This window comes from Anolis carolinensis, chromosome 3 (assembly GCF_035594765.1).
Source record: "Anolis carolinensis isolate JA03-04 chromosome 3, rAnoCar3.1.pri, whole genome shotgun sequence".
Lineage (NCBI taxonomy): Eukaryota > Metazoa > Chordata > Lepidosauria > Squamata > Dactyloidae > Anolis > Anolis carolinensis.
The window spans coordinates 185,695,741-185,949,402 of record NC_085843.1 but is presented as its reverse complement, the minus strand read 5'-3'; the positions used below and the strand labels follow the sequence as shown (position 1 = coordinate 185,949,402).

General features: G+C 40.6%; 6 protein-coding genes and 1 long non-coding RNA gene across 13 annotated transcripts; 4 read left to right on the top strand and 3 right to left on the bottom strand.

The window, feature by feature from the left end:
* Positions 1-21,137: 21,137 nt before the first annotated feature.
* On the bottom strand, positions 21,138-57,684 carry nolc1 (nucleolar and coiled-body phosphoprotein 1). The gene is made up of 14 exons (XM_008114232.3): positions 57,529-57,684; positions 54,344-54,399; positions 51,950-52,071; positions 43,797-43,918; positions 43,291-43,477; positions 34,085-34,206; positions 32,427-32,580; positions 30,222-30,350; positions 29,030-29,095; positions 27,595-27,732; positions 24,855-25,355; positions 23,171-23,277; positions 22,809-22,889; positions 21,138-22,636 (listed from the first exon to the last, which is right to left on the bottom strand). The coding sequence occupies exons 1-14, from the start codon at positions 57,640-57,642 to the stop codon at positions 22,478-22,480; spliced, it is 2,058 nt and encodes a 685-aa protein (XP_008112439.1). The 5' UTR covers positions 57,643-57,684; the 3' UTR covers positions 21,138-22,477.
* Positions 57,685-63,336: 5,652 nt separating this feature from the next.
* On the top strand, positions 63,337-112,274 carry pik3ap1 (phosphoinositide-3-kinase adaptor protein 1). Of its 2 annotated transcripts, XM_003223131.4 has the most exons (17): positions 63,339-63,550; positions 73,401-73,808; positions 79,364-79,506; positions 81,327-81,471; positions 90,814-90,956; positions 92,116-92,245; positions 93,905-94,101; positions 94,573-94,762; positions 98,013-98,093; positions 99,738-99,920; positions 101,409-101,474; positions 102,242-102,450; positions 103,514-103,586; positions 105,070-105,225; positions 106,063-106,133; positions 106,417-106,532; positions 109,197-112,274. In XM_003223131.4, the coding sequence occupies exons 1-17, from the start codon at positions 63,535-63,537 to the stop codon at positions 109,261-109,263; spliced, it is 2,394 nt and encodes a 797-aa protein (XP_003223179.2). In that variant the 5' UTR covers positions 63,339-63,534; the 3' UTR covers positions 109,264-112,274. The 2 variants fall into 2 exon arrangements, with proteins under 2 accessions (XP_062831959.1, XP_003223179.2); XM_062975889.1 differs by lacking the exon at positions 105,070-105,225 and having other exon boundaries at positions 63,337-63,550.
* Positions 101,795-115,480, bottom strand: LOC134297691 (uncharacterized). The gene is made up of 4 exons (XR_010004526.1): positions 115,357-115,480; positions 111,807-111,951; positions 104,788-104,862; positions 101,795-102,543 (listed from the first exon to the last, which is right to left on the bottom strand). It is a non-coding gene; the product is annotated as an uncharacterized LOC134297691 (long non-coding RNA).
* Positions 115,481-115,532: 52 nt separating this feature from the next.
* On the top strand, positions 115,533-148,170 carry tm9sf3 (transmembrane 9 superfamily member 3). Its single transcript, XM_003223132.4, has 15 exons — positions 115,533-115,672; positions 120,671-120,866; positions 125,948-126,070; positions 128,226-128,386; positions 130,855-130,932; positions 132,049-132,180; positions 133,935-134,101; positions 136,190-136,284; positions 139,319-139,449; positions 140,586-140,725; positions 142,438-142,506; positions 142,624-142,770; positions 143,391-143,474; positions 143,593-143,669; positions 145,820-148,170. Exons 1-15 carry the CDS (start codon positions 115,595-115,597, stop codon positions 145,885-145,887), a joined length of 1,746 nt encoding a protein of 581 aa, XP_003223180.1. The 5' UTR covers positions 115,533-115,594; the 3' UTR covers positions 145,888-148,170.
* A 5,237-nt stretch (positions 148,171-153,407) lies between these two features.
* Positions 153,408-165,243, top strand: eif3f (eukaryotic translation initiation factor 3 subunit F). Its single transcript, XM_003223133.4, has 8 exons — positions 153,408-153,712; positions 158,341-158,411; positions 159,028-159,107; positions 159,513-159,650; positions 160,627-160,718; positions 163,589-163,725; positions 163,855-163,968; positions 164,974-165,243. Exons 1-8 carry the CDS (start codon positions 153,430-153,432, stop codon positions 165,049-165,051), a joined length of 993 nt encoding a protein of 330 aa, XP_003223181.2. The 5' UTR covers positions 153,408-153,429; the 3' UTR covers positions 165,052-165,243.
* An 8,009-nt stretch (positions 165,244-173,252) lies between these two features.
* anxa7 (annexin A7) lies at positions 173,253-206,018 on the top strand. Its single transcript, XM_008114234.3, has 13 exons — positions 173,253-173,382; positions 191,590-191,644; positions 193,492-193,714; positions 195,827-195,922; positions 196,569-196,612; positions 197,904-198,006; positions 198,486-198,580; positions 199,693-199,806; positions 201,415-201,585; positions 202,102-202,272; positions 203,405-203,480; positions 204,070-204,182; positions 205,024-206,018. The coding sequence occupies exons 2-13, from the start codon at positions 191,591-191,593 to the stop codon at positions 205,144-205,146; spliced, it is 1,383 nt and encodes a 460-aa protein (XP_008112441.1). The 5' UTR covers positions 173,253-173,382; position 191,590; the 3' UTR covers positions 205,147-206,018.
* Positions 206,019-207,433: 1,415 nt separating this feature from the next.
* On the bottom strand, positions 207,434-249,256 carry ppp3cb (protein phosphatase 3 catalytic subunit beta). Of its 6 annotated transcripts, XM_062975890.1 has the most exons (15): positions 249,083-249,256; positions 243,878-244,078; positions 238,244-238,368; positions 232,756-232,867; positions 232,062-232,207; positions 228,050-228,189; positions 227,890-227,967; positions 227,707-227,801; positions 226,270-226,395; positions 225,286-225,363; positions 220,544-220,628; positions 219,495-219,592; positions 216,943-217,016; positions 212,481-212,501; positions 208,892-209,009 (listed from the first exon to the last, which is right to left on the bottom strand). In XM_062975890.1, the coding sequence occupies exons 1-13, from the start codon at positions 249,156-249,158 to the stop codon at positions 216,949-216,951; spliced, it is 1,428 nt and encodes a 475-aa protein (XP_062831960.1). In that variant the 5' UTR covers positions 249,159-249,256; the 3' UTR covers positions 208,892-209,009; positions 212,481-212,501; positions 216,943-216,948. The 6 variants fall into 6 exon arrangements, with proteins under 6 accessions (XP_008112444.2, XP_008112445.2, XP_003223151.3 ...); XM_008114237.3 differs by lacking the exon at positions 216,943-217,016 and having other exon boundaries at positions 207,434-209,009; XM_008114238.3 differs by lacking the exon at positions 216,943-217,016 and having other exon boundaries at positions 207,434-209,009; positions 220,544-220,625; positions 249,083-249,255.
* Between the last annotated feature and the right edge of the window lie 4,406 nt (positions 249,257-253,662).

Genomic DNA, 253,662 nt, shown 5'->3' with positions numbered 1-253,662 from the left:
TTTCAAGAAAATCTGCATCAAGCAGCTGAATGACAGCACTGCCTCCACTCCTGTGATGCTTGCACAGTTACAAACGGAACATTAATCATAGCCATGTATTTGCTCAGGGTTTCTTAAACTTTGATACTCACAACCCTTTTGGCCTGAATATTTTTTATGTGGCATGGGCATATAGGTTTACAATAAAATAGACATAAAAATCAAACATGTACTGATAACAAGTCAGCATTTCCAAGGCTTGGTAAACAAGCTGATTTTTCTCTTTTTGAAGGACAGCTGAATCATCTTCTGCAGAGTCCACTATAAACACTGCACAACAGATTCATGAAATACAGTTATTGGGGCCACTTCCACACAGCTGAATAACATCCCACATTTTCTGCTTTGAACTGGAATATATGGCAGTGTGGACTCAGATAACCCAGCAGATACTGTGCAATTTTCTGCCTTGATATTCTGGGTTATATGGCTCTGTGGAAGGGCCCTGGGTGACAATAAGAAAACTTTTACTTTTGAAAAATTTGTCAGGATCCCGACATTGAGATAAGGGAGCTCCATTTGCGGTCGGGAGCCACAGTTTAAGAAACACTGTATTATCTCAAGACTGCTCATCAAAAACAAGCCATCTAAAGCCTCCCATCGACCACTATACAGCTTCTCTTGTCTATATAGTAATTTTTAGTGGAGATGAATAGCAGTGTTGATCATTGGCTGTGCAAGACATGGTGTAAAGTGCCCTCAAAGCCAAAACTAGGTCCCCAGAAGGTCTGCCAGAAAGTGCTGCCTTTGATTTAGGACACTTCTGCATTGAATGTTCTAGAAAATTGGGATAGCAAAACAAAGCTGTGCTTAGTACTGGGAAGGAAACACCAAAGAAGGCGCATAACTGCAGTCACCGATGAGGCCTTGCTTTCCAGAGCCACAAAGGACTACAATAAGTGTGTGTATGTGTGTGTGAGAGAGAAAATAGGCTCTGCCACCAGAAGTGTAGTAAAGCCAAGGCTCAAAGGGTTGAAACCTTAGGATATTTTATCTAACAAATATACATCAGCAAATATAAATATCAACATATACACACACACATATCTACAGGTTTCCCCCCTATTTTCCTCTTCACTTTACCTGCCCTAGAAGAAATGAAAATAACATTTTGTTTTCCAGCAACAATATATTGTCATGAGCTATCTTTCTCCTGAAATGGGTAGTTCTAGGTCTTCCTGCAGGTTCTTTCAGTACTGGACACTAACACGGGTTACTAATTTTATCTGAGTATTCTTGATAGCACAGTAGAGAAGCATACTGTTACTTTTGCTCATGAGTTCCAGCATCCCCTCACAGCTAAGGAGAGAACTCTTTCACACAGCTGAATAAAATCCCACATCTGCTTTGAACTGGGTTATATGGCAGTGTGGACTCAGATAACCCAGTTCAAAGGAGATAATGTGGGTTATGTACTTTGATACTCTGGGTTATTTGGCTGTGTGGCATGAGCCCTGAGTTCTCATGCAAATTCTACCAGATTCTGTGTCAGCCAGTAATCAAATTCAGCACTGCTGGCCCTCCAGGTGAAGACAATGGAATATGATACAGAAGAAAACAAATATCTTCAAAATGTGTAAGAATGGCCCACCTTCTCCAATACCGTAGTTATGCGAATATATAAGCAGATTAACAACATCATTCCCCTAAATTCTCAACCTTCATATCTTTCCCCAGTCTCAAACTGCAAAGTGAATACAAAAAGTACCTAACATGTTAACTAGTACAAATGAGCCCTTTCTTGGGTGGCTGTTAAGATTTTACCAAGATTCTATAAAGGATTACAAAACTTTTTTGCCTTTTGTCCCTATTACAATCCAAAGTACCTGGGAGAGGCAGAGGGCCCTTCCACACAGCCATATAACCCAGAATATCAAGGCAGAATAACCCACAATATCTGCTTTGAACTGGGTTATCTGAGTGCACACTACCGTATATCCTAGTTCAAAGCAGATAATGTGGGATTTTATTCAGCTGTGTGGAAGGGGCCTTAGTTTTCTGTTGGCAAATCCCAGACAACCTGCTCCTGATAAAAGTAAATTTCACTAGAAATTGTTTTAAGTCATCACATTCACTTACACTTTTTGACTTGGCAATAGAGATGTGCGTGGTATTTGTCTCATTTGTGTTTCTGTTTCGTATTGTCCATTCGGATGGCACAAAACAGAAAGACCCCCAACGAAACAAAAACTGACTCGAAATGAAAGGCTCCAAGCCTGCCTTTTGGATCGATCAGCTGTAGGCCCTACAAGGCCCAGGTGTGTAGGCCCAAAGCCTGAACCCATAGGCCCAAAGCTCCCGGGCCTATGGGGGCAGGTTTTGGGCCTATGCACCCTGGCCTCGCAGGGCCTACAGCCGATTGCCGAGTAAGGCGTGATCCTTAACAAAAAGAAAAACAAAACAAATGTCTGACCTCCCGATTTCGGGAGGTCAGACAAAAACGGATCAGGGCCTCGACGAAAGCCAGGACACGAAACAGAACAAGGTAAGTCCCAAAAGCACATCTCTGCTTGCCAAGAAAGTACAATATTGCAACAGAAACTGTACTAATTAAAGCCTTCACTTCAAAACTTACCACAGCATTGCTATCACTGCACTACCACCTTTCTGGGGAGGAACAGAAAGCCACCATATGGTTACTATAGTGTCACCTCTCTAACTAGTTTAATTTATTATATGGTGTTGATGCCTTCAATAAGCATGGACCTGAAGTTAGTGAGAACAATAACTATTATCGCTAACTGGAACCAGGTATTATCAACCATGCTACACTATTGTTTCTGACAAATGCATATATTTCTGGACTCCTGGGTTAAATGGGATTGACAGAGTTAGTCCTTTGCTGCTGTGAGTTTTCAGCTGTCTCACAGAGTTCAAACTCTCTTTCTCCTGCCTGCCAGCCATGTGGATATATTTTTCCAATCAGTTACAAATGGAGGGGCACTGCCAGCTGTGCATCTACTCAAAAGTAAGCCCCTATGATTTCAATGGAACTAACCACACTAGTGGCTGCCAGGACTCAATCTTCCTTTGCAGTCCCAGGGCTGGAGTCCCACCCTCTCCCATCAAAGTTTTTAAAAAATGGATGCAATTACATTCTTTCATTATAGAAAAAATAAATAAGCAGAGCAAGAAGGTACAGGTGAGAGCTGTAACTGATCCATTAGGTAAGGCATCTAGTCACTTACATGAATACATCACTAAATCAGGTAATTTCAACAGAAAAGATTATAGGCTGAACTTTTAGGTCTCTGTGATGTCTTATTGGGTTCCTATCCCCTGCTTATTTTCTGCTTTGCTGTTCTTGGGTAAAGTGTTCCATTGGCTCTCATTTTGGGAGTGGAGCTTGGGACTCCCTTGTAGGTTTGGATTGTAGCGGAACCTTTGTGCTGCGGTTCTTGTTGGGCGCAGTGGAGGAATGGAGGACGGACAACTGAAGGAATTCCAAGAAAGCAGTTTTATTTCGCTAATGGCCACTAGGGTTCCCCCTAGCACAAAGTAAGTGCCTCTCCAGGGAGAACGACCAGTGGCAGGCTGAGTAAACATTTATACACACTACAGGGTTCGGGTTATGCCCGCCCACAAGCAAATTCATTGGCTTAGAGTTGTGACGCTGCCCAATCAATGCTGACCAGCAGGCCGGCTGCACTCTTTTGTGCCGTGCTCACAAATCATTTCAGAGCGCCTGCGTACGCATGCGCTGTTTGTTTATCTTTAGCTTTCATTTCTTCAGAAACACATGATTTCCCAGAAGTCACATGTTTCTGTGAGTTTATGCACCCGGGTCGCTAGCTGTCGCCATCTCTGCCCATATATGGTATTTCCTGGGGTTCCTTAACCTCCCGCCTCACTCCCCCATTTTCTTTTTGCGAAGCGCATGTACAAAAGCTGAAGCAAAGCATTATGGTTCCATCCAATCCCGCTTGGCTTGGAGTATGGCTATCTTTTTTTCAGGTAAAGATTGTGTGACACACCCAGTACACATTTGCATCATTATTGGAGTGCAACACATAACTATGAGAACAATGAACAATCCTAAAATCCCTACCAACAATATGTTCTTCAACCATTCTATTGAGGGTAACCAGCTAGTCACCCAGGAGAAGGGAGACCAACCTTCTATCTCCTGGACATTATTGTAAATTAACTTTTGTAATGACTCGATGTCATCTTCAATAGTACTATTCAAGTTATGAAATTTCACTACACAACGCCCTCTAACCATGGCGCATAACCCCCCCCTGGCCGCCAGTAGGTAGTCAAGGGCCAACTTATGCTGTAGGGCCATCTGGCTGATTTCTTCTACTTCAGACTGGATTTCCCGGAAAATTTTACCAGTGGCATTTATGGACTTTTCAAGGCGGCAAGTCAGGCCTAGAACACTTCTACGATTTGCTTGAGCTACAATCCCTGGGTAAGCACCCAGGGTCAACAAGCCTGTGATCAGGCCTCCTCCTACACGGGAGGCTTCTGAACCTGACAGGGCCTTGTTAATAATGACCTCATCCGAGCATTCTGGTCCTAGAGGGCCTGTTTGCACAATGTCCCGTTTCAGGCGCTGATGCCTTTTGTGTAAGACCTGAACTGGGAATGTCAAATAACCCACACCGACACACTGGTAGTTGCCGGGGTGATAATTTGTGGCCCATTTATCAAAGAAAAACCATAGATTTGGATCCCTAATTTGCCATAACGGACAGAGGCTTTTACCTAGGCTCAGTTGGGTTAATTGTTGCAGTATGTTCATATAAGATTTTAGGCCCTCAATAGAATCATTCACACTAAATGTAGGATAATCTGGATACATGCTAGCCCACTCGGTTGCGGTTAGATTTAATCGTGAGACATAAGATGTATTAAATCGTCCATGTAGATAGAACCGGTCTCGACAATGGGAATAATTTCCTAATCGGGAAAAGAACGCCTGCCTAGTTCCCCAGTGTTTCCACTCAGAATTCCATATTCCCGATCCTCCACAACAGAAGCACAAACCCCTGGTGGAGGTATGGTATCTAAACCGTCGAAACCGAGTTTTATTTATCCTTTGCGGTATGCTAGAAAACACGGTAGGTGGACCCTCCTGAGCCTTGGACAATCCCTCCAACACAATCTGTGGTTCATCAATTAAATCGGGAAGAAATGAAAAATCCCCTACGGTGAGGGGGTGTTCATATATTAATGCTACCTCTTTCCCGTGCTGCTCAAACATATAATTGGCATGTTCTTTTATCCAATTCCCATGTGCTCTTTTTCCAAAAGAGAGAATAAAACTCAGCACAAATAATATACCAAACACAGTGCGCTTTCCTCCCCTCCTCATAACTTGTCTCCCACTTTTTCCTCTCAAAATGTCTAGCCACCATCTCCCGGAGAGCGCCTTTGTTGGGCCATGCTGCGACATACTTGACCACCGACGCTCCGTTGCACCCGAAGGGATCAGCTTCATGGCCTTGTTGACCCCTTAGGGAGTTGCCGGATGATCCTGAGTCTCAGGTCCTCACCAGGAACTCGCTCCGTCCGCCACTCCTCAGGTGCTAGTTTTACACGGGTGTAATGTATCCACGGCTTAATCTCCTTCACCTTCACTGCAGTGGGGGTAGACAGGAGCACAACATAGGGTCCTCGCCACTTGGGTCCCAATGGCTCAATCTTCCAATCCTTGACCAGAACCTCGTCACCTGCTGAAAAACAATGTAGAGGTGTGGTAGGGAATGGTGGGTTCAATTCAGAAATGTATTTTTCTAACTGCTGCATTTGTCTGCCCAAAGCCTGAACCTGGGCCAATGTCTGTTTCTCTCCTATGAGGTGTTGCTCAGCTCCTGTCTCTAAGGCTCCCTTCAAGTTCAAAGGGGGTCGTCCATAGAGTCTTTCAAAAGGGGAGAGTCCTGTCCGTTTGTGTGGTGTACATCTGATTCCTAATAATGCCATGGGCAAAACCACCGTCCACGGCAGTCCTGTCTCTTGGCAAAGTTTCCCAAGCTGAGCCTTTAATGTCCTATTCATTCTTTCCACTTTTCCAGAAGATTGGGGTCTATATGCACAATGTAACTTCCATTTTATGCCCAAAATTCTACATAATCCTTGCACAGCCTGTTGAATATATACGGGGCCATTATCTGATCCAATTTCTAAGGGTATGCCAAATCTGGGAATAACATCTTTCATTAGAGCTCTTGACACCTCTACAGCCTTTTCAGTCCTTGTAGGGTAAGCCTCCACCCATCCTGTGTATGTGTCCACGAACACCAGTAAATATTTGTATCCTTTGTATGGGGGCATTTCTGTAAAGTCAGTGACTAAAGCTTCAAAGGGTACCCCACCCACATGTTGGACTCCTGGTGGCTTGAGGGGTCCTTCTCTGGGGTTATTTTTGATACATGTCCAGCATCTTCGGGCTGCTGCTGCCGTTAGGCTATGTAATCCATCGATATACAACTGTCGTCCTAGCAGATTTGCCAATGCCATCTTTCCTAAATGTGTGTTTTGGTGCATGTGTTGGACTAAGTGCCATGCCAAGTCCTTAGGGACGTAGACACGGGCGTCTGGCATCACTATGAGTTCTCCTGACCACTGACCCTTCTCCTTTAAGGCCCATTCTTCTTCCTCTGGTGTATATGTAATGTTATGTTCAGTTAATTCTACCTGTAGGGCCATTACCTGATGTTCAATATAGGGCAGCCTAGCTGCCTCTTTGGCTGCCAGATCAGCCTGCCTATTTCCTTGCACTACGGGATCGTCTCCACGTTGGTGCCCTTTACAATGCATCACAGCCACCTGCCTTGGCTTCCAAACCGCCTCCAGGAGATCCACAATCTCTCCAGCATGTTTTACGCACTTTCCTCCAGACGTGAGGAGCCCGCGCTCCTTGTACAGTGCTCCGTGTGCGTGGAGGGTGGTGAAGGCATATTTTGAGTCTGTGTAGACGTTAACCCGCTTTCCGCTTGACAATTCCAACGCTCGGGTCAGGGCAATCAATTCGGCCTTCTGGGCAGAAGTCCCCGGGGGCAGTGACTCTGCTTCCAGCGTCTCTCCCCCCCACCGAACAACCGCATAACCTGAGTGTCTTTGATTATTTTCCATAAAGGAGCTTCCATCTGTGAACAGAGTGTCGTCCACCTTAGTTAGTGGCACATCCTTCAAATCCGGTCGACTGGAGAATACCTCATCCATCACCTGGGCACACTGATGGATCGTGGTGTCTCCTGGAGTCGGGAGCAAGGTGGCCGGATTCAGAGTGGAGCAAGTCTCCAGGGTCACCAGTGGGTTGTCACACAACAATCCCTCATATTTCATTAACCTCTCACTTGTGAGCCAGCGCGGTCCCTTAATGTCTAACAGTGCCTTAACGCTATGGGGCACCTTAACTGTCAGTGGCTGTCCTAGGGTCAATTTATTCGCTTCTTTGATTAAATCTACTGATGCTGCCACAGCCCTCAGGCAAGGTGGCAATCCACGAGCCACTGTGTCCAATTGCTTTGACAAGTAGGCAATCGGCCTTTGCCATGAACCTAGTGGTTGGGTCAATACTCCAACCGCTGTTCCTTCCCGCTCTGCAGCGAACAGAGTGAATGGTTTTTCCAAATCGGGCAGTCCTAATGCTGGAGATGACATCAATGCTTCTTTTAATGCCTTAAATGCCTGTTGACATTCTTCTGTCCACTCAAATGGATCTTCTCTTCCACCTCTCGTAGCCTGGTACAGTGGCTTAGCCAACACGGCGTAGTTGGGGATCCACTGTCTACAATATCCTGCTGATCCCAAAAATTCCCGCACCTGTCGCCGGGTGCTGGGAGTGGGGATGGCACAAACAACTTCCTTTCTTTCAGCTCCTAACATCTTCTTTCCTTCGGTCAGATGGAACCCCAAATATTTCACCGTGGGACAGCACAACTGGGCCTTTTTCTTTGACACTTTGTAACCCTTTTCTTCCAATGTCTTGAGAAATCTCAAAGTATGCTCTTTACAGCCCCCTAGTGTCCGGCAAGCGATAAGCAGGTCATCTGCATATTGAAGCCAAATTCCCTCTTCTTTAGGTATTACAAAATCCTGTAAGTCTTTGGCCAGGGCTTGACCAAAAATGGTCGGGCTGTCCCGGAACCCCTGAGGAAGGCGTGTCCAAACATACTGGGTCCTTTGCCCTGACTGCTGAGATTCCCACTGGAAAGCAAAGATCGGTTGGGATACAGGGGCCAATCGAATGCAAAAGAATGCATCCTTTAAATCCAATACAGTAAACCATTTGGCAAATGCTGGTACTAGACTCATCATGATGTATGGATTTGGCACTACCGGGGTTAGGGGAACGGTGACTTGATTTACAGCCCGCAAATCTTGAACTGGGCGATATTCTCCTTGTCCTCCTGGTGTCTTGACTGGGAGCAGGGGCTTGTTCCATGGGGAACTGCATGGTACCAATATCCCATGCTGCAGAAGTCGCTCTAGATGCTTTCTGATCCCCTGCACTGCCTCTCGACTGACGGGATACTGTGGCTTACATATGGGTCCCATTCCTCTTTTCACTTCCACCACCACCGGTGGAACATATTTAGCTAATCCTGGAGGATTATCTTCTGCCCACACTAAAGGAGTCTCATGCCATGGCCATTGTATTTCTTCAGTAAAAATCCTAACTTGAAACAGTCTCCATTCCTCTTCCATGGGAAATGATAGCTCCACTTGTCCATTCTTCATGAACTGGAGTTGTGCTTGTAATTTTGATAAAATGTCCCTTCCCAATAAAGGGACTGGGCAGTCTGGGAGATATAACATCTTATGCTTGACCTGATGTCCGGCCAGATTGCAGGTGCGTTCCTTAAGGAAGGGGCACTTCTGGGTCTTCCCAGACACCCCTATTACTTTCGTAGTTTCCCGAGTTGGTGGACTAATTTTTGTATTTACTACTGATTTTTCGGCACCTGTGTCCACTAAAAAGTCCAATTGTTGGTCCCCGATTTCAAGTGTGACCATCGGCTCCCCGGGGTCCAACAAAACAAGAGCCTGGCTTCCTCATTCCTCTCCTCCATCCATATCTTCCCATTCTTCTTCCATCACAGCTGCTGCAGCTATCACCTCTCTTGCAGGAAAAGGTACGTAGTTCCCACGCCCTCTTCCCCTTCCTGGGTTTCTTCCTCTCTCAGGCCTTCCTCTTTCTCTCGGTCCTTCCTGACTTCCTTCTCTTCCTTCTGGGCATTCACCTTTCCAGTGTCCAAACTTCTTACATTTAGCACATTGGTCTCGACCTAACCTCCGAGGGGGCCCTCTTCTTCCTCCTTGTCCCCCTCTGGCATATCCTCCTCTTCCTCTCTGTCCACTTGCACTTTGTTCCATCATGGTAACTAATGCTTGGTATTCCTGCTTCTTCTTCCTGTCCTTCTTCTCTTCTTCTACCTGGTCCCTCGCCATATAAACTTGATCTGCGAGTGCCAACAATTCATTCATAGTCTTTCCTAGAAATCCTGGTTGCTTTTGAATCTTTCTCCGGATGTCAGGAGCCGCTTGACTGATAAAAGACTGTTGAATCGCCCTCCTACCGTTTTCATCCTCCAAATTATACGGGCTATACTTTCTATATGCTGCCTCCAGCCTTTCCAAAAAGGCTGTTGGTGACTCAGATTTTTCCTGTACCACTCCCTGAATTTTTACAATGTTGACGGGTCGCGGCGGGCCCCTCTTTACCGCTTCTACCAATATACGCTGGAATCCTCTCAGTCTCTGCAAATGTCCTTCTTCTGCGGTGTCCCATTGGGGATCTATTTCCACAGGAAACCTCTGTGCTCCCCACTCGGCTGCATCACCATCTTGTGGGGCACCAACCTGGGCTATGGCTACCCCATTATTCAACACTGCTCTTCTCTCCTCTGATGTGAACAACATATTCAACAATTGTCTGCAATCTTGCCAGGTGGGATTATGGGTTGCCATAATCCCTTCCAATAGCCTAGCCATAGCTTGGGGTTCTTCACTATAAGGTGGAGTATTATTTTTCCAATTCAAAATGTCACTACTACTGAAAGGCACTACCTGGTATGCTTGAACTATCTCATTCCTGTTGTTTATCACAGGCACCGTTCTCAAGGGCATCTGGAGGGCCGGTCCGGTCGGTGAATCACCAGACCACACCGGAGCTCCATGTCTCCGAGTTTGTGCCGGAGAAGCATCACTGGGCATCCGTTGTGACTTCTTCTTTTCCTTTGTTTCCTCCTGATATTTTTCTAGGCTAGGATAGTGTTTCTTGGCCGCTTCGGTTGACTCCGAAGAGTAGGGTGGGGGTCTCGTTCCTAGTGTAGGTGCACCGGGGGCTGTTCCCTGGGGTGGGGGGGGCGGTGGCAAGGGTGGCGGCAATAATTCCTGTTGTCTAGCCTGTACACTCAACTGTAAATCTGGGTAGTCCTCCTCATTGGATTGGAAAACTTCCTTCTTTTTCCCCTCCTTCTTCACCACCATACATTTGCCATTCCTGCACTGTCGAACCCAACCTGGATCTTCTCTAACTACCCGTTCCCACGTAGCAATATAGACCCACTGGTTCGGATGATTCACAGCACAATATTCTTCCACTGTTCGGATCAGTTTCAGATCCCACGTTCCTTCTACTTGCCAACCTAAACCAAACTCTGGCCATTCTCCCTGACACAAATTTCTCAGTCTATAATCTCTCAGGTCCCTTGGATTCCCTGCTACGGCTCTGTTAGCAAAAGAGCCAAAATTATCTAAGATGCATTGTAAGGGAGTGGAGCTCTTTGAATTTTTCCCTCCCATCCTGCCTAATAGAGGGGACTGTCCTGGCCTGGGCACCTGGCCACTCAATGGCATGCGTCAGGAAACACAAGACAGAACCCCTTTCTACCTCCCTGGGAACTTTTTTTTTGTCCCTCCCAGCGCTGGCGTTCCCTTAATATCTCATGCAAACCCCTATACTTGCCAGATTTCTGTAGACGTCGGACCAACCTTCGCCCCTGGGCTTTTTCCCTGGATCCTCTTCCTCCTAGCTGGTTTCTATGGAACCTTGCTGGTGTTGCAGCTTCCACCGTCAGTCGGCGTTGGCATCAGAGGCAAGTACCGCAGCCGGTCGTGTAATATTCAGGGGCCCCTTCTCGTCTCACGGTAGTTGCCTCAGGCCCCCACCGCTGAGTTGAGGCCGTCCCGCCAACGGGATCCGTCTCCAATCTCCTGGCCCGTCTTATAGGAAAAAATCACGTCGGGGTCACCAGAAAATGTAGCGGAACCTTTGTGCTGCGGTTCTTGTTGGGCGCAGTGGAGGAATGGAGGACGGACAACTGAAGGAATTCCAAGAAAGCAGTTTTATTTCGCTAATGGCCACTAGGGTTCCCCCTAGCACAAAGTAAGTGCCTCTCCAGGGAGAACGACCAGTGGCAGGCTGAGTAAACATTTATACACACTACAGGGTTCGGGTTATGCCCGCCCACAAGCAAATTCATTGGCTTAGAGTTGTGACGCTGCCCAATCAATGCTGACCAGCAGGCCGGCTGCACTCTTTTGTGCCGTGCTCACAAATCATTTCAGAGCACCTGCGTACGCATGCGCTGTTTGTTTATCTTTAGCTTTCATTTCTTCAGAAACACATGATTTCCCAGAAGTCACATGTTTCTGTGAGTTTATGCACCCGGGTCGCTAGCTGTCGCCATCTCTGCCCATATATGGTATTTCCTGGGGTTCCTTAACCTCCCGCCTCAGGATGAGATGGTTCAGCCTGTGAGCTAGGCTCTAGAGCACGGGTCCCCAAACTAAGGCCCGGGGGCCGGATGCGGCCCATCGAAGCCATTAATCTGGCCCCCACGGCACAAAGGCAGAAGGGGATTGGGCTAAATGACCTAAGGGGTCTCTTCTTCTCTTACAACCATTATTATTATTATTATTTTATTATGACACAGCAAACAAGATAGATATGCTGGATTTCGTTTCACAAAATCACAAGTCAAACACTTCCCAAGTGTCTAGGACTTTGTGATGTATTTTCGGATGATGCGTGCAGATCCCAGTAGGGTGGCCTTTTGCAGTTGGCAGATCGTAATTTTGTCAATGTCTATTGTTTCTAAATGCCAGCTGAGATCTTTTGGGATGGCACCCAATGTGCCCATCACCACCGGGACCACCTGTACTGGTTTCTGCCAGAGACTTTGAAGTTCAATCTTGAGGTCCTGGTAGCGGCTGAGTTTTTCCTGTTGTTTTTCGTCAATGCGACTGTCACCTGGGATGGCAACATCAATGATCCAAACCTTTTTCTTTTCCACAATTGTGATGTCTGATGTGTTGTGTTCCAGAATTTTGTCAGTCTGGATTATTATTATTATTATTATTATTATTATTATTATTATTATTATTATTGACATTGAGGCTGGGAGGCCATCTGTCAGGGGTGCTTTGCTTGTGCTTTTGGTGCACAAAGGCAGAAGGGGGTTGGACTCAATGGCCCAAGGGGTTTCTTCCAACACTCTTCATTATTATTATTATTATTATTATTATTATTATTAACATTGAGGCTGGGAGGCCATCTGTCAGGGGTGCTTTGCTTGTGCTTTTGGTGCACAGAGGCAGAAGGGGATTGGACTCAATGGCCCAAGGGTTTATTATTATTATTATTATTATTATTATTATTATTATTATTATTACTAACATTGAGGCTGGGAGGCCATCTGTCAGGGGTGCTTTGCTTGTTCTTTTGGTGCACAAAGGCAGAAGGGGATTGGACTCAATGGCCCAAGGGGTCTCTTCCAATCCTCTTTATTATTATTATTATTATTATTATTATTAATTATTATTATTGCTCAGTGGCCAACTATAGCCCGGCCCTCCAACGGTCCAAAGGATCGTGAACTGGCCCCCTGTTTAAAAAGTTTGGGGACCCCTGCTCTAGAGGCTTTTTTCCTTCCTTTGGCATTCCTGAGAAAAACCTCTTAGAGATAAGTCTTAGAATTTGGTCTGGGTTCTTTGACCTGGCAAATTCAAACAGGCAACATAAATCACGTACTTACCATATAGTTATTATACATCATAGTCATTATAGATAGTTCACCATAGCTGGTACTTACCACATAGGTCATAGTTTAGGTACTTACCTCAAAGATAGCAAACCTGATAGTTTACCTCATAGTTTACGTACTTATCTTATAGCTTATCACCTTATAGTTATTTCATAGCTATTATTACCTATAGCTTACATAGCATATCTCATAGTGAAGTACTTACCTTATGTACTTACCGAGAGAATATCTTATAGTTCACCTCATAGTCATTATAGCCATTATAGATAGTGCTTATCATAGCCTTGTACTTACCTCATAGTTTACCTCATAGTCATTATAGATAGTGCTTATCATAGCCTTGTACTTACCTCATAGTTTACCTCATAGCCATTATAGATAGTGCTTATCATAGCCTTGTACATACCCTATAGTCCTTATAGTTTCCTCATAGCTTGTGTGCTTATCCTTTATAGTCTTTTTTTTTTTGATTTCTTGATGTAATGTCTATTATCATCTATTGTATTGCTTTTAATTGTGTTATGATATGTTGTTTTTATATGTTATTATATTGTATTGCTCTGGGCGTGGCCCCATGTTAGCCGCCCCGAGTCCCCGTTGGGGAGATGGTGGTGGGGTATAAATAAAGTTTTATTATTATTATTATTATTATTATTATTATTATTATTATTATTATTATTGTTATTATTGCCTTCATTCTCTAGCAATATAGTTTGATTTCTTTATAATTTCAGCTATTTTACCTCATATTGTTTCTAATACAGTAAAAGGACTCTTTCCTGTGTTCAATAAACATATTATTGGTTATCTTTAACCAGCTTCAAGAGTGTTTACTTTGGGGTTTGAGGTATAATTAAAGGGTAAACCGAATGCTGCTTGGGTAGCCAGACCTATAGATAGCCAATTCCCCCAGCGTGCCTTCACAGTCTCCAAGTCGAAGGCTGGGTTTGGTAACAATTCTACAGTTCTGATCTCAATGTCCAACTACCATGTGTTGTCTCCATAAAGAGAAAAGCAGCATATAAATACTGCCACTACTACTACTACTACTACTACTACTACTACTAGGGAAAGAAGCTGATTCTAAGCCCAACCAGTACAGTATCTGCCAAATCCAGTCCCCTGAGCAGGCTGGCAGGCATGCCCAGAGACCTCTATGTAGAGTATGTCTTTATTTATCATGGCCCTTACGATTCCTGTGCTGAATAGGGTCATTTTTCAAGCATCTCTCCTGCTTTATGGAGGACAGTATTCTATGTTGAATTTATCCTGCAGAATGGGATCACTTGACCTGTCATGGCCACAACCTTTGAATTCCTGGGATGTGTAGTTTGGTGACAGACTTAGGCCTCATCTGCACTGCAATATAATAAATGTTCTGATTCCAAATATGTGGCTTTGAACAGGATTGTTTTCCGTGTAGATCCAGGCTTAAGAGTTCCCTTCCCGAGAGTTTTTGAATTGTAGAAAAGTTTCCCTAGAACAGTGGTTCTCAGCCTGGGATCCCCAGATGTTTTTGGCCTTCAATTCCCAGAAATCCTAACAGCTAGTAAACTGGCTGGGATTTCTGGGAGTTGTAGGCCAAAAACATCAGGGGACCCCAGGTTGAGAACCACTGCCCTAGAGCGTTCTTTGGTGGAGAAGTCAAAGTCCTCTGACAAACTACAAATCCAATTATTTCTAGGAAGGATTTCATGGCAAGTTCTTTATCTAGTGTGGATACCCATTGCTTCTCCATTCAAAGCATTTGCTCAAACCAAAAACTCTTTAAGATGACCGTAGTTGCTCAATGCTGATGAGGAACTTCAGTTGCTTTGGGGTTCTCGCTTAGCGTGTAGAAGATGTGTCACAGAAAAGTCAGTAACAGAAGACTTTGCTTGCTATGGAGAGAAACATTGTGTTTCTAATTAAGGGTTCATCTACACTAGAATTAATGCAGTTTGGCACCACTTGAACTGCCGTGGCTCAATGTTATGGAAACATGGCAGTTGTAGATAGCTTGGTGAAACATCAGCAGAGGGTAAAGAACATGTAAAACTATAAAACGCGTGATTTTACAGCATTGAGCCATGAAAGTTAACGTGGTGTCAAGCTGCACTAAGTCTATGGTGAAGATGCACTCTTAAGTTGAGTAACTATTCCTCAGGTACATAGAACCTCCCTCAAAAGGTAGGAATTGCATTTCCTGCTTCATCCTTTGAAAATGTGGTTGGAAATGGCCCTGAATGATGTGCCACATGATCACTTGACCCTATTTGCAAGGGCCACACCAGGGAGTGGGGAGGGAGATATGTATAGGGTCTCTGTGTGTACAGCAGATGATGGAGAAGTAACACGGGAACTTGGTGGCTGCTTATGGATGGTTCAGGAAATCCAATGAGATGGCCTCAGTGCCTCTTGTCATGCTCCATGGTCTGGCTCAAAACCAGAATATAGTACAAACCATTGCAATTTCACTTACCATATCCAACAAGAATTTTCTAGGATCCCAGGGAGGATTTGCAAGCTCCAGAGCCAGTGGACACTAGTCAATTGATTCACTGCCTCTATTCTGGAAATAGCTGCTTCAATATCCTCATTTTCCCAAAAGCCTGTATTTGGTGGCCAGAAGTCATTGCCCTACTGGAGATTGGTGGAGCCCTCCCCCCCATTACACTTAAACTAAAGATCAACCAAGAACATCATCTTGTTCGTCTCAAATGTGCAACAGCATTGGGTGGGTCCCATGGCAAATGGATGCCTACCAGGTTGGGCAAAAGGGGCCAGCTGCTATTTTGTAGGCAAGCAAGAAGTCTCACGCAAGGAGATACTGAACACTTATTTGCAAGATACAAGGAGATGGTATTTAAATAGATGCAATCTGTTCTTCCTCCAGCATAAATTACTATGATTTCTGAATCCTGTGTTAATCCCAGTTCAGGATTTCTGACATGGATTTTTTTTTTTCGTGTCAGGAGCAACCGGAGTTGCTTCTGGAGTGAGAGAATTGGCTGTCTGCAAGAACGTTGCCCAGGGGATGCCCGGATGTTTTTGATGTTTTACCATCCTTGTGGGAGGCTTCTCTTATGTCCCCGCATGGAGCTGGAGCTGACAGAGGGAGCTCATCCTCGCTCTCCCCGGGTGGGATTCGAACCTGGCAGCCTTCAGGTCAGCAATCCAACCTTCAAGTCACAAGGCTTTTATCCCCTAGGCCACCGGAGGCTCCTTGACATGGAATGAGTTCCACCTAAGGGGAGAGCAAATGTTGCCCATTCTGAACGGATGCTTTGAGAACAATACAACCAAATGAAAGAAAAAGAGACAAAGAGATAGAACTGTTTCTATGGTTGTGATTTTAATTAATTTTGCATGATCTAGTTGCCAAGATAGATTTGGCAAGTTTTAAACGTAATATGATTAATAACATTCCTAACTGGTGGTCGCTGCCGGATGCCCAGAGGAAGGCGAAAAACCTCCAGGGTCCGGGGCCAATTGGCCCTGGAGGAAAATCCCGACGCCAAAAGTGGCGATCAGTGCTACCCTGGGCATGTCGGCAAGGGCCACAGACCTCCATCCCATTGGCTCAGAAAAGAAACCCTGGCACTCATTGTGCCCTGAGAGTTAGCTTCCCCCCTGTTCCCACAAGAAAAGTTGACCCAGATCTTCAGATGAATCCTTTTCAAAGACATCATATCACGGCCAGATTAAATACTCTTATCCTATTCCTTGGATTTATTTCTTCTGGACCAGTGCTACTTTCTTTTCTCTTTTTGACATTGTCTCTTCTCCAGTGAGGAATGCTTCTCTCCCATCGTTGAGATACCCACCACAAGGTATCTAAAATCATCACCACCACCATCATCATCACCATTATCATCATCCTTCCTATTATTTAAAGAAATTGCAAATCAATACATTTGCAAGTCAATATAAGTTAATCTCTGCATAACAAGATGGTCAAAGAAGAAATAGCCAAAAATACATATAGCCACATGTATGCTTTACTTACCTGGCAGTTGGAAATCATTCTTTGAAAATTCCTTACCTGATATTTGCAATTAATTAATGAAAATCACTTACCTGGTGGTTTCAATTCTTTCCATGAAAATCCTTAACCTGATGGGTGCAAATCGCTTCTACAAATCTTCCGCTTGGTGCACTGATCCTTGGACATCGACCAGGCAGTGGGTCACACGGTCATTCCCACCAGGTGAATTTTGAATTCAAATTCAGTCAAGAGGATTAAACCTAGAGGAAGCTGGGTGGTCCCAAAATGATAAAAGGAGTACGCACTTACCTGTTGTTTGCAAATCACCTACCTTCAAATACTTTACTTACCTGGTAGTTAGTAATCATTTGTTGAAAATCACTTACCTGTTGGTTGCAAATCCTTCTTGAGAACCTTAAGTTAGCAAGTACTGGGTGTTAAAAATCACCTATCTTCAAATACTTTACTTACCTGGTAGTTAGAAATCATTCATTGAAAATCACTTACCTGTTGGTTGCAATTCATTGCTTGAAAATCCCTTACCTGGTGGGTGCAAATCGTTCTTACAAATCTTCCGCTTGCTGCAGAGATTCTTGGACATCAAGCAGCCAGTGGGTCTCAGGATCATTTGCACCAGGCGAATTTTGAATTCGAATTCAGTCATGATACATATCGAGAAGAAGAATTTCTTTCCTCGTATGTATTTTGAAGAGAAATAGATGCAGATAATGACACATCAATATATTCGCATATCAATGTGAAAGCATCTCCGCAAGACAGGATGGGAGAAGAGGACCTTGCCAGAAAAACCTATATTCACAAGTAGGTCGGGAAGAAGAATGATCATTTGAATCGGGAAGAGTTTCTCATTTGCAGATAATCGCGAATCAATATAGTCGCACATCAATATAAAGGCATGTCCGCATGACTGGATGGCTAAAGAGAACTTTGTCAGAAATGTGTCTCTATCTGCACATGTATGGCAGGAAGAAGAAAAGAGCAATCATACAAATCTAAAGAGTTTCTCATAAGCAAGATCAAACGGATCGGGAAAACAATCTCTCCACCTTTTTTGCACATTGATATGAATGCGCTCCGTCAGAGAGGATGGCTAATGTGGATCTAGACAGAAATGCCAATATCCACATTTCAGACAGGAAGAAGAAAAGAGTGATCATGCGAATTGGGAAGAGATTTCCCTGAGCATCAAAAGATGTGGCAGCAAATTAGTCTTGCCGGGGTGTTTCCTTGCCTCCTTCGATGATGGCAAATTTCACCATTTATCCGGTTGAGCTCTTGAACATGGGGGACCCTGTAATCACCAACCATGGCTCCGGCTGGGACCCACAAACCAGTCCAGAAAGTCAACCGAAAAAGAGCCTTCTAGTGTGGAAATGGCAGGAAAACAAGATGCTTTTCCTTTTCCAAGATGCTTTTCCTTTTCCTTCCTTTTCTCTTGCTATCAGAAGTCAATTGTATACCGTAGATATATCAGTAGGATACATTTCCTTCGTGTTCTGCCATATTCAGAGACATCACTTACCTTTCATTTCCAAATTTCATTGTGGTCTTATGTTCCAGACAGACAATGCAAAGTTCTGGCTTCAAGTCCTGTTCCCTTTCACTCAGACTGATCTGATGTTCTGCAGGGTGAGGACTAAAGCATTATGCAACAGTGAGTGCTTGAAACGGGAAAGCTGGTTCTTAAATTTTCTTCCAGAGTGTAGAAGGGAAGGGAAAAAGTTTTCTCCATGACTTCTTTGAAGCTTTCCTATCCAGTTGGGGCTTTGCTGATAATATCTACTGCTGAACTGTACCAATATCAATTCCTGAGCAAGATCTTCGCATTTAGCATCGGTGTGCAGATCCAAAATGCCTTCTGCAAGCAAACATAGACACATTAAACTTTGCCTGAAGTTTGCAATCTTAAAACATCAGAAAATGGAAAGAGAGATGAGCGTGAATGCCGCTAATGTCACAAATCACTCTTGCAAATCTTCTTGGTACATAGACTCTTGAATGCAGTGTCTTCAAGGAGCTCGTTCCCGAGAATCACTTTCCTGGTGGATGCAAATCCTTCCTGAATATCTTCTACTCTGTGAATGCTGTGTGTTCAAGAAGCACCTACCTGCAAATCCTTTAACTGGTACAGTAGAGTCTCACTTATCCAAGCCTCGCTTATCCAAGCTTCTGGATAATCCAAGCAATTTTTGTAGTCAATGTTTTCAATATATCGTGATATTTTGATGCTAAATTCGTAAATACAGTAATTACAACATAACATTACTGTGTATTGAACTACTTTTTCTGTCAAATTTGTTGTATAACATGATGTTTTGGCGCTTAATTTGTAAAATCATAACCTAATTTGATGTTTAATAGGCTTTTCCTATCCCTCCTTATTATCCAACATATTCGCTTATCCAATGTCCTGCCAGCCTGTTTATGTTGGATAAGTGAGACTCTACTGTATTAAAATGTTTGAGTACATGCTTGAGTGGAGGTCGCTTGCCCTCCAGCAATCTCTTCCCATAACTTTGGAATGCTATTCTCAAAATTGTGATTGGCAGAAGCCATCAAGGACTTTTTGCTTTTACACAATACTGAGCATGCCTGACTGGGGAATTTCTTGCTAGCAGCTCCTCCCCTTGTGTTTGAAAGGCAGTTTTCAATGTTGTGCTCTGAACCTAAGTGATAACAATTACAGTAAGAACTGCTTTTCTGCATTTTTATTGGTATTGGTACCTGATTTAACCATGACCCCTTAGTGCTTTTTTAGTTTTCATTACCTTTTTCTGATGTTGCAACTTTTTGCTCTTTCTCACCAATTTTTCCAGTTGAAATTAGTCTTATATCATCTGTTAAGCTCTCACTTGATGTTAGAAGTATTCCTAAATCAGTTGATTTCTCTTCCTCATAAACTCACAGATGCATTTGAATTTGTTGGATAGCAACCTTCTCAAGCCTCCCCTATTTAATGTTTTGTGTATTATAATGTGTTGGTTTATTTCCTGAAGTGTATTGTTCTCTTTGGTTTGCAGTTTTTAACTCTACGTACTTAAAGCAGTGGGAGGGGCTGCAGACCATGTGACTGGTTCAGAGGCTGTCTAGAAAATTCATTTTTAAAAGGTGACAGAAATCAGTTGGGGCTTGGATTTGTTTGAGTGCAGAAGTCAGTGTTAGGAGTTAGAAGTCAGTTGAGCCTTGAGTCTGTTAAGAGTGCAGAAGCCAATGTTAGGATTAGAAGACATTGAGCCTTGAGTTTGAGTACAGAAGCCAATGTTAGAAGTTAGAAATCAGTTGAGGCTTGTGTTTCATTTGAAGTAGACTGTTATTAAAGAGAGCTATACAAAGCAATATAGTTTTAAAGTGACTGTTAAAGATTATGAGTTAAGATATGAGCTGAAACGTTTTAAAGCTTAACCTGACAAAAATGTACCTGTATGAAGTTGTGAGTAAAACAAACATGTTATTTTAAAGAAGTCTACTTTAATCTTTTTCTGCTGAGAGCATTCGAAAAGAAACAAAATATTTACACGCCCAGTGATCTTCCATTACCCAATAAACTAAAGGAAAACTTCTGAAACTCTGCTACCCAATAGGTTGTGATCCTAACAGGTCATAATCCATTAGCCCAATAGTCTTTTCAATTTTTTCCTGTAACCTGTTAAGTTCTTCCGCCATCAATTGGATTTGGCTATAATAACATATGCTTTGAATTACATTCCATTTGGACTACTGTAATGCACTCTATGTAGGGACACATTTGGAAATTGTTCCGGCACTTTAGCAGCTCCATAATGCTTGTAGTCACAATTCAGAAGTACTAATCGTAACCTATCCATTTTAGATCCAGACTATCTCCCTATTAGAACTTACTAGATCTACATGGGAGGGCTTTCTCTCAGTTCTCCTACATCTCTCAGTGAAAGGTGGTATATAAACTGGCAAACATTGTAGCACCCATTCTAGGATTTCCTTCCCACCTCAACTGAATAATACATATAGACAGCCTAATTCACAGCTCTAACAGTCCAAACTTTATATGCATAAGAGCTTTAGGTACTTATTTCACTAATGTTAACGACTTGTGAATCATCAATTTAGAGAATAAAATATGAACAAAAATCTTTGAACATTTACAAAATGTTTTTATTGTAATAGAGATCCTTGTTTATTAAAATATCTCCAGTCCACCCCAACGTTAAGGTCTTTGTACTATCAGCATGGAATTTTAATACAAAACAGACGAGAGTTGAGGCGTTTGAAAGAACAGGCTCTCCGGGCAGTTCCAATTTTTTTTAAACCTTTATATATCAACTGTGGACGGATTCTGAAACACACTTACATTTGCATCTACAGCAGCAATCTCAACAGACTGCCAGATTGTACCAGTTTAGATGGGAGGGGTGAGAGCTTAAATGCTTCCATAGGGAATTGGGGAAATCCTCCTTACAGTCACCACACCATTCCCCCTCAAGCATGTGCTTTTCCCACATGCTTTCCTTTCCACGTCAAACTGGCAAGCCCTAGGCCCCACTGACTAGAAAGAAATATTAAGGAGACAACAATGTTTCAATGGCCAGCAAAGTCTGCTAAAATTACTATGTCTAACATTGTACAGTTCTCTCAGTAAAACTGTAACTGATACCATGTTGGCTGGGGGGGGGGGGGGAATCATTCATTGTTTTCCTAAAAGCAAAAGAGATAGATGGAACAGAACTTTCACTAGATGCACTAGATCACCAGTATAAAGGTGGCAATGAACTCTGCAGTTACTTTACTCTTGAATCTTTATGGTTTCTGAAGCAACTGAAAAAAGAGCTGTAGGTAGTCAGTGATGATCAGGGCTATGGCCAAAAACCCAGAGGAAAAATGATTTATTTAAGCTTAGGCAAGGCTACTCAACTCTTACACAAAAGGAGGATGTTTTTAAAATGCCCTATCTGAAGAAAAGATTGAAAAAGATAAAACAAAAAAACACTAAGAAGTGGAACCTGTTCTACTTATTAAAAGACATTCAGCAAGGAATCTCACATGGTGTGAAAGGCACAAAACAGTTTGTTAGTTCAGTAGATAAGAGACAACATTTAATTTCCTGCCACATGTGTGTGATGTCACAGAGGCAGAAAATAAGACTGTTACTCCCAATGTACACCAATATTTGTTGGGGAAAATCAAACGGGGCCACCATTGTTTCATCGGGAATGCAAAAAATAAATCCCTGCCACTTAATAATTATAAAATTTTATTAATTTTATATTAATAAAAGTGTGCATAACGGGAAAAGTCTAGGAAAACCCAAAGGAGCAATAGTACGTCTCCACTAAAATCCCACTGTTGAATTTTGCTCTCAACAAAACTGGCAGCTGTCCTCACATGTGAACCGTACGGGGACTGTGTCAATGCTTGGCAGAAAAGACGGCCACTTCATTGCTCAAGCCTGAGATTCTGGAGACAAAATGGAAACTCAGTCACTCTCAAATTTGATGGAGTTTATCTCCGTAGAGATACTGCCACCACAGTAGCTTCCCCTTTTCTTCTTTGTCTTCTCGTGTCGGAAGGATTTGCCTTTTGTAAATTTCAGAACGTCATTTGCCTTTTGACCCCAGTCTCCCGCAGCTCCTTTCTAAGAGAAACAAAAGCCAAAAATAATTAGCCAGGAAAACATTAAATTTAACTTCAATGTAAGTTTGGCTTCTGAAACACACATACATCCCCTTTAGCAAGCCCTAGATAGCCTCTTCATTAAAAAAAATGCAGACTGTTGTTTAAAGCATATATTCCTAGCCTCGTCTTACCTTAGCATCAAATGAATTATTTGCTACTCGCTCATCCACTTCTATCTCCTCTTCTCTTACTCTACGAAAAGGACTAGATTGCTGTTGAAAGAAAATGTGTATTGGTTATTTCCTACAGCAGATGTCATGGAAGCATAAAAAAGATGAGGTCAAAGTATGTCTGCTTTCTGGTCATGCTCTCCAAACAGTAAGACTCTCTGGGCCGAGTCAGTTTTGGAGCCAACAGGTCTTTGGAGCCACAGATACTCAGCAATTCCCGTCTTATTAGTACTTAAGAGTTCTATGAGATAGATGAAAACTTCTACAAAGAAGTCTTTTGAAGTTGTCATCATGAAAGAAAGCAATAAATCCCTTTTACTCACCCGCTTCATCTTGGGGAATGTGTGTGGCGTTTTAGCTTTCATTTTCTTGTTGTCTGGTGTTTCCGACTCCTTATCATTTTCCCTTTTCCGCTTCTCCTTGGGCAAACCTATTTCCCATACATAACAGAATTCATTAAAATTACACTTTACTCTAGGAAAAGGATCCATTACTGAGCAAAAGGGCAGCCACTCAATAACTCAAAGACAGGAAGGAAAGGAGCTTTGCTGATGCAAATATAGTGAACATTAGGAGCTGCCAAATAGCAAATGAAACAGTGATGGCTAAGAACAGATTACATTATTAAATGAAGATGGCCTTCCTTTAGACCAGGGATTCTCAAACATTTCCACTCAGGACTCCTTCTGGCACAAGAAAAAATTATGTGACCCCAGGTACATAGGGTATATAACACAAGTATAAAAGCAAATATTTATTGATAGCAAATCAGTTATTGCAAGGCTTGCTTAACTGTCTGATTTTCCTTTTTATGAAGTACAGCTGAAGCATCGCCTACAGTGTTCACATTAAACACTGCATAACAAATTGGTGTAATGTCTAAAACAGCCACTAGGTGACATTCAGAAAACTGTTAATGGTCCCTAATTTTTCAGGACACTAATATTGAGCTAAACAGGACCCGATTTGGGGATAGGACTGACAGTTTAAGAAGCAGTGTTTTTGACAGAGCCAGTTCATACAAAACAATTAAACCATGTCTCTCCTCCTGTGGTGCAGCTCTGAGGGGAATAGAAGTTTCTTCTTATAATTAAGCTCAGCTTACTATCATTGTAAGCCTAAAACTTTTGTAATCTTAGCTATGGTGCGAAGGCAAAAGTAAATCTAATAAATCATAATTTGAATAACATTAATTTAAAAAGGAAAAAAACAACCCATCCCTTTGCAACTTTGCAAGGAGGGAGTAGATCATGTGAGCCAAAGGCTCATACAGCACTCAATCCAGTATCACCTCCGCCTTGTCACTTGTGCACCTAAGTGGTAATGATTACAGTAATGGTGAGACTACTGAAGAACCTTGACAAGCCTCAGTATAGCTGTGAACTTTTCTCATCCTGCTGGAGGTGTAGCCAGCCACCTTTTTTGATCCTGCCTGCTAGCCATGAAGCACAAAATAGTCATGTGGGGCAGGTTCAGGATCTTTACACTGAATCTGGGAAGTGGTTTTGGCTTTGGGCACTGTGGTGGTAGGAAGGGAACTCCAACCACTGCTGTGTCCAAAACAGGACATCTGCATGGCCTGGGGCACTAATACATGCGTATGTCCATAGAAGAATTTGTTTGCATAACATTAAACAAAGGTTTAGCACAAGTGTCAGCAATCTTTCAGTCTTGAGGGCCAAATGGTGGTGGAAAGGGTATGAACTTGCCTATCACACAAACATATCCCTCTCACATCCTAACTAGAATGTATGGGAAAGGTGAAACTTTTTCCAGCAGTTTGCTAGGATTGCAATTCTAGCTTGACCTTCTGTCTAGCTGATTTGTGCTTGGAACAACTAAAGAGTAAGTCACTGGTTGTGCCCCTCTGTTACCTCCAGTGCTAACTTGCTGGCAGGAGTTAAATGAGATATAGAAATGGGCAGCACCTGCAAGCTGCATAGATTTTCTGATGGTTTAATTGTTAACAAACTGTGTTAAGTTCTTCCTTAATGGCTAAGGACCTACCTCCATTCTCAGCTTCTTCATCAGAACTACTGGCCTCTGAATCACCAGCTGTTTGAGATGTTTTCTTTTTTGATGCTGATAGTTTCCCTTCAAGGTTAGATGAGGTCTTCGGCTTCTTCCCAGGTGTACTGACGCTATCCTTTGCTTTCTTTTTCATCCCTAATCCTGCCTTTTTGGGCTCCTCATCACTGGAGCTATCAGAAGAGCTGCTGCTACTGCTTTTGGGTGGAGCCTGTTTTCCCACCTTCACGCTGCTCGCTCCTGACAACTTGCTGCTTGGCTTCAAGGCGGGCTTTTTTTCTTCTTCCTCTTCACTACTGGAGCTGCTTGAATCTGAACTGCTTGCTTTGGATTCAGAGCCCAGTTTGGTAGTCTTTGCACCAAGTCCTTTTGTGAGAACTTTCTTGTTTGCAGTGCTGCCATTTGCTTTTTTTGCCACTGTCGCAGCAGGAAGCTTTTTTGTTGTCTTCACAGGAACTTCGTTCTCAGAACTATCAGAATCTACAAAAGACATTTTCAACTAAAATCACTGCCCATACTTCTTTCATAGTTCAGCATTAAAATGAGGAAAAGAGTGCATACAAAATGACAAATCAAGATCCCAGAGGTCTCAATATCTAAATAAAAACCGGTAAAAAAACCCCCAATAATTCAAAAGAGTGGCTCATTGGGATTATTGTTCTGTTGGGATCTTAGAATTCCCTGCCATTCCCTGTCAAGTCTAGCACATGGGTTCTACATTCACCTCAGGATTTTTTTTTATTAGGAAGTGGAATAAATTGTATAAATTCTATAAGTTCTTAACATTTATAGCAGAAATTAATTTTCACAGGCTGAGTGAACAGATCAAATGAAAGACAGCTCTCAGTTTTTATTTTCAGAGGGAAATATAAGTCACTAATCATATATTTGCAATTGGGGCTTTGCCAGGACCCTTTTACATTGACTGCTACTGTGCTAATATCCAGATAGGGAGATCTTCAACCATCTTGGAGGCAGGAGAGAGTCCTAACCAGCCACAACATGCTACCCACATCATATTTGGTGCTCTGGATGATGTTAGAGTGTCCAAGAGAAAGTAGGTGGTCTGTTGCAGTTGCGGACAGTCGCAAAATGAAAGAAGGACAGGGGACCGCCACTCCATGTCCCCGGGCTACCTAAACTTAGGGAACACAGTTTAGCAAGCAAGGCAACTGTGGCAGGTTCTGGTGAGGAACTGGCATAGATGTCTTGAAAGCTCTAAAGTAGGAGTCAGGATTTGGGCTTTCCCCCAACTACTACTACGAATTATTATTATTATTATTATTATTATTATTATTATTATTATTATTTAACTTTTCTACCCCGCCTTGGGAAGTCAAGCCAGCTTACAATAACGACACAACCCAATAAATTTAAAAACATGGCCAATACAAAAATCAATCAATTAAAACCAGTTAAATGTTTATTTCATGCTAAAATACAGTTAAGATACAATAAAAATACTCATACAATTAAAATGACATTTAAAACTTATCATCCCCCAAAAAATCCCACCCGCAACCTCCCCAACAGCGTGCCCCTCATCCTCCCCCAAATGCCTGAGGACAAAGATATGTCTTAGTCTGCTTGTGAAAGGTAAGCAGGGATGGAGCCCACCTAGTCTCTCCTGGGAGGGAGTTCCAAAGTCTGGAATCAGCCACTGAAAAGGCCCTCTTCAAAAAAACATGAGAGGGTGGAGGGACAGAGAGACCTTCCCCAGAGCATCTTAGAGTTTTAACAAGTTCATAGAGATATAGGCCTTAGCTTGACCTGGGACAAGGCTGTGTTAAGGAAGCCTTGCCTTCAGTTAAACCAGATTAATCATGTACAGCATTGAGCCACCACTAGGCTAATCTGAGTACACACTCAGTGGTCAGTGTAGATCAGGCATCCTCAAACGGTAACCCTCCAACTGTTTGGGCCCCCAAGGCACAGAATTCCTGACCACTGAACATGCTGGCCAAGGCTTCTGGGAGTTAGGAAGCCAAAACAGCTGAAGGGCCACAGTTTGAGGATATTTTTGTAGATGAACCCCCAAGACTCATAAGATAAGACAGTGGGTAATGACTGTAGACTCAAGCTCAGTGTTTGCACTGTCTTGGTTTGTTTCTGTGTATGTGTGCACGTGTGTCTAAATACTTAAATATGCTAAATACATGAAAATGGATAGTAAAAAAAACCATGCAAATTCTTTTACTTATGCTGTGTCTCACCAGTCCAAGTTATTTTTAGAAAGATAAACTATTTCTGACCAGAGTTTCAAAAAGACTTGATGTTCAGTGGCCCACTTACTGATCAATATTATATTCTTAGATTGTTTTTACAGGGCAAATAGCTTTTAAATTGTTATTTAGTACTACTTATGATATTTTAAATTGTACTAAATGATCATTGTTTATTGTTATTGTTGTTTATCATGTATTGCTTATACTTTTGTATTATTGCTTATTGTAAGCTGCCCCAAGTTCCTTCAGGAAGAGGGGGCGGAGTATAAATAAAATGCATTATTATTATTAATGTTTAAATCTTCTACAATTTGCTTAAGAATGTAGAAATTCTAAGAGAAATATAAACTGCGAATGAAACATAACCTTTGCATATGAACAACTTGCATCACTAAGGACACTGAATAAGTTGTCTCTTAGTGCAGAACTTATTTTAGAGCTCTCAACCATAAGGAACCAAAGAGATTAAATCTGGTATTTTTTCATAAACCTACCTGAAGAATCAGATGAGCTGCTCTCTTTCTTTGATTGAGCTGGTTTAGCAGGACTCTTTGCTGCAGGAGATTTTGCAGACTTTGCTGCAGGAGATTTTGCAGAAGAAGAGACCTTCTTCTCTTCTTCAGATGTAGAATCTATGGAGGAAAAGTGCATTTTTCAAGGGCACTGTCAAATTTAATCTCAATTATCTATTTTATTCTAAGCAAGCTTTGTACTCAAATGCATAAAGTTGTATAAAAAATTTGTAAAATTTCTGATATTTCAAACTATAGGAATCCACTTGTTTTCTTACTCCAATTATGCTGGTTCTTTGTTTTTTATATTATTGTTATTGTCATTTACTCCTTTATGGATTCATGAGATATTAAGACAAAGCTTGGCTTTTGTGAATAATCCTTACCTCCTTTATTCCGAGGAGATTTCTGCCAATTATGGAACTCCAAGAGTATCTTTTCTCTGTGAATTGCAACTCCACCCCCCGCCCACCACATGGAGCAGATTTGAAGAGGATCCTTACTCCTAAAGCTCCCCTTGAAGTCCCTATCTATTTCTGTTTTAATTACTTGAAGAAATTCAAGGAAATTAATCAAACCACATCAAATCAAATGATTCTATGGTGATATAAGTTAAAGCAAAAATAATCCATTCTCATCCCATCCCATCCCTCCTCTCTGTTGCAAAGCATACATTTCAAACCAATTTTGCAACCTGTTATTTAGTATCAGCTTCTAATAGGCAAAAGATGCATAATATAGTATAGGGTTCCATCTGGATGTTCACCTGTAGGTGGCAAACATAGAAAGGTGAATTTTTGGATGGAGGGGAAAGATGAGGCAGTCACCACAAGCAGCCCGGAACTATGCCTTAGGATTACCAATAAGGATGCCTAGCAGAAATTCCCAGTCTGTTTCTAGAATAATTATTTGTCCAACTTTAAAATTTACTAGCATATAAAAATCCCCAGTTTGCCAATGAAATCTGCACTGACTAAGCAACAAACAATCTAAAACAAAATACAGCAGATCCCAATTAATCGTAACCCAAGCGACTGGAATTCTCAAGCAACCACCAAGTTTATTGACTGCTATTTAACTAAAATTGCATACTTCACCCACAAATCTGTTTTTATAACACAGTAAGACTATATCACATTAGGCTACGTTTCTCTTTATTTGCCTTCAATTACTATATTATATATTAAAATCAAGTCAATACAGAGTTTATGGCATGGTACAGTATGGGATATAGAATTTGTTAGGCCAAGTTTTAATAATAACTCTCAAGCAATCACCATGGGTGCTGGTTAACTGAGTGTCTATTGTTTATTGCCTTTCTCACTACCTCTGAATGACAAGACCAAACATTCCCTCAGTAAAACTCTGCACTGAGCAAGAATCCAGAGAAGCTGCATGCCTGTTTTCAAATACTCACCTGAATCACTCTCTGAACTATCCTCTTCCTTTTGAGTAGGAGTAGCATGTTGTTTCGCTACAGGTCCTTCAGTTACAAAAAAATTGGTAGCATTAAATCTTTTCCCTCTCAAAAGAGTATCATGACAATTCCAGGCTAACATACTATTCTCATTTTAAATACACTGCCAAGCTTGGTTCAAGGAACTGAAGAAATGCATAGAAGTTAAGCCAATCTTAGCTGGAAGGCAAATGCTGTCCCAATCTTCAAAAAGTGGGGAAACGAGGACCCAATCAGTCTCGCATCAATACCAGGAAAGACTTGAGAACAGATTGTTTAACAGACCATCTTTGAGCACTTAGAAAGGAATACCATAAAAAATCAACATGAGCTTCTCGAAAACCAAGACTAACCTTATCTCCCCTTTTTAAATTAAGTTACAGGCTTCGTAGATGAAGGGAATTCCGGGGATGTAGCATATCTCGATTTCTGTAAGGCCTTTGACAAGATCCCCTATGATATTATCACAAAGAAGCTAGTAAAATGTGGGCTAGACAATGCTACTGTTAGGTGGATGGGCAATCAGCTAACTGGCCTAATCCAAAGGGTGCTTCCCAATGCCTTCATCCTGGAGAGAAGTGATCAGTGGGTGCTATAGGAGAATGTTCTGTTCCCAGCTCTATTTAACATCTTTATCAATGACCTGGACAATGGAATAGAAGGCATGCTTATCAAATTTGCAAATGACATCAAATTGGGAGGCATAGCTAATAGCTGGATGGCATCTGTCGGGGAAGCTTTGATTTTGTGTTACTGCAAGGCCAGGGGACTGGATGGCTCTTATGGTCTCTTCTAATAGTATGATTCTATGAAATGCAAATGCATGTTTGAACTGACTCGTAGTTACTAGGTTTTACTGAGGTTTCCTTCCAGACAATGCACTCTATCTCAAGAGAAAAAGCTTAGAATTGTCCTTTAGTTAAACTTGAATCAGACAAAATCTTGAGAACCCCCCCCCCCCCCCCCAAATTAGCCTCCAAACATAGCCCAGGAGAACTTCAGCTCATGTTTCCTGCCTCCTGAAAAAGGATAGTTGAATTCCAAAATGAAATGCTGCACACCTTTGATTGTCCCCGTCCATACTTTTTAGATGAAAACTGTAATAAACCACAAGACTGTATCTGTATGCATAATTCTTTCTTCATATACATACCTGTTGTTCCCTTTTTAGACACTGGATTCTTTTTGTCATTTTTCTCCAACTTTTTCTTACTAGCAGTTTCTTGTGCTTTGTTGTTCTTTGACTCCATGGACATAGGGGGTGGCACGGCACTGTACCGGCCTGCAAACAGACAAGGGGATCCAGCTATACCAACCACCAAGGTACATGTCCTCCTCAGCTATGGATATTGTTTCCAAAAGAGATAAATCCCCGCACCAAACTAAAAAGTGGCAGCACATAGCTGGCCAGGGGTAGAATATTAGGTACAGATCAAAACTACCAAAATGTATCCAAATGCTTTTGTACAAGGCTTGGAAAATTACATCTTACAGCAAAAGAATGCATATCCTCAGCACATCTCCCCACCCGCAATTCCTATAAAATTTGTTCAGATGGATTTGGTGCCTTTTGGAAACAAGTGCCACACTTGTGTTCTTCATACCTATCAGCACTTAAAGTAAAATGACTCATGCAGATGGAAGCCTAGAGACTTATTTGTTGGTTTTGTATACTGCCTTTCTTCCATTAAAAATAATTAAACCACTAAACAGATTAAAGATTCAAAATTAAAATTGCTTTACATTGTCACTTAATTCTGTCAAAAGCACAATTACCTTTTTTTAGGGCTGAAAAAGCCCCTCTCGGCTTATACTCAAGTGAGGGTCCGGGTCGGCTTATATTTGGGTCAGCTTATATATAGGTAATCAGAGTTGCACAGTCTTATCTTAAATTACACTTTTATGTAAATATTCAAAAAATTTAACCTTCTGTTGCCCCAATTAACGTAATTTTACTGGTATCTATTTTTATTTTTGAAATTTACCAGTAGCTGCTGCATTTTCCACCCTCGTCTTATACTCGAGTCAATAAGATTTCCCAGTTTTTTGTAGTAAAATTAGGTGCCTTGGCTTATATCTTGGTCAACTTAAAATCGAGTATAGATGGTAATTAAGGAAAACAGAGCACCCAAGTGGTAACATGCCCCTTATACAGCAACTAGCTATTTGCCAAAAGTCAGCCTGTGTAAAAAAGCCTAGCTTCCCTAGGTAGAATGTTGCAGGGACAAACCTTTATAGGAGAATATAGTCTTTGATCCTGGGCACAAGTCAGATTGGGCATTATCATGTACACACACAGATCAATAGCTAGTGAAATTGTCAGGGATTTGTGCATGTTTCCTGTTACTGGTCCTGGTTAATAATTTGGTCAATTAATTTTGGACCAATAAGTATCTAAAACAAGGTGCAGATAACAAAATTCGTAACAGGCTACAATTAAGGCATGTGTTAATCTGGTCTCAAGAAATTAATATTGAGGGTCAGTAGCTTTAAATTGTGCAAAACTGACTCCTGACTACGGTTGAAACCTGGGAATTTTGAATGAGGGCTGAATACAGGAAAACACCCAAACTCCTCCAGTTTTCAGGTAGAGTGTGACTTCATCCAACAAACATTGAAACAAATTTACATCTCTGCCTTTTAACAAGAGTATCTCATGTATCTCCAATAGCGTAGCTTCAATAGTGAGATACATTATTAATCCAAATGGTTCAATACTGCTCACATCAGGAGTGGACAATTTTGGTAGATGAGACATAAGCATCCAGGATGCACATCCTGAAAAACGATGGCAACTTTCCAATGAAAAACAAAAACAAAGAAAGACAGGGAAATGACTCTTTCATTAAAGCAAGGCTTCATGTCTTGCTTTAGTGGAAAACAGATCATCCTGGAGGCTTCCAGGAGCATTCTTTCTCATGTTTTAACTCCTTACATCAAAACATCCGGGCATCCCCTGGGCAACATCCTTGCAGACGGCCAATTCTCTCACTCCAGAAGCAACTGACATGAAAAAAAAAAACTCCTTACCCCCACTAAGCAATGGAATACATGGTTGAGGAGCTGCAGATACACATAGCCTGCATATTGCCAATCCCTGATCTACACTGATGGGCTTTCAGACAGACAACTTTCCCATCTCCATTGCTATCCCAAGGACTGAACTTCTACCACTCAGCTAAGATTACTCTTTAATACATTTTATAAATATAAAGCAGAATCTAATTCTATCACAGAATTTTATTTCATTAGCATTACATGAGTTTCTTAAAAACAGAACTCTAATTTTAATTTAAACCCCTTGAAATTAAAAAGGTGTCACCTTTATGGCCTTTTCACTTGTCTTTCAGTAACTCACCAGTCTTAGGCTTTGGGCGTTGCTTTTCCTCTTCAGAACTATCAGAAGAATCTTCACTGCTGCTACTGCTGCTCTGCTTCTTCTGGGCTTTGCCTTTCTCCACAGGAGTTTGAACAACTTTGGGTTTGGGCTGTGGTGCTTTGCCTGCCTTATTCTTATGAACGGGGCAAAAATGATTCTCATATCACAAATATGCACATAAAATTTTTAAAAGACTGCCCATCTTTCAAAATTTAGAAGATAAGGCTAGCAACACAGAAAGCCACGAAAGTACTGCCACATAGCACTTAGAGCAGCAGTGGGACCTGTGGTCTTCCAGATACTAAACTACAACACCTATCATCTCTCCCATTAGCCAGGCTGGTTGAGGCTGATGAGAACTGAAAGTCCACTAGCATCCAGACCAGGCATGGGCAAACTTCGGCCCTCCAGGTGTTTTGGACTTCAACTCCCACAATACATAACCACCGGTAAACTGGTTGAGATTTCTGGGAATTGAAATCTAAAACATGTGGAGGGCCAAAGTTTGCCCATGCCTGGTCTAGGCCATGGAAGAAAGCATTTCAATTGCTTCTTAATTAACATATTTATTTTTATATTTCCTCTAAGGGGTCAAGTCTCACTTTGACTCCAAGATGAAACAGGATCCTTATCTTGTACTGAAAAGATTAAATTAAGAAGAAATAAAAATAAATCTCCAGCAATACAGAATAAAACTGTTAGGGCGTCAATGACATTATCTTGCCCTAAATATGTAGCAGGCTACACTCCTGATCTTGTTTTGCAGGCCAGTGTGAACATGATCTATGGGTACTGGAGTTCAAAAGAATTCCGCTTTCAAGAATAGAAAAAAATCTGAAGTTTTACTTGCTGGAAGTGATCTCTTGCAGAAGTGGGGAACTGCCAAAATAGTCCCCAAGTCAAGTGACAAGATCACTCAAGTAAAATAGAAAAATGACTTGAGTGATCAAAACAATTGCACCTAAACGTCTTTTGAGTACAAAGCAAAAGCACTTGGGTTTCGTCAGCAGCTCAGAGCAATGAAACACTTGATTAATGACCAGCATGATGGTGTAGAAAGGCTTGGAATGAATCCAAACATATATGAGATTCTTTGTTGCCTCAATTACATTGACACAATCTAGTTGGCCACAGTTAAGTATATGCTAAGAAGGTGCCTTCAGAAATCAATTGTAATGAGTCTCACATGGACTAGAGTAGGTCTCTTCCACCTGTGCCTCTCCAGGTGTTTTGGAATTTTGCTCCCAGAATTTCTGACCATTAGACAAGCTGCCTAGGGCTTCTGGGAGTTGGGGTCCCAAACACCTTCAGGGCCACAGGCTGTGCAGGCCTGGACTAGACACTGCATTGCCTGACCAGCTTTGATAGCTGAGTTTCCATTTGTTCAACAAGATGCTGTGGTCATATTCATCATCTTGTTCATGTAGCACAACTATCTTCTATGAAAATAGTGGTATCCTCTCACACTGTAAGCCATATTGGGAACATAAGCTTGAAAAACAGCTAAACGTATATTAAATTAATTTATAAATCTACACATTATTGCCTTTTCAGACACCTTGCATTAAAGAGGGCAATTTATTTTAATGAATTTCCCAAACAAATTAAATATGAACAAAAATATAAACACTGTTTACCTTCACTGGTGCTTTCTTTTCTGCATCAGAATCCTCACTACTGCTGCTGCTGTCGCTGCTACTGCTACTCTCTGCTTTGCCATTAGTGATTTTAGGCACCACCTTGGTAACTTTGACAGTTTCTGATAAAAACAAAACAAATGAGAACACAAATAAGAGAATGCTCAGATATAACTCTTGCAAACACAGCAAGAACTGATTGCTCATTTTCAGGCTTAAGCTTGCTGAACTGTACAACAACATTTCTTACCCACCTCTCCTCATGGCAGGTTACAACATGGCTAAAAACACATAATCATCTAGAACTGTCAAAGACAGAACGCCACAAGATTCAAAGTAACAGAGTTTATTAGATTACAGAACTCAAAAATGCCCGTAAAAACACAAGGGCCAGGCAGTTTTTGCCTTTAGTAGCAAAAAGGGACAAAAGTAAATGTTCAAAAGATAAACCGGATTAAACCGGAGTTTAATCCGGGTAAAAACAAACTGCTTGCTTCAGCCTAGGTATTAACAGAACAAAAGCCAAGGAACAAAAGATACAAAGAATGCAACTAATTGGCAGCAGATTCCTCTCTGCTGCCAGCACTGTGCTTAGAGTAACTTGCGTCGCTCCCACACACACACAGTAGACAGGATCTCCAACACGAGCAATTCAGCCAAGGATTGCAGAAGTAGAGTAGACCAGTTCCGTTCCGTAGATCAAAGCCAGAAGCAGACGTTTGTAGTTTTTCCAAGTCCAAGAAGGGGGGAAGACAAGCCGTGGTCAGTTCAGTCCGGGTTCTCAAAGCAGGAGATGGCGTCCGTCAGAAAGACGACGGAAGGTCAAGCTAATAAGAGTAAGCACAGGTTTGCACAAACAAATGCCCACACAATCCCTCCCGCCGTCTGACCTTGGATTCCAATCAACTTACGTCTCAGCACAGGAAAGCACACAAGTCTTCAGGGAAGCGTCCCACACACACACGGATCCCAAGCGTTTGCCCAGATTACCTTGCCCGACGCAATTTGCAATTGCTCCCAAGCCCCATTTTATGCCAGTTACAAATCTTCATCACTGTCAGCTGTCCTCCTTAACCCGGGCGTTTCCTCATCACTTTCCTCGTCAGAGCTGGAACACCTCTGACTACGCCCAACAGCATCTCCAGCTGTGGATCCCGTCCCATCCCTCCAGCTAAGCCATGGGTCTAATCCTGAAGGTCCCCATTCATCTTCTGTCCCATCATGGCCAGTGGCACCCAATTCCTCCCTTACCCGAGTCCAATCCATCTCATCCTCCTCTGAGCTAACCAGCCCCTCCTCCATTCTCTCCGTAAACCCTTCGAAAGATTCTTCGTCAGATGGTGCTGCAAATATGTCTCGCAGTCTTTTTCTCTCTCGCTCCTCGAGAGTATCTGACTCCCGAGGAGTCTTACGCCCACGTCTGTCAGTAACAGAGCCATGAGGCTCAATCATAACACTATCCCCTCTCACAAAGGCCTCCTCCCCCGATGGCGGAGAAGTGGCAGTGATACCCTCCGCTATAGCACCACGACGACTAGAGGTATCAAGTTTCAACAGTGAACGATGAAAGACTGGATGGACCTTTAAACTAGACGGTAAACGCAAACGAAACGCAACGGAAGAAATCTTTTTAACGATAGGAAAGGGACCCAAATACCGAGGCGCAAACTTTCCCCCAGCCTGTTTAATATGTTTGGAAGATAACCACACCAAATCCCCTTCTTCCAACTCCTCCCCTGCCTGCCTGTGGCGGTCAGCCTGAGTCTTCTGCGTTGCCTTAGCTTCCAGCAGTAAGCGACGGGCAACATCATGCAATGCAGCCATTTCCGTAGAGCGGTACACAGGGTCCGAAGAGACCACATTGGTCGACGGCGCCACACCTCCCCGTGGGTGAAAACCATAAGTTAGCTCAAACGGCGTATGCTGACTAGATGTGTGCACCGCATTGTTGTAAGCAAATTCCGCCACCGGTAGCCACTTCACCCAAGCCGTGGGTTGGTCTAAACAAAAACAACGCAGATATTGCTCTAAGAGCCCATTAACCCGTTCCGACTGTCCATCCGTTTGCGGATGGAAAGCTGAAGAAACGTTTAACTTAGTCCCCAAACACTCATGGAAATGTTTCCAAAAGCGTGACACAAATTGCGGAGCCCTATCTGAAATAATCACCTCGGGTGCTCCGTGCAAACGATAGATGTGCTTAGTAAATAGTAAGGCCAACGTAGGGGCCGCCGGAATGGTTGAACAAGGAATAAAATGAGCCAGTTTACTAAATAAATCCACCACCACCCAAATACAAGTATAACCCCCAGACTTAGGCAAATCTGAAATGAAATCCATGGAAATGATTTGCCATGGCCTGTCCGGAACAGGTAAAGACGACAACAACCCTCTAGGGCGCCCAACAGGCGTCTTACTCTGCTGGCAAACGGCGCAGCTGTCACAAAAGCGCAGAATGTCTTGCCGCATCTTTGGCCACCAATAGCTCCTGGTAATGAGCTGCACGGTCTTGAATCTGCCAAAGTGCCCAGCCATGGGTTCGTCATGGTGGGCTCTAATCACCTCCAACCTGAGGGCCCCCACTGGTACGTAGACCTGCCCCCTGCGTACCAATACTCCGTCTTGATCTTGTAGATGCGGCAGTATGGTACGGTTACCTGCTGAGAGCAGCATCAGTTGCTCCTGTGTCCACACATCATCCCTCTGAGCCGCAAGGATCTGGTCATGTAACCCGAGCTCATTATCTACAACACACAGAGAGGCAGTAGGCAAGATGGTCTGACATACAACCTGCTCATTGGTCTTAAACTCCGGCTTGCGGGATAAAGCATCGGCCCGCAAGTTTGCCTTCCCCTCTACGAACTGCACCTTGAAGTTAAACCTGGAGAAAAACAAAGCCCATCGGATTTGACGCTGGTTTAACTTCTTTGCTGTTTGCAAGTGCTCTAAGTTCTTGTGATCAGATCTGACCACGATCTGGTGCCGTGCCCCTTCAAGCCAGTGCCGCCACACCTCAAACGCCACCTTAATCGCCAACAACTCCTTCTCCCATATGGTATAGTTCTGCTCGAAGGGTGTTAGTTGCCGCGAGTAAAATCCACAGGGACGCAAGGTCCCTGAGGAGTCCTTCTGAGACAATACAGCCCCCAACGCGTAGCTAGAAGCGTCCGCTTCTACCACGAACGGTTTGTCAACATCAGGATGGGTTAGTATGTTGTCCGATTGAAAACTAGACTTAAGTTGTAGAAACGCCTCGTGAGCTTCCCGCCCCCACACAAATGGCTGTTTCTTGCGCAGAAGCTGCGTCAAAGGTACCGTGAGCTTTGCAAAATTCGGAATAAACTCCCGGTAGTAATTAGCGAAACCTAAGAACCTTTGTACATCCTTCTTAGTTTTCAGCTCCTGCCATGAGTTGACGGCGTCAACCTTATGTGGGTCCATTTTAAGTTCCCTACCTGACACTACATGACCTAGGAACTCCACTTCAGGCACATGAAAGACGCATTTGGAAGCCTTGGCGAAAAGCCCATTAGCCCGCAGTCGGTGCATAACCTGCTTGACATGTTGACGATGTTCTTTCTCGTCCTTAGAAAAAATCAAGATATCATCCAAATAAATCACTAAAAATTGGTCAATTAGGTCCCTGAACACATCGTTCATGAACCTCTGGAAGACCGCAGGAGCATTACAAAGCCCAAAAGGCATGACTCGGAACTCGTGGCATCCGAAACACGTGTTAAATGCCGTCTTCCATTCATCCCCTTCCCGTATACGGATTAAGTTATAGGCCCCCCGCAGGTCAAGCTTGGTAAAGACCTTAGCCCCTTGCACCCTTGATAACAGTTCCGAGATTAAAGGGAGCGGGTACCTATCCCGAATGGTGTATTTGTTTAGGATCCGATAGTCGCAGACCAACCTAAGTTCCCCAGTCTTTTTGGCTACAAAGAATACTGGTGCCGCAGTTGGAGAACTAGATGGGCGAATAAACCCCTTGGCTAAATTTTCATCTAAAAACTCCCGCAAAGCTTGCCTTTCCGGTACAGTCAAGGCATACAGCCTCCCTGCTGGCAGTTTCGCACCTTCTGCCAGCTTGATGGCGCAATCATATGGCCTGTGCGGTGGTAATTTGTCCGCTTCTCTTTTACAAAATACATCAGAGAACTCCCCATACTCAGCAGGCACTCCCTCCATATCAGCATGAGTAACGTTTAAAGTGCAACAATCCTGCCTCTTTAAGATCACTTTACGTGTTGCCCAATCCACTTGTGGGTTTACTACAGCTAGCCAATCCATCCCCAGGATCACATCATATCTAGGCAAGCTCGTAATATCCCACACAAACGTTCCCGTTACTCCCTGCACCTCCCACGTTACTGCTGAGGTTTCCTGGTTAACCACCCCAGTCTCCAGCAGTCTCCCATCTGCTCCCTCCACCCACACGTCGCATGCCTTGCGCACTCTAGGAATGCCATGCTTCTTAGCAAACTCAATATCTATATAGGAGACCGTAGCTCCTGAGTCCAGCAGTGCCAGAGTAGAAACAAGTTCCCTTCCCCCAACAGATAATGTAATGGGTACGAAAACATGCTTCCTCCCCTCAGTTGACTGCTTGAGGAGCCCTAGTGCGTTGGACTCACGTCGCACTAGGGCTGGCCTTTTCCCGAAAACTGGGAAGGTTTCACATTACAATTTTTGGCAAAATGCCCAGCATTCCCACAGTACAAACACAAGCCCAGCTGCCTCCTACGGCTCTTTTCCTCTGTAGACAGTTTTTTAAAGACCCCAAGCTCCATGGGCTCTTCCCCCATCACCACAGGTGCCCTGGTTACATGCATGGGTGGCGCACACATTGCTTTTGAGTGTTTACGAGCCTCGAACCTTGCGTCTAAACGCAGCACCTTAGCTACTAAGGCGTCCCAGCTTTCAGCCGGCTCCAAGCGTGCTAATTCATCCTGGAGCATATCACTTAACCCGGCAGTAAATAAAAGCATGAATGCATTTTCCCCCCAATCCAGCTGGTGGCGATACAGGTTAAACTTATTTAAGTAATCCAAAACAGTCCCCTTTCCCTGTTTCAACCGATACAGAGCCCACCCAGCGTTCTCCGTGCGGAGAGGATCCCCAAAAGTATCAGTTAACAACTTTTTGAAATTATTCAAATTGTCCTTGACTGGGTCATTTCCCAAAATTAAATTAGTGGCCCATTGTCCTGCGGGACCGGTCAACAAACTCAAAATAAAAGCCACCTTACTAGTGTCAGTAGGAAAAGCATGAACACTGAGCTGTGAAAAATAAAGCTCCACTTGTGCCAAAAAGGTTGGCAACTTGCACCTGGTTCCGTCAAAGCGTTCAGGAGTCAAAACATGTCCTTTCACAGCAAAAGCTGTTTGGCTTACGGTAAAGGCCGTTTGCAATTGGTCTACTTTGGCTCTTAACTCATCCATCGTCTTCCTGACGGGTTTATTGCTGCAATAAACTTTTTATGGGCGTCGGGCAATCTGTCAAAGACAGAACGCCACAAGATTCAAAGTAACAGAGTTTATTAGATTACAGAACTCAAAAATGCCCGTAAAAACACAAGGGCCAGGCAGTTTTTGCCTTTAGTAGCAAAAAGGGACAAAAGTAAATGTTCAAAAGATAAACCGGATTAAACCGGAGTTTAATCCGGGTAAAAACAAACTGCTTGCTTCAGCCTAGGTATTAACAGAACAAAAGCCAAGGAACAAAAGATACAAAGAATGCAACTAATTGGCAGCAGATTCCTCTCTGCTGCCAGCACTGTGCTTAGAGTAACTTGCGTCGCTCCCACACACACACAGTAGACAGGATCTCCAACACGAGCAATTCAGCCAAGGATTGCAGAAGTAGAGTAGACCAGTTCCGTTCCGTAGATCAAAGCCAGAAGCAGACGTTTGTAGTTTTTCCAAGTCCAAGAAGGGGGGAAGACAAGCCGTGGTCAGTTCAGTCCGGGTTCTCAAAGCAGGAGATGGCGTCCGTCAGAAAGACGACGGAAGGTCAAGCTAATAAGAGTAAGCACAGGTTTGCACAAACAAATGCCCACACAATCCCTCCCGCCGTCTGACCTTGGATTCCAATCAACTTACGTCTCAGCACAGGAAAGCACACAAGTCTTCAGGGAAGCGTCCCACACACACACGGATCCCAAGCGTTTGCCCAGATTACCTTGCCCGACGCAATTTGCAATTGCTCCCAAGCCCCATTTTATGCCAGTTACAAATCTTCATCACTGTCAGCTGTCCTCCTTAACCCGGGCGTTTCCTCATCACTTTCCTCGTCAGAGCTGGAACACCTCTGACTACGCCCAACAGCATCTCCAGCTGTGGATCCCGTCCCATCCCTCCAGCTAAGCCATGGGTCTAATCCTGAAGGTCCCCATTCATCTTCTGTCCCATCATGGCCAGTGGCACCCAATTCCTCCCTTACCCGAGTCCAATCCATCTCATCCTCCTCTGAGCTAACCAGCCCCTCCTCCATTCTCTCCGTAAACCCTTCGAAAGATTCTTCGTCAGATGGTGCTGCAAATATGTCTCGCAGTCTTTTTCTCTCTCGCTCCTCGAGAGTATCTGACTCCCGAGGAGTCTTACGCCCACGTCTGTCAGTAACAGAGCCATGAGGCTCAATCATAACAAGAACATTCTATAAAATACACATATAAAAACATACTTCTACAAAATACATATTAAAACACATAGAACAAAGATTAAACATAAGAATCAAGTTTCAAATCTGTGCTTAAAACTGGCTGGATAGGCCTGCCAGAACAGATAGGGTTTTCAAATGTGTTTTAAATTAAGACAGCTCATTTAGCTGTCGGATCTCTTCCAGAAAGTTGTTCCACAGTCTTGGGGCAGCCGATGAAAAGGTCTTCTGGGTGACAATTGCCACTCAGGTTCTGACTGGATAGGGTAATCCTGCACGTCTCCCCGAAGACCTCAGTGTCCTAAAGGGCAGATTGTATGGGAGAAGGCAGTCCTATAGGTAACCAGGACCCAAACTATACGGGGACTTAAAGGTCAAAATCAGCACTTTGTAGTGTGCCCAGAAACTAATTGGTAAACAATGAAGTGACTTATAGTGGAGGGTTTTTTTCCCCAATGTCAGGAGCGACTTGAGAAACTGCAAGTCGCTTCTGGTGTGAGAGAATTGGCCGTCTGCAAGGACATTGCCCAGGGTACGCCCGGATGTTTTTACCATCCTTGTGGGAGGCTTCTCTCATGTCCCCGCATGGAGCTGGACCTGATAGAGGGAGCTCATCCACGCTCTCCCCGGGTGGGATTCGAACCTGGCAGCTTTCAGATCAGCAACCCAATCTTCAAGTCATGAAGCTTTAATCCACTACGCCATCAGAGACTCTATAGTGGAGGTGCAATATGCTCACTCCTGGATGTTCCTGTAACCAATCTGACTTCTGTGTTTTGAACCAACTTGAGTTTCCAAACTTGGCACAAAGGTAGCCCAATGTAAAGTTCATTGCAGAAGTCAAATCTTGAGGTTACCAGCACATGCACTACTATCTTTAGGTCCCCCAAGTCTAGGAAGGGGTGCAGCTGGCATATCAACCAATGCTGGAAGTAAACACTCCTGACCATTGTATTTACCTGGGCTGGCATTTGAAAAGACTGATCCAGGAGCACTCTCAAGCTGCAGATGCAGTCTTTTAGAGGGAGTGTAACCCTGTCCAGAACTCGTTGACACACCTCCACCCTCAGACCAGGACCCTTGATGGCAAGAACCTCTGTTTTGTCTGGATTCAGTTTCAATTTGTTTTTCCTCATCCAGCCCATTACCTCCTCCAGGCATTCATTCAGAGACACACTATCCATAGCTGAAGCTATTTTTGAAGGCATGGAAAAATATATTTGGATGTCATCAGCATACTGATGTTATAAGCTGTTTATATCAGAGTAAGCTGTTTATAACACCCCGCCCCATGCCTACGGATGATCTTTCCCAGTAGCTTCATGTAAGTATTAAAAAGCACTGGAGATATATTGCATCTCACAAGGGGCCATTCTAACAGCTCCTTTTTTGAGGAACAGCTATCCACAAGCACCACCATCTGGTACCTGCATGAGGTATGACCGGAACCAGTGCAGCACAATGCTTCTAATTCCCAAACCTCCAGGAGTTCCAGAAGGATACCATGGTCGAAAACCACTGAGAGGATTAGAAGCATGAACAAGGCCACACATCCCTTGTCAGTGTTAAAATGGAGATCATCCACTAAGATGACCATAGCAGCCTCAATTCCGTATCCTGCTCTGAAGTCAGTTTGAAATGAGTCAAGGACATATCATTCAAGTCTACCCGGAATTGGCGGGCAATTGCTTTCTCAATCACTTTGCCCAAAAAAGGAAGGTTAGAGACTAGTCTGTAATTATTAAGGTACAGTGAATCCATGGATGACTTTTTTAGCAGTGGTCTAACTACTGCTTCTTTTAAACAGGATGAAAAATTCCCCTTCCCAAGAGATACATTAATAATTACTGTATCTGAGATCGAATTGCATCTCCTTCCTGTAGACCAGCCAAGAGGGGAAGGAATCAAGAAAGAAGGTTGTCCACCTTACTTACCCCAGCAGCTTGTCCACAATACAATTTGCCAGCATAACAAGGCCCAAGATATTATGCAACAGCCAGGTACAATTTGCAATTCTAGGCTAATTTCAAAACCCCACTGCAATTGATCAGTCTACTACTCTGGCAAATTGATTTGTCCCCCTCATGGAAAGCAGGAGATAAAAGGGGACAGTCCTGCCCATAGTAGGGATGCAGACCCCATCTGATCTCAAGATAATGTTGCTGTTCACCATCTTCAATATTTTCAACAAGCTTATTTGCTTTAAATAGAAATCATAACTGACTCTCAGATTGCAAAGTTCTCAAAATGATGATATAAACAGCTTTTGTGTATTTTATCATTGGCCAGCCCTTGCTTTTCCTCCTTGGCCTCTGAACAGATCTTGCCAAGAAAAACTGATAAAAGGGTCACCTTGGAGTCACAACTACTTAGACACATAACAAAAAACACTGGGTAAGTTTTTAATGGTGGAAAAAATCAAATTCAAACTCCATCCAATATGTGGATCTTGCCCATGCCTACTGGAATCAATTGTCATAACATCACAATTCAAACTCTGCACACTGAATTTCACATTGCAGCACTGAAAAAAGCAAATGATTTACCTGATTTTGATGGCAGTTGTGCTGCCTTTTTAGTTCCTGTCACCATTTTAGCTCCTGTTGACTTTGGCAACTGCTTCTTTGGAGCTTCATCTTCTGAACTACTTGAATCTGAACTAGAACTGCTTTGCTTCTTCTGGGGCTTTGTTTTTGGGGTGACTGTCTTCTTTACCTGAAGAACTTCTCCTTTCTAAAGAGACACAGAAGTAAATACCATAGGTTACGCAACTAAAGGAATAAAATTAAAGATTACTAAAACAGACTATAATTCAGATCATGGTAAAATTTATTTAATGTGAAATGGAGGCAGCTGAGAACATATCACACCCTTCAGCTCCTGTCCAGTAGATGTGGTGGGAAGTCTATCTTTTACTAAAGCTTGTTCATCACCATTGATTTTGTTGAAAAATTGCAAGTTTAATGGCCATTGTATGTAAATACTTTATCCCTGTAGGGATCACAGTATAAATGTAATAAATATTTAGGAGAAATATAGACAACATCCTAACCTTTGCTGGCTTCTTCTTTTCTTGCTCAGAGTCTGAAGAGTCACTGGAGTCATCACTGCTGCTCTTTGCCTTTACAGGAGCTGCCTTGACAGGCACTTTGGACACGGGGGTCAGCTTACTGGCTAGATTTGAAAAAAGTAAGTATTAAGACACATCCAAAGACTCAGACACTTGTTTCTGCATCATATCTTGCATTGTCAGGAAGTGCTTATACTACATGTTTATTGCTGCAAACCAAACCTAGAAAATTCACTCAGTTACTTTAATCAGTTTATTAAAAGTGTTCACAGAACACTGCCTGTACATTTTAGTTTTAATGTCACTTACAGAAACAGCTCTCAAAAAGTGCAACAGTTTTATTAATAAGGCAATTATGGCTGCCAAGTCAGTTAACCATGTAAGAGAGATAAATGGAGATAAAACGCCACAACCTCAATCCCACTGCTTCTTTTTTATGCCAATGGCCAGTACGGAGGGATGCACACAACTCCTCTGAGGCTAGTTCTAGCTGGATATTTTTTCTTTCCCAAAATCTTTCAGATGGGATGTGGCAACTATCATTTTCTGACTGGTGACAGGAATTGCCTTCTTCTGTCCATGTCAGACCATTCAATTATTCCTTGGCTGAATTCTGAGGAATCGTAATCTGCTACACTTAAGACAGCTGACAACACCTTTACCTGAAATTACTGACTATGGATCTTCAACAGTGTTGCACTATGTTTACAATTAACACTAAGATTTACTAGAATATACATTTCATTACATTATTAATAAAGTCCTCTTAGCAATTTATATTTACATTTTACAATTGGTAGTGCAAACTGCAAAAAGCACAAGACTAAGTTCAAATATGGAAAGTTACCAGGAGTCATCCTAGCAAAATATAGCCCCTGTTCTAGAAGTTAGAGGCATCAAAGGGGATTGCCACCTGTAATGACCATGACTTCACGTTATAATGCAAGTTTATAAATCCTTTGACTCTGTAGAAGAATCTCAAGCTTTGATTAAAGACCTTTTTAAAATAGTGGCTTACTATATTTGATACCCTTTAAAACAACCAGAATATGGGCCAAAAAGAACTGTTTTCAAATAAAAAATCAAGGAAATGTTAGAAATGATTTATGATGCTTCTTCACTTTTTAGGCTAGAACTAATTAATGCAGTACTTATAAAGGCAAAAAAACCCTAATGCCAACAACTGGGCTTCAAATGGTGTTATGATTGAGCCTCATGGCTCTGTTACTGACAGACGTGGGCGTAAGACTCCTCGAGAGTCAGATACTCTCGAGGAGCGAGAAAGAAAAAGACTGCGAGACATTTTTGCAGCACCATCTGACGAAGAGTCTTTTGAGGGGTTTACGGAGAGAATGGAGGAGGGGCTGGTTAGCTCGGAGGAGGATGAGATGGATTGGACTCGGGTGAGGGAGGAATTGGGTGCCACTGGCCATGATGGGATAGAAGATGAATGGGGACCTTCAGGATTAGACCCATGGTATAGCTGGAGGGATGGGACGGGATCCACAGCTGGAGATGCTGTGGGGCGTAGTCAGAGGTGTTCCAGCTCTGATGAGGAAAGTGATGAGGAAACGCCCGGGTTAAGGAGGACAGCTGACAGTGATGAGGATTTGTAACTGGCATAAAATGGGGCTTGGGAGCAATTGCAAATTGCGTTGGGCAAGGTAATCTGGACGAACGCTTGGGATCTGTGTGGGACGCTTTCCTGAAGACTGGTGTGTTTTCGTGTGCTGATACCTTGACCTTCCGTCGTCTTCTTGACGGACGCCATCTCCTGCTTTGAAAACTCGGACTGAACTGACCACGGCTTGTCTTCCCCCTTCTTGGACTTGGAAACTACAAACGTCTGCTTCTGGCTTTGATCTACGGAAAGGAACTGGGTCTACTCTACTGCTACAATCCTTGGCTGATCTGTTCGTGTTGGAAATCCTGTCTGCTGTGTGTGTGGGAGCGACGCAAGTTACTCTAAGCACAGTGTTGGCAGCAGAGAGGAATCTGCTGCCAATTAGTTGCATTCTTTTGTATCTTTGTTCCTCGGCTTTTGTTTTGTTTATCCCCAGGCTGAAGCAAGCAGTTTGTTTTTACCCGGATTAAACTCCGGTTTAATCCGGTTTATCTTTTGAACGTTTTTTTCCTTGTCCCTTTTTGCTCCTGAAGGCTAATACTGCCTGGCCCTTGTATTTTACGGGCATTTTTGAGTTCTGTAATCCAATAAACTATGTTATCTTGAACCTTGTGGCGTTCTGTCCTTGACAGATTGCCCAACGCCCATAAAAAGTTTATTGCAGTAATAAACCCGTCAGGAAGACGATGGAGGAGTTAAGGGCCAAATTTGACCAATTACAAACGGCTTTTACCGTCAGTCAAGCAGCTCATGCTGTGAAAGGACATGTTTTGACTCCTGAACGCTTTGACGGAACCAGGTGCAAGTTGCCAACCTTTTTGGCACAAGTGGAGCTTTATTTTTCCCAGCTCAGTGCTCATGCTTTTCCTACAGACACTAGCAAGGTGGCATTTATTTTGAGTTTGTTGACCGGTCCCGCAGGACAATGGGCCACTAATTTAATTTTGGGAAATGACCCAGTCAAGGACAATTTGAATGATTTCAAAAAGTTATTAACTGACACTTTTGGGGATCCTCTCCGCACGGAGAATGCTGGGTGGGCTCTGTATCGTTTGAAACAGGGAAAGGGGACTGTTTTGGATTATTTAAATAAGTTTAACTTGTATCGCCACCAGCTGGATTGGGGGGAAAATGCATTCATGCTTTTATTTACTGCTGGGTTAAGTGATATGCTCCAGGATGAATTAGCACGCTTGGAGCCGGCTGAAAATTGGGACGCCTTAGTAGCTAAGGTGCTGCGTTTGGACGCAAGGTTCGAGGCTCGTAAACACTCGAAAGCAATGTGTGCGCCACCCATGCATGTTACCAGGGCACCTGTGGTGATGGGGGAAGAGCCTATGGAGCTTGGGGTCTTTAAAAAGCTGTCTACAGAGGAAAAGAGCCGTAGGAGGCAGCTGGGGTTGTGTTTGTACTGTGGGAATGCTGGGCATTTTGCCAAAAACTGTAATGTGAAACCTTCTCAGCTTTCGGGAAAAGGCCAGCCCTAGTGCGACGTGAGTCCAACGCACTAGGGCTCCTCAAGCAGTCGACTGAGGGGAGGAAGCATGTTTTCGTACCCATTACATTATCTGTTGGGGGAAGGGAACTTGTTTCTACTTTGGCACTGCTGGACTCAGGGGCTACGGTCTCTTATGTAGATATTGAGTTTGCTAAGAAGCATGGCATTCCTAGAGTGCGCAAGGCATGCGACGTGTGGGTGGAAGGAGCAGATGGGAGACTGCTGGAGACTGGGGTGGTTAACCATGAAACCTCAGCAGTAATGTGGGAAGTGCAGGGAGTAACGGGAACGTTTGTGTGGGATATTACGAGCTTGCCTAGATATGATGTGATCCTGGGGATGGATTGGCTAGCTGTAGTAAACCCACAAGTAGATTGGGCGACACGTAAATTGACCTTAAAGAGGCAGGATTGTTGCACTCTGAATGTTACTCAATCTGATATGGAGGGAGTGCCTGCTGAGTATGGGGAGTTCTCTGATGTATTTTGTAAAAGAGAAGCGGACAAATTACCACCGCACAGGCCATATGATTGCGCCATTAAGCTAGCAGAAGGTGCGAAATTGCCAGCAGGAAGGCTGTATGCCTTGACTGTACCGGAAAGGCAAGCTTTGCGGGAGTTTCTAGATGAAAATTTAGCCAAGGGGTTTATTCGCCCATCTAGCTCTCCAACTGCGGCACCAGTATTCTTTGTAGCCAAAAAGACTGGGGAACTTAGGCTGGTCTGCGACTATCGGATCCTAAACAAATATACCATTCGGGATAGGTACCCGCTACCTTTAATATCGGAACTGTTATCAAGGGTGCAAGGGGCCAAGGTCTTTACCAAGCTTGACCTGCGGGGGGCATATAACTTAATCCGTATACGGGAAGGGGATGAATGGAAGACGGCATTTAACACGTGTTTCGGATGCCACGAGTTCCGAGTCATGCCTTTCGGACTTTGCAATGCTCCTGCGGTCTTCCAGAGGTTCATGAACGATGTGTTCAGGGACCTAATTGACCAATTTTTAGTGATTTATTTGGATGATATCTTGATTTTTTCTAAGGACGAGAAAGAACATCGTCAACATGTCAAGCAGGTTCTGCACCGTCTGCGGGCTAATGGGCTTTTCGCCAAGGCTTCCAAGTGCGTCTTTCATGTGCCTGAAGTGGAGTTCCTAGGTCATGTAGTGTCAGGTAGGGAACTTAAAATGGACCCACATAAGGTTGACGCCGTCAACTCATGGCAGGAGCTTAAGACTAAGAAGGATGTACAAAGGTTCTTAGGTTTCGCTAATTACTACCGGGAGTTTATTCCGAATTTTGCAAAGCTCACGGTACCTGACGCAGCTCCTGCGTAAGAAACAGCCATTTGTGTGGGGGCGGGAAGCTCACGATGCGTTTCTACAACTTAAGTCTAGTTTTCAATCGGACAACATACTAACACATCCTGATGTTGACAAACCGTTCGTGGTAGAAGCGGACGCTTCTAGCTACGCGTTGGGGGCTGTATTGTCTCAGAAGGATTCCTCAGGGACCTTGCGTCCCTGTGGATTTTACTCGCGGCAACTAACACCATTCGAGCAGAACTATACCATATGGGAGAAGGAGTTGTTGGCGATTAAGGTGGCGTTTGAGGTGTGGCGGCACTGGCTTGAAGGGGCGCGGCACCAGATCGTGGTCAGATCTGATCACAAGAATTTAGAACACTTGCAAACAGCAAAGAAGTTAAACCAGCGTCAAATCCGATGGGCTTTGTTTTTCTCCAGGTTTAACTTCAAGGTGCAGTTCGTGGAGGGGAAGGCAAACTTGCGGGCCGATGCTTTATCCCGTAAGCCGGAGTTTAAGACCAATGAGCAGGTAGTATGTCAGACCATCTTGCCTACTGCCTCTCTATGTGTTGTAGATAATGAGCTCGGGTTACATGACCAGATCCTTGAGGCTCAGAGGGATGATGTGTGGACTCAGGAGCAACTGATGCTGCTATCAGCAGGTAACCGTACAATACTGCCGCATCTACAAGATCAAGACGGAGTATTGGTACGCAGGGGGCAGGTCTACGTACCAGTGGGGGCCCTCAGGTTGGAGGTGATTAGAGCCCACCATGACGAACCCATGGCTGGGCACTTTGGCAGGTTCAAGACCGTACAGCTTATCACCAGGAGCTACTGGTGGCCAAAGATGCGGCAAGACATTCTGCGCTTTTGTGACAGCTGCGCTGTTTGCCAGCAGAGTAAGACGCCTGTTGGGCGCCCTAGAGGGTTGTTGTCGTCTCTACCTGTTCCTGAGAGGCCATGGCAAATCATTTCCATGGATTTTATTTCGGATTTGCCTAAGTCTGGGGGTTATACTTGTATTTGGGTGGTGGTGGATTTATTTAGCAAACTGGCTCATTTTATTCCTTGTTCAACCATTCCGGCGGCCCCTACGTTGGCCTTACTATTTACCAAGCACATCTATCGTTTGCACGGAGCACCCGAGGTGATTATTTCAGATAGGGCTCCGCAATTTGTGTCACGCTTTTGGAAACACTTCCATGAGTGCTTAGGGACTAAGTTAAACGTTTCTTCAGCCTTTCATCCGCAAACGGATGGACAGTCGGAACGGGTTAATGGGCTCTTAGAGCAGTATTTGCGTTGTTTTTGTTTAGATCAACCCACGGCTTGGGTGAAGTGGTTACCGGTGGCGGAGTTCGCTTACAACAATGCGGTGCACACGTCTAGTCAGCATACGCCATTTGAGCTAACTTATGGTTTTCACCCACGGGGAGGTGTGGCGCCGTCGACCAATGTGGTCTCTTCGGACCCTGTGTACCGCTCTTCGGAAATGGCTGCATTGCATGATGTTGCCCGTCGCTTACTGTTGGAAGCTAAGGCAACGCAAAAGACTCAGGCTGACCGCCACAGGCAGGCAGGGGAGGAGTTGGAAGAAGGGGATTTGGTGTGGTTATCTTCCAAACATATTAAACAGGCTGGGGGAAAGTTTGCGCCTCGGTATTTGGGTCCCTTTCCTATCGTTAAAAAGATTTCTTCCGTTGCGTTTCGTTTGCGTTTACCGTCTAGTTTAAAGGTCCATCCAGTCTTTCATCGTTCGCTGTTGAAACTCGATACCTCCAGTCGTCGTGGTGCTATAGCGGAGGGTATCACTGCCACTTCTCCGCCATCGGGGGAGGAGGCCTTTGTGAGAGGGGATAGTGTTGATTGAGCCTCATGGCTCTGTTACTGACAGACGTGGGCGTAAGACTCCTCGAGAGTCAGATACTCTCGAGGAGCGAGAAAGAAAAAGACTGCGAGACATTTTTGCAGCACCATCTGACGAAGAGTCTTTTGAGGGGTTTACGGAGAGAATGGAGGAGGGGCTGGTTAGCTCGGAGGAGGATGAGATGGATTGGACTCGGGTGAGGGAGGAATTGGGTGCCACTGGCCATGATGGGATAGAAGATGAATGGGGACCTTCAGGATTAGACCCATGGTTTAGCTGGAGGGATGGGACGGGATCCACAGCTGGAGATGCTGTGGGGCGTAGTCAGAGGTGTTCCAGCTCTGATGAGGAAAGTGATGAGGAAACGCCCGGGTTAAGGAGGACAGCTGACAGTGATGAGGATTTGTAACTGGCATAAAATGGGGCTTGGGAGCAATTGCAAATTGCGTTGGGCAAGGTAATCTGGACGAACGCTTGGGATCTGTGTGGGACGCTTTCCTGAAGACTGGTGTGTTTTCGTGTGCTGATACCTTGACCTTCCGTCGTCTTCTTGACGGACGCCATCTCCTGCTTTGAAAACTCGGACTGAACTGACCACGGCTTGTCTTCCCCCTTCTTGGACTTGGAAACTACAAACGTCTGCTTCTGGCTTTGATCTACGGAAAGGAACTGGGTCTACTCTACTGCTACAATCCTTGGCTGATCTGTTCGTGTTGGAAATCCTGTCTGCTGTGTGTGTGGGAGCGACGCAAGTTACTCTAAGCACAGTGTTGGCAGCAGAGAGGAATCTGCTGCCAATTAGTTGCATTCTTTTGTATCTTTGTTCCTCGGCTTTTGTTTTGTTTATCCCCAGGCTGAAGCAAGCAGTTTGTTTTTACCCGGATTAAACTCCGGTTTAATCCGGTTTATCTTTTGAACGTTTTTTTCCTTGTCCCTTTTTGCTCCTGAAGGCTAATACTGCCTGGCCCTTGTATTTTACGGGCATTTTTGAGTTCTGTAATCCAATAAACTCTGTTATCTTGAACCTTGTGGCGTTCTGTCCTTGACAAATGGTTTGGATCCAAGCTATCTTCTCATATGAACATGTCTAGTCTGAGCTCCACTATCATGGGAACATGTCAAGAGGCCTTCTTGGTGGCTGATACCAAGCTCCTAAATTCCCTAAGGACATTACATGGCTCCTTCTTTGTTGCCTTTTTATTAGATGAATGTTCCCATGGGCTTTAGGAACTATTTCCAAGAGCTTTTAATAAAATCACAACATTGGAAGCAACCACATAGGCCACTGAGTCCAACCTCCCACTCATTGTAGATACTCTATTTAGAGCATTTCAAGCAGGTGGCTTTCCAGACTTTTAAAAAAAGATATCCAAAAAAAGAGAGACCGCTGCCTCTCAAGGCAACTGATTCCATCAATAGTACTATTAAACAATGGTACTATTAGACCCGGTCTTACCCTCCAAATAGCGGAGAACACACTTCCTCTGGCAAGACTTCAGATATTTAAAGAATGTAATCTTTAATTACTGACTCTTCAATAAGTTGAACCTGTCCAACTGCTTTAACCCTTTCTCATGCTTTTTCTCTGTATTCCTACTAATCTTTGTTATTCTTCGCTGGACCTTTTTCAACTTGTTTATATCATTTCTAAAATGAGGCACTCAGAACTAAAGGCAGCACTCCAATGTGTTACGAGAAGTCATTTTCCTTTAGCATCTTTAGTCTTCAGCTCTTAATACGTGCTTAACATTTGTGTGTAGTCATATTACTGTTTTTAAGCAGTCCTCTTATTCCCTTTCAATGAACAGGGAACTTTCTAATTTGTACATCACCTTTTTTAGGTGGGGGCTTCTCATCCTCACTGGAGCTCTCAGAACTGGATGAAGACTCTTTCTTTGCTTTTTTTGCAGGAGGGCCATTAGGAAAAGCTTGCCGTTTCTTAGCTTCAGGTGATCTGAGAAAAAAACATTACATTCAGTATCTTGTATTAAACCTGTGGCCCAAGATTACCCCAAGCAAAGTAGAAATGATGAAAACCAATGAGCAGCCCATTTCTATTCATGATTTCTAGATATGCACATCCCTGCAGTCTATGACAGACATACTTCTAATCCTTACAAAACTCAAGAACAAGGTTAAAATGCATAAAATAAAATATATCAGCTTTGTTTACAGCAGTGGTTTTCAAGCTTTGGTCTTTCTGGTGTTTTAGACTTCAATTGCCAAAGGCCTCAGCTGGTTTGGTGAACTGTCAAGAATTCAGGGAACTGAAGTAAAAAAATCTGAAAGAGAAATATTGGGGAATGACAGGAAAGGAATAACTTAAAGGTTTCTACCCTATTGAGAAGCTCCTCTCCTAGGTCCTGGTACCTACTTTCCATCATCTTCTACACAGCAGAAAAACCACTTCACTATCTACATGGAAGGATCTCTTCACATTGACATTCATTTGACTCCTCACCTGAGTACAGTAGAACCCAATCTTCATACCAGAGGGTTTACTGCTAAATTCTGAAACACAACACCATTCTCAGTCTACATCTCTTAACATTTTCCATTCCATTGCTGCTTATATGTCAACTAAAATGGAAATTAAACTTTAATATTATTGCATGTGTTCGGTGTTGTCCAATGTCGTTACAAATGCTGAAGTTTCTGTAGCCCAACCCAAAAAAATTATAGGTGCCTTGGTTTTTAGACCTGTTCCTGGGGTTGTTTGGGGTGCTAATTCAAAAAATTGCATTTGATAGACCACATCAGCTCTAGTTTCTTTGATATGGTGATCATGATTTTCTATGGGCGAAAAGATGAAGATTGATAGATGGCATACACTCTGTATCTCAAAAACTAGAACTGATAGAGGAAAACTGGTGTCATATTTGAAAACAGAAGGTCAAATATGCCTAGAAACAGGGCTAACCTTTCAGGCACCAAAATGTGTGTTGGCCAGTACAGTGTTCCCTCACTTATCACTGGGGTTAGGTTCCAGGACCACCCGCAATAAGTGAAAATCCGTGTAGGGACACTATATTTATTTTAATATTTATAATTATTTTAGTAGTTATACACTGTTTTAAGTCTTTATCTTAAGTGTGTTGATAAATCACCTCCTTCTCCACCTGTTGCTGCTTGGGCTCCTTTTCTCTCCCTTTTAGCTTCTCCTTCCTCCCTTCCTTAAGCTGTAATTTGTAATTTTTTATGATTAATAATAGTCTTTTAGAGTTTATTGAAAAACCGCAAAACAGAGAATCCGCGAAAAGTGAACCGCGAAGTAGTGAGGGAACACTGTATTAACATTACTAGTCTGAGGCATATCCTAATAAGGCATATTAGGATATTCACCTTTTTGCTCGTAGAAAAAGAACAGCAAAATGGTATATGACACCTCATAAAATTGCTAAATTCTCCAAAGATATAAATTATAAGTGTTGGAAGTATGGAAAAAATGAAGGAACTTTCCACCACATGTGGTGGTTTTGTGAAAAAGCGAAAGCTTTCTGGAAAATCATTGATGAGTTATCCCAAAAAATATTAAAAACAAAGATTCAATTGAACTGGAATATTTCTTACTAGGGATGACAAATTTGGATTGGAACATGAACTCAGACAAACTCTTTATATATGTAACCACTGCGGCAAGAATTGTATTCACTAGGACATGAAGACAAAGTGTGATACAAGACAAAGAAGAATGGATAGGAAAAATGATAGATATCATGAATATGGACTTATTAACTTTATTGATATCTAAATTACAAGGTAGAGCTATTAAAACAACAGACTATACCCTCTTCAAAGATTTGCTGAAGGACAACAAAATAAAGATCTTAATTTAGGCACAATCAAGATATAGACTGCAAAACCACTGCAGAGGGAGCTGAAAGAAGGAGCGGACTAATAGAATGTATAGGAGGAAACTCTTATAAGATCACCATGAAGAAGAATGAAAGTATAAATCTAACCCCCCCGCCCCCTGTGATTCTTCTCATTATTTCACCCCTTCCCTTGCTATAGTCCTCCCTCTTTTTTTCTTTTTTCTTCCCTTTCCTCTTCTCCTCTCCCCTCCCCTTTTCCCACCCCTTTCCCCCCTATTTTATTATATGTATTGGAAAATCCATTAATAAAAATATCTATAAAAAAGAACAGCTATCAAAACTCCAATAACCAATTAAAAGTTATGCAGAACAGAAAAAGGGCAATTTTCCTTGGTGAACTATGCTACTTACTTCAGCCAATAGTTGAAGACATCAAGGAGTGAAGCAGCATTGGGGTCTTGCTCTGTCTAAAAGTCAAACATGATACAAAACTAAGCAAATTACACCAGAATCCCTTTCTCCAGAAGGTATTTAGTCAACATTTGAACTATTACAGCTTATGGAAAACTAGGACAACCCTGTCATATTTTATACACTTTACAACATAGTTCTAGTGAAAACTTGGCTCTTCCAACAGGCCTTTGGCAAATGATTCTCGCCCTCATGTTTAGGGCTTGTCCTGTTTGATTAACAATATCTCTGCTGCACTTTATTCTATTCCTTCTGTTGGAAATAGTTCTTATTTTTACCCCATCCCTACCCCATATCACGATAATAGTTCCTGGTTATTTACCTCTTCTCTAGCATATATTTTTCACTACACACACTTTCTTTGGTCCAATTTATTTTTTACGGGCCTACTCAGGCTTTTAACTTTATTATGTTTTATGGTAAATGTGATTTTAATATGCTTTATAGATTTGTTTTTTTTATTTGCTGCATGGTATGTCTTTTACATTGTCTGTAACTACCTGGGCTTGGCCCCGTGTAAGCCGCCCGAGTCCCTTCGGGGAGATGGAGGCAGGGTATAAAAATAAAGTAGTAGTAGTAGTTGTTATTATTATTATTATTATTATTATTATTATTATTATTATTATTATTATAGTGATTTCAGGCATTTGATAGGTTTTGTGCCAGTTTATACATTCATAGCAATTCTGTTAAATACACAGGCTAATTTAATATATGTGTTTTAACTAATATAGTATGACTATTCATAGACAGGAAAGTTATCTAGCAGTATAATATGCACAAAAGTAAACATAGCAAAATGCGTGCTTGAGCGCATGGTGGGACAGAGTTTCACATGATGCCTCTCGTAGCATACACATTGCCCTGCAACATAAGGCCTAATGAGATATCGTTCATTTTGGAGTTATATTTCAGATTTTTTTTCTGAGTCAAAATGGTTTGTAAAAATTGATAACTCATTAAACTACTTGTAACCCTTTGTGTGATTGTAACAAGTTGCCATTGTGGAATATACTGCTTTGAAATTAGGTTCATCATTTTGAAAAACCCTGTATGTCTTCTCAGATTTCCTTTCAAGTTAATCTTAATATTACACACACATACTGCTGTTCTCATTTTCCTAGAATATGTGATATATATTCCTGTATTCCTAGAATGGTGCATACAACTTCAAATAGGATCTCCATATGGGACTCTTACAGCAATGCTGTTGAAACTATAATAGGGATGAGAAAACGTCACATGGTGGAGCCTCCTAAATAAATTTTACATCAAAGCAGCATGCCGAAGCAGACACTTCTCCATAATGTTACAGAATCACAAAGGTTTTAACAGAGCAACTATCAGAACAAAGAAGTATTTTGGTCATGCATTCAAAAGGACTTCATTTATTGCAACTGTTGCCAACACACTTGTATCACAGGCCCTATTGGGCATTTTAGGGACCTTCCACACAGCCATATAACCCAGAATATCAAGGCAGAAAATCCACAACATCTGCTTTGAAATGGGTTATCTGAGTCTACACTGCCATATAATGCAGTTCAATGTGGATTTTATACAGCTGTGTGAAAGGGTCCTTAGTGAGACTGCAATCATGGGGCTCCCCTCCATCTCCATCACAGGTCTTGATGGGCATCAGGGTGGCAGGGTTGAGGTAGTTAGTGGTGGACAAGGTAAGGTCCCCTTGGTCGATGAGGAGGGCTTGGTACCTAATGAGCTGACGTGCCGACAGCCAATTGGTCCCCTCAGCATCCAGGACTGCCAGGACGCTGTGGGGAACATAGACTGTCATCGGCTGGCCCAGAGTCAGCTTCCTAGCCTCCTCAGTCACCATGGCAGTGGCTGCCACTTAGGGCCCTTCCACACAACCCTATATCCCACAATATCAAGGCATAAAATCCCACAATATCTGCTTTAAACTGGTTTATCTAAGTCCTGCTGTTCAGTCGTTTAGCCGTTTCCGACTCTTTGTGACCTCATGGACCAGTCCATCTAAGTCCACACTCTAATAATGTGGGATTTTCTGCCTTGATATTCTGGAATACAGGACTGTCTGGAAGAGCCCTTACTTACACACTGACCTCCATGTCCAAGCTGTGTTTAAAACCTACAGCCCCCGTCCAGTCACTCATACAACTTACCTCAAGCTAGTTTCTGTGAATGTTTCTCCACATATTACCCCATTTACTCAAATCCAATGCTCACCTTTTTTTGGCTAAATTACCTCTCCAAAATTAGGGTGCCCATTAAAGGACCCTTCCACACAGTCATATAACCCAAAATATCAAGGCTAATAACCCAGTTCAAAAGGTCCAAGTTTCAACTCCTGGGAGCGGAATGAGTGCCCACTGTTAGCCCCAGCTCCTGCCAACCTAGCAGTTCGAAAACATGCAAATGTGAGTAGATTAATAGGTACCGCTCCGGCGGGAAGGTAACGGCGCTCCATGCAATCATGCCGGCCACATGACCTGGAGATGTCTTTGGACAACGGCTTAGAAATGGAGATGAGCACCAACCCCCAGTGTCGGTCACGACTGGACTTAACGTCAGGGGAAACCTTTACCTTTTAACCCAGTTCAAAGCAGATACTGTGGGATTTCCTGCCTTGATATTCTGGGTTATATGGCTGTGTGGAAGGCCCTGGGAAAGGAAACCATGGGCTGCATCTATCCCAGGCATGGGCAAACTTTGGCCCTCTGGGTGTTTTGGTCTTCAATTTCCAGCTGCCATATATCCCAGTTCAAAGCAGATAATATGGGATATAATTATTCAGCTGTGTTGAAGGGGCCCCATTGTGGGGAGCTTTGGTGTTCTAACACAACTGTTTTTAATGCAGTAGTGCTAAGCTGGCAGCTACGGTAATATACCCTAAGGGAGGCCTCCTCCAACTGGGGCCCTCCAGCTCCCAGAAGTCCTTGCCAGCTTGTTCAATGGGCAGTAATTCTGGGAACTGGAGGCCCAAACGAACCTGGGCTCGCCTTCCCTTCGGATCAGGGCGCCCTTCAGGAGACCCGGGTCCCACGTGGCGGAGCAGTTCTCCAGCCACCCGCGCATGCAGCGCCCTCCCGGAGAGCGCCAGGATCCGACCTGGCCCCCCACGAGACACCGAGGTCGCCCCTCACCACGCCGGTCGCCTTCCCGAACGCGCGCGCCGCCCCGTCGAAGTGGTTCTCCCTCAGGAAGGCCAAGACCAGAGGGAAGAGGTCGCTGGGCACCACGCGCGCCTTCGCCGCCATCTTTCCGCCGGAAAAGGACGCCGCCCCGCCCCCGAACCTTGGAAGGGGGTGGTTGGCTAGAAGGTAAACATAGAGATAGAAATCTGTAGAGGGACCTTCAGCCCTGAACTTCCGGCTGTGCCCGTTCAAAACCATGGTCGTCACACCTCCCAACAAAGGATTCCACTAGGCAGGAAGCATCCAGGCTTTGAAGCTGCAAGGCCATTCAGTGCTAATCATGGCCAATTGCAACATTCACACCTGTCTCCTGAGAAATCTGTATAAAGACCAAGTAGACACAGTAAGAACAGATCACGGAACAACAGACTGGTTCAAGATTGATGTGTGGCATCGAATTGTTGCCAATTGTACGCCGCCCTGAGTCTCTTCCAATGAGAAGGGTGGGATAGAAATATTGGAAATAATAAATAAATAAATAAATAAGATTGGGAAAGGAGTGCGGCAGGGCTGCATACTTTCACCTTCCCTATTCAACTTGTACGCAGAACACATCATGCGACATGCGGGGCTTGAGGAATCCAAGGCCGGAATTAAAATTCCTGAAACCTTAGGTATGCAGATGATACCACTCTCTGATGGCCGAAAGTGAGGAAGAGCTGAGGAGCTTTATCACCAAGGTGAAAGAAGAAAGTGCAAACGCTGATCATGGCAACTACACCTATTGATAACTGGCAAATAGAGGGAGAAAACGTGAAGGCAGTGACAGACTTTATATTTCTAGGCATGAAGATCACTGCAGATGCAGATGCAGACTGCAGCCAGGAAATCAGAAGTCTTTTGCTTCTTTGGAGGAGAGCAATGGCCAACCTTGACAAAATAGTGAAGAGCAGAGACATCAAACTGGCCACGAAGGTCTACATAGTCAAAGCAATGGTATTCCCCATAGAAACCTATGGATGCGAGAGCTGGACCATAAGGAAGACTGAGCGAAGGAAGATAGATGCTTTTGAACTTTGGTGCTGGAGGAAAATCCTGAGAGTGCCTTGGCCCGCAAGAAGATCCGACCAGTCCATGATCCAGGAAATAATGCCCGGCTGCTCACTGGAGGGAAGGATATTAGAGGAAAAGTATTTTGGCCACATCATGAGGAGACAGGAAAGCTTGGAAAAGATCACGATTCTGGGGAAAATGGAAGGAAAAAGGAAGAGAGACCGACCAAGGGCAAGATGGATGGATGGGATCCTTGAAGTGACTGGCCTGACCTTGAAGGAACTGGGGGAGGCGACAGCCGACAGGGAGCTCTGGCGTGGACTGGTCCATGAGGTCACAAAGAGTCGGAGACGACTATGCGACTGAGCAGCAGGACATCCCACAGATACATACACCCAACTTGACTCGTTTCCAACACACCTCACAATCTCTGAGAATGCCTGTCATAGATGCAGGCGAAACGTCAGGAAAGAATACTTCTGGAACATGTCCATACAGCCCGGAAAACTCACAACAACCCATGGTCATCATTAGGGCAAGTTTGAATCTGCACGTATAATGCAGTTTAACTGCATTGAACTGCATTTTGGAGCCTATGCCCCTGATTTCCAATGTGGGCCACATGCCCCACATGCATTTGATTTGTAAGGCGGGCAGTTCGAGAATGAGTTATAGTAAATGATCAAGGTATTACAGAAAAAATATAAATGTAAATGTATGCATTGTGGTTTATTACATTTTTTGGAGAATGTGTTGTTGAAGGCTTTCATGGCCAGGATCACAGGGTTGTTGTATGTTTTTTAGGCTGTATGGCCATTTTTTGGAGATGTATTTGCTTTTTTCATATTATTATTTTAACAATTTCATAGTGATTTCTTCCTAAGAACTTAACTGTGGACATTCTTTGCTTTAACTATTTATGAAAGCCCTGTTCTTTAGAAGTTTGTTTAGCTTATTTTCTGTTGTAAACTGGATTATGAGTCCACACTGCCAGATAATATGGAATAAACAGAAAACCTGGGATCATATCCTGGGATATAGGGCCTGTCTGGAAGGTCCCTGTGAAAGCTTGTGAACATTTTCTGGTTGCCACCTGGTGGCTGTATTAGACATTTACACAAAACTGTAACAATGTTTACAGTGGACTCTGCAGAAAGTTTAAAGTGGACTCTGCAGAAAGTGCTTCAGCTGTACTTCACCACAAAAAGGAAAAACAGCCGGTTTTGTAAGCCTTGCAACTGATTATTTATATCGAGTAAATGTTTGACTTTTACACCTATTTTATATACCTATATACATCAAGTCATGTAAAAATTTCTTGGGGAGAAGAAGATGTGAGAAAAGTTTATGAAGCCCTGTTGGCACTGTTGAACTTAGTGGAACTAAGGACCCTTCCACATAGCCCTACATCCCAGAATATCAAGTCAGAAAATCCCACATTATCTGAGTGTGGACTCAGATAACTCAGTTCAAAGCAGATATTGTGGGATTTTCTGCCTTGATATGGACCAGGCTGTGGCGCATCTGGTTAGTAGCCAGCTGCAATAAATCACTACTGACCGAGAGGTCATGAGTTTGATACCAGCCCGGGTCGGAGTAAGCTCCTGACCATTAATAGTCTAGCTTGCTATTGACCTATGGAGCCAAAAGAGAGTTGCATCTGTCAAATAAGAATGTAGGTACCACTTATGCGGGGAGGCTAATTTAACTAATTTACGACGCCATGAAATTTCTATCAGCTTGCAGAAGATGAAGAAGTACTCCATCAAGGACTCGGTATCACAGTGGATGATAAAGCAGCAGCTCCCCCTGTGGCCGGAATTGAGCATACCCTCATGAAGCCAGAAGCTGGAATGTTAAATTGCCTCTGTGTCTATCAATATGTGGTTGTCTATATATGTCATTTGTCTAATGGCATTGAATGTTTGTCATGTATATGTGCATTGTGATCTGCCCTTAGTCGCCTTTGGGGTGAGAAGGGCGGAATATAAATACTGTAAATTAATTAATTAATTAATTAATTAATATTCTGGGATATAGGGCTGTGTGGAAGGGCCCTTACTTACAAACAGATTAGCCTGTAAAGGATTCACTTACCCAGCCTGATGTTATGGTCAGGTAAAGATGACTATGTGTAGCACAGACAGCTATGACTTTCCTGTGGGCAGCAGTACTTTGTACCTGACTAACCATGGAAAGGAAGCAAGAAAGAATACCACAGGGATTTGCAAACAAAGAGATTCATGCCACATTTACACAATGAGGAACTCACTGGGTCTGTAAGGGAAGGTCTACTGCTCATGGTTTTCATTTCTGGTATAAACCACCTGCACAGTAGGAGGGCTGGTTCTGCTTTCCACTATTCAATGTAACGTGCAAGAAAACATAATGGAGTGTAGCTCAGGTACTTCCCTGTAAGGGAATTGTGCTAGTCGATATATTCCCAAAGGCTCAAAGCAGGTTCCTGTTGGTGGTGGTGGTGGCGAGTGCCTTCAAGTAATTTCTAATTTATGGTGACCGGAAGGCTAACCTGCCCCAAAGTTTTATTAGCAAGTTTTATCCAGAGGGGAGTTGCCTTTGGCCCGATCTAAGTTAAGGTAAAGGTTTTTCTCTAACATTTCCAAGCTGAAGAGTCAGCGTTGTCCGTAGACACCTCCAAAGTCATGTGGCCGGCATGACTGCATGGAGCACTGTTACTTTCCCGCCGGAGCGGTACCTATTGATCTACTCACATTGGCATGTTTTCAAACTGCTAGGTTGGCAGAAGCTGGGGCGAACTGCAGGAGCTCTCCCCACTCTCAGATTCGAACTGCTAAACTTTCGGTCAACAAGTTCAGCAGCTAAGTGGTATAATCTGCTGCGCCACCAGTGGCTCCATCTACACAATCCGGTTTCTGAATCCAAATAATCTGTTTTGAATGGAGGCCCTTTCCACACAGTCATATAACCCAGAATATCAAGGCAGATAATTCACAATATCTGCTCTGAACTGGTTTATGAGTCCACATTGCCATATAATCCAGTTCAATGTGGATTTTATACAGTTGTGTGGAAGGGGTTTGTGACATTCTCTTCATTAGAAATAATAATAATAATATAGATGCTTTGGCTTGAGGTGGGAGAAATTAGTTGTGTTTTTAATGCCTCCTGTGTCTTTTATTTTTAAAAAAAATAAGGAATACAGGGATGAGGGGAAGCTGTGAGGAGGGAGGACTTGAGGGTCGTTTTCGTACTGTTCTGGTTGTTTTATTTTAGAGCCCTTCCACACAGCCATACAATCCAGAATATCAAGGCAGATAATCCACAATACAGTAGAGTCTCACTTATCCAAGCCTCGCTTATCCAAGCTTCTGGATTATCCAAGCCATTTTTGTAGTCAATGTTTTCAATATATCATGATATTTTGGTGCTAAATTCGTAAATACAGTAATTACAACATAACATTACTGCGTATTGAACTACTTTTTCTGTCAAATTTGTTGTTTAACATGATGTTTTGGTGCTTAATTTGTAAAATCATAACCTAATTTGATGTTTAATAGGCTTTTCCTTAATCTCTCCTTATTATCCAACATATTCGCTTATCCAACGTTCTGCCAGCCCGTTTACGTTGGATAAGTGAGACTCTACTGTATATAAAAGAGTGATGGCATCACGGCAACCCACAAAACAACAAAACTACAGGCCCCCCAACCTCGAAATTTGACAACACAACCCATCATCCACGCCTCTAGGTTGATACAACAAAAAGAAAAGAAAAATAAAGTCCTAATTACAGGGAGAGGAATAATTTTTATCCAATTGCTGCCAGTTTGAAGGCTAAGCTCCGCTCACTTGGTCTCCTAGCAACCTACTCAGTCCAGGGGACAGGCACAGTTAGGCCTCACTTAGGCCTCTTCCACAGATTATCATATTTTAACTGGATTATATGGCAGTGTAGACTCAAGGCCCTTCCACACAGCTATATAACCCATTTAGAATCTTATATTATCTGCTTTGAACTGGATTATCTTGACTCCACACTGCCATATAATCCACTTCAGTGTGCATACTAAACATAAAGACAACCATATAACAGACATTCAATACCACCACTACCTCAACAATTTCTCACCAACACCACTAGACAACGCCACAGCAACACGTGGCCAGGCACAGCTATGTAATATATAACATACAATTAATATTATTATATGGTATTACTATTAGTATTATATTGTATAACATAAGATTATTATTAATATTATATGTATATACAATATATTATATTATTAAAACGGATATAAAAATATTATATTATAAAACTGAGGTCGGGGGCCAGGTATCTACTGTATCTGCTTTGATTTGAGGGCCCTTTCAGACAGTCCCTATATCCAGGATCTGATCCCAGGTTTTCTGTTTATCCCAGATTATTTGGCAGTGTGGACTCATATAATCTACTTTAAAGCAGAAAACCTGGGATCGGTTCCTGGGATATAGGATTTGTCTGGACGGGTCCAAGGATGATGATGATGATTCTCATGAGTGAGGGCGCTTCCAGACAGCCCTATATCCCAGAATATCAAGGCAGAAAATCCCACAATATCTGCTTTGAACTGGGTTCTCTGAGTCCACACTCAGATAATGTGGGATTTTCTGCCTTGATATTCTGGGATATAGGGCTGTCTGGAAGGGCCCTCAAACGTGTGCTAGGAAACGTCTACGGATGTGGTCTATATAGGGGGGAGTGACCTGTGGCTCCCGCCTGTCCTCAGCTGGAAAGGACACTCCACCTCCGACGCCCCCCAGCGAAGCCACCTCAGGGCAGAAACGGGAAGGAAGTGCTCGACGGCTCTTGCCGCAGAAGCGGGAGAAGGCGGAGAGGGGAGAAGAGAGCAGGCCCCTCCCCTTGGCGGCTGCTCGGGGCTCAACGGCGGGGCAGAAGAGGCGCGCCTGTCGCGGGCGACGGACGGGGAGTCCGGCATGGCAGCCACCCGAGGTAAGCCAAGGCCAAGCTGGTCTCATTCTCTCTCTCTGTGTGTGTCTCTCTCTGTGGGGCTTTGCTGGACATTTTGCACTCATCAGAGGTGGTTCCTTCTACTGAAAGCCCTTCAGCCCTTACCTAACCTCAGGGGCGTCAAGCTCTAAACATCTAGGGCCACTTCAGCCTCATCTTCGTCTTCAATCCATGGATACAGAAGGCCGGATATTCATCTATATATATAAAAGAGTGATAGTATCACGGCGACCCACAAAACAACAAAACTACAGGCCCCCCCCCAACCTCGAAATTTGACAACACAACCCATCATCCACGCCTCTAGGTTGATACAACAAAAAGAAAAGAAAAATAAAGTCCTAATTAGAGGGAGAGGAATAATTGCTTTTATCCAATTGCTGCCAGTTAGAAGGCTAAGCTCCTCCAACTTGGTCTCCTAGCAACCCAATAAAAAATAATAAAAAACACTAAAAATAATTTAAAACACTAAAAATTAATACAGTAAAATAATAAAATATAATAAATAAAAAGATAACTTGCAATAAAATTATTTTAAAAAATACAAATAACGTCAAATAAAAATTCCACAACAATTTTTAACCAATACCACCACCACTTTGCCACAGCAACGCGTGGCCGGGCACAGCTAGTGTTTTATATAGGAGTCAGTGCTCTAAAAAAAGGTAAAGGTTTCTCCTGATGTTAAGTCCAGTCATGTCTGACTCTGGGGGTTGGTGCTCATCTCCATTTCTAAGCCGAAGAGCCGGCATTGTCCGTAGACACCTCCAAGGTCATGACTGCATGGAGCGCCGTTACCTTCCCGCCGGAGCGGTACCTATTGATCTACTCACATTGGCATGTTTTATAATAATAATAACTTTATTTTTATACCCCGCCCCATCTCCCCGAAGGGACTCGGGGCGGCTAACATGGGGCCTAGCCCGATAAAACAATCAAATATCAATGATACAACAATAAAACAATTATACCAATAAAACATCAATTATCAGTAAAACAATCGATAAAATTGACATAAATATTAATGTTAAAACAGGAGACTAGTTCATAAAACCCAGTACAGAATGTGCCAGAATGGGAAAGGTATTTTTGAAGTGCTAGATTGGCAGGAGCTGGAGCTAACAGCGGGCGCTTAACCCACTCCCGGGATTTGAACCTGGGACCTTTCGGTCTGCAAGTTCAGCAGCTCAGTGCTTTAACGCACTTCGCCACCGGGACTCCTTAGTCTAGTGCTCTAGTTTGTACCAAATTTGGGACCCCAAGTTCTCTCCAACCACAACTCCCACCCCTTTCGATGATCCGCTATCCTACCCACAATGTAGGTAAAGGTTTTCCCCTGACATTAAGTCTAGTCGTGTCGACTCTGGGGGCGGGTGCTCATTTCCATTTCTAAGGCGGAGAGCCAGCGTTGTCCGTAGACACCTCCAAGGTCATGTGGCCGGCATGACTGCATGGAGCGCTGTTACCTTCCCGCCAGAGTCGTACTTATTGATGTACTCACATTTGCATGTTTTCGAACTGCTAGGTTGGCAGAAGCTGGGGCTAACAGCAGGAGCGCTCCCCAGATTTGAACTGCCAACCTTTCAGTCAGCAAGTTAAGCAGCTCAGTGGTTTAACTCGCTGCGCCATTGGGGGCTCCTTCTATCCACAAGCCTTGTAGCTAAACCCAAACCCCAGGCCCCTTCCACACTGCTGAATAAAATCCCACATTGTCTGCTTTGAACTAGGATATATGGCAGTGTGGATTCAGATAATCCAGTTCAAAGCAAATACAGTAGAGTCTCACTTATCCAACATAAGCGGGCCGGCAGAACATTGGATAAGCAATTATATTGGATAATAAGGAGAGATTAAGAAAAAACCTATAGATTATGATTTTACAAATTAAGCACCAAAACATCATGTTATACAACAAATTTGACAGAAAAAGTAGTTCATTACACATTAATGCTATGTAGTAATTACTGTATTTACAAATTTAGCACCAAAATATCACAATGCATTGAAAACATTGACTACAAAATGCATTGGATGATCCAGAATGTTGGATAAGTAAGTGTTGGATAAGTGAGACTCTACTTGGGATTTTCTGCCTTATTATTTTGGTTTATATGTCTGTGTGGAAGGCCTCCACGCTCTTGATGCAACAGGACAAACTGCAACCTTTATAGGCCTTTTCCACACAGCTGAATAAAATCCCACATTAACAGCTTTGAACTGGAATATATGGCAGTGTGGACTCAGGGCCCTTTCACGCAGCCATGTACTCAGAATATCTTGGCATATAATCCACAATATGTGCTTTGAACTGGATCATCTGAGTCCACGCTGCCATACAATCTATTTCAGTGTGGATATTATAAACTGTGGAACGGGCCTCAGATAACTCAGTTCAAAGCAGATATTGTGGGATTTTCTGCCTTGATATTCTGGGCTATATCGCTGTGTGGAAGGGTCCTAGATGTTAGTGTATCACAACTCCCACCCGGTTCAGTCCTGATGTCTAATGATGGGAAATACAGGGGTTGTTGTTCAGCATCTGGAGGAGGGCCACATAAAATGATATGGAAGGCTGGATTTGGCTCCCTGGCCTTGAGTTTGACACATGTGCCCTTCCATACAGCCATATAACCCAGAATATCAAGGCAGATAATCCACAATATCTGCCTTGAACTGGGTTATCTGGGCCCACATTACCATATAACCCAGTTCAAAGCAGATAATGTAGGATTTCATACAGCTGTGTGGAAAGGTCCTGGGTCCCATCTATACAGCCATGTAAAAATCTATATTATCTGCTTTGAACTGGATTACTTTAGCGCCTTTCTACATAGCCATATAACCCAGAAATCAAGGGAGATAATCCACAACAGCTGCTTTGAACTGGATGATCTGAGTCCACACTGCCAGATAATCCAGTTCAATGTGGATTTTATACAGCTGTGGGGAAGGGGCCCCAGACAGGTCCGATATCCCAGGATCTGATCCCAGGTTTTTTGCTTTAAACTGGATCATATGAGCTCGCACCGCCACATAATCTGGGATAAACAGAAAACCTGGGATCAGTTCCTGAGATATAGGACCTATCCAGAAGGGACCTAAGTCTCCACTGCCATATAATCCAATCTGAGCCTATTTATTTAGATTTAAATAGGAAATGTGTTCAGGAGCATGTCCTACCGATTTCATTTGACTTGCTACCATTTGACTTGCTGACTTGAAACAGAATTGTAATCTTACACACCATGTGGCATGTGTTTATTAAAGAACGTCCGTTTAGTTCATTTGGGTTTATTTCTAGAGAAATATGTATAGTACTGCAGTTTTAATATGTCATTTCTGGGCTTCCACAAATTTGACTATATATAGGAAGTATGTTAAAGCCTGAGTGGTTACTCCACCCACACACTAGTTTCTAAAATTCTGAATAAATAGTCTTACCAGCTATGAGTCAGCAATTCGGTGTCCCTTTTTCATCCGAGTGTGCAGATTGGACAATACAAATTGCTAGGAAATAATTAGCATTAGAAGCATTTGCAAAACTCTCCAATCGCATCATTTGAGCTGTTGTATCTTAAAGTCCACAAGTAGATTTTCAACTAAGTTTCATCATACAATACAGGCTATCATATATTTGGACAGTGACTGACATATATTGGTGCTTCTTGCTGCCGAACAATATTTTTCTTAGGCATTTAACATTGTGCTAAGTTAGGGTCATGTTGTAACAGGACGGAAAATGCAAGTTTCACCCATTGAAACCCTCAGGTCTTTAAGTGCTCCTAAATCCGATACTGACAGTAGTCAAAAGAGAAAGCACCCAGTTTCTCTTCCTTTTTTGCATTTTTTCTGAGATAGTAATGTGCAAAAGAGAACTTGTGTTTGTTCCTTGTGGGAAACTGGATGAGCTGTCCTCACATGAGCAGCACTCCCACATCATTCACAACTGTGTTACAGAGGAAGTGCAATACTGCACCTAAAATTACCCCCAGTGAGAAAGACGGTATTATATATATCTACAAAATATGTGCATATTTGTATTTATTAATCCTTTATATGTCTGTGTTGAATGCCTAGTAGCATTTAATAATTAAAACACAAACGTAAGAACTTGTGCCTATGATTGAGCACTTCAGTGCCAAACTACCAGAATTCCTCTAATCATTTGGTAAAACTTCTACATTTTACTTCAGTTGTCTTTTCCCCACACCCTTGAAGACGGCCCGGAAATTACAATTGGTCCAGCGCTCGGCTGCCAGATTAATAACGGGGGCGAGTTACAAGGAAAGATCCACTCCCTTGTTCAAGGAGCTCCACTGGCTGCCGTTTATTTTCCGGTCCCAATTCAAGGTGCAGACCATCACCTATAAAGCCCTAAACGGTTTGGGACCCACCTACCTTCGTGACCGTATCTCCTATCATAAACCTGCCCGATCCCTTCGATCATCAGGGGAGGCTCTCCTGTCGCCACTGCCGATATCTCAGGCCCGCCTTGTGGGAACAAGGGAGAGGGCCTTCTCTGCTGTGGCCCCCGATTGTGGAACTCACTGCCCGTTGAGATTAGGCAAGCCCCCACATTAGTAGCCTTCAAGAAAGACTTGAAAACATGGCTCTTCCGTTGTGCTTTTGGAGAGTAATTACTACATACATCTTCTCTGTTGTTCTCCTCCAATATCTATCCTCCAGATTGCACCACTATTTTATGACCCTGTTCTTTGTGGTTTTTATTCTTATTTCTTTTCTCACCTCGAGTTTTAACTTAGTGTACATGTGGCCCGCCCTTATTTTTTTTGTTCTTCTGATTTTGGGTTGTAATATATATTATCATTTATTGTATTGTTCAATGTGTTATGATTTGTTGTTTTTTTATATTCTGTTATATTGTATTGTTCTGGGCATGGCCCCATGTAAGCCGCCCCGAGTCCCCGTTGGGGAGATGGTGGCGGGGTATAAGTAAAGATTATTATTATTATTATTATTATTATTATTATCATTATTATTACGAGTCACCATCTGCTTGCCTATAAAAAATCATGATAACCGTATCCAAGAAGCTAGACATGGTCTCTTCAGTGCAATTTTCTGAATCAGCACCCTATATAACTGCAGGAATAAGCAACTGAACTGCGTTATGGAGACTCTACTATAGAACAGAAACTGCCACTGCTAATGTTAGAAACATACACTTTCCCCTAAGAACTGCAGATAGTTCTACTGCTATTAACCAAACTGAATTTACCATCAACTGTTATGGAGGAAGAGCCCTCCACTTCTTGTAAAATTTTACTATTAACATGCAATTCTGTTAGTACCCACAAGAAGAGCCGCGGTGGTACAATGGGTTAAACCCTTGTGCCGGCTGAACTGCTGACCTGAAGGTCGGCAGTTGCTGACCTGAAGGTTGGTGGTTTGAATCTGCGAGATGGGTGAGCTCCCATCTGTCAGCTTTAGCTTGTGGGGACATAAGAGAAGCCGCCCAGCAGGATGGCAACACATCCAGGTGTCCTTTTGATGTAATGTCTCTGTAGACAGCCAATTCTCTCACACCAGAAGTGACTTGCTGTATGTTCTCAATTCACTTCTAACATGATAAACAAAAGCATCCACAAGAGAGGGAGCTTTGTCAAGATCTTAATCTTTACCAAAATTGGTTCTGCTCCTACTGATGTGGTTGCAGAGAAGAATGGAGGCTTCTGCATCTCTGCTAGGCTTAAGTAGGCTAAATATGGGTACCAAGAATTAGTATTAAGTTTGGCTGCCTTTGTACAGAACTGATAAACATTTTTTTCTTGGCCTTCAATGCAGCTTGCAATATAGAAGGGGTTTCAAACTATTTTTCCAGTATACACGAAGGTCCCTTCAAAAGCGTGGTTTCCTGAAGTAGACAAGCTGGGAGGTCTTGATAAAGTGAACTTCAATAACTGCTATGCTAATTAGCACAACAAGATGTTTTGTTCTGCTAAATGGAGAGTGGTGGGATGCTTGGACCCACCATGTTTAGACACTTCATTTATAAGTAATAGATGTTTGAGCTTTTGTCAAGAGCTTGGCAAATCTTCAGTGTCATATCTTGGTGGATACCATAATCAGTGGGAAGAAGTAACCCCAATTGTAAGTGTTTGCATTGCTTTCCGAGAAATCTTTGAAAATGTTATTGTAGTGCATGAGTATTTGATGTTAACATAACATAAAGGAACTACTCAACTGCACAAAAATAGGGAAATAAAACAAGTTCCTACTTCCGCAGTTGATCTCTGCACAGTTGAACAAATATTTACATCAGCAATCGCCTGACAAGATAATCCAGTTATATTATTAACTAAAGGTGGGAATTAAATACTTTTCTTCTCTCAAAGTCTTATGTACTTGTTTTAAAATATACAGAGAACATAAACAAAGACAAGTCATAACAACTAAGATAAATGCCTATACATGCACCACAATACCGAAAAGGGTCTTTCTGGAGTACAGTAGAGTCTCACTTATCCAACATAAACGGGCTGGCAGAATGTTGGATAAGCGAATATGTTGGATAATAAGGAGGGATTAAGGAAAAGCCTATTAAACATCAAATTAGGTTATTATTTTACAAATTGAGCACCAAAACATCATGTTATACAACAAATTTGACAGAAAAAGTAGTTCAATATGCAGTAATGCTATGTAGTAATTACTTTATTTACGAATTTAGCACCAAAATATCACGATGTATTGAAAACATTGACTACAAAAATGTATTGGATAATCCAGAACGTTGGATAAGTAAGTGTTGGATAAGTGAGACTCTACTGTATATACTTCAAGGGCAAAGTACATAGTCTATGAATGTTGTTACCGCTGGTTTTTTAAATAACATCAGTACCCAGTTCTTAACTTTCTAAAGAAAGTTCCTCCTCTTCTCCTTTCTTCTCTCTTCATCTTTTTTATTTCCCACTTTCTCTTAAATGAGACTCACAGTAGCTCACAACATACAATACAATGTAAAACCTAAAACAAAAAAGTATTAAAATATAATTAAATGTAGAATTGTTGATACAAAATCAGTTAAAATCACATAAAACCATGAAAAACAAATAAAAAAGAACTTAAGCAATATGTTAACAAGAAATCAGACTCCCCAAATTATGAATTATATAAAACTCAAATGAAGTTATATAACATAGTAACCACAGCTCTGCGAGATCTGGTGGGTTGCTCCTTTTGTCTTCCTTTAACCTTTACCATAAATCACCTCTGGTATGTTGTCCACCCGCACCTAGAACCCATGTCTCCATCTGTATAATCTCTTCACAATAGACCGGGAGATGGGGGGAAGCTGTTCAGCGAATATACATCAGAGCACTCCCCGAGCACATTGACTAATCTCCACTGAGAAATCTATTACTAGTATTATTAAAAAAAACCCATCCCATTGATGAATTTCTTGCTTTCATTGAGAAGTTTCCTGCTCCTGATGATAAAATTGGGACTGTACACTCCAGGGGCTCAGCGCTTGGACTTCGGGCTAGCCTTTCCCATTGACTTGGTTATGACTTGTAAATACTCATTGTGTACACTGGACTCACTCTATTGTGTTCACCCTGACTAAACTATTAAGCCCATCATGGACTCTTGCTTATAGAAACACCGCATTCCTTTCGATTGCACCCTTCTCAGGGGTGAATCATTAAACCGACTAACATTTCAAATCAACAAATGACACCTCATTAGATTTCCTGGCACTACCAGGAGCCAATCACCAGAGCTGCTCCACTGAGTCCTTAGCAAACAGGAGCCGAGATCGTAGTCAGATCACTTTTCAGCCAATCAGTATCTAGCGTGGATTTTCTTAATAGCTTTCAAAATGAATAAAAATACCCTGTATTTTCCATTGCATGATGTGAGCACTTTGAGTGCTTGCACTACTGATGTCCACTTTGGCCTTTAAGAATAAAGACCTCTGCTTTTGCCTTCAAACCCATCTGTGTCTTAATGTGGCCTTCGATTAGCAAGGTGTGTCTGGCTTCCAAACCTGCAATTTACTGGGACTGAAATCAAGCAAGTATTTCACACAAGTGATGTTGAAGGCTTTCATGGCGAGAATCACTGGGTTGCTGTAAGCTTTTTGGGCTGTATGGCTATGTTCCAGTAGCATCCTTTCCTGACGTTTCACTTGCATCTGTGGTACCACAGATGCAGGTGAAACGTCAGGAAAAAATGTTACTGGAACATGGCCATATAGTCTGAAAAACCCACAGCAACCCATTTCATACAAGCTTCAGTAGGACAGAAAGAGGATGGCTTGATACCAAATCAATACAATATTTTTATCTGAAGGGTCTTATAATTGGTAGGGCAGTTTATCATGCAAGACAGTATTCCAAATTCTGTTTAATCTATTTTTGAAAGACAAATTGCTTGCAAACCTCATTTCAATCTATTTAAAATCTTGCAGTTGAAAGCAATAGATATATTAAGTCTTTACTGAAAAGATGTCAATCTCTCTTCTGGACAAGAGTACTGGCACCAAAATAACTGATCTTCTGATTTCAACACTTTCAATAAACTTTTGCCACTTTAGGGTCACTATAACTGCCCATGGGAAGCCCGCTTTCCTTCCATCCTCTCCAGCAATGTGAGGGTCTTATGTGATCTCAGCTCCACTAAAACCATAGTGTCAGGCTTCCAGAGGCCAGATCAGACACAGACGAGTTGAAGGCAAAATCAGAGGCATTTATTTTCTTTGGCCAAAGAGAATGTCAATGGAGTCTGCACTCTAAAGAACTGATGTCGCTCAATGCAAACATATAGATCTATTTGTAAGACATTTACGGGAGTTTGAAACAAAGGACTTCAATTGCTGCTAGTGTCGATTGGTCCAGTTCATGACAGGCTAGAATCTGCAGGTTAGTTGTCTGGGATGTTCTGTCTGTCATTGCCGATTGGTCTCTGGGTTTGTCATTGGTAATGCCATTGGTATATTTGAAGGCATGTGTCTGTTTGTGTGTTGCCCAAGGAACAAGGTGCCCTCAGAAAGGACGGCATCTGGTTAAGCGTTACTGGGTCTTAATGTCCCAGTACTGGGCTTAAACAATGGGTGCTACCTGGGAACAGAGTCGTTCAGGGTGTTTGTCGATATAATGAGGCTCTCACAGAGCAGGCTCAATACAACACTATAGATGAGGAAACATTCCCTGGATAAAATCAGTTAATATTTAAAAACTTCTGCGGCTCTTCTGAGTAACCTATTGTGTGTTCCCTGAAATTTCATGGGGCATTGTGAGGGGGTTATGATAATTATGAGATTAAATCCTAAAGTCCGAGATGTGGTGGAGCAGCATTCCAGAGAAATTCATGAAAAGGTTATTACAGGACAAATGGAAAAGGCAATATGGGCTCTGTGTATGTCCCAATGAATCTGTGTCTCATAATTCATAATTTTGAGGTCTCATTTTCAATAATAAGGGAATACAACTGCTTATTCTGGATAACCTCAAAGGGATAAAGCAGCATCTATGAACAATTTTCTCAACCATTTATGTAATTATAACAAAAAAGGATTTAAACAAGACAAAGATGTTTTTTCTCCACTGTGACTCTTTGAAAGGGATTCCAAGGTCTGATTCCTAAACTGCTCCCGACCTTGTGGTAATTTTATGACTCTCTAATGTGGTTTTGAAACAAAATGTTTAAACGAATAATGTGCTGATATACAAAAGTCTTCAGAACAGTGTAGTTTTCTTTGCAGCCAATTTTTAACGGTGTAAGGTGACTGTACACTTGAATTTATGTGTTCAGGGATGAGATTCACTCTATTTGTAAAACTCACCTATCTTATTTGATTTTTATGCAGAAGAACATCCTGGTGCATGTGATGTGCTGATTGTATATGGGAATGATGCTGATGAATGGTGCCATTACCTTCAGAGCCTCTTCCACTCATGCTATGAAGTCCAAAGCTATCAGATGGAGTGTGGGACAGTTATTTCCATGGAGAAGCTTGACCTCTTCAAACACAGCAAATGTATTGTTATTCTACTATCATCTGATCTGGTACAGAACTTCTATATTCCTGCTGTCCTTCAGAGCCTGCAGAATGTTCTTCAGCCACCACACAAAGTGGTGAAGCTGTTCTGTGGTGTTTCGGAATGTGAGACTTACAAAGAGTTTTTCAAAGACTGGCCCCAATGGAAGCACCTTACCTATGATGATGACTCTGATGCCTACATAGCAGCTGTCATGAAGACCATTTCTGAAGGAGGTAAGCTGGTTTGTTAAAATATTTTTAAAACTACTGTAAAATTAATGTTGCTGTAGGTGCTAGTTGTCTGAAAATGAACAAAATTATTCTGGCATCTCTGAGGGACTGCAATAAGGTGCAGATCCTAGCTGAACACCTCAAGTTGTGTTAGTTGCATGACTGCAAGACTTAAGTCTTCATAGGCTACACACCTATGCACACTTACTTGGGAACAAGTCCAAATAAGCTTTCTTGAACTAATTTCCCTTGAACCATGTGAAATTTCAGGTGCAGAAGCATGCATTTTTTCAGTTTTGAGAGTCCTCAAATAGTGCTGTCCCATCACCTTCATGCATAAAAATATCCCTCTGCATTTTACATATTCATTCAGCTCTCCTGTTCAATTCACATGCATATATGATACACAGTTTCTCTCTCACACACTTTCTGTCTCTAATGCAGACCTCCTTAGTTACTCAGACACACAAACAACCCAACTAGAAACATAGGCCCCTTCTACATTGTCATATAAATTCCAGATTATCTGCTTTGAACTGGATTATATACCAGTGTAAACTCATATAATCCAGTTCAAAGCCGATAATATGGATTATCTGCTTTGATAATCTGGATTATATGGCAGTGTAGAAGGGGCCACATACACACGTGATATCTCCACAGGGCAAGATTCCTGCAAGTGCTGAATGAGGATGTGGTGCTTTTGTTGTTGTTGTTGCAAAGTCAATATCCATGGATTTATCTGATGCCCCTGGCTGTATTATAGCTCTCACCTGGGAGGCCTGTTCCTTGGCATCCCATAAAGCACATGTGTCAAACTCAAGGCCCATGGGCCAAATTCAGCCTGCCATGTCATTTTATGTGGCCCTTCAGATGCTGAACTACAACTCCTGTATTACTCATCATTAGATGGGAGTTGTGATGTAATCTGCGAGATGATGCAGTTTGTTCTGTTTAGGTAGGATGGTAGGGTTTGGATTTTGATACAAGGCTTGTGGATATGATGTCGACTTTAAAGTATCCTTTAATCCTTCCCCAGCCTCAGCGCTACAAGTGCCGTTGGGTTGCAGTTCCCATTATTCCCAGTCCACATGCTAGATAATCAAAACTGATGGGAGTTGTCATTCAATAACATCTGGGAACCCAAATCAGGTAGAAACTAAAGAGCACTGACCACCATGTACAAAAAAATAGAGTTGGCCCTCTGTATCCACAAATTTTCCATTCATGGTTTGATGTCCCTTTGACGGCAACCTTAAGGTTGATGTAACCCTTGATGAAAATAAGTTTGATGTCCCTGCCATAAGGTGGCTATCGGGGGGGGGGGGGTGTCTCTCGATTGTGCTTGTCTTGTGCTTGCAGATCCCAAGCAGTGACAATACGTTCGCTTTTATAGTTTTACAGTGCTATACTACCCTTTTGGGTGTTACTCAGTCAGGCAATTTCACACCATGGTCCATGTCCCCACCCTGCGGCCTCCCTCTTAGGAACTGTTTTTCCCAACCCAATACATACAAAGTGAGTGCTGATGTTAATAGGCAGAGAAGGGTCCAGCATTACTCCGGCTTATCAAGGCCATCTGTGTCCAGCAGGGTGGGTTACGGGATGCTCACAATCCTACATTTGAGGAGGCAGGGACCATGGAAAGAGACAAAGTCCTGGGCATTGGGGTTCAGTGTCAAAGCAGAGGTTAAAACCACCCCTTTTAAGAACTTCAGACACATACATCAACTGTAATAATCAAATGTATGTGTACACGACATAGTTCATGAGAAACTTTCATTTAAAATTATGAGTTATTGCTTATTTCACAAAGATTTAAAGCGCTTCCAGACAGTGCCAAAATCTGTGTTTTAAATCTAAGACGAAAAATCCCAAGACTTAACAGCAGGTCCACACACAGATCTGTCATTCCCGGGAAATGGTCCCCCACCATCCTCACAGGCTTCCTTTGAAGCAGATCAAAATGGAGAGTGGACAGAGACATCCGGTGGAAGTTTTTTTTAAAAAAACTCGGTTATGTGCTGGACCGTATATGCGCACATGCGAATATCTAAATATAAACACAAGCAGATTCGCATGTACACATATGAGATCCAGTGCATAACAGAGGGAATTTTTTTAAAAAACTTCAGTTGGATCTCTCTCTTCCCCCAATTGTTAATTGAAGCTCTGTTTAACCTGGATGTTCCTGCAAGCTTTCGAGAAGGATTAGTTCCTAGACCCAGATAGGACTCTGTTCTGCACTTCATCCACTTCCCCATCCCAGTGATACGCTGCTTGGACTACCCCTCAAACAGTCCTTTTACAGTTGATTTGGTCCATTTTAGTATTCCTGGCCATTGGATTGCTGAACCTTGCTTGATAGAGCTCTAAAGTATTTGGTTTTATTTATTTTTTTTGGTGTGTTTTATCAGGGTTTCTTTATTTCATGAATTTTTTATTTTATTTTTATTTATTATTTTTATTTTCTTATTTTTATTTTATTTTTCATCTTTTTTAATTAAGTTACAGTTAGGTTGTTTATATTGTCTAATGTGCCTTGTCCTGATGTAAACTGTTTGTATGATTTTCTTTTGGCATTGAATGGTTGTCATTTTTGTTGGAAACCGCCTTGAGTCCCTTCGGGGAGATAGGGTGGTCTATAAATAAAGCTTATTATAATTTTTGTTTATTATAATGTGTCTTTCAGAGAGTTCTAATTGCTTTTCACTTGGGCTTCCCTTGAACCATCTGTGTGTCTGTTTGACAGCCCAATCAGCTGATCAGATGTTTTGGGCTTTTAAAAAAGCACGTGTGCACTGGAGCAGTTCACACAGGGGGAAGGGAAGGAAAACACGTGTTTTGCATGACTACAGGGATATGCAGTCATGCAAAGGTGTGCTTCTTTCAGGTGGATTTGGGTTTTAAGTGCACCTTTTTAACTCATGCTTTTCAGCTTTTAACTCGATTCTTCCCGATTCCTCCCGCACTTTGACTGAAAGTTGTTTAGCCACCCACATTTTTAACCTGGTTACTTCCGGGTTTTTGGCCATGTGTAGGAGGGCCCTTAGAGGTTTCTTGTTATTTTTGCTCAAGACACCTACACATTGCAGCTGACACACTAACATGTTGCGACATACAGTTTGGAAAGGTCTGCTTTATGATTTCTCTACTTTCACTGCTACTTTCTGAAACTATTATTTTCCTTTCCTTTCATGTTTTTACCTCTCATTTTGGTCTGTTCTGAAAAAAAATATGCAAGCATCAAACAAAACTAATAAACAATATTAAACTTCTTTGCTTGGAATTTCTGTTACATTTGCAACCCACTTTTGTTTATGTTTGGGAGATAGCACTGTGAGTATGAACTATAGGGTGCTAGGTGCATGCACAGATGCAGGTCCTTTTCCAGCTGCTGGATGAAGACCAAGGTCTCTGGTGTTTAAAAGGACATCACTGCTTCAATTATTACACTATATAGCACACTTTGAAAAAAATCTGTTCTTGGTTTGAAAGTATTATTTCTTGTTTAATTATGCGGTATTTACTTTGAAAGTAGTTGTTATATACCAGATTGAAATTTTGTTTTTGTGGCTGCCACAAACTATGTTGAATTGGTTGAGACTTGTGAGATTTTCATTGAATATCTAGAGCAAAATGTGCTGCAGGAAGCTGTGCAAAAACAAAGTTTTTGCAGTTTAACAAACTTTTTCTATGTTTTTGTGATAGAACCAATTAGGAAATGATATTTATATTTGCCCCTGGTGGTGGCACAGTGTGTTAAAGCGCTGAGCTGCTGAACTTGCAGACCGAAAGGTCCCAGGTTCAAATCCTGGGAACGGAATGAGCGCCCGCTGTTAGCCCCAGCTCCTGCTAACCTAGCAGTTCGAAAACATGCAAATGTGAGTAGATCAATAGGTACTGCTCCGGCGGGAAGGTAACGGCGCTCCATGCAGTCATGCCAGCCACGTGACCTTGGAGGTGTCTACGGACAACGCCGGCTCTTCGGCTTAGAAATGGAGATGAGCACCAATCCCCAGAGTCAGTCACGACTGGACCTAACATCAGGGGAAAACCTTTACCTTTTACCTTTTATTTATAAAGCAGGAACAAAAATAATGTTACATAGTGTTATTAATAATAATACAGCAGAGTCTCACTTATCCAAGCCTCGCTTATCCAAGCTTCTGGATTATCCAAGCCATTTTTGTAGTCAATATTTTCAATATATCATGATATTTTGGTGCTAAATTTGTAAATACAGTAATTACAACATAACATTACTGCGTATTGAACTACTTTTTCTGTCAAATTTGTTGTATAACTTGATGTTTTGGTGCTTATTTTGTAAAATCATAACCTAATTTGATGTTTAATAGGCTTTTCCTTAATACCTCCTTATTATCCAAGATATTCGCTTATCCAAGCTTCTGCCGGCCCGTTTAGCTTGGACAAGTGAGGCTGTACTGTATTATTCACTACATTTTGTAGAATTTTTGGAAAAGTATCTTAAAAAACACACATATAGGGATGGGCAATGCTTTAAGACAGCTTTGGAGCCTGTTGCAAGGTATCTCCCACACGGACAGGCCTGTGCACAAATTGAGAACATCTTCTGTGGGTTTTTTTATCATGTCAGACGCGACTTGAGAACATGCTGGAAGTTGCTTCTGGTGTGAGAGAATTGGCCATCTCTGTCTACAGAGACATTGCCCAAGGGATGCCCGGATGTGTTACCATCCTGCTGGGAGGCTTCTCTCATATCCCTACAAGCTAGAGCTGACAGATGGGAGCTCACCCCATCTCATGGATTCAAACCAAGAATCTTCAAGTCAGCAACCCAATCAGCAGTTCAGCTGGCACAAGGGTTTAACCCATTGCACCACCGCGGCTCCTATCTCCTGAGGGTGCACCCTACCAATGCCTTAGCAAATAAATAGAGGTTGCTAAGAGTAGCATCCAAGCATGTAGATAAAGTGACCAGTGAAAAATCATTCCGCAGAGCAGAAAGCAAGAGAAGGAACTAAGCAAAAGTTTTCTATTACAATTCATAGAGTCTCCCAGCTAAAACGGGATTCTCAGAGTTGTACTCCAACAACATACTATTCCATAACTATGCCTTTTGGGTGCAAAATTCTGTTTTTCTGCATGAAGCCAAAGAGATGGAACCCCATAATCCTTGAGTGAGGCTGGCACTGCATGGCAGAGACCACTTTCTATGCAGCTAGGCAGGGAGGGTTGCCTCATTCTAACCTTCCATCTCTAAGTTGCAGAAATGCAGTCGAATTGTCTTATTTGCTTGCATAGACATATTAGAAATTTTTACTCTAAGCATGCTTTTTTATTAATATTTGAAACAATCAGGCCTTTACAAAAATCTAGCAGACTATTTTAATTCTATTTGATTCATTATTGGGACAGTGTAACATGTCTCCTTATTTGTATAGAACGCACATGATTTCTATGTACTAGCTCATTAACAGTTCAAGTTCCTTTTCAGTTTCTTCCCTAGTTGAACAATTAGTTTGTTTCTGAATTGCTTTAGGAGATAAAATTCCTCTTTTTCCTCTGCTTAGATTCTGGGTGTGACTCCGTTACCGACGCAGAAGTGGAAGATGACAGAGACCTCTCTGATTCGTGCAATATTACAATGAGTCGGCAGCATGAAAAAAGACTAGGAAAGCTGGTTGCAGTGCAGCCGGATCGCATACGATGTGGGGTACGGTATGCTTCCGTTCTTTCCAAATTGTTAGGAGAGGGAAGAAACAGAGAGTGCTGGCAGAGATGATTGCTGAATAGTGGCTGTAGCTTAACTGTGCACCGTCATTTTTAACCCAGGCTTGTCCTTGTATTGCTAAGCAGAAATAGCAATCCTGTAATGTTTGCTTTGCTCTCCCTAAAGTGAGTGTGTATGATATATATTTTCTTTACCCCATACTATTGTTTGCAGTGATGTTGGGATGTGTATATTTCTATATTTCAGCATCTTTCTCTTAATAATAATGGGTTATGGGGGAGGAGGGGCAACTCATCCCAGAGCTGGAAATTTTATCAGCAGCCAAGTTGGAGCCCATGATTCCGTTCTGATCTCAAGGTTCAACTACACCACAGAATGAAAGAGTTGGATGCCACTTTAACTGTCATGGCTCAATGTTATGGAATCCTGGGATTTGTAGTTTGGTGAGGCACCAGCACTCTTTGGCAGATATTTATTTATTTACATACTTACTTCATTTCTATCCCGCCTTTCTCCACCCCAGAGGGGACTCAAGGTGGCTTACAAACATTAAAATACATCTCAACAACATATCAACAATCTAAACATGAACGATTAAAACACAATACTATGGAGAGAACTCTATAGCTTTAAGACATGGCAGATAAAGCGGTGTTAAACTACATTATTTCCACAGTGCAGATGCACCCTACGACTCATGTTTCTTAAAATACATCACTATCTTGAGCAACACTGTTCAGTTTGTGGGAAGCCATAAACACAGCCGCTTTATGTCAGCTTCTTGCTATCCATGCAGTCTTGTTTAGCTTTGCTTTTTAGCCTTAATCATGGATGTTGCCATGGCCCTGGGTGCTTTTCACATTCTAAGACTTGGGTGGCAAACCGTATGAATGCCAGCAGTTGCAAAATTTAGCTGCATTCCTGTTTTATAATTTGGGATCCCAAAATCTTGAAAACCACATTGCCTTCTAATATTGAATCATTTTTTAAGGATGTGATTTCATATGTGTCATGCTGCACAGCCAAAAAGACATATTCTGGGGGAGTTGTTCACCCAAACTGGGGGAGGTGTTCACTCAATCATGCTCTTGCTCTACTAGATCACTTGATCTAGTTCATGTTACCTGTTATTTCCAAACCAGCTGAGCAAAGAACTGTTGGGAGAGAATACTATCAGTGGCTGAAACTAATAAGGCCATCCATGGAGTAGCCACCAAGATATGGTGGAAAATCCCCTGAAAGGTTCTGAAATATGATAATGGTTCTAATCTGTGGAAGATGAGTTAAGCAGACTAATCTGCAGGGGCATCTTGTGTCATCTCAGGGATTTATCTGAACGTTTGCATTTAGCAGTCACGTTTTTAAGGCAGAGATTTAGTGTCAAATGAAAATTTAGGGCCCTTCCACACAGCCATATAACCTAAAATATCAATGCAGATAATCTGCAGTATCTGCTTTAAACTAGATTATCTGAGTCCACACTGCGATATAATTCAGTACAATGTGGATTTTATACAGGTGTGCGGAAGGGGCCATAGTGACTAAAATTTGGAGACTGTGGATTGAGAACTACAAGCAGGAAAAATGTAAAATTGCAATCCTGATCCAACAGAAGATGACATACACACAAACCATTCCTCTTGTAATTTGGCACACATTGGCTGTACTCTTATTGTTCTCTCTGTCAAAAATGAGGAACAGCAACCTGTATTCTTAGGAATTTACCATGCTCCTTTGTGGGGAACGGGGTCTGCTCAGTCATGCTGGATAGTACTTTTAAAAATCTGATGCTTTGTTCTTAGGTACAGACAATAGTTTACATCATCTTGAAATGTAAGCTGGATAGCAAAGTAAAAATGGAAGTGGAACTTTACTCTGACAGCTGTCAGCCAGTGCGAGTACAGGCCAGGATGGAGAATGAGTACACGGTCTCAATTTGCACACCTGGTGAGTACAGAAAGTATAATCCCTTTACTTTCATTTCCCTAGTAGATAAAATTAGCAAAATTTCTCTTCGTTTCACAGGTGAATTAACAGTAACCAACATACAAGAAATAATTACTTCCTCTTCTCAAGGCTTCAACCAGCGACTGCTAGAAATTAAATTAATTTACATAAAGCTACAAATAGATGATTCTTTGAACATGTTGAGTTAAAACAGTCTGATTAGATTATGCTTCCTGTTTTTGCACTGAATAATGCCTGAATTGGGGGCCCGTAGGCCTGGTGGGCAGAGGTGTGATGTGGGGTGAGCAGCCTCCACAGGAAGCAGAGGTTTGCTTGTGCGTCCTGTTTCCCCCACTCTGAGCCAAATCTCCAAAGCTGTCATTTATTTTCACCAAATGATACTGCTAAAAACTTAAAAGAACTTTTTGATATGTAAATATCAATGTCTTTTTAAAGGTATTCTATTTTGTTAATAGCGTGTCAGTTTCTCCATCGTGGTCCCTGTGAAATCACACATATGGTATTTTCTGCGCCTGCACAGACAATTCAGAATTTTCCAGAAATCTTTTAGACATTTTTAGGTAGCCCCGCCCTCTCTCCTTATAGAGTATATACAGTATAGTGAGTGGGAGGAGCTTCCTTTCGTCCGCCTCTCTCGCAGCAGCTAGGGAATCTCTCTCATTTTTCTTTGACTAGCATTTTTGGACTGCCTTTTTTACTACTGTGTTTACTTGCTTGTTTTTACTTCATGGTTCTGATATGTTATCCACCACCTTCTTTATGAAGTGTTCCTCATATGCGGGACGGATGCCCGATATGGATGGGCACTCCTGGGGGAAGGCCATGGGGTACATTTGTGCCCCTCTGTCTCTAGTTCACCCCCAAGAGCCACCATTTGCATTTTTGATCTAAGATTTTTTAAAAAGGTGTGCCCTCTAACCCATGAGGGTGTTGGAAATGAAATTTGAATAAACAGGACTCATGTTGCAAGAAAAGAGATTCCACTTAAACAATAGATAGATTTCTTTAACATTTATGTCTTGTATGACATTTAAATAGAGTGCCTCAGGCCAGTTCTATAGTGCCATATAATCCAGATTATCAAAGTAGATAATCCACATTATCTTCTTTGAATTGGGTTATATGAGTCTACACTACCAAATAATCCAGCTCAAAGCAGACAATCTAGATTTTATATGGCAGTGTAGAAGGGGTCACAGAGAGTGGTGGACTCTCCTTCTGTCACGACCCAGGCTACAGAGCACCAATAACCATACGCAGAGGCCAGATTCTATCTAATATCTTTATTAAGGAAATATATAAAGTTAATAAAAGCAAATGTAAAAGTTAGTCCAGAAGCAGACCTTTCAGGAAAGGTCAAAATTAGTCCAAAGAAACAATGTCCAATATGAAATATTAAGGTCCAAAGTTGTAATCCAATAACCGAAACACTCACTTTGCCAGGCAAAGTGAGGGGAGATGACAAGGTCCTTTAGTCCATGAACTTGAGCAAGGCTAGGAATAACTTGATACTTGAAACAAGGCTTGAATCGTGGAACAAGGTAACGAGGAACAAGAACAAGGTCCGTGGAATAACTTGGTAAAATCCGTGAAACAAGGCAAGGTTTAGTCCTGGGAAACAAGGCAAGGTCCGTAGGTAAACAAAGGCTGGGAAACAGGAGCGAAGGCTGGAAACAAGGACAAGGCTTGAGCAGGAACGAGGCTTGAAGCGGAGCGCGCTGTTCAGACACAACTCGCTCCGGAGGCTGACGAATTGACTCCGCAAAGTTACTCCGCGGGTAAAACACCTATATAGAGTCTAACTTTCCCGCCGAGAGCAGTTCTCTGGGAACCAGAAACGAAAGCTAATCTCTGAGACCAGATGTTTGACTCCTTAAAGATTCTCATGGAAAGCAGGCTTAATTGGCAAATTCTTAGCAATTATTCTAGCACTCCTGCGCGAGGCCGCTTCCAAACCTCTCTGTTGTTTACAAAACTCATGGCGAGAAAACACAGGAGAAGTAGCCTCAGTGTTTGTTTGACATACTTCTGGAACATAACCCTCTTGCAGGTGCAAGGTTCCCAGATCTGGCTGGGAAGAATCTGTCTGGGAAGAATCCAGTTCTGACTGGGAAGGTAAAAAACCCAAGTTTTCTTCTTCATCAGGCATCACAATGTCATGAGCAGGACTACAAGGCCCATGGGTCATCACACTATCCCCCTCCTCAAGCCCCCTCCCAAACTGGGACTCTCTCCCCGAGGCGCGAGGTCGTGGCTTGGCGGGATAGGTCTGATGAAAGCGACGGGTTAGATCAGGAGCATGGACTGTGGAGGCGTCTTCCCAAGAGCGTTCCTCAGGGCCAAAACCCACCCAGTCAATGAGATATTGCAGGCGGCGGCGGTGAAAGCGAGAATCCAAAATGTCCTGAACCTCGAACTCGTCCTCCCCATCCACCAAAATAGGGACGGGGGCCGGCCGGTCTACATCTGGCCGCACACCATCCGCCGGAAGGAGCAGGGAGCGGTGAAACACTGGGTGAATGCGCATTGAACGCGGAAGTTGGAGTTTGAAAGTCACGGGGTTTAATTGCGCCACCACTGGATAGGGACCAATGAAACGGGCATCTAACTTCCGGCAAGGGCGATGGGAGGGCAAAAAGCGAGTGGACAGAAAAACCCGATCTCCTACCTTGATTTCGGGGCCCGGCTGGCGATGTTTGTCCGCGTGACGTTTATAGTCCTCCTTGGCTTGTTCCAGTTGCTGGAGCAAAAGTTGTTGCACCGCTGTGAGTTCCTGCAGCCAATCTTCTGCTGCGGGAACTTCTGAAGTTTCAATGACAGGGGGAAAGAAACGTGGATGGAAGCCATAGTTTGCAAAGAACGGCGTTTCTTTTGTAGAAGCCTGGACTCCATTGTTGTAGGCAAACTCCGACAGTGGTAACAGAGAAGCCCAATTGTCCTGTTGGTAGTTTACATAACAGCGAAGGTACTGTTCCAAAGTGGCATTGGTGCGCTCCGTTTGCCCATCCGTTTGGGGATGATGAGCTGAAGATAAACGAGAGTCTATGCCCAATAGTTTTTGTAGTGCCTTCCAGAAACGAGAGGTGAATTGGGATCCACGGTCTGTGACCAAACTCTTGGGCAATCCATGTAGTCTGAAAACATGTTGGAGGAATAAATCTGCAGTCTCTTGGGCCGTGGGAAGGCCTTCACAGGGAATGAAATGGGCTAACTTGGTGAAAAGGTCCACCACCACTAGGATCGTGGTGAATCCACAGGAAGGTGGTAAGTCAGTGATAAAATCCGCAGAAATTATTTCCCATGGGCGAGATGGGGTAGGAAGGGGGTGTAGAAGCCCTGAGGGCTTCTCCCTTCTTATCTTGGAGCGCTGGCATACTGGGCAGGTGTTGACATATTTTTCCACATCTTTGCGGATCTTGGGCCACCAGAAATCTCTTAGGATCAAATGCATGGTTTTAAATAGTCCGAAATGCCCTGCTGGTTTGCAGTCATGACACAGACGAAGTGCTTTTTCCCTGCCCGGTCCGGGTGGGATATAAACATGATTTCTATAGCAAAGCAGTCCATCTTTAAGCGAAAAGGGAAAATGCAGACCTTGACGAAGTTGGTCCTGCGCCCAGGCATCTGTTTGCTGACTAGCCCTGATTTCTTGAGCACAGATGGGTCCTGGAGTAGAGGGAGTTGAATCAATGGGAGTGGATTTGGTGTTCCCCACTGTGAGCGTGGCAAAGTTCTCGGGTTGTAGTAGTTGGGATTCAAAGGTCTCCTTGCGTCCTGCAGCGTATTCCGGTTTACGTGACAGGGCGTCTGCTTGCTTGGTTTGGGCTGGGGTCACATAATGAATCTGGAAGTTGAAACGTTCAAAGAATAAAGCCCAACGTTGCTGCCTCTGATTTAGCTTGCGGGCAGTTCTTAGATGTTCTAGATTCCGATGATCAGTGTGGACTTCAATGGGAAATTTGGCCCCTTCTAGCCAATGTCTCCAAGTTTCAAAAGCTGCCTTTATGGCTAATAGTTCTTTTTCCCAAATGGTATAGTTCCTCTCTGGTGCGGTTAGTTGACGAGAATAATAGGCACAAGGATGAAGGTGATCTCCCACTGGTTGTAGGAGCACAGCCCCAATTGCCACATCAGAGGCGTCCGCTTGCACCACAAAAAGGGTTTCAGGATCTGGATGCTGAAGGATTGGCTGGGATGTGAATAATTTCTTTAGTTGCTGGAACCCTTTCTCTGCTTGATCAGTCCAGCGGAAGGGCTGTTTCCCACGGATGCAGCTGGTGATTGGGTCAGACCAGCGGGCAAAATCTGGAATGAACTTGCGGTAATAGTTCGCGAACCCCAAGAATCGCTGCACCTCTTTCTTGTTGGTTGGCGCCCGCCATTCCAATACTGCTGAAACTTTTGCCGGGTCCATGGAGAGCCCTAGAGGCGAGATGCGGTACCCCAGGAAATCTACCTCTTGTAGATCAAAAGCGCATTTTTCCAGCTTGGCATAAAGTCCATGATCCCGCAATCGCTGTAACACCATTTTAACGTGGTTCTCATGTTCCGATTGTGATCTAGAAAACACCAAAAAATCGTCCAGGTAGATGATCAAGAACCGATCTAGATAGTCCTGAAAAATGTCATTGACAAAATGCTGGAACGTTGCGGGAGCTCCGCATAAACCATAATTCATAACTCGGGACTCGAATAATCCGAATTTAGTCTGGAAGGCGGTCTTCCACTCGTCCCCTTCTCTGATGCGAACTAGATTATAAGCCCCCCGTAGGTCCAGCTTGGTGTAGACCTTGGCTCCTCGAAGTCGGTCTAGTAGATCCGAGATTAAGGGCAGGGGATAGCTGTTCCGCTTAGTGATATTGTTCAATGCTCTGTAGTCCACCACCAAGCGTAATTCCCCTGACTTCTTCTTCACAAACATCACTGGGGAGGCAGCTGGGGATTGAGAGGGTCTGATGAATCCCTTGCGAAGGTTTGTCTCTATGAATTCCCTGAGAGCTTCTTGCTCTGGTTCAGTCAGGGAGTAGAGATGCCCTCGCGGGATCGGGGCCCCCTCCACCAAGTCAATGGCACAGTCATAAGGTCTATGTGGGGGTAATTTTTCGGCTTCCTTTTCATTGAATACATCCCAATACTCGGAGTACTTCTTTGGCAAGGTGATAATGGGCTCGGTGTCTGTGGCATGGCAGACCTTGGCTACGAGGCAATGGTTTTGGCAGTACTTTGAAGCAAACTGCAGTTCTCTGTTGGACCAGGAGATGCTTGGGTCGTGAAGTGTCAGCCATGGAATCCCCAAAATCACAGGGAAATGGGGAACCTCAGTAACAAAGAAGGAAATCTCTTCCATATGTTCCCTTATCCACATCCTGGTGGGTTCCGACCACTGGCTTACGGGGCCCGTCTTGAGAGGGCGGCCATCGATGGCTTGCACCACACGGGCATTCTTGAAGTCATGATATTGTAATCCCAGAGAGTCGGCATACTCTCTATCAATGAAATTGTTGGTAGCTCCTGAGTCTATCATGGCGTGGATCATGACGGGTCCCTTTTTTGCTGACCATAAGGTGACCACTAGAAGGAACAGGACCCCGGTTGGCGGCTCTTGAATGGGTTTCTTGACCGGGTTGGCGAGCCTCTCTACGCCCGGTCGTTGGCTTCCCCCGCCGGCTGTGTGCCAGCCGCCTCAGACGCCTTCGTCTCCGTGGAGGACGCCGCCGCAAGACGGGCGGCGGGCTTCCCTTTGGCTGGGCACTCTCTGGCGAAGTGGCCCCCATTCCCGCAATACCAACAGAGATTTAGGCGTTGGCGGCGGGCCTTCTCGGCGGCATCTAATCTGGGACGCACATTGCCCAACTGCATCGGCACCTCCTCGCTCCCTCTGGGGTATGGGGATGGTGGTGGGGGTCTCCACACTGGACGCGGCTGAACGCTGGCGGGAGCGGGGGGTTTTGCCCCAGCTCTACCGCTCTGGCCTCGTACCCACTGTTTCCTGTTGGCAATCATGACTTCAGCCCGTAAACATTGATCGATGAGTGCTTCAAGCGTTTGGGGAGGATCCACCTTGGAGATTTCCTCCAGCATTTCAATATTGAGACCCTCCCGAAATTGTCCTCTGAGGGCAACATCGTTCCAGCCGGTGTTGTGGGCCAGCACTCGGAACTCGGCTATGTACTGAGACATGGGTCTGTCTCCTTGGAAGAGGCGGCGGAGTTTGTGCCCGGCTGCCTCCAAATTGTCCTCGATTCCCCAGGTCGCCTTAAGGTGGTCCAAGAAATGTTGCGCTGACCTTAGATGTGGGGAGGCTTGGTCGAACAGAGCCGTCGCCCAGTTAGCCGCTGGCCCGTCTAGGAGACTGTAAATCCACGCCACCTTGATGTCTTCCTGGGGAAACTCGGCATCACGGGCCTCTAGATAAGCTTGGCATTGGCGACGGAAAACATGAACCTTAGAAGCTTCTCCAGTAAACTTGGTTGGCAACGCCATGGCCGGAAGACGGATTCCGCGTTCCTTCAAACCCTTTATTTCCCCATCCTGTGCATTGAGCTTATCACGGATTCGGTCCACCTCATCCTTGTCAATGGTGTAGGTAAGCGGCTGCCCACCCGGCACGGTTCCGGTAGACATTCTGGCCTTGGTTAATTGGTGCTTATGGGGGGCGGAGTCAAACTGTCACGACCCAGGCTACAGAGCACCAATAACCATACGCAGAGGCCAGATTCTATCTAATATCTTTATTAAGGAAATATATAAAGTTAATAAAAGCAAATGTAAAAGTTAGTCCAGAAGCAGACCTTTCAGGAAAGGTCAAAATTAGTCCAAAGAAACAATGTCCAATATGAAATATTAAGGTCCAAAGTTGTAATCCAATAACCGAAACACTCACTTTGCCAGGCAAAGTGAGGGGAGATGACAAGGTCCTTTAGTCCATGAACTTGAGCAAGGCTAGGAATAACTTGATACTTGAAACAAGGCTTGAATCGTGGAACAAGGTAACGAGGAACAAGAACAAGGTCCGTGGAATAACTTGGTAAAATCCGTGAAACAAGGCAAGGTTTAGTCCTGGGAAACAAGGCAAGGTCCGTAGGTAAACAAAGGCTGGGAAACAGGAGCGAAGGCTGGAAACAAGGACAAGGCTTGAGCAGGAACGAGGCTTGAAGCGGAGCGCGCTGTTCAGACACAACTCGCTCCGGAGGCTGACGAATTGACTCCGCAAAGTTACTCCGCGAGTAAAACACCTATATAGAGTCTAACTTTCCCGCCGAGAGCAGTTCTCTGGGAACCAGAAACGAAAGCTAATCTCTGAGACCAGATGTTTGACTCCTTAAAGATTCTCATGGAAAGCAGGCTTAATTGGCAAATTCTTAGCAATTATTCTAGCACTCCTGCGCGAGGCCGCTTCCAAACCTCTCTGTTGTTTACAAAACTCATGGCGAGAAAACACAGGAGAAGTAGCCTCAGTGTTTGTTTGACATACTTCTGGAACATAACCCCCTTGCAGGTGCAAGGTTCCCAGATCTGGCTGGGAAGAATCTGTCTGGGAAGAATCCAGTTCTGACTGGGAAGGTAAAAAACCCAAGTTTTCTTCTTCATCAGGCATCACAATGTCATGAGCAGGACTACAAGGCCCATGGGTCATCACACCTTCCGAACTCTTTTAAAAGATGCTGGACGGCAGTCACTCAGGAGTGTTTTCCTTTATGTTCCTATATTCGTAAAAGGTTGGACAAGATGGCTCTTGTGGCCCTCTCCAACTCTATTTTTTCTGTGGTTCCAGGTTCTTCATTACAACAAGATTTGAACCAAATAATGTCTCCCATTTCCCTAAATATACTTTCCTAAGTACACCAGTGCAATTATTTCTGCTTATGAATGTGTTATGAACCTTTTTTCATCTTCAAGCAGATCTTTTAGTACAGCTTGTATAAATGTTGTACTTTTATGGTTTAGCTGTACAGCAGACTCTCAATGAAGCCACAATGCCAAACCTATTTTAGGTATATGGCCTGGCGCCATGGATTTCTCAGACTGAAATCCAGATAGATTCACTACCCCACTGACAAGGGGCTCTTCCACACAGCCATATAACCCAGAATATCAAGGCAGAAACTCCCACAATATCTGCTTTGAAGTGGGTTATCTGAGTGCACACTGGCATATATTCTAGTTCAAAACAGAAAATGTGGGATTTTATTCAGTTGTGTGGAAGGGGCCAAGGAAGCTGCCTACTACTACTGCCAAGAGCTAACTTCTTCCACCATTCCCCACAGAGGAGCAAGGTCTGCGAGTTGAAGTCAGGGGTTGTTAGCACAGCACTGTATTTCTACAGTCTCTTTAGCGATTGTGGCTAAAGAAACCTGAAAGTACTGAAAATTCATATCACACATTCCGATAATTGTGAAAGTAATAGTTCTTGTCATATGTATAATCTTATGACACCTTTTAAAAACAGCTGTTCTGTTGCTTTTTAGCCACACAGTTTCCTGGTGCGTATTTGTAGAGATGTCTCCTTGGTTTTAATGTGCTACATGAAGGATTTTATGAAATGCACTCTTCTTGACATGCAGACACAGTTTCCACACAGTTAGCCACACAGTTTCCTGGTGCGTATTTGTAGAGATGTCTCCTTGGTTTTTAATGTGCTACATGAAGGATTTTATGAAATGCACTCTTCTTGACATGCAGAACTGCCCTTTCTATAAAATAGCATCAATTTTCAGCTTTTGGGGCGGGAGTCAGATCTCCCATTACAAAGTCAGAGGCAATTATTTTATGTATTTACTTCATTTTACCCCGCTTTATCTCAACCCCGAATGAGACTCAGAGCGGCCTCCAAATTGGCAATATTCAATGCCGCATTAAACATAAAACCATACAAATACAGAACACAATATACGTTAAAATCATTTAAAAATAATAAAAACAATGATGTATAAATACATTACATATACATGCATTTACTCTAGGTAAAAGAAAGATACTGATAACACAAATTATCTGGATTGCCAGTGCCTATAAGTAAAATAAAATATGAATGCTTGCCATGATCCAAATCATCTCTACAATAGGCCAATTACAAATGTAAGATAATAACTTACAAACAGAGGCAAAGGCTGTAAACTATCATTTAAAAAAGCAATCCATTCTGATTGAAATGTGTTGAGATTATCGCTTTTCATTTTTTTACGCATCCAGCTGCTCTTTGGTGTAAAAATATACATAAGGATATTCACACAGAAATTGAAATGGTCTTCATTGCTTTTTCACCATAGTGACTTTTCTTTCAGATTAAGGGTTAGTAATTAATCTTCGTCTCACTTTCAGAATTGCCACCTGGAACTGTATGCCTACGGTTGTTTTCTGGTGATTTAGTGATAGTTGAAACAAGCATCAGCTATTACACTGATATGGAGGAAATTGGTGACTTGCTGACTGCATCTGCAAATCCAGTGGAATTCATGTGTCAGGTAAAATGTAGCTTTTGAGGAGGCAAATAAAGGAACAGTGGCATTTGCTGTCACAAGCTGTAGTGATAGCTGCCAAATGTAATGACTTTAAAAAGGGACAGGACAAATGTGCGGAAAATAATGCTCTCAGGGGCTGCTAGACATAATGGGTTTGTATTCTCTCTAGCACCAGAGACAGACTGAAGATGACAGGTGCTTTCGGCATTAGTTTCCCTTCTGCTGGCTTTACCAGAGCATCTTGAAAGCCACTGTCTGAACAGAATGCTGGACTAGATATGGCTTTGGTCTGATACAACAAGGCTTTTTTGATGTTCAGAAAATGACGCAGTCACTTTTGGCAGGATAAACTTAAGACTGCATAAGAAATAGAAAAATCAATATGTTCCTTAAAAAACATGAGACCACCAACTCAAGATTTTCCAGGAGTTTATTTTCCCAGCACCACAGATACAAACGTTTGTCAAAATCCTCTTGGCGCACTATACGATTCATTCATTCATAGTCTAATTGGCAATGAGACTTCTTGCTAAATGGACCTAATGCCCGGTGTTCTCCTTTGGGGAGCATATGTGTGTATGCATATTTGAATACTTTAGCTGAAAATAGTTGAACTGCTTTATTGAATTGAGACAACTCAGGGAAAATACAGGGACCATCTGTACTTAGGCCATCAAAAATCATGCAGTATTGACTAACTACAGCTATTGCCAAAGCAAAGTTATCTTTCACACAAGTAATTTCCTAAGTTTTTAAAAAAGAGCCATTGGAAATCCATCCATTGTACTTCTGCGTTCTATTGTGTCTTGAGCTAGAAAATACCTAAGAACTTTTGTTGTGCAGCCATAATGCTTTTACAACATGGCTTTGTCCCAAAAGGCAACATTAGACATCCCATATTTATATATTTTTCTATGGTGTTATTTTCAAAAATGATATTCTCATTGACTTTGTATATTGAGAAACTTAATTTTCCCATTTGTCAGAAGATGAAGGGCCACTGACACAGAAATGCAAAGCTGCTATTCGCCTACGTGAATCAGTAAATCCAACTGAGAAATTCCCAAGATGTTTAAAGTAATGGACTTTTGTGAGATAGCTAGATATTCAAATTCATATAGTTTGTTTTAAATATTTCTGATGAGTTTCTTTTTGTATTTAGGCATTTAAAATAGTACCTTACAGCACAGAAGCTCTGGACAAAATTCTGACTGAATCATTGAAAAAGAACCTTCCAGCATGTGGTTTGCACCTTTTTGGAATCAACCAACTCGAGGAAGAAAACATTACTAGTGAGTTCGGCTGGAAAAAAAATCACAAATATAATATGAAATCAGATAACTTTATGTTTTAAAAAGGCATAAAACAATAGTATGGTCATATTCCAGCAGAATTCTCTCCTAACATTTCACCTGCATCTGTGGCTGGCGTCTTCAGAGGTTCTGTTGGCAGTGAGGCTAGTGGAGCGTATATACAATGTTCCCTCACTTATCACAGGGGTTAGGTTCCAGGACCACCCACAATAAGTGAAAATCCACGAAGTAGGAACACTATATTTGTTTTATATTTATACATTATTTTAGTAATTATACACTATTTTAAGTCTTTATCAACCAATCGTATGTTGATAAATCGCCTCCTTCTCCCCGTTGCTGCTTGGGCTCCTTTTCTCTCCCTTTGGCTTTTCTTTCCTCCCTTCCTTAGGCTGTAAATTGTAATTTTTTATCATTTATAATAGCCTTTTAGAATGTATTGAAAAACCGCGAAACAGCAAATCCACGAAAAGTGAACCACGAAGTAGAGAGGGAACACTGTACGCGTATATACCTGTGAAATGTCCTGCGTGGGAGAAAGAACCCTTGTCTGTTTAAGGAAATGCAAATGTTTTGATTAGTAAGCTGAATTAGCATTTGAGTAGCCATGAAGTTTGCAAAGTCAATCAGTGAGGGTATCTGCATAGAGGTAGCCTGGCCTTTGTTACCTCGAAGCTGTGCGGGGTCTCTGAATCACGGTGGCACTTGGGACTCCCCTGGAGTTGCAGACACAGATCTTCTGTATCTGTAACATGCGTGCTGCGCTTTTCTGCTCTTCCCTTGTCTCCCTGTCTCTTTGATTTAAGCACATCGGAATATAGCCTTCAGTCCAGAGTCCTGGGCAGGTCAAAGATTTATTATGGTTCCACAGTATTTACAAGGTATTCACTCAGGCAGTCACAGCGGGAAGAGTCGGAAGAGAGAGTGTGAATGTGTGGTTGCTGCTCATAACAGACTCATTAACTTCAGTTACCACCCACAGAGATGATGTTCCATGACCGGAGGTGTTGTCTTAGCCTGCCTCTCTAGGCACTCACCCAGGCATCTTAACCCTTTGATGACCCGGTTCTACTAGCCACATCTCTTGAGGATGATTTCCCCCCTGATGTACATTACATAACTCCACCACTCCATTAACAGATGTATCCTCTTTTTGGGAGATGTTAGTTGGCCCTTGATTGCTTAATGTATGGAGTTCTCCTGTTTCTGAGTGGTGTTCATTATTTACTGTCTTGATTGTGGTGTTTTTTTTTTTTAAATACTAGTAACCAGATTTTGTTCATTTTCATGGTTTCCTCCTTTCTGTTGAAATTGTCCACATGCTTTTCCAGGGTTTCTCAAACTGTGCTCCACGGAGCACTTGAGGCTCTGAAGGTGATAGTGAGGGGCTCTGCAGCATCGTGCTGCTTCCTGCCTCCTCCTCTTTGCAGCTCCTGACAAATGCAGGAACATTAGAGTTTTGAGCTCCTTGAAACAACAGCAGCAACAGCATTTCGCTGGGCACAGACCCTTTCTCCGCTGCCTCCCTCTCTGCCCACTATTTTTCTTGCTGCCCAGACCCTTTCCCCCGTCTCCCTTGCTGCCTAGACTCTTTTCTTGCTGATGCCACCAGTAAACTCTTTGTTTTTTTAAATTCAGGCCAGCGGGATGAAGAACTGCCAACATTACTACATTTTTCTGCAAAATATGGGCTGAAAAAACTCACTGCCCTTCTGCTTACATGCCCAGGAGCCTTACAAGCCTATAGTGTTGCCAACAAGCATGGCTGGTATCCAAACAACCTTGCAGAGAAACACGGATTCAAAGATCTCCGGCAATTTATTGATGAATATGTGGTAAGAAGAACTGTTTCCCATCTCTCTTCGTTTTGGCAGAATATTGTGATGGAAGCAAAAATATTGTGACTAAAGTTTAACTGCATAGAAAGATACCCCATACTGAAATGATAAGGGTGAATATTCCAGTACCACAGTGTACATGCAAGGGTCCAATGTTTTATCTTTTGCATCTTTGTGTGTGGAGTGGATAGCATTATGTTTAGTGACAGGCTAGGGGCCCTTCCACACAGTCATATAACCCAGAATATCAAGGCAGATAATCTATAATATCTGCTTTGAACTGGATTATCTGAATCCACACTGCCATATAATCCAGTTCAATGTGGATTTCATACAGTTGTGTGGAAGGGACCTAGGACTCACATTACTGTCTTTGATACTGTCTTTGGGTAGGCACACTTTTAACTGGATTCATGGACAGTCCCCATTGCCTCAAAGAAGGATCCGTTGCTTTCCTTTTTCTTACAGGAGACTGCAGACATGCTGAAAAGTCACATAAAAGAAGAGCTGATGCAGGGTAAGGAAGGTGACTCTGTTTATGAGTCCATGGCTCACCTCTCCACCGATCTGCTGATGAAGTGTTCGCTGAATCCTGGCTGCGATGAGGAACTCTATGAATCCATGGCTGGCCTGGTTCCCAGTGCCACAGAGGATCTGTGTATGTATATAGCATTCACCTTGCTTTTGCATTCCTCATATACGCTAAACATGGTAAACACAATGATCGCAAATCTAAAATGCCACCCCCCCCCCAGTCAACTTTGCCACTCTTGTTACCAGTTGCTTTGTTAGAATATATTTTGGCATGTCAAAATGCCAATAAACTTATATTTGATTTTGATTTGAAAGGCCTCTTCTGCTTTTTGTAGGAGGGAGACTGCTCCTTTCCATAAAATCCCCAAACAGGGTGTCCAGAAGTCAGGGACTTTCCTGTGGGCCTCAAGGTGAGGCATTTTACTGAGTGAGAATATTGCATTTAAAAAAGATTGGTTGGTGCACTTGCCACCATGTTTCAGAATGGCTGTTGGAACAAAAAGTGTGGTATGTTAAGCAGAACTGTAAAACCTTGTTTTCTTGTTGATTTTCATGCCCATGTGTTGTTAAAAGCAGTGCTTGCAAAAATATAAATTTGAGAAAAGCTAGTACATCTTCCTGTTCACTCTGTTGCTTGAAAAACTTGATTTCCAACCAGAGGAATATATCCTTCAAATTTATATTTTTCATTAAAATGACATGCCTTCATAAGTATGATTGATGCTTACTGAATTTTATTTAGTGACATCAGCAAGGGCATTGTTAGGTTTCAGGTTTTGGCCCCAAAATCTCAGGGCTTAGGGCAGGGGTCCCCAAACTAAGGCCCGGGGCCAGATGCGGCCCTCCAAGGTCATTTACCTGGCCCCCGCCCTCAGTTTTAGAATATAATATGTTCATATCAGTTTTAATAATATATATTGTATATACATATAATATTGATAATAATATTATGTTATACAATATAATACTAATAGTAATACCATATAATAATATTAATTATATGTTATATATTACATATTATATAATAGTATAGTGGTATAGTTCAATATCTATATATATAAAAGAGTGATGGAATCAGGGCACCGGACAAAACAACAAAACTACAGGCCCCCAACCTCGAAATTTGACAACACAACCCATCATCCATGCCTCTAGGTTGACACAACAAAAAGAAAAGAAAAATAAAGTCCTAATTAGAGGGAGAGCAATAATTGTTTTTATCCAATTGCTGCCAGTTTAGAGGGCTAATCTCTGCCCACTTGGTCTCCTAGCAACCAACTCAGCCAAGGGACAGCCAGGGTTCAGTTAGTGGACAGGCAGATTTAGGCCTCTTCCACAGATTATCTAATTTGCACTGGATTATATGGCAGTGTAGACTCAAGGCCCTTCCACACAGCTATATAACCCATTTATAATCTTATATTATCTGCTTTGCACTGGATTATCTTGACTCCACACTACCATATAATCCACTTCAGTGTGCATTTTATACAGCTGTGAAGAAGGGGCCTCATATAATCCAGTTCTAAGCAGATAATATAAAATTATCAATATACAGCCTCACTTATCCAGCATAAACAGGCCGCAGGTTTGAATTGGGGGAGCGGAGAGAGCCCCCACTGTTAGCCCCAGCTTCTTCCAACCCAGAAGTTCAAAAATATACAAATGTGAATGCATCAATAGGTACTGCTCCGGTGGGAAGGTAACTCCGCTCCTTGCAGTCATGCCACATGACCTTGGAGGAGTCTACGGACAACGCCGGCTCTTCGGCTTAGAAATGGAGATGAGCACCAACCCCTAGAGTCAGGGGAAAATGTTTACCCTTTACCTTAATTACCACCAATTCCTCAATACTTTATTTCCCATACCACCATACTTTGCCACAGCAACGCGTGGCCGGGCACAGCTAGTAGTAATATATAATGCTAATATTGTGTTATGCTAATAATATAATATATTGTATGTACATACAGCTGCTCTGAGTCCCCTTCGGGGTATAAATGTAGGAAATGTAGGGTGGGATATAAATGTAGTAAATAAATGCACTAAATAAATAATTAATTTTAGACTTAGGCTCGGCCAAAGTCTGAAATGACTTGTAGGCACACAACAACAACAATCCTAATTAACTTGCCTATCTCATTGGTCAGTAGCAGGCCCACACTTTTCATTGAAATCCTGATAGGTTTATGTTGGTTAAAATTGTTTTCATTTTTAAATATTGTATTGTTTTTTCATTGTTGTTGTTGTTGCACTACAAATAAGACATGTGCAGTATGCATAGGAATTTATTTTGTTTTTTTTCAAATTATAATTTGGCCCCTCAACAGTCTGAAGGATTGTGGACCGGCCCTCTGCTTCAAAAGTTTGGGGACCCCTGGCTTAGGGTGTTCCTAGCCCAGCACACTTTGCTCAAAGGATCATTTATGACTGCCAGATATTTTGATGTCACCTGTGAAAATGACTGCATAGTGATGATAATGCAGACCTTCATATTTCTTTACTTTGTTGAGGAAATTTTTTTAGAAGTCATTGTGCCAAGGATATTTGACCCATCAAGTCAGGTTTCTTGACATTTTTACAGGGAGCAATTAGAGACATATAAAGGCCAGGGTTTGCCCAAGCTTCAGCAGCCATCTCCAGCCCATCCCCTGTTTGGGTATCAGCCAGCACGCCAAATAGTTTTCTGAGATCTACAGAGATTCTCGCAGGAACACCTCAGTAAGCGAGAGTCCAAAAGTGGCAGGCTAAAACCCGAAACCTCATTCAGTGACTGACACCGGATGAGAGACTTCCTCCTGGGCACACAGAAGACTGGGCGACGTGGAAGGTGCTGAACAGACTGCGCTCTGGCACCACGAGATGCAGAGCCAACCTTAAGAAATGGGGCTACAGACTGGAGTCCATGACACGCAAAGATGGAGAAGAGAAAACCACAGACCACCTGCCACATGTACTATGGAGGACCTTCTTACAGCAACATCAGAGGCACTCCAAGTGGCCAGCTACTGGTCAAAGGACATTTAGTATAATGCCAAGTTGTTGTTATTGTTGTTGTTTTAACTTTGTGTTTTCAAATACATTACAACTTGTGCCCTCGGTTCACTTCTGACACGATAAATAAAGCAGCCAAGAAGAAAAGTAGTACTGGGACAGAGATTTCTTTTTGAATTGTTCCAGACTTAGAGCAGAGATGCATTCAGGTGCATATAAACTACTCATCATACTTCTCTTGTACACCTGTAGATACCTCCTACAAAACATTTCCAATGGCTTTCCATGTGACTGCTGTAATATGAGGTGCCTTGCTCTATTGTTCTAAGAAATGATGAAAGAAAAATTCAGTGAATGATGTATGTATGCTTTTTTCCCAGATGTAGAAATGCTTCAGTCAGATGCTAATAACCCCTTTCCACAGACAACAAAGGACTACATGATGCGCAAGTTCTTAGAAGGTGAGACTATGCTATTGATAGAACAATCACACATTGGGCAACTAATATTATCTCTTTTGATATTTCCCAGAAGCAAAGAGACACCACTGTTTCCCTTTGGTAATGTGCATCATGATCGTAATACTGGATACATAAAGATATGGGCATTTTGCTGTTTAAATTTATGTACTTTGTATGTTGAAAAAAAGAGCAGTATGATGAGTAGTTTAGTGTGAATCTGGTACTGAACTATTCCGAAGTAACCAGGCAAAATAAGGCCCCTTCCGCACTGCCCTGTATCCCAGGATCTAATCCCAGAGTATCTGCTTATCCCACATTATCTGGCAGTGGAGACTCATATAATCCAGTTTAAAGTAGATCCTAGGGCCTCAGAGTTTAGTTTTCATCCTCACTCTCCACAGTGCTTAGTTCTTAATAGGACACATCTTCCCTATCATATTTGCTGTATTTTTCTATGTCTTCAAGAATCTTCTCATTTCTATGTTACACATAGTAAGCCAAGGCTGAATGTAAGTAACAAAAATTAAACAAATTCTTTTTTGAAATGCCATACTAGTCCAAAATACACTATAGCCCCATTATCCACAGATCCAGTATCAACAGTTCACTTACCCATGCTCAGATGTGTTTCTGGGCCTCATCAGGTCCTCAAGTGTGATGGCCTGAAGGTTAGTTTAGCTGAGAATGATATTCTCTGCATGTCATTTCTTGAAGAATTGTTGGGATTTGGGCTAATGGTGAAAGTGTTCAAAACAGGAGCTTAAGTCTGCAGGCAGTGCTTAAGCCGTATTTCGCACAGTCTTCTGCTAATCAGTGGTTCTCAACCTGTGGGTCTCCAGGTGTTTTGGCCTACAACTCCCAGAAATCCCAGCCAGTTTACCAGCTGTTAGGATTTCTGGGAGTTGAAGGCGAAAACATCTGGGGACCCACAGGTTGAGAACTACTGTGCTAAATCATTTTATTATATTTTCCTGCATAGCACACATGCAAAAGAAGAATGTAACAATGCATGCATCATTTCTTTTGATTAAGGAGCAACATCACAAATGCCTTGGAGAAATAAACTAAAAGCTTTACTAAAAGAACTCCATTCTAAGATACAGTTACTCAGGATGCAAATCCAACCTAGTTTCTTTCTAGGAAAAAGCTGAGAAAGAATTGTTGGGTGGAGAAGGGGTGACAAAACATCCCCAGGAGCATTAGCTTGCATCACAGAGAGGTCAGGATAGGTAAACAAGCCACTGTGAGTTTTGTTAAGGCCCTTTCTACACTGCCATATAATCCAGATTATCAAAGCAGATAATCCACATTATCTGCTTTGAACTGGATTATCTAAGTTTACACTCCCCTATAATTCAGTTCGAAGCAGATAATCTGGATTTTATATGCCAGTGTAGAAGGGGCCCAAGAGAACATACATCCTGTCCCTGCCTCTTCATTCCCACCCTCAATGTAAGGTATGGAACAGTAACCATATTTAAGTAAATGCAACTTCAGAGTTCCACACAGTCATATATTCTTAAAAATTCAACATAGGACCCTTGCATGTACAGTGTAGAACTAATTTTCAGTGCTGTAAAAATTAAATGCACACAGGGGCCTAGTTGTGTGTGGCTTTTCTTCTAAATATAACCTCTTCTTTAGGTGTTAGTGCTGATGTGCCAGATCCAAAAGAGGATATATATCATAAATGTGAAGATGAAGAAGTTTACCACACTGTGGAGCAGGACAATTACCCTCAGGAGCTGGTTAACAGACCACCTGTTCCTGTTCCAAGACCCGATCCCTCCTTGAAACAACAGGACAAGCAATCATATATTTATAAAGGTAACTACTGAGCCAGAATCATTTGACTGCTTTTCTGCAAAAACAAAATCTTGTTGATCCCTCTAGCACAGTGGTTCCCAACCTTTGGGCCTCCAGGTGTTCTGAACTTCAACTCCCAGAAATCCAGCCATCTTACCAGCTGTTAGGAATTGTGGGAGCTGAAGTCCAAAATACCTGGAGGCCCAAAGGCTAAGAACCACTATTTTAGTATCTGTTAGATATTGTTTATTTGGATTTCGAAAAGGTCTTCTATAAATTTCTACACCAACGATTCCTTAGCAAATGGCAAGTTAGTGATAAGAGAAAAAATTATGGAATGAAAACTGGCCAAAGTACATACATCAGAAAGTAGAAATTATCAGTTCTCACAATGGAAAGCTGTGAGCAGTAGGCCCCCTCAAGGATTTATACTCGGGCTGGTAGTTTTTAATATTAATAAAGGATCTTCTATTGAAGTGATAAGTGAGATGGTCATGGCCAATTAATTTAAAATGGTTAAAACCAAAAAAGATTGTAAAGCTCTCCTGGAGCCCGAAGGACTGGGAGGGCACCCACTCCTCCCCCCCAGCCCCCAATTCCCCCCCCCCAAAAAAAACATATTGGAGGGGCCTCCTGGCAGCAGGAGATGGTAGTGGTGATGGGGATTTCTCTCCTCTCTTCCATCCACCTCCTGATGCATGATTTTCAAGCATCAGAAGGGCTGTGCAGAGGGGCTTGAGTTGCTGGTAGGCCCCTTGGGTAGGTTTTCTGGGGGAAATGGAGGGCTGAAGGTCGCCTGATGACCCTTTGTTTGACCTGGGATGACATCTAGCCATCCCCTGAGGAAAGCCCGGCACTGGGGAAAGGGGTAGGAACTGAAACCCAGGAGGAAGCGGGTTATTTTGATCTGCTTCATCCTGGGTTTTAGGTAAGTGTAGAAGGGCCCTTAAATAGTTTCTAATATGTACTAGTCTTGAGCATTTGTACAGAATCTCTATCCATTTTGGTTTGTTTCATTTGTAAGGCCCTGTTTTCATTTTTGAGTACCATTTTTGAAAATGGGCGCCTTCACAAATGCGCTTTTCTGTCAAAGATCTGAAAAAATGAAGATTTTAGGCCCATTAGCAGCAAAGCGCCAGGGCCTAAATCCAAGTGCTGAGCGTTGAATAAGAAGCACACAGTGTGCCGAAAATCATCTGACCAAATGGCTACCGTTCCCCCCCTTTTTTTGTGTCACTGATATTTCCGTTCCATAGGAGGGTATACCATTATGTGCCATCCGAATGGACAGAACGGTACAAAAACAAAATAAACAGATGAGACTATAAACGGGCCCATGACTAATATGTAGCCTAGGACCTTTAATCGTTTAGTTTTGGAATGGCTAGTTTTGTTTCTTGTTTTACTCATTTTGATTTTATCCTATTTTGTTTTTAAATTATTTGTTGCCATCTAGCTACAAACTAGTTCTAGATCTTAAAACATCATATATAAATTGTCTCCATTCAGTATTTGCAGAAAAAAATCAAGAGAGACCAGGGAATCTTTATGTATCTGCTGGGACAATTAGGAAAGGTAAGTTAAAGTTACAGCACTTTTCTGATCTTATTTTTAGTTATTGTGACTTCCACTGATTGATTAGGGGTTGTAACTTCCATTCTTCATGTTGAGATAGGTGTGTTACGATAGTGAAATCAATGTGATCAATGGGCTGGCGATGGGAATATGTGAATGGTAAAAACAGTTAATCATGAAGACCATGACAAGAAAATCAATGAAACATCATAACATTGTTTGAAGCTTTAAATTAATGTCTCAAGAATGCGTTAATATATCCCAATGCGTTAATATAGCCTATTTTGTTTGAGGGATTATAATATATTATCATGTGGAAGTCATGCAAAGAAGTATTTATTATTCTCAATCTTTACAAGTGATAATGAACACTTAAAAATGAAGAACGTTGTAGTTTTATGAAGTCTTTAGCCTGGTGCCCCACCAAACTACAAACTTCAGGATTCCATAACGTTGAGCCATGGAAAGTAAAGTGCATTAATTCTACAATATAGGTTGAACTACTACTGCTATATAATCCAGTTCAATGCAGTTAATCTGCATTCAGAAACTGGATTATATAGCAGTGTAGATGGTGCCATAGATGCACTTTTGGTGACCTGATCCTTTACCACATTGGTCACCCTTCTTTAGGACACATTACAGATTGTCCGTTGCACTACAATAGTTCTTGGTAAGACACCTTTGGTTAAGCCTTTTAATTACATATGCCCAGAAGTGTAAATTTTTTTTTTAAATTCTTATCTAATTTTTTTCTCCCTTCACAGAGGTAGTACATCATACATCCTCTAACCAGTCATCTTCGAGTAGTATATATGATCCATTTGCTGGGATGAAAACCCCTGGCCAAAGGTTTTTAATAACCTTACAGGAGCAAGTGAAGCTGGGAATGCTTTCTGTAGATGAAGCTGTTCTGCGTTTCAAGGAATGGCAATTAAACCAGAAAAGGAGATCAGAATCATTTCGCTTCCAGCAGGTGTGTGTTTCTAGAGATGCAAAAGTAAAGCTGTAACTTTGCTGAATGTACCTTTCCACATCAAAAGTTTCTTCATTTGTCTCTTGCCAGCCTCTGTTGAAGAAAATAAAAAAAGCTTCACCTTCCCTGTTTCTTTTACACACATAGTGTAGTTTATTGTGGCCTCAGTGTGAATTCAAATTAAGACATTCCAAGAACCCAAAGTGGGCAAACCTGTTCATGTTAGCATTTTGCCAACTCTTTCCAATAATTCAAAAACCAAGCAGAGTTTTGTAACGAATGCTTATAAAATCCAGATGACAGGTATTCTTTTTTTCTTCCTTGCCACACGGACAACATTTGCTTGCACACTAAGGCCTTGTCTTTAGATTGGATCTATACTGCCATATAATCCAGTTCAAAGTAGATAATCTGAATTTTATATGGCAGTGTAGATGGGGCCTCAGTTACAGGTGATGGAGGCAGAGGCTCCTTCTACACTGCTATATAAACCAGATTATTAAAACAGATAATCCACATAATCTGCTTCGAACTGGATTATATGCATCTACGCTGCCATATAATCCAGTTCAAAGGAGATAATCTGGGTTTTCTATGGCAGTGTAGAAGGGGCCAGAGTGTGGGGGCCCTTCTAGGCAGGGCTCTAAATGTTGGCTGTCCGACTTTTACTGGGAGAGCATTGGAACCACTGGGAAAGCCCAGGTTTTTGGGAAGGGCGTGGGGACTTAAACCAACAACAAAGTGGGTTTCTTAATCCTGTTTTGTCGTGGGTTTAAGCCCTGTCTGGAAGTGCCCTGGATCATAATATGAGTTGAAGTCTTTACCCTGCTGTAACTTCAGTATCTTGAACTGGGTCTTAAAGAAAGGAGTTTACACTTAATATTTTTTGTTTCTTCTACATGTTGCCCATCTCTTGACATTTCCAGCTGGAGAGTTGGCTGAACTGTTGGTTGGCAATCAGTCTGTATAGTTTGGATTTAGTTAGATCCTTACAATTTTGTAAGGGCCTTGTGAATGGTTATATATTTGCTCAGCTATTAAAAAAATAATTTTGTGTTTCTAGGAAAACCTACAAAGATTGCGAGAGAGCATCACTAGACGACAAGTAGAGAAGCAAAAGGCTGGCAAACCTGGAGGTAAAATATTTAATTATTAAGTTACTATACTCAACTACAACAATTGCAAGCCTCTCATCTATCTGTACTCAGGCATCATGCTAGCAGACTCTTCTGAGCAGATATATAACACCCCCTTTCTCCAATGTAATTGTGGGATTTGTTTCCAAAAGATACCAAATCCACTGGGGGGAAAATGTGCTGAGCTATGCAATTGAAATGACCTTGGTCATTCTTTGCTCATATGTTCTTTCTATGTCAAACGTTATATTTACATATGTCTCAAAAATATTTCAACCTTTATTATGACATTCAATAAACAAATTTGGATTTTGTTCATTTTAGCATGAATTTACAATCCAAAATACATGAAAATGTAATTCTATTAAGCAACAAGCATGTTGTATTATTTATTATGCTATTTAACACCAAATCTTTTCTTCCATACAGTTAATTTTTAGTTTAAAAGAAAGGATAATTTTATGTTAATATGTGTTCTTTTTTCTCTGCATAATGGACAGAATGATATTATTCAGCCATTCTAAAAAATGAGGCATTTTCATCATCGTTTTCTTGTGTGTCTATATTACCCTCTATAACAGGCATAAGAAAACGAAGGCCTGGGGGCCGGATGCGGCTTCCAGGGTGCTTACCTCAGGCACTCCTTATTTTCCTTGTCCTCTTGGCATAAGGACATAGTGGCCCACCACATCCTTGCGCCAAAAAGATGAGGGAGGGAGGTATGCAGCAGCTGAGAGCCCTATGGAGCGCTCTCATCCACCGTGTGTTTCGCCCTCCTCCTGGCATAAGGACGGTGTGATTCTTATGCCAGGAGGACAGCTTGAGGAAGGCACATGGGGCTGAGAGCCCTCTGGAGCACTCTCAGCCACTGCCCTCCTCCTGCAACAATGTGCATAATTTTACAAAGTACTTTATCTGGGGACAGAGTCTGATAATTGCACCCACTTGCAGTTTTAGTCAGAGATGCCAAAAGTTGCCCTAGATGAGAAAGGGTGTATGCCTTCCAACATTAGAGTTCAGAGAAACATACAATGTATTTGGAAGCAATTGCAAGGTCCAACCTGTGAATTCCCTGCCATGCATGATCACACAATCAAAGCACTCCTAACTGATGGCCATCCAGTCTCTGCTTAAAAACTTCTAAAGGAGATGATTCCACCACACTCCAAGGCAGCATATTCTATTGCCAAACAGCTCTTACCATCAGAAAGTTATTCCTAATGTTTAGGTGGAATCTCTTCCTGCAGTTTGCATCCATTGCTCTATGTCTTAGTCTCTGAAACAGAAGGAAAAAAGCTTCCTCTGACAATATATCCTTTCACATATTTAAACATGACCATCATGTTCCTGCTTAACCTTCCCTTCTTCCGACTAAACACACCTAGCTTCTCTCCCCCCCGGCCCGATCTGAAAGGTTTTGTCCTTCAAAAGGTTCCAAAATAAATTAAATTCCTAGCATCAACTCATTACATTTTCTTCCTAGATTTGGAAATCACTGTACCAGCTGGACATTCCCAAAATACCCCTAATAAACCAGAATGTGGTATATATGAATTTAGCCCTCGGAAAAATTTCATCCCACCAAGTAAAGGGATAAAGCGAGGGGATTGGAAAACAGAAAGCGCATCAAGCACTGCAAGTAAGTGAGAAAACCATATGTATTTTACTATATCTGGATTGATCTATCTATTAAATCTGATATTACGTGATTCAGAATTACAGAAATATGGAGTTGGAAGGGGCCTAAAGCATCCCCAGCAGATGTCCAATCTCTTTCTGAAAACTTCTAGGACAGGAAACCCCACCACCTCTTCATTGCCCAGCCACTCTTACTGTCAAGGAGTTCCTTCTAATATTCAATCAAAAATTACCCTTTTGTAACTTAGAACCATGAGGCCAACCTCAATGGGTTCAAAATTCCACCTGAAAATAAGGAAGAACCTCTTGACTGTGAGAGCTGGTCAGCAGTGGAACTCTCTGCCTTGGAATGTGGTGGAGAGTCCTCCTCTGGAGGCTTTTAAATAGAGGCTGGATCGCCATCTGTCAGGGGTGCTTTGATTGAGCTTTTCCTGCCCGGCAGGTGGTTGAACTGAAGGGCCCTTGTGGTCTCTTCTAACTCTTGTGGTGCTATTATTCTATCCTCTGGTTCAGCAGGAAACAAATCTGCCCCCTCTTCTCTGAGACTGCCTTTAAGTAATCAAATCACCTCCCAGTTTTCTTTTCAACAGACAGAAAATGAACAATTCCTACATTCTCAAACATATTTTTTAAAGTCTGGCAAGACTGGCTGCTGTGCATGTGGTAAAACAATGGACTCTTCATTAGAAGACCTACTTCTAATTTAAGAGATGTTTTGGGGTCCTGGTGATGGGAAATGGCAGATAGATTCTCAAAAGAAAATGGAATTTATAGGTCTTTTTTTCTAAAACGTTCGAGAATCCCAAATGATAGTTGACTTATTTTATTTTCTTGCCAGGTAGTTCAAGTAACCGCTCCAGTACACGAAGTATACTGAGTGTCAGTAGTGGGATGGATGGAGACAATGAGGTAACTTACCCATTCTGCACTTTTTCTGGCTTGCTAACTTTGACAGTGTTTTGGATGGGTTTGTTGCTAAAAGACTACTATTTTGAATTGGTGCCATACAATGTGCAACTAGTATGTGCTATGCTGTGCACTTTGAATCTGATAAGTCAACACAGAATTTTTTCTATTGTTGAGGTTTAAAAAATCCGGTTATTCTCTTCAAGAAAAAATATTATGCAAGAAAATAGATTTAAAACAGACTGTTTTGGCAGAATCTCACTTCCATGTTTATACGTTAATGTAGGATAATGAATTCCCAGAGGTGAAGAGAAATTTCCTTCCTGGGACTCAGCAAACCAACAGGCAATCCTCCTTGACACCTGGAAGGCCTCCAAGAATACCTCCTCGAGTTGCTAGCAGGTTTGTTGTTACTGTTATTTGTAGTAGCATTACTATAATCACATCACCATTATCATTATCCCATTGAATGGCATATATTTGCCTGGTATTTTACAGAGAACTGGTATCTACCCTAAGGAGCTTATAAAAGATACAAGTAAACAACAAAGGAAGTGGTGACAGAAATGGATAATGTTACAGAGTTATTTCAATTGCATGTGTTCTGGGTTAGTTACAGGGTAAATTGTGATGGGGTATGTCAAACTTTCACAAATATTAGAAAGTAAGCATACAGAATGTCATACAGAGGTATTATTGGTTTTCTCCAATTGACAATAAGAACAGATATACATGACTTGTTTCATGTTAAGTATTTACAAGAGGTCCACCATGGGGAGGTTGCACTGTATATTTAAAACAAGAACCATTGCTGTTAAAGACAAAACGGAATAAAATTGATTTTACACCCAAATGTATGACAGGACAAATTGGTTAGATTAATTCAGATTAATTTTAGATAGGCTAACCTGGATTAGGTTTAGTGGCATATTAGGTTAATTGTGATTGCCATGGATCTAGAGAAGGCATGGACAAACTTTAGTCCTACTGGCTGTTGGGAATTGTAGGAGTTGAAGTCCAAAACACCTGGAGAGCCCAAGTTTGCCCATGTTTGATCTAGAGAGTGGAATACAGTGAGTAATTTTAACAAATGGTGATCTGGGATTGTACAGTGTGCAGGGATGAATAGAGATGTTAGAGAAATATTCGAAAGTGAGAGAAAGATTACATTGCTAAAATTTACCTACTCTGGAGGGCAACGGAAGAAAGGTTTGGAATGGTGTGATGTCAGTTACAGGTTGTAGGATGGTCCTTCTGAATTCTTCAGTGGGATGAGGCCTAAAGGACCCTTTCTAGGACCCTTTAATCTTTACACATTCTTAGACCTTATGTTAGAAAGGCTGAAGGGAAAGCATCCACAGGCAAAGAACAAAATTATAAACATGGATGCAGAGAAAGTGATTGCAGGGGAAGCAATGAACTGGAACAAAGACTAGCTGTGTTCCTACTTAGATTCTGGACTTTTTTCTGAACGTTTGTTACATTTTTATATAAGAGACAAGAGGGTCCTCAAAATAAAAAAGATAAAATAGAGAGCAAGACTCTCCATTAATGTGTTTCTGTGTGCAAACTGGTATAGACAAGAGATGATCAATTGTATTCTGGGTTGTTGTGAGTTTTCCGGGCTGTATGGCCATGTTCCAAAAACATTCTCTCCTGACGTTTTTCCCACATCTATGGCAGACAACCTCAGAGGTTGAGGGATCTGTTGGAAACTAGGCAAGTGAGGTTTATATATCTGTGGAATGTCCAGGGTGGGAGAAAGAACTCTTATATGCAAGCATTGGTGTTATGTTCCTATCTTCAATTAATGTTAGTGACAAAGGCTCAATTGGCTGCCCTGAAATGTTCCTTGAGTAGCTATAGTCTAAGCCAGGGGTCCCCAAACTTTTTATGCAGAGGGCCAGTCCACAATCCTTCAAACTGTTGAGGGGCCAAATTATCATTTGAAAAAAAAAATACAAACAAATTCCGATGTACACTACACATGTCTTATTTGTAGTGCAAAAACAACGACAAGAACAAGAACAATGAAATAAGAATGAAAAAGCAATACAATATTTAAAAATAAAAACAATTTTAACCAACATACATTTATCAGGATTTCAATGGGAAGTGTGGGCCTGCTTATGGCCAATGAGATAGTCAAGTTAATTAGGATTGTTGTTGTTGTTGTTGTTGTTGTTGTTGTGTGCCTTCAAGTCATTTCAGACTTTGGGCGAGCCTAAGTCTAAAATTTATTTATTTATTTACTATATTTATTTACTACATTTGTATCACGCCCTTCTCACCCCAAAGGGGATTCAGAGTGGCTTACAAATTATATGTACATACAATATGTTATATTATTAGCATAGCAGACTATTAGCATTATATATTGCTATATTGAACTATACTACTATACTGTAATTTTATTAGTAATATATAATATATAATTAATACTATTGTATGGTATTATTATTAGTGTTATATTGTATTACATTATAATATTATTGTCAATATTATATGTATAGACAATATATTATATTATAAAACTGAGGGCGGGGGCCAGGTAAATGACCTTGGAGGGCCGCATCCGGCCCCCGGGCCTTAGTTTGGGGACCCCTGGTCTAAGCAATCAGATCAACATCCATATGGGTTACTGTGAGTTTTCCAGGCAGTATGGCCATGTTCCAGAAGCATTCTCTCCTGACATTTCGTTCACATCTATGGCAGGCATCCTCACGAGGTTGTGAGGTCTGTTGGAAACATAGATGTGGGTGAAACATCAGGAGAGAATGCTTCTGGAATATGGCCATACAGCCTGGAAAACTCACAGCAATCCAGTGATTCCGGCCATGAAAGCCTTCGACAACACAACATGCATGTTTTGGAGTCATCATTTCTTTCATGTCTGCCTTTACCTTCCTCTGGAAGGGTGTGATTTGCCTCAGGTCATCTAGTGGGGTTTCATGGGCAAGTGGGGATTGAACCCTGGTCACAGTCCAATGTTCAAACTACCAGACACACATACATGTACTAGTGAGAACTATTGTTATTCTTGACATTTAAAATATTTTGTTGTAGGCCTCTCAGCGCTGACAATTTCCACGCTCCACCGGTGCCCCCCAGAGGTCGTGAAATGCCACGCTAAATCTTCATTTCATACAACTTGAATGTAGGAAAGTATGACTTGGATTCATAAGGATGGCATTTGAGTGACTGATACAACTCTCTTCAGCATCAGATCTCTTTTCCCTCAGTGAAATGAATAACTTTGGCACAGCCAATGGCTTAAAACAGAGCCAAGGTTGAAAGGAGAAAAAAAACCTGGAGACTGCAAACAGAAGTGGCTTTTCAGTACGTTATAGTGCATGCACACAAATCATACCAATGTAACTTAATAGAAACTGTATTCACTTTTCCAAGCAATGCCAGACCAAAGGTGCCTTGATTATTTTCTGAACAATGCCTTTCATAATAAAAATGGCATACACACACACACACACACACACACACACACACACAAAAGCACAAAAGCATAAAATCTTTTTGGTACATCTACAAATGAGACATAAAACTGTATTGTAAAAAACCTGGAATTTTCATGATGGAGTGACAGATCTCCATAAATTGACAGATTACTGTGTCTTGAACATGAGCAAATCAATTAAAATCTTCCTAAATGTTTTAAACAATGATTCTGAGGCCCCATCTACACTGCCATATAACTAAGTTTCTGAATCCATATTATCTGCTTTGAACTGGATTATATGGCAGTGTAGACTCATATAATTCAGTTCAACAAAAACAATCTGCATTTAGAAACTGGATTATAAGACAGTGTAGATCCAGCCTAAATGTCAGATTGCTAAACTGATACAGCAACATTGAGCAGTGTTTTCTAGGATACGTTCTACATATGAACAAATAAAATCCATGGGTTTTCCATAAATTGACAGATGACTTAAAGGCACATTTCCACACAAACATCCCAAAAATGGTTTACAATATGAATTTTTGGCACTTGGTATATTAAAAACAGGCACCTATGCTAAAGTAGGAGCCCCGGTGGCGAAGTGTGTTAAAGCACTGAGCTGCTGAACTTGCAGACCAAAAGGTCGCAGGTTCAAATCCCGGGAGTGGAACCGGCTCTTTGGCTTAGAAATGGAGATGAGCACCAACCCCCAGAGTCAGACATGACTGGACTTAACGTCAGGAGAAACCTTTACCTTTTATGCTAAAATAATTTTACAAAAGAGAGAAATAATTTGGAAAAAAATATGCAGGTCATTCTCAAGGTCACATCTCATTCCCTGGAGGATTGGGACCCCTTCCACACAGCTGTATAAAATCCACATTGAACTGGATTATATGGCAGTGTAGGCTCAGATAACCCAATTCAAAGCAAATACTGTGGATTATCTGCCTTGATATTGAGTTATATAGCTGTGTGGAAAAGCCCTTAGAAGAACTCTCACATCTCCGAAAATATAAAGTGATCTGGACATACTATTGTGCTATCAGACAAATGGCAATGGAAGTCTACTTTTGATATAATCAAATGAGCAACAAAAACATGAGGAATTAATCATTCCGAACAGCTACTTTAAGCTTATACAGTAGAGTCTCACTTATCCAACATAACCAGCAGAACATTGGATAAGCAAAAATGTTGGATAATAAGGAGGGATTAAAGAAAAGCCTATTAAACGTCAAATTACGCTATGATTTTACAAATTAAGCACCAAAACATGTTTTACAACAAGCAGTTCAACACATAACATTATGTAATAATTACTGTATTTACAAATTCAGCACCAAAACTTCGCAATGTATTGAAAAATTGACTACAAAAACATTGACTACTAAAAGGCAAACTGCGTTGGATAATACAGAATGTCGGATAAGTGAAGGTTGGATAAGCGAGACTCTACTTTACATATTTATTATCTACCTCCTGTCCTATAAAGCACTGCTTCTTGAACTGTGGGGTCATGAAACATTTGGCAACAGTAAAAGTTTTCTGAGCTGTTTTAAACTTTTAAATAAATCTGTTGTGCAGGAAAATCAACCTGGTTAGCAAGTCTTGCAAATACCGATTTGTTATCTTTAAATGTTGATTTTAGACAGATTTTAAATACCTATGTACCTGGGGGGTCATGTGAAAATTTCTCAAGCAGGAAGGGATCCTGAGTGGAAAAGTTTAAGAAGCCCTGCTATAAAGTAATACATAGAATGTCCAAATTAGATTATTATTACTATTATTGTAGCAGTTTGTTTATAACTTTTTGCACTGTCTTATAAGCATGAAGGGTCAGTTTTATGTCAGCCTTCTAATGGTTTCCTGAATGCCAGAGAAGTCTCTTCTGGTTATACCCCTTTGTTGGTTCTCATTTTGCCACTAGCAGTTACCAGCTATCACTGTTACAGTACATCCTATTGCAAGATATTATTTCATCAGAGAAAAAGGAGGCTATTATCTGCTTTACTTCCACACACACCAATGAACTGACTCTCCTCTGCATCAGACTCATTCACTTGGACCGTATGACAGCTGTAGACTGCAGTGTAAAAATGAAAGATATCCAGAGAGCAGAACGATATATCAAGACACTCACAAATCCCAGACATTTCTGTGTATGTCCTCTGATGCGCAGTATCCATTTCAGTCATAAGAATGTGGGAAAAGTCTACCTTTAGTATGCTGTTCATTTTTCCTCCAGCACTCACAAATGACAGATGGAGGGGGGTATGTCATGCTGTAGGGCAAAGATGCCAAGCTTTTGGGATCGAGGACCATTTTTCCAGCTCCAGGATTGTTTACAAGCCACAGCTGAGCCTTGAAACAATACAGAATATGACCAATTTAATGATACCCCCTTGTGAACAGGATTTTTAATGTCTTTGCTAAAACAGAGTTAAAGGTTGAATCTTCTCAATAGCTCAAGAGGTTGTTTTTTTAAAAAAAGAAATGCAATTTGTATTATGTTTCCTTTGTGTAGGCGACACTAGAGTATTATAAATGCAGCCATCTTCCTTGAATATGTGCTTGACACCCTACAGAATATGTGATTGCTCAGAATTGGAATTATCTGCCTGGTCATTCTGTATAATTCTATATTATTATGTTTATATTTGTAAAATTAAAATATTTACACTGTATGTCTTGAAGATCTTATGTATCCATTCTGTAGTGTGACCGCTTTAAGAATGCCTGCTGTTTCTGCTGTTGTTACCTTAGGACACTTCTACACATGTCCAAAAACTCAGAAGAAACAAGGATAAAAGGGGGTGGCTAAATGACATTTCAGGAAGGTGAGGGCAGAATTGGGTTAATAGCTGAAAAGTATGTTTAAAATGTGCGCTTAAACTAGCTTCTGGCCAAAAAATGTGCATATTTACATGACTGTATATCCCTGCAGGGGCCCCTGGTGGCATAGTGTGTTAAAGCGCTGAGCTGCTGAACTTGCGGACCAAAAGGTCCCAGGTTCAAATCCCGTGAGCGGAATGAGCGCCCGCTGTTAGCCCCAGCTCTGCCAACCTAGCAGTTCGAAAACATGCAAATGTGAGTAGATCAATAGGTACCGCTTCGGCGGGAAGGTAACAGCTCTCCATGCAGTCATGCCGGCCACATGACCTTAGAGGTGTCTATGGACAACGCTGGCTCTTCGGTTTAGAAATGGAGATGAGCACCAACCCCCAGAGTCAGTCACGACTGGACTTAATGTCAGGGGAAAAACTTTACTATAACCCTGCAGTCATTGAAAACACGTGACTTCCCTTTTATACCCTTGTGTGGATTGTTCCAGCACCTGTGTGCGATCTGAAAGCCCAAAACAGCTGATCAGGGCTGTCAAAAAAAGGAGCCACAGGCACACAGGTGGCTAAACAGAAGCAGAGTTGTAAAGCAAGTACAATTAGAACTCTCTGCAACCATTACTTTGTTCTGACCTTGATATTAAACAGAGGCCCCTTCCACACAGCTATTTTAAATCTACATTGAATGGAATTATATGGCAATATGGACTCAGATAACCCAGTTCAAAGCTGATATTGTGGATCATCTGCCCTGATAGTCTGGGTTATATGTGTGGAAGGACCCAGAGTTTGGGTGAGGAGAAAGAATAAGAAATCTGCTTGTGCATACATTGGGATCTCTGCATGAGCACATATGAAGACCAGTGCATCTTGGAGAGAATTAAAAAACAAGAAAACTCCCACTGGATGCCACCCATCCATCTTGTGGATTTGTAAAAGAAGGCGTGAGGATGGCGGGGACCATTTCCCGGGACTGACAGATGTGTGGCCCCTTCTTCACTGCCATATAAAATCCAGATCATCGGCTTTGAACTGGATTATATGGCAGTGTAGAAGGGGCCTGTGAATGTACTTGCTGCCAGGTCCTGGGACTTTTAAATCCACTGTTTTAACCTGTAGTTTGATGCTGTCAAAGCACCCGGAGGCCCCTTCCACACAACCATATAACCCACAATATTTGCTTTGAACTGGATTATCTGAGGCCCCTTCCACAGAGTTGTATAAAATCCACATTGAACTGGGCTATACGGCAATGTGGACTCACATAACCCAATTCAAAGCAGATACTGTGAATTATCTGCCTTGCTATGATGGGTTATATGGCTATGTGGAAGGGCCCTGATTCCACACTGCCATATGATCTAGTTCAATGTGGATTTTATACTGTTCTGTGGAAGGGGCCCCTGTTTTTTCATGAAATTTCAATCAATGAATTGAAAGTGTACCTCTAATGGAGATTTAAAAATGTATTCACTGCCTAAAATTCTTTGATTGTTCACAATTTTAGAAATTATTTCTTTTAAAATTAATGTCTTTTTTGCAAGTTAACACAGTTTTTCTGTTTTTATGACAGAACCCATTAAGAAATGACATTTATAACCCAGGAACAAAAATTATGTTTCTTAGGACCCTTCCATGCAGCTGTATAAAATCCACATAGAATGTGATTATATGGCAGTGTCGACTCAGGGCCCTTCCACACATCCCTATATCCCAGAATATCAAGGCAGAAAATCTCACAGTATCTGCTTTGAACTGGGTTATCTGGGGGCCCTTCCACACAGCTGAATAAAATTCCACATTTTCTGCTTTGAACTGGAATATATGACAGTATGGACACAGATAATCCAGTTCAAAGCAGATATTGAGGAATTATCTGCCTTGATATTCTCGGTTATATGGCTGTGTGGAAGGGCCCTGGGTTATGAGTCCACACTGCCATATATTCCAGTTCAAAGCAGAAAATGTGGAATTTTATTCAGCTGTGTGGAAGGGCCCTTAGGGCCCTATAACCCAGAATATCAAGGCAAATAATCCACAATATCTGCTTTGAACTGGGTTATCTAAGGGCCTTCCACAGTCCCATATCTCTGAATATCAAAACAGAAAATCCCACAATACAGTTGAGTCTCACTTATCCAAGCCTCGCTTACCCAAGCTTCTGGATCATCCAAGCCATTTTTGTAGTCAATGTTTTCAATATATCATGATATTTTGGTGCTAAATTTGTAAATACAGTAATTACAACATAACATTACTGCGTATTGAACTACAGTAGAGTCTCACTTATCCAACACTCGATTATCCAACGTTCTGGATTATCCAACGCATTTTTGTAGTCAAGGATTTCAAAACATCGTGATATTTTGGTGCTAAATTCGTAAATACAGTAATTACAACATAAAATTCCTGCGTATTGAACTACTTTTTCTGTCAAATTTGTTGTATAACGATGTTTTGGTGCTTAATTTGTAAAATCATAACCTAATTTGATGTTTAATAGGCTTTTCCTTATTATCCAACATATTCACTTATCCAACGTTCTGCCGGCCCGTTTATGTTGGATAAGTGAGACTCTACTGTACTTTTTCTGTCAAATGTATTGTATAACATGTTTTGGTGCATAATTTGTAAAATCATAACCTAATTTGATGTTTAATAGGCTTTTCATTAATCCCTCCTTATTATCCAAGATATTCGCTTATCCAAGCTTCTGCCGGCCCGTTTGACTTGGATAAGTGAGACTCTACTGTATTTGCTTTGAACTGGGTTATCCGAGTCCACACTGCCATATATTCCAGTTCATAACACAACATGTGGGATTTTATTCAACTGTGTGTAAGGGGGCTTAGATATCAGGATTCAGGGCAGCCGAAGGAGCGCCATGGCGCTTTAAAGGCGCTGTGTGGACGAGGTCTTCCCTCACCCCAATGGAATCCTCTTGCGGGGCTGGAGGCGCAGGCGCAGAAGAGACGATTGGGATGGCCCTGCCCTCCCGCCACCGCTCCCTTTCGCGTCACTCCATCGCGCAGGGGCAGCACTTCGCCCTCGTCGCCTTTTGGGCTGCTCTCGGCCGCCGTAAGTCGCGGTGGTTCCGGCGTGCGCCCGGATGACGTGGCGGGAACGGCGGAAGCGGCGCCTCCTTTTATTCGGCGGAGACGGGGATGGCGCCGGCAGGGTTCTTGTGGTGCGTGGCGGCCCTGCTGGTCGTGCGAGGTCGCGCCGACGAACATGAGCACACGGTGAGCCCCGCGGCGGGCCTGCAGAGAGACGCGCCCGCCCGCCCTGGACCTTTCCCTCAGTCTCGTAGCCCTTCCTCGGCGGCCCAAGAGGCGCCAAGGGCCCGCGTGCTTTCCCATCTCCGCGCTTTGAAGCTGCTCCTCGTGCCCCAGAGGCGTTGCCCTTAAGGGCTGCTCGGCCTCAAAAAGGGCGCCCCGCCTTGGCCGAGGCAACAGTCTCCTTCCCATCTCCACACTGTTCTACTCAGGTCCCTTCCACACAGCTGAATAAAATCCCACATTATCTGCTTTGAACTAGGATATGTGCAAGTGTGGAGCCCAGATAACCCAGTTCAAAGCAGATATTGTGGGTTATTCTGCCTTTATATTCTAGGTTATATGATTTTTTGTAGAAGGGCCCAGAGTTGCTCTCCCACTCCACATTCTGCGCCTGCTTCCTCTTGTACAATCTTGGGGTGGGCAGTTCCCTCCAAAAAGATCTTGGGCCTCACCAAACTGTAAAGCCACAGGATTGAGAGTCAGATGGCAACTCTTTAACAGTCGAGTGAGATAATCTGTCACATTTAGGGGCGCCTAAGAGCCCTTCCACATTGCCCCTATATCCCAGGATCTGATCCCAGATTATCTGTTGATCCCAAGTTACCTGGCAGTGGGGACTCAGGGCCCTTCTACACAGCCATATATCCCAGAATATCAAAGCAGAAAATGAGTGTGGACCCAAGGCCTTTTCACATCGCCATATAACCCAGAATATCATGGAAATCCCACAATATCTGCATTGAACTGGGATATCTGAGTCCACACTGCCATATATTCCAGTTCAAAGCAGATAATGTGAGATTTTATTCAGCTGTGTGAAAGGGGCCTCAGGTAACCCAGATATTGTGGGATTTTCTGCCTTGATATTGAGATATAGGGCTGTGTGAAAGCGCCATCAAAATATCAAGGCAGAAAATCCCACAATATCTGCTTTGAACTAGGACCCCTTCCAAAATAGATATTGTGAGATTTTATTCAGCTGTGCAGAAGGGGCCTGAGTCCACACTGCCTTGATATTCTGGGATATATGGTTGTGTGGAAGGGCCCTGGGTTATATGAGTTCACACTGCCATATATTCCAGTTCAAATTAGATAATGTGGGATTTTATTCAGTTTTATTCAGTGGACTCAGATAACCCACTTCCAAACAGATATTGTGTGATTTTCTGCCTTGATATGCTGGGATATAGGGCTGTGTGAAAGGGCAGTGTTGAAGAGCCTTTAGGCTGGATCTACACTGCACTTTCTGAATCCAGATTACACCATGGCCCTTTCCACACAGCTGAATAAAATCCCATGTTATCTGCTTTGAACTGGAATATATGTCAGTGTGAATTTAGGGCTATTCCACACAGCCCTATATTCCAGAATATCAAGACAGAGCATCCCACAATACCTGCTTTGAACTGGGTTATCTTGAGTCCACGCTGCCACATATCCCAGTACAAAGCAGAGAATGTGGGATTTTATTCATCTGCGTGGAAGGGGCCTTAGTTAGAAATGAAGGTGTGACAACAGGAAGTGAGATAAATCTACCTTTCAGAAGGGAAACTCACTCCTGAAAGAGTTATCATGGGGAAAAGGGGTCTCCACTGAAGCTTTCTTACAAATCCTTGTTTCCACAACAAACCACATTTTTCAAAGTCCAATTATCACAGAGACAGAAAGTGAGGTGAAATCTTCAGAACGGGCACAGACAGCAAAGCAAACGTTACAAGGATGTCTTGTGAAATAGGTTCATAATATAATTCCTTATGCTAGGTAAGAAATGGGGACCAACTAGGAGCCTAGGGAATAGCAACTTGTATCAAACACACTTGGCACAAAGACTTAGGATTTGGGATTTCACTTCTGTTTTTCTCAACTCTCCTGCATTGGAGAGTTGTTCAAGGTGACAAACTGTAAAATAGAAAAAAGGGCAACTTAAACCCACATGCTTGAAATGAAATAGCAGAAATTGTTAAACTAGCTTGTTGAAAAAAATGTGTCTCTCTGAAGGGCAGTAGATTTAAATTGTTCCTAGTAAAGTGCTCAATTTCAAATTCTGTCTAATACAGCTGAGATGCTACCTAGTAGTGAAGCTGCGAGGTACTGGGAGCAGTATTAGTTTTTGGTATGTTTACTTTATCCTGCAGTAGGAATGTGTCACTGTAGTATGTTTGCATTCATACTACAGATATGAGTAGTAAAATGGTGTCCCTTATATAAAATGGAAAAATCAATATTTGTTTTTGGAATGTTTTAAAAATATTTTCAAGCAATGGATAATATGGAAGACTGACTACATTTCACAGATAATGTAGATGGATTTCTAGATATTTTTACAGAAATATAGAAAGACTAGGGATAGATTCCTACTCCACAAAAAAAACCCAGCATTTAAATGTATTTCAGCATTTTTTTGTCCAGAAGTAACAGCATGTACATGTTGGGACTGTTTTGGTTGTGTGTTCTTGTATGGCAGAGTGTTGGACTGGATGGCCCTTGTGGTCTCTTCCAACTCGCTGATTCTGTTTCTATGAAATGAAACAATTCAGCCTTGCATAACTAAACAAAAATATTGTTAACCTTCTAGAGAAGCTGCTTCCAAAAGGCATCCAAGGGATAATTTTGAACTCTTCACTCACTTTCTCCTATCTTATGATTTTGGAGGCCAAACTTAAGATCTAGAAGTAGCTGGTATGGCAAACTTACCTGCTTTCCCCCCCTTTCTCTCTGCTGGGCTGCTCATGCATGTTCAATAAGGGATCCTTGGGACAACTGGAATCTACCCTGCCTGTGGTAGGCAGACATACTCATTTTTAGTAGAATTGTTAAATTAATTCTCCCAGCTCAAATTTTAGTGCATCTTTTATTGCAGACAGACCTACAGCCAACTTGTTTCTCCAGCTCTTCTTCATTGTCTTCCCAGTCCTGATTCTGTTAAAAGAATTCCAGCTAGTCAGAAGATGAATGAGCATAAAGAGACTTTGTTAAAAAAAAAAGCTTTGTTTACTGAGATATGCTTCATATACATTATGGATTATAGACAAAAATGTGAGGAGTAGTGACAAAAAAGAAAATAGTATGTGCAAAAGCTGTTACACATAGCTTCATAGAGTTGAAAAGGATCACAGGGTTATCTTGGTCATTTTTTTTCTGCCATTATATGAATCCGGGGTGAAGCATCCCTGATCGCTTGCCATTCAACATCTATTTAAAAACCACAAGGATACTACGTAATCAATGCTGCTGCATGCCACTAAGAAGTCCCAACAGAACCAACAGGGTACATTCACTGTCCAGTTCCTAGCATAGCTTGTCCACCAAGATGACCAAACTGTCTCTATCCCATAACCAGCTCCGAAACAGGCCTAAAATTGGTTTAGGTAATTCATCTTATCAAGAAATGGTTAGAGCTGGGAAGTCACCATACTTTATAGTAGCTTGCCAAGAAATTGGTTGTATACTGGCCTATATCAACTAAGATAGTAAGATCTAGGGAAGGTCCCCCCCCCCCCCCAAAGAAATCTTCCAATAGCTTCTTTCAAGCATATTGGTATCCTGCCTCATTGTACAAAAAAGCAACAGGCACTTCCCATACCCCTCTGGCCTGCTTAATAAGCCCAGATGTGCAAGGGCATAGTACATGCATGATGGCTCTTGTCTCTTCAAGAATCCTATTCACATCCTCAGGCAGCACAGGAGAAAAAATATTCATTAATTGTAATAAGCAAAGGCCAAAATTACATCCAGCAGACCTGTATCAACACTGATGTTCAAGAGAGAGTTAATCTGAACAATTTTATCTATGAAGTGGTAGGTAAATATTTCGCAGTGGACTTACAGTATTGGGAAAAGCCCAGTAGTTTGGTTGTCTCCATATCTGCTAAAGGAGGAAAAGAGAATGGATGTTTCTCCAGTGGACAGTAAAATATGCTTTTGTGTGAAATCAGTATTGAATGGATAAACATATTAGGATTCAGGACGAATTCCCAGATCTTCTCAAACCAATATAGAAATTGCAGTTAGTCTGTAATATAGTTGGTTAATACAGGTTGAGCATCCCTTATCCTAAATTCAAAAGGACAACATATTCCAACATCCAAAATTATCTATATTTATTTACTTATTTACAGCATTTATATTCCGACCTTCTCACCCCGAAGGGGACTCAGGGCGGATCACATTACACATATAGGCAAACATTCAATGCCTTTTAACATAGAACAAAGACAAGACAAACATAGGCTCCGAGCGGGCCTCGAACTCATGACCTCCTGGTCAGAGTGATTCATTGCAGCTGGTTGCAACTGGCTTGCTCTCCAGCCTGCGCCACAGCCCGAGCCATATGTGTATGGATTAGATATTGACACTTTGCTTTCTTATGATTTGATGTATGTAAACATGATTTCAGATACAAAATTATTTTAAATATTGTGTATAAAATGACTGTCATGCTGTATGTATAAGGGGCATAAGGAACTTTAACTTGGGTCCCTTATCCAAAATCTGAAATCCAAAACACTTCTGGTCCCAAGCTTTTTGGATAAACACTCCTCAACCTGTATATGTTAGGGTAAGCTACTCAGTATCTTTTGAAATGGGCAATATATGGATCTCTAGATGTTGGCCACACATTGGCTCTGTTGGCCGGGAATAAGGAGACTAGCAGCCCTGTAGCGTACAAAGAGTAAATGACCTATCCATTATATTCCTGACCATTGGCCATGCTTGCTAAGGCTGGTGGAGTTTCAGTGTAAAACATCTGCATGTCACCACATTGCTACCCTGACCAATGCAATTTTGTCAAAACAGTGTGCTACTAGCAGAAGATGGATGTAATGCAGGCAGATTTATTTTCATTCTGTTTACATTTCTAACATTTAAAACATTTTCCCTTTATTTCCCTATGAGTATCTCTTCCACTTTAAGGAATGTACTTATTTATAATTCTTTTATTTTTCATTGTGTTTTTTTCAGTACCAAGATAAAGAAGAAGTTGTTTTATGGATGAATACTGTAGGACCATATCACAATCGCCAGGAGACATACAAATACTTCTCTCTCCCCTTCTGTGGTGGATCAAAAAAAAGCATTGGTCACTATCATGAAACACTGGGAGAGGCACTTCAAGGAGTTGAACTAGAGTTCAGTGGTCTGGACATTAAATTTAAAGGTAAAAAATCAACAAAGTGCTTTTGCCAAAGTTTATAGCATCGTAAATTATTTTTCCTGTCCTAAAACGTTCCTTTATAATCATATTCTTATAGTCAAGTTTACCTACAAAACCACAATTATGTATTGGCCACTTTTCTTCCTGTAGTATTAGTTTCTGTGACTATTTAGTTATGGCCTAGGTTTCAGGAGCAGGCCACGATGTCTCATACTCCTGTCCTTCATATATTAATTCTCCTGAATCTGCTTTTACTTTAGTAAAAGCTTAAACTAGCATTAAGCTTAAAATTGATTAAACCTGACTGGCATTTTTAAAAATTGTATTTCACAACAAATTAAAAATAAAAAGAATAAAGGATAGACACTAAAATAAGAAACAAATAAAATAATTTGCTCCAGAAATAACTTTAATATTCCTACCAACTTGTCACAATCCCTACCAACTAGAACCAAAAAGGAAATTATCCACACTCATTGAAATAAATAATATAGAAATAGAAAATAAAAAGCATTGAAATTTATCCAGGCTCTGCACAAAGGCAGAACTTGCTTTGGCATGATTGGATGAATTAGTGGTCATATCTGATAGTAAAACATCCAGGTGTACCCTGGGCAACGTCCTTGCAGATGGCCAATTCTCTCACACCAGAAGCGACTTGCAGTTTCTCAAGTCACTCCTGACATAGAAAAAGTAATCTTTGTATTCATCAGAGTGATCACAGCTTTGAGTGGAACCTAAAAAATACCAGCAGGCAAAACTTAGGGTAGATCATCTTAACAGATAAAAAAAACCAAAAGATCACCAAGAGTCTAAGTTTTCATGAAAAGTGATCTGATCATGACAAGAAGAAAGCATGAATTTTCTTCCTTACATATCATTGTTACCGTTCGTGGTTTCTGCAAATGTGTTGGGGTTATTTATCTCAGAATTATCTGTTTCTAGTGTCCCCATGTAGCGCCAAATAATACAAGTTGTATTAGTCTCCTTAGATGTCATTATATTATAAATGAAACTATTTTATTTTGAATAAATCTATATCTAGGCTGTACAAGATACATGGAACACTCCCAAACATCAGCCACAAGTCATACATGCAGTTTATACATTTTTAGAACCCTGTGCTAAATTTTAAATTTTATAAAGTTTCATAAAATGTGAAATTCAGTATAAAGTGACAACTTCAACTTGTGATTTTAATTAGATGTTTTATACCGAAATGATCAGAGCCCCTTGTGCCGGCAGGACTGCTGACCTGAAGGTTGGGTTGCTGACCTGAAGGTTGTCGGTTCGAATCTGGGGAGAGCAGGTGAGCTCCTTCTGTCAGCTCCAGCTCCCGGTGTGGGGACATGAGAGAAGCCTCCCAGAAGGATGGTAAAACATCAAACATCCAGATGTCCCCTGGGCAACGTCCTTGCAGACGGCCAATTCTCTCACACCAGAAGCGACTTGCAGTTTCTCAAAGTCGCTCCTGACACACACACACACAAAAAGAACCCAAAATGATCTAGATTTTATGTTTGTTATAAGCATAATACTTTTTCCATCCCCTTGCCTGTTAACACCATGCTTACTCCCCTCCAGCTAGCCATTGAATTTCCAAGGTGCATAGTAAAAGCTAAATTGAAAAAACAGAAAGCCCACAATCCAGCAGATGTTCTACTTCCTTGACCCAGATGGCTGTTAATTGGCAATGGGAAGGTAAAGCTCTCTGCTGACTGAAGTACTGCAGGCATTAAGGAGCAGGTACTGGTAGTTTTCAGTGTCACAAGTCCTTCTGTGCACATGTTTGCATAGCCAAACACGTAAACATATCCATCACATCTTACTCATTAGGAGAGAAGACTTTGGGGACCACTTCAGAGTACTTGAGGTGCAATTTCTGATGGGACATAGGTTCCCTCATCCCTCTCTCTTCATTCATTCAGAAAAGAGAGGTGCAAAGCATTGGAAGTCATTCGAAAAAGGCAGCTGCAAACTATTAGTGGGGAAAGGGAAGCAGGAATCATAGAATAATAGGATTAAGAGTTGGAAAAGGCCAGAAAGGCAATCCAGTCCAACCCCTTGCTATACAGGAACACACAATCAAAGCCATCCCATCCAGCATCTGCTTAAAAATCTCCAGAGAAGGAGACATAAAATGAAAAGAAAAAATTCCAGTTATGTCACTGGTTTGCTGAAAGTTAACTTACTGTATAGCAAATCTCCACTTACATTTACTAGAATAGGTCTATGAAAATTCATAGTATAGTTTCTTTTCTGAAGCCATCATAGAATACCTTATTCTGCTGCAGTAGATAGAATTGAAGGTAAATTTTGGTGGTATGAAAAGCTCTTAGTGATTTTTGAAGGTTTTTTATGCAAGTGTATCTGCTCTGAATGCATCAGAAAATGATCTTGTTGGAAGAACAGAAGCATCAATGTTGCACCCTAGCTAGTATAGTCACTGAAAAGGTTGCCTCTATTGGTACTGTACAAACAAGTTAAAAATATACAAAAAGAGTTACCTTGTAGGAAATAAATTACTGGCTTGTAATGCGATTTGTCTGAATTGGTGTACTTTGTGCATTGAATTCCAAACTTACAGTACATGGGGAGCTGGAGGTGACAGAGGGAACTCACCTGCTCTCCCCAGATTCAAACCGCCAACCTGTCAGTCAGCAGTCCTGCCGGCACAAGGGTTTAACCCGTGGCTATTGGCATAATGATATGAAAATCATAAGAATGGGAATGGGACAGTGGCTATTACCCACTGAACCATGATTTTCAGATTACCAGCTAACATTTTTAAAAAATGCCTAGGCTATAGCCATCATATGACGTATAAGACAAAATGTGTTCTTACAACTCTGCTGATAGTCTTTTTATCATGTCTACTCCGAGAAACAGCAGAAAGCCTAGGTCTGCCTATCTTAATAGTGCTAGATGGAGTCCAGGCTATCAGGTTGTATAGAACTGATAGAATGTAGACATTATTGGACCTATGGCAGTCACTATGCATTGTTTACATGGATATTTCAAAATATGAGTAATGCAAAAATTGTTTTATGTTAGGTGTAAATGTGGTTGGTAACTATTAGAAAAGTATGATTTTAGAAGTAGATTTGGGGGGAAATTGAATAATCAAGAATGGGGAAGGATATGGAATATGAGATTATTAAAAAATATGTCCATAAGATAAAAATACACAAATCAGTGCTGGAGAGGCTGTCAGGAAATAGGGTCATAGCTCTTTATATGTGGTGGTCATGTAAAATTATACAATCATTTTGGGAAATGATATTTAAAGAAATAAGAGCAATAATAAAAATAGAGATAATGAATACACCTAAATCAGCATTCTTACTTATGCATGACAATATCCTCTCACAAGAGGAGAAAGAATTGGTTTCTAATTTGATTAGCAAACTTGCTAATAGCAAAAAACTGGAAAGAAAAAAGGAAATCCAATTAGAAGAATGGTACAGGGAAATTTGGAACATAGCAATTAATGATAAGCTGACTTGCAATTTTAAAATTAAAAAGGGAATATCGAAACAACAGATTTTTGGAAAATATGGAGAAAATTTATTGAGTATATTTGTAATGAGGGAAAAGGGGTATAAGCCAGTAACAGAGACAATGAAATTTTGGACTTGTGAAACAGTATGAGTTGCTTGGTCCTAGTGAAGGTGGCACAAAATAAAGGGAAGGGAAGAGGGGGAAAAGGTATAACAATAATAACAACAACAATAATGATAAATAAAACATGTATAAGTAGATAAAAGTAGTAGTAGTAGAGAGATATGTAGTAAAATTGTAATAGAAAAGTCTAAAACTGATAAGAAATATGCTTAAGGATGTTTTTATTTTTATTGTTGGTTTGTATACAATATATGTTTAAGATACTGTAAAATGAGGAAAGAATGTATACTTATACATTTTGAATTATAAATTAATAATAATATTAATAATAAAACATAAGTAGATAAAAGGTGTGTAGTAGAGAGATATGTAGTAAAGTTGTAATGGAAAAGTTAAAAAACTGATAAGAAATATGCTTAAAGATGTTCTTGATTTTTTTTTACTGTCGGATTGTATACAACATGATATGTTTAAGATATTGTAAAATGAGGAAAATGTAAACTTATACATTTTGATTGATAAATTAATAAAAAAATTAAAAAGAAAAAAAGAAGACATTCCAGTCTCCTCTAAATTCCCATACCCTGACCAAGTGAAGCCATTTCTCCTGGCCCAGTCAAATTCACGCCCCCTTTAAGGTGAAGGAAAACATTTAGGACATGGAAATCCGATTAGGACATGGGAGTTCAATTTGTGTAGCTGCATATTGGAACTTGCAGAAATGTTAATTGCGAATCTCCCAATAATTCAACAACTCAGCTCTAAAAAGTTGGACTTAAATTAATGTCGCCAAGAAAATTAATTAATTGGGACCCATATCTACAAATCCTGATATACTGCGATAAAGGCCAATTTGATTCACATGTAATGGACTGTAAAGGACTATCAAATTGCAGATTCTTCCAATTGTTCTATGATAATCCCCATCTATTTGCAGCATATTTATGAGCACCGCACATAGCTTCTGTTTTGGGTTATATAAATAGTTACAACACCTGAATGTTTTTAAGACAAAGGTCCCTCAGTCCTAAGTGACTGGTGATTTTGTTGGAATGTGCCTTTGAAGAAATTGAATTGGTTATTTAATGCACATCAGTAGCATTCAAGAAGAGAAGAATGACACTCAGTGGGCAGAAATTTGGTGCCAGTTCCTGGAACAATGAAAGCAATAATGGACAGTCTCCCCCATCAGATAGCCAGAGAAGCATTGGTGCAGATACTTAAAAGTGATGAGTTTGATCTTGTCAGTGGGTGGGCTTTAAGGTCTTGTTGGTGGGCTTTAGTCTTTAACAAATCAGGGATGCTAGGCAACAGCACAGGATAAAAGGCTCCATATGTCAAGGTAAGGTTCACATTGAAATAGTGGATTCCTTCCATAAAACGCATATGGTAGCACTGATGTAAATAACAGTTGAATCTCTCCTGATAGCACTGTTAACACATTGTTTTGATCTCCACAGATGATGTAATGCAGACCACGTACTGTGAAATAGATTTGGATAAACCAACAAGAGATGCTTTTGTTTATGCTATCAAAAATCACTATTGGTACCAAATGTACATAGATGACTTGCCAATATGGGGTAAGAAATGTTTGCTTCCATAAATATTATGCACCGTTCTTCGATCTTACCCTTCCTCATTTCACTTCCTTTCTGGTCCATCCTCCTATTCAGTCTTCCTCCTTTGAGCCCCTTTTAGGGTGAATAGGCATGGAATAAATAACATCTTTTCTATTTCTGCTATTTAATGGATAGCAGCCACAATGAATAAATACTGTGTGTGAGGGTGATACCAGCTAATCTTACTGTGGTTAACTGCAAGCTGGATTTCATATACTGTACTTAGCCATCCACTAGACTTTAGACATAGTTATCAGTACTATTGTATCCACTGGGTTTCTTAATTTTCCATTGAAGATTATTATGTTCTGAATTATTGCATTTCTTTTCTTAGGATCTGATACAAGTGTGTATCTGTGGGGGTGGCAATTTCTCTTCTCCCAACTTCTTCTCTGAGGAACGCATTAGGAGGGAGGATTTTTAGTTAGCATGTCTTTTTGGGGTGTTCTAAGAAACACACTGTGATGGTATGTCTTGAGGTAAGGATAGGGATGGATGAGTAGATGTTATTTAGAAGGTTGTATTAAAGGCAAGCCTTTCATGTATTCCCTGTCAGATTACATAGGTTGTGCAATTGCTCTTTATGGCTCTTGTTGTAGTGTGGAAGTTCAGCTTTCTTGTGAGTGTGTTTGGAGTCTTGATATACCGGATCTGTAGGATATCTGTGTGGAGGAATTGTCATTTCCCTTTCTGTATTTTATGCAAGCTGTTTCTTTTTCTGCAGAATGCACTTTTACTAAAATCTTACTTGTGTGCAGCTATAAATATGGAGAGGTTTGAAAAGAAATCTAGTTCACATTGAGCTATTTGACTGTAGGGTTGTGCATTTGGATGGAATTACTTACAAAAAATATTTAATTCAAAACAGTAAAATTAGCCACAAATTCTTCCCAGGCTCTCCCTTGTCAGTGATCAAATTCAACATCGCTAGAATATATGAGTACACCCCTGCCACCCGTTTGCTAAGTTTTTTCAAGCCACGGGAAACCTGGGGGCATGTGTGATTGCAGGAGTGTCATGTAGATGTGACACATTTTTCCACTCTTCCCATGAAGGTAAAGGAGGCTGAGGAACAGCTTGTCCTGTCCTACTTTCCTCTTTTTGTTTTGTGATTGAGGAGAGTGGATTTGGAGGTCAGTCACCACCTTCATGTTCACGTAAGGATGTTAGCCCTCCCAATTTTTTTAAAAAATAAAGGTGATAGAATATTCTTCAGCCAAGGTTCAGATACATTTAAGAAAAAAAATTCATAAAAGTGGCTGCTAGTTTCTAGCATCTTAAAAAGGAGGAAGGAAGGAGGAAAAATTTACAGCAAACAAGTTGGTCATAAAAGTGCAGTTACATTCCTTCCCTGCTTCTTCTTTTTTATATATTTAAGAACAGAAGAGGGTATAGGAAAGCTTTGGTTTAAGTAGGGTTGTAATATGTTAATCCGCCTGCTTGAGTAGATTAACCATCTGGAGATATAGTTAGTTTAGTAGAGGTCAGTTTTAATCAGTGAAAATAAATTACATTGGTGATACAGCTAATGATATTTTCAGAAGGGCGTTTTGGTTTTGGCTTGTTACCATAAGGATACTAAGCAGGATGACCAGTTTAGCAGGAAATGTTAGCCCTTGTATATTATATCGTGACTTAATTTACAAATCTGTATTTTATATATACAGACATGTATAATTGACACTCAAATTTAATTATTAACTGATTAACTCCTTATAAATACCACTGGCTTAAGACAGAGAAGCTTAATTGAATATCCAGCAGTCTTTGTAGTTTAGGATTCTGAATAGCTCCGTTCATTGACTGTAAGTAGCAGAACCAAAATACACTGTGCTAATTCCGTTATAAGTTGCATAATTCAGATTCATTATGCAGAATGAGGATTTCCTTGGGATAGAACTGTTGATATATAAAATACACATTATCCTTCTACTCCCTTCCTTCTATAAAACATGTTTAGAGTTTATTTTTTAGTCTCCATTTACTCTCATTAGGTGTAACTGAAGACAGCCCTGGTTACAAAGCTATAGCTTTGAACCATGAATTAACAACAACAACAACCATAACACAAGGAACACTGAAAATCATTGTGTTCTCCCCTTTCTTCCTTTTGCAGGTATTGTTGGTGAAGCTGATGAAAATGGTGAAGATTACTATCTCTGGACATATAAAAAACTTGAAATAGGTTACAATGGAAACAGAATTGTGGATGTTAATCTTACTAGTGAAGGGAAAGTTAAATTGGTTCCCAACACCAAAATCCAGATGTCTTATTCTGTAAGTAATTGGAAAGTTGTTTTGTCAAAAGTAGAAGTGGAGATTAGTTACCTCAGGTTGTGCAGAATATGAGTGTTTTTGTGGTCCCAAACCTCTCCAGACTCTGACAGCAATTCTTTCTGGTTCAAAAAAGGGAGTAAATTGTTTCTTCTGAAAGGTCCCAGGAAGAGTACTTTAGCTTTTTAAATAAGTTGCTGCCTCATGGTGCACTGTTTAATATTGGAGGGGGGGGAATCAAAACCAGTAATGAACTTCTGGCTATTTCCTGTTAAGGATTGGGTTTTCTGGGACCTTTTTGGCACTCTATGTGGCCAGGTTATGGTTTGTGGTTCCTTCAAAGAACTGTAAAAGGGTTTCCATTACAGCCTAGCATTGGGGGCTAACTAATGTATTCCTTCGTTCCTTCAATTCTTTTCCAGAAACTGTGTAAATTAGACTTTGAGCATTAAAATATATAACCAAATAATTATTGTAATTTCTTTTTGAAATCAACTTACAATATTTGTTGTCGCACTCTCCTCTGCCCACCATTGTCTGTTGGGTTTCCCTGCCCATTTAGGCTTTCTAAATCCACACCTTGGAAGGAATGCTAGATTCGTAAGGGTGCCAGGATCCTATGTTTAGGACCTGATATGTTCTATGTTCAGGATTTGCCATCTTGGAGATGTTGATGTATTCCTGTTGCTACGCCTTATTTTAATATTCATATTGTAAAACCATTCTTTTCATTGTAAGTAACAGACCTTTCATATAGCTGTGCGCTTTGTCGCCTTACAGCAGATGGGAATTAGAGTAGAGTTAGATAATGACCAGCTGTGACTAATGGTTAGCCAGAGATGGATACAGCTTATTGCAATAACAAAGCACCTGAAGGAGAAGGGATTGAGCTTCATCTGGAGAAAAGGAATGTTCTGGGACCCAGTGCCATTCTTATGTGAACTAAGAACATAGAAGGGTGATGTAATGCTTAGCCTAATAGACTATGTACTGCAAAAATGGTAGCAGAAGGTGTCCCTTAAACCAATTAGATGTGTGTGCTGCAAATGTCGGAATGCCTTGTTTATAAATTGTATTCTTGGAGCAATCTAGAGTTCTGATAACAATAGCTTATAGTAATGTACTTTTCAGTTAAGTTCTTCAAGTTGGACTTATTTTGGAGGCAGCCAAGGTCTGCAGCTGACAAAGGGTTGTATAGAAGCCGAACATTTCACTAGGTGTGGATTTTCCTGTTATAGCTGCACCTTGCAAAATTTTCTCCAGATTTGCGCTTCACAATCCTATTACAGTAGAGTCACTTATCCAACATAAACGGGCCGGTAGAATGTTGGATAAGCAAAAATGTTGGTTAATAAGGAGGGATTAAAGAAAAGCCTATTAAACATCAAATTACATTATGATTTTACAAATTAAGCAACGAAAGATCATGTTTTACAACAAATTGACAGAAAAACGCAGTTCAGTACACGGTAACATTATGTAGTAATTACTGTATTTATGAAGTTACACCAAAACATCACAATGTATTAAGAACATTGACTACAAAAACATTGACTACTAAAAGGCAAACTGCATTGGATAATCCAGAATGTTGGATAAGTGAAACTCTATGTTATTACCCATGGCCTCTTCACTAAACAGTTTCCCCTCTTTTATGGCTTCCTCTCCTATGTTTTCAACAGCAAATTACAGGATGAAAATAAACAGGTGAAATGTTATTCTCACTGTTTTTACTTTTAAAAAAATCTTTCCCTGATTAGTTCTTTATTGTTGGACATAGGAACAGAGAGTACTGGGAGATAGCAACCTATGTTGCCACATCTCAGCTGCTAGTCTACATATACAGTGTAAAACTTGTGTGTGTGTGTGTGTGTGTGTGTGTTACAAAGATGTAAAAATGCTAGCTTGCAAAAGCAACAACAGATAATTAGCACCCTTCATGACAATTTGTTGTTGAAAGCATAGGGGATAAATCCATAAAAAGAGACCTGTGACTTGTAGTTTTTGTGTTTGGTCGATGTATGCTAATTTTTCAAAATTAAGAAGGGATCTCAGGCTCCAATCTGGGCAATCCTGCAGAAGTTTGGCTTTTTATTTAAGCAGCTTTTGTTTGACATTATGTGCAGACCTGACCGGAGGTGATACTCTGGCTTGTTTCTCCCACAACAAACCAGTAAACTAATCTTAAAAGAAGCCACAAGTTGTTCTCTTAATGGAGAAACAAGACACAGACCAAAGAGATGGCACCTGCCAGGTTCATGCTAAACAAACTATGGTCTGTGGTTTGTTGTGTGATCAAGCATTATGTATGAGTATACTGCCTATATACATCAAGGCAAGGTTCCTGTTTTAGTGTGATGTCTGCACTCATCTATTCTGAACTGGAACTCTATAGATTCAAAATTTAATATTGTATGGATTATATTCCATGTTTATGGAATAATATATTTTTTAATGTAATTTCTTCCTAGGTGAAATGGAAAAGGTCAGATGTGAAGTTTGAAGATAGATTTGACAAGTACCTTGACCCTTCTTTCTTTCAACACAGGGTAAGTTTTTTGTTACTCGGTGTATGTTATTAATATGTTTTCTTTGATTTATATCCCAGCTTTTCTTACAGAAGCCCAGGGCAGGTAATAAATATCTTAAGCAATCATGGTTAAAGCATGAACATGTAGTATCCAAATCAATCAGCATTTTCAGGTCTTAATTAGAGTCAAGAGAATTATAATAAATAGTAATAAAGTTGTCATATGGCTGCCATCATAAAGGATACAATTGCATCTGTTGTTTTTAAACTTGTTTTAAAATGTCTTGTACAGTGTGGACAGTTAATTTTGAATATGTAGAGGATCTAACTCATATACTAAAGAGTACTCTCCACCACAAAGATTTTGAATAGTAATTTGTGCATCCAGTTTTAGAAGATTTTATATCAGAAAATACACATTTTTATCTAAAATATAAAATATATTCACTGTATGGAAATACTTTTGAAATTTAAAATAAAATTTATAATATGGTCTATTCATTTGTTTGTTGTATTCTACACATCCCAATACTTGATTACAGAATTACAAAATGTTTGTGTTAATTTTATCAGACTAAAGCCATAATAAGGTATTGAACCTGATTATCTAATTTGTTTGATGATCAGGTCCAAAACAAACATTTTAGATTCACATTCTACAGCCACTTTGGGTATTAGATTATGCCTCTCAGATTATAATGGGAAGAACAACGTTCTGTTAGGAGAGGAAACCCAGATCACTTTAAATACTTCAGAGAAAAAGCAATTAGTTATATTTTTTATTCTTATGTTTTTGTTCTTTATAGTTGGCAGTCATTGTTAGTAAAGTTGTCTAATACATAAAGTGGAGAATAGGCGACTCTTGCCTGTAAGGCTGTGATTTCCTTTCAGATGGACAGGAAAGGGTTATGTAGTTTGATGACAATCCTGTAACATTTTTCATTTTGGTACCTAATCTAAAAGCTGTATCTCTAAAGTGCCTTTAAAATGCTTCACAGTGGGAGAGGTCTCTGAGCCTCTGTTCTTACAAGAAGTGGTTGAACGCAACCTGCATTTTAGGCAGAAATATTTGATTTCAGTTGATGAGTAGTTTTTAAAAATTATAAACATTAACAGCATTTCATATTTTTAATAGATTCATTGGTTTTCGATCTTCAATTCCTTCATGATGGTCATTTTCCTGGTGGGCCTGGTTTCTATGATTTTAATGAGGACACTGAGAAAAGATTATGCACGATATAGTAAAGAAGAAGAAATGGATGATATGGTAATAGTATTTTGCTTAACTCTTTTGGTTTTTTTTAAGCGATTGCTAGAAAAGGGCTTCTAGATGCAAGTGTGGTTTTTCAGCAGTTTTCACATAGGGTATTGCCTCATATTGGTAGTCCCCGATGGCGAAGTGTGTTAAAGCTCTGAGCTGCTGAACTTGCAGACCGAAAGGTCGCAGGTTCGAATCTGGGGAGCAGAGTGAGTGCCTGCTGTTAGCTCCAGCTCCTGCCAACCTAGCAGTTTAAAAACATGCAAATGTGAGTAGATCAATAGGTACCGCTCCGACTGGAACCAGGCGCTCCATGAATTCATGCCAGCCATATGACCTTGGAGGTGTCTATGGACAATGGCTCTTCGGCTTAGAAATGGAGATGAGCACCAACCCCCAGAGTCGGACATGACTGGACTTAACGTCAGGGGAAACCTTTACTTTTACCTATTGCCTCATATTATATCAGATCTTTGTCCATCTAGCCTCTCATTGTCTACATTGACTAGTAGTGGGTTTTCTTAGTCTTCTTAGCAGATTCTAGTAACTGAACCTTCAGGAAAAATATATCTTAGATTCTATTTGCAGTTAGCTTACCCCAAAACACTCTAGCACTGTGTCAACATCCAAAAGATATTGTAGAGCTGTCTATTTAAGAAAATGATTTTTTTGTCTCAACCATTAATGAGATCTCTGATTAATACATTTGTTGGAATTTTAGCGTGATGAGTTTTTTTTTTATATCATCTGGAGGGTCTAAACATAAAGGGAAGCTCAACTGCTCTTATAAACATGTACAGTAAAACCCCGCTCATCCGAGTTTCCATGCAATCCGAGCGGGTGAATGGGGAGGGCCGCAAAGGCCCTCCCCATTCACCTGCTCGCTGGCTGGCTAGGTGTGCGTGTTGCTAGGTAGATAGCAAGCTACCTAGCAACATGCACGAGGCGCTCGCCCCTTGGGAGGTGCCCCCTGTGTTTTGCTAGGTAGATAGCAAGCTACCTAGCAACACACAGGGGGCACCTCTCAAGGGGCAAGCGCCCCGTGCGTGTTGCTAGGTAGCTTGCTATCTACCTAGCAACACGCACGGCTGGCTCCTTCACCACGCCGGGCGCTGGTACTGGCGGCCCCCGGCGTGATGAAGAAGCTGAGGGGCGGGCGGGTGAACAGGGAGGGCTTTTGCGGCCCTCCCCCTTCACCCGCTCAATGGCTGGCCCAAACGCCCGCCGAAGGGAGAAGTTTCCTCTCTGTTCGGCGGGTGCTTGGACCCAGAGAAGCAGCAAGCTCCCCTGGATGCAAGCCGCAGCCGAACGGAGAGAAAGCCACTCCATTCGGCCGCGGCTTGGACCCAGAGGGGCGGCAAGCTCCCCTGGATGAAGGCAGCGGCCAAACGGAGAGGACGCTTCTCCGTTCGGCCGCGGCCTGGACCCAGAGGAACAGCAAGCTCCCCTGGATGCAAGCCGCGGCCGAACGGAGAGGAAACCTGGTAATCCGAGTGATCCGGGTTGACCGAGCTAAGGTCCACCCGTTTAACTTGGACTACCGGGGTTCTACTGTATCTTTTTGACAAACTTCTTGGCTAACATCCTGTTGGTTAGTCTCAACTACAGTAGACTTTTTGTAAAATGGTGAGTCAGTATGTAGGTAAATCCTGTTGATTTAATGGTCTATTGTAGTCTAACAGGATTTAATTTCTTTTTCTTTAATATTTACTTAAATGGGCTCAACCTCTCATTGGTCATTATTTTCAACCTTTTTTTTGCAGGATAGAGATTTGGGTGATGAATATGGCTGGAAGCAAGTTCACGGAGACGTCTTCAGACCATCTAGTCATCCATTAATATTTTCATCTCTTATTGGTTCTGGCTGCCAAATCTTTGCGGTGTCTTTTATTGTGATCATTGTTGCAATGCTGGAGGACTTGTACACAGAGTGAGTGATTTCTTTTTCCTTTTATCATAGCTTTGGGCTATGATCTAACAAACTGACTTACTTATATGGTTATTTGGAATTCTTTAAAAGTTTTAAAATGTGACTCCTATTTGAGCAATTGCTTTACACTCAGGATAAAGAGGTACACTTTTCATTCTTACTATAGTTAAGCAGCACAACTAATAGTTATTTCCTGACACTACTCAGTTTTATTATACTCTACTCAGTGATGACTTTCAAAGATCAGAAGAGGTAGAGAAGCTTCCTAGGATGTTGATTGTTTTAAGACTTGAATTTATAGCGGAACATAGGACAGTCTTAGAGTCTGTAGCCATTAAGATAATTGGATTTGTTTTGTGGGTTGAAAAGACGCATTCCTGATAAAGGGGTTGGTGTCTAAATGTATCTTTGAAGCAGAAACTCGATGAATTGTGATTGGTCATTTTAGAAAAATAATATTCACAGATTTTATAAATACTCCATCTTTTTGAAATCTACATTTGAATAGAAATTGTTAAAAATCCTGTTATTCTGGTCTCATTATCTGAATACATGACCGTCTACCAAACATTCTTAGTTAATGGTGCAGAATGCTCAAGGAAGCAGCCATTTTTGATTCTGATAAGATAAATCACTGAAGTTACCTGATCAGACTCATTAGTTTTAATACCCCCTATCAAAACTTTGCAGTGTTTTCAGTGCAAATTAGGAATTGCAGAGCTGACTTAAACTGCTGATTTTGGCTGATCTAAACAATCAGAACATTCAGTTAGCAATCACATGTATTCAATTTATTATTTGATGTTATACATTGTTACAATGTGAAGAGTTGGGATCGTATGTAATGCTTCTGCTTATTCCGCTTTGGAAAGCCACCACAACTCAGGTTTGCACCTGGAAGGTGAAACTTTTAACAAACCCTTCCTATCTTTACTGAGCAGTGTTCAGTCATTCCTTTCTCAATTTTAGACCAAAGTATGTGACATAAAAGACTAAGAAATATTAAACTAGTAACATGTACAGAGAAAAATAATGGTTTCCCCAGTTCGTGGAAGACGAAATCATAGCCGAAACAAATTGCAAGTTATATTTGTTAGCAAGTAGGGGAGTTGATGAGCATAAAGAGAGGACAATAAACAGCCAGATATGAGTAATGATTTCATTGGTGAGTTTATATTATCTTTGGCAACATGCCAGCTCTCAGGTAGTCCCATGATAATATTTGCTAATAAAATTGTTCAGCTAAGAAACAAAAACTGTTGAGCTTCTAGCAGATAGACTGAGGAAAGAACAGGATCCCTGAAGGTTTTTTAAGTGACCAAAGACAACACATGGGATGGAGAATCTCTCTATAGGTCAGGCTGTCTTTACAGCATCAAAAATCAGATGTCAAAAATATCCAATACAGCGTAATAGACCAACCATGAAAAAAGAAGCATAAACCAATTTTAACAAGCTGTTTCACACAGAGTTAATGCGATACTATCTGACTGATACTGCTGCTAGTGCCTCCATATTTAAATAAGCCATTTACATGATGCACACCAATATTTGAAATCATTGGATACCATTCTGGTGACTAGTTCTATTACCATTACCTTTTCCATCATGCGACAAATGTGACAATTTAAATTAGTTCTGACTCAACCACCTTTGAGTATTCCTTGCCTAAACCCCCTGAAATCCATGAGTTGACAGGCAACTTGAAATTACACACAGACACATGTTAGTTTGGCTGCTGAATTTTATAGTTGGGTGTCTTATTAGTTAGTGCATTCATGTCCTTCAGCATGGTTTTAATGCTTCTGATATAAAAATATGATTGTCTAGGTCAGTAACTCGTACAGTACTTTCAATAGTTAACATCTGTTCAGATGCAACATACTGGCATTTTCAGGCAGATAGTTTATTTTCATTTTTTCTTGTGGTCCATCTCATTGTTGTCCTCGTCCTCCTCCTCTTCCTCCTCTTTTTTAAGGAACTAAAACTAATAATTAAACTCTTATACTGTAATTGTTTTGACATTCTTCCTTTAGTAGACTTCAGACAATCATTTGTGTAGCCAAAAATACATGTCTTTCATTTTAGGAGAGGATCAATGCTAAGTACCGCTATTTTTGTTTATGCTGCAACATCCCCAGTGAATGGCTACTTTGGAGGAAGTCTATATGCCAGGCAGGGAGGTAAGCCTTATTCCAATTTTTGCTTGATAATATTAAAGATAATGAACAATTAACCTTCCCCTACTTCATCCACACTATTCATACTGTTTTAAATTTTCTGGGTTCTGAAATAATCTAGTGCCAATCAGGTATGTGTTGGTTGACTACTGTAATTATTTTACAGAATAAACTAACATTATGGTCACAATGTAATGTTTCAAATTATTTCACAAGAAAGTGAACACATCTAACAGTTCATACTATTTGTTACAATTGTATTCTAAGAAGAACAAGAGTCTATAATGTATAATTGTTCAAAGTTTGCAGTAAAACATAAGTTGAAGGAGGGAGAACAAAAATAGTGAGACCATCGCCAGAGAGACAGGTTTCCTTGAGATGCTAAATCGTAAAACATTTCTAATCTGCTTGAGCCTAAAATAAGGGTCTCTTAAGAAGGATAGTTTGGCTTGCCCAGGCAGCATTGTAGTTGCCAAAGCCTCCCTTCTGCCCTTTGCCCCCAAAGCAACATTACTCTTGTCTTTTCCAACAGGACTGACACACTTTCCCCACATCCCAGTTTCTTATTTGTACACGTAGACTGCTGCTGGTGCTGACTACGCAGTCCCAGTTAGGTTGGCATACGTACCTGACACTACCTGGCCATAGTCTCCAGACTTTATCCATCTATATTCACAACTATCTCCAGACTACTGTCAGTTGTCTCAATGCCCTTATTAAAATGTGGCATCTAGTATTAGATACAGCTTTTCTGATTTCACAAAATAGAGCAAGAATGTTACTTCCTGCACCTGGACACTATGCTTCCCTTATTCCATCCTATAATCGCATTAGGACTTTTAGTAACTAAATTTCACTTCGGGCTCATGATTTAAGCCCACCAAGAAACTAATATCCTCCTCATATATACTATTTCAAACCAGTTGTCCCTATCCTCTTCTTGTAACTTTGAGTATTTGTATCATTATCATTATCTATATAGCACTGCTAAAATACCTGGCACTTAGCAACAACAAAAAACAGACAGCTTACAAAACATGTAGTCTAAAATATTTTACATATATACATAACCATATGCATGGCTTTGCATTTATTTTTGTTTAATTCAATGTTAGTTTCAGCCCAAGCTTCTAGCCTCTCAAAATCAGTTTGATTCTGGGTTTTGCCCTCTGTGATGTTACCCCACCCAGCTTCATGTTGTCAGGAGAAGTTCCATGTTGTAATCCAGTTCTGTAAAAATGTCAAACAGCACAGAACCAAGAACAGAATCCTTTTACTTAGCACTCCATTTTAGACTTTTCCCACATATATGCATAACCATTAGTGAGAATGCTCTTAGTCATCTAGCCCTGAATCCATTTAACAAGACTACAGGCAGTCCCCGAGTTACAAACATCCAACTTACAAACGACTCTTAGTTGAGAACAGGTGTAAGACAACAGGAAATGAGAGAAATCTGCCCCTAGGAAGGGAAATTCACTCCTGAAAGAGTTATCATGGGGAAAGGGAGCTCCACTGAAACTTTCTGGTTTGTTTCATGGCATAAGGGAATAGGACATTACATAAGTTTTAACTGGTATGTTTTAATTTATGTTGCTATTCTAGGTAATGAGAATTCATAATGTTTTAATAATGTCTTAAATTGTTAATTTCTCATTCGTCGGGGTTTATGTTTGTATTTTTTGTAATTGTCTTGATTTTACATGTTGTACGCCGCTTTGAATCCCATTGTGGGAGAAAAGCGGTATAGAAATAAATAATCTCTCACCAATCCTTGTTTCCACAATAAGCCAAAATTTTTAAAAATCCAATTATCAGAGGGACAGGAAGTGAGGTGAAGTCTTCTGAACAGAGGCACAATAAAATGAACATTATGGGGTGGTGTTAATCCTTCCCTAAGCTATCGAAAGCTAGTTAGCTCTCCCCCCCTCTCTCTCTATACACACACACACACACACACATTTGGCTGGAGTTATACTTGAAAATATACCTGTTCTGACTTATGTACAAATTCAATTTAAAAACAAACCTACATAAACTATCTTGTTTGGAACATGGGGACTGCCTGTATAGCATTTTATTGTTTGTGGATATTCATACATACTTCACCATTTGACTTGCTAGAGATTATAGAGGTAAGCAAGATGCATTTACTGTGATGTACAAAAGCCTTGGCACTATGTTGTAGGACACTTGGAGAGTCCTAAAATTACATTCCTGGAATAAATACCTAAAGATGTTCTATAAAATCTAAATGTTCTGTTTGTTCACTTATCCAGTAAAGAATAGTAGTAGGGCTGTTATTACTGAAATTACTACATTTCAGTCAGAGTGATTTAGTCAGATTAACTGTCTGAAAAAGAATTGGTATTTTAAAATTCTGTTGCCAATATTTTTTGTATTTTAACTCATTCAGAAAGAGCAAATTATATAATTGATACATTATTTTATATTATCTGAAGGAGCTACAACAGCTGACATTGAGATGCCAACAAATTGTTGCAAAGAGGAGAAAAGGACAGGATGGATTGCAGTTAGTGAGAAAAGTGGAGGCTTAGATGGCTGATAACAAAAGCAAGACAGACGTAGCCACAGTGTACCATACTGTAGTGCATGTGGTTCAGTGAACAAGAAACATTTCCTTATCTGAAAAGTCCAATTCTGACATGGAGTTTTCTTGAACCTGTTATGAAAAGATACAGAAACCATTTGTGGCTATGTTTGAGCTCCTTTATAGTATCACAATATTATTTCTTGAGACAGGCATTTCTACAAGAAAAGTCCTTGGAAGTAACACTTCAATTGCAATCCTGTGCTTATACAGGAGAAACAATGATCTATAGATCTATGATTTCTGCCTAAATGTCAGACATACCTGAATGAGGATGCTAATACAGTGGACCACCACCCATGGATACCAAAATCCAAGGATTCTTAAATTCCATTGTATATAGTGGTATAGGAAAATAATACAGTGCTTTGGGGGTTGTAATGAAGAACCTGAATCTCAGATGAATTGAAGTGTGCTTCTTTGCAGGAAGGCGGTGGATAAAACAGATGTTCATTGGGGCATTCCTTATTCCTGCAATGGTGTGTGGTACAGCCTTCTTCATTAACTTTATTGCCATTTATTATCATGCATCAAGGGCTCTTCCTTTTGGAACAATGGTGAGTAATTTAATTATCACTACCCGTTTAACTTATTTAAATGAGTAAAGTTGCTATACGTTGCCTTCAACAATCCAACTGTTTAGAATAGGTAGACATTTAAAATTGAAAAAATAGATTAAATCAATAGCATAGCAGAAAACTTTGGTTTAACAATATACCCTAACCATTTAGCTCCAAATACAATATTTTGATTAAAATTGGGAGCTTAATTTCTGTAGCAATTCCAATGTATGAAGGATACAAAGAGACTCTTTCATGGATCATCCACATAAAACTCGTCCTATTTTGATTTCATTTTTGTTTGGTACTGGATCACATTCACCTGGAATTGTATGATTTGTTTATCATCCTTGTACTATATTCAGTTTCATTTGCCATTTTCTAAAGAGAAGTTTATAACTGTTGGTAGATTAGTACAGTACAAAAATAGCTTTAAAACCTGACATCTTATTTGAAAATAATCTCTTTTTATTCCCTAAAGGAAAGGAGAGCAGTTAGTTTAGGAATGCCTCTGAAATGCAGTGTCCAGTTTTCTAGAGCAGGACTCCTTAAACTTTTCAACTCCTTTTGGCCTGAGAAATTTTTACATGATCCCAGGTATAGACGTATATAAAATAAGCATAAAAATAAAATATTTACTGCCAACAAATCAGCATTTGTAAGACTTGCTAAACACTATTTTTCTTGTTGTGAAGCATCTCCTGTAGTGTCCACTTGTAAATTGTAAACACTATACAACAGATTCATGTAAATGTCTAAACAGCCAGTAGATATAGAAAACTTTACTGTTGCCCAATTTTTTGGGACCCAAACACTCTTTAGTGCAGGCTCAGTTTCCCAAGGGAGCTTTTATTAACAGGGTCATGCATGAGGGCAAATGTAGAAGCACAGCCACTTCAGAGGTTAAGTTATAAACACAGGAGCTTCCCTAGAAGGAATGAAGAAGTTATGTTATTGCTCCGCAGTTGAAATAGCTGATGGTGAGGGACTTTCGACATTATTTTATTGTTTCTCTAATGGAATATATGTTATTGTTACTTAACTGGGTAGATAAAAGAGGTATGTGTTACAATTAACACTTTGTAAAAGATGCATTTCATATATTCTCCTCTTGTCTTTCTGTGAGTTTACAGGTGGCTGTGTGCTGCATCTGTTTCTTCGTTATTCTTCCTTTAAACCTTGTCGGCACAATACTTGGGCGAAACCTTTCAGGTCAACCTAACTTTCCTTGTCGAGTCAATGCTGTCCCTCGTCCAATCCCAGAGAAAAAATGGTACAGTAAAAAGTAGAATTTCTTAGCATTTGTCTACCCAGTGAAGCAGATTGTCCATGAAACTATATGTGTATTATTTATATGCTACCTAGGAAGTGCACATTTCAAATAAAAAGATAAATACATAAATATATTAATTATCTAAAGAAAACATATGGGGATACTCTGTGATTATTAGTGGAACACATTATGTGACCATTGGGCAGACAAAACTAGAGCAAAAGCGTGAATTGGTCAGGCAGCCAGAACTTTCCACCATTTCTTAAGCCCACAGCAGCCACCACCGTTAGTTGAAAAGGTGTCACCAAGAGCCATGTAGGATCACTGAACATTCACAAGCGATAAATTCTACTTTTCAGAAGAAGACCAGCCCTTCTAGAACAGGTTTAATCCAACCCTCATGTCAGGGTTTTGATGACCAGCATATTTGTCTTGTCTGGATTTGATTGCCACATGTTTCACATCATTGTTTTCCTTTTTGCTGTAATAAAGCAAAGGCATTTTATGCATATGTAAGAGCAACAGCATGAAATGGGTTCACAACAAGAAGTACTGAGAATTTAGAACTGCTGGCACTATCTTTACCCAGCGCTTCTAGAAACTCCGCGTGAATTAATTGCAGGTGACTGGAGCTGTAATCCAGAGCTCTGGTCACTTGCACAATTATACACAAAACATGAACATACAGATAACACATTTATTCTTTTAAATGTCAAGAAACATGTCTGGTTAAACTAAATAATACTTCCTCAAATAAATGTTTTTAACATGCACTAAAAATTAAAGGTTATTGGAATATGTTGAAATTCTGGTGAAAGAGCATTCCACATATTAGGTGTTTTTATACTGAATACTTTGCTCTGAACAACTGCCTCTCCAAATTAGTTTTAAAATTACGGCTGATTTACGGCTACAGCACAAGGATTTTGGATGAATGGATTTTTAACCATATGTTTTATATTTTTATATTGTTTTAATTGTTTTAATTGGATTTTCATTGCTATGTTTTAATTATGTGTAGGCATCGAATTGTTGCCAATTGTGTACGCCGCCCTGAGTCCCTTCGGGTGAGAAGGGCGGGATATAAATGTTGGAAATAAATAAATAAAATATATAGGTGGTCTCTAAGGTAACCATGTTCTAAGTTTAGGGCTTTATAATCTAATAATAAAAGCTTAAACCTCACCTGGTAGTGTATAGGAATTAGTCCATTCAATGAGTGTTAATGAGTTTTCAGTAGATTGTCCCTTCAGAAGGCATTGCGGATTTTTAGGCCCACCTGAAAGGCAGCGCCACATAGAGCACATTGTAGTAATTCAGCCTTAAGCATGTCATTGCCTGGACCCCCTATACTTAAAAACCACTGCAGTTGGTGTACTAGCAAACATGGACAAAGGGGATTATAGTTGGGCCTTGTGCCAAAGATAGATCCAGCAATACCCACAGGTTGAGAACATGACCCCCCAGATAGAGTGCGACCACCTCCAGAATACATTTGCCCCTGTTTTTCACATATAGGAACCACACACCCAAGAGGCCCCTGTCTTGCCAGAATTCAGTTGTTTCCACCTCTACATCCATGCATTGCTCCGAAATATATGTTGCTGCCCCTAATTCAATATTGTGAACTTTGGTTGATATCACTGTTTCCACTTTTTAACTCTCTCTTGTTTTTGATCACATTGGATGATTAACTCTTAACTTCTTTCCAGGTTTATGGAACCAGCTGTTATTGTTTGCTTGGGTGGGATTCTTCCATTTGGATCCATTTTCATTGAAATGTAAGCCTCTTACTTAGATAATTTTGCGAACTTTTGCATATATCAGCTCTTTACTTCTAAGCCTAATTTAATTGAAGGTGTCTCCATGCAGTGAATATTTTGTTCTTTGGTCTTTAGGTATTTTATATTCACCTCCTTCTGGGCTTACAAGATCTATTACGTTTATGGCTTCATGATGTTAGTGCTGGTTATCCTCTGCATTGTAACTGTGTGTGTAACAATCGTCTGTACATATTTTCTACTGAATGCAGAGGATTATAGGTGGTAAGTGTTGTAACTTGTTCTTTTGGTTTATTAGGTGTCTGTTTCAAAGTACATTTTTAATACTCTTAAGATATTAAAAGGTTTTAAAAACAACAGTAAAAGCAGTGTACTTGTAGTGTAGTGGTCATAATTATAAGCTTTTAAACCCATGTGCCATCAATATGTGGAAAAGAAAACCATCTAAACCTGGTTCCAAAAATATGGTCAAATTAGGGCCAGGCCAGCCTTCCTGCAAAGAGACTAGGGTGGGTGGGGATGTATAGGCTATACATTATTATATATACAGAATTTTAAATTACTGTTCATTCTTAAAGGCATTGAAAAAATTTCAACCCATCGTACCATTGTGTGTGAACAGGATAGAATTGGAAAATTGTAGTTTAAAAAGAGCACAGCCATAGGGACTAGAGAATATTTAGACACAAGAGAAATGTTGTAAAATATTTTTACAAAAGCTGCAAGAAGTATTCATGCTGATTTGTTTTTTCATGTAAGGGGAGAATGGGGCATTTAATTTTAATAAAAATAAAAATAATAGATTCATGTTTTAGTGGTTGTCAAGAATCAGCTAAAACTGGTAGATGAATTTTCTGTTCTAATTGTTTCCTTGTGTTTTTCAGGCAATGGACAAGTTTTCTATCTGCTGCTTCAACTGCAATCTATGTTTACATGTATTCCTTTTATTACTATTTTTTCAAGACAAAGTACGTTGCTTTTGACATTTTGCATTTTTACTTTTCAAAATAAGCATCACAGAAAATGTTCTAGTAATTGGCAACTTGGAGATACTAAAAATCTGCCTGTGTTTTGCTTTTTCCCCAGGATGTATGGTTTGTTTCAGACATCATTTTACTTTGGTTATATGGCAGTATTTAGCACAGCCCTTGGAATAATGTGTGGTAAGTTCATAATGTATTCAGTATGTAAGTTATACTGTTATTTCCTTCTAAAATCGAGCCAGTGAATCACTGGATGTTGACTCAGTGAGGTCAACTTCAATTGGGATTGAACTAATAAGATTTCAAATGGATATACTGTATTCAGTTCTTTGAATAATATTTCTAATTTCTTACCACTGTTTTTAACTATTTTGGTTTTTTTGTAGATCCTTTAAAATGTTTTACTATTAACTTTCCTGAACTTTGGAACAAGTTTGAATGCTGAGCTCTAAATCGCTAAAGAATATAATTTATTTTAATACATATACTTTCAAAAGAAATGTATACAACTTTTGATAGTTGTGCTGGTTGTCTTCAATATGATAGACACAAGAGTGCCAGTATGAATTGTTTTCTCCCTCTTAGTAGCTTGTCAGTGATTCACAGTCTCGGCCATTATAAGGCAGACCATCATTTCCTTCCAATAAGCCGTATCTTCCTTTTGTTTACCAGAGGAAGATGCAGTATACAACTAGTCTGTTTTCAATCTTCATATTAGGATTTCTTTGTTAATGCGATTGAATTAACCTTACCAGGGAATGACGTTTGTAACTTCAGAGGCACTGGAACCTCATTTGGCATACTTTTTAAAAATCACACTTTTAATTAACTTTTCATGTACAGTTAACAAACTGACATAGAAAAAGGGGAAATGCTGCTATTGTCTCCATTGTGGACCCCGATTGAAATGTCGTTTGTCATATGTTAACAACCAGATCTATTACATTTGGCCAAAGACAGACTAAGGCGCCTTCTACACTGCCATATAATCCAGATTATCAAATCAGATAATCCACATTATCTGCTATGAACTAGATTATATGAGTCTATACTGCCATATATTCCAGTTCAAAGCAGATAATCTGGATTATATGGTACTGTAGAAGGGGCCTAAGACAATGTAGAAGGGAAAACAATCTTTCAGAAAGTCCAGGACTCAAGCCTCAAGGACCCTAGTTGCTTCAAGGAGGGTTTGAACACTCAGTAGTTCTTCTAGTTCGTTTGACTTCTCCATCATCCTTCTCTTTTTTCCCTTCTGTGCAATTTGGATCTCCAGGCTGGTCCCTCTTTACATAGCTATAGAGGGTCTGCCATATCTGTGGACACTATATCTGCAGATTTAACCAACCATAGATCCAAAGTAAAAAATAAATAAATACAGGAATATGGTGATTGGCATCACTTCTGCTCATTTACTTGTGAGTGAACATCACTGCCCCCCACCATGATCTGCAAAATTTGCTTGCCTGATCGAGGAGCTACAAACTTCCTGTTTCATAAGGAGTGATGTCATAATAGATATACAGTAGAGTCTCACTTATCCAAGCCTCGCTTATCCAAGTTTCTGGATTATCCAAGGCATTTTTGTAGTCAATGATTTCAATATATCATGATATTTTGGTGCTAAATTCATAAATACAGTAATTATAACATTACTGTGTATTGAACTACTTTTTCTGTCAAATTTGTTGTATAACATGATGTTTTGGTGCTTAATTTGTAAAATCATAACTTAATTTGATGTTTAATAGGCTTTTCCTTAATCCCTCCTTATTATCCAAGATATTCGCTTATCCAAGCTTCTGCTGGCCCATTTAGCTTGGATAAGTGAGACTCTACTGTACTTGTTGTGTCAGTGCTGAGAAGTGGAGGGCCCCAAACTAAGGCCTATGGGCTGGATGCTGACCTGCAAAGTCATTTACCCAGCTCCCACCCTAAACTTTGAACGTAGGTTTACCCTAAGTCTAAAATGCCTTGAATGTACACAACAACAGTCCTAATTAACTTGACTCTCACATCAGCCAAATCAGGCTCACACTTCCCATTGAAATACTGGTAAGTGTATGTTGATTAAAATTGTTCTTCATTTTAAATATTGTCTTGTTCTTTCATTTTTTGCACTGCAAATAAGATATCTGCAGTGTTCATAGGAGTTTTTTTTCTTTCAAACTATAGTTCAGCTCCGAACAGTCTGAGGGCCTTCTGCTTAGAAAGGTTGAGGACCCCTGGCCTAGAGCTTTTGAATGTGTAGTAGTTTTCATTGCATGTAATAGCTCTTTAAAAAAAACATTAATAAAATGCTTGCTTATACATGTTTGTTTGTTTTGCAGGAGCTATCGGCTATATGGGAACAAGTGCCTTTGTTAGAAAAATCTACACCAATGTGAAAATTGACTAAGGAAACTGAACCCTGCAGCATTTAACGTGTGGGGCTGGGGTGGGGACAGAGTATATATAAACTTGCACACCAAAAAGCGCAAGAAGAAAATTGTGTGTTTAACACTGGGCACTCTGTGGGTCTCTCTCTTTCTCTCTTTCTCTCTTATGGATCATTTAAAGCAACATCTCCTTTCATTGATCCTCGTTCTTACTGACTTCCTCCAACTCTTCGCATCAAATGCTTGGATTGTATTCAGTAGGTATTACCACAGTACATGCTAATCCCCTGCCCCCCAAATAGCTCAGAAAGATGAAATAGACTAGCTCTCTTCAGTGAAGAGGACAAACTGTATTTAAGCATATGTTACATTCAAATAAAAAGGAAAGTGAAACACATGGATCCTTAAAAAAACGAATTAGTTACTGGTACTTAAATTTCTGTTCTGGAATGATTTCATCTCCCCAGGGTTTAGTGCTGCTTGACTGGGTGAAGAAACCCTTGGAGGTACCAGGATAACTTGCAATATCAGCTGCTTCAAAACCCATGTATTTGTTAAAAACGCAAATGTTTGCATGCAATATCTGTTTAATAGGACCTACTTTCCATTTGCTCATTATAAAAGGAATATCCAGCTATATCTGAGATCCATCTCAAGAAACTTAAGTACAGAGGTGGAACTCTGCAGTGCAATTTTTGTACAGTCAGCGAGCAGAAATTAAGATGGTGCATTCTGTTTTTATTCAACACCTGGAAGTCTCAATTTAAATAATAATTGAATGTCTGCAATGATTTATTTCTTTTCTTATTTCCTAACAACCACCCACCCCCAGTTTGGAGTGTTTACTTGATGATTTAAAAGGGGTAACAAGTGTATAAAACGTTTAATGATGTAACTTAGATGTAGCTCCCAAATGTATTTGGATGTACAGATTTACTAAAGAATACTTTTTTCTGATGATTCAGTGTAAAAATGTGTGAAATTAGGTGGCTTTTTACATCTTGCCTGCTGTTGCATGAAATGTTGGGGGTTTTTCTTGCAATATGTGTGTCATGTTTTCTGTTTCCCGGAGCTCTTTCAAAAGCAAATACTTGTAATTTATAACAGTTTCATTTTTGTTTAGTTTTCTCTGGACACTTGTGTAATAATACCTAAAGCAGCCCTGCTTCAAGTGTTCATAAAATTTAAAATAAAACTTTTCAGACCAATGTTCTGATTGTGAAAAAAAAACGGATACATTTGCAGTTTGAAGTTTTTTTTAGCAGAACATCAGAACGCCTGATTCTGAGCAAAACTCTAATATATTATTCAGATGACAAAAGCCAGAGGGTTTATTACACTCCCGATTCGGAGCGCTGAGCCTGAACATGGGTGAGGAACCAGTGAACTCCAGCTAACGTTAGGCTGAAACTTGTGTCACGGCTGACCATTGGCCTTGCTGCCTGTGACAAATGGGTTAGGGTCCAACGATATCTGGAGAAGCACCGGTTCCTGACTCCAAAACAATTGGACTGGTTTATGAGAAGCTGCATTGCATGTAGTAAAAAGAGATGGACTTGGGAGACCAAGGATCACCATTTTCTGAAGGTTATAAAACTTAGATGCTGCAGGGCCTTCCGAGTTTCTTGTTTTAAAGAAATTTTTCAGGTAAATTTTAGCATGTTTCCTCAAACAAAGTCTGATACCAAATAAATGAAGGTATCCTCAAAAGGCAAGTTACTGTGAGGAGGATTTGTTAATCCTTAAGCAAGTGAGTGTGTATGTGTGTTGAGTGTAAAACAAAGCGTTTTTTTTTCCTGAGGTAAGTTCACTGGAGACTTATTTTCACATTGTGCAAGAGAAATAAATACAATTTTACAGTAAATGAACTGTAGCTGATTATATTCTGTTATATGTGTAGCCAAATTCCATGGTAATCTTCTCCTGTCTAAATGGTGGACAGATATTAAACAATTTTGGCCCTCTGGTTTGGTGATACTTTCAGCTCATTTTACAAAAACCGTTGATTTGGTTTTCAAATTGTGGGTGACATCTGCCACTTATTAAAACAATTGCTGAGGGCACAGTCACAGTATTTGTCCTCATGTAGCACTTGATGATATGAAGCGGATCAAATTTTAACCCCTGTATATACGTTTACAGACTGGCAGTTTTACATGGAAATGGTTAGAAGGGTGTCTGAAACTCCTAGTTGTTTTTCATTACTTAAGAATGATTTTATATTTCTCTACATTCTTTCCTGAACACCACCCAAATTGTACAGTCAAAACTGATACCTTAATAAAATGGCAAATTAAGTGGTCTGCCTGTTTTGCTTAGTTGTTTATATGGGCATATGTATTCACCCCATCAGTGTTACACTGATTATGATAATGCTAAAAGCAGTTACACAAAGAAAACATTGAGATGGCAAAAATAATAGGTCAAAATATGGTTACATGATTGAAACCAACATTATTTTAAAGCTTGGGGAAACAAAAACATATTTACTAAAAACATGTCTTTTTTAGGTGTCAGCTGAGGCTCTCGAAGCGTTCAATAGATGGAATGCCACAACTGAATCCTTTTTCTGGTTTTCGCGCACCTGACCTGTACAAACAGGTCACCAGGAAAAGAGCCTCTAAAGATTATCTCAATATATGGGCAGATTCCCAAGGTTAAGCACCCAGATTATAAGACATGGCTGGGAAATGTGTGACCTGCCAGAATCTGTCAGACTGCAGCTCACACTGGCCCAGTATATGAAATGGTGAGGGTTGAAAGGAGTTAATTCATCTACTTCTGAAAACTTACACATTCCCCGTCTCTTTTAAGTCCTATAGAGCATTAAAGTTACTTGAATTATGTTTGGTGGGGCTGCCATTGCACTTTAAGAACTTGCAAGATTGCTTTGGCCAGCTTCAGTCACCCACCAGTAGTTCTCTTGAGACAATGTGAAGTGTCCAAGAGATCTTCAAAGATAGTTCTGTCAGTTGAAAGTGAGTTTTTGTTCTGTCCTGTTTTTTATTTTAGCCAAGATGATTTAGTGATGAATAGGCATGATCTTTGGACTTTATGTGCCATAGTTATGGAGAAAGTATTTGTGCAAGGAGTGCACCTATTGCTGTAATCTATATCTCTAAACCAACATTTTAATTGCCAAGCTTTTTACCTTTTATCAATGGCACCAAGGCCTGAGTGAGGGAAAGAGTTTCTTTCCTCTCTCAGGCTTCCAGTCCTGGGAGAAATCTGGAGTATATTGCTATTTCTGATTAGCAGTAGATTTTTTTTACAGTTTTTGGCTGTTTCAAACTGTTTCAGAAAAAGGCTTGCTATACATGGTGGATTGTCATATAAGTGCTAGGATTCCCAGTGAAGACCAAAAGCAGGACTCGTGCTCTCCAGTCCTGGACATTAAAGAGGCATCCTGCTTCTGACTCTTGAAATTCCTTATGCCCATCCCAGTGCATGACCAGTGGCTCCCAACCTGTGGGTCGCGAGACCAAAAATAAGGTCTGCGAGATGTGGGGAAAATCAGCTCTAGATTACTTAATATAGCTTTCTGTGGGCGAGCAGATGGCGACTACTGGATGGCAGAAACTAGATCTGATGTCTATCTAGTGCAGTTTTCTGAATCGGCACCCCAGATAACCAAACTGAATCTAAACTTGACCAAAAACTGATTTGTAACCCTTTTCGTACTAATGTTGGAGAGAGGTTCCTTGTCAAAAAAAAAAAGGTTGAGAACCACTGGTTTAGACAGACCCAAGTTTTAACTATCACAAGTAGTAGTAATTAATTCCACAAATTGTGTAAAGTATTTTTCTACTGCTACTCAAATATCTCTAGGGTACAAGATTATCGGAGAAATAAAAACCTATCTCCATTTCTTCCTGCATCATGCCCCTTTTGTTGTCTTCTTCCCTGCACTAAAAAGCCCCAAATACTTTGAGCCTTTCCTGACGGGATGTCGTTCCCACTTTTGGATCTTTCCTTAACTTTTTCCAATATTTTCTTTTGAAAATTCTAGCTAAAAAGGAATATTTGAAATGTTCATGGAGTTCTTGCTTTATCAACTAGGTTAAAGTATGTTTTCTCACGTTGGCTACATGAAATGTAACACCCAGTCATCAGACATGCACACAAATGAAACTGGATGGGCAGGAAATGCCAGGAGAACAAGTATGTGAAAGGTAAAATACATTGGCATTTCGTAACAGCAACAGTTGATGGCACAATGTGCCTGCACCATAATTTGTGAAAATACAACATGATACTGGCAGGGTTTTTGTTTAATCCTAGTATGAAATGTGCTGTTTTACATTTTTCTTTATCCATTAGATTGCATATTTAGTCAACATTGCAGCCGCCTTGACTCAGTTTCCCTTTCTAAATAAATTTATCTTGCAAAATTAAGTTTTAGTTTAAATTGTGCACTAACTTCATTGGATGCATTTCAAAGAGATATTTGATAGCTTATGGTTCAGAAATCCATTGTTCATTGAAATAATACCAATTTCAGTAGGTTGACTGTGCTTAATTTATACTCTCCTTGGACATCTGCTGTGGTGGTGGATCTGATATACAGATAAATTTATACCCACATTGTAGAATTACATCTCCCAGCAAATGGGTAAGGCACCTCTGAGATGTAAATTCAGGAACTTACCCAATGTGATATTGGGGTTGCATTGCACATTTATGTTGTGGCTTTTGCAAATATGCACCAAAACCAGGCGCCATCTTCTCTGCAGTTTATGTGGCTAGCCACAAAATGATTGCATCATCCTTAAACCCATTTAGAAATTTAAGTTTAAAATACATTTAAAAAGAAAGTTAGATAAATAAACAATTTAGGTGAGGAATTCCTTTAGCTTTTGGGGGAAAGAGGTAAGCTAGACCTCACATCCCCCTGGCTTCTCCCCATTCATGTCAACAGTGATTCCTCTGTAGAAAGAGCTGATAGTTTCTGAGGAGGAGGAAGAATCAGCTGACCAAGGGTTCACAGGGGTCTTGGTTTACACTAGAGTTTTCAATGTTAAAGATTTCTGTACTTTTATCCAATCTCAATGTACAGCCTGAACCATGGACATTTTCTGAACCATCACCATGGAACACCATACTGAGTGGGTCTTAAAGGTGAAGGGAAGAGCTAGATCAGCTTTAAAGCCATTCAGCACCAGGTAACTCCTGAATGGGTATTGTTCATTCAACCTCTTTTCCCTTGTCATTCTTTTCCAGAGATATCCACAAATGTGTCTTGTGCAAAAATTGCAGATTTTATTGAAAGAAATTATTGTTTGTCTTGGAGAAAACATTTCCCTCCATTATTTAGATCTTATTAAGCTTAGGAGGGAAGAACAAAAACTGGCACATAAAATGTAGATTCTCAGAAGCTAGCATCTCAAATGGTTACTGGCAACCATCTCCCACACACATACAGTGGATTCATGCTGAAACTATTTTCTTTGGAATGGACTTACTGTGTATGCCGATATGTGGTTTATAGGCTGGGTTACGGGATATTGATACATATGTTTCAGTGCCACCTATATGACACTTATGTGACATTGAATGACACACACTTCTTTGACCCATTCCAAAATGGCTTCAGAGCTGGATATGGAGTTGAGACTGCTATGGTTGCCTTAATGGATTATCTCCGTCTCAACATTGTCAAGTGGTGTGTGTCCCTGTGGTGCTTCTAGAGCTCTCAACGACTTTCAGTACCATCAACCATGGTAGCCTTCTGGAACACCTGGAGGGGTCCAGATGGTGGTGTTTGGGGATAGCTGCTCCTAAAAAAAAGCTGTTACATTGCTTACTACCAGCATCAGCTGTGCCCCTTTCTAGATTTGGAGGACGTAAAGATGGTAGTGCACATACTGGTAATTTCAAGGTTGGACTTCAGTAATACACTTTACAGTGGCTACTCTTATGCCAAATTCAGAAACTCCAGCTGGTTCAAAATACAGCAGCCAGAATGGTTACAGGAACATCTTTGGGATTCCGAGCAGATATTGGGCCGTTCCACACAGCCATTTCATAATAATAAATAATAAACTTTTATATCCCGCCCCATCTCCCCGAAGGGACTCGGGGTGGCTCACAACAGGGACAAGCCCGAAACAACGACACAACATATATGACAAAAACTTAAAACATTTCAACGATACACAAAATAAAATAATGAACAATACATTAAAATCCAAGCAGATAAAATCAGAGTAATTAAAAGCAAACCAGCAGGGACAGGTTTCATAAAGTGCTGTATCATGGAAATGAGTAACAGTAATAAAGTGCCATACGCTTTTAAAACATAAAGAAGTATTCTGATGACAGCTCTATTGGGCCTATTCATCCAGAATATCATGGCAGAAAATCCAACAATAAAGCTTTGAACTGGGTTATCTGAGGCCCCCTTCCACACAGCTGAATAAAATCCCCCATGTTCTGCTTTGAACTGGAATATCTGGCAGTGTGACTCAGATAACTCAGTTCAAAGCAGATATTGTGGGATTTTCTGTCTTAATATTCTGGATTATATGGCTGTGTGGATGGGCCCTGGGTCCACACTACCATATATTCCAGCTAAACGCAGGTAATGCGGGATTTCAGGGTTGTTGTATGTCTTTCAGGCTGTGTGGCCATGTTCCAGAAGTATTCTCTCCTGACATTTCGCCCACCTCTATGGCAGGCATCCTCAGAGGTTGTGAGGTATAGATAAACTAAGTAAGGAAAGGAAATAATATATATCTGTGTAGAGTCCAGGGTGTGGCATGAAAATGAACAAAATCTGGCTACCAGTATTACAAAACTCTAAAATCAAAACAGTAGATGGGAACCAACACTCTGAGGGCGGAGAACAGCTAATGACTGAACAAAGGGTGCCCCCAGGCAAGAGACAAAAACCTTTCCAATGCTAATTAGGGTGATTAACTGAAACATTAATGCTGGCTTCCCAGTGACAAAGGACTCTTGCCACACCCTGGACTCCACACAGATATATATTCTTTCCTTTCCTTACTTAGTTTATCCATACCTCACAACCTCTGAGGATGCCTGCCATAGATGTGGGCGAAACGTCAGGAGAGAATACTTCTGGAACATGGCCACACAGCCCGAAAGACATACAAGAACCCTGTGATCCCGGCCATGAAAGCCTTCGACAACACAATGCGGGATTTTATTCAGCTGTTTGGGGGCTCTTCCACACAGCCATATAACCCCGAATATCAAGGCAGGCAATCCCATAATATCTGCTTTGAACTGGGATATCTGAGTCCACACTGCCGTATATTCCAATTCAATGCAGAAAATGGGGTTTTTTTTTTATTCAGCTGCGTGGAAGGAGCCAAGGAAACAAGTTACGATCCAAACCAGAAACTCAACATCATCCTATGTCTTTCGAGTTGTGTGTGAGGAAGCCGGACGTTCCACGTCACTCGGCTTCCGGGCTCTAGGACCAATGGAACCCTTCGGGAAAACGGAGCCGACCTCCATAGGAAGTCGGTGTCATGTGACGGCGGTGCTGAGCCAATCAGAGCCGGCGTTGACGGGCGCGTGGCCTTTTCGCTGACAAGATGGCGACGGTGGAGGCCGCTCCGGCTCCTCAGGGCGCTGCGACGCCTTCGCCCGCGTCTCCAGCGGCTGCTTCCTTGGCGCCTTTGCCGGCCGCTGCTCCTGCCGCCCCCGCTGCCCCGCCGCCTGCAGCGCCTCCGGCTCCGGCCCCCGCTCCGGCTCCGCTAGCTGCGCCCTTCCCTGGCGGCCGCGCGGTCCGGCTGCACCCGGTGGTGCTGTCCTCCATAGTGGACAGCTACGAGAGGCGCAACGAGGGCGCGGGGCGCGTCATCGGCACCCTCCTCGGTAAGGAGTGCGTGGGGATGTATAGCAGGCACGGGCAAGCAATACAAACACCACAGAGGTATTCTATAAATTCTTCATAGACATTTCTACAAGAACCAGTGATTCCACATCACTGAATACATCCATCACTTTTCCACAGGGAAGAAATAGTGGAAATGTCTACTTGACTGGGTGCTTAGCTGCATGTGTGCTAAATCTCTATATACAGTAGAGTTTCACTTATCCAAGCTAAAGGGCGGACAGAAGCTTGGATAAGCGAATATCTTGGATAATAAGGAGGGATTAAGGAAAAGCCTATTAAACATCAAATTAGGTTATGATTTTACAAATTAAGCACCAAAACATCATGTTATACAACAAATTTGACAGGAAAAGTAGTTCAGTACACATTAATGTTATGTTGTGATGACTGTATTTACGAATTTAGCACCAAAATATCACGATATATTGAAAACATTGACTACAAAAATGCCTTGGATAATCCAGAAACTTGGATAAGCGAGGCTTGGATAAGTGAGACTCTACTGTAAGTGGAAATGCATGATTCTTGCTCTTTTGGCTCTATAACAGTGGTTCTCAACCTGTAGGTCCCCAGGTGGTTTGGCCTACAACTCCCAGAAATCCCAGCCAGTTTACCAACTGTTCGGATTTCTGGGAGTTGAAGGCCAAAACATCTAGGGGCCCACAGGTTGAGAACCACTGATCTATAATGTACATACCCTTCCCTATGTATTAATTTGCTATTGGTCTCTAGACCTCAGTTAATAACTCACTTTATTCCTCACTTTCAGATAAATTGTTAGCAAACAGTGCAGTACAGTAGAGTCTCACTTATCCAACATAAACGGGCTGGCAGAACGTTGGATAAGCAAATAATGTTGGAGAGATTAAGAAAAAGCCTATTAAACATCAAAATAGGTTATGATTTTAGAAACTAAGCACCAAAACATCATGTTATACAACAAATTTGACAGGAAAAGTAGTTCAGTACACATTAATGCTATGTAGTAATTACTGTATTTACGAATTTAGCACCAAAATATCACAATGCATTGAAATCATTGACTACAAAAATGCGTTGGATAATCCAGAATGTTGGATAAGTGAGGCTCTACTGTATTACAATACAATAAAACACACTAAAATTTACAGAAATTGGAAATCTCTTTGCTGCATAGCTTACTTGGTCATAAAGAAGAAACCAAATATTCCAGTACTTGACTGAAACTCGAGCACTGAAACCCTTCCCTATGCTATCCAAAGCTTATACACACACATACACATATACACACATACATGCTAGCTTTAGGTACCCAGCGATGCCCAGGTTATTTGAAAAAGCATTGTTTGTTTTTTGATATTAGTGTTACAAATTCCCTCAGTGATATTACCTATTTATTAACAAAAAGTCAAGTCTTTTATTTTTTTATGAATGCTCCCATTAGGAAATGCATAAGGATGTGGGTGAACTACAATCTCCAAAATTGTGGCTCAGTCCTTCCCAAACCCTGCCAGTATTCAAAGTTGGCCATGTTGGGTCTGTGCACCAAGCTTAGTCCAGATCCGTCGTTGGCTGGGTTTGGTGTGGGTGAACTACAACTCCCAGAATTTATGGTTAATCATCCCAGTATGTTCAGTTGGCCATGGGGGTTCTCTGTGCCAAATTTGGTCCCGGTCCATTGTTGGTAGAGGTCACAGTTCCTCTGGATGTGGGTGAACTCTCTGAAATCAAAGTCAATCCCCCCTGTCCCCTCCAGTATGTTCAGTTGGTCATGGGGGGAGTCTGTTCAAAGTTTGGGCCAGGTCCGTCATTTGTGGAGGTCGCAGTGGTCTGTGGAAGTGGATGACAATATTGCAAATCCCATCAGCAATGGTCCATTCTCCCCCAAACTTCACCAGCACATAAAGTGGGTCACAGTGTGTCTGTGCCAAGTTTGGTTCAGGTCCCTCATTCGCAGTGGCCTTTGGAAGTGGCAACCAAAGTGGGTAAAGGTATTGCAAATCCCATCATCCGTGTTCCATTCTCCCACAAATCTAGGGGTGTGTCTATACTGTAGAATTTATTCACTTTAATTGCCTTGTTTCAGTGCTATGGAATTGTAGGGTCTGTAGTTTGACAAGCTTTTGAGCCTTCTCTGCCAAAGAATGCTGATGCCCCACCAAAGTTCAAATCCCAGGATTGCATAGCGTTGAGCCAAGACCATTAAATGAGAGATGACGTCCCTCAAAGAGGAGCTCCAGGTATATCTCCTGAAGCACCTTCTCCTTTTCCTTGGCTCAGCACTAAGATTACTGTATGACGCAAATCTAATGCGCACCCAATTTTTGGCAAGGCCTTTTAGCCAAAAAAGGTGAGCATTAGATTCTACTATATAAGGTATGTAACTATGCTTGTATGTGGAAAACACATCCAGAAAGCCCTATAACTCCCACCGATGATGAGTCTGGAGCAAACCTGACACACAGACCCAACATGACCAACTTGAAATATTGGTGGGGTTTGACCCCAAATGTTGGGAGTTATTTCCCCACATCCTAATACATTTTCAAATGGGACCACTGACTACTTCTAATGTTTATCCTTACAAAATCCCTAATCACTGGGAACCCCAGTTAGTTACACTATAAAGCAGAGCTCTTCAAATTGTGGGTCACAACATATCTGTGTGTCAGCTGCAGTGTGTAGGTGTGTTGCATGAACGTAATGAGAAACAACAAAAATCTTGAAGATAATATGTTATCTTACAAATTATATATGTTTGAAATACAGTAGAATCTCACTTATCCAACATAAACAGGCCGGCAGAATGTTGGATAAGCAAATATGTTGGATAATAAGGAGGCATTAAGGAAAAGCCTATTAAACATCAAATTAGGTTATGATTTTACAAATTAAGAACCAAAACGTCAGGTTATACAACAAATTTGGCAGAAAAAGTTGTTCAATACGCAGTAATGCTATGTAGTAATTACTGTATTTACGAATTTAGCACCAAAATATCACGATGTATTGAAAACATTGCCTACAAAAATGCGTTGGGTAATCCAGAATGTTGGATAAGTGAGATTCTACTGTATAAGTGAAAGGTTTTCATTATGCTCCTGTCTTCTTCATTATTGCAGTTTATTTATGTGTCCGCATCTCTTATAAGGGGTTGGCTTAACTTCTGGTTTGCTAATAAAACTGAATGACTGTATCATGAAATGATATGTGTCTAAAAAGTGTGTCACCAACATTCAATGTTTGGACAGCTCTGTTATAAATTGTTAGGGTTAAGCAGAAAAGTCAAACTCTTGTCTCTCAGTTCCATTCGGTCCTAGCTCCCAAAGTGCTTTGCATACATTCACACAGTCTTCTGGGGTTCATATATATGATAGCTCTTGGGCTTTGGAAGCCAAAATGGAAGTTGACCCCTAACCTGCCCAGGGCATAATTAGCATTGGAAACAGATCATTCCCAAGGTCTAGCTGTTTTCTGCACATGTGCTGTTGTTATGGGGATGTTCAGATGTGGGAAACGACAAAGGGAACTTTGAGTAAATTGTATTGGAAAAAGAATTTGGGCAGGCTATAGCATATCGTTGAAGGGAAGAAATAGTAATAGGATTTTCATTAATTATTTATTGCAGATAGAAAGAGCCTTTTTTTGCATCCAAAGAAGCAGCTGTGTTAGTCTTTTGCAACATGAAAAGGAGGAAAGGAGTCCTAGACAGTACTTCACTTTTATCTAAGGGTGGGCTTTCTGTTGTTTATAGCCAAAGCCTTCAAAGGTTTTGGTAGCATGTTGTTGGTAAAAACTGGACTTCATTGACCCAACTAGTATTGTATCTGCTCAGACGCACAAGACAAAGACACAAAATTATTGGATTTACAGCAACAATTTATTGATTAGCTAGTTGGCCTTATCAAGGACAGACAGTACAAACACAGCATACATCTAGTTCACTTAAAACAAAATACAGATGTACAGGTACTTGCCAGCTTAGTGCCAATGTAGCTTAGCTATAGATATATGCATCAACTATCCTTGTCTCCCATATACTGCACCCCAATCTGATCTATGTACTCCGATCTCCTTTTAGCAGCTTTAAACAAATACAGGGCCACTTTTTTTGTCAGAATGGGATTATTATTGGCCAACAAAAATGAAGCTTTGGCCGCTATATCCCAGCTTGTTTTATTACAAATAAAAGGCCATAAGTATTGTTTCCTTTCTTTTTCATATTTACAGCAGATAGTTCTCAAACGGCAGAACACACCCAAGAAGGTGAAGAAACAAAACAAGATTGCAAGAATCATATAGTATTAAACAAAATTCCAAGATGTCATAATTTTTCTAGTTATTACCTATAGTCCCCAGCGTAAACTTCTCAAATGCCTCCTTAATGAGATATTGCCAATTCTGGAGAACACAACTGCCTTGCAAGTTCTGGGAGACAGGCTTACATTTAGTTTTCAAATCTTAAACAACTGCTCACTTACCATTTGTAACATGGATAGTTACAGTCCCACTACAAATACAGATGCCAGCCTTGCCCCCACATCTACTCTTGGAGCAATATTACAGGGGCTAATAACATCCATGACAGAGGAGCTCTTTATCAAGCATGTTTTATTTAATTTTACAGGCACAATTGACAAACATTCAGTGGATGTCACCAATTGCTTCTCTGTCCCTCACAATGAGTCAGAAGATGAAGTGAGTACCAGTTTGGTCTTCATTTCGCATTACATTGCTGTTCTAACCTCCTGAGTGTTAAGCCTAATGAAATAATGCAGTGGTGTGATATTAGCTAAATTATGATATGTTGGGTTTAGGAATCTGATTTTTTTATTTTTACACAATTTTTAAAATTGAAAATACTGCAATCTAATAGCAAGGGATATACCGCTATATGGTCACACACTAATATTTCATTGTATTGCTGGGATCTATTTATTCATGAACATGCACTTTAATGCAGATGTTGAGAAGAAATAATAAATATACTGAATATTTTGACATTGTGGATTACTGAAATGCTATCCCAAGAGAAATGTGTATGGAAAGATTTGTTCTCCATGTTTATCAGGTTGCTGTCTTTTTCTTATCATTCCTTTGTGTTGTTTATTATACTGTGTTAATTTGGATGTGTGCTTCCCTGTCCCAGCAAGAATAAAGTTACAACCATTCATTAAGTACAAGGAAATAAATAACAACTGCATGCTTATTAGAAGGGTGTGTTCTGTCAAAGGAAAGCTGATGACGTTTTATTAGTCTAATGAGTTCAACTTTCACTACTATACATTTTCATATTCGTTTTGCTGTTTTCCAGGTGGCAGTTGACATGGAATTTGCCAAGAATATGTATGAGCTGCACAAGAAAGTGTCTCCAAGTGAAATTATTCTGGGATGGTAGGTCATTGTTGATGTCTACCTAGCCAATTGGAAAATATCTTATTCTAGTGCTGTATATAAGGTTTAAAATCTGTACAGTAGCAGTCTTGTGCAGCTACCTCACCATGCATGTTGTAAGAAGCACCCAGCTCCACTGGTGAACTTAAGCCTGTTATTATTTGTCAGCTTAATTAATATCACAAAATTGGTTATACTTATTTAAAGCACTTCAAATTATTGCAGAGAGATGCCTTATGGATGCTGCTCACTTTTGAATGTTAGAGCATTATTTTTTATGTCTCACTGAGAAAATACTGCTCTGTTTTTGAAAAAGCCAATTTTAAAACATCTATGTTGAATGAATGTAATTGTGTTTGTTTGTATCTTAATTATCCGAACTCCTCTTCTTCTTCTTTTTTGAAGGTATGCAACAGGACATGACATCACAGAACACTCTGTCCTGATTCATGAATATTACAGTCGGGAAGCACACAATCCAATTCATCTCACTGTGGATACTAGTCTACAAAATGGGCGTATGAGTATTAAGGCATATGTCAGGTATTTTCATAAACAATTTTAAGTTTTGTGCTTGTTTTATCTGTTTTGTTAAGATTAGAATACAATTTGTGATCCAGATTCACTGTAATAATTGATTTATTTATTCCTATCACTCTGTAAGAATTAAATCCCCAAAGTCAGTTTACAGACTAAAATTATAAATGTTAATAAAAAATTATAAAAATGACCCATCAAAATAGATTGTTGCTTAATAAAACAAATAAGGCTCTTGTCTATAAATGTTACACTAATTAAGAATGCTATGAAACATTAAATGAACATTTTAACAATTCCAGTTGTATAAATGAAAGCATTTTTAATGGAGCTATGGTCTATGCTTCCATCTGCTGTGTAGACCAAATGGACTAGATATGAACACAATTAATTCAATCCTCCTTTCTTATATTGCCTATATCACTGCTGCCTTTTTAAGCGGATAGTCATACAACTGAAAAATACTGGAAATACAGTAGGTTCTCCGCTTTCATGGGGATTTAGAGTGCAAAAGTAGGAAAAACACATTCAAAAACTATTTTTTAAACCCGAGAGAACATCTCTCTTGGAATCTACATTCTCCAGTGTATCTCTATGGTCACCTTCCAGTAGAATTCGACCATAGTCACCCTGGTGGACCTAGAGATGCCTAGAGAGAGCATATTAATCAAATTTGCAAATAATCAAATCCACAAAAAAATACCGTGCAAATGTGGAGGCTGCCTGCATGCTGCTTGTATAGCTTTAAAAGATCTTTCAGTTATGCAGTAACTTGAAAGGCAGCATATTCTTTTTCTTTGAACCTGGGTCTTCTCCATCTATCTGCATTTTGCTTGTCTTCCTTTCTATGATAAGTTTGCAGTTAGATCCATGGTAGTGTTTCTGTGCTTTCTGTTAGAAATACTGCTCATAGTTGGTACACTGCTAAAAATGATGTTTAGTTGGACATATTGACCTTTGTAAAAAATCTGCTTCTCTCTAGCACTGCAATGGGAGTCCCTGGTAAAACTATGGGAGTAATGTTCACTCCTCTCACCGTTAAGTATGCCTACTATGACACAGAGCGAATAGGTGGTAAGCACTTCATTTTTTGTTTCATACCTAGCTGATGTCTGAAACTGTTTCCCCAAGTTTTGCAACATTCTGATATATGAGTACAGAATGCAGTGAAAAGTTGGACAGGAAGACAAGGTCTATGTTGACTCTCAGTGTCTGTCTTTTCTTTGGGATAAGTAAAAATTCTGTATTGAAGAAAGGGGCTAAAGCTAACTCACCACACCTGATACTAAGGTTGCTAAGGTTAGGGGAGAGGGTTAATTTCTGTAGGAGAAATGTGACTGTGCTTACCCCTGTACGTTTTTTCTGTAAAGCAATTTATTCTCATATTGTTTGTTTTATCACTGATAGATCGTCACTGTTAGCTTGTCAAGTATTATGGAGAAATGCAGGGCTGAGACAATGATTTTGTCGATCTGGCAGAGTTATTTGAAGCATTTGTAAAGAGGCTGGAGCTTACAAAGCAAAGCATATAATGATGTTTTTAATACTGACATATTGTTTTGTAAGACAGAAAAACCTGTTGATCCTTATGTTCTAGTTGTTACTCAGGGCTTGGGTGACATTTTAAAAAATGCTCCCATGTTTGCTATTTATCACACTATGTGTTTTTAAAAAGCAACAGTTTGAAGCAGGGAATATACATAAATATATAGCATGACTGCGTAAAAAAATGACCCCAGCTATTATCCCATCAATAAGTATCCATCATGGTCAACTCATATTTTAAGTTTGCTAATGGGAGATAGCAAATAGATCTCTACCAGTAGATGATAAGAAGATTCCAGATTTCCTGAAAATATTGAATAGCATTTGATGGTCTGTTTCATGGCAATTAAAATATTGTTGTTTTATGCATAACCATGCTCTCCATGGTTATGAACCCACTCGTCCTCTTCACCATGCTATGAACCCACTCGTCCTCTTCGTTCATCCGGTAGGGCACTTCTTTCGCTCCTGGCTCAGTTGGCGGGGACCATTCCAGGCTCAGTTGGCGGGGACGAGGGAGCGGGCCTTCTCTATTGTTCTCTATTGTTGCTCCCCGGATCTGGAATTCCCTTCCGGAGGAGATCCGGCAAGCACCCACCCTGGCTTCCTTCAAAAAGCTGCTTAAAACCTGGCTCTTCCGCTGCGCCTTTGGATAACCGAGCCCATAGCTATAGTAGTTGCACAGGCCATCTCTTTGACTTGAAACATTGCACTATATTCCTCTGCCCCAAAGCATCTTAGAATGTAACATTGTATTTTAGTTCTAGTGGTCCCTCCAGGCCATCCTCTCCTCCATCCCAGTGGTGTTTTTTCTTTTTTCTTTTCAGATTCATATGTTATTTGAGTGATTATATTCCTTCTGTTTATGTGATTGTTTTAGTCAATTGTTATGTTTTGTTTTTAATTCTTATAGAGTTTTATAGTGTTTTCAGTGTTTTATTGTACAATGTTTTATGCTGATTTTATATTGGAAACCGCCCTGAGTCCCTTTCAGGAGAGAGGGCGGTATACAAATAAACTTTTACTTACTTACTTACTACTCCATGGATGCATCTATATTGTGAAATTAATGCAGTTTAACAACACTTTACCTGCCTTGGCTTAATGTTATGGGATTATGGGAGTTGGGCTTGCAAGGTCTTTAGTCTTCTCTGTCAAAGAGTGCTGGTGCCTCTCCAAACTACAATTCTCAGGATTCCATAGTCTTCAGCCATGGCAGTTAAAGTGGTATCAAACTGCATTAATTCTGAGTGTAAATGCAGCCAGGTCTTCCAGCTTTTCCTGGCAGCAAAGGTGACAGAGACAATGATACTCTCTCTCCACTTCCTATTCTTTACATGTGACAGTTTTTTTAAAAGGTCAGTGACAGATCCAGATCTGAGAACTTGAGTTGCTGCTGGGTCATATTTAGAATATATTTGGTAGAAGGGTATGTTTTCGTACCAGCCTGCTGCTCTTTCAACTAGAGTCTTCTTTCTCCATCTGAGATTTTTTGGAATGTGTTGGCTCTTTTGAGTGGGAAAGGAAGAAGGACCAGAAAGGAAGGGCTAAACATAAATAACAGTATATATCCTTGTGTTCCCAGAATCACTTTACAGATGTTTTAGAACCCCTACTTTGCTGTTCAGTAGCTGGTTCAGTACTGAATGGTTTTCCTAAATGGGAAGATGAATACTACCTTAGCAATTTTGATTTGAAGAAGTCTTCATTTTAAAAAATACTAAATTATTTTGAATAATACAAAGAGTTAGAAATACAATGGTAGCATAAGTCTGTTTCCTTGTGTGCATGGAGTGAAGTGCCTATGAACAGACATTTGTAGGCAGACAGTGTGCGTAAATAGCCATAGAAATGCAAAACGTGTGGCTGTGCTGGTGAGATGAAAGGTTTGGTTTTAACAGTAGTCACTGGGGAGGAAAGATGTTGCCTACCAGGAAAACTGTTATTTCAATTTAACCCACTGTCAACGGAGTGATATTTGTGGATACGGTGTATTCCAATTCCACTGTTCTGAATATTCCTTTATAAATTTTTTTAGTTTACCAGTTACTACCATTGTGATTTACTAACTTTGTCACTTATCAATAATGCTCTTGGTTCTAGAAATGAACCCTATCATACAATAACCAAGGAAATGTCAAGACAAAAGTCAGTACTTTTATGTAGTAATTGTTTAATTCTCTGGAAGATAATTCCCCCCCCCCAAAAGGCTGTTCATAGATGAAGCATTATTTTTATTAGCGTATTTGCCTAATTTGTTCATTCTTTTTAATGTTTCACCTTTTAGAGCACAATTTCTTTAAAAGGCAGCCTTCAAGATTGTGAAACACAGTTGTTTATAACCTTTTTGTTGAATAATCTTGGATCTCTTTTCTAACCATCTTATCCTATGATTTCAGTGGATCTCATTATGAAAACTTGCTTTAGCCCAAATCGAGTGATTAGTTTGTCCAGTGACCTTCAGCAAGTGGCTACAGCTTCAGTGCGGATCCAGGATACTCTGAACACAGTGCTGCAATATGCAGAAGACGTATTGGTAAGATATTCTGGTATTGTAGAAAGAAATGCACTGTGCAGATTGATTGATTGATTGATTGATTGATTGACTGACTGACTGATTTTTCCTTTACATATTAAGTAGCATCTTTATCTGTCTTTTGTCTAGTCTGGTAAAGTGGCAGCGGACAACACCGTTGGTCGTTTTCTGATGGACCTCATTAACCAAGTTCCAACGATTTCTCCAGAAGACTTTGAGACAATGTTGAACAGCAATATCAATGTAAGTTATGGGAGCAAACATGATTGCTGGGCAGGGTTATATGAGGACAGAGCTGGGGCTGTAGTGGAGGAGCACTAATGATCACATTCCCTCTCTCCTTTATCACTCTCCAAAACATGCACATGTTCCTTCCAATTTTGTCAATAGCAGCAGGAATCCTGCCAGAACTTTCTCCAAAAAGGATGCTCTATGATCATGTATTCCCTTTATCTTCATCCTACCCAGACCCTGAGGGCTTTGAGAAAGCATAGGATACTGATCCACTACAAATGTTAAATAGAAAGATTATAGAAAGGTCTTCCAATAAAATCTCTCTCTTCCCATATCAGATTTTTCATGCTTTAAAAAATGTATTTTTGGTATCTAACTGTAATGAAAATGAAATACCCTATGTACAAATACACCCACCTATTATTTTGTTTGGCTTCAAGATTGACAATAGCTCAGAAATTGACAAAACTGGAGCAGTTCCCCATTGAAGCCTGGGAAAAAACAAACAAACACGTAATAGCACTTTTTGGGAAAGCTGAGTTTTACTGTACAAGCCAATATGAATGCCCAGTCAGACTAAGCTTCTTTTCAGTGTGGCTTCCTTTTATTAATTTCATCAGGGACAACAGGGACTTGCCACCTCCTCCATGGTCACATTTGGACCCATGGAGAGGTGCTTTAGTTTAATAGCAAATGTATTGTTATTTTCTTATGTTGTGAACCTATGAGCCGAAGACTACATATAAACCTTACAAACCTTTATTTTATAGAAAATAATGTGAATGACTGCTGACTTTTTGGTTTGTTCTGTTTTTTAAAAATAATAATATTGTGCCAATATGCCATATTGCTTATAGTTTTAATAACATTTAAGAAAAAGGAATAAATCCTTCTACAGACCTAAAAGAAATTGCAGATACTAGTAGTCACCTTCTCTGAATTGGGGCTCGGTTTTCTTGTCTGTAGATTAGACACACAGATGTATAATACATGTTTACCTTCATTTCCTTACAGGATCTGCTGATGGTGACTTACTTGGCAAACCTCACCCAATCACAGATTGCGCTCAATGAAAAAATTCTAAACCTGTGATAGATCTTCTGAGAGAACATGAAGAAAATTTGAATTTGTGCCCATTGCATCCAAGTTATGAAGTTGGACTACAATTCTGAAATGACTATTAGCTTAACTTCCATCCTTGCTCCATATATTCCCTCCTCTTCACAAGAAAAAAAAAACTGAAAATGAAATGGGCTGACAATAATTAAAAATTATCGTTATAAATTTAAACTAAAAGCTCTCAATCTGTTCAACCTCACATATATATACCTAACACACAAATTACTGATTCTTGTTAAAGTGTTTTGATTCTTAATAAGCCAAGTAAGTAAAGTAAAGGTATTATTAATTTTTTTAATGGAACTTACTCCAACAGAACCAGCTTGGGGAGAAAGGAAGAACAGTCTTGGGCTTTCAAAGATGAGTAGGAAATGGTCAAGATTCTTTAGAATTATGCAGTACTGGTGGTTTTTTCTCCATAATAAGGATTAAGTCATTTGCGGAGGCAGACATACATAATGTAGTATGTAGATCTAGGGAAATAGTAGTTCCACTCAATTCTGCTTTGGTCAGACTTCACCTGGAATCTTGTGTCCAATTCTGGGTACCACAATTCAAGAGGGATATTGACAAGTTGCAATGTGTCCAGAGGAGGGTGATCAAAATGGTCAAAGGTCAGGAGGCCAAACCCTATGAGGAGCAGCTTAAAGTGCTGGGTATGTTTAGCCTATAGAAGAGAAAACGGAGAGAAGACATGATAGTCATGTTTTAATATTTGAAAGGATGTCACATTGAGGAGGGGGGAAGCGAGTTTTCTGCTGCTCAGGAGACTAGAACATGGAGCAATGGATGCAAACAGGAGAAAAAGAGATTGCAACTGAACTTTAGGAAGAACTTACTGACTGTGAGAGTTGTTGAACAATGGAATTCAACGCCTCAGTGCGACAAGAGTTTCCTCTGGAGGTTTTTAAGCAGAGGCTGGATGACCATCCGTTGGGAGTACTTTGATTACATTTTTCTGCTTGGCAGGGGATTGACCTGGATGGCTCTTGTGGTCTCTTCCAACTTTATGATTCTATCAGCAACATGACATATTGCTTAAGCTATGAAACTAGAAAGACTGTGGGTGCTATCCAGTGTATTGCACAGGGTCACGTATGCAGATCCAGGGGGGCTGAGCTATGATAGCAGTGCTTCTAATGCTTGGTCTGCTGTTGAAAGAAGGAAGTGTCTCTGGGAAGAAGGTAATCACTTGGAAGAAAAGGTATTGTCACTAAGACATTCTTTGTGGAATTTTTTTCTCTGGGCAAGGCAGGAGATGTTCATGATAACAGGCTATTAGATTATTAAAAACAAGTTGTGATGTGCACATAGATTGCATAATGAAGTATCTGGTAGGTCCAAATATTGCAAATGGAATATGTTGTCTAGATAGTCTCATTAAGTGTTGCTGGGATATAGTACCATGATGTATTTAGAGAAGTATAGGTACCAACAGCCACATTTAGACAGCTAGGTGTGAGTCTGCCTCCAATATCTTACTTTTCAGAAATTCCCATCTATCACCTCTAGTATTTCTGACCATGGGATCACACTCAGTTTTTCCCTAAATTACTGAAGTAAGCTTTCTTTGTGTCTATGCTTGACTATGAAAAACTAGGAGATTATGCATTGGGAAACTTGTGTTTCCCCACAGCCATCGATGATCTCACAGTGTGTGCTGTTGCAGTGTGTCCTGATATTCTTGCATCACTAATCATCACAACGGCATTGTTATCTTCAGTCAAAACGGTAATCATTTCCTGGCAGAATGCTTTGCATTGTGAGAAATCCCTAGCATTCAATTCTGCACAATCATCATCTTGCATGCATGGAAGTAAAATTCTGTGTGAAGTATACACCTTAGGGACATCTAGACATTGCAAAGCTGCTGCATGGCGCTGGACAGAACGTTGCAGACTAACAAAACTCTCCCTCCCCCCACACTGTTTCCACATTTTTGGGCAGCAGTATGCTTCAGGAACAGCCAGGTGGCTTCTTCATCATCATGTTTCCTGTGGCCCAGAACACATAAACCCATTGCAGTAGAGTGTTGCGATCGGGTATCACTCCATGTCGTGCAACACTGAAGTGTGCACAGTTGCCACAGATTCAGTTTTTTTAAAACTCCACTCCAAATACGCGGTGCTTTGCACTTCACAGTGTATTTAGAAACATTTTTTGGAAAGTGTACATTAGGCCAGCTACATCCCTGACCTCCCTGTTGCAACCCAGAAGGTCTGAAGAGAAACTAACTGCATATATAAATATGATCACGTTCCTAGTGATTGTAAACCTTACCCAGTTTTGAATATCTGAATAGGGTCATTGGGCCTTGCAGATCCTCATATGACACCACTGTCAGGGGTCTTTGTTTTGTGACTGTTGCAAAGTCATATATCTGTTACCCACCTGTTTGTTCCCTGAAGAAAACAAAGGAAGGATGTAAAGGGATATCTTGCTTGTGAAGCATTTCACAAGTATATATTGTAATGAACCAGAGAGGTGCAATTGCTGCCCACTGTCTGCTCCCCACTTAATATTTAATATGAAAGGTTAATATTAAAACCTTTCTTTGACCGTGTTGTCTGGTCAACCAGCGGTTACCAGGCTTCAAACCAAGGCCTCTTCCTGTTCTCAGGCCACTGCAATCTAGCCCCTGAGTAGCATCTGTTACCAGTTTTGGAAGGACCTGGCTGTGAATTTGGATTTGTGCTCTAGCACCACCAGCAGAAGTTAAGTATTTCAACAACAACGTAAAATAGAGAGCATATCTCTAGAATTTTTGGAAAGTAGTGGGTGTCAGGGAGAAAGAAAGCAGCCAAATTGGTTATCTTCAATGCTTTCTTCACTATTCGAAAATGCACTCATGTCGCAGCAATGGTACTATCTTTACATAAGATTCAAGAAATCTCCAAACTAAATTAGGTATGCGTGTGTGTGTGTTTCTTTCAGCACATGAGCTTAGTAATGCATTTCTTGCTTTTGTACTTTGATCTGGTGGTTTAATAATGAGCCGGTCTATGGTTCAGGAATGGAGCAGATCTTGCAGGTTTGGTTTCCTTTAGAATTAGTGCACTAGATAGATGTAGGATGTTGTTTATTATTTTTTTAATGTTGAACATTCGGAATGACCATAAATGGGAGACAATGAGTCATTCTCTGAGCTGAACAGACCCACAAAGTTTTTTTAATAACCTCAGAGCAACCTTTCGACAGCACCCATCCATGTCCTCTCAGTTGTGTTAGCGACAACCATCATTTCAATACAGATTTCATAAGACATCAACTGCTCTTATAGAATACCATCTTGTCTGAGTCTCTTCAGGACCAATATAAGTCCAGGCTCCTATTTTTCTTTCTTTGTGCAACTAGCAGGAAGGTTTGCTGCTGCATAGATATGACTGCTGCACTTGATGAGATTATAGTTTCTAACAAAATGCCATGTCCACAAAATTTTTCTTACCTCTGTGATCGTTCCCTTTCTCTTCCATGCAATTACCCACAATGTAAAACAATGACACTAGATCTTAAAAAATTCATGTTGCACTAAAGCAGTGTTTCTCAAACTTTGCTCCTCCAGATGTTTTGGATGTCAGCTCCCACAATTTCTAACAGCTGTTAAACTGCCTGGGATTTTTGGGAACTGAAGTCCAAAACACCTGGCAGTTTGAGAAACACCGCATTAGAGGGTACCTAGCACACATCTTTTATCTGCACAGCCAGATTTATTGGCATCTAAATAGAAAACATAGGTAACTTTAGGAGTCACGCTACCTATGCAAGAAAGAAAGAGTACTTTCATCAGATCTCAGGAGAAAGGTAAGAATATTTTGTTTTGCCGCAGTCACATTTCTCTTCTCCAATCCCTTTCCCTATTGCCACAGAGCTCTTCAAAGCCCCAAGGTCCACCCAATCCAAAGCAAGGCTAGTGAGAGATGGGGCCTTGGTTCTTGCAGCTCAGGATTTGCTTCAGAGACAAGCAGCAGGTGCCAGGGCTTTGTTTCTTCCAGTCCTACCTGTAGGGCTGAAATAATTTACTAAATTGAACACACATATTCTGCCCCCTTGAGCAGTGTGTGTTTATATGTTCTTCAAAGTCACCTCTCTACTTATAGTGATCCCATAGGGTTTTCTTATACAAGGTGTACTGAAGAGATGGTTCTGCCAGTTCCTTCCTCTGAACTATAGCCTACAGAACCTGGTATTGGTTGGTGGTCTCCTGTCCAAGCACAAATCAGGCTTAACCCTGCTTAGCTTCCAAGATTCAGGTATTATCTGGTGCCTTAGGGACTTCATCACACTAGAGCATGGATTCACTTTAAATCTAATTTCTGCCTTCTGCAGAATTCAGGGGCTTGTGGTTTAGGGAGGGGCCTTTAAACTGCTCAATGAGACAGGTCCTGGGCCTCACAAAACTACAAACCCTAAAATTCTACAGGAGGCAGAAACTGGGTTTAAAGTGGATCCATATTCTAGTGTTATGAAGCTACAAGACATGTGGATCAAATGCAAGGCTTGTGGGCCAAATTTGGCCTGCCATTTCATTTTACGTGGCCCTCCAGATGCTGAACTACAACTCCTACCTTTCTCATCACCAGACATCATGTCTAGAGCTGATGAGTGTTATGATGATGATGATGATCATCATCATCTTCTTCCTTCTTCTTCTTCTTCTTCTTCTTCTTATTATTATTATTATTAGTAGTAGTAGTAGTATTTCTTACCCGCATCTCCCTGCAGCTCGAGGCAGGTTACAACACAATTTAAAAAAAAAACAAGCATAGCAAAAATTCAACAAATATACATATTTCTATAAAAGATCCACATTAAAGCTACATTTCTATAAAATATATATTACATACACAAAACAGACATCAACCAAAGGAAATGAGTTTAAGATTCATAGTTTAAATAGTGTCTGGGTAGGCCTGCCGGAAGAGATGTGTCTTTAGGTGGTTTTTAAATTCTGCCTGCTGATCTAGCTGTCGGAGCTTTACTAACAGATCATTACTGAGTCTTGGGATGGGCGATGAAAAGGTCCTCTGAGTGATAATCACCAGTCGGGTTCTGGCAGGCTGGTTTTGGGTGGATTGTATGGGAAAGGGCGATCTTGTAGGTAACCTGGACCCAAATCATATAGGGCTTTAAGGGTCAAAACCAACACTTTGTACTTTCCCTGGAAACTAATTGGAAGAGAATCCATTGAACTCCACAAGCATGTGGACAATTTCAACAAAAAGGGGGAAACCATAAAAATTAACAAAATCTAGCTACCAGTATTAAAAAAGCTCTAAAATCAGGACAGTAAATAAAGAACAACATTCAGAAAACAGAGGAATTCCACACAGAAAACAATCAGGGCCAGCTAACACCTCCCAACAAATAATTCCTCCAGGCAGGAAGCAACCAGACTTTGAAGCTGCAAGGTAATTTAATGCTAAACAAGATGGCCAATTGCAACATTCATACTTGCCCCAAACAGACAAGAGTTATTTCTCCCACTCTGGACTTTCCAGATATATAAACCTCACTTGACTAGTTTCCAACAGACCTCACAACCTCTGAAGATGCCTGCCATAGATGTAGGCGAAACGTCAGGAGAGAATGCTTCTGGAATATGGCCATACATCCCAGAAAACTCACAGTAACCCAGTCATTCACAGCCAGTGAAGTAACACTAGGACAGGTGTAATGTGCTCACTCCTGGATGTTCCTGTAACAAATCTGGGTGCTGTATTTGAACCATCTGTTTTTGAGCTTGGTACAAAGGTAGCCCAATGTAAACCACATAGCGGAAGTCCAACCTTGAGGTTACCGGTGCGTGCGCTACCATCTCCAGGTTCTCTAGTATACAGTAACATCTAGAAGACTGAATTTTGTTCTGTTTAGTCAGGAGAGTGAGGCTTGAATACAAGTCTTGTGGATATGATGCCTAGCTTCAACCCTTCTCTGACCTCAGAACCACCAGTGCTGTGGAGTTGCAACTCCCATCATCCCCTGCCCGCATGGTGGATCATCAAAAGGGATGGGAGTTGTCATTCAATTTATTTCATGTTAAAAGCATTGTGTAAATAAGTATAAAACTGATAAAATTTGGGGTCTGCACTCCATGCACTGCCAGTCAGTTTCCGCAGGATGTTATTGCATGCAGCTACTTTGTGCTTGGTGTTCATACAGTGTTTCTAAAATGTTAGTGTTCGATCTAGGATGACACCAAAATATTTAGGTTGCAAACAGTGTTCGAGCTCTTGGCCTTCCCAGGGAACTTTCAATTATCTGTTGGCTTCATGGCCCCATAGGTGGAAAGCACACACTTGTGTCTTGGGGGACATGGGGGCCTGATTTAATTTGATTAATAAATAGCAATAGTATGAAGAATAGGTTTGATTAAAATAGACTTAGCCTTTAGTGTTAGAAGGATTAAGCCAGGGGAAACATACATAACAAATGGCAATTGACAGAAGAGAAAACAGAGCCATAAAACACCATCACTTCCTTAGAGATGCAAAAGGAGACATCAGTTGAAGGTCTGAAATGTCAAGCTGAGGAACTCACAGGACAATAAACTCAAAAAGCAGGTTTTAAATGTAGTAAAGTTCAAATTAGAAATGGCATTTTGATGTATTTTGATTTTCAAACAGGATTCAGGAAATCCAAATGGTATTTGGTATATGGAAGGATTGCAGTTGAGGAAATTGTGGGGAAGTCGCTAACTTGAATTATTTTGATAAACAACAGATCAAAATACCATGGGAAGATGAAAGGGAATGGAGACAGGATGAAAAGAAAGAAGGCATGAGGAAGAAGTATGTTTAGAGGTGTGAAATACTTGTAAAACCTAAACAAACGTCAGGAGAACTTTCATTCGTGTGGCACTCCTCTTTGGTTCATGCTACCCCCCATCTTTGTTTTGCAAAATAAAGTCTGTAGTATCATCTCTTCGCCTCAGAATCTAAAATTGAAATGCATGCCTCTGGGGTCAGAGAGAGCCAAGCCTCTTCAGTACCTTAGACTTCAGCTGGTTCTGTTTGTAGTAGCTGGGGAGATCTAATGTTTCAGTTAATCACCCTAATTAGCATTGGAAAGGTTTGTCTCTTGCCTGGGGGGCATCCTTTGTTCAGAGTCATTAGCCGTCCTTGGGGCTCCTCTGCCCTCAGAGTGTTGCTTCCCATCTGCTGTTCTGATTTTTGAGTTTTTAAATACTGGTAGCCAGATTTTGTTCATTTTCATGGTTTCCTCCTTTCTGTTGAAGTTGTCCACATGCGGATTTGTGGATTTCAATGGCTTCTCTGTGTAGTCTGACATGATAGTTGTTGGAGTGGTCAAGCATTTCTGTGTTCTCAAATAATATACTGTGTCCAGGTTGGTTCATCAAGTGCTCTGCTATGGCTGATTTCTCTGGTTGAGTAAGTCTGCAGTGCCTTTCATGTTCTTTGACTCGTCTTTGGGAGCTACGTTTGGTGGTCCCTATGTAGACTTGTCCACAGCTGCATGGTATCCGGTAGACTCCTGCAGAAGAGAGAGGATCCCTCTTGTCTTTCGCTGACTGTAGCATTTGTTGGATTTTCTTTGTGGGTCTGTAGATAGCTTGTAGGTTGTGCTTCTTCATCAGTTTGCCTATGCGGTCAGTGGTTCCCTTGATGTATGGTAAGAACGCCTTTCCTCTGGGTGGATCTTTGCCTAGTTTATCCATGCCTCACAACCTCTGAGGATGCCTGCCATAGATGTGGGCGAAACGTCAGGAGAGAATACTTCTGGGACATGGCCACACAGCCCGAAAGACATACAACAACCCAGCATATATAAAGTTCTTTGTGAGCGGTGGCTGTGGCTGATGTTAAACAGGGTCGGTGCAAGAATGCTGCCACTGCTGGATGCTCCTCATGGATTCAAGGGGCCCGTTGAAGGCAAATGAGGCCGATGCGGCCCTGGGTGAAACTGAGATTGACACCCGCCTAGCCCTTAGTCTCTCCCAGACAGTTCAGGGCGCTGCGTGCCTTCCCTTCATTGGTCGCTTTTCTCACAGTTTAGGCGTCAAGGACGGTGCCGCAATACAGCACTTGGGAAGGCCAGGGCTGTGGGTTGCTCTTTCCGGACCCTCGCTATCCCACAGTAGTAGTTTCTATCTGACTGGGGTGGGGCTTAGTCGCGGGCTCCCTTGCTCTCCCCCAAAGCAGAAGAGGGGGGTTGGGGAGGCGGGCTGGGCCCCGGGAGGAGGGAAGAGGCGGGGCGGCCTCTCCTCCAGCCGCGCCTCGCTCGGGCACCTCCTCCTCCTCCATTTTGCTGCGTCCTGGTGGCCGGAGGGGACTCCCGAGGTTTCAGGTGAGGGCGGGAGGGAGCGGGGCTGAGGGGAGCGGAGCGGAGGGGAGGGACAGCGCCTCAGGAAGGAGACCCCCGCCTCCTCCCCCTCCCTCCTGGGCCGCTTATTGGCTGAGCGCCGCTAAGGCACCCCGCGGGGAAGCCTTGGGAACCGAAAACAGGGAAGCAGTTGGGGCCGTTGAGTGGCTCGCTCGCGCACGCGCCCTTCCTCCTCCTCCTTCTCCCCCCCCCCTTCAAAAGCAGCCGCGAGCCACTTTCCTGAGGTCGACCAAAGTTTCCTCAGAGAAGGAGGGGCTCTGAGGGGGTCCGGGGCCACTTCTGCGCCTGCGCGCTCCCGCTCCCTTTTTTCCCGACATGGTTCCAAGCGGAGCAGAGGTCCTCAGGGCCCCTCCCTCCCTACCTGGGCTCGAGCTAAAGCGGGCGCGAGGACAGGGCGGGAAGCGCCAAGGGACCGCTGTGAGGAGGAGGAGGAGGAGGAGGAGGAGAGTACTTGTGGAAAGGAAGGGCGGGGGAGCAGCATTTGCCCTCCCTGCACATTGGATGCTAAGTTCACCCCTTTGATACGAAGTAAACTCATTCGGTGGGAAATGTTGGAGGAGCTCAGTAGAGTGCTTGTAGATAGGAAGGGCGGGGGAACAGCATTTGCAACTGTGGCATTTAATAGGCTTTTCAAATGCTTAATTTGATTTATTTATTTCGTGTCAAAAGCATTGCATAATACAGTAGAGTCTCGCTTATCCAACTGGGGACCGCAGTTGAAGAGAGATGTTGACAAGCTGGAATGTGTCCAGAGGATGGTGTAATTACTACATAGCATTACTGTGTATTGAACTACTTTTTCTGTCAAATTTGTTGCATAACATGATGTTTTGGTGCTTAATTTGTAAAATCATAACCTAATTTAATGTTTAATAGGCTTTTCCTTAATCTCTCCTTATTATCCAACATATTCGCTTATCCAACGTTCTGCTGACCCGTTTACTTTGAATAAGCGAGACTCTACTGTAAATAAATTTTAAAAGTGATTAAATAATGGAAATCACAAGCAGCTAAATAGTTTTAGACCAAAAGCGGGCAACAGCAACTGCATTGTCCGTAGCGTTAAACAACTTCTCTGTACATGAGGCAGGACATTGTGGGCAAGCATACATGTGCGGAGTTGTTTGTTCTGCTCCACAGTCACACAAGGTGGAGGATTCCTCCAGGTAGTGCCACCTTGCCAAGTTGTCTTTTGATCTGCCCAGTCCGCTTCTGAGTCTGTTCAGGGACTTCCAAGTTGCCCATTCTTGGTTTGCCCCTGGAGGAAGACCCTCTTGGGGGGCCATCCAGTTAGAATTGCCTGGTTTAGCTGCACAGAGGGACACCCTTGCTGTTGCTGGAGGAACATCAAGAGGAGTGGTGGTTCTCATGAAGCCCTTCCTTGATTTGAGTCTGGTGGGAGGAGGCTGATAGTCATGCAATGGGTGGCTTTCACAGTGTTCAACCTTATTTCTCTCAGTTAGCAGCAACTTCCTGTCGCATGTCAGGAGGGGCAATGCCAGCTAACTTGTAGAGTTTATCCACAGGTGTAGGTTTAAGGCATCCTGTGATTATTCTGCATATTTCGTTCAGTGCTATGTCCACCTGCTTTGCATGGGCAGACTTGTGCCAGACAGGACAGGCGTATTCAGCGTACTCATTTGATATTGGATACTGATTCATAAATGATGTTGAAGGAAGGAAGCCTACTGGCCCGTATATGGGATTGCACTTCAGTCTTCTAACCATTAGCCCACCCTCTGCTTGAAAGGTATCAGTTTCAGATCTAGGAAGTTACAGAATTGCAGACAAGAGAGAATAGATTCTAAGTTGCTGGGTGATTCTAAGAACTTCCTCACTGTGAGAGTTGTTCGGCAGTGGACTCTCTGCCCCGGAGTGTGGTGGAGGCTCCTTCCTTGGAGTCTTTTAAGCAGAGACTGGATGGCCATCTGTCGGGGGTGCTTTGAATGAGATTTTCCTGCTGCTTGCAGGGGGTTGGACTGGATGGCCATGAGGTCTCTTCCAACTCTATGATTCTATGAGTTTTCCAGGTTGTATGGCTATGTTCCAGAAGCATTCTCTCCTGACATTTCACACAAATCTATGGCAGGCATCCTCAGAGGTTGTAAGGTCTGTTGGAAAACTCTGCAAGTGGGCTTTATATATCTGTGGAAGGTCCAGGTCCAGGGTAGGACCTTCAATGCTAACCAAGCTGGCCCATTGCACCATTCACACCAGCCTCAAGCAGGCAAGAGCTCTTTCTCCCAACCTGGACCTTCCAGAGATATATAAACCCCACTTGCCTAGTTTCCAACAGACCTCACAATTTCTGAGGATGCCATAGATGTGGGTGAAACGTCAGGAGAGAATGCTTCTGGAACATGGCCATACAGTCCAGAAAACTCACAGCAACCCAGTGATTCCGACAACACAATATAGATTCTGTAGGTGTATTCTTAACTTGAATTTATATGTAATTCAGAACAGGTACTTTTTAAAATATAACTCCGCACACACACACAAGTTTAGGATAGCATAGGAACTCTATGGGGCTTGTTTTGCTGTCTGTGCCCCTGTGGAAAAGATTTTGCCTCACTTTCTTTCTCTGTGATAATGAGATTTCGAAAATTTTGCTTGTTGTGGAAACAAGGATTGGTGAGAAAGGTTCAGGGGAGACACTTTTTCCCCATGATGACTCTTTCAGTAGTGAATTTCCCTTCCGAGGGGTAGATTTCGCTCACTTTATGTTGTCTCCCCCCTCCTCCCCCCCCCCCCCCCCGGTTTCTAACTATGATTGTATGTAAGTCAGATGTCTGCAACTTGGGAATTGTCTGTAACTGGCCTTTTCTATAATCATAGAATCATAGAATCATAGAATCATAGAATAGTAGAGTTGGAAGAGACCTCAAGGGCCATCTAGTCCAACCCCCCGCTAAGAAGCAGGAAATCGCATTCAAAGCACCCCCGACAGATGGCCATCCAGCCTCTGCTTAAAAGCCTCCAAAGAAGGAGCCTCCACCACGGCCCGGGGGAGAGAGTCCACTGCCGAACAGCCCTCACAGTGAGGAAGTTCTTCCTGATGTTCAGGTGGAATCTCCTTTCCTGTAGTTTGAAGCCATTGTTCCGTGTCCTAGTCTGCAGGGCAGCAGAAAATAAGCTTGCTCCCTCCTCCCTATGACTTCCCCTCACATATTTGTACATGGCTACCATGTCTCCTCTCAGCCTTCTCTTCTGCAGGCTAAACATGCCCAGCTCTTTAAGCCTCTCCTCATAGGGCTTGTTCTCCAGACCCTTAATCATTTTAGTTGCCCTCCTCTGGACGCTTTCCAGCTTGTCAGCATCTCCCTTCATCTGCGGTGCCCAAAACTGGACACAGTATTCCAGGTGTGGTCTGACCAAGGCAGAATAGAGGGGGAGCATGACTTCCCTGGATCTAGACGTTATTCCCCTATTGATGCAGGCCAAAATCCCATTGGCTTTTTTAGCTGCCGCATCACATTGTAGGCTCATGTTTAACTTGTTGTCCACGAGGACTCCAAGATCTTTTTCGCACACACTGCTGTCAAGCCAGGCGTCCCCCATTCTGTATCTTTGATTTCCATTTTTTCTGCCGAAGTGAAGTATCTTGCATTTGTCCCTGTTGAACTTCATTTTGTTAGTTTCGGCCCATCTCTCTAGTCTGTCAAGATCGTTTTGAATTCTGCTCCTGTCTTCTGGAGTGTTAGCTATCCCTCCGAGTTTGGTGTCATCTGCAAACTTGATGATCGTGCCTTCTAACCCTTCGTCTAAGTCGTTAATAAAGATGTTGAACAGAACCGGGCCCAGGACGGAGCCCTGCGGCACTCCACTTGTCACTTCTTTCCATGATGAAGACGACGCATTGGTGAGCACCCTTTGGGTTCGTTCGCTTAGCCAATTACAGATCCACCTAACCGTAGTTTTGTCTAGCCCACATTTTACTAGTTTGTTTGCCAGAAGGTCGTGGGGGACTTTGTCGAAGGCCTTACTGAAATCTAGATATGCTACATCCACGGCATTCCCTGTATCGACCCAACTCGTAACTCTATCGAAAAAAGAGATCAGATTAGTCTGGCATGACTTGTTTTTGGTAAATCCGTGTTGACTATTAGCAATGACCGCATTTGTTTCTAAGTGTTTGCAGACCACTTCCTTAATGATCTTTTCCAGAATCTTGCCTGGTATTGATGTGAGGCTGACCGGACGGTAATTGTTTGGGTCGTTCTTTTTTCCCTTCTTGAAGATAGGGACCACATTCGCCCTCCTCCAATCTGCTGGGACTTCTCCTGTTCTCCAAGAACTCTCGAAGATGATTGCCAGTGGTTCTGAAATAACTTCCGCTAGTTCCTTCAATACTCTTGGATGTAGCTGATCTGGCCCTGGGGACTTGAATTCGTTTAGAGTGGCCAGGTGTTCCTGGACAACTTGTTTCCCTATTTGGGGTTGGATTTCCCCCAATCCTTCGTCCATTCCATGTTGCTGAGGTTGAAGATGGCTTTCTTTTTGTGAGAAGACCGAGGCAAAGAAGGCATTAAGCAGTTCTGCCTTTTCCCTATCCCCTGTCACCATCACCCCATCTACTCCTTGCAGTGGCCCTATCGCCTCCTTTTTCTTCCTTTTTCTACCAACATAAGCAAAAAAACCTTTTTTGTTGTTTTTTATGTCCCTGGCAAGCCTGAGCTCATTTTGCGCTTTAGCCTTGCGAACCTTTTCCCTACAGGAGTTGGCTATACGTTTGAATTCTTCTTTGGTGATTTCTCCCCTTTTCCACTTCTTGTGCATGTCACTTTTGAGCTTTAGCTCAGTTAGAAGTTCTTTGGACATCCATTCTGGCTTCTTTGCACTTGTCTTATTTTTCTTCTTTGTTGGCACTGTTTGCATTTGCGCCTTGAGTATTTCACTTTTGAAAAACTCCCATCCATCCTTAACTCCCTTGTTTTTTAATATCGGCGTCCATGGAATGCCGCTCAGTAATTCCTTCATTTTTTGGAAGTCAGCTCTCTTAAAGTCCAGAATGCGTGTTTGACTTGTCTTAGTTTCAGCATTCCTTTGTATTGCAAACTGCAGGAGCACATGGTCACTTGCCCCTAAGGATCCAACCACTTCAACTGTATTGATCAGGTCTTCCACATTTGTTAAGATTAGATCAAGAGTTGCTGATCCCCTTGTTGCCTCTTCTACCTTCTGGACCATAAAATTATCTGCAAGGCAAGTGAGGAATTTGTTGGACTTTGTACTCTTGGCTGAGTTTGTTTTCCAGCAGATATCGGGATAATTGAAATCGCCCATGACTACTATATCTCTTCTTTGTGCCTGTTTGGTCAGCTGTTGACAGAAGGCTTCATCAAGTCCTTCATCCTGACTCGGAGGTCTGTAGTAGACACCCACGACAAGATCTTTTTGAGTCCCGGTTCCCTTGATTCTTATCCAGATGCTTTCAAGCTGGTTTCCCGGATTACAGTCTTGCATTTCTTCTGCAATGTAACTGTTTTTGACATATAAAGCTACTCCCCCTCCTCTCCCCTTTGTTCTATTTATGTGAAAGAGGTTATAGCCCTCAATGGTTAAATTCCAGTGATGGGAGTCATCCCACCAGGTTTCAGTGATGCCTATGACATCGTATGTGTGGTGCTGTGCTAGGAGTTGGAGTTCGTCTTGCTTATTTCCCATGCTCTGAGCATTAGTGTAAAGACATGTAAGCCCCTGTGACCTCCCCTCGAATTGTTTATTTGGGATTATTGTGCTCTCTGTACTTGGTCCTTGCTGTGTTTGTGCAGCCCTCCGTTTAGCCTTACGGCGGTTCCCTGTGGTCGTGGGTAATATAGTGTTCGCCAGGCTGTTGTTCCCCTCCCCCAGTGGATTTAGTTTAAAGTGCGCCTGATGAGGTTTGTGAGTCTGTGTGCAAAAAGATGTTTTCCTACTTGTGTGAGATGCACCCCATCGCTTGCCAGTAGTCCATCCTCTTGGAAGAGTAGACCATGGTCAAGGAAGCCAAAATGCTCCTCTTGACACCATTTTCTGAGCCAGTTATTGACCTGTACTATTTTTCCGGCCCTTGTAGAGCCATGTCCTACAACGGGGAGGAGGGATGAAAAGATCACATGTACATTATACAGTTTTAGCTTTGTTCCCAGAGCTCGAAAATCATTTGTGATCTTTTGAAAAGTATGCCTAGCGGTGTCATTGGTACCTACATGAATCAACATAAGGTGGGGAGGGTGATGGGGCTTTAGGAGCCTGCTGAGCCTCTGAGTGATATGGTGTATTTTTGCCCCCGGGAGGCAGCATGTTTCTCGAGCCATCCCATCCGGTCTGGAAATGATGGCTTCCGTTCCTCTAAGGAGGGAGTCACCTACTACCAAGACCTGTTTCCTTTGAGGATTGACAGGGTCCCTTTTGTGCAAGACAGTGTGTATGTCCCCTGAAGAGTGTTCCTGTTGAAGTGAATCATGTAGGTGTAAAGTGTTGTCCTCCTCCTCAACATCCCCAGTGCATTCATCAATGACAATCCATTGAGATACATCCGAGAGCCCATTACTCTCCCAAGGATGTTCCTGTTGCTCCTGGTCTATGATTGGGGATGGAGCATTTGCATGATTACATAAGTGTGACTGTGGTGATGCACTGTCCCTGTCAGGGCTATCCCCTGCGCATTGATCCAGGATGGTCCACTGAGTGGTATCTAAGAAACTGTGGTCCTCCACAAGATGTGTTTCCTGATTGTATGTTAATGATGTAAGAATTTCAAATCTGTTGTGTAAATGCAGCTGAGCAGAGGAGTTCTGTGGAGGCTGCCTGGTCCTGCGTCTCCTTCTATGGGTGACCTCCTTCCAAGCCTGAGGGTTGTCTACCTTTGAGTTGATCTCCCCATAAGGTTCCTGATCATGGTCTTGGTGGTGTTGGTGTGATGCAGGCTGCTGATCTACAGCAGCGTGTTGTGCAGTGTCCAAGAAGAGCTCGAGTGCCTGAATGTCCTTAAGGGTCTTAATACGGTGCTCGAGCTGTTGGATCCTCTGCTCCATCAGAGTCATCTGTTTGCATTTGGAGCAGATGTAGTTGTCTAGTTTTTGTGTGAAAAAGCGGAACATGCCACAGCTGGTGCATGTGATGAGAATGTTTTGCTTTTGTTGCATCTCTTGGTGAGCGTGGTGGCCAAGTGGGATCTTTGTACAGTTAAGTAATATGCACGCACTTTATGTGCAGACTGCAACAAACCACGTCTTTGTGTATTTGTTTATGTTGCTTTGTTTCCTGTATGTACTGCAAAGGATAGTTAGTAAAGGTGCCTTTTCTACACTGGCAAATAAAGCTTTCCCAGAAACTCAATTAACAGAGGACAATGCCTGCTGTCAATCAACTTAAGTACCTGGCTCTCTTTCAACACAACAGTCACACAACAGTTAGACTTTGACCACAGGAGCCAAGCCCAAACTCAGTTTAAAATCTTAGCCAAATCTTAGCCAAATCCTACCTGAAGCCAGGGAGCAAAAATGTCCTCCTGCTTCCTCTGCTTCTGCGAGAACCAACTGCCCTTCTGGGATCAGGCTCTGGCAGAAACTCACACTGGCAAATAAAGCTTTCCCAGAAACTCAATTAACAGGGGACAATGCCTGCTGTCAATCAACTTAAGTACCTGGCTCTCTTTCAACACAACAGTCACACAACAGTTAGACTTTGACCACAGGAGCCAAGCCCAAACTCAGTTTAAAATCTTAGCCAAATCTTAGCCAAATCCTACCTGAAGCCAGGGAGCAAAAATGTCCTCCTGCTTCCTCTGCTTCTGCGAGAACCAACTGCCCTTCTGGGATCAGGCTCTGGCAGAAACTCACACTGGCAAATAAAGCTTTCCCAGAAACTCAATTAACAGGGGACAATGCCTGCTGTCAATCAACTTAAGTACCTGGCTCTCTTTCAACACAACAGTCACACAACAGTTAGACTTTGACCACAGGAGCCAAGCCCAAACTCAGTTTAAAATCTTAGCCAAATCTTAGCCAAATCCTACCTGAAGCCAGGGAGCAAAAATGTCCTCCTGCTTCCTCTGCTTCTGCGAGAACCAACTCTCTGGTTTCCAGTCTCTCCAGCTCCCGCCCCAAGTAACAATTTAGAACAGGGTCATTTTTTGCCTGGAACAGCCATACTTTCAGTGGGGTGGAAATTGATTCCTGCCTGTTGCTGGGTGTGTCTGTTGGCTGTTGCTGGGTGTGTCTGTTGGCTCAGTCTGGGCAGTGTAGGTGGGTAGGAGAAAGGGCCACGCCAGTCATTGCCTCATGCTGCGGCTCAGAAGGACTGCTTTGTAATCTTCCACATTTTCCCCAGACCTTGCAATTTCTTAATTTACCACTGATTGAACCAGAGAGTATTTTGCTTTATTTTAAATGACGCAGTAAGATCAGTAATGGTAACTTGCTAGTAACTGATAATTTGACAGGTTATCTTTCTGGACTGCATTAATGCTAACAAGTAGTTACTTGCTGTATGATAGGGATAAAGGATAGGGATAAAGTAACTAGTTCTCTTCAAAGGATATAATTCCGACTGCTGGTTCCAGAAGACAGGAGCAGAATTCAAAATGATCTTAACAGATTAGAGAGATGGGCCAAACTAACAAAATGACGTTCAACAGGGACAAATGCAAGATACTCCACTTAGGCAGAAAAAGTGAAATGCAAAGATACAGAATGGGGAATGCCTGGCTCAAAAGCAGTATGTGTGAAAAAGATCTTGAGTCCTCATGGACAACAAGTTAAACATGAGCCAACAATGTGATGCGGTGGCAAAAAAGCCTCCATAAATAGGAGGATAGTGTCTAAATCCAGGGAAGTCATGCTATCCCTTTATTCCGCTTTGGTCAGACCACACCTGGAATACTGTGTTAAACTCTGGGGACCGCAGTTGAAGAGAGATGTTGACAAGCTGGAATGTGTCCAGAGGATGGTGACTAAAATGATCAAGGGTCTGGAGAACAAGCCCTATGAGGAGCGGCTTAAAGAACTGGGCGTGTTTAGCTTGCAGAAGAGAAGGCTGAGAGGAAATATGATGAGGGCCATATATAAATATGTTGGGGGAAATCATAGGGAGGAGGGAGCAAGCTTGTTTTCTGGTGCCCTGGAGACTAGGACATGGAACAATGGCTTCAAACTACAGGAAAGGAGATTCCACCTGAACATTAGGAAGAACTTCCTCACTGTGAGAGCTGTTAATCAGTGGAGCTCTCTCCCTGGGAAGCCCTTTCTTTGGAGGCTTTTAAGCAGAGGCTGAGTGGCCATCTGTCAGGGGCACTTTGAATGCGATTTTCCTGCTTCTTGGCAGGGGGTGGATGGCTCACAAGGTCTCTTTCAACTCTGTGATTATATGAGTAATTCCATTTTGGAGTTGTACAGCTTTCAGATGTTGTCAAGCTACAACTCTCTGCAGCCCTGATCAGTAGGATTGGGAGTGTTGAGACATTGCAGTTCAACAACAGGAGTGCTGTACATTTCTCACTCCCAATTTAGAAATATAGCCACGCCCTTCCCAAAGACGGTGTAGTTTTCCAGGAATTGTGTACTACTAGTCCTGTCATGCCTTGAGATAATAGAAGATGTAGCCTAAAACATGTGAGGAATAATACGGGTTTAGGGAATGCTGATAGGGATTGCCCTGCCCTCTAAATGAGCAATGTTTAAGTACCTAAGGGCTTAATGTTACTAATCTGATGGTAACAGTTATAAAGGAAGGTAGTGAAAAACATTTACTATATTGACAGAAAAAGGGAGATATGTCTACGTGCTCAAGTGTTTTTATGTAGCCCTTGAAGAAGGCCATTGAGATATATACGTACTTAAGTGGCAACATAGCGTTTTTCCCAGCTAAAAACAAACTGCAGGAAAAAAATAATTGTTGTTCAGTAGCATCTATGTTTTTATAAGTCACAGTCACATAATCTTGAAAATAATGTCATACACTGGGTTTCATAGTCACTTCCATATAGGAAACTGCAAAGGAAATTCATGTAGTGATCATTAAGATAACCCTATTGTTTGGGTATGCAAGGCAGAGTAACACCAGATTGGTGGTTTCTGTTTAGAATAACCCAAAGGAACACAATACTGTGTGTGTATATCTGTATTTGTACCCCCTCCCATGTTTAATAGGGCAGTGGAAACCTATCAGTGTCATTCAAAGTCTATCAAGCTGAAATGGCCTCTATGTGTTAAGCATCTCATGTGACTAAATTATGTACACAAACTGGTTGGAATGGTTCATATCTCTGAAAATCCTCTCCTATGAATAAGTGGCATAGTGGTGTCTGAAACTATATTATTTGTACTGGAAGATGAAGGAAACACAAGTCAGGAGAAGCAAAGAGAGTAAGAATCAAGTCCATTGATTCTGAAACATTATTAGAACTGGTGCCATCTTTGTATACAAAATTCTCCACTTATTCAAAATAGAGTGAAGTGAAATGAATTTATAAGATAAATATTTTCCAAGAAAACTTAATCTACCCATAATCTAAAGAAATGCCTCTGCACTTTATGCCCTCATAGCAATTCATTTCATAGTACACTTTATTTTGGAGCCCACTTTTGTTTCAGTATCTTTGTCTTTTTGAAAAGATTAACGTGTTCCTAAATGTGATTGCTATGTCTCCTGTTTTTCCACATTCCTTTTTGTCTCTTTTCATACCCTTTAGCTCCTTTTCTTCATCTGTTTCCTGAACTTCTAATTATATTCTGTATTCTTATTGGGTGAACCTACACCTTTGTATGGTTCATCACATCTTCCCATGTTAGAACAGAAACAGGTCCAGATCAGAGGTCCAGTCCACTCAGTACTGCATCTGAAGAAATGGGTTTATACACCCACAAAAAGATCATGCTAAAATGAAAACCAGTAGCACTGCCCCCTTTCTTTGTCCCCCCCCCTCCTTTAGGTCCTAACTAGTTCTCAGAGGATGCTAAATTGGTGAGCTGTGTGTGAGAGGCTCATTTACCCTTCCCTTCTTCCGTTCTGTTTCTTCTCTTCCCATCTGCCTTGTTGTTGGCTCTACATCTGGAAGAAAATGCAAATATCTATATTGTAGGGAAGTACAGTAGAGTCTCACTTATCCAACACTTGCTTATCCAACACTCTGGATTATCCAACACATTTTTGTAGTTAATGTTTTCGATACATTGTGATATTTTGGTGCTAAATTCGTAAATACAGTAATTACTACATAGCATTACTGCGTATTGAACTACTTTTTCTGTCAAATTTGTTGTATAACATGATGTTTTGGTGCTTAATTTGTAAAATCATAATCTAATTTGATTTTCAATAGGCTTTTCCTTAATCCCTCCTTATTATCCAACATATTCGCTTATCCAACATTCTGCCAGCCCGTTTATGTTGGATAAGTGAGACTCTACTGTATTCTATATTGTATTTACTTGTCTTACCAAGCAGGAGTAACAGCAACTTAGAGGTTGTGTGATTTTGATCAGGGAAATTTCACAAGTAGAGAAAAGTTCTTGTGCCATCACTGCTCTAATCCAGTAATACCTATGGCTGCCTTAAGGCACACAACAACAATCCTAATTTTGGACTATTTCATCATAGTCCGGCACCCCATCAGTCTGAGGGACCGTGAATCAGCCCTCCACTTAAAACATTTGAGGATCCTGCTCTAAAGATTCCCTTAATAGTCTTGAATGAGATCAAATTTACATTATTTTGATGGTTTAAAAATGTGATATTTGGGATCTAGATAACAGAATTTTATTTTCTGAAAGTCATCTCATGAAGTGTTTTTCAATTCTAGGTGATGGGGATTTAGGGTATCATTCTCTGGATTTGATACATCTTTATGAATCAACTTTGGCTTTTGTTTTTACTTGGTTTGCTAGGGAGAACATTACAGAATGGACAGAGTGCTCAGAGTATCTGTTAATGAATAAACAGCTAATGCATAAAACTTCAGCATGTGAAATAGGAGAGTTCTGTATAGTGCTATGTGGCGCTGAAGTAATAAGTAGTTTCAAAACTAATGAAAAGTAATAGAGGAAGGTCACAGACTATGTCAGGAGCAAGCAATTTCATTTTAAACGAGTATACTCATAGGTTTGCTACTGTGCAAGTGCCGTTTTCATAGAGTCAGAGTGTCAGAGCCCTGGCTGCTGGTCACCAATAACCTTACACAGAGGCCAGTCTCTATCTAATATCTTTATTAAAGAAATATATAAAAGCAATAAAAAGAAGTGAAGAATATAGTTCAGAAACAGACCTTTCAAAAGAGGTCAAATATAGTCCAAAAATGTATTGTCCAATAAATGATATTAGAGTTCAAAGTTTTAATCCACTTGACCGAAACACACACTCTTGCCAGGCAATAGTGTGGGGAAATGTCAGAGTCTTAGAAGTCCAATGAAGCTTGACAACAAGGCTGGAAATAAACTTGATTCTTGACTAGGTCCGTGACTAGAAACAAGGCAAAACGTGAAGCGTGGAACAGGGTCCGTGGTTAAACTGCAAGGCAAGGCAAGGCTCGAAAACTTGATCCGGGAAGCAAGGAACTGGGGTTACGAAGTCCACACACGATCTCTCTCCTAAAGCTGATCAATTGACTCCGCAAAGAATCTCTCGCGCCAAACCCCTATATTGGGTCTCGTTTTCCCGCCAACAATCTCTTTCCCTAGAGAACGAGAAGCGAAACCCACTCTGTCCAGATGCATTACTCCTTAGAATTTCCCAAGGGAAGCAGACCTAATCAGCCAGTTGTTTGGCAGCGATTCTTAAGCTTCTCCGATTAGCTTCTCTAACTCCTCTGTCTCTAGAATAAGATTCCTTCCTGGGAAACGGAGGGGAGTACTGCCCAAGGCCTGGTTTACTGAATTCTTGAGGGCAAACATCAACATCCGGCAGGTGAAGGGACTCCGGCTCTTGTTGAACCGGCGAAAACCCCATGTTTTCCTCTTCATCTGCCACGATAGTACCAGGAACAGGACTACAAGGCCCATGAGGCATCACACAGAGGCGGTTCAACCACCAGGCCAACTAGGCAGTTGCCTGTGGCACCATCTTGTTGGGGGCACCATCGAGGCAACTCCTGTCTCCTGCGGCCTGCCTCCGCAAGGTATTGAACTGCTTTTTCTGTTGATTTGTTGTAAAACATGATGTTTTAGTGCTTAATTTGTAAAATCTTAATGTAATTTGATGTTTAATAGGCTTTTCTTAATCCCTCCTTATTATCAAACATTTTCGCTTATCCAACACTTTTATTTTTCAATGATTGGTTTTGGGGGAGGGGGGGCGCCAAAATTCTGTTCGCCTACACTTGAAAAATACCTAGGGCTGGCTCTGCATAGAGTAGTGGGGTATACCTGGGTTCTATAGATTTTGGCTTGGTTTGCTGGCTAATAATAACGTATGGCTATGTGTGAGCCTTTGCTTTCATCTGGCCGGTGGAATTATTGCTCCTAGCCTAGGTGCAGACAAAGCTCTGTGAACTATTCTGAAGCTCACTTGGTGTGGTGCAAATGAATGGGTCTTAAATTAAGCAGATTTTTTAAGCAGAGCCTGTGCTTTGTTTATCACCCACCTTTCATGGCAGTTCCAAAGCTAACTGGAGCATAAGACTTTGCTTTCGAATTCCCACATTAGAGGAAGGCTAATTTATACAATCTCATTGCACAGATTTATGGGAAATGCAGTCATGTTTAGAGTGGTCCCATTGCTTGAAATGTGTTAACTCTGACTGTAAATAGGGCCTACCTGTTACCTGCATTAAATTGTTCTTTTAAGACAGGTGAACAGTATTGAAGTCTAGACTAGATACTATTGCCCAATATCATTACTAAATACAGATTATACAATTTTTGCAAGTATTATGGCAGAAAAATTGAGAGACTTTTTAAAGAATTGGATTGGAGAAGATCAAGCAGGCTTCCTCCCAGAAAGGAGCAAAAAAATAATGTGAGGATAATCTTGGACATGGTCGAATACTACGAGACCCACCATCAAAAAGAAGTAGCTCTGCTTTCTCTCGATGCAGAGAAAGCATTCAATAATTTAAATTGGAATTTCTTTAAACTACTATTTCAAGAAATGGACATGGGCTTCCAATTTAAAAATGCAGTAAATGCAATATATGAACAGCAAAAAGCAAAAATTGTGATCAATGGTCAACCTACGGAAGAATTTACTATTAACAAGGGTATTCAACAAGGATGCCCCCTTTCACCATTAATTTTCATACTTGCTTTGGAAATTTTGATGAGAAATATACGAGAGGATCAAGAATTGAGAGGAATTAAAATAGATAAACAAGAATACAAGATTAGAGCCTTTGCCGATGTTATTATCTGTATAATTGAGAATCCGAGAGAGAATACAAAAGTGGCTAGACAAAATTAAAGAATTTGAACAATTGGCGGGGCTCAAAATAAATAAAATGAAAATTATGATTTTAATGAAAAAGATATCAAAAGAGAACCAAAACTTGCTGCAAAATTTGACTGGATTTAAAATAGCAACAAAGATCAAATACCTAGATATTTGGATTTTAGCAAAGAACAACCAACTTTTAAAAAATAACTATTTGATGAAGTGGCACGAAATAAAGAAAGAATTGGAAAGCTGGAAAATTTTGAACTTATTGTTGTGACAGATAGTGGCTATAAAAATGAATCTTCTCCACAGGAAGATATATCTATTCCAAAATATTTCAATAATACAAAATATGAAAAATTTTAAAGAGCAGAATAGAGATTTGACAAAATTTATATGGAATGGCAAAAAACCCAGGGTGAAATTTACTGTAACGAGTGATTCTAAAAAGAGAGGAGGCTTTGGAGTACCTCACCTCAAATTGTACTTCGAGGCATGTACCATGGTATGGATTAGAGAATGGATCAAATTATCAAAACTTAAATTACTTACATTAGAAGGATTCAACCTGAGGAAAGGGTGGCACTCATACCTATGATATGGGGGATCCATCAAGGAAAAGAATTTTGGCAACTATTTTGTGAGATTGTCCCTGTTGCAGGTATGGGGAAGGTATTGAAGAAGTTTTTACGAGAAGACACCATTGTGGATTGCGCCGTTGGAGGAAAATCAAAGAAGATAGTTAGGTTGGACGAAGTGGCCAACATACAAAGAACTACTGATAAAAGAGAGAAACTCCTTTCGTTTATGAAAACATGAAGATATAAAAATAAATTACAAAGAGGTCACGTGGCTCCAATACCTACAGATTAAAGATCACTATAACTCAGATATGAAACTTGGATTTATCGAAAAGGAAGACTTTTGGGATAATATACTGCAAACAGAAAAGAAGTTAATGACGAAAATATACAACAAGTTGCTTGGATGGGCCACCGAAACTGAAGAAATAAGGAATTCAATGCCGAAGTGGGCAAGGAACATCGGAAGACCAATAATGATGAAGGAATGGGAGGAAGTATGGCAGAGAAGATTTAAAGGAAAATTGGCCTAAAATGCTTCACAGATGGTACATGACCCCCAATAAATTAGGATTAATGTATAAAAATGCTGATAACAACTGTTGGAAATGTAAAGATAAAGTAGGAACATACTACTACATGTGGTGGTCTTGTGATAAAACAGTAGAATTCTGGAAAATGATTAATAAAGAAACTCAAAAGATATTGGAAGCTGATTGTACAATGAAACCGGAAAAATATTTATTGGGAATATTTGAAAAGGAACTTTTTTCAGACTCCAATAAAGAAAAATTACTCATATACCTTGCAACGGCAGCAAGAATGGTCTTCGCCAAAATATGGAAATTAGAAACGATACCAACTAAGGAAATCTGGCTAAATAAAATTATGGAGATAAAGGGCATGGATAAACTGACTTTTTATTAACGAAGAATAGTGACAGAGACTTTAAAATGACCGATTGGACATCACTTTAAAACTACATTAAAATGAACTTCCGAATTTAAATAAAGAAATAAAGACATGAAAAATACGTCAAAAGGGAAAGAAGAACTAAGTAGAAAGAGAAATAGATAAAAGCTGGAATTTAACTGACAGGAAGAATGGAAGTCAAATCCTTTTTTGTTTTGTTTTTGTTTTGCACCCCCCTTCCTTCCCCCCAAGCCTCTCCCTTTGTATTTTCCCTCCCCTTCCTTTCCACCCCCCTTTCCCTTTTCTCTTTCCCTTCCCTCCCTTCCCTTTCCCCCTTTTTACCTTCTCTCTTTTCCCTATTTTCAATTTTATTATTTTGGAAAAAAACCTTTAATAAAAATATTTTAAAAAGTCTAGCTACTGAAAAGCTTTTTTCCTTTCCTTTAATAGGCACAGAAAATATATTTAAAGTGTCATTAATACTATACATGATGTTGGAAATAAACTGTTTGTTGTAAGGAAAATACAATAAATTCAAAATGAACAAGGGAAAACTTAGTTAAACCTCTTACTTTCACAGTACTTCTCATAAAAACCATTCAATCTTTGTTCTAGTAAAATATTGTGGTGACTCTTGTTTTCCTCTAGCCTACTGTTATGTAACTGGCTTGTGAGGGGTGTGGTCTTCCTTTCAAGATACTAGATTATGTCAATATGATTTAATGTGCAGTTGAAACATAGCTGGCTAGTTTTTCATAAGGGTATCCATCCAGTGTGAGTTCAGTTATTTCACAGTAGGTTATCTAGAAGTTTGACCAGCTCATTAATTTTCTAGACCCCTTCCCAGATTTCAGTTTTTCCTCTGAAGTAGTGTGTCTCTAACTTCTCAATGTATAGGGGCATAGTATGTGTGTGTGTGTGTGTGTGTGTCGGGGGAGGGAGTGAATTTTATTAAGCCCTAACTCTGGAGCTGTAATAGAGATTCAGCAGTTGATTTACATACTGTTCTCCTCTTATTGGGATGTTTGCAGAGCATGGCTCAATATTTTGATTTTCTCCCATGTTTTTAATAAACCCTTTAAATGCACTGTCATTCCTCATACTGTTTGTAGCATCCTAGATACTTCCCACTCATGTGATTGGTAATCTTGCTCATATCTTTCATCTACCTCAATTTGCATTTTCATCATTTTCATTATCATTTGAAAAAGAAATACGAACAAATCCCTATGCACACTGCACATGTCTTATTTGTAGTGCAAAACAACAACAATGAAAGAACAATAAAATATTTTAAAATGAAAACAATCTTACCCAACATAAACCTATCAGGCCAATGAGATAGTCAAGTTAATTAGGATTGTTGTTGTTGTTGTTGTTGTGTGCCTTCAAGTCAAGTGGGCGAGCCTAAGTCTAAAATTATTTATTTATTCATTTACTACATTTATTTACTACATTTATATCCCACCCTTCTCACCCCGAAGGGAACTCAGAGCAGCTGTATGTACATACAATATATTATATTATTAGCATAACACAATATTAACATTATATATTACTATATTGAACTATACCACTATACTGTAATATTATATGTAATATATAACATGTAATTAATATTATTATATGGTATTATTATTAGTATTACATTGTATAACATAATAATATTATCAATATCATATGTATATATAATATATTATATTATTAAAACTGATATAAAAATGTTATATTATAAATGAGGGTGGGGGCCAGGTAAATGACCTTGGAGGGCCGCATCCGGCCCCCAGGCCTTAGTTTGGGGACCCCTGCTCTAGGCTTATTTTTATGTTTGTTACAGACCCACTGGGATTTAAAAAATACAGCTATTTTAATCGACATTTGCCCAAAACACTCTGAGGAGTTTGTGCCGTATTTGGAGTTTCACTTTGTCTCAGATATAAATTTCTTCCTCCAATTTCTAGTAGGCCTGGGGGACATTTCTACCATGTTTCCCCACAAGCCACTTGAGGCCTTTTTGAAATGAGAAGTATCTTCCATTCACATCCCGTAGTTGAATGGCTCAAGAAACCCCAAAACATAGAGGCAATCCCCGTGTCATTTGCGGCTTTTGGTGGGAGTAGCTGCAGTGCAGGATGAGGTCCTTCAAAGTCTCCAGAGGTTTGGGGAGGTGGGCTGGGCTAGTGTAGCCCCTAACTTTCCACATTTGCCCATTGTTTCATTGCATAGATAAAACCATAGATGAGCAATAATTAATGAGTCTATCTGGGAGCTGAAATTAAAAAAAGAAGATAAACATTCAGGCTTTCAGGTATATTTCTCTTCCTTGCAGAATGTCATATCCAGGATATCCTCCCTCTGGCTACCCTGCTTTCCCTGGTTATCCGGTAAGTGTTCATTAGATTATTTTCTGGATTTCTTCAGGCAATGGCAGCAGGATAGGGAATGTTGTGAATGCCAGGCAGGGCACAACTACACTGACACTATAATGCTGTATCAATGCGTGCTGTAACACACATCAAGAGTAATACTGCATTTTTTAAAAAATCAGAAGAAAACCTGAGATCAGCAAAAAAAAAAAAGTGCTGCAGATAATATCTGTGTATCTCAGATCCAGGGCAAAATTGGCTGTGCAAAATGCAGGCGTCCACCCCTTTTTTAAAAAGTGCAGTTAAAAAATCCAAATCTGGGTCTGCTAAAAATGTCCCAAGGGCATGGTTGGACAGTTGATCCCCATGGGAGGAGGTTAGTGATGACCTCTGCTCCTACCTGTCGCTTTCCCTTTTTTCCTCACCCCGGACACCTCTGGTGCACTGATTCACATTTCTGGTAAAGGGGTGTGGGTGCGAATCTTCAAAGCAATTTGAGGCCAGGTTCCATGTTCAATGTACTGTATTTCTTCAATTGTAAGATGCTATAGATTGTAAGATGTACCCTAATTTCAGTGCCACAACCAACAGCAAACATACATAAGATACACCTGAGATGTTTGTATAGGAAAAAAGTTGGGCTTAGAATTGAAGAAATATAGTAATCACCAACTGGTCCTAGACTTGTCAGTGTAATCACCCTACAGCAATATTGGTTTGGTTAAATCCACTTACAAAATATATTGTAGTGTCAGTGTAGGAGCGAATCTTTTTGATCTATAATGGGACAAATCAAAGACATTTTGGTCTAGATCATGCCACAAAGACATGTCCCTCCTCATATGATGCAGTAGTGTTGCCTTGTTTAAACATTACTGAATAGATGAATGCTGTTAGGAATAAGAAATACAAGTTTTTCATTGAGGCAACACTCACTATTGTGTCATTTTTCAAATCATGCCATTATCTCTCAAGATGTTACATTTTAGTTTGATTTATACAAAGATTGTATTGCATTTAATCTATAAATAGTTTTTCACTTTGAATTAGTAATGACTCCCTTAATTTATTTTTTATTTACCAAAAGTTACAACTCTTTTTCTTCATATAATGTAGCATATCTTATGCTGATTTGCAGCATTTGAGTCTAGAAGTGGTTTCAGCCCTATGGAATAATGTCTACAAATAAAGTTTTATTATTATTATCATGGAATAATGTTGCATTCTGTTCTTGTATACATGAGTGTATGCACAATTGCTCTGGTGCTCAGTCTGTTGGACTAGGACTTGGGAGATCTCAATTTTAGCCCCCATGAGCCATGAAGCAGTCAGTCTTTTTGGTTGACCTACTGCACAGAGTTAAAAACAGTGGCTGTTTGGATCCTGTTCTTCTTGTTGTGAGAGTGCCTCAAATCGTTTTTGACATAGGGCTTCCCTAAGGCAATCCTATCACTGGGTTTTGCCTCGCTTTACTTCGGGGCTGAAAAAGTGTGAATTACCCAAAGATCATCCAGTGGGTTTCCATGTCTAAGCAAGGATTCAAAGCCTGATCTTCAGAGACATAGTTCAAATCACTTCAACCAAGCTTACTCTACTTTGGATCCTACTCAAGCTTTTTAAAGCTTTCCTAGTGATTATTCCATGTATCAATTCATTCTATAAGTTTTTATGTGTGTCTGGGTTGTTGTTTTTTTTTTTAATCCAGAAAGTAGTGATGGAGCTGAAGCAAGAAGCTCAGTATACATTTTGAGTCTTTTGTGAATTTCTTTCTCAGTGTGGGGTCAGCATAGCCTGTATCTATCATTTCTGAGTTAAAGTAACAATGGCCTCTGTGTGTTGTGAGAGTTCAGTCTGTATGTGTTCAGCCCACAGGGCAAGACTCTGCTTATCCTCCTGCTGGTCAGTATCCTTACCCTTCTGTGCCTGGAGGCTTCCCACCGATGGGTGGCGGTGCATATCCTGCTGCCCCACCATCTGGAGGATTCCCCGCAACGGCAGGATACCCACCTGCATCTGGAGGATATCCCCCTGCGCCTGGTGGATACCCTGGGGCTCCTCAGCCTGGTGGGATGCCAGCTTATCCTGGAGGTAACTTGCCAAAATGCTTTTTGCTGTTAGACTACTCTGTAGATGAATGCCTATTTCATGTAATTCAAGCAAAATAGGCAAAAGGAATGTGTGTCCCTGGTCTTTACAGTTACAGTTTTTATGCTACATTATTCGGAAAGTCCAAAGGAACTTAGGGCAGGAGGGGAAACCTAAATGCATAACTTCCAATTGTCTTGCTTTTGGGTGCTGATAAGGTCCAGCATGAAGGAAGCTGAATAATGGGTTTGACACAGTTGAGGGTTTTTAGTCAAAAAGATACATAGGACCAAACTGACCATAGGCTTCCTCATTCTTCCAGTGACAATTTATTTAATTGATCACAGTATATTCCCCTTTTTATTCTATTTCCAGAGTTGACTACAGCATTTTTTTTACTGCTGTGACAATTTTCATTATGTCTCAAATGGTATTTTAACATCTAAATCAGTTGTGGCCACTTGCATTTCCCCCTGCTGCATTTATGCCCATCCCAGTGCCTGCCACATGGCCACCACCATAATAGACAATGTAATGTTACGAATGCATGAAAATGTCCAGTTTTCATTGCAAAAGCAAAGTTTGAAATTTCCTTTTTGGTTACAGTTAACATTCCAAAGGAAAATTAGAATTTACTTCGCATCTCTCAAAAGCAACTGCAATAACTACATTCTCTGAAAACGTGACTTCTCATTGCCTACAGATCATGGGCTGCAGTGTAAGGCATAACATCAACTATGTGATGGGCTTCCTTCCTTCTTACCCTGTAATTGTTAAAATAACTTACACATTTACAGCAACATAGTTCTCATTAACCTGCAGTGATAAATAATGTTGCTATAGATAATACCATATTGCAGGAAAGGACCTAATTATAATTTGTTCCTGGTTCTTTGTAACAGGTTTTTTCCAGGCATAGTCTAACATATCAGCCAGCAGTAAAGCAAGGCATTTAGAGAGAATGTGTGTTGTCTGGCAGCCAATTAGAATTCCTGGAAAATGCTTACAAATTACTAGTTTGTTTTAAAATGGAAGTGGCTGTTTTAGAGGTGAAAATGGGGCCCAGCCACTAGATTTTGGGTATCTATGTGTGCAACCCCTGAGTGTGTTGGGAGGATGACAGTTCTGCCCCCCACCCCCAGCCATTTGTATGAAGCTGTTAGGAACAATTATTGGGTGCTGTGGAGCATTCCACCATCAGCTGACTCTGCCACATCTCAATCAGGAGAATCCATGGAAGTTCTGGACCCGTGACTGGATTCAGTGCTGGGCTGGATGTGGGCAAATAAAGCTGATTGAATGCTAGTGCAATGACAGTTTTCTGGGTCTTGAAACCAGGCAATTTGCCTGTTTTGGACAAAGCTGCTCTCCCACTGAAGGGACAATGTCATTATCTTGTGATGCTTAGGAAATGTTCCTGATGCACAATACAAGCTACTATGATAAAGGTCACATCCCCCCCCCCCCCCCCCGCTTCACATGTTCTGGACAGCAATAGTTTAGCCACAATAGTCCAGGCACTGGTAACCTTAGGAGGGATTATGTCAATGAACTATACGTATGCACAGCTTCTCAGGGGTTTGTTCCAAAAACTGCAACTGGGACACAATACAGCTGCCTGCCTTTACAATATCTGCATTTTTATTCAGGTTACGCATTTAGAATGGCATTGGCTTTCATTAAACTTGTCCAGCATTTTGTATAAATGTGTTTACATTATCCATTCACATCCTGAAGTCCTACACCTCAAGGAAAAAATGAACATGAAATAGTTATGTATAGATGAAAAAAAGAGTACTTTTATATTGTACTTATTTCTTTTGTATTCATATAACCTATGGTCAAAGCTTTAATAAACTACTACTACTACTACCAGTACTAATTAAAAAGGAAGAATTGCTAGATATTTTATGAGGATATTATTTTGTATATTTAATGCTTCATATGCTCTGAACTTTACAGAACATTTTGCAGCTATTTGAATGTATAATGTAAAATTGTGCCTACATGTTTATGTTATAGATTCTTTTGTAAATTGTATTTGAAAATATGTTTGGTTACATTTACATTGTTTTAGAATTGTACTCTTTAAAAATCCTTTTTGTATTTTTCCAGGGGCCGGGTTTGGGGCACCCTCAAATGGTTCTGGCTTTGGCTACCCACAGCCTCCATCCCAATCGTATGGTGGGGGTGCACCTGCACAAATGCCAGGTATGATATGCTGTTCTCATCTTATGCCATTAAAATAAGAAATCATAATGATGATTGTTTTAAAATGCTTTTAAATTAAATATGATTTAAGTCAACTAGGTTTTGGTGCATTAACATGTTTTTATCTTACACTGACTAGACTTGAAATATTGATTAAGTACAAATGCACAAGTGGTTAACTTTTAAAATGGGGTGGTACCTAATTGGTGCCATGGGATACTTGGTACTAATTATGCCAGTGTTAAAATCCCAAGAAGAAGAATAAGAAAATTGATGCAGAAAAGGGATGAATTAGGATGTGAGAACGCATAAGCGTGTGACCTCTTCTTAAGCTCCTAAACTCTGTTAGGTTGCTGCCTATGATATATATACTATAGTTAGATTTCTATCCTTTTTATTACTTTGGGAGCTTCAGTCTGCCTTGGAAATGATATTGGAAGTAACATGCTTCAGACTATTACTAGTTAGTGAACAGGCAGCAGGAAAGGGAATGAAGGAAGTAGGAGTCCAGAAATGGAGAGAAAGGGGCGTCATTTTAAGGATGCTTATGGCACTATGAAGGTTGCAGGCCTATTTACATACCTCTGCTATGCACACAACATGTTCACATATGAGCATCTTACTTCATTTTTATCTTTCTCTTAAGTTGGGTATCCTGGTGGACAAACAACTAGCCCCACACCTTCTCAGGTATGTTGTTTCTGTTGTCATTATAGAAGTGATTAATGTTTGTTTCATTCAGAGCAAACTGTAAATTGTTTTGGCAGCAGTGCCTTAAGTTCCAGTTCGCAAACCAGTGTATAAGACTTCTGCATACACCATATTTGCAAAATCATGCTCCTCCTAGAGTAGTTTGGATAGCACAAGAATGTCCAAGAATCACTTCTGCCTTTCAATTTGAGTTTCTTTGATAGAAATAAAAGATAATTTGCAACAGTATTACAGGCAACCTACATTATTTTGCTTATATTATTGTAATCTCTTGAACTTCAAAAAGGTAGGTTTACATTCAGTGTTTGAGGGAAATCCCCTCTCTTGAGTTTCTCATTGAAAATCTAGTTAGGAATCTCTCTTGGTTTTTTTAAAGTTATTTTTTATCAAAATCTGGTTTGAATCAAAATCCAAATTTAGGCCCCATTTACAAAGGCACTAAAATCTGGCTGAAAGCAGCTTGTTTTTGAGATGTCTAGAAAACATTTCCTCCCAATGCAAGCTCCAAAGCAAATTCTGTCAGAAACAGCGTGATTAAAAAAAACCTCACCAGAAATCCCAATTCAAGCAATGCAATCTTCTGCATCACTCCTGTGTATAAACCAGGCACAGGAAGGAGCCAAATGGCAAATATGGAGCGCAAATGTAAACAGGACCTAAGCTGGATCGATCGAAGTGAAAAAGCAACTGCACAGCACACCTGTGCAGGTACACAAATGCCTCCCCCGCCAACTGGCTCCAGACAATGAAACTACTGTGCTGAGGAAGCTGGTTATCTCTGCCAGGAGGTAAGGGGGAAAAACAGAAAAGTAAAAGCATTGATTTTGATTGAGCCAGGATCAGAATATTGATTATAGAGATCTGGTGGCTCTGTGTACTCCTTTGCAGCTTGCAGCTGGTTCATGTGATGCTTGTGTAAGCACTCTGGAGTGAACTGGATCTCTGTAATCCACATTATGATCTGGAGTAATTCCCTGTGTGGAAGCAGTTTTAGTGGGTCATGGAAAACATGCAGCTTCTGTGGGAGCCACTTTTATCTCTTAAGATGTGTCTTATCACCTAAACTGAGTCTATTGCGTTCACCTAGAACATAATAAATGTTAGCAGAGCTGTGTGGATTTAGCACCAGTAGACTTTACAATGTATTGACTCCCTGACTACATCTTTGTTCATCTCTCCCAAGTACTGTATTCAAAATTTCAGTAGTAGTCTTTAATAAGCATTTGATAAAGGTGAGTTATATGGTAACACAGGCATTCCTTGTCCTCAGCCTGCAGCAATGATTCAAGCCACACAAGGCACGATTAGACCAGCTGCTAACTTTGATGCAGGGAGAGATGCTGAGATTCTTCGCAAGGCTATGAAGGGTTTTGGTAAGGACTGTTTTGGCTTGGGAGAGGGGCACTCTGTTGGGCTAAATACAGACTTAGAGTTATATGTTTGTGTGCTTGATGTGTAGCCTCTATTTAAGGGGTTGCCTGACATCTTCTCAAAATGTTTGCAGACTACAATTTCTTTTTTTTTTTTTTTAAAGAAAGACAAATTGCCCCTTGAAGCTTCCTGGAGGAGTAATTTCCACTTTAATAGATTAGAGGATACTTCTGCCATGTGTAATGTTTAAAAATATTTGTTCTGAACCAGAATAGATTGTGACAATTTCTGGTTTAGTCTGTCTGTCTCTCTCACATACATTTTGTGCATTTTTATCAGAAAATCGGTCCTACACATGCCAACATTGGCCACTCCCTGGATTATACAATATTTATTTTTAAAAGTGTTTGAGCCCAGAAATAACAGGCTTTTATCTTCCTACTCCAGTTTGGCTTGTCCAGCTTGTCTTCTTGCTTCCTAGGGACTGATGAACAGGCCATCATTGATGTTGTGTCCAACCGTTCTAATAGTCAGAGGCAACAAATTAAGGCTGCTTTCAAGACCATGTATGGCAAGGTATGTGCTATGGATGATTCCTTTTTAATCATCAAAAAGGGAAGCAAATGAGCACTAGCTCAGGGGTGAATGGCTTATGCATTTATCTGTTCAAACAAAGTGAGACCTGTAATGTGACTCCTCAGTTTGACATTTGTTTTGCTTGCCAGCTTATCTTCAGCATGCTAGCATTGTGTCATTGGAATAAAATGCTGCACACATTTATGGAACTGTTTTGTATTTGAAAAAAAGCCACACCCCTGAATACCCCCCACACCCACATTAATGCAACAAGAATTAAATAACTTAGTAAACACAATGCAATTTGGTATTACCCTTGAAGATTGATAGAAGTTGGCATGCATATCCAGGGATCAATTCTGCACCTGTTTTCAAGAACATTGGCAGGGAACAAAGCCTTTTGCTGTGCTTTGCTAGTATAATTATGTGGCTGTAAACTGTCCAGTATGAGTTGAGAAATGAGACTTTGATTAAGGTTGACTTTTTCTCCTAAGAGATCGATACTTGTCAAGCTGCGATAACAGTAATAAATACATAGCAGTATCAAAGGCACAGGTGCATGGCATAGCCGTTCTTCAGAAGGAATCCTGCTTTTGTGCATTTGAGTCCTGCTATCAAAAACAAAAAGCAATTTCTTTTAAAAATAGGCCCTGTTATCAAAAACAGAAAGTAAATTATTTTAAAAACAAGGGCATTTGTTATACTGATCTATCCTCATTACTTATTTATATTTTTATTAATTAAGCCAGTGTTGTGTAATGGTTTGAGTTTGAACTGTGACTGTGGAGACCAGGGTTTGAATCTCAACTCAGCCATGAAAGCCCATTGGGTGGCCTTATGTAAATTACACTCTCTCCACCTCAAAAGGCAGCAAAGACACAATTCCTCACAACATATCTTGAGAGGGAAACACAGTGATAGGTTCACCTTAGTGTCACCATAAGGCAGGCATAACTTGAAGACACAGAAGAACAACATTGGAAATACGTCTCCTGGGCTCCAATAAGCAAATGTGATTGCTAGATATTGCATCTGACATGTAGGCAATTTATGTCAACATGTGCTTGTTGGCTTATGCATATTTTTCTGACCTTTGCCTTGTAACTGGACAGGATTTAATTAAAGATCTGAAGTCTGAACTAAGTGGAAATATGGAAGAGCTGATCCTTGCATTGTTCATGCCAAGTACCTATTATGATGCCTGGAGTTTACGGCATGCTATGAAGGTATTGTTTTTACTGAAAGAAACTACACAGTTCAATAAATACTGTAGAACTAAAGTAATTGGGAATGTCTGTAATTTTCGTTGCCTTTTCCAGTTTTATTGTCGGTAATATCCTAGCTGCTCTGTTGTTCACTGGGAAAAATCCTGCCTTGGTGTAAATCCCTACTAAAGCTGTGTTTGGAGTGTAAACAATGTAGGACTCTTGTAGCTTTTCTAATATTTCTTGGTTTAGGTTGGAGAAGCCAGTTTTTAATAGAGTGCCATACTAACAGGGCTTTGTTTTTTTTCAGTTAAAGTCAATACTCTTTTGGGTCTCATTCTGAGAGAAAGACAGAATATAAGTGCAATCAATTAATAATCACTGAGAAAGTAAACCATTCCATATTTTGTTTTTTGTGACCAGACTTTAGGGAAGATTTTTGGTTTTCAGCATCTACATTGTTTACTACAAGAGTCTCAAGGTTCAGACACAAAATGATACAATTCCCTAATTAATTGGCCCTTCCCCACTCACACAGGGCCATAAACTATGCTTACTCCATATGCATGAAAAAGTGATAAATGAGGTACTACAGATGGGAAGATAGTCAACACGAGATAAAATAAAATGTAGTCTAAAACTGCTAAGATTTTATGCCATAAGTCTAATAGACTGCATGCCTATTTAAGTTCTTGCTCTAATAACCAAATGAGAAGAGTCTTTTCTTGGTAGTAAATAAATAGATTTTGCATATCAAACTAAGGAAGGAGGTTATTCTTGTACTCCTCCATGCCTGGAAACATCATTCATCTTGTCTTTGGGTGCAATACTTATCATGATTTTAGAATATGGTAGATCTTCCCCTTAATTGATTTTGGGGGAAAAGGACTCCCTTTGCAAAATTAATTTTTATTTAATAGATATAATACATGTGTTACATTTGAATAGCCCATCCTGGGGTAATGAGACACGTGCGAAGCAATATCAGGAAGTTTTCCAAGTTGGGTGGGGAATCACACGTTTCTGTAAGTTCTCTATTTATGTTCATGCTTGGTGTGTAAAGGCTGATTCCAATGTCATAATATATTTGATTTGACTTTGTAACCACTTTCACCATGATAAGCAGAGCAGTACAAATAAGGGAACCTGTCTCTGATAATATTTTCCTTATTATTCACTGAGAAAGATAGATGTGATTAAGCAGAGGTGATGAACCTGCAACAAAGAAGAATCTTAAGAATACTTCATTTTTCTATCCCGCCATCATCTCCCCGAAGGGACTCAGGGCAGGTAACATGGGGCGATGCCCAAAACAAAACAGAATCTTTGCTTTGTTTGCAGCTTTTATGGAAGAGTTTTCAGTATTTGTACATATAAAATTCCATTTTACATGTACAATGTCTCCCGCTCCCAAATTAGTAAAAAAGTATTGTTGAAGTTTTATTCTTGAACTGATTGGAAATAAACAGAAATAGGTGTTACTTGTGTCTGGAGAATAATGGTTCTACAGGTGCTTCTGCTTAATCAGATCTCCTTGTGGTTAAAGAATTCCATTTTCTGCATGTTTTCCCAGCTGTCTTTTGTGGAGTTACACACGTGAACTATGTCCATTTGTTTCTCCCTTTGCAGGGAGCAGGAACACAGGAGAATGTATTGATTGAGATTCTTTGCACAAGGACCAATCAGGAGATCCGAGAAATAGTCAGATGTTACAAAACTGAATTTGGAAGAGACATTGAGCAGGATATTCGTTCTGATACATCAGGACACTTTGAACGATTACTTGTATCTATGTGTCAGGTGAGATGAACATGTTTTTGGACTACTTGCTTTAGTAGATCCTCTTCATGGGTTCTTTTTTCAATGGCTTAAGAATGATGCACTTACCGGAAGCTGCAACCTCCCCCCTTTATAGTGGCCACTTCTGTGTATGTCCATCTTGCCTGTATTGCACATTCAGACATTTGCGTGCCAGTCTCTTCTTCTTTATGCCTATGACTTTCCTGATCAGGCTCTTTGGGGAACAGGGAAGATGCCTCTTGAAGGAATAATTAAATCTTCGTATTAAAATTATGTGATCCTTGTCTGGCGTGGGTAGTAATGGGATTTAATCTCTTTCATGGTCAGTGCCCAAAGCATCGTTTTGTATCATGGCGATTGGCAAGATAGTAGACATCCGTTTTAAGAAATGATGCCAAATACATTCATGGAACACAGTGTCCCCATTAGGCTCTCGGTAACTTCAGACAATTTGTTGGAAGTGAGTATAGTGTACAATGGTTGTCATTCCATACTTTTTCTCCTTTTCCCTTGCAGGGCAATCGGGATGAGAATCCAAATGTTGATTACCAAAAAGCTCAACAAGATGCTCAGAGGCTTTACCAAGCAGGTGAAGGAAAACTGGGGACAGATGAATCTTGTTTCAATATGATCCTGGCATCTAGAAGCTTTCCCCAGCTGAAAGCCACCGTTGAAGCCTATTCTCAGGTAGATTTAATAGGGTACTAGAGCAGGGGTCCCCAAACTAAGGCCCGGGGGCCGGATGCGGCCCTCCAAGGTCATTTACCTGGCCCTCGCCCTCAGTTTTTTAATAAAATATTTTATATCAGTTTTAATAATATAATATATTGTATATACATATAATATTGATAAAAATATCATAATAATATAATACTAATAATAATACTATATAATAATATTAATTATATGTTATATATTACATATAATATTACAGTATAGTGGTACAGTATAGTGTGGACTGAAAGGTCGCAGGTTCAAATCTGGGGAGCAGAGTGAGCGCCCGCTGTTGCTCCAGCTTCTGCCAACCTAGCAGTTCGAAAACATGCAAATGTGAGTAGATCAATAGGTACCGCTCCGGCGAGAAGGTAAGGGTGCTCCATGCAGTCATGCCGGCCACATGACCTTGGAGGTGTCTACGGACAACGCTGGCTTTTTGGCTTAGAAATGGAGATGAGCACCAACCCCCAGAGTCGGTCACAACTGGACTTTTACCCTTACCTTATAGTGGTATCGTTCAATATAGTAATGTATAATGCTAATATTGTGCTATGCTAATAATATAATATATTGTTTGTACATACAGCTGCTCTGAGTCCCCTTCGGGCTGAGAAGGGTGGGATATAAATGTAGTAAATAAAGGTAGTAAATAAATAAATAAATAATTTTAGACTTAGGCTCGCCCAAAGTCTGAAATGATTTGAAGGCACACAACAACAACAACAATCATAATTAACTTGACTATCTCATTGGCCAGTAGCAGGCCCACACTTTCCATTGAAATCCTGATAGGTTTATGTTGGTTAAAATTGTTTTCATTTTTAAATATTGTATTGTTCTTTAATTGTTATTGTTGTATTGCACTACAAATAAGACATATGCAGTGTGCATAGGAATTTGTTCGTATTTTTTTTTCAAATGATAATTCGGCCCCTCAACGGTCTGAAGGATTGTGGACCGGCCCTCTGCTTTAAAAGTTTGAGGACCCCTGTACTAGAGGAATAGGGTTTTTTTTTTTTTTTGAGATCAAGTAAATGTGGACTAAAGAGGACATAGCTGGATTTGACAAAATATTAAACATTTTCATAATATTTCTTTGCAGATTGCTAATCGTGATCTACTGAGCAGCATTGGACGGGAATTTTCAGGAAATGTAGAACGTGGCCTGAAGGCTATCTGTAAGATACTTCCCGTATTTTACTCTTCAGTTTTCTCTTCATGCTAAACACTTACATATAATTAGGTTTTGGAGGAATTTCTAACAAAATTGGTCAAGTGGTCAGAAATCTTCTTCTTCCCCATACCAGACAAGTGGAACCAAGTCTACAGAATAAGAGGGCAACTGCAAATATCATTACTTTGCATATTTAAGACTTTTTTTTTCAAAACAGAATTCGCTTAACTATGCGTTTTGCTTAACATTAAGACACAATCATTCCTTCTGGATGAATAATGTGAACATCATTCTGGATGACAAATGCGAACGTGTATAAGTTGAGAAAAAATTGCAGTTTGAATTAAATCAGTGTGATGCAGTGGGTTGAATGTTGTACTAAGACTCTGGGAGAGTACAAATCTCAACCACAGAAACCCAGTGGGTGAAGTCACTCTGAGTCTCAGAGGAAAGCAAAGGCAACCTCCCTCTGAACAAATCTGTGATAGGTTTGCTTTGGGATCACCATAAGGTTGAAAGTTGCTGCTAGAATCAGAGCTGGTGTGAGCTATGGATCTTAACATGGACATTAATGCAGATCTGTTTCCTTGCAGTGCAGTGTGCCTTGAATCGCCCAGCCTATTTTGCAGAGAGACTTTATCATGCCATGAAAGGAGCGGGAACGGATGATTCAACACTGGTCAGAATTGTAGTCACTCGCAGCGAGGTAAGAAGTGTTGTGTTTATCTTGTACTTAAGATATACTTAATTAAAGGCTCAGTGATTCATCTATCTCCAAGCTGGTTTAACAGGTACCTTCAAGTTGCCTGTCGGTTCATTGCCACATCATGAATTTTATAGAAATAACTGATTCATTATTTCACTTTCCAGTTGTTCTCCAAGACTTTTGACTCTTATGAGAGAGAACAGTCTTGGCAGGAAGGTTTTAATTAAGAGGATGGAGAATGGACTTGCCGGACTTGACTGTATAATGTAGTCTCTTAAAAAAATTACAGTAGTTCTGGCCAATTCAGCATGCACATAATGCATAGTCCATCAGATAACATTTTGCATTCTGTGGAGATAATGCTGGCTGAGCAGCTTGCCAATTTCTTTTTGCTCAAGTAGTCTAGTGATATGTTAAAATACAAGCAGAATCTCTTTAAGGGGTTCTGTGGAATGGTTGCCACATCACCAAAGTCTAGGTAAAAGCAGGTAAGATAATTGGCATTGTCTTAAATCCAAGCTAACCAAGTTTGCCATCTGCAATGGTATTGCTCTCTCGTGGCTTTCTCTCACTCTTGACTTTATGAGCTATTTTTTTCTGTCCAACAGCTGCCCTGTTTTCTCCCGTCCTCAGTAACAAGTTGAGTATGAAACGAGATGGTTCCCGAGTACACCTCGTTTTACCAAAACCCATGCTTTTGTGGGATATAGGCATTTGCTCTGTTGAGATTAAAGCCATACACAAATCTTGCAGAGAGCCTTATTTTCCTTTCACCCCTTTCCTTATACCTTGCCGGCTTCCAATTATCTGCTCCATAATAAATTTCTTTCCTTTGGCACAGATTGACCTTGTGCAAATAAAAATGCTGTTCACTCAGATGTTCCAGAAGACTTTGGCCACAATGATATCAAGTGACACAAGTGGAGACTATAGACGCTTGCTCTTGGCCATTGTTGGCCAGTAGAGAGCATCCTTGGACCAGAAGAAGCAGCTGGGTAGGCAAAGAGCCAACTATATCGCAGCATATAAGTTATCCTAGAATATATAAATAAGTATGCTTTGGCTGATTTGAAGAGATTTTATTTTGCACATATAATAGCCTTAAATTTAATGCAAATCTTGTACTTTATAATATATAAAAATAAGATACTTGCTACATAACTGGTGTGAGATGTGTTTTTAATTTTTTGTTTTGTTATGGGGCAATAATCTAATAACACTTAAATGTAAATCACACTTCTTATTATAAGCTTTCATAATACAAACACATGGACATATCATCAAAGGTATATTCCAGTCCATTTTCATGTAGAAAATTAAGTTTCAGACTCAAGGTAGACTACGCAGCACCATCCATGCATATGGAAAATGTTGCATTAGGGGTAAGATCATTTCCCCAGTTTTCAGAAGAACATAATCCTGGGGAATGATGGTAGCCCCCACAGCTGTCCTACAGAATGACAGAGCACTATGCATCAGTTGGGAGGAAAAAAGGACGTGGTCATGAGCTCCCATGCCATGCGTAAGTGAAATGGGTCTTCCTAGAAAAAGACCTGGCTAATTTGCTCAAGTGGGTCCTTGAATCTGCACAATGGAAGATTTTGTTGCACGTCTTGCATGTTGTCTGTAAACTAATACCAAACTGGAAGAATATTGCCAAAAGTTTTGGCACGGGTGTTACACAAATGCCAGTAAACTCATTCGTAGTATTTTCCATCCTGTGTCATGTAAAGCTAATTGAAACAAAGCTGTGTTTATAAAAAGGGAGCAGTTAAAGTGACTTGATGGAGACATCTAAAGTGCTGTTTGTGTAAGATTAAAAGAAACTAAAACCAAGATACCAGAATGAAATGCTTTTGTTGTTGTTTTTTTTTGAGGATGTAGGGCACAAAAAGGCAACTGTGGAGGCAGCAGGGGCCATTCCCTCCTGCCCATGCCTGTGGTTAAGTACACCAGCATCAATGTAATGGCATTTCTAGCTGCCATTTTTGGAGGGGTGTGTTGAAGGGGAGTAAGCTACTGAACCTGCAGGTAGCTTTGGGTATTTTTTACCAGTTCTAAGGAAAATTTCCTCTGAATTTCTAGGGGAGGCTTCCAGGGCTGCATTTTAGGGGTTTCCCAGGACCCTTGAGCTGCATTTTGCCCACTCATGGAAGACAGGAGCCTTCAAACGTTTTAAGCAGAGGGCTAGTTCACAGTCCCTCAGACTGTTGGGGGTCAGAGTATAGTTGGAAAAAATAAAGAAATGCCTATGCACACTGCACATATATAGTGCAAAAAAGCACTAAAGAACAATGCAATATTTAAAAGGAAGAACTATTTTAACCAACATAAACTTACTATATCTTAATGGGAGTGTGGGCCTGCTTTTGGTTGATGAGATAGTTGTTTATTAGGATTGTTATTGTCTGCCTTCAAATTGTTACAGGACTTCGCTTCATTTCCCCTTTTCTCCCCCTCCCTTCCCTTATCTCTTTTCTTCCTTCCTCCCCCTCCCTCCTTCTTTCCTTTTCTCCCACCTTCCTTCCCTCCATGCTGGGGGATGCCTGTGTGGGTGGGTGGGGCTAGCACAGCACTTATTTGAGGGCCGAGGAAGAGACTATGGTGGGCCAGATCCGGCTCATGGTCCGTAGTTTGAGGAGCCCTGATGTAAAATGATATTTTTAGTTGCCTAAATGGAAAAATAATATTTCACATAAATCTATTAAATTATTGATGGTGGTGGGGGAGGCATATCGTTAAAAAGTGTGGTTATTTAATGTAGTATTATTAAAATGGATAATCTAGGGATGTTCAGTTCAAAGATCAGCAGTGACAGAGAAATATCCCTGAAACAGCCTACTTCCATTATCCTTCTCTCTCTTTCTGAGCCATATCCGTGAACTGGGAGGACCGCAAAATGACAACCTGTGAAACACGTTTAAACAAAGTTTGAAATTTCGGGAGGCAGTGTGAATGAGATATCCTGTGCTGTTTGTTCCTGCTATATAGCAAATATTTTTTTATATAAGCAACTTTATAAAACAACAATAGATGCCTGTCATTAGTAGAAATAATGATAGACTATAAAAAATGACTTATACAAGTTTTGGAAATCATCGCTGCTTTTACAAGGAAACATTCCATTGCAATTTTATTAAGCTTCGCCCACGTATGATTTGTGAATCTTGATTTTTATACAATGTTATTTCCATTAAGTATGTTTTCTAGCCACCTTTAGCAGTAAAAAAAAATTCAAAACCAACACAAGATCATGGCCCAAACACAAAATTTATTGTGCAATTATTTTTTTTTTATAAAATATGTGAATGGTTTCCAACATGCACAAATTGCTAACTCACACCAAGGTCATGTACTGACTGTATTTTGAGGCAAAAAAATGGGAGATGAAATCCACTGGCATATTCAATTCAAAATGTATGTAGCAAAATATCAAGAGAACGAAAGTAAAGTGGCACGTAACTACACTTCATCCTTTGTTAAAGGAGCACTTGGTTTTTTATTTTACTTTAACCAAACAGTTCAGGAACTATCAAAAACAGAACATGCATCTTGCTCTTCTTTTTCCACTATCAACTTAATGTTCAACAGAATACTTGTGCATTGCATGGCCAAAATAATACTTTTACAGAAGTACAACTGCACATCTGCAGTCACTCAGCCCCTTATTATTAATCATTTAAGCAACTTGAATGAAGTAAAATACTCATAACATCTGCAAAACCCAAAATATTCTTTTCCCCTCTACATAAGTATATATATTAAATATTTTCAAAATGAAAACGTGCACACACAAAATACAAAGCCAAGCTTTACAGAAATGATATGAATCAAATTTACTTTACATGTAATGTACAAAGTTCATCTAGTTCAAAGTTCAGACTTTAAATTATCTATGTTTTATAGTTACACATATTTTAAGATTCAAGTGTGGGGAAAGTCTTCAAAAGCTGGGCAAAAGGTTTCTAAATGAAAATATTTCCAAAAGTTAGTTTCAAGTAATAAACATCTCTATATAGAAATTTGTGATTAAATTTTAATTAAAAACAATGTTAACAATTTATACACTATTAGCAACAGTATACCTGATATCAGCAATTTACAGTTACTAAGATTTTTGGCATTTTTCTTCCTTTATCTGAAACACTGATTTGTCTGCAGTCTCAGATTCTTGTTTTAAGACCAATATAAAACATTGTAAAACTATGTTTTCAAGACAGTTCTTAAGACCGTTAAATAAATAGGGGCACATCTGAAAATCTGATTTAAAACAAAACAACCTCCCCCCCCCCCCACGCATCTAGCTTTTCTTTGAAAAGACAACCCTGTCCTGTAAACATAAAAAGCATTGGCAATTATTTTAAAGAATAACATATCAGTCTATCATGATAACAGCACGAGCTTTTGTCCAAATCCCTCTTCGCAGGGCAGCTCTAACAACATGCAGTTCATATCAAAGTCGTCACTTTTTGGAGAGTGATCATTGCCCCAAAGCGTTCTTGCTGAAGTTCTGTATGATCAAGTAATAGTCTTGCTTTGTATAAAAAAGGCTAGATCTCCTTGGGATGTTTTGGCTGTTATCCTATAAAGAAACGCCCCTTTAGGAATTATCAGGCAAAACAGAATTTCAGTGACGCAAAGGAGGTGGTCACTGGCTGTTGTTGTTACCAGTCCCATTGTTTCTATTGGCATTTGATGCATTCATGGAATTAATGCTGCTCTGCAGATGAATATCTTTCCTTGGTGGCATTCTCTCATTGATCCTATCCAAACCTTTTGCCTCTTCAAAGCTGCAGATTTTATGTTGTGGAGAGAATCCTCGTATTGCTTAACAAAATGCAAATTGGACATGTCAGTAATGGGAAAAAATCAGCATAATGTTTAATCAAAAGAACGAAACCTATTTTCAAAACCCAGTAAGCTTGGTTGTTACGAAGTCAGATTATACAGATGACTTAGCCAGCATTTCATTTGCTGCACACTAGTAATTTCTGTTCATGCTCACTTGACTACTGCTAAACTCTCAAGGAATGAGAATTATAAAAAGGATCAAAATCTTAAGGTGGCAAAATGTAGTTTATGGCTGCCATTAGGAAGGTGGAGCAGAGAGGAAATACTACAACAGCTTCAGAAAACTCTGCCAGGAAAGTTGCAAGATTTTAAAAGAAATTCGAATCAAGGAGACAGGAGCTCATTTTAGTTTTCAATTAAGAGATGATGGACAATATCCTACATCATTATGGGATAAAGGCTCAAAGGTGGAACTGTGCTATGTCCCCTTCCCCAGGATTCATTAATTCACTGCAACAATCTCGCCTTTTCCAGATCTTTCCATTGCTCATAGAGGATGTGAAGACAGTGGATTCAAGAAACATTAAGTTAAGTCCCCATAGCCAAACACAAACCAGTGACACCATCCACCAAGGTCATTATAGCCAGATACAGACCAGTGACACCACCAAGTCTTCCAGAGGTCCCAATGGATGATTTAAGGACATAGCACAATGCCTCTCCAACCCCCTCTGCTCCCCACCAGCCACTAAATGGCCACAGTAAGGGAAATATTACTGTTGAGTCCTAGGTAGCTTTGTTCATTGCAGAAACAGGAAGAGAATATAACCCTTTGCAATGCAGCTGTACGTTGCTCTTATATTTGCCTATGGCAATAGCAGTGTGTGCAAACTACTACCGAAGCATACAGCCCATTTCCTACCCACACCTCCAGTACTTAGAAAAGATAACCTATTCCTGTAAACAAAAAAAAACACCCCCCCCCCCCATAAATCTTCATCTTAAAGATAAAACATTCTGGTTTAGGTGTTGCTTGAAATATTAAGAAACAGGTTGCTCAAACAGATTTCAGGGTTTTCCAAAGATCTATATGGATAATCAACTATCAGATTTTGCTCCATTATTCAGACTGTTTCATGTGTTGCAGAGCAAGCAAGTACATATAAGAGCAGCACATATCTTAATCTTGCAGATCAGCCTATTTAAATTTTAGCATTTACTACTGGTTAGTGTCCACATTTTTGAAAAACAAAAACAAAACTCTTTCTCTAGACTTACAAATGTTGGTAGCCTGGAGGTAGCCCTTGCCATAAGTGTTGAGAATGGCCAGAGCTGATGTCAGAAGCACATGAGTCAACCCTGTGTTTAATTCTGTTGAAAAGTCACAGCTAGGATCTTCAACACCTACTTCCGAAGCATAGACACTTGAATATTTAGCTTGTACCTGCTCTGTTGTAACTTCTGAGCCCGTCCTAAGCTCTTAACCAGTTTGCTATTATTTTTTCATGAGACAATGTGCTGTAGTGGATTTAACATTAGACAATGACACTGGAGAATAAGGTCTGAATCCCTGTTTGGCCATGGAAACCCCCGAGTGACCCTGGGCAAATTGTGCTCTCGTGGTTTCAGAAGGTGGCAAAGGCCACTTCCCCTCTGAACAAATCTTGCCAAGAAAAAGCTTGTGATCTAGTTTCTTTACTGTTGCCATAAGTCAGAAATGACTTGAAGACACACAACAATTCTTCCTTCAAAAATCTTCAGAGAAACTTTCTTGCGGAGACTCTTTGGTACTCTGTGCCTGGTTCCTCAGGAAGCTACCTTTAAGGAAGTATTGCATGGTTCTGGATGCATGACACTCCTTTCTAGACCTCTTCAAACAGAGATAATGCATGTTTGTGTGTGTATGTGTGTAAGAGGAATTTGGCTTTCTTATACTCTTACAAAAGCAAACCAAAGTATATTCTGTTTATTTAATTACACACATAGCCACTGGTCTTTCTCTGCACTATACAACAAAGATTTAAAAAATGTCTGTGGTTGTGCCAAATGTGGCTTAGATCCTCTCCACTTCTAAGGTTTCAACTATTCTGATAATCTGATGTGACAGCAGTCCTGTCCTGGCCTGTGTGAGCCACCTTTTCTGGCCTGGCTCCTTGCTATCACACTTAAGATGGCCTTCACTTAGAGAGCCTTTTAACTGCTTGAAGAGAACAGTTTGATTCTGGATTCAAAGTCATGAGTAACGGAGACAGCCTCAATTACCGAAGTGCTGCTTACAAGTCATGAGATTTTTTTAATGTTAGCCTGTGGATACTAAATGGTTGAACAGGTTTTTTTTGTTAAACAAACACTTGTTGTTAAAACTGGTAAAGCACAATAGAAGACCAAACACATGGTATTTAGAAAAAATCTGCCAACTAGCTCTGCCAAGAATAAGGATTTTAACCAAAATCCTGGGAAATGCAGAGCAACCGAGCAATACTAGAAGACCAAATATGGACAGGCTCCAAAGAAGGAAGGAACTCAAGGAAGTTATTGCCTGCCTCTACGTACGCTCCTGAAAACCTACTTTTAAAAGTAAGTGTAGTTGTAAACGGTGTGCGTGATGTAGTCTGGAAGTTGTGCATTTCTAAGTAAAAAGCCATATGGACATATATACTTATGTTTTTAGGCACATTTAAGTAACTTGTTTTGTAAGCCTGTGATATATTTTCTACTTTGCCAGTATCTGGTACTTTGTATACCTTACATCAGTGGTTCCCAACTGTTGGTCCTCCATTTGTTTTGGAATTCAACTCCCAGAAATCCCAACCAACCTCTCAGCTGTGAGGAATTGTGGGAGCTAAAGTCCAAAACACCTGGAGGGCCAGAGGTTGGGTACCACTGCCTTACATAAACAAAGGTTACCCATAATATAAGCAAATTCTTTATGCAGCAACAATAAATCTTGCACTACCAGATATGGTAAGGACAGCAATGACATGATGCAGGCCCTAATTCAGACTGACAAATGACAAAATGGCAGAGAAGGCTTGCATTGTTTTGTTAGTACATTAAATGGCCCTGGAACCTGCTCCTGAAAATCTGAACAGGGAGATGCTGTCGAAAAGCTACTGCCATGAATTTTAAAAGCATTGCTTTGTGTCTTCAGGCTAATGTATGTCCTTGAATGCGGGCCTGCTGTATTAGAGACAACATTCAAAAGCCATAGCCACCACTGGAAGCATGCCAAATAATTAAAAAAAAGGTACTTAAGCACAGCACGTTGTTAATTGAAAAAGATACCCCCCCCCCCCACTTCACAACTGGCAAGCAAAAACGCCGCATGTGGTCAAGGCAACAGGCATCAGCATGACAAGGTGAAATATTTGATGTAACAAATGAATCAATTGTGATTCATTTCTGGTTGTGCAAGTCACAATTATGAGGAAATCCCATAGAGCTGACTATCCCCCTCCCCCGGATGTCACTGTTCCCTGCCCCATGGCGAAGACACCGAGACCATACCTTTTTCAGCCTCTACTGTGGCTGTACAGAAGTGAGTAGATGCATGCAAAATGAACGAGAAATATGAAGATTGTAATATCACATAGCAGAAAACGTCGGTTATAGTCGTGCAATATGTTCAGTTACTTTAAAATCAGTTTTGTTTTCCTTGTTTTTTTTGTGTGTTTTTTGCCTTTAATGTTTTTATTCAACAACAATAAATAACAGCCTGTTCTTATGAGTTCTCAAAAACATGGAAATAGCTTAAAGGGTAAAGTAGTACTGCAATGTTATTTACATTACAAGCCATCCCTGAGTTAGAAACATCTGACTTACAAATGACTTATAGTTAAGAACGGGGGTGAGACAACAGGAAGTCAGAGGTATCTACCCCGAGGAAGGGAAATTCACTCCTGAAAGAGTTATCATGGGGAAAAGATGTGTCCACTGAAGCTTTATCTCCAATCCTTGTTTCCACAACAAGCCAATTTTTCCAAAATCCAAGTCTCACAGGGATAGAAAGTGAGGTGAAATCTGAATGGGCACAGACAGCAAAATAAACAACACGGGTGTTAACCCTTCCCTATATTATCCAAAGCTATACAATATATATTTTTGGCTGGAGTTACACTTTTAAAAAGGACCTGTTCTGACTTGTATACAAGTTCAATTTAAGAACAAACCTACAGAACCTATCTTGTTTGTAAATTGGGGACTGTCTGTATTGTAATCCACTATGGTATTAAATATGTTAATTTCAGAAATCCAAGTTTTACATCACAATTATCCTCATCACCATTTGCTTCAATGATGATGACAGACTTTGTAGGCACAATATGGAGGCAAAACTGCACATTTATAGTAGGGCTGTAGTGGGGGAAATCCAGACCCAATGAATTTTTAATTGTGGGGAGTACAGAAATCAGGTATGATGAATACAAATCTGGTAGAAGAATCTGGATTTTCAAAAAAGCTCAGATGTTGAACAACATCTCTCCCATTAAGGGAAGTATGTTGCTTAATTCAAGTGTAATTTGCATTACACTTTAGTGCAATTTCACTGCCTCCAACTAAATAGCTGCACTGCATTCTCAGTTTCAAATACAGGGGCTGATACAAGCCACAAAACAATATACAAAATTGGATATATTTATTAATTTCTAGAATGTTTCAATATAATCACCAACTTTATGAGTTCTTTTCTATTGTTATAACATATATGGAACATTTACATGAAATTGTATGTTTTCATATGCAGTAGACTCTCCCGTTAACTGGCACCCATAGGGATTGACAGAGGTTGGAAAAATGTAGTTTCTGGTTTCTTATGAGCTACTATTAGAAACAGGCAATACTATAACATGCCATAAACTCTGCACTGACTTGATATTAATATTGGGATACAATAATTAAAAACAAATAAAGGCAAACTTGAAACAAATGTTATTATATTATAAAATCAGCTTGGGGGTGCAGCAGGATTTCTTTTATTTTTTTTTTGCTGGTTGCTTGAGTTCCGGTTAACAGAGAGTCCACTGTACTGTTCTTAGGGCATGTTTTAGTGTGTATTTCATTTATGTTCTATTTTAAAAAAAATCAAAGTAAACCCCAAAGGAGGTCTTGTGGAAAAGCTAGATATGATGGAGGAACTCACCGCAAATTTCAATTAGTGTCAGAGTGACATACAGCATTGATTAAAAAATTAGGAATGTGTGCTGTTTGGACCAAAGCTTTTTAAAGGGCAGTTGGTTAGGGATTTTTTTTTCACCACATGTTTCTCACATGAACCAAAGTTTTAAAAGTTACTTTTTGGGACTAGAACTCACAGTCCAATTTAATACTAGAGGAATTGAAATCATTGTAAGTGCCACTGGTACTAGATAACTTCCTTGGAGAAAGGGTTGTGCAAACAACTGTATGGGATCCTTACATAAACTCTTGAGAACATGCAACTATCATCATAACAAGTTTTGTTCTAGAGCAGTGGTTCCCAAATTCGGGCCCGCGGGCTGGATGCGCCTCTCCAAGGTCCTTTACTCAGTCCCTACCCTAAACTTTTTAGACTTAGGGTAACTGTAAATCTGAAACAACTTGAAGACACACAACAACAATCCTAATCAACTTGATTCTTTCATCAGCTAAAAGCAGGCCCACACTTCCCATTGAGATATGGTAAGTATATATTGGTTAAAATTGCTCTTCATTTTAAATATTGTATTGTTCTTTCATGTTTTTTGCACTACAAATAAGGTATGTGCAGTGTGGATAAGAATTTGTTCATGTTTTTTTTTCAAACTATAGTCTGGCCCTTTAACAGTCTGAAGGAATGTGAACTGGCCCTCGACTTAAAAAGCTTGGAGGCCCCTGTCTTGAGCAATGCCACACACAAGTACAGATTTTAGAACCTCACAGCCAGGATGATGATTCTTGGGAGTTGTAATAAAAAACTAACTTCCCCGTGCCCTAAAACAAACTGTTTCACATAGGAAGGCACATAACACTCATTGCTGATAACTCCTGAAAACAGGAAATAAGCCTACCAGACTATTTTTGTGGACAAATTTGTGGAATCTATTAAACATTGCAACAGTATTATTATACCTGTGTTGTTTTCTCCCTTTATCAATACAACTGTCATAGCAGAAGAGCCCAATGAACTGTAGTCATGGATACGTTTGGGCATAACAGTATTCTCCAGTATCAGAAAAGCTAAAAGCCAATGTAGAACATTTGTGAGAGCATTTATTAGTATAGTATCCGTAGTATGATCCTAGGCCACTTTAAAAGCAAATTTGGCCATAATTAGTGCAATGTTACAGAGCAATCCATAACACGATTCTGTTGCATGACGAGAGTCTATTTTCCGGCTATTGTCACACACTACAATCAGACCCAATACCCAACAAGCTCTGGACATTTTGTGAAGTGTGAAAAAAATACATATCTAGTGCAAGAGAATAATTTTATGGCACATATAACCCAAGATAAATCAGATTGTATCATTTGAAAGTATTAAGACTTCCATGTAATCAAATACATTTATTGATTCCTTTCTTACAAATAATTTTATATATCCTTATAAAAATGGGAAAAACAGAATTGGTTAAAAGAATTATGTTCTCACTCAGTAAGCTCTTAAAACAGTGGTTTTCAACCTGTGGGTCCCCAGTTGTTTTGGCCTTCAACTCCCAGAAATCATAACAACTGGTAAATTAGCTGGGATTTCTGGGAGTTGTAGGCCAAAACACCTGGAGACCCACAGGTTGAGAACCACTGTCTTAAAGATAAAAATCAGTCCTATAAAATTATTAAAGCTTATTGATACTCTAGTTGGGCTCCTACGGTTTATGCACTTATCTACATAACTGTGCAATACAAAAATGCTGATGAATCTAATGAAGCCAACTTATAAAACCCAAGAAGACTTTTAACTCAAAATTGGTCTTGTAACCATAAGAGTCATAATCATTTGGTTACTATCATAAGAGCTTTTCTTTTCTGCACAGATGTATTTATAAATTACACTAGTATATTTATTTCAAAATGTACGTATGTTTTAGCAATGTGTGAATACTTAATTATGTTATCATTTTGTTGGTAGCTGAGAGAAGGAAGACTGCCTCAAGCCACCTTAGGCACAGATGCAGACTTGCAATGTTACATATTAAAACACATTGTGGAATCTAGTTCTAATTTCATTTAGGATCATCAAATGTCAAGTCCTAACGAACTCACAAGCTCCACATCCTCATGTTGGGATTATTCGGATAGGATTGGATGGGGCTGTTTGAGAAAACGATCTCTGTTCAAATGTAAGATAAACTATTGTTTATCATTACGGAAATCAACTTGGCCCAACCTTAGATTCATTCACCTTCCTGCTTCTCTCTCCTTCTGTGGAGTAGCTTCAAGGAAATATTGAACTTTGCTTTTGTTTTTCACTAGATGTCCTTTAATATTATGCCCAAAGTTGGACAAGCTGCAGTTAGTTTTAATTATAGTTTTACAATAGTTACATAGTTTAATTATACTGGAATAAGACAAATTTAAGATCTGTATATAAAGCTGGCTAGTTTCAAAGATTAATCAAAGTTAACTTTTGGATTACTGAAACTGAAAGTTGATGCTTCTGACCGCCACATAACTGCACCAAAGGACTGAGCATAGAGAACATGTGAATCTGAGAGTCAAAGGAACATATGAGAGTGCTTTGATTGTTCTTTTCCTGCATATGGCAAGGGGTTGGACTGAATGGCCCTTGTGGTCCCTTCCAACTCTAGGATTCCATAAGATGCTACTGTGTAAGTCATCTATCCACCTCAGTATCATTAGCCATGACTTGCAATGACGCCCAAAGATTTCACACACACTTTTCCAAGCACAACATAAAGATTACATAATGATACATGAGAAAGTCCAGATTGTTTTAAGTAAATAAGCCAGGGTTCCAGTTTAGAAATGGTTACTATCCCATAAAGCTCACCTTCCGTTATCTTACTGCCATGAATGGTGCAAGACCAATCCATCGACAGGTGCATGAAACAATTACATCCTGACCTATAACAGGAGCACAAAGGGTAGGATTGTGACATGCAAGAACATAGGACTGCCATTACGGTGAAAATGTTAGTTATACATCTAATTTGAAGTTTATAGTGACTGCAATTACAGGCGTTCTTCCACATTTGCAGGATAATTTGAAGATTTAATTGTTTGTGGCTTATTCTATTTGCCACTGCTTTTACAACTACACATGACAAAAATGTTCTCTCTAGGCATTTTCTAGATTCTCCAGTGTAATTCTATGGAGGAAGTTGAACAAAGAGTCATTCTAGAAGACTTTGAGATGTCTAGATGGTGTTCCCTTGGATTAAAAACAAACAAACAGCAGACCTATATTTGTGGTTTTTCCACCTTCGTGGGGATCCTGTGCTCCTAGCCCCCGCAAAAAATAATGGCAGATTATAACTACAATTAAATTCCTCCTCTTGTTTTAAATTGCTGAGCAGTTATTTTAAGTGCAAAAACTTTATAAAATAGTTTTTGAGGAAGCAATTCATCTGAATCATACCATTCTGAAAAGTTAACCAAACCAAAGAATGGAAAATTCAGGTATTAAGGATATAATACCCATATCCAGCAGCTTCTCTCATAAGATCTAGGTTGGCTTTTCAATTAAATAAATAAATACATAAATAAAAATAAAAGCATTCCTTTCACCTCTGTAAGGTATCTGATTTATCTTGATGGAGCCTAATTCTAGAAACATACCTATTTACCTAGAAAAACAAAATGCCTCCTGAATGATTGGTTTGGTAATTTGTTGAGTTTATGTTATGATGCTTCTTCCTTGTGAGTAATAATAATTCCTACCCATTATAGCAAATTCTTATTTGCAACAAGAACTGATAACCCCTCTAGCAACACAACAAATTGTGAGTGCATCCTGAAATTCTATTGTATTTCAAATATTTCCTATATTTATGATGCCTTGTGAAGCACCTCACACAATAAAAATGGATAGCTTTATTTGCTAATCTAATGGTTTACTTTACAAGATCTACTTTATTAGGAACAAAATGCTTGTGAAGTGAGATTTTTTTGATATGAGGAACACAAACACACCATTTATTTTTATAAATGTTCACACATTACATACACACAAGGACATATAAACATTTAATTATATGTCCAAAAGAGGGCATTGGCAATGTGGAAATAAAATGTAGCTGTTTAAAAAAGTTTTAAAGTTGTTATCACAAAAAGGAGAAAAGCTTTTGTTTTTTAGACAAAGTTTGAGTTTCTACAGAAGTGATTACACCAAATGGCAAAAGTAGCTCTTTCTGAGAAGGTAAAAAACAACAGAAATTATGAATTAAATATCTGCTAGAAAACAGCAGAGAAGCTGCAACAGTATGATGTATCAACACAGAAAATGGAGAAGTTTTATATAAATAACGCTAAGAAATGGTACAAAGGCCACTTTCTGTTTTGACAACCATCACTCAAAAGCATTAAAAAAGAATTTCACAATATTCTTCTGGCAACAACTAACCAGTGAACCTTTTATAAAATAGTGAACAAGCCAGATTACAAGTACATTTTGAGCATAGTTCTTTTTTACTTCCATGCAAAAAAAATATGAGCACACTTAAACACCCGTTGAGTTCTACTTCTTTACAAGGTTTTCATTAGTCCCTTTTATTGTCAATGGATTTTGTAACAGTCACCAGATATTTCAGTTACATTAGCAATCGAAATGCACAGCGTGCAGCAGCATGTGAAGCCAACCTCAAAAATAAGGCGCTAAGACACTGCTTCAACATCAAGAGACAGACACATGTCTGAGATAGTGATTTAATTGTATACACACTTATACAGACACATACAGAGATACCCAGAGAAAGACAGACAGGTCTAAAAAGGCAGCTACATTTGCAGAGGAAGTAAACAGTGACTTACAAGGATAGTTTAGGGAGAGGTGTAATATTACATAGAACATTTGACAAACAACATGAAGAACAAACTTTGGCATCCATCACCAGAGTACAAAACACAGCACATTTCCCGTTTGTGGACTGCAGAATCGAGCTTGGAAATGTGTCCCCCAAACACTAACTTCCAAAAGACAACTGGCATTGAATAGAATTATTAATGTCTGTAATAAAACTCTTTGTAGAAGTGAAGAATATCATACTTCATGTTTGATGTAATCACAATGTTGCTTTTAATTTTCTACCGACACTGCTGATCAAATTGCTATTCGTAGATAACTGGGATATATGCTCTATTAAGGAAAGCTGAAAGGACAACAGCCTAACATGACTAAAACTGTTTGCCTTGTGTTTTATACCCTGGCTAAATACTGAATGTACATTACCTGATTAACACGCAAAGTTAGGCTTCATCTTCAACCACTAAGACAGGAACTGAAAAGCATAAGGAATTCCCTGCATGCACTGTGTGTGGGGTTAGCCAAAGAGTGGGGGGTGCCCCATTCCACCTGAGGCACAGCAAGTTGCATAACATCATTACCACTTTGCAAGGTCTGGCGTCCTCCGGCCAACACGCCGCTGGGTAGCATTCCCGTGGGAGTCAAACCCTTAAGGGTCAGCACACTTTCACTCTCCTCCCTAGAGACAAGAGAAAAGAGGATCTATGGATTTGAACAAAGAGAGCAACACATCTCGCCTGCAATTCTAACATAATTTTGTTGTTGCTGGAATAACATAGAAAGGATGTAGTAGAATTAGTATTTACATGTATCAGACAGATACAGAGTGGTGTACAAAGATCTCCCATATTTAGAGGGGGCACCGTGTGGGCTCTAGTGGGGGTAAAGAGGTGGGGGACGTCTAATTCAGTAGGTTAGGCGAGTGCTGCCTAGCCGGCCACACAATTGGGCAAGGGGAAGGGCTCGGATACCTGGGATGCTTAACCTTTTATATTTTGCAAGACTTTATGCGCATGCCTCCAAAACCCAAAACATCCCAATTCAAAAGCAAAATATGTGGTTAAATATGGTATGACTGTTGGCAAAAATATTTTGTAAAAAGAGTAAAATATGGGCTTCTTTCTCCCATTCCTACTGCTATATCTTGCTATCTTTAATGCTTCTCCTCCCTTTATACCGCTCTGGAGCCCATTTTGTCGGCCAAGCTTTTTAAGGCATTCTTTTCTGTATGCTTTAATTCTGTGTCATACTTATTTTTTCACATTATTTTGAAAAAGAGCAGCAGTTCCTAAATTGTGCTCCACAGAACCATGGTGTTCTGCAAAAGCATCACAGGGGTTCCATGAAAAATCTTTAAAATCACATTTAAAATGGATTTTAAAATAAAATCACACGAGGCCAACTATTCACCTATCTCTAACGTGAAAGGGAAATGCATGGAGGCTTGTGGTCCATAGGTTGTTATGTTTCCCTGCTTACTAAACAACAGTTGATCCTGAAGCAATAAATACCCCATTAATTAAAACTTCTGCAGTTGCATTTAACTGCAAAAGTAGAAGTATTGAAGAGATGGTCTTAACTAGTTGTCTCGTCACCTAAACAGATTGCATAGGTTGAAGATTGCAATTACCTGAGAACAGAGAAGACTCTTGCCATCTTGCCAATTGCACGGATTTTGTTTCTGATGATTTCTTTTCGTGCTGCAGCTGTACCTACTTTCAATGGAATAAGAGAGTCTCAAGCTCATGAAGTATGTAAGAGGAGAATTTAATGCAAACCATCACTAATGCTCTGAGAACATCATGGTTCTCCTTCCTGGAACTTAAAAATGATTGAAAATTAAAGATATATAATCACAAGCAAATTATTACTATCTATAAATCAACATTAAAAAAAACCCTGAAAATATTTTCCAAACAATTGCACATATGAAAAGACAAAGAGCAAGGCCCATTCAGCTAACACAAATGATGATGCACCTAGTTCTGCAATGGGCTCAGAAGGTTAGTTCAAAACAGCTTTGATCAGCTGGAGTGTAACAGCAGCTGGGGTTCACAAGAACAAACGCATCACTAGAACAACTGGAAAAATCAATAAAATTATCCTGGCATCCTATTTTCTGCCCCAATATTATGTTGGATTTAGGCCCAAGAAAGCTATATGTTAACTGTTCATCACTATCTTGTTCTTACCCTTTCTAAATATGAACAATTTAAGAACCCACGGAAACAGAAAACAGAAAAAATCATGAGAACAGACAACACAAAGAAACTAGAGGGGGTACAGAAAAATACAGAATACAGGCCGTCACCAAGTTATGAACAAGACAGATTCAGTGGAGACACCTTTTCCTCATGATAACTCTTCCAGGAGTGAATTTCCTTTCATAGGAGTAGATTTCTCTAACTTCCTGTTGTCTCACCCCCCCATTTGTAACTATGAGTCATTTGTAACTTGGATGCTTGTTACTTGGGGACTACCTGTACTAGTATTTACTGTGAAGATTTTTTTCCTGCAAAAGTGGGGAGGATATTCTTGCACTGGATTTTGCTCCTCCCATGCTCCAGAGGCTGGGCTTTTGGTTGATCCACCTTTTTCTGCTACTCCATATATGGCTCCAAGCCAAAGACACTCTAGATAAAAATCTTGATGTTAAAGTCACATGAACCATTTCAAAAGAACCACAATGTCTGCAGTCAAAACACTCTAGATAAGTATAACACACTTTGCATTACTGAAAAAATGAACCTTCACGGTGAATACCAATGTTCCTGCAATGTGGGGAAGGCATGCTTGCAGCAGGACCTGACCAAGTGATTCCCCCCAGGGAGGAAAAGAAAATACAGATCTATTTAATGAGGACCATGTCTGCAAACATGCCTATTAAAACCTGCATTAGCAGAAGCAAATCAGACTTGCAATGTCTAACAGAAGAAGAAGCCCCTGAACATCTCCAAGATGGAGCTGCTATAATGAAATATGTGGCTGCAAATAGGGATCTATCACTTTTGGAACTGCCACCGATTTAGCCCTATAAGCAACTTCAATAGATTATTTCAGCCACTGAAACAACATTACTGTTAATACTCTTTTCTCCATTCTTCCTGGGACATCCCGTGGAGACACACAAACAAATAATAAAAATTTGGAAAAGACAGTGTTCTTTCTATAAACCTTTAAAACCCTTCATGCATCCAGGTTATGACAATGCTTCTCTGTAATTCAGGGGAGAAGGAAGGCAAACAACTTTCTATGAACAATGAAAGGTCCAATTCAAGACCTTTCATTGACAATAGTACATGTGAAAAAGATCTTGATGTCTTTATGGACAATAAGTTTAACGTGAATCACCAATGTGACGCAGCAACTAAAAAAGCTAATGGGATTTGAGGCTGCATCAAAAGGAGTATAGTGTCTAGATCAAGGGACAACATGGTGCCTCTCTATTCTGCTTTGTCCAAACTGCACCTGGAATAATGTGTCCAATTTTGGGCATTACAATTTAAGAGAGATATTGGTAAGTTGGAATGTGTCCAGAGAAAAGCAACTAAAATGATTAAAGATCTGGAAACCATGCCCTACGAGGAGCGTCTTAAAGAGCTGGGTCTGCTTAGCCTGCAGAGAAGGTTTAGAGGAGACATGGTAGCCATGTTTAAATATCCGAAAAGCTGTCATAAGGAGGGGGGAACAGACTTGTTTTCTGCTGCCCTGGAGACTAGGACCCAAAGCAACAGGCTCAAATTACAGGAACAGAGATTCCACTTGAACATTAGGAAGAACTTCATGGCTGTGTGCCTAAGGGTGTGGTGGAGGCTCCTTCAATGGAAGCTTTTAAACAGAGGCTGGATGGTCATCTGTCAGAGGTACTTTGATTGTGCTTTTCCTGCCTGGCAGGGGGTTGGATGGCCCATGTTATTTCTTCCAACTCTAGGATTCTATGATTTTTCCATCCTTATCTTTTTCAGGACTCTGGCCACCAAAAATACAAGATAAGCACCTTGGGCCATGGGATGATTTCAGCATTGACGTAAATCATTTACTCTATTTGGAATCTGGATACAAATCTTGCAGATTTGTGGTTCCCCTCTGAAGCAAAGAGGTAAATCTCTGAGTCACCAAATAATTGAGCCACATTAAGCACCAGTGAATTCAGGCTCCATTCCTCTTGGTCCAAACTCTGTCCATTCTGCCTGACAATTTAACTAGCCTCTTTCCCTCTTGACTGAAGATAATTTAGAGCTGCCTGCTCTCTACATATTTCCCTCACTAAAGTGATTTCCAAAATCCCAGTTAAAGTGGATGGAGAAGCCCTCAAACACTTATTTTTATGTCTCTTGAGCTGGAGCAGAAAAACAGCCCTATTCCCCAGCGCAAGGCAGGACAGAACTGGGGGGGAGGGAGTAGCTCTCCTACTTAGGATGGAGGAAGAAAGACTGATCAAGAGCCTTGCCTCTGGATCATCAGAGGAGCATGGTGCAAGGATACCCTTCCCATACTACAGAGCTACCATCTGGATTATTCCGTCAATAGGTAATCTAATATGCTCCCACTCAACAAGCTTTTGGAACACAGAGTAAAATATGCATAGATCATACACATGATTTGCCTTCATGTAAGAAATCTTAACATACGAAGCAGCCGCTAAATGGAATTGCTAGCTACTTCTTTCTCCTAGGGTACATGCAAAGCTTTATGCGTCATATAGACTACATCATAGGTGCAGCTGTTAACTGGAACAGCTACTTCTTTCTCCCAGTGTACATGCAATGCTTTACACTTCATAAAGACTACATCATAGGTGCAAATTACACATGGAACTCAATTGGAGTATTCTTATCTCCATTTTAATTTTTGTTTTGGTAATGCAAACAGCCTTGGGAGCTATTTAATCTTTCTGCTTTTTGACTACTCTGACTCTCTTCGAATTGCTGGGTGGGTGAGACATACTCTTTCACAGCTATTAAAATATATTTCCTACTATGAAAATATAATTACTGGAATAATGACTTTACAAGCATTCATATAATGAGACGTTCTCCGAATTTAAATGCATATCTGAATTAATGCACCAATGTGAAACTGGCAAAATAGTAAGTATTAGCTGGAACAGAATGAAGGTAATGTACAATTAGAAACCAGAACATTATATGGGTCACAGTCATGGTTCATGCAAATAATTTTAAATAAAAATGCTTACAGTAAATGTTTAAGACAGATCACTGAAAGTTTTCATACTCATGCACAATTAAATAATGTGTTAGAAATAATAAAACATGAAATTTTATTTTAAAAAAGAAGGCAGGAAGAGAGAAGATAAGAAGTATTTCATGCACAGAAAGATAGATGTTGTAAAATGTTATAGAAAGACTGGCAATAAAACAAATACTACACATTTATATAAGAAAAATATATGAATGTGTTCTCTACTTGGGTAATCAAGGAAGTCGTATTTCAACACAACATTACTCTTTCTAGTCTGTACCTTTTTTATTGCCATATATGAGTTGTTCTTCAGATGGAGAGTCCAGTTAAAAAGAAAGTGAATGATGGAGAAAAAGGTGAGTGACAAAAACTAAAAGGAAGACATTTTACATTGGCAGAGACAATAAAGAAAGAAGGCTGAGAAAAGTGAGGGAGAGAATGGAAAAATGGCTATCTTTTTGTAGAAAACTGCACTTTGTTAAGAACTTTGTCACCGCTAATAATGTGGAATGTATGTCTAGCATTCAGTGGATTGACTCATGTGGTGACAGAACATATATGTAGGACACAATTCTATAAACACAAATATAAAAACTATGAAAACAGTCAGCCCTCCTCATTTATAGGTTTGATATTTGTAGATTTGACTATGTGGAGGGCTGGCTGTACATACAAATGAAAAAAGAATCAAGAAGTTAAAAATATGATGGAGCAGTTTTCAAAGTTTAGGGGGAGAAAGTTCAGTTACAGATATTTCGATGATTTTGTATTCTGCCTAAAGAAGAAATGTGAAATCCAGGCTGCATCTTCCCCAATGTTTTGAAATCCAACTTCTCTTCAAGCGTTTGGCCATGCCGACTGGGACTGATGGCAGTTGTCATCCAAAACATCTTGAGGATATCATGTTGGGCAAGGTTACCCCACATAAGTATTGGAAATAACTGCACCCATTCTCTGGGCACATAGTATGTTCCATTAAGAAAACATTTTAGTGTAAAAAACACAGGAATGCTAATTTTAAGCTTTAATAGATGAAATTCCTTTATATTCAAAAGATTTCCTTTCTAATAAAGTGAATATCGATAAAAAATAATACTATTTGATTCAAAAATTCCCTCCAAAATAAAATAAAATACAATATTGAATTGATAGTCACAGTAGTAGTCCTACCGTCAAACTGATCTTCACCCTCTGTCATCAATTCATCATCAGAGCAAATGCTTAGTACGTTCACCAACATTTCGGTCACTGAATATGGGGAGAAAAAAAATCACAATATTTAAGGGCTGCACATCTTAGACTGCAAATTACAGCCTTCACACACATTTATGAGAACATGCAAGGAAATGTTTGAAAGTACAGTGTTTGGACTCTCTACTGGACACTATGCTGGGGTAAAAATAGTTATGCAAGCAATTGCATTTTCTCAGAAGTTGAATAAATACATTCTTTAAGTATACACCTTTGACTTGGTGGGTATGAAGCTAATCAATCACTAAACAATTGCTGAGCTCGATGCACAAGTGCCTGTTGTTCAGTCAGGTGCACAATTGTCGAGGCTAACTACATGAGTTTACAGTTATAATGCACTAACATTTTACAGGGCCTTGACCATTAAGTCAGCTTCCAACTCTTCATCATAACTCATGCTATGTAGAAATAGCATTGCTGAGTATCATCAAGTATCCATTTCACCCAGTGCTTTCCTTCAAGCAATGGCCACTTAAATAGATTCAGATAGTCCACAAATGGCATGAAGACCTAATCCTGTTTTTGTTTGTCCCCAGTATTCGATCAAAGCTAATATATAAATGATGGCTTATTATAATGTATTTATGAAATCTGAAACAGTTTTTTTGCTCAATGCATTTATCAACCTGCACCCCAGCAATGTAAAACACCATATGATATTCAGCAGAGGACTAAATAAACCTTCTGGTCTTGCTCCCTGCCTGAGACTGATGAAGCAATTATTAAACACTTCACGTGGCTGGTAGGCTGTGTTTGGCATGGTGACCATACGTTCCTCAAATGTGGCTGTGTGGCACCAACATGCTTTCAGTTAATTATCTGGGGTACTTATAATACCAATACTGGGCATTTGGCTAATGGCAGAGTATGCATAGCTTTGATGATTTGTTTCATGACATTTACCTTTCTCTCCAACAAAAGGCAATGACCACGTGAAGACATCCATAAAATTTGGCAGCCAGTAAGGATGTGGTGAACAGTTGAACTGTCGAATATTCATAACATTATTTTCATATTTTAATACAGCAGCTACAAAACAAATGTTGGCATTAGTAGATATTTCATTTCAATAAAAATTGCAAGCCTTTAAGGTCTACATATATTTTCTTATTTTGTTGGACATTTAAAGCATCCACTTTAACAGAAACTAGGGAATCCATCAAGACGATCTGCAGTTTAGATATTATTTACTTTGGGATATTGAGAAGCTTCTTTGTTTGTATGAGAGCTCGGGGCTTTAGATAAGCTAGTTTGACATATGACATACATTACATTCTTTAGAAAGGGAATCTTAATGTGATGGGGTTGCAGTCCTTTCCAAACACTTCTTCAGATCTCTGGAGGAAATCTGGGTCTACCAGATGTCCCCAGTAGAATGGGGTGCTCAAGGCCAGAATCTTAATGGCCTTGCTGATGTGGACTGGAAAAATCTTTATTTTGGAACAGACTGACTGAGCAGGAGTGCTGCTCTAGTTCCCACTACTATGAAAGTCCCATTTTCTTCATATCTGATCCTGAGAAGAAACTAGATGAGCTCTTGTCATCTTCAGCCACAGGGCAATCCAAGTGAAAGAGCTCCTCAACAGGTCCTTACTGTTTTATTCCCCCCCCCCCCCCCCCGCAACTCTTCCTAGAACTTTTAACGGGAGTGTACATGTGTGTGTGTGTGTGTGTGGGGGGGGGGGGAGACAGGATGGGACAGATGACTTGGCAGAACAGGACCAACTATGTTTCAAAATAGCTTACAACAAATTAAAAAACATTAAAAATGCACAAAGAACAACAGTTAAACCAACATTAAATAATCAAAAAATAAACTAAATTAAAACATATCTCATTAAACATGCACACATATAGCTCAGCGCAAGGGTTAGCAAGATCCAACAGATGATTTTGCTGGTACAGACCTTATACAATTAATCATCAAATGCCTATCTAAATAAAACCTTTAAATGTCTTTGAAAAGAAAGTAGATGGATGCCAGTCTCTCTGGGAAAGGAATTCCAGAGCCAGGGGTAGCCACTGAGAAGGCCCTCTCTTGTATTCCCACCAGATACACCTGTGAGGGTGGTGGGACAGAGAAAAAGGCATCCCTTGCAAATCGCAAAACATAGCCTAATTCATAAGCGAGAATATGGCCCATCAAACAACCAGACATTATATACAAAGCTTTATAGGTCAAAACCAGAGCTTTGAATGGTATTTGAATTGCATTAATTTTCCTCTCCAATTATTCAGTTTCTATGAAGATGCCAGATGAAGGTAGACTGATTATTGTGTTTTAAAGATATTTTATATTTTAAAAATGTTTTATACCATTCATAAAAGCAAATCCATTACCTTTGTTATTGTAGACATCCAAGTAATTTGGTGCGGAAAAAATTGTTATTAATGATGGGAAGCCTGTTGTTTGACTTTTTCTGTACATTCTATAACTGTAAAATAAGAACAGTTACTTTTGCATATCCAAGGAACTTCTGGATTTAAATTTTATGTTCTTAATTAATAAGGCAAGATACTTACCCTGCATCTTGTGCTTCGTGAGCTCTGATAATAGACAACAAATTATTATTCTGCAAAAATTCACAAACTGCAGGATAGCTGTGAAACAAAAAAAAACCCTATAAGTATAATGGGTTCATTTCAAGTAGTTATTTTATCAAGATAATCCAATTTTCTTTACCTATAAAAATAGGAACATCCTCTGACAGTATTATGACTGAAATGCTCCTGAGATTTTTCATTTCCAAAGTCTTCAGAAGGATCTGACCATAGTAAGTCACACATTGGTCCAAATGCAGGGGGTTCTTTGAATCGATCTAGCTGTTTAAAAAAAAACACCATAGCAATCCATTTTACAATTTACTTGTGTGTATGTGTGCGTTAACGAGAGAAAGAGAAAAGAGTGAAGGAGCAGAGAAAGAGGGAGGGAGAGACTATTACAAATAAAATAATATGCATTTGGTACTGAACAGGTTTCCACTAAACAGACAAATTTGCTTACATGCAACAGTATCAAGTGGCCGCCAGTAAACTCACATAATTTGGAATCTATTACTAGAGCATTTTGGTGGTAGCCTGCCTTACTCCCCATAAGTCACACCGTGTGTTATCAGTCTAAATCCTCAGTTCCTTAGACATCTATACAGCAACTCAATGATGTAAGAAATTTCAGGACAAGGTGAGGAGAAGATGGACAGGATTGTGCAAATTCATAGATTATCACTTCAAGAACTACATTTATAGGTAAGCAACCTGTTCTTCTTTAAGATCTCTGTGAGTCACATAAATGGGAGACTGGCAACTTACTAACCATAACAGAAAAATAACACAAGTTACAGTAGAGTCTCACTTATCCAACACTCGCTTATCCAACATTCTGGATTATCCAACGCATTTTTGTAGTCAATGTTTTCAATATGTTGTGATATTTTGGTGCTAAATTCGTAAATACAGTAATTACTACATAGCATTACTGCGTATTGAACCACTTTTTCTGTCAAATTTGTTGTATAACATAATGTTTTGGTGCTTAATTTGTAAAATCATAACCTAATTTGATGTTTAATAGGCTTCTCCTTAATGCCTCCTTATTATCCAACATATTTGCTTATCCAACATTCTGCCGGCCCGTTTATGTTGGATAAGTGAGACTCTACTGTATTTTGTTTTGCAGTGGGATACATTTTTGTGTACACTTTAAGCTGTTTATCCATTTGACAACTGAAAATACCCTGTCTATAAAAATGAGATGCTTAGTGGCCACACAGGCTTGATGGGACAGGCCCAAAAAGCAATACCGTGGGTAGCTTCAAAGGATTACTTCCCTTACCAATGCTTTCACACTACAATCAGCCACATGTCTGATGGTGGTGATTGGTTGACCAGCCAATTTATAAGTTTCTGTCTGCAGAATCAAGACAATCTTGCAATCCTCATCTAGCAGTTTATCTAGGTATGGAGTCATCTTTCTTGAAACAATTGTTCAAACAAAGCACAGTTGGCAATATGAAAGGAATGAGAAACTGTGGAATAAATTTTACTGTCCATGATATCAATGTTCACCTCCTTGTCAAGTGGTGCTGAAAGGACTTTCTGAGAAGATGTGAACTGAACCATAGTAATAATTATTGACTTGTGGCTGATAAGGTATGTGTGTACAACAAAGCCTCAAGGTGCAAATCATAGTTCTGTCTGCCTTGATGTGTAAGATCCTGGGCGTTTGAATATAAGCTGACTTTGTGATCTTCTCCCAAACAAAGGAGAGACTTTTGTGTGTCTGACTTTTTCAGGAATCTTTCCTTCTCAGTTGGTACAGTTTTTAAAAGAGCCCGAGAAGGCTATAAACAGAGTCTAGCAGAGGGATGGGAAAGTAATCCAAAAGCATAGGCCAAAAAAATCTGAGTCAAATAGCGAAGACAAAAGTAGAAAGTAAGCCCAAACAAAGAAGAACAAAAAAAATCAAATCCAAGTCAAGCTGTAAATGGAGATATAAACTCTAGTGATTCCTCATGATGATACTACAGCAGCAGACAAAGTGAAACTGAGAGTGTAAGTGGGAAACATGCTGGTATGGCACACAAGAGGGGGCGAGGTTATCACCAAAACATTTATGTAAGAACGCTAGACGTTTTTGAATAATGCACTGTGAAGAAAACCATTCATATAAGTTACAGAGATCACAAACTAGAATCATGTTTCTTGGCTATTTAAGATTGTCTGATTTTATACCCACAATATGTTTTTAGTCTACATATCTGAGCATTTAAATTCTTTTCTTACTAAAGATTGGAAGCACAGTGTTTTTAACTTACATGTATCCTTCCCCATACATTCTAAATTAACCCCCCTTTCTCCCTTTAGGGCCCAGGTTTTTGAAGAAAAAAAACCAACTTTGTCAATTCTTAATCTAATTTGAAATTTAAAATGCCAATAAAAATGAAACAATGAAGATAATGCTTCTGTTATTAAAGAAGATAATTTTACAAGAGTCTTAAGTAAAGCTATAACTATGGATGCTTTGTTGAAGTAGAATAATGCAATGAGTAAATGCAAATTGTCAATTACACACCCATATTTTAATAAATATTAAATGTTTTACATCTCAAAAAAGGCTTAGCTGACTGACAGAATTGAAAGAGAGATCAAATGTAACAAACCACTGATATCTTTTTGGAACTAATTCATCCCTCTGTGTGTCACAGGTTTCAAAGCTAACCCACTATTGTTCCCCCTTTCTTTCCTAGTTTTACCCATCAACTGCCTCAGCGTGTTTCCAAGAATTTCAGGTGTGGCTTCGGAGGTGCATACTTGGAAAGGAGGTAATTCCTCATGGATCCAATGGATTATACTGTCCCTTCAATTGAAGTTCACTGTGGGATCTTTCCCAAGATCTATATTATCACCATTCCTTGCTATATGCAGTGGGTCCTTGCTCGCCACTAGGATTTGGTTCCAGGACCCCTGTGGATACCCAAATCTATGGATGCAGAAGTCCCATTATACACAATAGTGCAGTGAAATAATGTTCCTTATATAAAATAGCAAAATCAAGGTTTGTCTTTTAGAAAAAAATGGGGGTATATTCTCAGGATGCTGAGGGCGTATCCATCGGTGTGGAATCTTTGTATATGGAGGGCAGACTGTATAGTGGTTTGCCTCCCATTCTGTCTCACTTTAGATCATGCCTGCACAACTCAGTCATCATAAAGAGCTAATATTGAGAAAAAAAACTTTTGTAGGCATTCCTCCTGCATTTCTTGCCTGACCAGGAAGGCAAGCAGCAAAAGGGCCGACCAGTGAAGGAAAAGCCCTTCCCCAGCCTCATGCTGTTCCCAAGCCCAGCCTCAACCACAGGCCACAGGGAAGTCCTTTGAGGGCTGCATTCAGCCCACGGGTCATGTGTTATGCTGGCCTGCTCTATATATTCTGAAATAGAGTGCTTGTACAATGTGAATTTACTTATTTGTCTTATAGACTGATACATTGCCTTTAAAGTTATTTATTACCACATAGCACATAAAGCAAAATGAAAATGATCATTATTTTATTTATTTTCAATGAGCCTGTTTGATATTCCATTAATGTTTATTTTCTCAAATAAGATCTAATGCACCAAAATGTTTTCAGCTATGCAAAATACTCGCTTTTTCATATAACTTCTTACTACTCAGACAATTGGAATTGTGGATACATCTACCTAGCAATACATTCGATGGAACCCATTGGGACATACAGTAGAGTCTCACTTATCCAAGCTAAACGGGCCGGCAGAAGCTTGGATAAGTGAATATCTTGGATAACAAGGAGGGATTAAGGAAAAGCCTATTAAACATCAAATTAGGTTATGATTGTACAAATTAAGCACCAAAACATCATGTTTTACAACAAATTTGATAGAAAAAGCTGTTCAATACGCAGTAATGTTATGCCGTAATTACTGTATTTATGAATTTAGCACCAAAATATCACGATATATTGAAAACATTGACTACAAAAATGGCTTGGATAATCCAGAAACTTGGATAAGCGAAGCTTGGATAAGTGAGACTCTACTGTAATTCTATACAGACACGTATAGGATAGCACTTGGCGTTTCTCTTTGATACCTAACAAAACATGAGTTAACATGAAGAGAGAGCCATCAAGACTGTTAAAGTAACCTATGTTTTTGTTTCTTTCTAACAAATACTTACCCTCCTAATGTCATCTATTGTATTTATTTCTGGAGAAAGTCCACCATGGACACAAAGAAACTGTTGGTTGAGAAGGGCAGCAAGGGGGAGGCAATCAAAAGCTTCCATACAAGCATCATATACTCTTTCAGAATATTTTATCTTACCTATAGTGGAGAAAAATGCTGGTATTTTAAACATGCATGTATGGCATAACTACATGACAATAGCATTTTAATACAACTGCTTTATTAACACAAATAAAATTTCTCAAGTCGCTCCTGACTCAAAAAAAATTAACACAAAATATCAGATAAAAATGATGGATTTTCTTAATATATAAAATCCAACAAAATGATATAGCGTGATGTGTGAAAGTAATGTTACTATTTATGCACATCAACGGAGCAAGAAAGTCCATCACAATTACTCTCCCATAACAAAATTATTAAGATAACCACACACACAAAATTTCTATCTGTCTGTCTTCTTATATTCTACATTATTTTTGATGTTGTGTGTCTTCAAACCATATCTGACTTATGGCAAAGCTAAGATGAACATATCATGGGGTTTTCTTGCCAATATTTTTTTCAGAAGAAGTTTGCAGTGAACACTACATAACACTTTAACATACTCTTAAAACATGGAAAACGAAAAAGTGGGTAACTAGGTATTTGGGAAGCTAACAAGTGGTTCTGTTATTCATACTTACATTCTTGCTTAAAAGTAAAATATTCTGTGAGGTGCCTGCATTCATGGTTGCCTCTCAAAAGAAACAATGTGCTTGGGTATAAAATCTTCAGGACCCATAAATATAGTACACACTGTTGAAAGAAAAAGATACCTAGTTATATGCAATTAAGTATAAAAGAATGTGAATGGTGAAAACAATACATTAATCTACAACAGAGCTTTCCAAACTGTGTATTGGCTGCAGTGTGCTGCATGAACATAATGAGAAATGACAAAAATTCTAGAAATGTATGTTGTTATCTTACAAATCATATATTTTTAATATAAAGAAAAGTTTTTACTGAGATAAGTTGTGTACTCACACATCTCAATTTACAATTTATGTATGTGTCTGAATCTCTTATAAGGGTTTGGTTTGATAACAAAAACTGAATTCCTGTGTCACAAAATGGTGCATGTTTAAAAGTGTGTCATCAACATGAAATGTTTGGAAAGCCCTGATATAAACATTAACAGGAATTCACATTATCCTTTTTCCATTTCTTTAATAGATTTCTATCATACATTTTAGAAAGATGTGTTAACAGAGTAATTTATAATTGTATACAAAATAAACATACAAGAATATAAAATGTTATCATTAAAACAAACACAATATGGCAATTTGAAATTAAAACATCACTCAAGCTGATAAAGTTTAAGATTACAAAATACAGCCACAGAAAGTATCCAATTAAAATCCCCCAAACAGTGAAAAAAGTAGTACACAAATAGGTTTTTCAATGATTAAGCCTTTTAAAGATGGAACTTGTCTAATCCTAAATAGAAAGGTTTCCTCTAATGAAGGACTAGAGCAAATAAGAGCTCTTTTATTTCTGTTCACCAGTCTATTTGTTTTTACATAAAGCTGGACCATGGAAACAGATTTCACCTTGAAGAAAAACTAACATAGTCATTCATGTAACCTAGTCTCAAATTTTTGAGGCTTGACAGACTAAATGGTTCTGGAAGTATATTGACAATTAATGTAACAGATATAAGTGTCACATGTTACGACCACACAAAACCTATACAAATCTAAGCAACTATATTTTGAACCACTTTAGTTTCCAAATCTTATTTCATGACATCCACACATAAATGGCATTATGTCAGACAGGGTTGTCACTATGATCACCACCTGAGAGTCACCAAGTCTATTACCCCTAAACTGTAAATGTGATGTGGGAGGGGAATGAACAGGAGATGCAAACCTCCAACATCTAGTTTCCACACTCACAGTACCTCCATTTCTCAGGTTGAGTATCCCTTATATAGAATTCCAAAATTGTCCACATAGCTGCCTGGGACAGTGACACTTTACTTCTGATGATTCAATGTATGTTTCAAGCACAAAATTATTAAGATACTGTGAATACAGTTACCTTTAGGCTATGCAAATAAGGTATTCATGAAACATAAATGAATTCTGTATTCAGACTTGAGCCCCATTCTCCAAGATATCGCATTATGTATATGCAAGCATTCCAAAATCCGAAAAAATACAAAATCCGGGTTACAAACATTTCTGATAAGGAATACTCAATGTGCACGTGGATGAAACTGTGGCTTATTTACCCTTGCCCAGAACAAAATCAGCTCTGCCCAACAGTTTGGGAGTTTATTGATCTTTCTGGAATAAGTAGGTATTAAAATTAAGTAGAACTGAGAAACACGATGTACAAGTAACACTTCAGCACAAACATCTGGACAGACTCCACCAGTAATTTTATGTAAACATTAAAAACCATGGGAGGGAGAATTAAACTTGGAGTACATCATCTGCCAACAGTCACTGAATGGAACACAGTAACAAAGAAGCCCAGTAGGAAGAATTATAGCAAAATGTCCAATTAAGGTCAGCATAAAGTTCACTTCATTTCACTTATCCTACTCTTACTCTAGAGTAGTGCTTATATTAAATAAACCATCGTGAATTAGAAATTTGTTACAAGACAAATTGAGGTTTCCATGCAAGATTGTTTCCTGGATGCTTTACAGGGAAGAGAAAGCAGTTACACTATATCTGCCTCAAGACCACAACAAGAAATACAGATGTTGTGGGGCTCAGGAGTAGAGGCTACAAGTGAGAACTGGTTGGAAAGCAAGAAGGGAGATAGGCAGACAGATTTAGAACAAAACTCACATGAATCTTCATTCTCTTATTTATTTGTGATTCTACTGTGAATGAAGCAAAGCTCACACATGGTAGTAGCATAGAATACACAATGTATAAAGGCTGTGTCAGTTTAGCAAGCCATTTACTTGCTGACTTCACAGATATAATCCCAGAGTCAAATTCTGCTGAAATTTCTTAGATACAGAAGAACAGAAAACATAGTATCCATTGATTAGTCATTCCTTGAACTGTCTTATAAGAACAGCTACATCTACTTTGAAAATAATGCACAGACCGACTTTCGGACAACGGAACGAGTTGCTGGTCCCCACTAACAGTCCCTCTGCTGTGATGGGGATGCAGATTGCAATGATCACAGGTTTTGGTAAAGAGGGACCAAGGATGGACCATCTGAGTCCAGATCTATACCTAATGACATGGAAAAACATGTTTGTGGGTTAGAAGGATCTGATCGTTGCCTCACCTTGCTATGATTCTGTCACCGTATCACAGGAAGGGAAAGCACCACAGAAGCAACAACAGAAAAAATTGATATGGAACATGAAAAAGGCCTGAATTCAGTGGCACGTCTAGAAGCAATGGAAAGGGGATTGTTTGTATTTCAGGGGGAATAGAGAAGAAGTCAAGTGAGGATGTAGGCGAAAGGATGATTATTGTCTTGGTTAAATTTTTGGATGCTGACAACTTGAAACAAGAACTAGATTGAATTTGCCAGCTTCCATCTACTTTGTGAGAAAATAAATTTCAGATTCTATGCAACAGCAACTTTATAAGAAAAGGATAAAAATTGATGACAAAGATCTTAATATAATGAAGGAGAATCCTTTGAGAATAAGAACTGACTGATAGACTGAAGCAACCTTTTAGGGCAATGGTTTCCAACCTTTTTTTGACCAGGGACCATTTTCCAACATTAGCACCAAAAGGGTTACAAATCAGGTTTTTTTTGTCAACTTTAGATTTGGTTTGGTTTGGTTATTTGGGGTGCTGGACAGACCACATCAGCTCTAGTTTCTGATACAGAACATATGCCATCCAGTAGTCGCCATCTGTTCGCCCACAGAAAACCATATTAAATAATCTAGAGCTGATTTTCCCCGCATGTCTTGCGGACCTTATTTGTGGGCTGCAGTTGGGAATCACTGTTTTAGAGGCAAAAGCTGGAAAGAATATCACTGCAGTTTACATTTTCTAAATTTTACAATGGAGGCTATAGAGTGTCTTAGGTAATATAGAATTAATTTTGAAATAAGAGGGCACGAGAGAAGAAAACAAATCTTTTGATACCTTGGATCAAGACCCAAGAAAAGCAAAGATCAAAGATGAAAATCTGGCATCTGGACATGGAGTAGTGATTTATGTTAGATCAACCATTTCTTCAAAGGAAATCTTTTTGGACCACTGAGAAGATATGTGAGTGTACAAACTGAAGATTCTGGTGGAAGGAAGAAAAAAAATCCAATTTCTTGAGATTTAATGAATATCATTTCAGAGCTTTTGTTTAAAAAATTGATAGTAATAGATGATTTGAATAGGGTTACAGATCCAAAATTAGAACATCAGTTAATGGTATCAAAAGAAATTACCCAAATCCGTTTTTGATTTGATAGAAAATTTGGTATTGCTGGAAAGCAAAAGATAGGAATGTTCAGGAAAATAATTTTTCATTGAGACTCTTTTATGTCTTGAGACATAACCCTTTTTCTAGGATTGGCATGTATTTGCTTTCAAAATCTTCAACTATGTATGCTGCTAATTTTGAGGATTTTTCTCAGCTCATAATCCAGTAACACTTCACTTGAAAGGGAAAAGTATTATGTCTAATTGGAGGCCAAACAAATCTATATGGCTGAATGATGTTACAATGGAAAAGCCTAAGAAGAGACATATTGATTACCGTAAAGAGAATACAGACAAAGGTACTGCAATCAGAATGGTATAGGATGCCATTCAGTTTGCTATGAAAGGATATTTCTCAAAATTAAAGATGAAACCAAAAAAGCAACAATAGATACTAACTGAAAACATCTAGAAGAAAGGAGTTAAAAAAGGCTCCCAATAAGGTAATAAGAACTAAAGAAATATACAGAAACATATGTAGAAGAAAACCGAGAAAAGGATGAAATACATGAAGTTTGAGTCAAGTTACAGATAAGATAGGTTCTGCAGATTTGTTTTTAAATTGTGTTTGTAAGTTGGAACAAATTCCATTTTAAGTGTAACTTCTGCCAAGTGTGTGTGTGTGTGTGTGGCATTTGTTTTGCTGTCTGTGCCCCTGTTTAGAAGATTTCATCTCACTTTCTGTCCCTGTGACACTTGGATTTTGAAAATTTGGTTTGTTTTGGAAACAAGGATTGGTGTAAAGTTTCAGTGGACACACCTTTTCCCCATGACAACTCTTTCAGGGGTGAATTTCCCTTCCTAGGAGTAGATTTATTGCACTTCCTGTAGTCTTAACTGTAGTTCTTAACTATAAGTCATATGCAAGTTGAATGTCTGCAACTTGGCGATTGCCTGTGTACATGGCTTTTGAGCATATTATGAACTTTAGAGAATGAAGTCATCTTCCTTGATTTTCACAGTACAAAGGACTAACTTCTTTTATCTAGCTCAAACGGAACTGAATGTTTCTTACCTTACACCTGGCACTTCCTATTCACTTACTGATGCTCTCCCAAAAGCAACACGCAAGCAAGCAACATGCAGCAGAAATTATACATCCTATTTCCCTACTGCACAATGATACAAGGGACCCACAATTGTGGTCTGGCTTACTAGTCAACTGTTTTTTGTTTTGTTTTTTTGTAGTTACACTAATCTGTTCCCCTGCATTCTCTGGCATGTCCAGAGTTGTTGAGAGAAGCAGGGTATTCTCATATTTGTATAAGACATGGGGAAAGTAAAAAACAAAAACAAGAGTAGTGTTAGTCTTTCCAACTCTTCAGGATAAGCTTCTCTTCATTATTTGAAAGATACAGTAGAAATGAGGGAGAGATCTGTACACAGAGTGTCCTATATGCCAGAGGACAAGGGCACTCATGCCTGGCAAGCAGATTTGTGGACAGAGGATCCATGTGGCATCTTATCTATAGACCAATCATTCTGGAGTGAAACCGAGATGTCAGAAGAGAAAGGGACAGATCTTGATAGACTAAATGAAACCCTTGAATCAAAATTTTCAACTCTGGCTCCAATGAGAAATGGCAATGTTACCAGAAAGTAACATTATTAAGTGAATCATAACAACAAATAAATGATTTCATACACAAACACATACACCATCATCATTAAAATTAACATCAGTACATACATGCACACATTCAATTACCTCTATGCTAAAATATCCTCTGTCTACATAGTCACCAAGGAACAGGTATCTTGTGTTAGCAGGTGATCCTCCCACTTCAAATAGCTTCATTAGGTCAAAGAATTGGCCATGAATGTCACCACACACTGCAATGAAAATGCTGATGATTAAAGAATTAAAGTGATTTTTGGTGGAATAAAACAGCCAAATTGAAAATAACAGTAAATCAGACCAAACCCTATGCACTGCATAGCAATATTAACATATCAAAGATCATCACCTGCAGCTTAGCTATGTATGAACTAGCACATCTCATGAGATCTGTTTCAACCTTTACTGAACAGGGCCACAAGACCTGGGCCTAAGGCCAACTGATAGTCCCAGCTAGAGTAAACCCATGGAATCACAGGAATTTAACATTGCTTTACTTACCAAGTTCCAACAGATTTTATAGCACTTGGTTTTAAGCCTTTCTCTCTTCATCTTGTTACTGTGTTTCCAACATCCCCTTCCCCAGTGCCACATGAAGGAAGATTCACACGACAATGCTAAATAGCTTTGAAGGCAGCCAAGTCTGCCGAACACTTCACACACTTGTCCTGTGCCACACAATAATATAAACAGCACCCAAAACAACCCCATTATTTGTGTGATTGCCATTACCGATTCTACAGCCAAAGTTGAACTAAGATTATTTTGTAGTGTCAACCCTGAATCCCTTCAATGGTGGGGGACAGAAATAGCCATAACTTTTAGAGAAGATATAGGCAATGGTGGCCAGTGACACCCTACAAGGAATCTACTCTGGCTTTTATCTGAATTTTAAAGAGTGCTGAATCTACTTAGGTACAGAGTTGAGCAATCTGACTCATTTTTAAGGTTTAATAACAGGAGTGGATTTGATGAGCTCCTAACAGAATGCCACCTTCAGCCTTAACTTCTGTGGCCAACTTGTTTTTATGCTGCAGCCTGATCTCAGAATATGCCCAGACTTGGGACAGAGGGAAAGGCATGAAAGTCCGAAGTATTTATTAAAGAGCAATGTTTTAATTTGGTAGTGAAAAGAAACCGGTCCTGATGTCATGCAGGCCTACATTCCAAAACTGGGACATCGAAGTAGAGAATACCCTCTCTCAATCTTTCACATAGAACCTTATATTCCTACTGGTGGGACACTAGGGTGTCTGCTTCATCAGATCATAATCCTTGGACAGACATATATAGGAAGAGGAACCCTTTCACACATTACGGTTTCAGATCATTTAAGACTTTAAATGTCATAATTAACACTTAGAATTCAGGCCAGCGGTGTGTTAGCTGCCAGTGCAGTTCCTCTAAAACGACCATTGTGCTCTTCTGATTAAAGTGCATTGCAGTAGTTCAATTGGGAAGCAGTGGCCATATTATCTCTGTCCAGGAAAAGTCATAGCTGGCCTCAAACCAACTCTATTTCTCCTTCTGTGTCAAAGATCAGTTCAGAACATATCTATTCTTTTAGGTGGGGCAACAGCATACAGGGCAGGTCACCAACCCAATTCTCAAGTCTAAAAAACACTAATTAAGAGAGACACTATCTTATCAGGATTCAAATGCTGTTTATTAGCAATTGTTTATCCTGTTATAGGCACTGGCCTACAAATGATATCTCACTACCAATGGCAAGAGAAGTAAAACGGATGATATGCAACCCTACATCTCCTACTGATCTCACCTAACATCAGCATATAGGTAAATGGGATGGGAGAAACAGAATGGAACACTGCGAAAACCCAGTTTAAAGACTGTGATGCATGACACTCCTTGAAACTAGTTCTATAGGCACAGTGAATCCACTTCCTATCCAAGAGAACTGTTTAAGTACAATATTATAGTCAATGGTAACATAAATCTTCAAGAGGTCAAAAAACATCAACAGGGTAGGACTCTTTCCATCTTTTACCTGGAGTACAATGGGGAATACTATCTCACTATCTAAGGCCCCTTCCACACAGCTGAATAAAATCCCACATTTTCTGCTCTGAACTGGAATATGTGGCAGTGTGGACTCAACCCAGTTCAAAGCAGATATTGTGGGATTTTCTGCCTTCATATTCTGGGTTATATGTCTGTGTAGAAGGGCCCTGAAACTAGAATGAAATAGGACAATGCAATGTTTCCTGAAAAAAACATCTGCAGCTGTCTAGTCATCATACACTCAGAAATACTGTCCAAAATGTGGATACAATGCAAGCATACCTCAATTTAAAAACTAGCTAACAGTAAAGTCTTTTATGTCACCTGTCCTGACCCCAATTTACTCTTCATCCTCCATCTAGCAATAAACAATGCAATAAAGCCTGTGTGGGGAAAGAATGAGATTCTGTTCTAGCTGACGCTACTTTAACTGCATATGACTGCTTACAACAGTGCAGAAATACAGTAGCTGCCTCTAGAATCCATTACTGAGCATGTGTGAATAGCCAATCAGAGAGAAAGGGGGAAAGCAGCTAGATCTGCCTCATTAAGTTACCTCCAACATATTAAAAAGCATAGACCTGTATATTCAGTCATCAAAATGGAAATTATAACAAAAATTGGAAGAAGGCAAGAAAAAAATCACCCTGAATGCATTCTGGAAGACATTTTCAAGAGGTCTCTAGAAGGTTAGGGTTGTTTGTTTTTTTTTACATCTACATAACTTAGTTGTTTGGGTTCACATATGTACACTCTTAGTAAAAAAAAGTTTACTGTAATATACTGTACTTTTGTGATTGAACTATCCCTATTCTTTGCATGTTATTTCTGCCTCTCATACCAAATTTTCTATTAAAGTAGTGCCCATGAACATAGGGACTTTGTTAACTAAGGTGGAATCTGTATTAATGATAGGACTCTCAATACCTTTGGATCAAAGGAGGTCCTGTTTCAGCAGATTCTTTCAGTGATTGGCATTTCCTTCTGTTAGGACAAAGCACTAACCACTATCTGAATACACCCAATCAATTCGCCTCTACTTTGTTTTATCAACCAGGATGGGAAAAGATGCTTAAATATGGTGGAATAGAATGATTCAAACATACATGTTCATATCAACATGCTGCAACAACTGAAACTGAAAAGATATTTCACCAAATGGAACAAAGGACACTTTGTAATAGCTGCGGCATCAACTACTTAATGACTATAAGTCACCTTCTCCAGTGAATTTCTTCTAGCAGATAGTCAAGGGCTCCATTCTTGGTCTCTTTAAAAATGAATCCCAACAGGAGCCTAATGTTTAGCATCTTTTGATGCTTATATTTTAACCATATAATAAAATGACCAACATGTTCAAAGGAAATGCAGAATGAAAAATTTGCCAATGAAATATTTTCTCTTAAATTTCAGCATCTATTGCTTATATGTCCACCAGCATCCCATGCCACATTACTATTTAGAGCAGCTCTAATCTAAAAAAAAATCATGCAACTGCAACTTTAAAGTAGGTCTTTGACAAGCATTGCAAACAAGAGCATCCATCTGAACAGTTGTGATAAGGCTCAGCAAGCATAACACTCCTCAAAACCTGTTACAAGTTTGTTTCAATTTTTTTAGAGCTTCCATCTCCCTTCTTTCCTTGTGTCACAATCCAGTAACACACTCTGTAGCAAGCTAGGAAAAGCTGAAGACCTCAGTAGAGTTTCTTTTCCTAATTAGTATATGAAAAACCAATCCAAGAATCTAGAATGAATAACTGGCAATTTGCTTATTATTTTCAATATCTCCAACATGCTGTGTGTGCTGCTTCCTCTTTCCCTGCCACAAGACCTGGTAATTTCCCAGTCCTACTCCAGTGTAAGGCTGAAGAAGTTGTGTGTGTTATCCAATCCCAGGCATGAATGAATGTATATTATTAATTTTTCATTGGGAATAATAGCACTACTATTCTAGTTTTGTTTACATAAAGATTTGTTGACAGAGTCTGTAAAGAACTACGTATCTGTCATTTTATGGATGCTGCAGAGGAGGAATCAAGACACTTTTGAGTTATGTACCCTTGCACCAGTTCTAGAGGCATTTTAAATGAAAAAAACATGCTACGATCAAAACAGCAAAGAAGAAACTTAATAGGGAGATGAAAGATAGATTATAAACAAAAAAAGAGTAAGATCCTCAAAAATTCCAGTAGGAGAAATCAGTGCATTAAACAGAAAGACAAGGTCTTGCGGTTCCTAGCCATGAAATTGGTATGACAGAAGGAAATCCAAAATATCATGCATTGTTCCTCTACACACCAAAGAATTCACAGTGATGACTGCCACTATCTGTCATCCCCCCCTGGACCCCCCCTGGCTTCCATCCTTCTTGGAGACTAGCAGTAGGCAGGTCTCCATATACATAGATTCTGCATCCACAGATTCTACCACCCATGGTTTGATTTTTTTTTTTAAAAAAAACACAACCTTAAACATAAATCTTGATTTTGCCATTTTATATGACGACACTATTTTACTGTGCCATTACACATCATGGGACTTCTGCATCCATAGATTTTGGTATCCAGGAACCAAACTCCAGCAGATATCAAGGACCTACCACACTGTTTTCCTGACTTTGTAGTGGCCACAATTTCCAAATCTGTTTTACTTTTTACTGCCTTTGTGTATGTATACTGACATTCTCAACGATTCCTGGACCAACACTGTTGCTTCTCTCTTCATTCTGATTAATACCACAACTGATCCGGATTGAATTAATTATTTGACAGCTCTCAAACTCCAAAAATCTGAAATGACCCAGCGCTGCAGGACCATAACCATAGCCAGAATAGATACATGCCGCTCAAGAACATCTTGCCACATCAAAAACTAAATGCTATGGATTTTCAGATGTCTTTAATAAAAAGGAGATTGACAGGTTTTCCCCACACTGGCCATATGACTGCACAATTGATCTAGCCCTTGGAGCTCAATTCCATTAGGTTCCATCTAAAACCTATCAGAGCCAAAACTCACCATTCCATGGGACTTCCTGGGGGAGGAGGGGGGGAATATGTGATGTGGATGTATCTGACCTTTGACATTTGAGATGCTGACAAAACAATTGGCCTGTGTTTGTGAACGTTTAGCGTGGAAAATTGCTACCCAGAAGGAACTCGCCTTTTCTGTGATGATAAAACGTGGAGAACAATGACTATACAACTATTTCAGAGCCCTCAAAAAATCACCATACAAAATTGGTACCTGCCTTTGATTTCAGATACTGTTAAAGTGGCTGAATTATGCTAAGGTCTGCATGAAAATCAGACCTCATAGGAATTTACAATCTAGTCCAGATCTTGACCTGGCAATGAATGAAAGACAGCATTCCACAACATAAAGTCATTTCCTTCAGGTTATGCCACGTCCCTGCCATTTTCCAACAGCAGCAACATCCAGACCTTGGACCACCTGTGTTGATGCAACCAATGTTTCTAACATGGCCATATGGAGAGAGGAGGGATGGCACAGGAGCCTGAGGTTTGTTAGAGCTCACTACAATTCCACTTGCAAACTTGGCTTGTAAGTTTGAATACACTATCATTTCCCTTTTTGTCATAAACTACTGAAAAATATAATTTTCTCAGTTTGTACTATTTAGGTATTAAGAGGCTGCTACTGAAACAATCCTCCATACATTGCAGTTTCAAGCATTCACCTGTAATAGGAGCTTCAACTTCTATCATAGTCTTCTCTCTTCTTAAAATCGCAGCACCTTCATTGATGATTTTAAGTGCAATCTCTTCATCTACCCGGCCTTCTTTTATTAGGTGGTTCTTCAAAATATCTACCCGAGGTTTTCCAGCTGTATCAAACACTTCTTCTGATGTTAGACGATGTGTTGGTGGAAAAGGAACAGCTGAAAATGACAGAATGTAAGTATCACTTACAAAGATTACTGAAAAATATTATCAGCACAATTTTTATAATAATAATAATGATGAAAATAATAATTTTATTTCTTACCCACCTCTCTCTCTGGCTCGAGGCGGGTCACAGCACAGTCAAAAACACACAAACATTGCAAAAATTTATAAACACACATATTAAAATGCAGGACATAAATTTAAAATTCATGCTTAAAACTTGCTGGGCAGGCAACCTATGAACTTTTGAGGGAAATGGTAAATTTGTATATACAAACTAGGTAGCTACATTAAGGCTTTACAATTCTGTGTGTTTTGTGCAGGAATACTGTGCACTCCTATAAATCAGAAAGACTCAAGAAAGAGAACATTCCAAAAAACATTACAAAAATGGGAAATGTATTGCCTGGTTTTGCTGTAACCTAAAAAGTCACAAGGGGGCACAGAATGTAAACAACTCAAAGAAATGATCAGAAAGGCTGGATAGGAGCCTATTTATAAAAGTCCCATATGTTTAGCTGAGCAGAAAATACATAATCACAATTTTCCTTGTAGAAAATTAATGCCGAATCTGTCAGCGGTGAGAAAAAACTTTCAGTCTCAAGATTCTGCTCTAGATCATGATCTAGAACAGAGTTTCTCAAGTATTGAGTAGCCCCTTCCATGTGAAACACAAACTATAGAATCTGTAGTTCGCCAGTTAGCTCCTGGGAATCGAAATATCAAAAGGATACGCAATTTTTACAGACAATCCTTCCTGTTACTGGACAGATACAAATGCTAGACTGTTTGTCTCCAATGAGTCCTTTTTCAGTGAATGTCTCCACTTTTCCACAACCCAGAAACTATTAGAAGATTCAAGAATTATGGGGGGGGGGGGGGGGATCATTACATATAAAATTGCTGTTTGTGGATCTGCAATATTTGCTCTGAATTCGCTCTCAAATATTTTGTTGTAGTTTTGTAACAATTTTTCTGTTTTCTATTTTTTCTTTTGTATGTATAGTTTAATGTAAAATTGGTGAAGAATATGAAAAACTGAATGATAAAACCTAATGTCTTGCTTGCTTAAATTGTGAAACTACTTTGCTTTGTCAATAATATTGTCATTTTATTTATCAGATACAGTATGTATCTGTAAGATGAAATTTAGTCATCCAACTTAAATTTCACATTTCAAAGGTGTTTCGTAGCTAAAAAAAAGTTTGAGAACCCCTGATCTAGAGTACTTACATGAAATGATGATGCACTTTTTCTGATTTATTATAACTTCAAATTTTCAAAAATATCAACTAGTTTTACACAAGTAACATTCTATCCAAATATAAATCTAAAAATGTAGATATTTGACTATAATATTAAAGGCATTGATGACATACAGACATCAGTCAATGATGGAACGAAAGCAGAAGACAGGTACAGAGCACTAGGTCTGCACACCGATACCGCTCTGGACCACTGATGTGGCACTTCAGAAAATGATGCACTTCAATTTGGCCTTGAATCTGAGCTGGAATTTGAAAACCTAAAGGTTCATTCAAAACAGTCTTTGCTGGAAGTGGTTTAAATTTGCAGACACATCCCAAAAAAGAAGAAATTATGTCTGCCAAAATGCAGATATATTTCGATAATTAAAAAAAGGTTTTGCTACATGTCTTTAGATGTTTATGTTATAGAAAAAAAGAAGCACCAATAATGTGTGTGTATCTTGGAAATTGATGCAATCTGCAAAGACTGTGGCTCCTTCTAAGAGGGGAATTTGTCAAGAATGAGATGAAACAGTTGATGGATCAATATAATCTCCTGGAAATCTCCAGCATGTACATATTGTGTCTTTACAAAACAGGAGGAGAACATGTGACCCTCCTGTGCAGTTAAGTCAAATTTCCACCAGCCTCAACTAGATAGGGCAGAGCTGACACACCTTTTAGACATGTGTCATTTCACGATACAGTAATTCAGTTTCATCAGGAGTGATGGGGAATAAGCTTTTTTCTATCTGGTTGTAGATAGTGAGCAGCACCTGTATGATTCCTCAAACGCAGTGTGAATACACAAATATGATGGAAGGGGAATATATAGTGCACCACTGTAACTGGCAGTAAAAATTATTCCACCGTAACATCAGAAAGAACTTTTTGATGGTAGAATATTCTGCCTTGGAGTGTGGTGGAGTCTCCTTCTCTGGTGGTTTTTAAGCAGAGGTTGGGTGACCATCTACTGGGGGTGTTTTAGTTATGTGTTTCTGCATGGCAGGGGACTGCACTGGGTGGTCCTTGTGGTCTCTTTCAACTATGATTTGACATTTGCTGTATAAAGATGCATGCAAGTTGGTATTGCCTCAGCTTTAGTTATTTTGGTTATATGTATTTCCACCTGATGGGAATGTGTGTTTGATTACCTGCCTGCCTGTCAGCTAGTGTTGATTTGCACCCCAACAGATTCAGTACAGTGTTTATTTTGACCTTTAAAGCCCTACATAGTTTGGGTCCAGGTTACCTACAGGATCGACGTCTCCCATATAATACACCTTTTAGGACACACAGGTCCTCTGAGGGACTCTTATTTAAACCAGCCAGAACCCAACAGGCAACTGTCACCCATAGGATCTTTTCAGTGGCTGCTCCAAGACTGTAGAACAACCTTCTGGAAGACATGAATGAGCTGCCCAAATCTGAGACACATGTAAAGACTTATCTCTCCTGGCAGGCCTATCCAGCCAATGTTGGACTGTGAATTTAGATTTGCATTCTATAGGTGCTATATTTTGATCTTTGCACTATATTTTTTGGTCTATGTCTTTTACAATATTTTGATATACAGGCAGTTCCCAAGTTACAGACAGGATAGGTTCTGTAGGTTTGTCTTAAGTTGATTTTGTATGTTAGTTGAAACAGGTACATATTAAGTGTAACTCCAGCCCCTCCCCTATATATGTACAGTATGTACATTTTGGATAGAATAGTGAAGAGTTTTGCTGTCTGTGCCCTTGTTTGGAATGATTTTGCCTCACTTTCTGTCCCTGTGATAATTTTGAAAAATTTGGCTTGTTGTGGAAATAAGGATTGGTGAGAAAGCTTCAGTGGAAACAGCTTTTCCCTATGACAACTCTTCCAGGAGTGAATTTCCCTTCCCAGGGGTAGATTTCTCTCACTTCCTGTTGTCTCATCCCGTTCTTAACTACGAGTCATTTGGATGTCAGGTGTCTTTAACTCAGGGACTGCCTGTATGTATTTTGTGTTGATATGTGTTGACTGTGTTGTACCCCGCCTTGAGCCATTAGGAGAGGTAGGTAAAAAGTAAAACTGATTATGATGATTGGGGAGGCGAGGAATGATGTCCTTTTCTCCATGTTTCTAAGTGTAGGTTGGTTCATGAAGGGAAGCTGATGAAAAAACACAACCTACAAACGATCTACAGACTAAGAAAATCCAACAAATGCTTTGTTCAGCAAAGGACAAGAGGGATCCTCTCTCCTCGGTAGGAGTCTATTGTATACCATGCAGCTGAGGACAAATCTACATAGGGACTACCAAAGACAGCAATGCCCAATCATGAATAAAGGAACATGAAAGGCACTGCAGACTAACTCAACCAGAGAAGTCAGCCATAGCAGAGCACTTGATGAACCAATCAGGACAGTATATTTTTTGAGAACAGAAATACTGGACCACTTTAACAATCATCGTGTCAGACTACACAGAGAAGCCACTGAAATCCACAAGCATGTGGACAATTTCAACACAAAAGAGGAAACCATGAAAATGAACAAATGAACAAAATCTAGCTAACAGTATTAAAACATTCTAAAATCAGGACAGTAACTAAAGAACAATACTCAGAAAACAGAGGAATCCCAGACATGAATCCAGACATGAATGTTCCAGTGTGCCTTTGAATGACAGTTTTAGTCCCCAATCATGTCTGCCCAGCCCTAATTTATTGATTAAGTTTTTTCAGCACTTTACCCTCAGCAGGCACAAGTCCTTGCCCTGCCCTCTCACATCTGATCATGCCCACCATGTCCTGGTTTACTGGTTGTTGATGTTGGTCGGTGTATATTTTATGATGTTTTTACTCTTCTGTTTTTAATTATTTTAGTTAGATTGTTTACGTGTTATTATGTTTTTGGGTTGTTGTATGTTTTCCGGGCTGTATGGCCATGTTCCAGAAGTATTCTTTCCTGACGTTTCGCCCACATCTATGGCAGGCATCCTCAGAGGTTGTGAGGTACCTAACAGCCATAGATATGGGCGAAACATCAGGAGAGAATACTTCTGCAACATGGTCATACAGCCTGGAAAACATACAACAACCCTGTGATCCCGGCCATGGAAGTCTTCGACAACATATTGTGTTTTTAATTGTTTTAGCTTGTAATCTTTGTTTATGCTGGGCTTGGTCTCCATGTAAGCCGCCCCAAGTGTCTTTGGGGCGATGGTGGTGGGATATAAAAATGAAGTTGTTGTTGTTGTTATTATTAATAATAATCAGGGCCAGCTAACACCTCCCAACAAAGGATTCCCCCAGGCAGTAAGCAGCCTGCAGGGCCATTCAATGCTGATCGAGGTGGCCAATTGCAATATTCACACCTGCCTCTAACAGACAATATTTTTTTCTCCCACCCTGGACTTTCCACAGACATATAAGCCCTACTTGCCTAGTTTCCAATAGACCTCACAACCTCTGAAAATGCCTGCCACAGATGCAGGCGAAAGATCAGGAGAGAATGCTTCTGGAACATGGCTATACAGCCCGGAAAATTCAGAGCACCCCAGTCATTCCGGCCATGAAAGACTTCCACAACACATTGCTGAGGTTCCCAAGAAGTAGCACTGCCTCTCTTTGGCCGAAAGGGCAGGCCAGGATTCTGTGCCACCAAGGAAGGAGCGCTCTTCAGGCCCAGCAGCACTGTGGGCACAGGAGAGGCTCCCAGCGCGAGTGTTTTCCTCCCTCCGTCCCTCCCAGGAGGCGGGCCTAGCAGGGCCGAGACTCACCCTTGACGGCGCGCTCTCCGGCCCCGGGCAGCGCCCCCAGCAGTACCGCCCGGGCCCCTTCCTGGACGGACATCATGGTCTTCGGCCTGGTCCTCCCGTTCCGCCTCCGCGAGAGGCGCAGGAGGAGGAGCCCCCGCCTACAGCAACATGGCCGCCGAGCAGGAGGAGCAGGAGCTGAAGGGACCGGCATGCACCGCGCTAGCCCCGCCCCTCCCCTCCCTCCCTTCCTTCACGCGAGCCCCTTCGCGCCCATTTTTGAGGGGAAGATACGCGCCCAGTTCAGTCGGGCGAAGGCAAGGACCGTGTGTAGTCGCTGGTCAGGTGCGAGGCTATTTCACTGGGTCCGGAGCCCGAAGAAGCAGGGCGGGAGGGATGGAGGGAAAGCGGCGCTGTGGCCTGTGCTTGCAGAGCGCCCCAGAAAGCTCCCTCGTGGAGCTTACTTGGGCTCCTCAAGTGAACACGGGTATGTCCCCCTTCTTTCACACTTCAAAGCCTAGACTGAGAGGCAATGCAAAAGCCCCGGATGTAATTAAAAATAGGCAACGCCTGGGGCCTGTGTTGCTTATTCTTTCAGTCGCTTCCGACTCTTTGTGACCTCTGTGTCCCTGTCGGCCGTCGCAACCCCCAGCTCCTTCCAGGTCAAGCTAGTCACTTCAAGGATACCATCCACCCATCTTGCCCTTGGTCGGCCCCTCTTCCTCTTAGGTTGGCTCCCTCTCTACCTTCCTTCAGGAAACAACTGAAGACTTGGATATTTCGGCAGGCCTTTGGAGATACAGTCATTAATCAGCCCCAGAGGGTTTTTAATAATCTATCCCGTTTTTATTACGATTTTACCATTTATGTGTTTTAAATGCAATTTTTTATCCTGTATTTTTGTTTTAATTGATATATTGTATTACTGTTTTATCTTTTTATAGTGTGATTTGTATTATGTTGCCTATGTTTTGTTCTATGTTGTTTGGGCCTCTGCCCCATGTAAGCCACCTCGAGTCCCCACGGGGAGATGGTGGCGGGGTATAAATAAAGTTTTTATTATTATTATTATTATAACTATTATTCCTTTTTCCTTCCATTTTCCCCAGCATCATTCTCATAGAATCATAGAATAGTAGAGTTGGAAGAGACCTCATGGGCCATCCAGCCCAACCCCCTGCCAAGAAGCAGGAAATCGCATTCAAAGCACCCCCGACAGATGGCCATCCAGCCTCTGCTTAAAAGCCTCCAAAGAAGGAGCCTCCACCACAGCCCGGGGCAGAGAGTTCCACTGCCAAACAGCTCTCACAGTGAGGAAGTTCTTCCTGATGTTCAGGTGGAATCTCCTTTCCTGTAGTTTGAAGCCATTGTTCCGTGTCCTAGTCTGCAGGGCAGCAGAAAACAATCTTGCTCCCTCCTCCCTATGACTTCCCTTCACGTATTTGTACATGGCTATCATGTCTCCTCTCAGCCTTCTCTTCTGCAGGCTAAACATGCCTAGTTCTTTAAGCCACTCCTCATAGGGCTTGTTCTCCAGACCTTTAATCATTTTAGTTGCCCTCCTCTGGACGCTTTCCAGCTTGTCAACATCTCCCTTCAATTGTGGTGCCCAGAATTGGACACAGTATTCCAGGTGTGGCCTGACCAAGGCAGAATAGAGAGGTAGCATGACTTCCCTGGATCTAGATGCTATACCCCTATTTATGCAGGCCAGAATCTCATTGGCTTTTTTAGCAGCCGCATCACATTGTAGGCTCATATTTAACTTGTTGTCCACGAGGACTCCCAAGATCTTTTTCACATGTACTGCTGTCGAGCCAGGCGTCCCCCATTCTGCATCTTTGCATTCCATTTTTTCTGCCGAAGTGAAGTATCTTGCATTTGTCCCTGTTGAACTTCATTTTGTTAGTTTCGGCCCATCTCTCTAGTCTGTCAAGATCGTTTTGAATTCTGCTCCTGTCTTCTGGAGTGTTAGCTATCCCTCCCAGTTTGGTGTTGTCTGCAAACTTGATGATTGTGCCTTCTAACCCTTCGTCTAAGTCGTTATAAAGATGTTGAAAAACAGGGCCCAGGACAGAATCCTGCGGCACTCCACTCGTGACTTCTTTCCAAGATGAAGAAGACGCATTGGTGAGCACCCTTTGGGTTTGTTCGCTTAGCCAATTACAGATCCACCTAACCGTAGTTTTGTCTAGCCTACATTTTACTAGTTTATTTGCCAGAAGGTCGTGGGGGACTTTGTCGAAGGGCTTACTGAAATCCAGGTAGGCTACATCCACAGTGTTCCCTGTATCAACCCAACTCGTAAATCTTTCCTGTCTTCTCATGATGTGGCCAAAGTACTTCATCTTTGCCTCTAATATCCTTCCCTCCAGTGAGCAGTTGGGCTTTATTTCCTGGAGTATGGACTGGTTGGATCTTCTTGCGGCCCAAGGCACTCAGAGTTTTCCAAAGCGTATATCTTCCTTTGCTCAGCCTTCCTTATGGTCCAGCTCTCGCATCCATAGGTTACTACGGGGAATACCATTGCTTTAACTCTGCAGACCATCATTGCCAGTATGATGTCTCTTCACTATTTTATTGAGATTGGTAATTGCTCTCCTCCCAAGAAGCAAAAGACTTCTGATTTCCTGACTGCAGTCTGCAGTAATCTTCGCGCCTAGAAATACAAAGTCTGTCACTTCCTCCACGTTTACTCCCTCTGTTTTCCAGTTATCAATCAGTCTGGTTATAATCTTGTTTTTTTTAGTGTTTAACTGCAACCAGCTTTTGCACTTTCTTTTTACCTTGGTTATAAGGCTCCTCAGCTTATAGCTGCAGAATTCATTTCCCAGGCCCCACCTCACACCCTATTCAGGGTTCCCCTCCTCCCCTTCCGGGGATCACTGAGTATGATTGCCTTCCAAGTGTGCAGTGGTTCTCAACCTTCCTAATGCGGTGACCCACCTCTCGTGGTGACCCCCAGCCATAAAATTATTTTCCTTGCTACTTCATTACTGTCATTTTGCTACTGTTGTGAATCGTTATGTAAATACCAGATATGCAGGATGTATTTTTATTCACTGGACAAAATTTGGCACGCCCAAATTTGAATACTGGTGTGTGGGGGAGGGGGGAGGGGGGGATTAATTTTGTCATTTGGGAGTTGTTGCTGGGATTTATAGTTAACCTACAGCCAAAGAGCATTCTTAACTCCAATGATTGAATTGAACCAAACTTGGCTCATAGAACTCCCATGGCCAAGACTGAGGTTTGGGGGTGACTGCGGTTGGCATATGGGAGTTATAGTTCATAGTTCACCCGCATCCAAGGAGCACTGAACCTAGCTGACGCAGGGTCTGAACCAAACTGGGCACACAGACCCAACGTGGCCAACTGTGAATACTGGCAGGATTTGGGATAGATTGACCCACGATTTTGGGAGTCGTAGTTCACCCACATCCTTATGCATTTTCTAATGGGATCATTAATAAAAAACAAAAGGAAAGACTTGACTTTTTCTAATAAATAGCATTAATAATGACCAAAGTTGCTTTTGCTGCTGGTCTTCCTCCTGATGCTGCTCGGCCACTCTCAGTTGCACATTGCCCGGGTGCTTTTCCCCTGCCTTGAAGGGATTCAATGGCAGGAGCCTCCCTCCAACCTCTTGGGCTCTCCCTCGCTCACGCATGTGCACTATGCTGCTATGTGCTGAGTAGGACTGCTCTCCCCTCCCCGCTTGGAAGTCTCAGAAACAGCCCTCCCTTTGGTTGAGAGGCTGGTCAATCACAGCAGGAGGAGGGCTTTTGGTGAGAGGATTTGCTGTCTTTTTCCAAAAAGGAAGAGAAGGACAGGCAGAGAGATCTTCAGCCTTTTCTGCCAAAGGAGTTCCTAAGACGAAATATGTGACCCCTAGGTTGAGAAGCACTGGTGTAGAATCTTGGCCGTGGTCTGTAGGTGGCTGTAGAAACCTATTCTAGATCTGCACGTTCTTCTGCCATGAGGACATTGATTTCCAGGCAGAAGGTCGTCCCAGTCAGAGAAGGAGACTCCACTGGAAGAGACCCACAAAGGCATCTAGTCCAACGCCCTTCAACCATGCAGGAATGCACAATCAAAGCAGCCCTGGATGGCCATCCAACCTCAATTCAGAAACCTCCAGAGAGGTTTAGTCACTATAGAAGTGGAGTGCTGGTATTATTCAAGCATACTGTTATAACCTTTATAATTTGCACAATGTGTTGATTGCATTGCAGTAATTGCCACTAAAACTGATACGTTTCTAATTAAAAAAAATTCCTGACAGCGATGTTTGTGACAAACCACATGAAGTGGCTATAGAGAAAACTACATAGTACATAAGTATGACTAATGCTTTTTATTTCAATTTAGCATGATTTATGAACCCAGTGTAGTTTTTTTAGAATCAAAATTTGAAGGGAAGTATTTCTGAATCTGATTTTTTAAAAGCAAAATCAGTATTTGCTTTATGTTACTGACAGATTCATGTAAATGTCTAAAATAACCACTAGGTGATGATCAGAAACATTACTGTTGCCAAATATTTGGCAACCCCAACATTGAGCTAAGGGGACACCATTTAGGGTCATGGCTCAAACTTTAGG

Coding starts and splice junctions, on each gene's coding strand:
- nolc1 (XM_008114232.3), bottom strand. CDS start 57,642: ATGGCGGCGAAGGCGCGCGTGGTGCCCAGCGACCTCTTCCCTCTGGTC. Junction 43,478..43,796: donor AAAAGAAGAAGCCAGCAAAG/GTTAGGATGTTG, acceptor GTGTCTCTTTAG/AAAGGAGAAGTTCTTCAGGT. Junction 22,890..23,170: donor CATTCCCCAAGATGAAGCGG/GTGAGTAAAAGG, acceptor TTCTTTCAACAG/CAATCTAGTCCTTTTCGTAG.
- pik3ap1 (XM_003223131.4), top strand. Junction 73,809..79,363: donor GAAGACCATTTCTGAAGGAG/GTAAGCTGGTTT, acceptor TCCTCTGCTTAG/ATTCTGGGTGTGACTCCGTT. Junction 105,226..106,062: donor AAGCGCATCAAGCACTGCAA/GTAAGTGAGAAA, acceptor TTTTCTTGCCAG/GTAGTTCAAGTAACCGCTCC.
- tm9sf3 (XM_003223132.4), top strand. CDS start 115,595: ATGGCGCCGGCAGGGTTCTTGTGGTGCGTGGCGGCCCTGCTGGTCGTG. Junction 128,387..130,854: donor AAATCCAGATGTCTTATTCT/GTAAGTAATTGG, acceptor ATTTCTTCCTAG/GTGAAATGGAAAAGGTCAGA. Junction 139,450..140,585: donor CTCTTCCTTTTGGAACAATG/GTGAGTAATTTA, acceptor GTGAGTTTACAG/GTGGCTGTGTGCTGCATCTG.
- eif3f (XM_003223133.4), top strand. CDS start 153,430: ATGGCGACGGTGGAGGCCGCTCCGGCTCCTCAGGGCGCTGCGACGCCT. Junction 153,713..158,340: donor CGTCATCGGCACCCTCCTCG/GTAAGGAGTGCG, acceptor TTAATTTTACAG/GCACAATTGACAAACATTCA. Junction 163,969..164,973: donor TGTTGAACAGCAATATCAAT/GTAAGTTATGGG, acceptor ATTTCCTTACAG/GATCTGCTGATGGTGACTTA.
- anxa7 (XM_008114234.3), top strand. CDS start 191,591: ATGTCATATCCAGGATATCCTCCCTCTGGCTACCCTGCTTTCCCTGGT. Junction 198,007..198,485: donor CAAGGCTATGAAGGGTTTTG/GTAAGGACTGTT, acceptor CTTGCTTCCTAG/GGACTGATGAACAGGCCATC. Junction 199,807..201,414: donor GTTTACGGCATGCTATGAAG/GTATTGTTTTTA, acceptor CTCCCTTTGCAG/GGAGCAGGAACACAGGAGAA.
- ppp3cb (XM_008114237.3), bottom strand. CDS start 249,158: ATGATGTCCGTCCAGGAAGGGGCCCGGGCGGTACTGCTGGGGGCGCTG. Junction 238,369..243,877: donor AGTTGAAGCTCCTATTACAG/GTGAATGCTTGA, acceptor TTTTCATTGCAG/TGTGTGGTGACATTCATGGC. Junction 227,802..227,889: donor CACGAAGCACAAGATGCAGG/GTAAGTATCTTG, acceptor CTTATTTTACAG/TTATAGAATGTACAGAAAAA.